Here is a 288,358-nt window from a genome sequence, read left to right as displayed (position 1 = left end):
TTGAGAAAGTGTCCTTCCTCCCTTAGAGAAAGTAGTACTCTTGGGCAACATGGCTGGGGGCCAGTATGTGTCTGATCTACTTCAGGGTTCCATCCAGCCAGGGTACAAAGGGACCAGTAGTAGATGTGAGAATGTTTCCTTCTCCATCTCAACAAAAGGTCCCCAATCCTTTCTCTGAGATGAGTTTAGCAAGTGAATACCTTTAGCCTCTTCCCCAAGCCAAGTACCAGAAGTGAGTCTCCTATGTGGTTAGCAACTCCAGCTGAGTCTTTCTGGGGTTGGGGACAAACATGCCCACACCCCTTTCTATGTGCCCTTTCAATTCCTATCTTGCTTCCAAGTAGGTAGCACCTGGTCAAATTGCTTTGTTTTACAATTTGTTTTAATCATTCAATACATTTTCATTAATACATTCAATACATTAGGAATACTGGAGAGAAGAACAAAGCAAGCAGCCATTGTCTGAATTCTACTTTCACAGCAAAGACCACTTCCTCCTTATGATACTTAAAAGGATAATTCTATAGGAACAATATAATATTGTTTAAGTGAGCAGGGATTGTTTCTTTTTTTTTGTCTTTATATCAGCTATATCTACTGTAGTTCCTAGTATATAACAAACTTAATTAATACTTGCTGATTGATTAATGTGGCTTAAATTCTGGATTGTGTTGAGAGCAGTTCTTATAGGTTCTCAAGAGTCAATTGTAAAGGTTTCAGTGTGATTATTTATATATACCGGAGGAACCTGCAAGTGCTATAAACCAGGATTTGATTTGTTATTATTATTATTTTTTTTAGGTTTTTACAAGGCAAACGGGGTTAAGTGGCTTGCCCAAGGCCACACAGCTAGGTCATTATTAAGTGTCTGAGACCGGATTTGAACCCAGGTACTCCTGACTCCAGGGTCAGTGCTTTATCCACAGATTTGATTTATTATTGTAGTGACTGTTGAGACTTAAGAATGTGATGAAGAAAATATTAATCAGATTAAACTTAAAAGTGTGTCATTTTATATTTGTCCAAAGAATGTCTTGAAAAGCATATTGGTCAAATTGAAAAAGATAAACAAAAATTCACTGAAGAGAAAAATTCCATTAAGAAATAAAATGGTGGGGCAGCTAGGTGGCACAGTGGATAGAGCACTGGCCCTGGAGTCAGGAGGACCTGAGTTCAGATCCAGCCTCAGATACTTAATAATGACCTAGCTGTATGGCCTTGGGTAAGCCACTTGATCCCATTGCCTTTCAAAAATCTAAAAAATAAGTAAAATGTATATGGAAAAAGAGGTACAAAAACTCAATGAAGAAAATAATTCCTTAAAAGTTAGATTTGAACAAATGGAAGGCAATGACTTCATGAGAAATCAAGAAACAAAACAAAATCAAAAGAATGAAAAAATAGGAAATAATGTGAAATGTCTCATTGGGAAGACCAAGTGCCCTGGAAAATAGATCCAGGAGAAACAATTAAAGAATTATTGGAAGACCCAAAAGTCATGCTAAAATAAAGAGCCTAGAAATCATCTTTCAAGAAATTATCAAGGAAAACTGCCCTGATATTCTGGAATATATAGTAAAATACAAATCAAAAGAATCAACCAAACCACCTCCTGAAAGAGATTCCAAGATAAACACTCCCAGAAATATGTTAGCCAAATTCCAGACCTTCCAGATCAAGGAGAAACAATTCAAATATCAAGGAACCAAAATCAGAATTATACAGGACTTAACAGTTTCTACATTAAGCAATCAGAGGGCTTGAAACATGATATTCTGAGCAAAAGAGCTAGGATTACAACCAGCAAACCTGAGTATAATGGTTCGGGGGAGGGGGGGAGGATGCTCAATGGAATAGAGGACTTTTAAGCATTCCTGATGAAAAGTACAGAGCTAAAAAGAAAATCTGATTTTCTAATATAATTTTTAAAAGAAGAAAAAAGTGAGTTTCTCTGATAAAGATTTTATTTTTCAAACATATAGAAAACTGAGTCTAATTTATAGAAATAAGAAACATTCCTCAATTGATAAATGATCAAAGGATATGGACAGTCAGTTTTCAGACAAAGTAATCAAAACTACAGTCATATAAAAAATGCTCTAAATCAGTTGATGAGAGAAATGAAAATTGAAACAGCTCTGAGCTACTACCTAATATCTGTCAGATTGACTAATATGACAGAAAAGGAAAATGATCAGTGGAGGTGATCTGGAAAAATGAAAATGAACTATTGCACTATTGGTGAAATTATATACTGATTCAAGCATTCTGGAGAATAATTTGGAACTATGCCCAAAGGGCAATAAAAATCATACATAACCTCGACTAAGCAATATCATTTCTAAGTCTGTAACACAAAGTTAAAAAAAAGCAAAAAGCAAAAGGATCTATGTCATTTTGTTCACCTATGTGTACAAAAATATTTATAGTAGCTCTTTGGTGGGAGCAAAGAATTGAAAATTGAGTGAATGCCCATTAATTGAGGAATGGCTAAAGAAGTTGTTGAATATGATTATGATTTAATTCTATTGTGCTTTAAGAAATGATGGGCAGGAAGCTCTCAGAAAAACGTGGAAAGATTTACAAGAATTGTTGCAAATTGAAATGAATAGAACCAGGAGAACATTGTTCACAATAACAACAATATTGTATGATGATCTACTATGAATAACTTTACTAATCTTAGCAATTCAATGATACCAGACAATTCTGTAGGACTTATGATGAAAGGTACTGTCCATCTCTAGATCCGAATGAAGATAAAAGATACTTTTTCTTTACTTTGTTTTTCTTGGATTTTTTTTGGTTTTGTGTGTTCTTTCATAAAAAAGACTTAAATGGTAATGTGTTTTGTATGACTAGACATGTATAATCTATATCAAATTGCTTGCTTTTGATGTGGGGGAGGAGGAAAGGAGAGAATCTGGAATTCAAAATTTGAAAAAAAAGGATGTTAAAATTGTTTTTACATTTAATTTGGAAAAATAAAATATTAAATAATGAAGAAAGTCATGTTTGCTGGGGGGAATAATGTGTTTTCTGTTCATTGGGGACTTTTTTTTTTAGTTTTTTGCAAGGCAATGGGGTTAAGTGGCTTGCCCAAGGCCAAATAGCTAGGTAATTAGTAAGTGTCTGAGGGCAGATTTGAACTCAGGTACTCCTGACTCCAGGGCTGGTGCTCTATCCACTGTGCCACCTAGCTGCCTCCATTGGAGAATTTTGACTTGAAATTATCAAGGACAGATGGATATCTTATCACCTCCTGACCTATGTTGGGCATCAACTTATTATTTTTTTGCCTTTTCTCAATCAAAGATCTCAAAATTGGAAGAAATCTCTGTGGCCATCTAGTCCAACCCATAGTGTTGAAAATTCCCTCTACAGCGTTCCCAATGAATGGCCCTCCAGGTTGTATTGGAAACTGCCTAAGAAAAGAAACTTGCTCTTTCCTGCCACACTTCATTGCATTTAGGAGAGTTCTTATTGTTAGGAAGTTCTTAATTGTTTTCCCCTTCAAATCTTTCATTTGCCCTTGCCATATATTCCCATTGTATTAGTTCTACTGTCTGAAATCAAACAGGAAAAGGCTAAATTCATCTCCCATGAGACAACCCTTCAAATTCTGAGAAATGGATATTTTCAGGCTGCACAGTTTCAGGGTTTTTTCCCCAATTAAGTTGACATTAAACCATTAATTAACTTTTTAGGTCTATCAGATAGACCCTATCCATTCAAAAATTGTTCTACTTTGTCTAATTGTACCATTACATAGCTGCATCTCTCCATTTTGTTCATGAGAACAGATTGAAGTACTTTCAACGTAAATCTAAGCATGAAGTCACTCGAGGAAACTGAGGTTCCGAAAATTTAAATGATTTGCCAAAAGCCATGGAGCTACAAGAGTCAGGATTTAGATCCATGATTCTTGGCTCTAAATCCAGTGTCCTTGCCACTGTACCAAATTATCTCTATTCAGTCTCGGTTCTGTCCCTTATTAAACTGTATGACCCTGGGTGAGTATGCTTAATCTTGGATTCCTTGTCTATAAAAATAAAGTTGTTAGCCTACAGAGGTCTCTGAGGTCCCTCGCACTTTAAATCTATGATTCTATGATCTTTGGCTATAGCTGGCTTGACATTCAGCTTAAAAAAAAATCAGGATCACTCACATTTGCCTTTCTCCATCCTGTGGCAATTTTCCTATTCTCCATGATCTTCTCCAGATCACTGATAGATGCTTGGCAGTCATGTTTGCAGACCCTTTCAGTTCTCTCATATTTTCTTTATTGGGATTTTTGACTTTAAATTATCATGGGTAGATAAATTTTCTCTGACTGTCTACTTACTTATCTTGGGCATCAACTTCTTATTAGTTATTTTGTTGCCCTTTACCCATCAAAGATCCTCTTCCCAAGATTTTGCCTTAATGCAGATTTCACAGATCTTCAGTTTCCAGGGGCACTGTGCAAATAATGTTCCCTTGCAAGCCACAACATCTGAATATAAGCCCCAGTTCTGGTACTTACTAAAATGGCAGACTTTGGTCAAGCTAATTCAGCTTTTTGAATCCAAGTTGATTGATTTATAAAATGGGAGAGTTGAATAAGGTAGTCTCTCTGATGTGTTATGATTCTATATAAAACTTAATCATACCTTCCTCTCCAGCCCCATGAACAGGTAAGTATAATTCTGAATACGTTTTCATTTTTAGTGTTGCTTTCTTGATAATCCATAACATATCTAACTCTAATCCTCCAAATTGGTAGAGGGGGTAAAATCTTAGAAATAGAGGTAATCAGTCTCAGAAATCAGTTGTTTTTTTTTTAGTTTTTATGCCCAGTGCTTTAAAAATAGACATTCAGCTAACTTTCATACTAATAACCCTTCAATGATAGTTTCATATAGGAAATGCTGGTGCTCAAAGCTATTCATTTGGGATTTCACCCTTCCAACAGTTAAGAAATGGGCTTTTGGGCCATGGACACACATACATACATACAAACATACATACATGTCATATGTACATATTGTGACAAGTGTGTATATATTTATATATAAATTATAGGAAGGAAACAGTGACTAATCTACACCCACTTCTAAGAGCAATAAACAAGTCTTTGAGCATACAGTGAGTAAATACTATGTACTGCTTTATTTGGTGAAGAGCAGAGAGAGCTGGCATCAGATCCAGGAGACCTAGGTTCAGGTTCTGCTTTGTCCTGACATTTTAACTTTGTGACCATCCCCTCCCTCCCCAGGCAAGTCACTTTAACAATTCTTTAAGAGTATAAGAAGCAAAAGAGGTACAGACCTGAATTAGTAGGCTTTCTTCACTTGAAAATTCTTTGTACAAATAAAATCACATTTCTAGTCTCTGTCCTTATCAAATTTGGTACATGGACCAGTTTATAAGAGGTGAGGAGAAGAGAAGTGATCTAACCCAGTAGTAGTGATTTACCTATCAGTGGTAGTGGCAGAGCAGTAACATAAAATGGCAGTCCACTTTTCTACAGAAAAGTGTCAAGTATCCCCTTTGAAAGATCAAAGATTGGATTCCTAAAGTGAATGCTCTCGTCCTCCACATCCCTCAAGAATAATTGCAATTTTATTACTTTTGACCAAAGAGGTTCAGAGGAAAGAACAGACCTAGATTTAGAGTTTGAAGACCCCAAATAGAAAAAGACAGGTGGAATTCCAGAGGTCAAAGAGACATTAACATTTTTGGAATTGTTTTCAGGATTATAAGCTCTTCTAGGGAGGGAACTGTCTTTAGCTTTTCTTTTTTTTTATTTTAAATTTATTATTCCAACTACATGCAAAGATAGTTTTCAACATACAATTTTTGATAAGATTTTGATTTCCACAAGTATTTTGCTTTTCTTTATATTCAGAGTGACTGGCACTTGGCAGGTGATTAACTAATTCTTAATGACTGACTGAATGAATGAAAATCAGAGTAAAGAAAGATGGATGGATTAGTTATGATATGGAAACTAGTCTCACCTGTTCAGAATTCAACTCCATTCAATAAGTAAGTGCCTACTGTGTGTGTGTGTGTATACATATATATATATATATACATATACATATATATGTATATATATATATATATATATATATATATATATATATATATATATATACTTGACCCAAGGAAAAAGATGTAGTCCCTGCCCTCAAGACAGTTTGTTGGAGTGATGCAACATGTTGTAATATTAATAGGTAGAGAACATTACAATCAGAATGATCAAGCAAGGATGGCATCATGGACAAGGTGACACTTAAACTATGCTTTGAAGGAATGTAAGAACTCCATTTTTTGTGTCATTTTTTTTTAATACATGCAAAGATGGTTTTCAACATTCTTCTTTTTTTATGCTTTTGAGTTCCACCTTTTTTTACCTTTCTCCCTTCCCTTTCTTTTCCCAATGACAGCAAGTAACCTGAATTAGGTTATACATTTTCAATCATGTACAATGCATTTCCATATTAGTTATGTGGTGAAAGAAGAATCAGAACCAAAAGGATGAACAAAACTACAAAAAAAAAAAAAGAAAAATAACAAAATAACATAAAACAACTTTTAAAAAGTAGCTTTGGTCTGCATTTAGATGCCACAGTTTTTTCTCTGGATATGGATAGCATTTTCCAGCAAGTCTTTTAAAATTGTTCTTGACTGCTGAACTGCTGAGAGGAGCTAAGTCAGAAGGTAAAGATTCTAAGTTAAAAATATTAATATACAAGTGATTTTATTTTCTTCTGCCTGGAGACCTTCTTACCTAAAGACAAAGAACTGGTGCTGGGGTATTACATTTAGCTGAGTTCACTGAATGGCTTTTTGTCATATGTTTAGTTTCATTTTTCTTCCTTATTTTAACATCAGCCCTAAGGAGAAAAGATATATCACCCAGTACAGTCTGGAGTTACCTGCCCTACCTCATGAAGTTATTCCTCTAAGGACTCTGATGTCAGTATCACTATATTGACCAGAAAATGGACCCAAGGACCCAAACCTCCCCCCAACAAACCCCGTTCTTTTTCCCAGTTGGAGGCAACACGGTAGCCGATGGGTCTTTTGTTTTTAAGTCTTAAGAGCAGAAAGCAATTATCTAGGTAAAAGGTCAAGGAGATTTCATTTTAAGAGTTTTTTGTTTTGTTTTATTTTTAAAGTGGAGAGATTGTGAGTAAGATTAAGAACTATGATTAAAAAGGACAAGCTAAGAGAAAACCACAGCAACACAGTTAGGTCAATCTTTGAGCTCATCGTGGCTCAGAACAAGCTCAATTCACCTTCTTTATCCCTCAAAGGTTTTTTCTAATAAGATATTATTGAAACTCAAAAACATACTTCTTCCTAGAATTGTGTACCTGTTTCTCTTAAAAAAAACAAAACATGTCCCCTTACATTTGAAAAAAAAAAACGAGTGCCTCATCATGGTTTTGTTAATTCATTTTTTGTTGATGTAAGAAGCTAGATTGAAGTACTATACTAATAATATTGCAAAGACTATGTCAAATAATACTAGTAACCAGAGACCTGCTTCTCTCCCTAAAAATTGTAAATTCTCTTTTTCAGTTCCACTAAATGCTACTTGGAACTCACTCACATTATCTAAGATAAAGTTTGTTTATAAAACCATAATAAGGATCATCAGGAAGAATGGGGTGGTGACTAGAGAACCAATTGCAAGGTCAGAGAGATCCAGGTTTGAGACCCATCTTGGACACATACTGGCTGTGTAACTCTAAGCAAGTTATTTAACCAATCACTTAACTTATCAGTGCCCCAAGGTATTCTACAACTTACAGTCTTAGAGTACCAATATTCATTAGTAGTGGAAATTTATTTCACTGAAAATTCCCTTCACTGATGAAATCGTGTGTCTTTACATCCCACCACTATAGAAGCAATATTTATATAGCTCCTTAAAAGTATTCAAAATGCTTTACACACATTTTTACATTTATGCCTCACAATAACCTGGTAAGGTAAGCATAGTAGGATATTCTTATCCAAAGTCAAATAACTGGTGTTGGTGTATCGCATTTAGCTGAGTTCACTCGGATCTGTGATCTTATTGGCACATGAAACTCCCTGTGAACAATTTGACCTCCTAATGGCAATTGTCATTTTCTTTGCAATTTATCATCTCAGAGAGAGGTCAAAGTGGCCTACAGTCTTATAATCACTGGCAGAATCTGAAGCTGGGTGTTTCTAAATGAAAGCCCAGCCCTCTAACTGAGGCTGTATACTGCCATATGGTTCATAAGTAGGAATAGAGACTTGAGATCATCTACCTCAATTTTATGACATTAGAAAAGAGGAAATTGAGGCCCAGTAGGGTTAATCAAATAGAGTTGCCCAAGGTCACCTAGTTAGTTAGACAACTTGTGATGATGATGATGATGAGTTTTACTGTTTGTTTTTAATTAGAGTTATCCAAGAGTATAAATTTTCAAACTATTGCTGTTGCTTTTTCTTTGTTTGCAAACAGGACCAAAAGCATCATAAGGGTAATGTTTTGACTGGCTCATAAATTGGGTTTGAGTGGGGCAGAATGACATAAAATCATCAGTCCTACTCCAGAGTCATGAAAATCCAGCGTCAAAACAAATGTTGAGACAATTGGCAGTGGTTCAAGATGCCAAATCTTCAAGCAATGGCTGAAGGATTGCTAGCTAGGTATGTTATATTGGGGATTCCTTTGTGAGTGGTTTGAACTACATGACCACTGAGTCTCTCTCAGTTCTTCAATTCTGTGATTATGTCTTCTAGTTAACTCCCTTTATGCCTAATTAACACATTTCTTTTCTGGTATCTTTTACTTCAGCAATCCACCAGAATTTTCCTTTTCTCGAAATAATTATTTTTGAAATACATGAAGTGATTCCTTCCTTCTCTGAAGTATATGTCGAAGGGGAATATGGTTGTAGAACATTATATGTATTGTCACACTTGGTTGGAGTATTGGTTACTTTTGATAAACTTTTCCTCTCTTTCTCTCTTTGTTATTCTATCTTGTAAAGAGTGATTTTCATAGTGGAGAGGGAGGTTAGACACACAGAAGGTGATGCCAAAAATAGATATTAAAATGAAAAACAAAATAGGAGGAGAGCAATTAGATGTTCTATGATTGGCAGTATTACTTGGAGTCTAACAGTGGCCTACAACCACATTGGTCAGATGTGGTTATTTCTGTGATAGGGTAAAAAGAAAAAAGAAAAGAAAAGAAAAGAAAGAAGAAAAGAAACTACTGGTTTTGCTCATCTCAGCAGGCTGAAGGTTTAAGAGGTGAAAAGTTCAAGATTTGAAGCTCTTTGCCCTTCTCAGAATGAGAGTTGTACTGAGAAATGAGTTTGAAAATATACTTGCAAGTGAGAATCACCGATGTGCAGTGACAACTTGCAGAAGAAAGTTCCTCTTTGAAAAAATGTCAATTGTACCTTAGCAAGATGACAAATGTCTTGAATTGGGGGGGGGGTCTGCCTGCTTATCAGTCCACTGTCATTGGCCAAGAGCTTTCTAGAAGAATAATAACTTTACAGGATCTTCCCATTTCCGTGATCTTCTGAATGTTGATTCATTGAAGGACATGGGATCCCCAGAGGTTGCAAGTCCATGATACCTAATCATTGAACAAGTTCTACCATTCAATGCTTGTCCTTACCTCACCCCCAAACAGCCATATTGGTCATAATTTAATCCAATAAAAATAACTTGAGTCATTTATATGAGATTGTAAGCCCTTCCATTAGAGCCTCTTTGAGGGTAGGTTATATCTTTTTTGTTTTTTATATCCCCAGACTTTAGCACATAGTGGGTGGCAGATGCTTATTGATGGATTGAGTTTTTAATCTCTCTCATGATGCTAATTACTATTCCTGAAAAAAAATTAAAGCAGAGGGTACTTTGTGTTGTGGAAAGAGTGCTAGATTCAGAGTCAGGTGATAGGGATTTGAATTCTCTGACACTCATTATGTGACCATGGACAAGCTATTCAACCTATATGAGGCTCAATGACATCATCTTTTAAATGGGAACAATTATACTATTTGTTCTGCCTCTTCTATAGGGTTGTTGGGAAGAAAGTGCTTCATAAACCTTATTTTGTCCTATTATTATTATTATTCCTCAGTTTAAAAAAATGTTGCTCAACAAAAATGACTGAGTGTTGGAAAAAAGCTAACTAACCTTAATTAGGATTAGACTAGTATCTCATTCCGTGTGCCATGATAAGCTCCAAATGGAGACTTCTTTATTAAAAATGGAATAGAGAGGATCATAAAAGATAAATGAACTATTTTAGATAAACAAACCGAAAAGCTCTGTTGCCAGCAAAATTGATGTTGTTGGAATCAAAAGAGATATAGTTAATGGAAAAAAAACCTTGTAGAAAATTAAAGTTCTGGTATTCAAGTCATGTAGGGAATTGAAACAAATATGTGTGAACAAGAACCATTCACTAATAAGTAAGTGGTAAAAGGATATTATTGGAGTTTCCAAAATAAGAAATGAAAGCTAGAAATAATTATATGCAAAAATGCTTCAAATCACTAATAGAGTTAAAAAAACCTCTGAAGTTCCAGCCATCAGATTGGCAAAGATAATAAAAGAAAAAAAATGGCAACTGTTGGAGGGACTTTGAGAGGACAGAAAAATTAATGCATTGCTGGTAGATCTGTTGATCCAATTATTTGGGAAAGCAACTTGAAATTGTATCTCCAAAGACCTGGGAATAACCGGTTGAAGTTTTTGATCTAGAGATGCCATTATTAAGTACATACTCCTCAAAAGATCAAAACCAGAAAGAATCCATATGTATGAAAATATTTACATCAGCATTTTTTTATTTTAGTAAAGAAGGTTCCCATCACTTAGGGAATTGAATGAATTATGATAGATAAAGTAAATTCAATAGGATATTATTCTGCCCTAAGAAAAGATGAGTATGATTAATTCAGAGAAATTTGAGAAGGTATGAATTTATGCAGGGTAGAATGAATAGAACCAGGAAATCAATTTGTATAAATGCAACAATTTAAATGTAAAAATTTTTAAAAGTCTTGAGATTGATGCAAAGACTAATTGTGATATCAGAACATTGATGATAAGGTGCGCTCTCCTTTTGACAGAGAAGTGTTGGACAAAATATATGTTCAGACATAGCCAATATATGGATTTATTTTTGCCAGATTATATATTTTATTATTTGTCCCAATAGAATGCTTCCATTAGGGGAAGCAATGAGATTGTAGGCTGTGGGGTTTGATGAGTTGTTATAATGATGCCCCCCAAAAAGTGGAAGTTAAATACTAAAAATACACAAAAGAGAGAATGAAGAAGGAAGTTCAGAAAGGACCAGGGTACTAGACTTAAGGTTAACACATATTAATTTCAATCTGTACATTACAGATGTTATGATCATAGACTCATATTTTCTTTTCTTTTCATATATTAATGTTACTCTTTGTTAAGTTCAAAATAAAAAGAAGAAAATTTGAAAAAATTGCTCTAACCAATGATTCAGTGTAGAGAAAAAACTTATTCATGGAAGATTTTTTTTTTTTTTTGCATTTCACTAGGTTGGGCTGGAATCATCAATGGCATGGCCTTAATAGAATGATTTCTCCTCAGATCATGTGTTTTTAGAGGGATGTTTGCTAATATGGAGATAACTTTCAGTTTCCTTTGGAAACATATACTTCTGCAATGATTTTAGAGTTATCATAAAATTTGTAGTTTTGAATATTAACTGTCTTGTTTTCTCTTCCTCTCTCTCTCTCCCCTTCCTCCTTCCCATCTCCCTCTTCCTCTTTCTCATTATATATATATATGAATATATGAGTGTGTATATATGAAATATACACAATATACATATATACATATATATATAAAATTATGATTGACAAGTCTCCAGCCTGAAACTAATAATCTCATGTTTTCTTCAAGCCCAAAGCTCTAGTAGCATCTCAGGTCATGCCTGCCAAAAAGCTACTTTGCCTTCAGAGCTCCTCATCCATTCAAGAATGTTATCATTAATGGGAACCATGCTTGCTTTCTCAATTTGGGGGGGGTTGGAAGGAGAGAGAAAGAATTTGGAACTCAAAATTTTAAAAATAAATTGATAAAGAATTATCTGAACTATTTTGAAGATGCTCAGGAGGGAAGATAGATAAAGAGGTCTACTGAGAGAGAATCTTTGTTAGGAGAAGGCAGGAAATTACTTCTGTAACTTGCTTCTGGCCAGGGAGGAGATTATTTTTTCTAACATGGTAGGACTTTTGATTTCAAATTTCACACCAAAATTCAATGTTGTTATCTTGGCATCTTGGCATCTGATTTTTATGTAATACCTTTCTGGAACAGGGGGAAGAAGGAATTAGGATGAATTTCTCTAGCTGTTTTGTCCAATTTCTAGGTTCAAATTCTTAATCTTTTACTGTATTCCCCCACCCCACCAGGGAGGCTTAGTTGATTTTTAAAAATGAATGTTATTTCATTTTATTTTTTCTAATTATATCCAAAGATAGTTTTCAATATTTATCTTTTTTGTAAGATTTTGAGTTTCACAATTTTCTTCCTCCCTTCCTTCCCTCCTCCCCACAACAGCGAGTAATCTGATATTTTACATATTATTTATTATTGTTAATTATACTTATTTTATATTTATATTTAACATATTTACATATTATTCATATTTTGGAAGAAGAACTAAAAGGGAAAAACCATGAGAAAGAAAAAAATCCCATAAAACACATTTTAAAAAGTGAAAATAGTATATGTTGGTCTGCATTCAGACTCAGTTTTTTCTCTGATGTGGATGTTTTTTCCCATCACAAGTCTTTTAGAATTGTACTTGATCACTGAATTGCTGAGAGGAGCTGCATCCATCATAGCTGATTATCACACAATATTGCTATTTATCTGTACAATGTCTTCCTGGGTCTACTCAATTCACTCAGCCTCAGTTAAGGCAAATTTTTCCTGACTTTTCTTAAGTCCATGATTTCTTATAGAACAATAGTTCTATATCACATATATCACAGTCTGTCAACTATTCCCCATTTGATGGGAATCCCCTTAATTTCCAGTTATTTGCCACTCCCCCTTTTTTATGATTTCTTTAGACTATAGACTAGTAGTTGAAATGCTGAATCAAAGAGTTTGCAATTTAATTGTCTTTTGGGGAAAGTTTCAAATTGCTTTCCAGAATGGTTGGATCAGTTCAAAATTCCACCAACAGTGTATTAGTGTCCCAACTTTCCCTTATCCCCTCCAACTTTGATCATTTTCCTTTTTTGTCATCCTAGCCAATCTGATAGGTATCATGGGTATCTCAGAGTAATTTTAATTTGCATTTCTCTATTCAATAATGATTTAGGGAATTTTTTCTCTTTAACTGAGAATAACTTATATTCTTATAAATTTACTGAGTTTTTTAATATATTTTAGAAATGAGTCCTTTATCAGGAGCATTAGCTGTAAAAATTATTTCCCAACTTATCATTCTTTCAATCTTGCTTGCATTGGTTTTACTTATGGAAAACCTTTTTAATTTAAGGTAATCAAAATTATCCATATTGTATTTTATAATATTCTCTATCTCTTGTTTGGTCATAAACTCCTCCCTTCTTCATCGATCAGACAGATATATCATTCCTTATTCTCCTAATTGGCTTATAACATTACCCTCTTTGACTAAATCCTGTACCCATTTTAACCTTAACTTGGTATAATCTGTGAGATATTGGTCTATGTCTACTTTCTGCCATATTATTTCTCCATTCAGTTCTTTCCCATCAGTTTTTGCCAAATAGTGAGTTATCCCAGAAGCTGGGTTTAACAAACAGTAGATTGGGGCAGCTAGGTGGCACAGTGGATAGAGCACTGGCCCTGGAGTCAGGAGTACCTGAGTTCGAATCCAGCCTCAGACACTTAATAATTACCTAGCTGTGTGGCTGTGGGCAAGCCACTTAACCCCATTGCCTTGCAAAAACCTAACCACCCCCCCCCAAAAAAAAACCAAACAGTAGATTACTATACTCATTTACTACTGTTTTTTTTTTCTGTTCCATTCCACTATTCCACTGATCCATCACCCTATTCTTTAGCCAGTACCAAACAGTTTTGATGACGGTGCTTTATAAAATAGTTTTAGATCTGATAGGGCTAGGTCATCTTCCTTTGCCTTGATTAATTGCCTTGATATTCTTGAACTTTTGTTCCTCCAGATGAATTTTGTTATTATTCTTTCTAGTTCTCCAAAATGATTTTTTGATAATTGATTGGTATGGCATTGAATAAGTAATTTAATTTAGGCAGAATTGTCATTTTTATTATATTAGCTCAGTCTACCTATGAATAATTGATATTTGTCCCAGTTGATTAGTTCTGATTTTATTTGTGTGAAAGGTGTTTTATAATTGTGTTCATATAGTTTTTGGGTTTGTCTAGCTTAGTTAATTTTTAAAGAAATATTGTATTTATTGAGATTGACAAGATTTTTAGAAAAAAACAAATACTTATGCAGAGTCTGACATAATCTTAGTAATTATAAGCCCAAAGTCTTATTTTTTAATTCAGATCTAATTCAATTACAATGACTTCACATGACTGCCCAAATTCTTGGATATATGGGGATTTTGGTTTCTATCTACTGTTTAGAGACTATCCCATATATCCTGCACAACACTTATAGATTAATCAACTCAAAACATCACAATTACCAATGGCTCCTAATTACTTACAGGACATTATTTCTAAGACTCTATATGGTCTAACTCCTAACCTCCTTTTTAAGTCTTATGACTCATTTGTCCCTAACATAAACCCTTTTTTAAACACAGTAATTTATTCACTACATTCCAGAATTGCCTTGTATTTTCCTGTCATGGGGCTTTGGCTGATGCCATTCTGTCTTCAATATTTTGCCACAATATTCTGTTCCCCTCCCCCTCCCCATCTAAATCCTATTCATCCTTCAAGACTGCTAAAGGGAGTGATTGCATAAGTGTACCTATGATAATCATGTATATAACATTTGCTTTGTAAACTTTTGAAAACTATATAATTGTTATTAGCATTATGTGCAATATAGCAAGTGTTAGGCTAAATGGGAGACCCACCAAATGAGGAAAGATGGCCACTGTTCTAAGGAGTTTGACAAGAGAAGTTTCAAGACAATGAAAAGTTAAATAATAAACCATTGCAAGACCACAAAATGTGAATCAATTACAAGTTGGCATTAATTTGCAAAAGAACAATATAGACAAAAATTACTTTAGAAGTTTCAAGGACGAAGAAGAGGCTTTGGTTGGAAAAGTTTTACAGAAAAAGGGACATTTGAACTGATTATATGGAGGCTAAGGGAATTGTAGTGGGTATGGCATCTCAAAAGGTTCAAGGGGTAATTTCTGGGAATTTAATAATTTTATTAATAATGTTGGCATTTTAATAAAAGGATGGTTATTTGAAGTCTCTTTATCAGACCAAAGACAATTATGGCTATGGGTTCATAGTTTGTATATCCTTTGAAGAGTGGATGTTCCTCAGGGTGGAAATCAACCCTGAATGGATAATCATAGAGAAAGAATATTATAATGTGGGGCTGGAACTGAACTTTGATTAAATCATTTACTTCTTTAAGTTAGCCCCAATCTTGGGCAATCTATTTGATTGCCTACCCAAGCCTGAGTAGGATATAATAGCTACCCTACCTGGATAGGTTCTGAACAAGAAAGTTAGTCCAACTTCATTATCTGTAATGTCCTTTAAGAGACTAATATTTAAAATCAGGACTTTACAAAAAAGGAGGGGAACTATAGATTTTCCCAAATCATTTGTTGTTATTAATCGTTTCTCTCAGTGCACGTATAGAGGGAATATAAGTCACTGGGCCAATTCCTAGGCATTATGATGGTTCATTTTCTTACTGGAAGATTTAGGAATCTGGATAAAGTGGGAGCTAAGACTAGGAAGAACCTGATCTTTCTAGGCTTGAGACTAAAAGCAAGATTGATGACTAAACTAAGGAGGTAAAACTATCTGACTGAAAGAATTCTGATCTGGTAGCAACCTCTGCATTGAAAAACCAAGTGATCAGAACAATGCAAATGGACCCAGAGCAAAGTAGCTTGGTGCCATTTTAAATACAATAATAGTCTAGGATTCTACCTGGTGGACCAGGCAGTATGTCAGGAATCTTGTGGTTTCTGCAAATCCAAGATGAAAACCTGAAAAGCAAATAATAACTAACCAAAAAAGACCTGCTTCAATGCGGTTAAAGAGGTATATACATCCTGAGCAATAGTCAGGTGTGAGGTGGAAATTACTTTGTGGTAGATATGTGATTAGATAAGAGTCATCCGCCATTGGTTGGTGTCAGAGTTCATTAAAAGGGAACTTTGAAGAATTTTTTGGGGGCTGAATTCAATACAAAGTCAGTTAGAAAGATAGATAGATACATACATACATACATATATAGATGCATATATACCTACATATATAGAGCATTTCTAGGTCACTAGGCATTGCGTTAAGCCTTGAAGAAACAAATATAAGAAAACAAGATGGTTCCTACCTTTAGAGAGCATGCATTCCAAAAGGGGAAAATAAAGTAAGGGGAGGGAGCCTTATGAAGGGAGAAAAGAAAATGGTATCTGAATGGGGCAAGGTTGCTGAGGAGATAGAGGAATCTAGAGAGTGAGTTGAGCTGAGCTAAAAGTGAAATGGCTAGGGCTACTCTTGTAATGGTTATTGGTTGGGGACTCACCAACCAGGAAAGAAGGCTTCAGTGTGGGGACATCTTCAGGTGAGCAAGGTTGATGGTGAGGACATAAAATACTATAGAGAGTAAAAGCACTGATTTTGGAGGTTGAGAACCTGGGTTCAAATCTCACCTCTAATACTTAACTACTTTTACAATCTTAGGTAAATTATTGAATCTTCTGGCACTTTAGGTTCCTTTTCTAAAAAATTATGAGTTTGAACCAGACATCTTCCCCTCCAGTTCCAGATCTATGAATCATCATTTTTTTTTCTTTTCTATCTAACTTCCCAGTAAGACATCTTGGGAATTAGTAGTTCATTTCCAAGACAACTATCAGCCTTCCCTAACTACCTTCAAAAGAAAGAGTTTTTTTTCAGAAAAGGTTCCAAAAAGTACATTGAATATTCACTTTACTGCTTCTCTTGACTAATTTCCAAGCTTTAATTCATCACTAAAGTCTTTGATTCATCAACATGGGAGACAGTCTTCATTAATGCAGATTGGCAATCTATCCTCACCTCATTCTTTATTTGTGCTCATATCTCCCAAGAAGTTCTCTGTAGAAAATCAACCCAATATACTTTTGGACCCCAGTATTTTATGTGCACTAGGATAGCAGTTTTGTTCTCTATGTTTCAATATTGCCACATGACCAGCAATCTTCCTTAACAGTGATACCTGTTATGCTTTTTTTCTTACACACAGTCATTGAAGTTCACTCACCAAGCAACTTGCTGTTGTCTTTGAGTGATCTTCTATTGTTATTTTTTTGAAATTGTAGTGAGAGAATGTTGGTCTTGTAAATGGAAAGAACTGAATTTAAATCCTACTTCTGAAAACTTCTAGTTGTGTGATCCCAGGCACAGTATTTATCCCTGAGCCTTGGTTTCCTTATCTGCAAGATGGGAATGTAGCCCCTTTGTTATATAAATGAAGCTCTAATGATATAGTCTATATAAAGTGCTCTGAGAGCTTTAAAGTGATGCACAAATGTCATTATTATGACTATCCCATGATTTTCAACTACATAGCCTCATGAGACAAGTAGAAGAGTTACACAGATTATTATTTTTTCTGACTGGGAGCAGCTTTGCCTACATGGAAGAGTGCTATAATTTTTGCAATGTGGGTATGAGTTAATACTTTCTCCTATTCAATCTTGAACTCAAGTCATTGCTCAATGAAAGTGCCAGTCCAATATAGAAGCATAATGGACTGCATGTTGTAGGTCCTTTACTAACATCTCTAAACATTTGTTTCTTAAAAGTTGTTGAAAAGGCAGCTTCCATAGGAAATGATGACCAAAAAAATGAAAAAAAAAACTTGTTATAATGCATACTTTTTCCATAGCAAGACTTTTTTTTGCCCCCACACATCCTGCACTGTGAGGAAACGTGGTTGGGACCCCAAAGAATGAATAGTTTGCAATGGTGAGATGAAGGAAGAAGCAAAGGATGGAGCTGGTACATGTGTTCAGTCAGGTAGGGAAAATAGGCAATATTGTCTGTTACTTGATTTTCACCTTCTGGTGTCAACATTAAAAAAACATAAAAAGGTCAATTTCATATCACTTAGTAATTTTTTTTGTATATTGGAAGTTTTTAAGATTTAAATATGCTTATCATTTACACATCCGAGGAAATGATGTCACCAAATACATAGTAGTTATCTCAGGTGGCTCATCTGCCAACTGGCACTGTTGGGGTTAGAAAGGCATCTATGAGAATGTAAGAAAAAAAGCAAATATGGGTGTTCTCACTGAATCATGCATAACCACAGTATTGTATACTTGATGAAAGCAATTTCATAGAATAAGGCTGACAGCAAGATCCTAAAGACAGCAACAGATCCCTTGTTTGGGTGCAGAAAGCTGCTGCAAGGCAAGCAGTTGGAGGGTGTTATCCCTATCCTTTTGGGATCTGTTTGGAATAGTTAAATTTGGGGGAATAGAGTCAAATTTGATCATGATTGAAAATGAGATAAACTATTACTGGAAGGTCATTCAGTCAGTATTAAGTACTGATAGGTGCTATACAGAGAGTGTTTTTTAGCTACCACCTAATCCCACCTCATTTGTCAGATAGGAAAACTGAAATTTATAGAAATGTAATTGAAGATAACTCATCTAAAGCCCTGCATCTCCTGAACTTCCAGGCTAGTGCTCTGTTCAGTTTCAGGTAATGAATGTGTAAATCCAAATGGAAGACATTTGGTCATTGGTATTTGACATCTGAGATAAAACCCTTATATCTATATTCAAAAACCATATTTAAAATTATTTTATTCTGGATTCAAGTTCTGTGTGCCTCTGGTCAGAACACTTATTGCCTCAGCTATTTTAACTTTCAGTTGAAAATTGGGTGCTAATCTATAACAATAGGGGGGATTTTCTTGATTGGGAATATCCTACACCAAGAAAATCACAAGACTAGTCCAAAAATATTTCACTAATGTATTTATTCATCAAATATTTTCCTACCCAGGTGTACTGGGTAAGAAAATCTATAGGCTTCACAATATAGTCAGCATTTATCATGGATATTTAATTACTAGAATACTTGTAACACTCAAATATTCCATTGGGTCACATGGATCAGATAGAAAATTTGAAAGGACCAGTTGGATTTGCCTTGACTTTCCAGAAAACTATATAAACAACCTCCATAGCAGACTGAGGAAACTATTCAAATGAAGTAAAATTGACTGTGATTCAAGAGAGAGATAGGCTGGAATTTAAGGACAGCTGGATAAGAATTCTTCAGCTGTGGAGAAAGAGAAACAGAGAAAGAGGGAGGGAAAGAGACAGAGAGAGACAGAAAAAGAGACAGAGAGAGAGACAGAAACAGAGAGGAGAAAGAGGAGGAGAGAGAGAGGCAGACAAAGGCAGACAGAGAGACAGAGAAAGAGACAGAGAGAAAGAGGCAGACAAAGGCAGACAGAGACAGAGAGAAAGAGAAGATACAGAGAGATAGAGACAGAGGGAGAGAGAGAAAAGACCAATGTGAAGGCATAATGTGTATATGGAGGTGAGGGAGATACTACGTGAGAGGAATGATGTGAAAGTCAGAGCAGTTGGACTGGAAAGCATATGAAGGAGAGTGTTAATAAGGCTAGATACTGGGGTATAGCCAAGATGGTGGCAGGAGAAGAACCTTTCCTAGGTGCTCTCTCCAAAATATTTCAAAATCTTAAAATTATGACTCTTAACTAAATTTTCTAGAGACAGAACCCACAGAAAGATCTAGTGAGGCAATTGTCCAGCCCAAGGTAAACTGGAAGATCATGGGAAGGCTCTGTTCCACGTGGTTGGAGAAGGCAATAGTGTGCCAGAGTGAAGGAACTCCAGCCTTCCAGGAACAGCCCTAGGGCGCCTGGGTCCCTGGAAGCACCAGCTCCTGGCAGCAGAAGCAGTTTCCTGACTGCCATCCCAGGGAGCACCAAGCACAACTTGGAAGATTAGTGGGGAAACCTCTGCCAGAGTATTCACAGAGAGTGGAGCCCCTAGTGTGGATCTCAACACAGCCCAGATTCCAGGAAATGGAAGGAGGCCCACAGAGCTGCTAGCAGCTGCTCCCAGAGTGCTCAGCCCATGGAAGGTTAGGGAGTGGAGGGAGACTGTTGAGATCTCTACTCTGTCCCTGGGATGGGACTCTGGGGCTTTGTCCATATTCAGACCCTGGTCATAATCTGGGCCCCTCCTCACAGCCCTGAAACAGAGGGGTGTGCTTGTGGTCATCTGCCGACCAGAGCACAAACAGGAGGAGTCAAAGCCTCTCATAAGACCTTGAAGGAACTGAGGTCCTTGTAGGGGTGTCCCAATAATACTCAAAAGCTTGGGAAGCACCCCCAAACCAGGGCACAATCTTGGGGAAATGAGTAAAAAAGAAAAAAAAGGGAACCTGACCATAGACAATTGGTCCCATGAAGGATCAAAATATACACTAATAAGATGAAAAAGTCCAAGCTTCTGTATCTAAAGACTCCAAGAAATGTAGAAATTGGGCTCAGGCTATGACAGAACTCAAAAAAGATTTTGAAAATCAAGGGAGGTAGAGGGAAAATTGGGAAGAGAAATGAGAGAGATGCAGGAAAAAACATGAAAACCAAGTCAGCAGCTTAGTCAAGGAGATTTTTAAAAAATGCTGAAGAAAACAACATGTTAAAAATCAGTTTAGATCAAAAGGATAAAACAATCCAAAAGTTAATGAGGAGAAGAATGCTTAAAAAGCAGAATTGGCCAGATAGAAAAGGAGAAAAGAAAGCTCTCTGAGGAAAACAAATCCTTCAGATGTAGAATGGATCTAAAGGAAGCTGATGACTTTGTGAGAAATCAACACAATAGATCAACACCAAAAGAATGAAAAACTAGAAGAAAATGTGAAATATTTCACTGAGAAAACACCTGATCTGGAAAACAGATCCAGGACAGACAATTTTAAAATTATTGGAATACCTGAAAGTCATGATCAGGAAAAGGGCCTTCTTTTCTGACTTTATTTTATTTTATTTTTTTAGGTTTTTGCAAGGCAAATGGGGTCAACTGGCTTGCTCAAGGCCACACAGCTAGGTAATTATTAAGTGTCTGAGACTGGATTTGAACCCAGGTACTCCTGACTCCAGGGCTGGTGCTTTATCCACTGCACCACCTAGCCACCCCCTGACTTAATTTTTTCTGCAGGAAAATTTCCCTGATATTCTAGAAGCAGAAGGTAAAATAGAACTTGAGAGAATCCACTGATCTCCCCCAGAAAGAGATCCAAACAAAACAGCCCCCAAGAATATTATAGCCAAGTTCTAGAACTCCCAAGTCAAAGAGAAAATATTACAAGCAGCCAGAAGGACACAATTCAAATACCATGGAGCTGCAATCAGGATCACACAGGACCTAGCAGCATCCACATTAAGGGCAGCAGATAGTACTTGGAATGCGATATTCTAGAAGGCAAAAGAGCTTGGAACTACCCAGCAAAACTGGACATCCTTTTCCAGGGGAAAAGATGAACTTTCAGTGAAACAGGGGAATTTCAAATGTACCTGTTGAAAGGGCCAGAGCTGAACAGAAAGTTTGATCTTCAAGTACAGGACTCAGGTGAAACATAGAGAGGGTGAATGGAAAGGGTAAATAATGAAGGATTTAATGATGTTGAGTTGCGTGTATTCCTGCATGGGAAGATGATACTGATAATACTCATATGAAGCTTCTCATTTATTAGAACCATTAGAAGGAGCATATGTAGACAAAGCACAGGAGAGAACTGAATTTGAAGGTATAATATATTGTAAAAATGGAGTTAATGGATGAAAAGGGAGATGTACTGGGAGAAAGGGAAAGGAGAGGTAGAATAGGCTAAGATATTACATGTAAAAGAACCAAGAAAAAGCTTTTGCAATGGTATGGAAGGGGGAAGGTGAGGGGGAATGAGGGAACCTTCATTTTCATCAGAAATGGCTCAGAGAGGAAATACCATGCATACTCAATAGGGTATAGAAATCTGGAAGAAAAAGGAGACAAAAGGGACAGGGGGAGGGGGGGGGGGATGTAGGTGTTAGAGGATAAGGTAGATCCTGGGAGAGAATAGTCACATACAACACATTTTCTTTTTTCACTTTTTTAAGGTGGAGGGATTGGGTGGCCTGTCTGGGACCAAGATGCTGGGTGGTTGCTAGGTCTCTGGGGTGGGATGTGGGCTTGGGGTCTCTTGGCCCCAGGGCCAGTGCTCTATCCACTGCATCTCTTGGCTGCTCCACAGCCAAGGGGGACAAGGGGGACAAAGTGAAAGGAGGGAGAAAATATGATAAATTGTAGTAGGGAGGAATGGATGGAGGGAATTACAATCAGCAACAGCAACTGTGGAAAAACATGGAAGTAATTTCTCTGATGGATTTATGATAAAGAATGTGATCCACCCCAGAGAGCTGATGAAATTGTAACACAGACTGAAGCATATTTTTTTCTCTTTCTTTCACTTTATTTCTCATGAGTTTTTTTTACTTTTGTGGGGGGAGAGAGGTTATGCTTCCTTTAACATCAATAATATTTTAGTAAGGTGTAAATAAATAAATAAGGCTAGGTGCCATGTAATTAGTGACCCATCCCCACTTCATGGATGTTGTACTGGGGTCATAGGATTCTAGATTTATATCTAGAATGGTTGGTCCAAGTCCCTTGTGTTATAGATGAGAAAACTGAGGTTCCCCCAAAGTGCAATAATTTGCCCATGGTAGTAAGAGAGGTAGGAGCTAAGCCTCAAGTCTTTCTACTCCTTGCTATTCCACCTTTGCCTCTTCTCAGACTCCTGACAATTTCTCTACACCATTGAGGCAGAGGTTTGATGCCCCATAGTCCCTGCCTTATGGTGCCTATCTCTGTCCAACAAGAGAAGGTACCATCTCTATATATGAATCTTTTCAATTCCCATGCTTTTGGGACTGAAGGTAAATCTTTGACTTTCTCAGTCATGAACTGAATAGGAAGAAATAATAATTAACCAACAATAGCAACTCCAACAAATTCCTCCCATCCAGAGGAATGACTAAACTCCTAGAGCTGAGTCTGATTCAAGGAGAGTAGTTACTGAATGAGGCATGGAAACCTTCTGTAGAAAGACCTGCAGGTGTCTTCAGAAACAAGTTTTTAAGAGTATACGTGTCAGATCCTGTTTGTGGGTGATCTGGCTGCGTACTCTGACTTTGGTTATAGAAAGTGAACCATGGTGAAGATTCTACTTGCTTGTTGGTCAGAGCTAACACCTTTCTATGTCTCACAGAATCTGTCAGTGTTCACATTTCCCCCTCGTCTTTAGTCTAATTCCCTGTTTGGCCTAGCAGGATGACATCCATATGAGCATATGACTTTGAAGAAATTGGTAAATGCTGACTTCTCTTGGAATATTATGTTTTTGGGTCAGGGGTTCTTGCAGAGTCCCTTGAAAGACCTTAATTCTTTCTTTGTTTACTAGTTACTATTTTTCACATTATTTTGTCCAGATTCCCTTCCCTTCCATTAGAGACTTCTTTCAAAGGAATTTATCTCTATCTAAATTTACTTTCCTAGCCATCATTCATGATTAGTTACGTATTTCCCCCACATATTCATATAATGTTATTAAGTCTTGTTGACTGGATCTCCATAAGATGACTGCATGCATCTTGTCTCCACTTTAGTCCACCAACCTAATTCAGACAAGGGAGAAAGGGTGAACTGATTCTGATGTTGGTTGTACATGCTCAATGCTTCACAGTCAGAAGTAAGGCTCGATTCTGCCTCACCTGCTCACCCCCTCACCACTCTTCTCTGCACTTGATCATTCACCTTCTAATTAGTCTTCCTACCTCCAGCCTCTTTCCATACAACTGCCAAATGATATCCCTTTCTTCTTCATTAAACTCCTGTGGCTCCCTACTATTTCTTGGATCAGACATCAACTCTCCTGACATTTGAAACCCTTCATGACTTGGTACCAATCTATATTTCCAACATTACTGCCCTCCATACACTGTATGACCCAAACCAAAGTGGCCTTCCTGCCATTCCCACCATAGAACACTCCCATCTCTCATTTTCCATCTTCCATCTCTGTGAATCATACTCTCTCTCTCTCCTGACTCTGCCTCTTAGAATTCCTTGTTTCTTTCATCGTTCCGCAGAGGTGCCATATGCTATAGGCCTTTCTTGGTCTGTCCAGGAGCTAATGCCCCTCTCTCTGCCATCCAAATTACCTTGCGTATACTTACATATGTATATATTGTCTCCTATGATAAAAATAGAAACTCCTTGAGGACAATTTTTTATTTTTTTCTCTGTAAAAGAGACATAGAAATTAAGAGACTTGACCAAATCATTCAGTCAAGAAACAATATGTACAAGGCACTGTGCAAGGTGAAGGAGATACAAAGAAAGGCAAAAGAAGTCCTCAGGGAGTTCAATCTAATAATGGGGAGACAGCACTTCACCTAAAAGACAGATACAGGATCAATTAGAGATACTCAATAGAGGGAAGGCACCAGCCTTAAGGGAGATTGGAAAAGACTTGTAGAGAGTGAAACTTTAGTTGGGACTTGAAGGAATTCAAGAAAGCTAAAAAAAAAAGAGAGGAGGAAGGAAAGAATTCCAAGCAAGGGGAAGACCTAGTCCAAATATAGAGTCTTTAGTTTAAAGAACAATTATCAGAATAGACAAGAATCACAGAATACAGGAAGGTGAAGAAGGCATAAAAAGGCCAGAAGAAAAGAAGAGGACCACTTGGTTAACCAGAGGATTGTATATTTGCTCCTGGAGATAATAGGGAGACACTGAAGTTTATTGACCTAGGGGAGGTAATTTAATCAAATCTGTACTTTTGGAAGATATATGCTATATCTGAGACTAAATTTGAACTCAGGAGTTTTTGCCTCTTGGTCTCACACTCCATCTGCTGTTCCATCCAGTCTCCTCAAGTACTTAGCAACAAATACAGCTGGAGGTGGCTGCCAAGGTTTCCATTTCTCATCAGACATAGGATGTTTTCATCAAGGACAGCTGTTTATTTGCTGTTTTCTCTTTTTTTAGACCCGTGCCTAACTTTGTATCTCTATCACGGTGTACCTAGGTCAGAGCAGGTGCTTAACTAAAGCTTATTGGCTGCCTGAATGACTTGGCAAGCCCCTTCATCTCTCTCAGGGAAGGCTTAATAATGCGAGAGGGACCTGAGATGAGATAAACAGTGAAAGTAAACATAAACTTGCACCTCTCCTTCTGACTGAGTAGGGAGGAGGCTGATTGCAAAGCATCCTAGAGTCCTGAATGCCACCACCCTTGGGAGCCCTAGTTCATCAGAGTCCTAGTGAAAGGAGAGGGAGGCAGGGAACCTGGAGCACAGATGCTTTTGCTTGGCTTTGTCTACCTTCCCCTCTCCCATGTGGTGTCCAAGATAAGCTTTTCAGCATGTCTTTCTCCCAGATCTCAATTGTTGATCAGGGCTTTTCCAGGACTGTTTGACTCTTTAAGATCCCATCTGGGGATTTCTTGGCAAGGGCAATGGGATGGTTTGCTATTTCCTTCTCTAGCTCATTTGTTAGATGGGGAAATTGAGACAAATAGGGTAAAATGACCGTCCAAGACCACACAGCTAAGGAAGTGTCTGAAGTCAGATTTGAATTCAGTAAGATTCATCTTCCTGACCATCTAAAGGTCTCAAAAATACCACCAACTTTTGAGGTATAGGTCAATCTTTTCAGCCATTTCTACACTCATGTCTCTATGGTGATCATGTTGAGGCAGCAACCTGAGAGTCAGAAGGTTTCACACAAGATCTGATACTTTTTCACACTGAATTTTTTGCTCACTCATTTGGACCAGGGAGGGAAACAACATATGTTTCTTTTCACCACAGTGAGCAGTACAAGACTGGCTAAACTTGAAAGCATCAGGCTACAGATTTCCTTCTTTCCCTCAATTGGAAGGAAAGGAAAAAAAGGAATGCATAAGAATCAAAAAATATTGAAAGTTTAAATAAAAGGATTGAGTTCACAAAACTGATACGTGCTTACAGAATGTTTAAAAACTCATTTTGTATGTGTGGGGTGGAGGGGGGGGGGGGGTCTGTGAGATGTTGTACCTTAGCCAAAAGGGAAAATCTCAGCCAAACCAAAATAAAGGTAAGAGAATCTATGAGGAGAAGCAAAGGAGTCCACCATTTGGAGCTGAATAAAACAAATCTAACATATTTTCTCTTGCAGTGTTTTAGAAAATTCTTAAATAGAAACATTTTAGAATTGGAAATGACATCAGATGGCATCAAGTTCTACCTCCTCTGAAAGATGAGTTAAGTGACTTTCCCAAGGTCACACAGCTGACATGAAATCTGGTACAATTTAGTAGGATTTGTTAAGCAGGATCACTGCCATAGTTGAGACCCTTATTGCCTCTCATCTAGACTATGGCAGTACCTTCTTAATTACTTTCACTGCCTCTGGTCTCTCCCCCTTCTAATGTACCCTCCAAAGAGCTGCTAAAATAATAATATTAAGGTTGTTTTTTTTTTTTTTGCAAGGCAAATGGGCTTAAGTGGTTTGCCCAAGGCCACACAGCTAGGTAATTATTAAGTGTCTGAGTCCGGATTTGAACTCAGGTACTCCTGACTCCAAGGCCAGTGCTCTATCCACTGTGCCACCTAGCCGCCCCCTGAAGTAATAATATTAAAGCAGAGGTCTGGTCATCTTACCTTGTTCAAGAGTCTCTAGTGCCTTCCAATTACTTCCAGGAGAAAACACAAATTTTGTATTAGTATTTAAAGCCTATGATATAGAATTTTATAAGGTATGATGAGGAGGATTATTTCAGAAAAACCTGAGAAGACTTCTGGAAACTGAGGCACCAGGAGAACATTACACCCAGTTACAGCAACAATACTATAGGGTGATCATCTGTAATTCTCAGCTATTCTCAGCAATATAATGATTCAAGACAATTCCCAAGGACTCAAGATGAAAAATGCTCACCTTCAAAGAAAAACTGATAGCGTGTGAATGCAGATTGAAACATGTACATTTTTACTTTCTTTATTATTCATGGTTTTTTGATCTATATTTTCTGTTGCAACATGGCTAAAAGGAAAATGTTTTGCATGGCTGCATATGTATAATCTACATCAAATTGCTTGCCTTCTCAAGGATGGGGTAGAGGAGAGAAGGAGGGAGAGAATGTAGAATTCAAAATTTTTTTAAATCAATGTTAAATTTTTTTGTTTAAATGTAATTGAGAAAAAATAAAATAAAAACTTAAATGTAAAAAATAGTCTAATCTTTTTCACTCACCACAATCTAATTAAACCAGCCTAGTTGTTGCTCTTCATCCATGCCCTTCTTTCTCTCCTTTCCATGGGTGTGCATGGGCACACCCATTCCTGAAATGCAGTTCCTCCTTAATTGCCCATTTTTAAAATTTTAGTTCCCTTGCAAAACCCTGTTTAGATGTTACCAAGTACCCAAGGCCCTTCCCAAATCATATACCTCTAGCTAGTAATGCCCTTCAAAATGACTTTGCAAAAAGGTGAAGTACTAAGTAGAACATTGAACACAGTAGCAAAAATATTGTACAATGAAAGATTATTCTCAACAAGGAAATGATTGAAGACAATCCCAAAGGACTCATTGAGAAACATGTTCTCTGCCACCAGAGAAAATATTGATGCTATCCAAACGGAGACTGAAGCATACTCTCTCTCTTTCTCCTTCTCTGTCTTTGTCTCTGTCTGTCTGTCTCTTTCTCTCTCTTTCCTCTCAAATCTTCTTGCACAAAATGAGTAATATGGAAATGTTTTATATGCTTGTTCACATATAACCTATATCAGAGAAGGGGAGAGAGTGATACAATTTGGAACTCAAAACTTAAAAAACCAAATGTTAAAAATTGTTTTTATATATAATTGAGGAAAAATACAATATAATTTTTAAAAACTACTTTGTATTTATTTTGTAAATACTTTGCCATTATTTTAACTTCTTTTTCTGTTCTCTCTACTGTAACATAGACTTCTATATTTCAGGGTTTTTCTAGTTTGTCTTTGTATTCCCAGGATTGGCATATAATCGTCTCTTAATTTTTTTTATTTGATTGATTCAAGGTGGTCAGTTCCCTTTAAAAAGATGCATTAGTTTGATGATATTGGTGATAAGCAATCACAAGATCACATTTTGACCAGAGACAGCAACACATTTGTGGGGAGGGGGGGTAAATTTGTGGAAAAAGTCCTGGCCTTGGATCCTAAGGACCTGAGAACAAATTCTAGCTCAACTGCTTATTAGTGGGTGATTCTATTGCCCTGGGCCTTAGTTTCCTATCTTTAAAAATGAGGAAGTCGGTTTTGATCTTAGAGAAATTGATGAAGTCTCCCCCTTCAAAGAAAAACTGATATTGCCTGGATTGACCACTTTATCATAGAACAGATGGGTCCCCACCCCTCTTGGGCCATCCCACCAATGACAGGAAAATGAGAGGAGGTGGTTTTGTTGTTGTTTTGTGTGTGTGTGTGTGTGTGTGTGTTTCATGCTTTCTGCAGGCAGCTGCTGCAATAAATCTCACAGAGAAGTGGATCAGCAAAAGGAGAAGAGCTAAGGGAGAGAGAGGAAGGAGTGGGCAGAGTTGAGAACTGGTGGAGCCCCTCACCTCACCTGCCTCACCTACAGCAGGTGGACTCCCTCAGCTGAAGCTTCCTCAAAGGATTGGTAAGTATCTTTCTCTTCTCCTTTCTCCATCTTCATCTACCTTCCAGAATTTTCCACTTTGGGCTCAATTGCAAACCATTGTGCATTATTCAATGAGTCTAAATCACCTCAATGACTCTTAATTCAATAATTCTTACTCTGAGAGAGGGACAAGGCTAAAAGGCCCTGTGACAGATGTTACGAGAGTTAAGACATTGAGGAGTCCACCGTTTAATGGAAAACATGATATATACAGAAAGATTTATGTAAGGTATAATGTGATAAATGCCATTAGGGAGCTAGCTAGAGGCAAAAAGTCTTGTAGTTCAAAGTGGAGAGAGGTTCTTTGCTTCAACTACCTTGACTTTTCTTTAAAATGTTGTATTTTTTAAAAGATTTGCTATTTAGCAAGCTTCCTCAGCATATGATGCACTCTACTATAACTGAACAGATCCAAGAATAAAAGTGGCAACATCATATAACATAAAGAGCATTGAATTTGAAGTCAAAGGATGCAAGTTTGAATTCCGCCTCTCATTTTCTAGCTATTAAAGAAGTTATTTATTAACTCTTTGCCTCTTCAAATGAAGGTTAAACTAAATGGCCTTTAAGGTCTCTAGTAATCCTGTGATCCTGCCATTGAATCTAGTTTCAGGATCATTCCATAGCAGGCAATTATAGGTCAATGAGATCCAGGGTTAAGAAAACACTAATAATAATTGTGAGACTGCAGATGCTGCTGACCACCTTCCAATCAAAGTCAAAAGCCCCTTGTACAAGAATTATAGATAGCAGTATGGGGAATGTTTTATGTGTGGCAAGTGTTTGGTGTTTAAGCTTAGCAATAAAGAAAACTTTGTCTTGCAAAAAAGCAACCCTTGTACAGTGGTGGGTTTTACCTCAAAGACTAGATTGGACCTTTTCTGGCTACAACCACTTTTTCCTTCTTCCTCTTGTTCTTACCCCATGGGGAGATCGTGAAGGAATAGGGGTGTGGCATCCAATCTGGGGAAGTGAACACATAGTGCAAACCTTTCTATGTCTTGTTTCTCCTCTCCCTCTGCTAAATGAATTCAGATGAATTATTCTCTCCAGCAGCTCTTGGATAGATGTGGACCACCTCATTTTAGTTCTTGAGATTTTTATTTGCCTAAAAACCTCAAAGTTTTGGTTTACCTACTAGCAGCTAACTTTCTGGAGAACTGTCCAGTCAAACATACTTCCCTCAAAAAAACGTGAGGTATTCAGAGGGCAAGAAATTGATTTTAGAGTCCAGATATGATCCTAGATTTAGAACAATAAAGTTTCTCATGGACCATGTAGTTCAATCCCCTCACCTTCAGATGAAGAAACTGGGATCCATGGAATATGTTGACTTGTTCAACTTCATTCAAGTAAGAAGAATGATGCCACAAATGAATAAGCATCCAAGGCCAGGTGTAAACCTCTATCCACTATACCATTCTGCCTTATTACTTTTTGTGAGCTTTTGCATGTTAGGTTACAACAATGGACTTTAGTTTCCTAATCTGTAAAATAAAGTGGGGTTTGAACTTAATAAATCCGAGGGCTGCTTCAAAGACTAAATCTATGATCTTAGGTTGAACAGCTTGGCTGGGTGAGCAAAGGCAAGTGGGGAAGATACATAATTTCAAGTAATTAGACAATTGAAAATTCTTCTAATACGCTGCCATTTATGTCCGGACCAGAAATCTCCATGACTCCTTTAGTTGTCTCCCTGAACTCACTCTTGGTGGTTGGGGGGAAACAAATAGAAAAAAAATGAGCCTGTTCCTTGTACACAGAGATGCCTAGTATCATAGCCCAGGTGCAGCAAATAAGAATATGATGCAGTTCCAATTTAGGACTTCTATAACAACCACAATGAGGCCCTCTCATGCTGATGGAGGAAGAAATTGGTAGAGTCACTACCAAACATGGGTTTGGTTGAAAACCAACATTAGTAAACTTTTAATGAACAAAAAAATAACGTAGCTCTTTTACCCTTCAACTCCTATAAATAGTAGAAAGTTTGTTCCTCTTCACAACATATTTCAAAGGAAAAATGAAAAGAAATTTGAAAGCCATCTCTGAAACTTGCATACTGATAGATTCAAAATGATTATCAAGTCTTCTCCTTCCACAAAGATTCTTTTAAAAAAAAAGTTCAGCAAAACAAGTGAACATGTCAACCATATTCAATAACATAAGCATCATTCTATATCTATGATTTTCCATCTCTCCAACAAGAGGTACATTTTCTTAATTCCACCCTGTGGTTTGACCATTATCACTTCATAGGAATTCAGTTTTGTCTCACTGCTCTTTCTCTGCATCTATACAATATATTGTTTATTATGTTATTGCTTTCCTGGTTTGGTTTACTTCAATCTACATCAATTGATGTCAATCTATTTTTCTCTGAATTCCTTATATTCATCAGTTCTTATGGTGCAATAGTATTCCATTATGTTTCATAATGTATTTACTCATTACTCAAATAATGGGAACCCATTTTGTATCCAGTTCTTTGTGACCACAAAAAAGGTGGCCTTCAAAATTCTATTACATATTTTGAAACAGATTCTGTCTTAACCTTCTTGGATTATTTGGCTAGCAGTAAGTAAAAGAATATGGATATTTTAGTCTTCTCCCTTACTGCTTTTCAAGCAAAATTCAACATTCAAAAAGACAGGACTAATTCACACTTTCATCAGCAGTAGATCAATGTTCCCATAGTCCTACCACCACTGACTATTTCTATCTTATGTCATCTTTTTCAATTCACTATGTGTGAGGTGAAACCTCTTGGTTGCTTTAATTCCCCACCCCATAGCAATTTTGAAAGAATTTTTTGCTTGTTCATAGTTTATAATTATTCTTTGGGAAAGCATTTGTTCATATCCACCACTAATCCAGATCTACCACTTGAGGTAGTTACAATTTTTCAATGACTTAAAAAAACATGATTATAACTATCTATGCTTAATAATTTGGTTATTTAAAGTCTGCCCTATTGATGCTTTAAAAGCAGTCTTTTCCTTATAGCTGGTACTGAACTACTCATCCACCTACACTTAGACAATATCTGATTAATCCTTATCCCATCCCTGTGATCTAAAAAGGAGGGGAAATCATTATAGCCAAGGACTATGGATATAAGGAGCATTTTCTCTACAATCTCTCAAAGATCCATCAATTTACTTACAAAGATGATATAAATCCAAACAAACCAAGGTAAATCCTTTCAGCTAAGTGATGCAAGAGATAAGAGCACTGGGCTTGGAATTAGGAAGACTCTTCTTCCTGAATTCTAATCTGGTCTCAATCACTTACTAGTTCTATGATACTGGGTAAATCATTTCACCCTGTATGCCTCAGTTTCTTCATCAAGTGAGCTAGAGAAGGAAATGACAAACTAATATCTTTGCCAAGAAAATCCCAAATGGAGTCATGGAGAGTTTGAAATGACTAAGCAACAAAATCCTCTCAAGCTAAACCTGGGTACTTTACAATTTAAAGTAGAACTAATGCTTTTGAACCCCAAAGCCCTTTCTTATCCTTCTTACTTCTACTGTTCCTTTTCCCCCACTTCTTCTTTCCTTTGCTTTCTTTCTACTCATCATTTATTCATTTTTTTTATTTAACAAATATAACTCCTGTAGCACCCAGCAGAGAGTTCTACATGGGTCAGGTTCTTAATGTTTTGAATTAAAAATAAATGAATGAATGAGAATTAAAAAGAAGGAAAAGGAAAAGAGGAAAAGAAAAATGAATGCATGAATGAAGGAAAGTAATATTAGGAGAAGAAAAAGAAGAGACTTCCTTTTTTTTGTGCAGATAGGTCCTACAGGAGTATGAAAGAAAACTAAAATCCTTCTATCCTAGGCTTAACAGAGATGAATTCAAAAGTAAGTATAATTGCGGGACTATCTAATTCTAAGTAGAAATAACACATGACAGTTTGGATCTAACTTATTCTCTTTCATAGACTTCTCTATTAATTATTTCATAATAGCTTAATTAGATTCTAGAGCTTTCCCCCAGGAAAACAGTGATTTTTTTCAGAATAATTTGTTTCAGTTTTAGGATTAATGTCATCAAATCTTACTTTAAAGCAAAGTAAACCAAACAGTCAATATTGGGGAAAGATATTCAGCAAAACTGACTCCAACAGGAAGTCAGACTTAAGTAAATAAGAAAGGGTTTAAACACTCATGCACAGGCAAAACCCCACAAAACTCAAAGCAGAGGGTCCCCCCCCCTTTTCTATAAATCACCTGGTGCAGCTGTGTCTTTCATTGCTAGTTCTCCATCTCTGTCCTTAAGAATTGAGCTAATCCACAGTAACAGATTTGGTGGTGGCCATCCTCTTCTCATTCATTGCCTAAACTGTGCTAGAGCCTTTTTTTTTAAATCTGGGACCTGAAAGAACTTCAGAATGTTCCCATAGAAGGTCTAGACATGAGATTGGGCAGTGTCTTCCTCTCAAAATTTAACCCTGGTCAGTTGCTGGAGTTTTTCTTGAACTCTTGTGAGTTCTCTCATTGTTTTTCTTTTTTTTTTCTTTCTTTTTTTTTTTGGTGGTGCTTTCCTTCTAAAGACAAGTCTTCATCTAAGTGAACAGGATGCCTACTGATCTCATGGTGAGTACTGCTATGCCAATTGCCCAGCTCCTAGTAGGCTGACCTTGGTGACTGGTGTAACTGGGTTTCTAGGGTTTCTTATCTCAAACTAGCAGAGAATGTCTAGTCTTAATGAAGGCCCTTTCTTTTTTTCTTTTCTTTTCTTTTTTTTTTTTACGTTTTTGCAAGGCAATGGGGTTAAGTGGTTTGCCCAAGGCCACACAGCTAGGTAATTATTAAGTGTCTGAGACCGGATTTGAACCCAGGTACTCCTGACTCTAGGTCCAGTGCTTTATCTACTACACCACCTAGCCGCCCCATGAAGGCCCTTTCTTAACCAAAGCTTAGTGGATTGTATTATTTGACTTTAAGCAACATCTCCCCAAAGCTCAATTGGATCCTTCTAGTAAACATGTTCCCCACCTAGGTATTTTTCTAGAACACTTTGGAAATTTCTTTAGCTCTATTACACTCAATCCTGTGTACATATTCTTTATCCTCTCCCTTGAAGGCAGGGATTGGCTTTTCCATTATGTTTTGATCTCCCCTGCCCACTGGGATTTTCACTTTAGGATTGGGATTGGGGCTGGAGTAGTGATTTCATTGGTGAAGAGAATTTCCAGGTGATGAAATCCTGTTCTGATTTTCTGCACCTTAACCAAAAAAGAACTGCCTAGAATACTGGAATTAAGAGACTTGCCCAGGATTATTGTTTAGTCATACAGTTATGTCTGATGGTAGCATGCCAGGCCCTTGATCTAAGGGACTCTTCCAATATCATGCATTTTAATACTGTCTGGAGAGTTTTCTTGGCAAAGATACTAGAGTAGTTTGCCATTTCCTTTACCAGGGTATCACCTTTTGACAGAACTCTCCAATATGATCTGTCTTTTTTGGGTAACATTACATTTCATCACTTATAGTTTGAGTTATGCAAATCCCTCCACCATGATAAGGCAATGATCCCAGAGGGGTTGTTCAAGCCAATGTTTGACAGAGGTGGAGATTTGAATCCAAGTCTTTCTGGCTTCGAGGTTAGCTTTCTATATGGCTAGGTCCCAATTAGTTTGAATGAGGACAGTCAGCTGGCACAGTGGCTAGTGTTGGACCTGGAGTTAGGAAGATTCATCAGCTCTGAAGACAGACACTTACTAGCTGTATGACCCTGAGCAAGTCATTCAACCTTAGTTTCCATAATTGTGAAATAGGGATAAAAATAGCACCTCCCTCAGATGAGATAATATTTATAAGACTTTTATTACAGTAACCAGGACATAGTAGGCATAAATAAATTCTTATTTTCTTCCTTTTTTCCTTTCCTATTGAGTCTGAACCCTTCCCCAGTTCCTTGTCAGTGCCAGGCTCTTGCCTTGTTTTCCCTTCCTTACCTATAGGTCACTGTAACTCATACGACTGTGGTCTGGAGTTTGACATTTATGATCAGAGGTTGAGAATGTGCTGGAACTGGTCCTCTAGTCTCTTGTGGGGTCACTAGTTTCTCCTTTCCCCCACTCTCCTTCCCAAAGTTACCCCTAGAGCCACACACACACACACACACACACACACACACACACACACACAGAACCATTTGTAAACTCTTTGAAAGGAGCATATGTACATGCTTTGAAAGGATAAGTGCATGTACATATCATTCATCTCATTTTTTTCAGTAATCAAATGTTTTTCTTCTTCTCAACGTGTCTCTCACTAGAAAAACAAAAACAAAACTTCTGCAAAAAATAAACATGGTCAAGTAAAACAAATTTCTATTTTAGGATAGAGTTTACTTTTTAAAAATGTTTTTGGAAGTATTCTAAGAGGAAAGTTTTCTCACAAAAAGATAAAATCAACAGACAAAATCTTTAATTTAGGTCAGGTTTTTTCAAAAAGGTCATATATTCATAGATTCAGCACTAGAAGGAAACTTAGCAGTCGTCTAGCCATTTTAGAGATGAAGAAACTGAGTCACAGAGAAGCAATGTGATTTGACCAGGTCTTTGAGAAAGGTTGACTAGAATTTGAACCCAGGTCCTTTGTAGTTTTCTACTGTAAATTGTTTCCATGCAGCTGACTTCTAGATCTACATATCTTGTTCTCACCTCTCTCTTGAACTCTGGCTGCCCCATCACCAACTAATATAGAACTCATGGTCTTTCTCCCCCCAAATCTTCCCTAACCTCCCTATTTTTGTCAAGGATACCACAATCCTTCCAGTCACCCCAATTCACAATCCTTGGAGCTATCCTTGACTCTTTATATTCTCTCAATCACATCCACACCCAGACCCTCTAGAGACCATTGCTCTTCAGCTTGCTCTTGAAGTGAATGAGAAAGGACAGACCTGGAGTCAGGAAGACCTGAGCCCAACTCTGATGTCAGACTCCTATCTGTGTGATGCAGGGCAAATCACTTAAATGCTTCTTCAGTTTCCTCATCTGTAAAATGGAGCTAATGACAATAAACAATATAATAATAATAATCAAGTGGAGATAGGACTAGCCCCTACCTCTTAGGGTGGTCATGAAGAACAAATGAGTTAGTACAGTACTTTGTAAACCCAAAGGTGTTGCTGCCACTATCCTTATAATGAAATGAAGGCAACACAAGGCTGCTTTAATCTGATTCAAAGAGATTTAAATCTCCACTAGAAAAGGAATGGAGATGGATCATTCTCTGCTTTACTGATTACATGAGTCTTATCAAATAAATATTTCTATTCATTACCATATAATTCAAGCTAATATGAGAGGTAGCAGAGACATTACTTTTGTTGTTTAGTCATTTTCACTCATATCCAGTCCTTTGTGATCCCATTTGGGGTTTTCTTGGCAGAGGTCCTGGAGTTGTTTGCCATTTCCTTCTCCAACTCATTTTGCAGATGATGAAACAGAGGCAAACAGGGTTAAGTGATTTGCCCAGGGTCACACAGTTAGTAAGTGTTTGAAGCTGGATTTAAACTCAGGAAGATGAATCTTTCTGACTTCAGGTTCTTTTGGCAGCAGCTGACACTGCTTTAGCAACCTCAATTGAAAGTTCATTGAAAGGGAAGATCTTCAGTTATGGTCAAGTCATTTTGTACTTCAAACTACTACTCTTGGGGGTTAATTCCATCTAACTGATTTACATACCCCTTTCAAGATGATAAAACCCCTGTAGATGCTTGGACCACAAAATGAAACCTGTCCTTTAAAGTAGGGGCGGCTAGGTGGTGCAATGGATAGAGCACCGGCCCTGGAGTCAGGAAGACCTGAGTTCAAATGTGACCTTAGACACTTAATAATTTCCTGGCTGTGTGACCTTGGGCAAGCCACTTAACCCCACTGCCTTGAAAAAAAAATACCTAAAAAAATAAAGTAGGTGTTTAGAACTGGAGAGGACCTGTTGGAACATTTAATCCAAGATGCTCACTATATGGAAGAGAAATGGAGTTCCAGAGTGGGCATGTGATTTATTTATTTATTTATTTTTATTTTCTTTCTTTCTTTCTTTCTTTCTTTCTTTCTTTCTTTCTTTCTTTCTTTCTTTCTTTCTTTCTTTCTTTCTAGGCCATGGGGTTAAGTGACTTGCCCAAGGTCACACAGTTAGGTAATTATTAAGTGTCCGAGGCTGGATTTGAACTCAGGTCCTCCTGACTCCAGGGCCCATGCTTTATGCCACTTAGCTTCCCTGGGGAAGTGATTTAGGATCATACATTTAGGGACCCAAGGGTTGGGTTGTCTTTTTATCCAACCCCCATATTTTACTGAGTTTAAAAATGACGAAATACCTTCCCCTGGCTCATACCAGCAGTAAGTGAGAGAGTTTGGGCTCTGATTCTAAACTGAAACATGATATTTGAAGTGAATGCATAATTCCCAAAGTTCTCACAACTCTAATATGTGACCAATTTGTAGACTTAATACCTTAACATTATCTCTTGAAAACAGGAAGTCAGAAAGATGTCAGGTAGTGGAGAAAACATTAAAAATTAAGTGTTTGATGCCGAGTAAAAAGAAATTTTTATATTTGCCTCCTGGCTCTGTCCTTACTCTGTGACCTTTAACAAGTCATTTACCTCTATGGGCCTTAGTTTCCATCTGAAAAATGAAAAGCCTGGACATGATGCCCTTTGAGGTCCCTTCAAGCTCAAAAGCTAAGAAAAATTCTCTTTTCTGTTTCTCTCCTACCTTCCCTTAATTCAGCCAAAAAACAAAAAACAAAAAAACAAACAAAAATTTCACTTGTACCTTATACATGATCTATGTGATTTATTTCTCACCTAATAGATATTTGTCTTCCACTTAATATCAGAAGCATTATTTAACCAGAAGTGTGAAAGGGGGTTAGTTTAGATCACTAGTTAGTCAAATCATTAGAGTCCTAACACAGGTTATATTTCTTCTTCTAATCATACATTTTTGTGGAATTAAAAAATTCTTTGTCTTCATCATTGTTCTTGCCAAGGGATATAATGTCTATGAATTCCACAATCCTGAACTTCTCAAATGGGAGCAAGTCCCTTCCAAAGCTGAGGATATATAATTCTTGAATTCAAGGCAGCATTGGAAAACTAAAAAAAAAAATCACTATACCTTGCAATAGGATGGAAACAGAAGGATAATTTTAGAATTTCCATTTTTTTCTTTTAAAAATATTTATTTAGTATTTTATTTTCCCCAATTTTGTATTAAAATATTTAAAAATTTGTTTTAAAAAATTTTGAGTTCCATATTCTCTTTCTTGATCCCACCCCCTTCATTGAGAAGGCAAGCAATTTGATATAAGTTATACATGTAAATTCATGCAAAACATATTGCCAAATTAGTCATATTGTAAAAGAAAACAGAGGGTAAAAACATAGAGAAAAATAAAGAAAATTTAAAAAGCAGGCTTCAATCTGCTTTTATGTTCCATCAGTTTTTTCTGCATATGGATAACATTTTTCATCTTAAGTCCTTCAGAGTTGTCTTGGATCATTGTATTGCTGAGAATAGCTAAATCATTCACAGTTGATTATCTTTCTACTCATTTCACTTTGCATCAGTTCATGTAAATCTTTCCAGGTTTTTTGAGAGCATCTAGCTCATCATTTTTTATAATACAATATCATTTCATCACAAATCATATACACAACTTTCTCAGCCATCCCCCAATGGATGGGTACTCCCTCAGTTTCCTATTCTTTACCATCAGGAAAGAGGTACTATAAATATTTTTGTATATTGGTTCTTTTCCTTTTTGTTTTTTGTATAGAGACCTAGTAATGATATTGCTAGATCAAAAGGTATGCACAGTTTGATTACCCTTTGGGCCCAAGTTCCAAATATAATTAACAACTCTACCAACAATGCATTATTGTTGCATTTTTTCCACATCCCCTCCGATATTTGTCATTCTCCCTTTTCTGTCTTATTAACCAATCTAATACGTATGAGGTAGTACCCCAGTTGTTTGAATTTGTATTCCTCCAATTAGATTTGATTACTTCATCTGAAAACTGACTGTTCATTTATCATTTGGGAAGTGCTTCTTATTTTTATAAATGCGATGCAGTTCTCTATATATTTGTGAAATGAGGTCTTTATCAGAGAAACCTGCTGCAAATCTTTTTTCACAATTATGATTGCTAACTATATTTCTCTGCATTCTATTTCCCCAGCTTATCTATTTTCTCTTTCCTTTCATCTTGTTCCTCCTCAAAACTGTTTTGCTATTGACTACATTCTTCCTCAATCTGTCCTTTCTTTTACTTCCCTTTCCTCTTATGCTTTTCACCTTCTACTTTTCTGTAGGTTAAAATAAATGTCTAAATTCAAATGAGTACATGTTATTCCCTCTTTGAACCAATTCCAATGAGAATAAGGTTCCAGCACTCCCATGACCTTCCCAATGTTCCCCTCCATTTTCAAAGCTTGACCTTTTTCTTTGACACTGTCTCCTAACAAGTTGTTAAGAGATACTTGGAAAAGCAAAACAAAACAAGTATAAAGCCTTCCTTATTTATTGAAGACTTGTTTATTGTGGTCATCAAACCACCAGCAAGCTTGAGAATTTGCTGCAAAACAAAACAAAAACTCCACCAAGGTATTTGAAAACCTCTTCAAGAAAAGAGAACAAACATCTATGAAATGCCTACTCTGTACTCATTACTGTGCTTCCAAATATCTCTTATAGATTCTCATAACAATCTTGGGAAGTGGATGCTTCTATTATCCCCATTCTATATATGAGGAAGTTAAGGCAGATAGAGGTTAAATGACTTGACATAGTTAGTGAGTATCTGGGGCTGGATTTGCCCTATCCACTACCTCATTACTTCTGGAAGGAGAAGTAAAGATTTGGGGAAAAGATCATGAATTCTGTTTTGGACATGTTGCGTATGAGATGTCTGTCTGGTATTGCTTTCAAGATATCCAAAGATAGTAATGTGAGACTGCAGTTCAAAAAGAGAATGGGGCTAGACCTTCAGATCTGAAAATTATTGCATAGAGATGATGAGAACTGATGAAACCATTGGTCAATAAATCCATTAACTAAATTAGCAGAGGATACAAAAAGAGGCAAAAATGATAGAAGCTCACAATCTAAAGATGGAGACAGAAAGCAAACAGATATATACAAACTGTACTAGGCAAATAGGAAATAAAGGAGGGAAGGATTAGAATTAAGAAAATTTGGGAAAGTCTGTAGAAAATGGAAGGAGGCAAGGGAAAACTCACTGACAAGAAAACTGAAGATAGATCTTTTTGGACTGCCATGGTTTATAGGTGTGATTGTATGCTGACCCAGCAAAAGAGGCAGAGTAATGTTTAGACAGGAAACCAGGTGAGGGTAGTGTCACAAATTCGTGAGAAAAAAAGTGCATCTATGCAGAGAAAAAATGACCAACAGCATCAAAAGTTGCTGAGAGGTCAAGAAGGATGACTATTAAAAGGATACCATTAGCCTTGGCAATGAAGAGATTCTTAACTTTGGAGAGGGCAATTTTGATGGAATGACACAGATAGAAACCAGATTTCAGAGGGTTTAAAAGAAGCATAGAGGAAGTAGAGGCAACTCGTGTAGATGGTTCTCTCAGGATATTTAGCTGAGAAGGAGGAGATATAGGATAATAGCTAGCAGGAATAGTGGAACAGTTGAGGACTTAAAAATTTTTTTTATGGCAATGGGGTTAAGTGACTTGCCCAAGGTCACACAGCTAAGCAATTATTAAATGTCTGAGACCAGATCTGAACTCAGGTCCTCCTGACTCCAGAACCAGCACTCTATTTACTGCACCACCTAGCTGACCCTAGTTGAGGACTTTTTAAGAGAGATACAAGTGTTTGTAAGTTCAGGAAAGGAGCTGGTAGATAAGAGAGGCTGATGATTAGAGGAGAAGTAACAAGGAGAGTAGGGCAAGGCAAGTGAATATCTCTTTGAATTCACACAACAACCCTGGATAATATAATTATCCCCCTTTTATAGTCGAGGAATCTGAGGCAAAGAGAATTAATTAAAAAGCAAATTACCTTGTATTCAAGGCAATCCTATTCTTCTCTAATTGATTCAGTGTCTCCATCTCCTATCTTGGCTCATCAAGCTTCCTGTGCAAATCTCTTCCCTCACCTTCTTGGTTGAATGTGAAAAATGGAGACTTTTCCCTCTCCTTTCCCTTCTCCTGTCTCCTCCTTCACACCTGTCTTGTATGAAAAGGCATTCCTGTTGCCAAGACCAATTCCTTTAATGCATGCTTAATCCCATCCCAACAGGTCCCACAATGGGTAGAGTACTAGGCCTGGTGTAAGGAAGACCCGAGTTCAAATCCAGCCTCAGACTTACTAGCTGTGTCAATCTGAACAAGTCACTTATTCTGTCTGCCTCAGTTTTCCCATTTGTAAAGTGGGGACAACAGTATCCCCATCCACATCATTATGAGGATTGAATGAGATAATATTTGTAAAATGCTTTGCAAATCTTAAAGCACTATATAAATGCTAGGTTAATGACTTCGTTAATATGGCTATATGCATATATAGAAAAATGATAATAATTTGTCTTTATACTATCCGATGAACTTTCATAGACCCTCCTTCCTGTGATTCCAGCTCTTTTCAAGATCCATAGTCAATCAACAGGCATTTATGAAACTCTGGCTATAAACCAGGCCCTATCCTATGTAGGAGCTGGGGATAGGAAGCAAAGCAAATACAGGGGCCTGAAATGGTTCAGGAGAGGCAAACATCCTGCTCCTGCTTAGAGTTCTCTTTAAATTTTAAATGTCTCTTGGTTGCCCTGTGGTTTCCAGGGCTTTGGGAGATTACTTAGGCTTACATCTTGAGTTTTCTCTTTATGTGTCACGACAGTCACAGGCCTAGAGAGGATGGGCAGTGGGCACACTACTTCTGTTGATGCTGAGGGAGGCAGCCAGGGTCTCCTTTGATGGTAAACAGTCATCCTGCCCACAAGTGGGAACTTGCAAACCCACTTCTGGGCCCTGAAATCCAAGTCAAGTTTCTTCCTTTCAAGCTCTGGGGAGGAAGGAGTCTGGGTAGAGGGGAGGGGGTGTAGGAGAGGGGGTAGCATTGCAGAATGGATGACGAGAAGTAGATCTTTATCAGATTTTGTTCAGAACAGATTCGTCTCTAGATTCTCACTTGTCTTTGAGCATTGAATGTAGTTCTTCCAGGGCTAGATGCCTAGATAGTAAGACGGGTTACGCTTGGCATGGGCCAAGGCTGTCCAGGATGAAAAAGCCTGGAGGGGCCAGCTGTGCTCAAGTGGACTATCCACCCTGGGGTGATTGTTGAGCCATCTAATGAACCTAAGCGATGTGAATTACCAGATTCCAACCAGAACTAATTGTAGAATATGTCAAGAGCCAAAGGCATACGTCTTCATTTTCCTGAGCCAAAACAATGTGGTGCCTGCCAAACTTAAAGCACTGAAGCTGGAATCAGCAGAACGATATCTGGAGAATTTATCTTATAGGGTTGTTGGCAGGACTAAATGAGATAATACAAGCTGAGCCCTTTACAAGTACTAAAGCCTATATAAAATTTGGTAATCATTAACCTCTTTATATCAGTTAACTCCTCTCTAAAATGAGGCAGTGGAACTAGTTGACCTTGAAGACTCCTTCCAGATTTGAGTCTATGATCCTATTACTTAAGGTCAAGTTTCTAATTTCTGTTTTTATCATCAGAAATAATTTTCTTTGTTTAAATAGTTTTCTTCTTTAAAAATGAGTCATTATTGGTGGTGCTGTGGATAGAGTACAGCCTGGAATCAAGAAGACTTCTCTTATAAAGTTCAAATCTGGTCTAAGACTTGCTTACTAGCCTTATGTCTGTGGGCAAGTCACTTAACTCTGTTGGTCTCAGTTTCCTCATATGTAAAATGAGCTGGAGAAGGAAATGGCAAACCACTCCAGGATCTTTGCCAAGAAAATCCCGAAATGGAATAATAATAATAATAATAATAATAATAATAATAATTTTCTAACCTTCAAGCATGTTTATGCAAGAAGGGTAGCAAACTGGAGGGAAGGAGGAGGAAATGGAGAAAATTAATTATTCAAGATACTTATCTCTAGATTAGGTTCTTATCTTGGAGCCTCTGAACTTTAAAAAAATATCTTGAATTATATTTCAATGTCATTGGTTTATTTTTAACTTTACAGCTTTCTCACCTCCCTCCTAACTTCCCTTTTGCTATTGAGGATAATACCATCCTCCTGTCCCTAGATGGTGTTTATCTTTATTGCTTACTCTATTCTTCTGCCTTTGTTGTGACCATCTTGATCTGATAGGTGGTGCAGTGGATAGAGGTTTATTCCCTAATTATCTCTCTGTTGACTCTTTACAGGATACTATATACTTTAATTTTACTGCTTCCAATGATGATTATTACCTATTCAATGACCTCTGCGTGAAGAGCAGTGTCAGAGAATTGGCCAGCTACTTGCTTCCACCCCTCTATTGGTTTGTGTTTGTAGTGGGGGCTTTAGGGAATAGTCTAGTCATCACTATGTACTGGTATCATACAAGAGTGAAGACCATGACTGATGTGTTCCTCCTGAACCTGGCAATTGCTGACCTCCTCTTCCTCCTCACTCTGCCCTTCTGGGCCATTGAGGCTTCCAGCCGATGGGAATTCGGGACCAACATGTGCAAGGTGGTCAATGCCACATACAAGATAAACTTTTACAGCTGCATGCTGCTTATCATGTGTATCAGTATTGACAGATACATCGTGATTGCCCAGGCCATGAAAGCCCATCGCTGGAGGCAGAAGAGTCTTCTCTACAGCAAAATGGTGTGTGTTGCCATCTGGGTGACAGCAATCACCCTGTGTATCCCAGAGTACTTATATAGTCAAAGCAAGGTGCAAGACGAAATCACCATCTGTACAATGGTTTACCCTAGCAATGACAGTACCAAGCTCAAGTCCTCCCTTTTGATGCTAAAGGTTATTCTGGGATTCTTCCTCCCACTCATTGTCATGGCTAGCTGTTATGCCATTGTTATTCACACTCTGATGCAAGCTAAGAAGTCATCCAAACACAAAGCCTTAAAAGTGACCATCTCGGTCCTCACAGTCTTTGTCTTATCTCAGTTTCCCTACAACATCATTCTATTAGTGCAGACCATCGATGCTTATAAAGTGTTCATTTCAGACTGTGACATCTCCACCCACATTGACATCTGTTTCCAGGTTACTCAAACCATTGCCTTCTTCCACAGCTGCCTGAACCCAGTTCTTTATGTTTTTGTGGGTGAAAAATTCCGTCAGGATCTTGTAAAAACCCTGAGGAAACTGGGATGCATCAGTCAGGCACAGTGGATCTCCTTCACCAGGAGAGAAGGGAGCCTAAAGTCATCCATGATGCCAGACACAACATCTGGACCTCTCTCCTTCTAAGAGATAAACCAGTCTACTTGAACCACCTACTTCCCCGCCAAGAGACAACAGAAAGGAGGAAAAAGAACAAAGAGGATGGAGAAAAACACAACCACCCCTTTACAAGATAAAAAACTTCTATGGTTCTGCTCACCTCAACCCAGTATTTTGCAGAGGAGCTCTGAGAGATTGTTGGTTGACTCATGGTGCTCTCCACTGTAGTTTCCTTGTAGAAGTTGTACTGGTCAGTCTTCTCAAATTGAAAATTGTCTCCCTCAAACCTCTGATTATAAAATCCATTCAAGCTAAAGGATTTGATCACTGACCACTACCACAGCACAGAATGAAATAGTTAAGGTATTAAGATTTAATGCCACTGTATTTGCCTTGGGATTTCCCATCTCTTTTCTCTACAACTGTTCCATTCTAGAAGCAGTAAAATATGCTAGTTTCCTGAACTAGATTCCTTCCCTGTATAGTGTAGTCTGGATACATAGATGTCATTGTAATTCCCTTTCGGGTCTCATACCCTTTCCTGCACTAGCTGAGGGTATATCTCTCTTCTTTGTATTTTCCAATGTTTATTATCCAAGCAATTTTAAATTATAAATTTACTTTAAATTTAATTATAAATTAAAAAATAAAATGAATAATTTTGATGATATTAAATTGAAAATATTTTGCATGGATGAGTAAAATACTATGCAACTATTTGATGCAGCTCTTTCGAAGTAGAGATATAAAGTCATCTAGTAATTGTGTTTATTTGAAAATAAATAGATTTAGAAGAAAAAAAAGAATCTTTTGCATGATACAATTATATGTAGCTAAGTTAAGAATGAAAACATTCAGGGCAGCTAGATGGTGCAGTGGATAGAGCACTGGCCCTGAAGTCAGTAGTGTCTGAGTTCAAATCCAGCATTATAATATATAATAATATTTTATAAAATAATCTGGACACTTAATAATTACCTAGCTGTGTGACCTTGGGCAAGTCACTTAAGCCCATTGCTTTAGTTAAATAAAAAAATTAAAAAGAATGGAAATTTTCAACTGGGAAATTTTTGTAAAAAGTAGCGATGATAAAGGTATGATATTCAAGATCTATAGACAACTAATTTATATCACATGAGGGATGACCTGGAAGGCAATCCAGGTACAGATGTGATGCTTCTAAAAGTCCTTTCAGTCCTTAGACCAAAAATCATTCTCCAATAGGTAACTGATTAAATGATACAAACAAATTGCCAAAGAAAAATTGCAACTATCTGAAGAAGGGCTTTAAACTATTATTATTTTTTAGGTTTTTGCAAGGCAAATGGGGTTAAGTGGCTTGCCCAAGGCCATACAGCTAGGTAATTATTAAGTGTCTGAGACTGGATTTGAACTCCAGGGCTGGTGCTTTATCCACTGTGCCACCTAGCCACCCCAGGGCTTTGAATTATTAAGAGATATATACATCAAAATAACTCTGAAATTTTATTCTTCATCAGAGTATTGCCAAAGTTGACAAAATATGGGCAATAATTAATGTTGACTTATAGGAAGATATATAAATACATTATTGGTAGATCTGTGAATTAAAACATTTTGGAAAGCAATTTAGAACTGTGTGAAGAGAATGACTAAAATGCCCAAACCCTTTTACCCTGAGCCTTCTCTGCTATACTTATAGCCCAGTGAGGAATAAAAAGACAAAAATAGAAGACTCATATACACAAAACTATTTATAATGGCACTTTTTTTTAGTAGATAAGAACTAGAGTCAAAGCAGATACCCATTAATTAGGGAATGGCTAAGTCACATTATGTATATAATGAAATATTACTATGTCAAAAGAAACAATAATTATAAATCATACAGAGAATTATGAGAGGACCTATATGATCTGATGCAAATTAAAACAGACAGGATCAGTAAAACATTATATACACACAAGTACAATAATAAAAATGAAAAAATAACAATAACAAACAAAACAGTCAAAACTGAAACTATGACTAAGGTTGTCCTTCCAAAAATATATATGTTGATATGTCTCCCATTTTCTTTAAAGATGTAGGGGGTGGCTACAGGTGTAGATGCAGCATGTAATAGCAAACATTTTTAATAAATTCTGAACTAATTTTTCCTCTTATTTTTTCTTTTTTATTATGAAAGACGGCTTTCTGAAAGGGGTTGGAGGGGGGATATAGTGGGAAATGTGATGTAAAAAATAAAAGATATCAATTGAAAAGTTATTTGAAAATAAACTCTCCATTAAAACTCAAATACCTACCAGTAGTTAATGATTCTATTCTATGGTGTGCATGTGGGGAGGAGGGGTAGGGGCGGGAAGTGGAAAAATGGGAGAGGGGGCACAATCGTCACTTGAGGAGAGGTTGTGCTAGGAGAAAGATGGAAAATGCAGAGAATGGGGTTCCATGAACTTTCTTCATCTTTATCCTCAGAGTTTCAGACTGATACATCCTAGTTTCCTCAGGGTTTTTACAAGATCTTGATGGAATTTTTTGCCCACAAAAACATAAGGAACTGAGTTCATGCAATTAGATCTAGTTTGTAAACTTTTTGTGTGGCATGAACCCTTCTGGAAGTCTAGTGTAGCCTTTAAAACCTATAAAGCCCTTTTAAGAATAATGTTTTTAAAATAAAATATATAGGATTAACAAGGAATTAAATTATACGGAATTAGCTTTACCAAAATAGTTTTATAAAAAAAACCAAATTCACAGACCACCTAGATTAAAAGTACTTTGTCTAGCAGAAGAATGCTTTCAATAAATTATGAAATAGAAAAGCAGTCCTCTCATCACAGCAACAGAGTGAAAGACCTTGTACATTATCTCATTGTTACAAAAATTTGAATGAGTTTTTCCACCTTCTACAGTCTTAAAGCAATATGTTATGTGTATAATTGACACCTGCAAAACATTAATAAGCTGGAAACTTTGGATATCCTCACTGACTTCCCATTCTAAACACAATGCTGGTTCACCCTTCTGGTTGGAGTCTGCTAGGCTTGCAACTTTTAGCTGAGATCGTTTACCAAGCTGATTCCTGGTATAATTTCTTCCAGGATTATCTTGAAGAGCCCTAACAAATCCTGAGCCACCAGGTGCCTTCCTCAAGTTATAAGGTTAGAAGTTCTTGCTTAGTTTTCTGGGGATGCTCCCCAACACTTGAATACAAAATCTCAAGACTTTTAGAAGCATCCAAACTATACCTGGATTGCCTTGCAGGTCATCCTTCATGATTGGTCATCTAGAGCACCCCCAGCATCCCATTCCACATAGACATAGCTAATTGTTAAGGAATGTTCCTCAAATCCAGCAAAAATCTTCCTCTGGGCAACCTCTTTCTTTGCTCCTGCTGCTGCCCTTTTTTTTTCATATTATAATCTTTCAGTAAGTGAGAGACAGCTAAGAAACCCATCCATAAGGAAAGTCTGAATGCTCTCCATTAATATTCATATCAGAACATCTTCCACACTGAAATTTTGCCACAACACGTTATAGTGGGTGGGGGGAAGTAATCTTGCCTCTGATGGTTAACTGTAGGACCTTGGGTAAGTCCTTTCACTTCACTTGGCTTCAATTTCCTCATCAGAAATGTGAAGGAGTCGAACTAGATGACCACTAAAGTCCCTTCCTTTTTTAGAGCTCAGAAATAATAGTTGGCAACGATAACAAAGTTTCGATGTCTCATATGTTCAATTTAAAAAAAGTCTGATTCATGGATTAAAACGCAATGAGTCCAAGATATCTCATGGCACCCAGATTGTTACTTCTGGGTTCCTAGTTTATCCTTCTCCCTAGAATTTGCTGTTCAGTACCTTCCTGATGACAGGATGTTCTTTTGCAGTCTTCTCCAAAGCACTAAACCAGTTTAATCCAATTTACTAGCAATTCTATTTTATGCTGATTTCCAAATCCTGACCTCAGTTCTAAGTCAAGTGATGTGAATAAAAGTCTTAACCATATTAGCACTGAACCACAGGATAGTCTCTAAATTGAATTAAAAGAAGATTGGGCAAGAGAGAGAATTAATTGTATGATATGGGAAACTGCAAAAGACATTTAAAATTGCTCTTTACTTCTAAAATCCATCTTTTAATATGGCTGTTCTCCCAGTAATGTTGTTTGGTTGTCAATATTAAGACATCACCCTTTCAGAAGAATCCAAATTGCAGTTGAGTCAAAAACAATGAAAAGATATGCGGTTGGTCTACATAGGTTGTAGCATACATAAACAATGAGGAATACTATAGAGGAAATGTTATAAAAATGTAATCAAAGACACATGGTCATGCAGAGAGTAGATTCCTGCTATAATCAGCTCCTCAAAAACTGATCTGTCTATAGCACTCCAAGATACTAGCGTGGGTTAAAATCGCTTACAGATAACTGAATTGTAGCTGAGACTATCCTCCTATTCTAAAGATCTTTCTAAGAGCAATTTCATTTAGAACATGGAACATACAATATACCTGAAGGAATAACATTAATTATGAGAATAATCTTGAGAAGACTTCCATCCTAAACCCTCTTCCATTTCCACCCACATTTCTATTCTGGTCCAATACTTGATTGGAGCTGCCCAGGACTCACCTCATCCCTTCACGCCTCGCCTCGGGGCTCTTTACTGCTAAAAGCCTCCTTATTCTTGTTTAGTTCAATCCTCTCATCTCCCAGATAAAGAAACAAAAGACAAGAGAATTATCTTGACTTGTTCAAAGTTACAGAGCTAGTTAGTGCAGTCAGGACTATCCACCTTAGGTCCTGCACCTGTTCCCCCCAATCCAAAACTTAATTGGACAGGATTTCCATTCTTAAGAAGGGACTTCCGATGAAGCCAATGATTTCATTTCTACCACAGGCATTTTCAGATGAGATCAATGACTAAATGGGTTTCCCCTTTGGAACCTACCTAAAGTCACTAATTTGGTTGCATGGCTATTTTGTGAGCAGGCTAACCCATTTAGATGTTGAAATGTAAGATTAAATAGGTTAGCCCATGTATTTATTCTTGTTCTGAACTTTTAGGCAGAAAGGCAGCATTAAGTGAATCAAGTCTTCTCAAGATTTGGAAAGAACTTTCCTTTTTCACTATCATTTTAAATGGTTCCTAATTCCCCCTCCCATTTTAATTAGTGATATATATGCATATACATATATGTATGTCTATAAATATATATGTATATGTGCTTTCCTATCATGAAATTCAGTTTAATTTCTTGAATCTTAGCCTTATTCATTCATAGAATTACAGAATTACCTGGTTTGGCTAGCTAGTCCACCTTTTTTTACCTGAAAAATACTCTTCTTGCCCCACGATAGTCTTGGATCTCCAAGAAAAGAAATACAGTCACCTCTAAACTAACTACAGAATTTATTAAGAACATTCAAACCACAAGTGGAACACTCACTCATTCAGAAAGGACAAAAGGACAAACATGCTTCTTCTTCAATGCTACTCATGAGGTCCTAATCTTGTTTTGGCTCTAGGAAATTAAGTTGCATTCCAAACCTCATCCCAGGAAGTCGGTTCTATCCAGAATCATAGATCAATTCCAAAGTTTTCTATACTGAGGCCGACCAAAAGAGACTGGAAACTTTAGTAATCTAGGCTGAGAGGACCTCAGGCACTTCTGAAGACACATCATTAATAAGTACAGATAAAAATGGGATAAACAGAATTCCTTTAGTGTACCTATTGACTCATTTGTCATTCTAGCTGTTTCTATCTATCTATCTATCTATCTATCTATCTATCTATCTATCTATCTATCATTTTCCTTCCTCCCTCTAAAGGAGGAAACTTGTTTATCATTCTTATACAACAGTCCTTGCAAGGGGTGAGCCAGTCTAGACTTGAACATCTCTAGTGAGGAATGGGCCACCTTTTCACTTACTCACAATCATTTAATGAGATTCAAAAGAACTGAATTATGGGCCTAGCCTCATGGAGCAACTATTTAGCAAGAGGCATCCCCACTGTCATTTCAAGGATTATTTGGCACTTTAGGTCCAGGATATCACTAAAGGTATTTCCATTGATCTTCTCTAAACCTCAGTTTCCCCATCTATAATGATAATTTTTAGGAGAGAAAATCTTGATAAAAATCTAAATAATGATTCTGGAGATAGCCCTGGTCATGGCAAATTCAACTAGGAGGTCATGAGTTGTAGAAGGGGGCAAATTCTTTGAAGTTTTACACTGAAAATCAATTTCTTCAAAGGAGCTTCATATTCAATAACCCAGAAATAAGTATAGGAGAAAGCTCTTAGGAATCTCTTCCTGTTTTCTAGAGGAGAAAACCCAAGTCCAGAAATTGAAGGACAATATCTCATAGTTACTAAGTAGCAAAACCAACATTTCATCCAAGGTCCTTTGACTTCAAACCCTGTATTCTTTCTACCTCAATGAATCCAAAAGGTGCTCTGCCTTGATACCATAAAGTAGAAATAGGGGTCAAGCAAAAAAAGGAGATGTTGATAATAATGACAATATCTAGCATTTATATAGCATTTTAAGACTTGAAAAGTAGTCCAATTCTGTATGAAATCTTCATTTGACCATCATAACAACCCTGTGAGGTAAGTGTTAACATTCTCCCCATTTTATAGATGAGGAAACTGAAGCACAGAGAGTTTAAATGACTTTTGGCATGTATCTGAGGTAGGATTTGAACTCAGGTCTTCCTGACTCCAAATCCAGTACTCTGCCATTTCTTCACCTAGTTAACCCTAGGGAAATGAACATTTCTTAGGAAAGCAAACTTTATATGATGAGAATTTCTGAGAAAACTAGAAGGCAGACTGGCAGAAATTAGGTGTAGATGAATATCTTACACCATATTCCACAATAAATTCAAAATAGATTCATGACCTGAATGTTAAATATCAGATTATTACTTGAAACTTATTGTCTAAAATCAATAAAATTTAAAAAATTAATTTCAGATTATTTTTTAATTAGAAGAGAAACATATCATACACCTTTCACAGGGATAAGTAAGAGATATTTGTAGTTAAATAAGGGATTGAGGTAATCAATCAGAAATGTATAATGGGGGGATTAAAATGTGCCTAAATCAACTAAGATGGTGCAAATATAGACAATCAAAGGCTGTCCTAAGTGGACAATTGATTATAGGATATGAACAAAAAGTTCACAAAAGAAATGCAAACAATTAACAACCATATGAAAGAATATGAAAGAACACTCCAGATGATCCATAAGAGAAAGACAAGTCAAAACAATTTGAGGTTTCACTCCACCCCACCCAGAAAATTGTCTTCAGCATTTATTAGCCCCCCCCCCCACTGTCCCACACACACAAAGATATTTATAGAAGCTCTTTTAGCAGTTGTAAAATATTGGAAACAAAGCAGATCAACTGATTCAAAAAAGCTGTATTACATGGTCTTAATGGAATAGTATTACTTTGCGAAACCAAATATAATGAATACAGAGAAACTTGGAAAAACATATGAATTTATGCAGCAAAGTAAGCGGAACCAAGAAAATAATTTACACAATGACAACAACGTCAAGGAAAGAACCACCACCACCCCCACAAAAAATTGCATATGACAAAATTACAAAAAAAGATCCAAGCTTATTCTCAGGGAAGAAACAGGACAAAACACCTCTCTATTCCTTTGCAGAGGTAGGAAAGTAGACACGGGTGTAGAACTTAGCATTATTGTCAGAATTTTAATGCATTAATCCGTTTTGCAGATTCCCCCCCCCCCCCTTCCTCTTCTTAAAAAAAAATCCTTTCTTATATAGGATGGTTCTTTAGAAAGGGGGAAGGAGCCAGATAGAAGGGGGAAATTATGGCTATGTAAAAATAAAAGAAGGCAGCTAGGAGGTGACACACTGGATAGAATGCCTGGCCTAGAGTCAGGAGGACTCATCTTCCTGAGTTAAAATCTGATCTCCGACTTTCTAGTTGTGTCCCTGGGCAATTTACTTAACCCTGTTTGCCTCAGTTTCTTCACCCATAAAATGAGCTGGAGAAGGAAACAGCAAGCCACTTCTATGACTTTACCAAGTAAACGCAATATTGAGTCACAACTCAACAACAAAAGCTGCAAGCATAGTTCAGAGGCTGGTTTTCCCCCTCAGGGGATCTCATTATGTTTAGGTGACACAGGAAATGTATAGATTTTAAATTCTCTTCAAGGCAAATTCAATAACATCATTCTTGCATGGAAAAAGACAATTGATCCGGGCTAGAGTTGAATTATTAAAGAACAAAAAACTTAATCTTAATGCCATCTCACTTATATTGCAAGATGAGTAGTCACATTTGACTGTTCCTCATTCCATACACATGCTTGTCCTATGGGTCACATTGCTTTGCAAAGGAAATTCTCTCTGTATATAGACCTTCTCAACACATGCACTCCAACATCAATCAGCAAGTCGTCAACAAGAATGTAGGCACCTACCAGGCACTATCGCAGGTGTTGGTTTAGCACAGAACCTTTCAAATGGCTGAGAAAGCAGAAATTATTTAGAATTTCAATTTCTGACCTGAGATAGTGGAAAGAGCCCTGGATGGGAAGTCAGAGGATATGTGATCAAACTCTAACTCTGTACCTAGATGGTCTAAGAGGAGTCACTATACCTGTTTGTAGCTCACCTGTTATATGAAAGGGCTGGATTCAGGCATCTCTAAAGTCCTTTCCATTTCTAAGAACTATGGTGCTCAGTTCTATTACAATAAAAGATTTGATTTTGTGGATTTGGTTAGAATAAGGTTGACCTACATAACAACTCAATAGAGTAGGGAATTTGCTCAAGAAAAGTCCAGAAAGTCTTTCTCAACAACAAAGATGATACCCTTACTTTGTCAGGGCATTGGGGTCCTTGGACAAAAGAATTCCAGAGCACTGGGAGCTAGCTAAAGAGCCATGGTGGGTACTGGCCTAAATTAGAAAACATGTTTCATATGGCCCTAGTTCCAAGACACAGCTTTCTCACAGTGTGGTCTTAGCACTGTTCTGATCAGAGCAGCTGTAACCGTCTCAGTTATCTACAAGTCATTTATGGCATTCTATTTTTAATAAAGCATAGATGAATTGCTAATCTACATAAATGGGGGGAATTTCCACACAGGGAACTTCCCATATGGATAAAATCAGAGGTGAGGAGAAAACATTTTAGTAACTCATTTATTTTTATCATAAGAACATTTCTATGACTGAGCATTTATCAGAGTTAAGCCTTTCTCCCTTTGGTCACTCATGCACACCAAACACAGTATAGTAAGTATGGAAGAATGAGTTTCTTCCAAAATGACTTTCCTTAACTGTTAAATTAATCATGTCATTCTCCTACCCAATAAACTCCAATGATTCCCTATTGCTTCTAAGATCAAATCTTAGCTCCTCATTTCAGCCCTTTTTTTCTTTTTTACATTGTTTTTTATATTCACGAGTAGTCTCTTGTAATAAAGGAGAATTAGGTAAGCAAAATGAATACTACAGTGGTTTCATCTAAAGTATATCTCCCAGCTCTCTATTTTAAAAATAATCAGTAAAAATATTTCTCTCTCTCTTCTCTTCCCTTTAAAAGAACAAAAGCAAATTTCTTGTATGCTTAGAGAAGCAAAACAGATTCTTCCAATGACTGTCTATGGAAATATATGTGTCTGTATAACCTATATCAAATTGCTTATTAGGGAGGGGAGAGGAAGAAGGGAGGGAGAAAATTTGGAAATGAAATTAAAAAAATGTTAAAAATTGTCTTTACATATAATTGAGAAAACATATCATTAAAAATAAATAGAAACATAAGTATCTTATTCTATATCTTGTATCTATCACTTCCCTGTTATAGATAACATATTTCATTATTGATCTATTGGAGTCATATATGGTCATTGGATCAATTATACTTCTCTTAGTTATTAAAGTTCTTTTTCCTCCTTTAATTTAAGTTTTTATCCTCATTTAATTTTTTTATCAGTTTATAAAATTCTTCAAAATTGTCTATTTGTATATAATATTAATGTTATGTTATAAATTGTTCTGGTTCTGTTCCCTTTCCTTTACATCAGTTCACATAGGTCTTTCCATATCTTTTTGAAATCATCTGTTTGATTTCTTATAGCACAATGATACTCCATCACATTCATATATCACAACTTATTCAGTCATTCCCAAATTATTGGACATTCTCAATAAAGTCAACAAAATTAATAAGTAGTTATCAGGCACTGTGCTAAGTACTGGGGATACAAAAGAGGCAAAAAACAGTTTCTTAGTTACAGATTTTTTTTTTGCCTCCACAAAGAGCTGCTATAAATATTTTTGGACATAAAGAACCTTTTCTAATTTCTTTGACTTCTTTGGGGGTATAAGCCTAGTAAGGTTTAAAACTGGGCCAAAGACGATGCATTGTTTAGTAACTTTTTGTGTATAATTTCATATTGCTTTCCAGAATGCTTGTACCCATTCAGAAATCCACCAATAGTGCTGCAGTGTAGCTCTTCCCACAGTATTTATCCAGTCATTGTTATTTTCCTTGTCTGGCATCTTTGCCGCTCCAATGGATATCAGGTGGAATATCAGAATTGCTTTCATTTTCATTTCTCTAATTAGTAATGGGAACATTGTTATATGATAATAGATAGCCTGGATTTCTTTTCTTCAGAACTGTTTACTTTAACCCACTTATCATTTGAAGATAGTTCTTTTTCAAGTAAATTTGAATTAGTTCCTTATACATCTTGGAAATGAGACCTTTATCACAGAAACTTGCTGCAAAGAGAGTTTACCATTTAATTGCTTCCCTATTAATTTTAATTTCATTAACTTCATTTATGCAAAACCTTTTAAATTTTATGTGATCAAAACCATCTATTTTATCTGCTATGATTCCTTCTATTTCTTGTTTGGTCATGAACTTTTTCCTATCTGAAAATCTGATAGATAATTGTTTCCCCTGTTTCTCTAATTTGTTTATGATATAAACTTTTATATTTAGGTCCTGCTCCCATTTAGACTTTATTTTTATATAAGGTGTGGGGTGTTAGTTTAAATTTAGTTTCTTTCATACTACTATCTAATTTTCCTAAGAACTTTTGTTAAAATGAGTCTTTAACTCATTTGGCATGAACCAAGGTCTTTGTATTTGGCAAACACATTTTTTAAAAACATTGGACACTTGTTTTACTGATCGATCTTTGTATCCAGCACCAAACGGTTTTGATAATTACTATTTTTGTATTATAGTTTGGGATCTGCCATTATTAGACTTCTTTTTAAACTATTTCTTTTAATCATTTCCCTTGAGATTCTTGACCTTTTTTCCCCCTCCACATCAATTCTGTTATTATTTTTTCTAGTTCTATAAAGTAGTCCCTTAGTAGTTTGATGGGTACAACACTGAACAACTGGATTAATATAGGCATTATAGTGGCTCATTTCTACCTATGGACAATGAAAATTTTTCTAATTATTAGGACTCTTTCTGTAAATTAGTTATTGCACTTAAAGTTCTTGTGTATATCTTGGAAAGTAGAAGCCCAAGTATTTTTAATATTCTGTAGTATTTTAAATATAATTTATTTTTCTATCTATTCTTGCTGGATTTCACTTGTATTATATAAGAATGCTGAAGTTTTATGTGGATTTATTCTATATTTTACAAGTTTGCTTAGGTTGTTGTTACCATTTATTTTTCAGTAACTCTTTAGAGAATTTTCAGTGTATCATTATATCATCTACACAAAGTATTTTGCTTCGTCACCTATCTTTATTCTCTCTATTTTTTAAATCTTCTTGTTAAGGGTTAGCATTTCTAGTACCATGATAAATAAAAGTGATGACTTGGTTGATTTTTTTTTAATTCTCTGCTTCAGGAGGAAGAAGTCTTTTTTTTAAATTAATTTTTATTAAAGATATTATTTGAGTTTTACAATCCCCCCCCCCATCTTACTTCCTCCCCCCCGCCCCGCACGGAAAGCAATCTGTTAGCCTTTACTTTGTTTCCATGTTGTACCTTGATCCAAATTGGGTGTGATGAGAGAGAAATCATATCCTTAAGGAAGAAACAAAAAGTATAAGAGATAGCAAGATCAGACAATAAGATATCTGTTTTCTTCTAAATCAAAGGGAATAGTCCTTGAACTTTGTTCAAGCTCTATGGCTCTTTATCTGGATACAGATGGCACTCTCCTTTGTAGACAGCCCAAAATTGCTCCTGATTGTTGCACTGATGGAATGAGCGTGTCGGAAGAAGTCTTTTGAAAGATTAAAGTGAAACTATCAGTTTGAGGTATAAAGGGAAAGGTCTCAGATAGTTATCTCTCACATGGAGGATTGAAGAAAATGTCTTTCCTTTGGATGAGGAGAGAAAAATATTTCTCCTCATTCAAAGGAAGTGGTTTCAATTAGGCTGATCATAGGAAATGACAACTTTGGGGTTCATTGTGAAGGAAAAGGCCTAAAGAAAAACCACCAGGGTAAAAGAAAACTTCTTACTTGAAATGAATCCCCAGAATCCAAGACACCTAAAACTCAACTCCTGAAGCAAAAATCCAAACAACAAAAACAAAAGGACTTTTTATAGCATCAAAGAGGACCGAAGTGAAGAAGAGAATAACTCAAACACTATAATCTCTCAAAGATCCCACAAAAAATCCCACAAAAATAATTAGAATTCTTCAAAGAAATGATGATGTAAGAGTTTTAAAAGATATTTTAAAAAGAAATGAGAGATATGGAGAAGAGACTTGAGAGAACAATCAAGAGATTCAAAATCTTACCCCAGGAACAAACTCCCTAAATATCAGAATAATCTCATTAGAAATCTGTGATAGAAGAAAACAAGAATTCTAAGAATGAAACCAAAATAATGAAAAATGGAGAGAAATATAAGATACCTCTTATGAAAAGCAACTGACCTGAAAAACAGATCAAGGGGAGATAAATTAAGAATCTTAGGATTAATTAATTAATTAAGAATCTTAAATTGATGGTCACCACCCTAAAAATCTGAAAAAAAATTTTCAAACACATTGGAATGAGGTAAGCTGAAAATAAAAAGAATCCACCAATCACTTCCTGAAAGGAATTCCAAAAATGAAAATCCTAGTAATGTCATTGTCAAAATCCTTCTAGACAAAAGGGAAAGAAAAGATACCACAAGTAGCCAGAAAGACAGATTAAAATATCAAAAAAACACAATCATCACACAAAATTTATCAACTCTCACTTATAAAGGAACAGAGAACATGGAATGGTATGTTCCATATATTCTATGTATTTTCCCTATATATATATGCATATATATTCTCTCTCTCTATATATATATGCATATATATGTTCTACATATTTCATATGTAGCAAAAGACAAAAGTTTAAATCAAGAATAATTAGCCCACCAGAACTGAGTTACCATTCTACAAGAAAAAAAATGAGTCTTCAATAAAATAATTTTCAAATATTATTTTTTTAGCTTTTAAAAATATTCACAACTTAGTCCTATCTTACCTTTTCATCCTTGCGAAATGATATTCCTTTTCTATAGTCTACAATCCAGTTGAGATCTGGAGGATCTTCTAATGCACAGCTTTAGAACTCTCATCTTTGCATGGTCCCCAGCACCAGGAATGCTCTGCTATCTCTGTTCCATATAATCTCTTAGCTCCTTCCCAACTTGGCTCAAGAGACATTTTCTGCATAGAGCCTTCTTTGATCCCCACCAAAACACCCTCACCTACCAACCCAAACTTTCTATTTATTTTATATGTATCTATAGCTCACAAGCATACACATCTCTGCACAGACATTTAAACCAATGCACACGTGGCATGCATGTGTGTGCACACCTATGGCCACACAGGTCTACATACATGCACACAATGACAGGACTATAACCTGCATGTGTAAAATAAACACACATCTATATGATGTCTATATCATGGGCATGTGTTTGTACATACTGGGGCACAGTGGATGATGATGGACCCAGAGTCAGGAGTTCAAATCTGACCTCAAGACTCTTACTAGCTGTATGAATATCTTACCCCTCCTCTTTGCCTCATCTGTAAAAGGAGCTGGAGAAGGCAATGGCAATCTACTTCTGTCTCTTTGTCAAGAAAATCCTAAATAGGATCACGAAGCATTAGACACAACTGAAAAAATGAGGGAATAACAGGTGCATCTAATACATATCTGGATTTATATTTATTTTCACTCCTTTATATCTATATAGGTGCAGATATACACATACTATAATAATATACATGCATAAATACATAAGGAAACATATTTCTTGTTTCCCCATGACCAAATAAAAGCTCCTTGAGGGCAGGGTTGATTTTATCTTTGTATCCTCAGTGTCTCACACAAGGTATACAGAAGATGCTTAATAAATGCTTGTTGAGGGACTGATTTTTTTTTTTTTTGCTTTAATCACCTGCCATTCTTTGGTGTTTCAGAGCTTGTTCAGGTTCAACCAGGGGAGAGAAGCTGCTGATTTTGGGGGTCTTCATTCAGAAAAGGACACACATCAGAATGATTAACATGCTTACAGTCACCTTGAGGCAGAATTTAAATGCAGACCTGAAATTCAGGTCTTGTTGACTCTGGGACCAGTGGTCAAGATACTTTGCCATATTGCATTTTACCCAGGCCATCCCAACTCACACTCTACCTTTCTGTTCTTAGGAATGATCGTCCCTTCTAATAATCATGAATTGCTTTCCATGGTGATCAGACCTTCCTTGAGAATGAGTTTGGTTCTAGATGATAAGACAATTGTTCGGCTATCCTCAACAGCAAGATCCCTGGAAGGGCTGACATTGAGCCAAAGTATCAATATTTTGAAGACTGACCACCATCATCCCTGACTCTACTCAAAGAAGCACACCAACACAGAAAACGGTCTGAGAGTCAAATGCCTTGGATTCGACTCCCCCGCCTCCCCACACCCACAGCACCTGTAGAGTCACTGCTGTACAAACAAGAGACATTTTTGGGGGCTTGCCTGTGTTCCAATGATATCTTCAGCTGGTTGATAGCCAGATGACCAGCTGGTTATGAGGCTGGGACATTACTCGCACCCCTTCTTGGAAGTTCTTCCCAGTTGGGTGCAGGGGACCTGTAACAGCAGCCTTCTGAGCGTGGCCACATCATTTACCTGATGAGTCATACCTTATGAGGCTTTGACACTCACTAGTCATGTGTCCTTGGGAAAGTCACCTCACTCCTCTCGTCTGGAGTTCCCTCATCTCTAAAAAGGGTGGGGTAGGAGCAAAGGGTCTCCAGGAGACTAACTCTATAAACCTAAAGACACTCCCTTTCATTTACTCCTACACTCTGTTTATCCTACCTCCTTCCTGCTTGGGGTTCCCACACCAGGGAAGAGTTAGCACCCATCTCACTGACCTGGAAGACTGAGCAAGGTCTCTCTCTAGGACATCCTCCATCTCTTATTCCATCCCTCCATGGACCTGGCCTGGTGGGTCTTCCTAGAGAAAACTCCTGGATCACCCCATTGGCTGCCAGGCTCAATCCCCAGGTCTAGTCCACTAGTCAGGTTTTCTGTCTACTCTTTGATAAGCATGCCTCATTACTACAGTTATTATGGTCCATAAGAATGAAATCCAAATTCAGGGCTGAGATGGGGAAGTGGTTGTGAGAAAATCTCCCTCAGAGTGTACGTGCGGAAAAAAGGTTAGGGGAACCACAGACATCTGTTACTTCAAAGGAGAAGGAGACAGAAATGGGGGAGGGGAGGTAAAGGCAGAGAGAGAGAGAAAGGAGAGAGATGGAGAGACAGAGACAGCGAGAGATATAGAGGGACACAGAGAAACAGTCAGAAAGGAGAGACACAAGAGAGGAGAGAGAGGGAGGACAGAGGAAAGAGGAGAGGAAGGGAAAGAATAGAGGGAGGGGGAGAGAGGAAAGAGATGAGAAAGTGTAGAGAAAAAAGAGATAGATTCAAGGAGATAGAGACGGAGAAGGGGAGGGAGAAGATAGAGGCAGAGGGGATAGATGAGAGGACAGACAGATTGGGAGGGGGGACAGAGGCAGAGAGGAGAGACAGACAGACAATGAGAGATACAGAGAGACAGAGAGACACAGGAGAGAGAAAGACAGGAGAGAAAGAGGAGAGGAATGAAAGAACAGAGGGAGGGGGAGAGAAGAGAGAGATGAAAGAGTGTAGAGAAAGAGAGACAAGAGAGGGATAGGGGCCAGAGACAGAGAGGAATGAAAGAGTGGGGTAGGAAGGAAGAAAGAGGAGAGAAGAGAGAGAGGAGAGAGACAGACGGGGAGAAAGGCAGAGAAAGAAAAATCAAGAAAGGGTGAGATATAAGCAGACACAAGAAATCTACAAGTGCCCTTCTATGCCTTTATGGTCTTTACAAGGCAGTGAGTGTGGGAAAAGTAAAAGGTTGACCTTCCTTTCAACCCCAAGAAGCTCCGAATGACTTTCATTATTGCTTTTTTAGGTTTTCACTTCCAAAACAAAAAAAGAGCCGTTTTTTTCCTTCTGTGGAGGATGTCTATATTTTGTGTCTATTTATGAGTAATACCCCCTTGCCCCCAGATGCTCATAACGCTCTAACCTCCCTTGAATTTTCCCACGAATCTTCATAGCAGGAGGTGATGACCTCTCACTTAAGGGAAGTTCTCCTGAGTCATCTGCAGAAATCACACCATCCTCCTTACCAGTTTGTTTTGAAGCTAATTGGAAAAGGGACCTCTTCTGAATCCTCAAGGTTCTGCAGAGCTCAAAGGAGCCGGAACCCAGTTTATCTCATCTTGGTTTCTTAGAAGTCCAAGAGACAGGGAAGGGAGTCAGAGACTGGATCCAGTCACACCTGATGATAGGCCAAGAAGGATTTCCTTTTTGCTAGCATGCATCAAAAGGTCTGGGGACCAGGGCTTCAAGCAGTAGATTTTTTTACCTTTTCTTAGTAAAAGTACTGATGGTTTTTGAAAGCCTGTCAAATCAACCTTTTCAAGCCATAGTTCAACTTACTGGTTCATTATGGTTATGGTTACCCTTTGATTATGGTTACCCTGTGATTATTGGATGTTAGCAGAAAAGGACTATTTAAAATTTTTTTTTCAAATAACAAAAATATATTTTCTTTCCTCCTCTCCCCACCCTTTATTGGAAAAATTGAAACACAACCCTTGTGACAAATATGTGGAGTCAAACAGAAGGCATTTCCTCAGACTGGCCACGTCAAAAACCAAAAACTCTATCTCAGTCTGTACCCTGAGTCCACCACCTCATTGACAGGGTGGGAGAGCCTAATTCATCATCAGCCCTTTGACCCTGTGGCTGATCAGAGTTGTGAAATCTTTCAAAATTACTTTTCTTTACAAGAGGTATTGCACCAGTTTTGCTGCATCAGTTCATACAAGTCTTCCTGGTTTTCTCTGAAAACTTATCCTGAAAGGGACTATTTTTCAACATAGGGGGATGAGAAGAGGTCAACAGTAACTAAGTGGACAATAGTCCCCTACTTCCAGGTTCCACCATGGCCTTAGGGAAGTTAGATAAGTTGCTTTAGGTTAACTAGGTAGTGTCTGAAAGTAGGATTCAAATCCAGATCTTCTGTGAACTCCAGTAAGCTCCACTTGAATGGGCCGGAGCAGGTTTGTGGCAAACCTAAGAGCTTCCATTTGGGAAATAGAGGGAGGCTGATAGGCAGGATAAGGCAGATTAAAGCGGGCAGGTCTGAGACCTTGTTTGTCTTCATACATGACTGACTCTGGACAAATCACTTAATATCTATGAAATTATATAAAATGGGGATGAAAATATGTATCTACCTCACAGTACTGTGTGAAAAGTGCCTATATTTATATACATTATTGTGAAAATTGCTATCTCTAATATGATGGAATAACCTTCATAAAAAACATCTAGATTCTGGGGTAGAAAACCCCATTATACCTGTCCTTCATAAAATGACCCTAACAGGGGAGTAGAAGAGGCAAGTGACATGGTCCTCTGGGGTCCTTCAACCCTTTCCTTGGGTCAGCTTGATTTCCCCCCCCCCATATAAGTGACAATAAGAGACATCACTCTAAATGACATTTTTTTCCTTTTAATTCCTGAGATAAAAACCAAAAAGGCAAAAAGCATGAAGCACCCCATGTGGTGTGTAAGTATTGCTAAAAAGTGAATATATTTCAGTGACAAAAATCTCTCACCCCACTGCTATGGGTTGGGGTGGCGTTCAGCTTCTTTGGCAGCTGCCACTGAATCAGGGGCCCAAACAAGTTACAGGATGAGAATGGATCCACTGAAGGTTGATCTCATTAAGGATAATTCCAACTTTGAAGTCACAGATTCCAAGATCTGCGTGCCTTGCTCTTCAGTGTCACCAAAGGTCCATGTGCTCTTTTGAATAACATTTGGTGTGGCCTGAAGAGAGCCTTGCCCTGGTTAACCTTTCAGATATGTAACCATCTACTACCTTTTTTTTTCTCTCTTAAGGAATTATTAAAAGACCAAAGAACACGCAATGAATTCACTTTTCCCTGCCTTCTGGAAGAACCCCATTGGAAACTGAAATAGAGCAAAGCCCACTGTAGGTTTCACAAAGAGAAAGTGGTCTTTCTGACAGCTGGCCTTCAGTTCACCCATGACACAATCTCATTTGATCACTAAGCATCCAGCTCCATCTCTTGCTCTGGTTTTCAGATTAGCCTTTTCTTTTCTATTGCCCCCTCCCCCACTGCCCTTGTAATAAAATGGACTTTGGAAGGCCAAGATGTCAATGCTCCCTCTCTCATCTGTGGACAGCTTAGTTCACCTTCAGCCTCCCGAGGGCAGGAACTGGTTCATTTTCTCCTTCAGGGGCTAGCATGGTGACTTGGACAGTTGAACTAGATTAGGGATCTATGGGCACCAAAGATTAGATTCTTAGCAATGAGGACATGACCCACATTTCTATAGGAAACCACATAGGGCTGTACAAGGAAAATTGAGTCACATCTTAATGCACAACTTTTCTAAAAAAATAAAAGTGCTTTCATTTCATTAAGAATCTGCCTTTGACATTGTTTATACCTCATGCTTTAGCCATCTTTGTCATATTTTCCTAGCATTTTGAATATGACCTGTATCAAGGAGCTTTGCTAAGTAATGGGGCTGATGAAGCTAAAAGAGAGGGAAAAGTCAATCTTATTTTATATTCACACATTATTGTCCTTTTCTCTTTTTAAAGCCCTTTGGATTAATTTCCAGGCTTTTAGATAATAAATAAAGGTAAGGGAAACATTTTGTTTAATCTAATCTTTGTAAATCCCAAATACTAGAAGCATAAAGAGGTTTCTCAAGTAGGTACTTAAGAGACAAATTTTCCAACGATGAAAAATACCAACAGGTTTATACTATTATAGGACTCGATAAATTTGACCTGGTTTTTAGAGTTGGGAAGTTTAACTAATGGTTTCAGGAAAGTGGACATCTAAGGAACTGGGGATCTACAAAAATAACTTATTTTCCTCCCGGATGCTTTGCAATCAAATGCTCTGATTAAAATTGTCATCTGAAATTCTAAAGAGGCTTCCTGTTGGATTAATTTTAGTCAATGAATCACAGCCAACAGCTCTCAGTTATACAACAAAAACTAAAACCCTCCACGCCTAGTGAAATTGGCAATCTAATTGTAAATTAAAGTAATATAGTTTAAAGCCATATACCTAGATGAAAATGCTGTCATAACATAGTGTTATGGTATTTTCAATCTTAGGAATCCTGAATAAGTGTCTCATTATAAACACAAGCTGCATCTAACACAGAAAAATAAATATGCAGTTATAATTATAGTCAGTAAAGTGACTGTGGCATGATTTGGGGAGCCCTTTGAACAAAGTGCCATCCATTTGCAATCTGATTGCCCATTCATGCATCCTAAATAAGGTGTCTCCTTATGACCTCTGTGAATGGCTTCCTAAGAAGCAATGAATTGTTTTGTATTTTTTAAATCTATAACAGGTCCTCCTGCTATAGACTCTGACAGCAAAACATAATGAATCTCAGTTGGAAAGATACATTCCAAGGACCCAACGTGAAGCCTTGGGTGTAGAACAAGTCTGTAAATATTTGCTGGTGGTGATGTTTTAGATCAAGGCAAAATTATCAGCCAGCATGTCAGGCCATCCAGCTGAGACTCCTGAAGTGACAATAGTGTTCTGGACAAAACTGATCAACCCAAAGAGAAAAATCTAGCTGTCTGAAGGTTTACTTTGTGATTTTAAGCTTCTCTTAGTGATGCAGTCAATCCTTGACTCTTCATGGCAAGGGAGGACAGTCCACATCACCACTGGAGCCTTGAGAAGCCTTTTCCAGCGGTTGGGTCAAGGGTCCATCCAGTGTCCATTTTTTCCTTCCTATCCTTTGACAGATGGCAAACAGTAATGAAATGTCTAAAAAATGGGCAACTAGAAGCTGCCATTAGCCCTGAATAATCTCTTTCTGATAAGATTTTGGAGCTGAATGTTCACTGAACTCTGGACTCCACTATGCTGACACTTTTCCAAACTTCATTTTGAATTCACACCTCTTCTCCCGGGTCCCCATCTTTCTTCTCTCTCACTTCTCCCAGACCAGAGCTCAGCTGTTACTCTTTTCCCAGGTGAGAGAATGAATCCATGGCTTTCATGTAGGCTGGTTCAAGGGACTCAAGGCATTGGCACCATTTGTTATTCTCAATGCTCTCCTTCCCTGATTAAAAATGGCCAACTTTCTGTGGAAAGCCGCTGCCCTTTCCATTCAAGGCCCTTCTTCTCAACATATATTTTATTTCATCTCTTTGCTTCAAACAAGGTTCCTGGTTATTGGTATTACGGTAGTCCTTATAGCATATGTGCTGGACTAGTGATCCCTGTTCTTCTTTCCTGTATTTAGAGTTTGAGAATATTAGAACTGAGACCCTTGTGATCATTTAGCACAGAAGTTCTTAACCTGGGATCTAGGAATTTGATTAGTTTCTTTTGTTATCTTGTGCATTTAATTTTTGGCTTTAAAAATCACTCTGAGAAAAGATCCATAGGCTGGGCAGTTAGTGGGTAGCAGAGTCTAAACCAGAAGTTGGGTTCTCTGTGCCCCCAAGTCCATTCCCCTTTCCAATACACTATCTTCTTCAGGACTAGAGCATGTTCTTCCTTCAGGAGCACTGTGTCTTGGGAAGCACCTGAAGTCAGAGGGACAACACCTGACCTTGGAAAAGGCAGTTCAGGAAGAATAGGTAGAAAAGGAAAGAAGCAAAGATGGTACCTAACATTTGGAAAGAAGAAAGGGCCACAGCATCATCTGGAAAAGGTACAGTCACTCTTGAGAAGAGAGAAGGAGAGAAGAGGAGTTCTTTAAAGTGCAGGAGATGGAGACAAAAGGAACAAAAGGTGGATTTGCAAAACATATGTCTTATATAAGCATCAAGATTAAAGAGTAAGTTGAAGAATAAAAATGCAGTAAACACAGGAATTATTTGGATGCTTGCACTTCTGTTCTCAAAAAAATGCTCTTTAAAAAAACAATTGCTTTTGGAATCAGAACTAAGCTTTGGTTGGAGTCATCGGTAAATGAAACTGTGTGTATTTCCACAAACTCGCTTATATTCAGTTCCAAGGAGCCAGTTTCAATTAAAAAAAAGTTTTGGAGCTAAAGCCTCTACTCCTGCCCTCCAAAAACAGTAGCCAGAGGGAGAGATGCATAATGTCAAATAAGGCAAGACCTTGTCCTTTTTTCTTTCCCTTTACAGATGTGTCCAGTGTGAGAATAGCCACTGATCGGAACTCTGCCTCGGACAATCTGACCATTTGTTTGTCTTCATGTCTGTGATCATGTTTGTAATGGACTGGCCCTTCTCTTTAGAAGGCTGGGATACAAAGGCCAATTACGTGGGTATTTGAGGAGGCTAGTCATAGAGAGAGGCTTGGAAGGAGGACCATAGGGGAGGGTCCCTTGGGGCTAAACTGAGCTTCTGATAAGCCCACAGTCTAGGGGAACAATGCGACTGGGCTGAAAGCTGAGCCTTCAGAAGTCTCACCTTTCATAGGCTCTATGTGAACATTAAATTGGAAGCTCCTTGAAGGTGAGGACCGTGTCCTTTTTGTCTTTGTATTCTCAGTATCCAACAAGTCTTGCCCATAGCTGGTGTTTAATAAATGGCTGCTGAATTGAAATGACTTTCCTATCTCACGGCAATCATTTTGATGGCTGCCTTGCATGATTTATTTCCTTGAGGATTAGCTGGTGTTTAAGAGGAGCTAGAAAAGAGATCCCGACCCACAGTATCATGCTGAAGATGGTGACAGCTACAAGCGCTGCTGGTCACTGCCATGGGCAGTGGGTCTCTCTTCACCACTCCAATAGTTTGGATGATTCCCTCATTTTCCACCCCCATCCAAAAATCCCACCCCACCCCAGTTTTTTAAAACAGGCGCCCTCCTGATTTCTTGGGTACAAACAGCAGGTATAAAAAGAGAGCTGCCCAAAGAAGAGACCATCTCCTTTAAGTATCCAAGGACTGCAGACTCAAGTGAATCCCCCTGGGAAATTCACGTCCATTGGTTGTTGTCTTAAGCCCCCAAACAGCTGTGACTGAGGTCCTTAAATATTAGAAGAGATAGGTCCCTGAGTAGCAGAAAGCTGCATAAGCTGACAGCCAGCTGTACCCAGTACAGAGCAGAGTGTTCCTAGACAGCGCAGGCTTTGGGGGAGTGGGCCCGAGGAGTTCCATCTTTAACAATGAGCAGTGCAGGGGGGGTTGCCAGGTTATCTCTCTGTACTTTAGTGTTTATGTGATATATAAATAAGAGTAGTGCTTCCCGTGGATAAAGTAAAATGGTGAAAATCGCAGGGGTCTGAATCTATGGGGAGTCGCTCCCGTCGTAGGTCACAGGCCTGTCAACTGTCAGGTGATAAAAGACTTTTTTGGAGATGAACCTGTGGGATGTACAAAGGAAAAAAACAGCCTGTTAGTGATGGTCTGGAAAGCCCAGACGGGACCCAGGTTTTCAATGGGCATGACTTTCACTAGGAGCTACAGTCAGTGACAGGAGGCCAAGTATCTCCCTGTCAAGTCTTCCTGAGGAAGAAATAGTTCCAACACCCATAACAAATAAACCTTATTGACCTCTTAATGACCTCAAATGAGATTCCATTTTGTAAAACCCTTGGTAAGCTTCAAGCAATATTATTATTATTAGAACAATGACCCCGGCAGGCTTCTCTCTAGTCTATGGATGAATCCTCTATCTCCATATGGGTTGTAAAGCTATATGTTCTTGGAGGAATATGGGAACTCACTAATCCTCATTAGATTTAGTTGGGTCTTTTTTTGAGCACCAAGACTAAACAGTCCCCATCAGCCCTCATCCCCAGGGTCCCTCATCTATATTAGATATGATAACAGTAATTTCAATAGAAGAAACTAGCCTGGGAAGTTGAATCAGGAAATGTGTTTAAAATACTCTTTCCTGAACTTCTCTCCATTCAACTATGGAAGCAGATGTATAGGTCGAGTGTTGTGACCTGTGGTCCATACAAGAGATGATTTTAAGTCTTATTTGGGTACCGGGGCCTTCCCAAACTGAAATGAAGAAGTTTCTTGGGCCATGTGGTTCCCCCCCCCCCTCCCTGTTTAATCCTGCTCAGGAAATAACTGATAATTGAAGTCTTAGTTCAAAGGTGTGGGTTGTCCCTGGGGTATTTGCATTTTTGTAGGGAAGTTTTTGAAGATCAAAGCTCATAAGGGAGGAGAAGAGGGAGGAAAGTTTGCTGTCTTACTGTCCACTCACTATTGACTGTTACCCCATGGGAGTCTAAGGTTGGTTCCCCTGGGATGTCTAACCCAAGATATTGTGCTGAAATACATCTTAAGGCCAGATACCCTGCCCTTTTCTTCCTGTGAAGGAGTAAACAACTCAGACTCGGCACACCACCTGGAGAAGGTTGCCAGCCCCTGATTCAGGCATTCAGGAACTATACAAGTCACTGATCTACCAGTAACATTAACTACCCACAGCTCATGCAGCAGCCAAGAGGGGAGATGGTCATCCTAACTCCTGGGCTTGAATGTGACCCAATTTGGTTGGGCAGGGGTGAGGAGGCACTTCTCAGCTCCCACTTTTGAACTTGTTCATCATCCGCAGTGTGGTTTCATGTCAGGTGCTACTCCTGTAGCCACACGAGTAAGAATGACTTCAATATTATCTCCAAGAAAAAAAAAAACTCCAAAAATAACTTCACCTACCTAGAGAAGGTATTGTCAAATATCAGGATGTAGATCCCTGGGGTCCTGACTTTCAGTTGACCTTTGATGTTTTCCCGGTGGGAATTGCAACGAGTCATTGGAATCAGAACCTGGAAACCAAACCAGAAGAGACAAGATATGCCAGTTTCAGAACTGGAAGAAAATATGGTCTAAGACTTTCATTTTAGAGATGACAAGGTGGCAAATTGGAACAGTGTGGCCTTAAAGACCAGTCTATCCCCCATATTTTTGGTATGAGTAAACTTGTGTCCAGAGAAGTGAGTTATATGCTCAAGGTTAGAAATCAGCACAGCTTGGACTAGAAATTGGATCTCCTGACAGTTATCAATGAAAAGGTGGAACCAACCTTCTCTTAGAAGACAGCTAGCTCCAGTGGATTCTTGCATGAAGGAGTGGGGAGAGAGAGGGCAGGCCAAAACACCAACATTATTTACTTCAAAGTTGAGACTCCAGGATCTGGTAGGTTTGTTGAATTGAATTCAATCAAAACACAAGGCTAGATCTTTGTTAAGGGGTTGCTGGGATTGTGAGAGTAAGTTAGGCACTCTGGGAGTAGCCTAAGGTATTATATAATATAATGCAAAGATAAACTTACAAAATATTTATACAGAAGGGGATAAGCAGGACCAGAAACAAAGAGATTGATCACTGGAACAGATCAGAGATCCAACATTTGAAAGCAAATGAACACAGAAACTAAGGATTGACAATTCAACAAAAATTACTGGAAAAACTGGAAGGAGATCTGACAGAAATTAATCATAGACTAACACTTCATACCATCTACATTCACTACTTAAGACACATAAACATATGACAAGAGCACAGAGAAAAAAAATTACCTGTCAAATGTATAGATAGAAGAAGAGTTCATGATCAAATACAGGATAGGAATTCATGACCAAATATAGAAGGTAAAATGGGCAATTCTGATTACGTAAGATTAAAAAAAGTTTTTGCACAAACAAAAACAAGGCAGCTAAAGTCAGAAGAGAAGCAGGAAAAAGGGGAAAAAGCCTTGTACAAGTTTCTTCCAAGGGTCAAATTATTTCAAGAACTGATTTAAATTTTAAGAATAAGATCCCTCTTCTCAATTGATATGATAGTTCATATTTTTTTCATTGGTCAAAGAAATGAATAGGCAGTTTTCAGAGGAAGAAATACAAATTATCAATTTGTTTATTGTTAGTTTTAGTCCTATTCAACTTTTTGTGACCTTGTTTCGATTTTCTTGGCAAAGTCTGGAGTGCTTTGCCATTTCCTTCTTGAGCTGATTTTCGGTTGAGGAAGTGAAGCAAACAGACTTAAGAAACTTGCCCAGGGTCAAACATTCAATAAATTTCTGAGGTCAGATTTAACTCATGAATATGAGTCTTTCTGTCTCTGTCTACTGCACCAACTAACGTCCCAAAGCAATTAATAGTCATAAGCAAAAATGCTTCAAGTCACTAATAGAGAAATACAACTCTGAATTTCCAAGTCATGCCTATAAGACTGGGGGAAGTGACAAAAAGGAAAAAAATGAGAAATGTCAGTAGGGTTTCAGAAAAATAGGGACACTAGGGCATTGTTGGAGGGGTTGTGAATTCTAAGCAGTACAATCATTCTGAACAGTCTTCTACAGCTATGCTCAAAAGTGATTAAATTGTGCTAAAGGAACACTAAAATATGCTAAATACACTAAAAAGTGTACTTAGGAGCAGCTAGGTAGTGCAGTGGATAGAGCACTGGTCCTGGAGTTGGAAGGACCTGATTTCAAATCCAGCCACAGACACTTAATAATTACCTAGCTGTGTGACTGTGGGCAAGCCCCTTAACCCCATTGCCCAGCCAAAAAAAAAACCCACACCAAAAAAAAAAGTGTACTAAATTTGACCTAGCAACATCACTATGAGGCCTGAGGCTTACACCCCAAGTGATCAAAGAAAGAGGAAAGAGACTCACAAGTACAAAATATCTATAGCAGGATTGTGTGTGTGTGTGTGTGTGTGTGTGTGTGTGTGTGTGTGTGTGTGAGAGAGAGAGAGAGAGAGAGAGAGAGAGAGAGAGAGAGAGAGAGAACAAATAACTAGAAACTAAAGGAGATTCCATCAACCAGGGCTAAATACATTATGATATATAAAAAGAATGGGATTCTATTGGGCTGTAAGAAATGACAAAAGGGATAATGGCCTCCAAGAAACCTGGGGAGACTCTTATTAATTAATGAGGAGTTATGTGAACGGAACCAAGAGATCAAATTCTACAATCTAAACAATGTGTCAGGAACAATTTTGAACAACTTTAGAACTTTGATCAATACAAAGAAAAACCACCCATGATTCCAAATGACTGATGATGAAGCATGCTACCTACCAGACTCGGGGTACTAATTAATATATGCCTATTTTGGGACATGATCACGATGCATTTGTTACAAGGATTTTTTGTGATTTTTTTCTTCTTTTTTTCTTTCTATTTAGTTATTTGCTTGTTTATTTTTTGGTTATTATTATTGTTGGTCTTGTCTATTTTTAAGTCATAGGAATGGGGAGATAGAAGGGAGAGAAAATATAGTTTTTGCTAATTCAAAAAAAATTAAAATTTCCTTAAGTGGCCTAAAATGATAACAAGAGACTTTCCCAATAAAGTTCTGGTTAATCATGACATGTAAGAGATCTGGATTTATGAAGGTCACATTAAGGAAACTTGACTTCTGGCAGGACCACCTACCAAGTCAGACAGAGGCCAAGCCACAGACTGTCCATTTCTTTGTGTCCCCAATATTGAGAGCACAGCATGGGGATATGAGAAGGCCTCCTGACTGTCTGGCAAGGACAGGCCCAGGCAGGCTGCTCACTGGATAGTGAATTTTTCTGTTTAGCCACAACTTATGCTAACTCTCTGCTAGGATGGGGCTGCTATGGAGAGGAATCAGTAATCTTAGAAAGGCTCAGAAAACCAGAACGCTGATATTTTCCTGGGGAGAATACACCTCATTCATAGAGTTGGGTGTGATTCTCTTCATTAAAGACTTTACAATAGAAGTGAATCTTTCCAATAGAAACTGTTTTGGAAAATGTTTTGAATTCTGAGGTTCAAGCTATTGCTTAGCTATATTCCCTGAGAAGGGCACACTCGCAGCACCACCAACTATATAAGAACAGAGATGCACAAAGAGTGGAACAATCTCACTGGCACTTATCCCCACATGAAGAATCCTTGAGTTTCCACATCTGGTTCTAATCTGGCTAGAGTTTCTATATCTGGTTGTAATTTTATTAAAAATAAAATCTAGGGTGGCTATGTGCTATAGTGGATAGAGCATTGGCCTTGGAGTCTGGAGGATCTGAGTTAAATCCAGGCTGAGACATTTACTAGCTGTATGACCCTGAGCAAATCACTTCACTTCTGCCTCAGTTTCCTTACCTGTCAAATGAACTAGAGAAGGAGAGGGGAAATCACACCAGTATCTTTGCTAAGAAAATCCAAATGGGGTCATGAAAAGTCCCAAAGTTTCAGATTCCATATCCATCACAGGAGGGGGTTGGGACCTAGATGGCTGCTGAGGTCCTTCCAGCTAGAGAACCAGGACCCCTAGTGACCCAGACCCCCAAGTCCTGCAGCTGGGGCAGGTATCAGCTGTGACCCCCAATTAAGTTTTGAGACTGGCTTTGTAGAATCAGCAGCTGGGAGAAGACAGACAAGTTTTGAGACCTTTCCCCAGATGCTCTTTTCAATGTTATATTCCGGGGGGTGGGGTTGGGGGGCCGAGGGTAACCAACTGCTCATATTGCAGCTGGACTAAGACAGCTCAGCTCAGATGCAAAGTTGCGTCTGAGCACACTATGAAGCAACCCAGGACACAATAAGTGGTGTCCTTTTGCCCCCCACTGGTGTGTCTGGAAATAACACCAGAAGCTGCCAGGGCTCTCACAGAAGGGCAGTGACAAGAAAATGTGTGGGTAGGGTCTTGGCTGTGCAAGCCAAATCCATCATTCAGTCTTCAGTGTGACCACTGACAACTCAGAAATCAGGAAACATTTCTCATCAGGGCTTGGTTAATTGTTTTGTTGGTTGTCTAGACTTGAAGAAAGGGACAAAGAAAAGATGAATAATGCAGATTAAACTCCAAAGTGTGTGGTACAAACACATTTTTCTCTGAGAGCCAGTTGTTAAATATCTACCAGCACACACCTGGCTGGAAACTACAGATTGGAAAAGCTGTTCCATCAGTTTTGGAGCCAGAAAGATCTGGAGAAGCGTGTCTGAAAAGACAAGTCTCTGTGGAGTCACGGGGAGGCCCGCCAGAACAATCCTTACCTTACACTGCTCCACTGCAGCATGCTCAGACTCTTGGAAAACGACACTAAAGGAGATGCTTTTGGGATCCGAGGAGAAAACCCAGCTGATGGTGAGGCCAGTCTCTGTCACGGTGATGGGGATGATGCTGTAGGTGCTAGATCTGACGAACAACTCTCTGCTGATGTCCCCAAAATTTAGGATCTCATCTACTGTGAGGGGCAATTTAATCCTGAAAGAAAGATGGAGGGCATGGGTTCAACTGGATGGTCAGTGTCTAGCCATAGTGAGTATCAACTCCTCTCTTGTCCATTCAGCAGAGGATTCTTGGGTCTTCCCTTTTTTCAGTAAGTAGAGATTTGATTTTATTTGGAGGATGGGATGGAGATTGGGAAGAACTCTATTTCAATACACTTGTTATGAGCTTTGGAAATATTTTACATACCAAAAATAATAGCTAAGCAAAGATTTTAGAAGGAAATCTCTTACCCTTTCTGGGAGTTGGAACTATATTAATTGATCAGTCAAGAATCAATAAGCATTTGAGTGCTTACTCAACAGATAAATAAAACCGGACCAGCTTCTGGAGATCCAACACAAAGAAAGAGAAAGAATCCTTTCCTGCCAGTTTACATTCTAAGGCATGGGTTCTTAACCTGAGGAGCATGAAATACTTGGATAATGATTTCAGTAGATTGGTTTCTTTTTTAACCTTTTGGATTTTATTTGTTTAAAAAACATTATCCTGGGGGCAGCTAGGTGGCGCAGTGGATAGAGCACCAGCCCTGGAGTCAGGAGGACCTGAGTTCAAATCCGACCTCAGACATTTAATAATTACCTGTGTGGCCTTGGGCAAGTCACTTAACCCCACTTGCCTTTCAAAAAAAATCTAAAAAAACCCCAAAAACATTATCCTAAGAAAGGCTCTACCAGCCTGCCCAAGAAGTTTGTGCCGCACACACAAAGAGTTAGCCCCTATTCTAATAGGGAAAAAGAAGGCAGTAGGGATTATGGGTAAGGAGGAAAGTACTATCGCCCCTACCGACTCCAGGTTATTTTCCCCTGGATCTTTGTACTTCTCTGTGTAGGTAAGAAGGTGGAAAATTAACCCCATGATTTTTTATTACTGTTATACAACAAGTGGGTATCTCCCATAAGTTTAGAGCATTTAGATGAACGAAGTATTCTCTGCTGATACACTACTGAATTAGTAGAAATTGTCTCAGTCACAGAGTTCCAGAGTCTATAACAGCAGATACAGTGTTGATTATTTTAACTATTACCTCTGACACTATATGATCATAGGCATGTCACAATTTTCTAATCTATAAAACGGGAATAATAGTAGCAATAATACCTAGTGAGAGGCAACATGGCTTAATGGGTGAAGGGGCTGTCTTAGAGTCAACAAGGTCTATTTTCATGAATAAGGCTTCTCTAATGGTGTTAAAAGGAGAGAGTTTGGGGATGTTGCTGTTCATATTTCTAAAGGGGTTGAAGAAGGGCAAAGATTTGTGGACTAAAGCAGGGGGATGAGGTTTATTTCCATACTTCTGCCTATAGCAGGGCCTGAGAAACATTTATAAAAGGTGACATTTATCTATGGACAGGGCTTTTTGGTGGTCCCAAGTACTGGAGTAGTTAGGGCAAACAGGCGATGTTTCATGGACCCAATCTGTCTTTCCCAGGCTAGTTCAGCATGTCTGCCAGGCAGTAGCAGGGTAGGAAGGATGTGGAAGAAAGAGCAAGAAGGGTCCAGAGAGATGGCAGCATTTCCTAGGAGGCATCAGTTGAGGCAAGGGTCATGAAAATCAAAGTGTTGCCCAAGGTTGCCAAAATGACAGATTTGTCAATAACCTTTGACCTCCAATAAATCAATGCTAGTCAGACCCAACCTTAAGACTCCCTTGTGAGGTCCGTCCTCCCACCTGGGTGCATTCCAGCTTGATGAACCCCACCTACAGTGGTACTCACATTAGCTCTCCAGACTTCAGCAGGCAGATTTCTGCATCCTGACCCATGGGCATGTCTTCAGAACCATCGGGCGTTAAAGAGTTGGATGTACTGTCCCTGTGAAGTCAAAAACACAAAGATGGTCTCCAGTCACATAAACACACCCAAGAGAATCCTGCTGTCCTGGTAAGGCATGTTGGCCACCATGTCTAATGCTGCATTCTCTCTAAGAAGGCAAGAACTTCCCAAGTCTGAGCTGCAGTAACAATGCTTTGGGCATCTTGGAAGAGAGACCCCTCAAATGGCTCTATAGGATGTTATGGACACAATGACTGACCAAGCAACTCAAACCTACTAATAACAATAGTGTGGTGTTGTTGCAATGACCCAGAGTACTAATACCAGATGGTTCTGAGCCCAGGTGGAGAGAGTCCATTTCTGAGGTGCCAGAGAGGTTCAGTAAGATCAATTTAATTCAATTCAACAAACACTTGAGAGTTCGTCGGCTTTCAAGGAGAGAGATTACATTCCACTGGAGGGAGCACCACATTCACACAGATAAGTCAATGTAATGTGTTCTGGGAAAAGTGAGAGCACCGACAACTGGGGCTTCAAGGAAGGCTTCCTGAAGGATGCAGCCTCTAAGACAAGCTTGGAGGAAAGCTAATAATGATAACCATTAGCATTTATGTAACATTTTAAGGTTTATAAAATATTATACACATAGTATCTCATTTGTTCTTTTCTTTTCTTTTCTTTTTTTTGTTTTTAGGTTTTCTGCAAGGCAATGGGGTTAAGTGGCTTGCCCAAGGCCACACAGCTAGGTAATTATTAAGTGTCTGAAGCCAGATTTGAATCCAGGTACTCCTGACTCTAGGGCCGGTGCTTTATCCACTGCACCACCTAGCCACCCCTTATTTGTTCTTTTCAACAATCCTGGGAGATAGGTAAAATTATCATCATTTTACAGATGAGTAAACTGAGGTTGAGCGATGATAAGTGACTTGCTCGGGACCATAGAACTACTAAATGTTTGAGGCAGGATTAGGAATGCAAGTCAACTCCAGTACTCTAACCACTGAGCCAGGGAAGCTACATGGCACAGTGAGTAGAGCACTTATTAACTGTGTTACCTTGGGCAAGTCACTTAACCCTGATTGCCCCACATCCAGGGCCATCTCTAGTCATCCTAATCCATATCTGGGCCCTGGACCCAGATGCTCTGGAGGAGAAAAATGAAACTGGTGATTTAGCACAGCCCCCTCTCACTCAAATACAATTCACGGGCATGTCATGGCATCACCTCCAAGATGTCGTGGTCTTCAAAAATGAAGGAGAAACATCATCATCATCATCATCATCATCATCATCATCATCAACCACTAAGCCACCTGGCTGCCAAGAATGTGGCATTAAGACAGTAAGGAAAGAGGCTGGGCATGCTCCCAAAGCAACACCACCTCAGCTCACCATCTTCTGTGGCTTTTTGAAGACCACAAGCAGGAGAGCAGGAGATTAGTCATGAACCTGGACCCTTCCAGATTCACTCAACTGGTAAGCCAATGCCTCCCTGTTAGTATTAAGTGTCTTTTGGAAAAGTTGATGCTGTAGCTGAGAAGTGAAGGAAGCAGCATCATTCTTGAGGTTCCATGTCCAACTCCAGTCCCAGGTCACTTTCTAAACCAGGCAAACTGAATTAGGACACCCCATCTCCATTTCACATACTACCCTTTCTCTTCTACCTGAAAAATCCTAAAGTATTCTCTTCCTAGTAACTACTGGCTTTTGCAGAACTGAAATGTTTCCCAAGATTCTGAACTGTGAATGGATTTGTGTCAAGATATAGAAATATTCTGTTTAAACTATGAAATACTGCTGAGGATATGCAGAAATATTCCTCAGAGATAAAAAGATAGAATGTCTAACAGGAACATATCTCCATCCCCTCACCTCCTCCCAAGAATGTATGTAGCAAGGGTGGGGTATTTCTGGGGTATTCTGCTTGGGCTGCTGCTCCAAAGACTTGAGAATGAACACTAGAAGTATGGTCCTAGAGCTATCCAGTCCTATTGGCCCAGTTGAGCTCACTTCTCTCTACTCCACGAAAAGAGAACTAACATAGACACTGGGGAGTGAGACCACTTGTGTTAAAAAATGCAGAGTGGATCCAGAAAAAAGGAAGGTTCAATCACTAAGATTAATAACCATGGAAGGTTTGTGGGAGGAGGTGAACTTAAGAGTCAAGGTTGGAAGGAGGGAAGAAATACAGATTATCAATCAACCAGGCACACAACACTCTAATATGTGATCTATTTTTTAATTAGTTTCACAAATAAAACTGGATGTAGGATTTCCTTCTTATAGTAGAAGATTTTATTCTTTAGAAAATCTCCAGGCAGGGAAGTTAAAAGCGAGGGATTAGACGATGAAGAGTTCTATTCCTTCATGGGACTTATGAGCTCCATGTTGGATCTGTTGACACACTCCCCAGTTAGCTGTGTTTTTCATTATATCCCTTTTCCTAGTGATTCCAGAGACAAATAAATCTCATCCTCAGGCCAGTGTCTAGTTAATATTTGCTAAAACTTCATTGTCTTTTTTTTTTGGCTCCATTTTATTCCATTGTTACTGGCCAACATTCCAGGGATTTAGGTAGACTGACTCCTGCAGTTTAGCTGCTAATGATTCAGAAATACCTCTCCTTTAGAAAATCATCAGAACTGTCTAAATAATTAGAAATTCATCACTTTATATAATCCTGAAGATAGCTCTTCACAGTGTAGAAGGCCATGGAAATTCAGAAACCCTTTTAGGCTCGTGAGAATTAATTATCAGAGAGCAGAGGGCCATGACTCCATCAAAGAGAGAGTTAAGACTCCCTGAAAATAACACAGAAGGGTTTCCAAATTTATGGAGCAATAACTCTTTGGAGTTTAGCCATCAAGCTTTCTATTCTTCCCATACATGACCCTCATCTCTCCTTTGACATCACTCTAATGCAGATTCTCCCTTCCTGAAGTCTCTCCCTCTTCCAGTCCACCCTCCATTCACCTATTAATTTGATCTTCTTAAAATAAATGTCTGGCCATGTCCTCCCTTATCCCCCTCAATAAATCACAATAGTTGTGAAGTGATCCAACCATTCTGGAGAGCAATATAGAACTATGCCCAAAGAACAATAAAACTGATCATACCCTTTGATCTAGCAATACCAATACTAGGCCTATATTCACAAGAAATCACCAAAAATGGGAAAAGTTCCACATGTTCCCAAATACTCATAGCAGCTTTTTTTGTAGTGGCAAAGAATCGGAAACTGAGGGGATGTCCATCAACTGGGGAATGGACGAGCAAGTTACGGCATATGAATGTTATGGAGGACTATTGTTCTATAAGAATCCATGAATGATAGGGCTCTAGAGAAGTATGGAACTAATTACAGGAACTGATGCAGAGCAAAGGGAGTAGAACCAAGAGAACAATGTACAAATCAACAATATTGAGTTGATCAGTTTTGATGGAAGCAGCTCCTCTCAGCAGTTCAGAGTAGTATAACCCTGAGAGACATGTCTATCCACATCCAGAGAAAGAAAAACAAAAAACAAAACCCTTACAAAATCTGAATGAACACTATGTTCTTTTTAAAAAAATTCTCTTGTTTTTCCTTCCTATCCCATGATTTTCTTTCTTTTCCCCCTTAATCCTAATTCCTCATAAAGAAATGGACAAATCTGTAAACATGTTAAACACAAATGTATGTGTACAATGTTCACAAGACTGTTCACTGCTGAGGGGAGGGGTGGGGTGGAAGAAAATTATGTAACTTAAAAAATATGCATATGCATGTGGATGAATGTTGAAAACTTTCATAACATGTAACTGGAAAAATAAAATATCAATTGATAAAAAAAAGAAATGACAGTGACTCTCCAATGCCTCCAGGATCAAATATTAAATCTTCTGTTTGCCCTCAAAAGCCTTCTTTAACTCAATCCCTTTCTGCCTTCCCAATTTTCTTATACTCCCCTCAACATACTCAACAGTCTAGTACCTGGCTTCCTTTCTGTTTCTGGTATGAGACCCTCTATTTCTGAATTCAGAACATTTCCCCATATGCTTAGAATTCTCTTCCTTTTCAGTTCTGTCTCCTGGTTCCCCTCAAGTCTTGGTCAAAAATCCCACCTTCTTCAAGAAACCTTTCTTAAAGGGATGTGGGAAATCTGGGATACTAATACATTGTTGGTGGAGCTGTGGACTCATCCAGCCTTTCTGGAGAGCAATTTGGGATTATGCCCAAAGGGCAACAAAAATGTGTATACCCTTTGACCCAGCAATACCACTACTGGGTCTATACCTTGAAGAGATGATAAAAAAAAGGGTAAAAACATCACTTGTACAAAAATATTCATAGCAGCCCTGTTGTGGTGGCAAAAAAATTGGAAATTAAGTGAATGTCCTTCAGTTGGGGAATGGCTTAGCAAACTGTGGTATATGTACGTCATGGAACACTTAATAGGTAGGTACTTAATAAATGCTCATTTGTCCATCTTGACTTGTCTTCCCCTTCAATTCTACCAAAATAGCAGTAGCATTGGAGGGGAAAGGAACAGTGGGAAAAAATGTAGGACAAGAAGAAATTCAACTGTAATAGCAACCACAATCTAGCAGTCAAAAAAGGAGTTTACATCTGCTTCCTTCTCTAACCATCCTTACCGTCACCCCAGCTAATGCTTGGTCTGTCTCTCTTCCTTGTCCTTCAAAACACTAGAGACCAGCTTTGCCTCTTTCTGAGCCTTCATTTGGTTATCTTCTTTTGCTCCAAAGCACAGGGTAAATAGAAAAAAAATTTGAGAAATACTAAATCTAAGGGTAAAAACATCACCTGTACAAAAATGTTCATAGCAGCTCTGTTCGTGGTGGCAAAGAAATGGAAACTGAGGGAATGTCCATCAATTGGGGAATGGCTTAACAAACTGTGGTATATGTATGTGATGGAACACTACTGTTCAATTAGAAACCAGGACGGATGGGGATTCAGGGAAGCCTGGAAGGATTTGCATGAACTGATACTGAGTGAGATGAGCAGAACCAGAAAAACACTGTGCACCCTAACAGCAACATGCGGTGATGATCAACCTTGATGGACTTGCTCATTCCATCAGTGCAACAATCAGGCACAATATTGGGGTATCTGCGATGGAGAATACCATCTGTATCCAGAGAAAGAATTGTGGAGTTTGAACAAAGACCAAGGACTATTAACTTTAATTTTTTAAAAAATGTTCTTATTATGTAATTCTGCTGTATCTCATACTATGTTTCTTCCTTAAGGATATGATTTCTCTCTCATCACATTCAACTTAGATCACTGCATACTATGGGAATGATGTAAAGACTAACAAACTGCCTTCTGTGGGGGTGGGGGGAGGGAAGCAAGATTGGGGAAAAATTGTAAGATTCAAGATAAATAAAACGCTTTTAAAATTAAAAAAAGAGAAAGAATAATAAATCTAGCAACACTAGGTCATGAACTATAAAAGAGTGAAAACCTTAATTTGTCCATTATCTGCTCTTCTTCCATTCAATACTATTGTTTTTGCAAACCCTGTTACAGTCAATTCCTAGTTATTTGAATTTAGATAAATATATATAAAATAGATAACTAAGTTGACACAGTGTTTTTCCCAATTAGCTCCTTCTTCACAAAAGGTCACTATAAGAGGATTAAATTGAGAAGGAAGGTTGATATATGCTTGGATGGGAAAGGTGATGAAGACAAAATGTGAAAGAGTGATTTGATCTCAGACTACATTTCAAAGTCAAATACATTTTATACATTATCTACCTTTCCTCTCCATTCTGTCAGCATGATATTCTTTACAATTCTTAATTTCCCTCTTATTCCATTCAAACTGGACTGGTACATGTCAGAAGAGATTGGACAAGAGTTGTATGACTGGACAATAAGGAAACTGGTCAAATAGCAATAGAAAGGGTAAGAGCCAGACAGCGAGCAGGTCAAGAGATCTTGAGAAAGGTCACTGCTTAGGACACAAGTCCATGGAGGATTGACGGGACTGGATGGGATGAGAAGGCCTGGGGAATTTTAGTCTATGCCTCACATTGATGACATTATAGATTCATTGAAGTAGTGAAGTATAGCAAATAGGTGGGAGCCAAATGTGTGCCTGTGTGCATTTATACATGTGTATCTGTGTATGTGCACGCGCGCACGCATATGTGTGTGTGTGTGTGTGTGTGTGTGTGTGTGTGTGTGTGTGTACAAAAAAGGCAGTAAACAAGGAATCAGAACTTCGGGGTTTGTCTGAATCGTAATTCTAATACCTATTAGCTTTGTAATCTAGGCCAAGTCACCTAATCGCCTTGATTAGTTTTCCAGTTAAAAAACAGGAATAACACTTGGGTCCCCTATGTCACAGGATAGTTGGGAAACTCAAAGAAGATAAAATATGTAAAGCAGCAGATTAACCCTAAAGTGTCACATAATGTAGGCTGTTATTATTCCAGGCATAGAAGCTCCACTCACATCCTACTATTCTGAGATGAATGACAGTTTAGCATGAGAAAGGACCTCAGGGTCTGGCATCTTCTCCTGCCAGGTGATCTTCTGAATCTTCCTAAGACAATTTAAATGGAAGCAATTCAATTTTCTGACATGTCCAGCTTCCATAGGCATATAGCAATGAGGTCAGCACAAGGATTCTGTTGACTTTCAGTTTGGTCATCAGCCTCATATCTTTTCTACTGAGCTAGCTCTGGCAACATGAGTGTCAACCTCACTGTCAATGTGTATCTCCTTGGAAAGGACACTGCCAAAGTAAGTGAACAGTTCTCAGAACTTTTCCATTTGCTGTAATCGATGGTTTCCACACATGGATGGTGTGGAGTTGGCTGATAGAGTCCCTGGGTTTTCTTGATGTTAATTGTTAGACTAAAATGAGCACATGAAGCAGAGAACTGATCCATCCTTCGTTGCATCTCAGCTTCAGAGGCTGCACTGAGTATACAATCACCTGAAAACAGAAGATCCGGCACCAACACTCCCTACAACTTTGGTCTTGGCTCATAGCCGTTTTAGGCTGAAGAATTTGCCATCAAAGTGGTAGCTGACCTTGAGGCCATGTTCATCCTCAGTGAAGGTCTTTGATAACATGGCTGAAGACATCATGCAAAAAAAGGGAGCAAGGTCTATTTTTACGTGACCTATGGTGGAGCATTCTGAGCTCATCTTGGGCTGATCAACCATCATCGGCTATACTGTCAAATTTTTGTAATATAGTGATGTTATTTTGATCTTTGATAATGAAGGTCAAGAGCCATTCTGAGGTGACTCTGGGTTTGTACATACAGGAGAGCAGATGGTAAGAGCCCAATTATCATCACATGGGGGAAGGAGGGTCTGTGAAATTTGGGGACATTAAAAATAGAGTCTTATATTTGAAAAAGTTGGGAAGCAGTGGTTTGGAGGCAAACCTCTACCATGTTGGACAGATAGGCCAGCTCGGTCAAACCATGGATACAGCCCATGAAAGGTATGACCACTAGATGTCGCCCCATCACTGCTAATGTCCACTCACCTGGCTGCCTTGCTTCATTTTCCTTTCAGTAGTCTAAGACAAGGAATAATTAACAAAGAATATTTAGTGTCCTCCACAGCACCTGGGCATATCCACTCCCAAATTTTCTTGTATTATCTCAGGAGTTGCCCCACAGATGGCCAGATCCAATAGCAAAGTAGCGTTCCATTATTTGGCATGGAATAGGCTATTTTTTCCCTCTTCCCTAATTTCACAGTAAAGTAATAATCAAGACTAATTATAGTCATATGGAAGATGAACTCACATCCACAGATTAGAGATGAGGAAATGCAGTAGTAAATCATTGGTTATGGGTAGGGGATGGATGGGACTCCTGCTTGATGCATCTATACTCAAATCCACAATGCTCACTATTCCTATACTCTAAAATGTCATTAAAACTCCCAAATCATTGAAATGTTGAAGAATAGGAGTTTGTAAAATTTTCTGGCTGGGTTCAAGTCTTGTTGACAAGCTTCCTTTATGCTTCTGAAAGCCTCAGATTATTTTCCTATTTTGGCAAGAAGCAGCCAGCTTACATATGGGGACTTCAAGGTTTGCAAAACACTTCAATATGTGGGGGTCATCTCGATTTCTTGATATTTCTGACTACTAGAGGAGCCCTCACCCCATGAATCCTCAATTATCCCATTTCAAGGCATTCAAATACACATTAAGTGCCTGTTAGGTTTTGGGCACTGTGCTAAGTACTGGAAATAATTAAGAAAAGATAGTTCCTGCTCTCAAAGAACTGACCCTTTAATGAGGAAAGGCATCACCCAAAAGGAAGTCAAAAAAGTGGCAGTTGGGGGCCACCAGCAGGGTATGAGGTCCTATAGAGTGGAAACCAAGCAGAGCTACTGATGGAAAATGGAACATTCAGAGCCCTCTCTAAAGGAAGGCTTGGGAGGATGTTGTGACTCTCCCCTCTAGCTCATCAATCAGAAGGCAGAGACGACTGAGACACCTGAAAAGGTGAGAAGAAAAAATGAGTCAATCTGCATGGGGATGAGATTCCAGGTGATCAGCTTATCCTGGGGGGAGCCATGATGAGGAGGAAACCCAAGAGAGGCACTGATAGAAAATGGACTTGTGGATGACCTGTTTACCTCCTTTTCTAAGAATTCAATTCCAAAATGGCAGTCTTTGCGAGAATTATCCTGAACAATATTTTTGTAAGTAATATGTTGCTGCCTTCTCTGCTCCAATATAAGCCTATCTTTCTCCCCACTGCCTTTTCTTCACCTGTGACACTGGAATTCTATGGCATCATCATCTTGTCTCACATAGTGATGCCATTTGGGTCTTCAGTTCTGAAGGACAAGAACCAACCAACCAACCAATTGGTATTAGTTTTTTAGAAGGGAAGAGTCTTGTTTCATGAATAAGCACTTGTCCAGTTTCCCGGAGGTGAAGGTGACTGAATCTTTCTTGGATAACTCAAAAACTTGCAAGGTCTCAGAATCTTTCTTTTCAAATTATCAACAAACATTGATTAAGGGATGAACTATGATATTTGGTATTGCAGTAGCGGTTGGGGATAAGAAGACAAAAATACAAACATCCCTGCTTCCAAGGAACTTATACTCTATGGAACATCATTGTGAAATCACTAGTTGCTGTACAAGAATAGAGATGTAAAAGTTGTAGAAGACTTGGTTAAATTAACACTAAACTCAGAACATATCATACAAGGGGTGTGTGTGTGTGTGTGTGTGTGTGTGTGTGTGTGTGTGTTTCAATTCATGTCTACTTCTTCTTATCAATGGTCTTTTTCTACTAAATTGAACAGAGAAAAATAATTCAGTCACCAGCTTCTGGTTGGCTGGGGACTGGGTGATAAAGTTTTAGTCTCTCATAGAGTATAGCAAAGTAGAGTGGAGAGAGTGATGGGTATGTTTGCGGAAGACAGGGGCTCAAATCCCACTTCAGACATTTACTTATCTATGTGATGCTGGATAAGTCACTTAACCTTGATGTGCCTTAACTTCCACATCTTTAAAAGGAGGTATATGCACGCACCTCAACAGAAGGACCATGAAGATCAAATGAAATTATATATGTAAAGAATTCTGCAAACCTCCAGTACTATGTATGAAAATATGATGATGGGAGAGCAGCATGCTGAACTGGAAAGATCACTCTACTTGTCTGTAGTCAAAAGTTCGAAGTCTCAATGAGACTTGGACCAACTCAGGTGACCCCTCAGATTCTCAGTTTTCTTATTCAAACAAATGAGAGGGATGGACAAGACAAGAAGACTTCTTAGATCTTTTCCAGCTCTAATTTTTCTATGATTCAATGGGAAGGGACAAGGAAAAATGATCACATCAACTAGTTCTTGTGGGGTGGAAGAGAGGGCATGGAGCTAAGAGTCAAAGAACCTGGGTTCTCCTTTAAGTTCTGCAACATGACCAGTAAAAGGGAGGGTTTAACAATTTCTTTAGACTCCAATAACTTAAGAAGACCCCCCCCCATCCCACCCAAAGAGGAATGATGAATTTGAGGTAGAGGGATCATAGCTGTTTTCCAGAGGATCTCAACTCTTTCTAGTCATGTGCAGAGGAAGAGAGTACACTTTGCCTGGACAAGTACCTAGGTTAAAGAATCAAAGGTGGCAGAAACTCTGCCCTGAACATCCATTCTCCTCTCTCTAAACCTTAAAAGGGAGACAGACTCTGACTTATTCCATTAAGAGAACTAAAGAAATTGGAGGAAGAGAAGTAGATCAAGGGGATACACTGAGCCTGAAGCAAAGGGGACTAGCATCCAACTGGGCCAAATCTTGCCTTTTCTGAAGTTACTTGGCTTATGAAGTAAACTCCCCAGTGTAGGAGGTGTGTGTGACAGCTTTGTGACAACATGGAGTCAAAAAGTTAGTGAGAGGGAAATAAATGAGAAAAAGACTAAAATTACCAAATGTTTTAAGAGGAAGAAAAGATGGTCCAAAGCCTAGAAGTTAGCAGATAAATTATTGAGAGATATCAAAATTAGAAGATAAATATCAAGATATCTAAGAGATTGCAAATGTCTCTAAATAAAGATTATAACACAAAGGAAACTGAGCCAACACTGATAAAACATAGAACCCTGTGGACTCCCAAGAGAGCCTAGAACTATCATAGGATGTTCCAGAATGGTTCAAGTGAGAAATAAGAATTTTAAGAGAAGTTAGATGGGAACAAATGGCAGAATTTATGACTTTAAACAGAAGAAATAATTAGTAGAAGGAAAAAAACTTGAATCCAGAGGGTAAAAGTCTCTTCAAAGAAGCAAAAGAGAAAACAGATTGGGAATACAACTGGATTAGAGTGAAGGACAATTTAGAAGAAGAGAAGCAAAAACAATAAAAGAATATATAATTGGGGGCAGCAGCTAAGTGGTAGAGTGGATAGAGCACTGGCCTGGAGTTAGGAGCCTCAGACATTTAATAATCATTTAGCTGTGTGACCTTGGGCAAGTTACTTAATCCCACTGCCTTGCAAAAATGGAGGGGGAGGGGGAAGGAGGATGTCCCTGTGGCTCTTCTCCTCCACATCTTGGAATCCCTTTGAGTTGCTGTAACTTCCTTCCCCTCCCCATCTCTGCCCCTTGGCTTCCCTAAACTCAATCCTACCTTCTGCAGGAAGTCTTTCCTGCCCCTCCATCCTCTCCAAGACCACCTGTCATTTTCACTGCATATCTCCTATACCTATGTACAGTTATTTACAGGTTTTCTTATCCATTAGTTCTGAGTTTCCTAAAGGCAGGGACCATGAGGTTGTGGCCTTTCTTTCCATTCCTAACCAGGCGCTGGCACACAAGTGGTTTACAAATGATTATAGACACTTTCACTGACAATATTTGGTTTCAACAGCCACCTGGTGAAGTAGGAAGGGCAATTACTACCTCCCCTAGTCTTTACTATTGCCCCCCCTACTATTTTACCCCCGAGGAAACTGTAGTTCAGAAAGGGTTAACTGACCTGGGCAGAGAGCCCCTGGATCAGTCTTGATGAATTCTGGTTCCTTTGGCAGATGAGTGGGAGGGGACTTCTAGCTTAAAAGGAAACCAGTCAGAAGCCGAGAGAAACCACATCCACTGGGGCGACTAGGTTGCGCCATCATGAGCTTATCTCTGATAACAAACTAACAGCATCCACACTGAAGAGATTCAGGTGAGCTACTTTTTTGTTTCCACAAGAATAAAGTAGAATAGAAAGGGTGGTGGTCCCCATCCCCCATCTTTTCTCTCATTCTGGAGACTATTCCTTATTCCTTTCTGCCTTTCTCTTTTTTTTTAAAATGCTCTAGAATAGTCACACACATTTTAACAGCAATAAAAAACAAAGAGCTTACATTTTAACAGAGGTAAAAAAGTGAGGATATGATAAATATGTAAACAGATTAAGGTGTAATGAGATAATCTGAAGAAGGAGAAAGCATTAACAAGGGGGTCAACCTGGGAATCCATGAACTTGTTTGGTTTTTCAATGTTGATAATCATAATTCAGGATAACTGGCTTTCTTTGTAATTGTATGAATTTTTTTTTTGATATAGCTAAAATATTAACCAGAGAAAGAGTCTCTAGGTTGCACTTGACACCCAAAGAGAGCCACATTACACAGAAAAGGTGAAGCATCCCTGAGCTAGGGATATCAAGAAAAGATTTACATAAAAGACAGTCATTGAGCTGACAAAATGAAAGATTTTTGAGAGGTGGATATGAAGGGGGAGTTTATTCTAGGCATTGCAGCCTATAGAAAGGCATGGAGGAAAGAGACAGAAAGGGTTGACAAATTAAGCTTGCACTGATGAAGAAAAGAGACCATAAGACAAGACTGGAAAGCACTTTTCTTAAACTTGGTCATTTTACTGATTTTCTAGGACTTCAATCATAATTGGAAGGTCTTTCTGATCACTAGGCTGAATCACTGCATTTTTAAAATTATTTTTTCACACAAAGGGGAATCTTAATGATGAATCTGCACAGGACAATGGAACAGAGCTCAGAAAATGCTGCCCAATTATTATAGATCAATTATAATGATCGTGAAGTAAGGGTAAATTTAAATGATGACAGTGTATGAAAGGACTTAATCAGCTAATGAGAGAAAACTCTGCAAGAGTGAATTAAATGACAACAAAGCCTTGAATTTTACTTTTAGGACTCATGCTAGCACTACTGAATGAAGGAAAAACCTCATAGGATCACTAATGATAATAATAGCTTGCCTTCATATGACAATTCATTATTTACAATGAAAATCATGTGCATCATCTCAACTAATCTTCCTCCAAACTTTGGGACATGGATAGGGAAAGTTCTAATCATATCTTCCTTTTTTCTTTCTTTGTTTCTTCTTTTCTTTCCTAGTTTGTCTTTCTTTCCTCCTTTCCTTTTCTACAAGAGTGAGTTAAATGACAACAGTGGTTTGAATTTTACTTTTAGAAGGGGACTCATGATATCACTACTGAAAGAAGGAAATTCAATGTTTTTTTCTTGATGAAAAAATGTATTCTATCAAATATTGTGTCATTTGGAGCTACAAAATGCTACTTGTGGATAAGAAAGAAAGTCATCAGTATTTCTGTTATTAAATGTTTCATAATCTTTTGCAAATGAGTTATGTTGTTATGATATGCTTAGTTGAATATGAGACATTCAAGACAAGGTTCTTCCCCTTGTAGAGAAAGCTCATAGGATCACTAATGCCTTCGCATGACACTTCATGGTTTACAAAGAAAATTATGCACATCATCTCAACTAGTCTTCCCTAAAACTTTGGTAAATGAATAGAGGTTTTATCTTATCTTCTTTTTTTCTTTCTTCCTTTCTTTCCTCCTTTCTCTCTTTTTCTGCAGGAGTGAATTAAATGACAATAATGCCTTGAATTTTACTTTCAGAAGGGAATTCACATCATCACTACTGAAAGAAGGAAAATTGATGTTCTTTTCCTTTATGAAAAATACTATTTCATGTCATTTGGAACTACAAAATGACTATTTGTGATTAAGGAAAAAAAAGCCATCCAGTCTGACTCACTGTTATGAAATATTTCATATTCTTTTGCCAATGAGCTATGCTGTTATGATATGCCTAGTTGACAAAATTCTTCCCCTTGTAGAGAAAGCTTATAGGATCACTAATGATAATAATATTACCTTCATGTGACAACTTCATAGTTTACAAAGAAAATTATATGTATCATCTCAACTAATCTTCCCTAAAACTCTGGGACATGGATAGGGAAAATTCTATCAGATCTTCCTTTTTTCTTCCTTTCTTTCCTTGTTTTTCTTTTTTTTTCCTTCTTTCTTTTTTCCCTTCATTCTTTTTCTTTTTACATATTTCTTTTTTTCTTCCTTCCATTTCTTTCCTCCTCTCTCCTCCTTTCTCTCTTTTATCCTTCATTTCATTTCCTTATGTTTCCCTTTTTTTCCTCTTTCTTTCTTCCTTCTTTTAGAGATGGGCAAACTGAGTCTTAAGAGGACTCAAGAGGACTATAGTCATATAGCTATTAGAGGCTAAGCTAGGACTCAAACTCAGATCTTTGGACTTCAGATCCTGTGGTAAGAGCTGGATGTGGAATAAGAGGCTTGGGTTCAGACACTTAGTAGCTGTGTGATCAAGGGGGCCTAATTTAACATCTCTAAGCCTCGCTTTCCTAGTTCGGAAAATGGGAATAATTGCATTTATAAAATGATTGTGAAGAAAGCACTTGGATGCTATAATAAATAGCATCTAATATAAGCATAATATAAGCAACTGGATATTGTTATTCCAGCCAGTTTGCTAAACTGGTACATACTGGGAGCTTAATAAATGTTGTTTGCTTGACTTATTGAAAGGTAGTAGTAGTACCAGGTTTACAATACCAGATACTGGTGGCTGATCAGTATTGACTCTCATGAGCTAATAAGAAGCAAAAGTAAAGTAGAGTAGAGAAGGATTTAATCAGGCAACCAATCAATATTCTGAGAGAAGTTAAGTCAAAGATACTGGATACTAGAAAGATCTTATTGGATATAATGGAAAGAGCATTGAACTAGGAGTTGAGAAACGTGAGTTTGAACCCTCAACTCTAACACCCTATCACTCTATCACTTGGTTCTGGGCAGCTCTTTTGGCTCAGTTTTTATATCTGATCACCTGGGCACCTTTGGCTCTAACATCCCTTAACAGTAGGATCCAAACACCAGGACTGGATTTATCCTCCTGAGGAATCCAACCCCAAAGAGCTATCACACAAAACTGGTCCTCACTTGCTGTCCTTGTTACAGTCCAAGAGCTATCCTTGGTGCAGGAAATAGGATGTTGTTGCCACTTGACTCTTTTCCTTCTCATATTATTCAGAATCAACAGACTTCACCCTAAGCTACTAGGGAGCGAGGGGTGAAAGAAGAAGGGAAGCAAAGGAAAGAATAAGCATTTAGTAAGTGTCTACTGTGTACCAGACCTTATACCTGAATTTTACAAATATTCTCTCCATTGATCCTCACAGTGAACCTGGTGCTGTTTTCATCCCCATTTTACAGATGAGGAGACTCAAGTAGATAAAGGTGAAGTGACTTGTCCAGGGTCATGCAGCAAATAAGTGCCTGAGGTTGAATTTGAACTCGGGTCTTGCTGACTTCAGGTCCAGTCAGAATGGAGGTACAGCTCTTAGACAATGTGGCAGACTGGGCAACACTTGGGCTTTGATGCCATGTCCCACCATTCTGTCACCACCCTTTCTTCCCTACTTTCATACTTCTTTTGAGGCCCCTTTCCATAGTCCCTCCCATTGCTGAGCTGAGCACCTGGCTCATGGTAGGTGCTTAATGAATGTTTATTGATGAACTGAGAAACCCTCTCCACTTTGGGCTGATAGAGACCTAAGGTGTTACTCCTGGGAATATTTAAGTTAAACAGGGAAAACTTAAAGACAATAAGATCTAAGAATTAAAACTCTAATGGGAGTATTATGGTGGGGGGAATCTCAACATCTCTCAAATTATACCAGATGGGTGTTCTAACCTTTACTCAGCTGTCAGGCATTTTGTGACCCTCAGTACCTCTGTGCCTCGGTGTCCACATCCATAATGGGAACCCTTCATTCCACTTAATTACTCTTAAATCAAACCCTTAATTACCCCTAATTCCACTAAAAAAAATGTTTAACAAAGTACATGAATTCTCTTCCAACTCTAAAGTTGTTCCTACCTGCATTTTGAGATATCACACATACATGCACACATATGAATAATACACATAATACATATTATATAATATATAATGCCTCAACTATGAATTTGGGGAAGAAAGATCTAGTGAACAGAGATAGTACATCACTAGCATGTTTGCCATAAATATTCGCAGATTATGGGCTGAGTCCATACTAACTAGTGAATTTAGAGTACCGATGAAGCAGGATAAATCAAATTAGGTAACAGCTCACAAATGTGAGCTTCATTTGGAAAAGGTTATTATTGAATGACTTCATACATGTTATGAATACTGAGTTGGTAATTTTTCTTAAAAAGTTAAGTAGCAGGAAGAAGTCATAAGTTTCTGGGGAGCAGAATCTCTTTTTTTAAGTCTTGGTTAGAAAGTAGAATAATGAGCGTAGCAGAATTTCTGGGAGATAGATGGGGGGAAGGGAATTGTGTTGGCCTACACACACACATATATATGGAAAATTATTGTCTAATTACAGGTCTTGCTAAAAAGGAAGACATGGATGACGATTACTATGATCCCAATACTTGGAAACAGTTAGAGAATGTCAGCAAGGACGAGTATGAGAATTTCCTAAAATTCAGAAGGATTTTCCTACCTTGCATCTATATCCTGGTGTTTTCCTTTGGCTTGGTGGGGAACTGTCTAGTACTGGCAGTCTACATTTTTTGCCAGAAGACCAAGAGTCTGACCGACCAATTTCTTCTGAACTTGCCCACAGCTGACTTGATGTTTATTTGTACTCTGCCATTCTGGATTTATGCTATCATACATGAGTGGATCTTTGGGCAAGAGATGTGCAAGTTTGTCCTGGGGATGTACATGGTGAATTTCTACACATCCATGTTGTTCCTCACCTGCATTACCATTGACCGGTTTATTGCAGTAGTTCAGGCCACCAAAACCCACATCTATCAAGCCAAAAGGAGCATCTTGGGAAAGATTATCTATGTCATCATATGGATGGTTTCTCTACTGCTTGCCCTCCCACAGTTCATGTATGCCAAGGTTTCTTCCAAAAGCCAAAAGGTTTGTCTTACTGAAGGAGAAGACATTTCTACCATGGTCCTTGCCATCCAAATGACCATTGGATTCTTCTTGCCTCTGATGGCCATGATCATCTGCTACTCGGTCATTATCAAGACCTTGATACATGCCAAAAGGTTCCAGAAGCACAAATCTTTAAAGATTATCTTCTTAGTGGTGGCGGTGTTCATTCTGACCCAGTTACCTTTCAATCTTATCAAACTGATTCAAACCACAAACTGGGAGTATAACACAGATCCCCACTTCCTCTATGCCTTAGTGATTACAGAGGCCATAGCTTATCTCCGAGCCTGCCTCAACCCTGTGCTGTATGCCTTTGTCGGGGTGAAATTCAGAAGGAACTTTTGGAAGCTCATGAAGATCTTTAAGTGCCCCCACACAGCAAGGATGACCAGCCAGTGTCCATCCAGTGATGATACCACTAAGAGTTTCACCGCTTCCAACAACGTGCAGGCCACCAGTATGTACCAGCTGTAGCATGTGCCAACCAACTGGACAAGTCCATGAGCATCTGTTTAGTGCCCATGCTGTGGATGATGGACATCATGCTGACTGCAGTTAAGAGAATTGGAAGTTTATAAGACAACTTCCCTCTGGAGTGGGATCTTTGCTTGTCAGCTTTGGATTATCACTGAGATGTAAGCAAGTACCATTCCACTGGGGATCAATGACATTGCTATCATAAGAGATCTTGGGCTAACCTGGTTCCTTCCTTGAACAGGGAATGTTGCCCAGACCTAAGCTCAGTGATCCTAATAACCAGAACACAACAAAGACATTTTCCCCAAACTCTATATGCTAGGTGAACTGAGAAGTACTGGGTGAAGTGAAGGAACAAGCTAATTATTCAAATCCCTGCAATGTCATTACTTTTCTTCAAGACCTTCTTTTGGGAACTGGATGAAGCAGACAAAATGTCCCAAGTAAAACCACAGACTCCATGGTCTAGGAGATGACGTGTAAAGCAGAGACTATGAAAATAAAAAATGATCCAGGTCTCTGGGAATACAAGGAAATGGAAGATAACCATCTTTATATGGTGTCCTTGCCAGGCCCTGGCTAGTTCATTTCCAGGCTCACAAACATCAGTCTGCAGAAGGAAGGAGAGACCTGGGTTCTCTTGGCCACGGAATGATCAGCTCTGATAAAAAATGTCAATTTTATAGTAGAAAGAGAAGTCATGCATATTGTTCAAAGTGTTGTGTTTTTTAAAAGTAGAATTATGAGTAGTTTGTAAACCTACTCTATTTCCTGTATATAAAATTAGATTAATAATGCTTATTCTATGTATGTGAAAAGCATCTTTCCATTATTAAGGTCAGATCATAATAAAGGTTATTTTGGAGTTTTTAAACTACAAACTATTGTTTTCTTTATAAATCTTTTTTGTTTTCCCCAGAGGGACACAATCCATCCTGGGGTAAAAATGTGGTCTTTGGAGTCTTTCCAGGGCTTTGTAGCTCAGTTTATCAAACTATATTCTGAAAATTTAGGGGACTTAAATACTGATTGACTTAGTAAAAATCACTCAGCTGACAAGATATCAGATCCCCTGCATATTATTTAATGAAATGAGGGCCTTTGCTTAATCTTTAGAAGGAGAAAACTAGCTGAAATATATATTTAAATGGTATACTTTTAAACTCATTCATTAGATTATAAGAATACACATTTACTAGCTTATATGTGCCTCAGTACATCATTATCTTGGCAGCATTTATATATATAGCCCTTTTAGGTTTGCAAAGCACTTTACAAATATCTCAATTTATCCCCCATAAGTGGAACTGTTATTTCCAATTTACTGATGAGAAAATTGAGGTTACGTGTCTTGTTTAGGGTCACAGAGTCCATGTATGTGTGTTAAAGGTGAGAGGCATGGAAGATTTCAACTGGTCAGTTAAAGAAATTTAAACTCAACTTTCTCAATTTTCCCACAATCTCAAATATTTCTTCCCGTCTTTTCAAGCATCTCCCAGGGACAGGAAAGGCCCATATATGGAGCCAGGAAGACATTTCCTGCCTCCATCCTCATTCCTCTTCATCAATAAGCAGTTCTGCCATGTTTTCTTCACCCTTACCATTCCCAATAATTACTAAGCAGTTCAATCTAATCAATACTTGACTCCTTGATGCTACCTAAGAGGGCCAAGGAAGGGAGCAGAACGAATCACTTGTGCCCATAGGGGTTCTGGTAGTAAAATCATCAGCCTGGCCCAACAGGTATTTGGGTGAGAGGGGGATGGTTGAGTGGTTAGGAGGCTGGGCTGCACTAGGGAACCTGACAATTGGGACTGGCATCATGCTTAGACAGAGCAGACATCCTTCCAGAGACATCCGCCTAGTCTCTGGTCTCCCTTATCCTGCAAAAATGGAACACAAACCTTCTCTACCTTTTTCCAGTCCCCACTATGTCTTTAATGAGAGCCAAAGCTTTTTATTCCAAAGTGAAAAGGAAGAATGAAACTGCAGATACCCTTGGGAGAGATAATAAGACCAAAGTGGGCAGAATTAGATGCCTGTGGGTCAGGGCATCTTAGATAGATCACAAATTCTCCATGAAGGTTTTTATCACCAGCTGAGTCAAGTTCAAATTTTCCTTCTTTTCTTTCCCTCCCCTCCTTTCCCCCCTTTTCTTTTTTCTTCCCTTCCTCCTCCTCTTCCTCTACTTTCTCCTTTCTTTCACCTCTTCTTTTCTTTCCCTTCTTCTTCCTCTCCTTCCTTTCCTCCTTCCCATCCTCATCCTCTCCCTCTTTTCTGCCTTTCCTTCTTTTCCTCAGCCACATGACCTCAGACATGGAGAGGACCAGATCTCCAACACTAGCAGTTCCTTTTGCCCATTTGAAGATCTAGCCAGACATACCGAAGGACAAATGTGGCAGCAAGGTGAGACTGGAGGGGGCTGCAGGAGAGAATATATGAAGGGGGTGCATGAGAAATGGGCAGAAAACCTTCAGGGCTCTCTTGGGAACATGTCCTTTTTGAACTAAAGGGGCCATTAGCACCACAGTTAGACTTCCTCCCCGCTCTTCTCTTTCTTCTCCAGTCACCTAGAGTGAGCTCAAATACCAAAGATGACTGTTTTCTCTGCCCACACTGTGGTAAACTCAGCACACTCACCTAGCTCTCAGAAGCCTTGCCATGCTTACTATCTTGTTTTCTTTGTTTAAGTCTTCAGGCAAATGGTCACAGGAAAGGCAGAAACAGAGATGAGGGGGAAAGAGGGGGAGAGAGGGAGGGAGAGAGAGAGACAGACAAACAGAGAGACAGAGACAGAGAAAGAGAGAGACAAAGACAGAGAGAGGGGAAAGGAATCCCAGTTCTCAGGAAGGACCAACCTTATGGCAAAGAGGAAGTTAGCTCTGAGAGGCAGTCGGACAAGGAATCCTGGCTCAGCCTATGCCCACTGTGCCCAGGGTTCAATCTGAGTCTAAGCTGAAAGGCCATGATTATACATCATAAAAATCAGTTGGTTTGGGTCCTTCCCTTTGAGAGTGAGGTATGTATCCCCTATTATCCTCCTGGACCAAAAGAAAATCTTTTGACCTATGGCAGCATTTAAACCCCTTCCCAATCTAATTGTACCTTAGTCCTTATACCCCTACAGCACCCCCTTCACACCACATACACACTTTACCATCCAGGGCCCCTGCCTTGTCTATTGTCCTTTACACACCACACACTACTTCCTAGGTCTTCCCTGATCCTCCCCCCTGCCTGGAAGGCTTCCCCTCCTTGTAACTCTGCCTCTCATCTTCTCTACCTTTCTTCAAGAAAGGGAAGGAAACCAGCATCTATTAGGCCCCTACTGCATGCCAGCATGATGCTGAGTCTTTCAGTGATTCCCCCAGCCTCCCTGAGAAGTAGATGCTTATGTTTTCTTCATTTGACAGATGACAAAACAGAGGCAGAGGTGCAGTGTCTTGGAAGTGTTGGAGGATTCATTTGAACTCAGTTCCAGCCCTACCTTCAGCAGGACGCTGTGGATGGTCACACTTATTTGTAGGAGGTCTCACCTACTAGAATGTGTCACACTCTCCAAAGGGCAGAATGGAGATCGGGCCTTTCTGTGCAGCCTCCTCACCCACCACCCCAGGAAGGCATGACTAAGATGGAAGTTAAACAATGTGATTCCTCCTCCACACCAAAAACTATTTCAAAGACTTAGAAGAACCCAATAAAAAGCTCTAAAACTCCAGTAAACCACTATCTATAGCAAGCCACAGAAAACCTAGATTCTTATTCTATAAATCCTTAGATGAACATACATATATGTCACACATGTGGATCTCCATAGCTTTACTGCATAGACTATGAGCATGGGTTGGATTTAAGCCAATCCAATGACATGAATCAGGTGTCTTCTTCCAGACTTAATACTCAGATTCACTTATGGTCCAAAAGGGTCTGAAGGGTACCACGGGCCTCGGTAAAGATCCAGCTCCTTCATGGAATAAGCATCCTCCCACCTCCACCATCATCTGGGTGGACCCACTCCAATTGTCTGATGATAACCAAAGGAGAAAACTGCTGGATGTTCCATTTATCTGAATCTGAGGGAGGCACTGGGGGATGGGGTCCCTGGACAGCTACTTTAGTTGCTGAAATGAGAAGCTGCTGTCCAGTTCCTTATAGCCAACCCAGAGGAGACAAGAAGATGGTGGGAATCAAAAAAATCACTCCTTCATGTAAGAGTTTTCTCTCTATAGGCTTAAAGTATTTTATTAATACCCTGGGCAATGTTGGGAAAAAGGGGGCAGAGGACTTTACTGAGAAGGGAATGAGGCAGAAGGAAATGAAAGGTCCTACTCCAGATGAAGAGACTCGACTTGAGTTCATTACACTCAGCCCAATTACCCTGGGAAAAGCTGGCGTTGGGGCTGGGGCAGTGGTCTTGAAAACACCTGGCAGCTTCTTCAACAAAAGAGGAAGTCATTCTCAAGTTCTCAAGGCTGTGGTCCTTTGCTGTGACCAGAAACTGAGGGCGGGTGGTTTATGAGTACATGGCCAGGCTCTCTCTGAGGTCAGTCCTGAGCACATCCTCCAGTCTTTCCTTGGAGCGGCTGCAAGGGCCAAGATAAGGGGGCAGGGTGGATCCCAGTGAAGCCCAGCAGTGCAACTCCAGGGGCACAGTTAATGGAGAGATCCAGGGAAATGGGGCTGAATTGGTAATTTTCTTTAATAAGTAAATTGAGGAGTAGAAAGAGGTCATAAGAATATTCTTAGTTTAGCTTAGCTTTGCATCCCTCCAACACAGTGTCCTGCAAATGCTTCTACTTAATGGACTCAGAATTGTGTTGGTGTTGTTAAAGACAACAGCCCATCCATGCCTTAGTACACTACATCCACCACCCTAACCCCCCTCAAAGGATTAATTCCTTATACCCACCTTGAGGTAAGCCTCTTAAAACTTAGCAGAGCTGATTCTTAGACAATCCACATAAACTCTGTTACCAAGCATCCTCCCAACTCAAAGTCTTTCCAGACTGGTTGGATTTGCCATATGGACAGTGAGGTGGGACAGTAGATAGTAGATCTATTGCCAGTCCTGCAGTCAAGAGGACTTGATTTCAAATTCGACCTCTGACACTTATTGGATAAGTTGCTTCACCTTATTTGCCTCAGTTTCCTCATCTGTAAAATGAGCTAGAGAAGGAAATGGCCAAACCACTCCAGGATTCTTTGCCAAGAAAACTCCAAATATAGTCACAAAGGATTGGGCATGACTGAAATAATGGTACAACAGTTTAGGATCTGCCATGGCTTACATTCCCTACCATCCCATCCCAACCCCCATCTCCCTCCATGGCCTTTGAGAATCCAAAATCTTCTTCACCCCATTTTAAAAATATCAAAGGAAAATGCAATCAGAGTAGGAATTTAATGTTTGCTCACCTGCAAAGGATCTTGGCACAATCAATTTTTTCAATCAATAAATCTTAAAATCTTTCAATCAATAAAATAATCAATCAAATAAAAATAAAGGATAACTTAATTTTGCCTGAGAGGAGAAACTTAAAAATGCCTGCTGACTTGACTTGAATTTTCAAAACTATTTTCCAGCCTAGTCTCAGAACTACTATTTCTATTTCTAACTCAACTTGAGGGGCGGCTAGGTGGAACAATGAATAGAGCGCCGGCCCCTGAGTTCAAGTCCAGCCTCAGACACTTAATAATTACCTAGCTGTGTGGCCTTGGGCAAACCACTTAACCCCATTGCCTTGCAAAAAAAAAAAAAAGATGATGAGTTTCCTGGACTTAGTGGCCTACAAAAAAAAGTCGACTAACTCAACTTGACCCCTCCTTATTTTCTGGGAGAATCTATCCATTCCCACATCTAAAGTAGTTTTTAATCAATCACAACAACTTTATTTTGTCCCTTTATTTAGTCCCTAATTATGCAAAAAATTATAAAGACCTAGTTAATTATATGTGTCACATTTCCCTAGGGAATTTCAGTCTAAAAAAACAACTAAAAACATGTCACTCTAGGAGGGTGGTTCAGATTTCATGTTAGCCACTGACAGATAACAGATGATGTATTTATCTAATTTGGAGATTGTTTTATAACCATACATTTGCTGGCAAAACAGGTGAGACTCAACAGCCTTTAGTTCTGAAAGTGCCCATCATACTGGCACTTTCCTTTCCCTGGAATGGTTCCCATTTTTAATAAGTGACCACATGTTATTGTCAGTGGTCAGAGACTTTCTGTTTCTTTAGAACACACTGGGAGACTTTTTCAATTAAACACATTTCTTATAGCCCTTAGGATCCATTCCATGGAAGTGCCTTCTCTGTTAATGCCATTTCTGGAACCAATCAAGAAGCTCTCATAAACCTAAAATATCCTCCTGGTCATCTGTAAATTCTATCAGAAAATAACAGTTCATATTTCATTGGAGCTCCAAGGTTTATATACTAGCCTCCTTACATAATCACATGAAGTTGGGAATTGCTCTGAATTTATCTATCAGGAAACAGGCTTGGAGGAGAAAAGGGACTTTCACATGGACACATAACTGTAGGTGTCAGCCAGAATTAGAATTCAGATCTCTTCGGACTTATCTAGTATGAGCCCATATCTCTGTAAAACACTGATCACCATCTCACTATACTGTCAACCAAGTATTTAGTATCAACTAGTGATTACTGAGATAAAGAACTGTAAATTGAGGGGATGCTCATCAATTGGGGAATGGCTTAATAAGCTGTGGTATATGGATGTTATGGAGTACTACTTTTCTGTAAGAAACCATCAATGTTCAGACTCTAGAGAAGCATGGAAAGAATTACAGAATCTGATGCTGAGTGAAGGGAGCAGACCCAAGAGAACAATGTACACATTAACAAACAATACTGTGAGATGATCAACCTTGATGGAAGCAGATCCTCCCAGGAGCAAGAGAGCTAGGACAACTGTATTAGACTAGCTATGGACAGTGCTATCCCTATCTGGATGAAAAAAACAAAACACAAAAAAACTATAGAATCTGAATCTATGTTTACTTTTTTTAAAATTTCTCTTGTATTTTTCCTTCCCATCCCATGGTTTTCTTTCTTTCCCCTTAGTTCTAATTTCTCATGCACAAAAATGACTATGCACAATATGCAAACACGTTAAATACAAATGTACATGCACAATGTTTAGTAGGGGTGTGGGTGGGAAGAGAAGTGGAAAAAACTGTGTAACTTTCAAATATGCAAGTGGATGAATGTTGGAAAACTTTCATAACATCTAATTAGAAAAATAATACGATGTCAAGAAAACAAAACAAAACAAAAACACGTGTTTACGGATCATCTCAGATGCTGGGAACTCCAGATGATGTGAAAGCATTAAAAGATAGAACAGTGCCTACCCCTGCAAAGGTTGCCATTCAAGTTTAGGAGAAATGAAAGAAATAGGTAAATTAAATGATAGTAAAAGACAGCAGAGGATTAACAGCATGATGGGTCATGTAGCAATATGGGCTATAGGATTTCTGAGAGGATCTCTTCTTTGTGGCTGGCTGAACAGGACCTTCAAAGGCAGAGAGGCTGAGGGAGGGCATTCTGGGGGAATGGGGAAATGAGAAAGAGTCAAGTCCCATGGCAATGGGAAAGAGGGGTTCACATAGGTCTACCTGTTGTACTAAGACTCATATCCTTGGCACAAACATCTGAAAAGTGCATCTAACTCTATCTCAACATATAATATGAAAATGCTGGAATTCTAACCTTTACTATAGGGAAAATAGGTCAAAACAATATGGTTTACAAAGGAAGGAGACTGAAACAGCACATTTTGTGCATTTGAACCACAGACACTTCTTGGCAGAAGTTATATTTAGAGCGGTCCGCCAACCAGGTAGCAGTAAACAGAAGCAATAGAAAATGAGTGGCAGGGAAGTGGTTTCGGCTCCAAAATATGCCAAATAAGTAAAACTGACTGGATTGCCTTTGTTACTCTATAACATAAGAACTAGTGGAGATTTTATGGCATTTTCTTGCAGGAAACATCTAATATTAATATGAATAAGAAATCTAGCCCATGGGGAGGCTAGGTGGCAAAGTGGATAGAGCACTGGCCCTGGAGTCAGGAGTACCTGAGTTCAAATCTAGCCTCAGACATTTAAAAATTACCTGTGTGGCCTTGGGCAAGCCGCTTAATCCTACTGCCTTGCAAAAACCTAAAAAAAAAAAGGAAAAAAGAAATCTAGCCCATGCAAGACTATTTTTTTGGAGGTCTTATTAGGAAAAATTGAAAGGTAAACTTATTATTGCACTACAAATGGGTAGCCACTGGTGAGTCTGCTTGTCTCAAGTCTCTTCCCATTCCAATCCATCCTCCATTCAGTCACAAAGAGATTTCCCTAAAGTTCAGGTATAACCTGTCACCCAATAAACCAGTGGCTCCCTATCACCTCCAGGTTCAAAGACCAAACTTTCACTTTTCTTTCAAAACTCCTCATAATGGGGTCTTTCTTCATCTTTTTAGTCTAATTTTCTTATACATTTTCCCCAGGTACTCTGCAATACAGTGACACTGGCTTCCTTGCTGTTCCTTGCATATGACTCACCATCTCCTGCCTCTGGGTATTTACCCTGGTAGTGTCCTAGGCTTGGCATGCTCTCCCTCCTCCTCTCTGCCTCCTGGCTTCCTTCAAGGCCCAGCTAAAATCTTATCTTCTGCAAGAAACCCTTAAATGTCATGTCTTCTTCCCGAGATCAGCTCCAATTTATTCTGTCTCTATCTCATTTGGATGAGTTATTTGCATGTTATCTCCCCCCACCCTTACCCTGTTCAATGTTCAGTTCCTGGAGGGCAGGGGACACTTTCATTTTTCCTTGATTTCCTTACCAGCATGTGGTACAATGCCCGGCACATTGAAGGCACTTTGTAAAGGTTTGCTTACTTGTCATTGGTTTTTTCCTTCCTGATGGACCCTGTAGCCTCACAGATATTCTGTAGTTCTTTGTAATGGATTTGAGAAAGTATACTTCTAACCTTTGCTTTCACTGTAAGTAGGACCAGGGAGAGTTCCTTCTAAAAAACACATAGATGGAACCTAGCCTTCGTTTAGTTCAGTCTCCTTTTACTTACTAAAGCGGTAGAAGCCCTGGACTATCACAGGTATCCATCACATTAGCAATCCCTATGGTGCCCCCAGGAGCATCTCCCAGGCCCATCCTGAGGCCCCTTCTCTCTCTCCCCACTCTGATGGGTGATCTCATCAGCTCCCACTTGTGTCTCTCCCATCTTGATGCAAATGACTCCTGATCTCCACAGCTAGCCTTCACTCTTGCTGTCAGTCCCACATCAACACCAGCTCCACCTAACAAGTGTCTCAAATGGGTTCAAAATGAAGCCATATCTTCCCCATGAACCCTATTCCTATTCAAAACGTTTCTAATTCTGTTGATGGGACAACCATCCTTCCAATTACAATACCAGGGTCAACTTCAACCCTTCTTTATCCCACACCCTGTCTTGCTGAGTCTTGCTGTGGGAATGAAAGCAACACCTTTTCTCTGGTTCCTTCTTTCAATTCACCCAACTGTTTCCTTGGTCATGACCTTATCAACATCTGTCTAGACTATTTTTAAAAAGGTTTTTGCAAGGCAGTGGGGTTAAGTGGCTTGCCCAAGGTCACACAACTAGGTCATTATTAAGTGTCTGAGGCCGGATTTGAACTCAGTTACTCCTGACTCCTGGACCAGTGCTCTATCTACTGCGCCACCTAGCCACCTAGCCACCTCTGTCTAGACTATTCTAAGAAGCTCTGAATCAATCTCTTCCCTCCCTGGTCCATTTTCCATTTGGCTACAAAAATAACCTTCCTAAGGCATTATATTGCCCATGTCACTCCCAACTCTCAAAAATTCTCAGTGGCTTCTTACTACTTCTAGGATAATAAAATACAACTTGTTAGTCAGGCATCTGAAACGCAGGTGGTAAATTAGAAGTCTATATTCACTTTCATGGCTTGAGTCAAAACTAATATCTTCATCTATGATAATCTTTAGCTTAGATAAAAGCTCAGCTTACAATCCTCCTAAAAAGTGAAGATTACCTTGATTTCCACACCTCCAGCAGTGAACATTGTCTCCCTTTCTCAAAATGCCCAATATTTTCTTATCTATGCATACAACAAATTCCCCCAAAAGAATATAACCACTTAGAGGGTAAGAATTGCTTTGGGAGGGGTGGAGACAAGATGGCAACAAGAGTGGATCCTGTCCTAGGCGCACTCTCATAAATCTTTGAAACTAAAGACTCTAACTAAATTTTCGAGAGACAGAACCCACAGAGGGACCCAATGAGGCAGTTCTCCTCAAGGTAAACTGAAAAAGAGCAGAAAGGCTCTGCTCCCTGAGGTTTGGAAGGGGGCCCACCAGAGCGAAAGAACTTCAGCCTCCTGGAGGCACTCCCAGGGCGCTGGGAGCCCCAGCTCACAGTAGCGGGGGAGTCTCCTGAGCTGCATCCCGGGGAGCACCAGGCACAAAGTGGGGGAATAGCAGGGGACCTCTGCCAGAGCGAGCACATGGAGCCCAGCCCTCAGGGCACATAGCAAGCTGCTTGGTCACTGCATTCCAAATCCAGGAAACAGAAGCAGGTGGAGCCAGTAAGCAGGAGCCCCCAGGGCATGAGCCCATTGAACCTAGGGAGGGGAGTGAAGAGAGAGAAAGAGACTGCCCAGCTCTGTCCCCTGCCCCTGGAACAGGACTCTGGGGCTCTGACCACATTCAGATCCTGACTGCAGTCCAGGCCCCCCAGAACTGCAGGGCCACCCCCCACCTAAGTCCCGTGGCAGAGGGGGGTGCTTATGGTCATTCACAGACCAGGAGAGAGGATAGGATAGAGCCTCACACACTGAGAGTCTTGTGGGAGTGTCCCAAAAGCTCAGGAAGCACCCCCAAAACAGGCTTAGACTGGGAAAATGAGCAAGCAGAGAAACAAGAGAAACACCATTGAGAAATACATTATCTATGAACCCAAGAAGGATCAATATACTCAGTCTGAAGATGAGGAAACACAAACTCCTGCATCTAAAGACTCCAAGAAAAATAGAAATTGGGCTCAGGCTATATGACAGAGCTCAAAAAAGACTTTGAAAATCAAATGAGAGAGTTAGAAGAAAAACTGGGAAAAGAAAGGAGAGAGATGCAGGAAAAACATGAAAATGAAGTCAGCAGCCTAGTCAAGGAAATCCAAAAAAATACTGAAGAAAATAGCATGCTAAAAACCAGCTTAGGTCAAATGGATAAAACACTTCAAAAAGTTATTGAGGAGAAGAATGCTTTGAAAAGCAAAATTGGCCAGATGGAAAAAGAGATAAGAAAACTCTTTGAGGAGAACAAATCCTTCAGACAAAGAATAGAATTCAGGGAGATGAATTTACCAGAAATCAGGAATCAAAACTTCAAAACCAAAAAATGAAAAATTAGAAGAAAATGTGAAATATCTCATTGAAAAAACAACTGATATGGAAAACAGACTTAGGAAAGATAATTTAAAAATTATTGGAATACCTGAAAGTCATGATCAGGAAAAGAGCCTTGACATCATTTTCAAGGAATTACTACAGGAAAATTGCCCTGATATTCTAGAAGCAGAGGGCAAAATAGAAATGGAGAGAATCCACCGATCCCCCCGAGAAAGAGAACCCAAAAATCCAACCCCTAGGAATATGATAGCCAAGTTCCAGAACTCCCAAGTCAAAGAGAAAATATTACAAGCAGCCAGAAGGACACAATTCAAATATCGTGGAGCTGCAGTCAGGATCACACAGGACTTAGCAGCAGCTACATTGGAAGCTCGTAGAGCTTGGAATATAATATACCGGAAGGCAAAAGAGCTTAGAATGCAACCAAGAATCAACTACCCAGCAAAAATGAATGTCCTCTTCTAGGGAAAAAGATGGACTTTCAATGAACCAGGGGAATTTCAAATGTTCCTGTTGGAATGGCCAGAGCTGAACAGAAGGTTTGATCTTCAGATACAGGACTCGAGTGAAGCATGGAGATTGGAGGAAAGGGGGAAAATATGAGGGACTTAATGATGATGAACTGCATGTATTCCTGCATAGAAAAATGACACTGATGATATTCATATGAACCTTCTCAGTTAACAGAGCAGGTAAAGGGAGCTTTTATAGTTGAAGCACAGGAGAAAGCTGAATTTAAAGATAAAATATGGAGTAAAAATGGAGTCTATAGAAAAAAGGGAAATGTAATGGGAGAAAGAAAAAGGAGAAGGGGAATAGGCCAAGATGTTTCATATAATAAGATTTTTCTTTATTACAATGAGCTACTGCAATGATATGGAAGGAGGGAAGGCAAGGGGGAATGAGGGAATCTTTGCTCTCACCAGAGGTGGCTAGGAGAGGAAACAGCATATATACTCAATGGGGTATAGGCATCTGGAGTAAGAAGGGGGGGGGCAGGGGGAAGGGGGGGGTGATGTGAGTGATGGAGGAGAGGATGGACCATGGGGGGAGATTGGTCAGATATAACACATTTTCTTTTTTACTTCTTGCAAGGGGCTGGGATTGGATGGCCTGTCTGGGACCATAGGGCCAGGTGGATGCTGGGCCTAAGAGGTGGTATGGGGGCTGAGGACCTTTTGGCCCCAGGGGCAGGGATCTGTCTGCTGTGCCATTCAACTATGCTACAGCAGAGTCAGAGTGAAAGGAGAGAGAAAAAATACAGTACATGAAAGTGGAGAAATACGAAAGGCGGGAGTTGCGATCAGCAATGGCAACAGTGGAAAAATATGGAAGTAACTTTTGCAATGGACTTATCATAAAGAATGTGACACACTCTTGACAGAGTTGTTGGTGTTGGAACAAAGACTCAAGCACATTTTTTATTATTATTATTTTTTTGGGGGGGAGTGCAGGGCAAATGGGACTGGGTGGCCCACCTGGGGCTGCATAGTAGGGTGATTGTTGGGTGACTGAGGCCGGATTTGGACCCTGGTGCGCCTGGCTCAAGGGCCAATGCTCTGTCCGACACCTAGCCACCCCTACTATTATTACTATTTTATTTTATTTTGGGTTTTTTTTTCTTGTTTTTGGTTTTTGCAGGGCAGTGGGGTTCAGGTGGCTTGCATGTCACACGGCTGGGTGATTGTTGGGTGTACAGGGTTGGATGTGGGCTTGGGTGCTCATGACTCCAGGGCTGGTGCTCCGTCCACTGCGCCACCTGGCCATACCTACAATTATTACTATTATTTTTTTAATTTTAATTTTTTTCTCTCCTCTTTATTGCTCAAGTGAGCCTATATTTTTTGGGGGGGGAGGGATTAGTTTGTTTACTCTTAAACAAGAATATTTTATTAATGTATAAAAAATTTGTACAAAATGAGAATAAATAAATATTAAATATTAAAAATAAAAAAATTTAAAAAAAGAATTGCTTTGTTTATGTCTTTCTAATGCCAGGCCTTGCACTGTGATTTACACAAGATAGCTGACTAATAAATAAATACTTGAAATGAATTAAACTAAGGGTTTTCAATATTGGTCATCTCTCTAAGCTAACTAACAACTGGTGTTCTTTCTGCCCTTCTGTTCCCTTGTCAAATGGACACTTCCTGGTAGGGAGGGAAAAGTGGGTCAGGGCACTCCATAGGGGTCAAATCAATGATGGTGGACATGTGTTGGGGCAGAACCAACCTATCAACCATTAAACCAACTTGTATTAAGTAGCTCCTCTGGTTCAGGTCCTGGACTGGAAGCAGAAGGACTCAATAGTTATAACTCCCTGAAGATCCCTTCTTTGAGTTATTCCTCCAGAGTGACATTGGACCCCCCTGGGTCAGTCTCAATTGGCTGACACTTAATAGGAAGGCACAAGAGGTCAGAGACTCAGGGAAATCAAGGCGGTGTTTACTCACTGTTCAGCCACACTTTGGTCGAGTGAATCTGTTTCAGTGGGTGTTTCAGGGAGGAAGTCAGATTCCTGAATCTGGCACAATTCCTCGTCGGTGATGATGTCAAACACCACATCATCTGGGGGTCGGGTGCCTGGAGGCATCACTGAATCACCACCGCCGCCGCCACCACATGGAAGAGCGAGAAGAGGCACAACCACCATTAAAGACAGCATGAAGATGCTTCTCACTGTCAAGCTATCGTACCTTAGGTAAAGCTAGTATTGGAAATTGGTGCATAGGGAATAACTTTATCACATACACATATATACACATATGCAGACATACACATGTATATACCCACACATATACACATATATGTAGAAAGAGATATAAAGATTACAGATAGAGACGAAGATGGTTAGATCTAAATATTGGCAGCTAAGTGGCACAGTGAAGAGAGTGCTAGGCCTGGAGTCAGGAAGACTCCTCTTTCCGAGATCAAGTCTGGGCTCAAGACACTGCCTGGCTATGTGACCCTGGCCAAGTCATTTCACCCTGTTTGCCTCTGTTTCCTCATTTGTAAAATTAACTGGAGAAGAAAATGGCCCAAGGAAACCCCACAAAGGGATCACAAAGATTTAGATGTAAAAAAATCACACTATGGATATATAAAGATGTTTAGAAACATTAATAGGTGGATATAGATATATAAAGAAATATAGATATTGAAAAGTAGAAAGATGTTTAGATATGGATTAGACATAAAGATGTTTCAATAGAGATGTTTAATTATAGATTTAGCTATGTAAAGAGGTTTAGATTTAGATATAGATAAATATAAATGGATATAGCCTATATAGACATAAAGATGTTTAGAAATATAGACAAATAGAGACACACACATATATGTGTGTTGTTTTTTTAAAAAAATGTGGGTTATATGGCTTCCTGATCAGTAGGCTGATTGTATCACTAGTATTTGACCATATGGATGTTTTTGTATGCATGTGTTTATGTTTATATAATTTTATGAGCATTTCTATATTACTCTGTTACATATAATAAGTATAAGAATACAGCTAAGAACTAAAAGTGTCTCTGTCTTTCTTTGTACTCTGGCACTGGTGCCTAGAGCCCAGGAAGCTCAGAAGCCGTGTCTGTTGACTGACCACTGGAAGCTCTCTCCATTTCCACTGTGGCACTTTAAACAGTAAGTCCTCACTAGGGAAGAAACCTAACAAGACAGAAAACTCCCTCTGCAGTGACTTGCATGACTTGTAGCTCTGCCTGCATAAGCTGGTGAGTGAGACAATAATGCGACTAATACGTTTGATGTCAGGTCCTATGAATCAACCCACCCCCAAGATCCCAGACCTGGGGAATACCAGGACAGGTCTAAAAGAACCCAGTGATGATAAATCAGGAGGCAGGTGAAGTCAGAAAGAAAAACAAACCTCATGTAGACAGCACTTTGTAGTTTTCACAGCACCACAATCCTAGGGGAGTGGGAGGGGGGCAGGAGACAGAACCCAACTCCTCATTCAATAGATGAGGAAGATAAACAGGGAGAGATGAAGTGACCTACGTGTGGCCCCACAGTGAAAGCAGAAGAGCTTGGTCCTCCAATCCTGGGCCTAAGGCCCTTCCCACAATACTACCCAGGCTAGAATCATCATCAGTCTCAGTCTGCCCAGGGCCAACAGAGAGGGAATCGCTCTGGTTCCATCAAAGTAGAAAGAGGGGGAGAAACACTGGGTGGGATAACTGGTGGCCTTTTTTTAGGTGTAGATGATAGGATATGGTCTTGAGAGTAGGAGGCTGATTCCATTGCTAATCTTTGCTCACTGTCTTGCTGAACTGGCAGTTTTTCTTCTGATGGTGAACAATCCCTAACTGAATAATGAATGGGAGCAGACCTTGAAAACAGGGGGAAAAACTGTACCCTTTGATTAGTTCTATAAGGAACCTCCTACGCAATCATTTGTCTATTTGATACACCAAACATCCTCTCTCAACTTGTCAGCCCCGAGTTATAATGAGATCAAAGTAAATGATCGTGATTACCAGCCCTATGTTAAGAACCCCGATCTTCAAGGATGAGTGATATCACAAGTCCTCCAAATCTTGGCCGTGATGAGAAGCGCCGCCGCATCTCCTGAGGGTGGTACACTGTTTCACTGGGTCCCTGTTTCCACTTGACCTGACACACCAGTGTTGATGGTACTGGCTGAATTCTGCCTAACCCAGAGTAATCCTTGCACCACAGAGAAACAGAGGAAGACTTCCCTGGAGGATCACCCAAAGGTGTTTGCCATGACCTTGAACTTTTGCTTACATCTTCCAGATTCTTAGACTCCTGAACATGTGTCTTCAGCAGACACTGGGAAGTTATTTTAGGTAAGAAATAACATTTGCTGTATTTCCAGCCTGAGAACTAAAAGAACAAGTCAACCCCCCCCAACCCAACAGAATGCCAGGTTGCCCACTGAGGTCTCCAGACCAGAGCGGGGAGGGGGAGGAGGGGAAGGAGGAGATGGAGGAAAGGTCTGACCTCTGCCTGCAGTGGCCTGGTCGTCCACGGCCTCAGATGGAGAGGAGAGTGGCTCACTCTGGGAAGTCGTGGAGCCGGAGCTATCTGGGGAGCCAGACCCTTCCGTGTATTTCCTGAAGCAGGCCCGGCAGCAGCGCTCCTTCTTGCCACTATGCTTGGTCATGACATAATTGTTGCAGCAATAATAACAGAAGATGCGCCCACATATCCTAATAATGAGAAGAGAGAATAAGGAGAAGAGGGCAAGAAAGGAACCTTGTGGCTTACAGCCCGGACCGCTGGCAGGGAGCATGTCCCACCCACTTGGCAGGCCGGCCAGATACTCTTTAACCTTTCAGAAGGACCCTGGGCTTAGAGTGAATCGGGGGCTCTGGGTCATAGAACAGCAGCATGTGAGAGCCAGAGGGAGCTGGGAGGCCTCAGGCCAAGTCCCTTGTCCCATCCAGGCCCAGAACCCGAGTTTCTGACCCCATGTTTCTATTCTACCACACTGCCGGTAAATAGCCCCACATGTGTGACCTTGGAAAAGTCCCCTGAACTCCTGAGGGGCAGCAAGGTGGAGCTGCAGTACACAGAGCACTGGGCCTGGAGTCAGGAAGTCCCAAGTTCAAATCGGATGGTGCACTTACTAGTGGAGTAATCCTCAGCAAGTCACTTCACCTCTGCTTGTCTCAGTTTCCTCCCCCATAAAATGGGGAAAATGAGAGCTTCTATTTCCCAGGAATAGGATGAGGATCAAATGAGATAATAATTGCAAAACACTTTCCATTCTGCCTGGCTTTATAAGTAAAGTACAGTAAATATTTATAATTATTAGCTATTATTATTTTGGTCTTCAATTTCAATTTTTATTGCTTTCCTAAAAAAAATTTGAACATCAACACAGCAAACCAAATTTGCTTAGTAACTATTGATAGCTAATTTCTCTTTTAACATATCGATGATAACAATAATTTTTTGGTTACTCCCTCCATAAGTCTCCTTCAGGATTTTTGGTTCATTCATTCTTATTTGATTTTCCCTTTTGGGGGTTGAAAGTAGGATAGATTCCAATCTTCTTTTTTGATTTTTTCACTTTATACTACTGTCTGATTAAATTTTTTTATGTTCCTTATAATGGTCTATCTTAATTGCATTGTTTAATTGCCTAAAATAAATTGCACTAATTTAATGGCACTAATTCTATTACCTCTGTTAATATACTACACTTTATTTACTTAGATGTCCTCTCAGAGCTGAAACAGCCATAACTTATATTTTTACAGCACATTCAGGTTTACAAATTGAGAGCAAATAGGGCAACGATGATGAACCTCATTTTACCCATGAGGAAACATAAGGTTGAGTGAACTGCCGAGGGTCACAATTAGGGGGAACAGCAGAAGCAGAACTGGAACCCAGGCCTCGTGCTAAGGGTCCAGTGCTCTTCCCACACCAATTCTAGATCCATCAGGTGTCATACAGTTTCACTGACCTGCAGTGGTGGCGCCGGGTCATCCAACTAAACTCCCTCTTACAGTCCAAGCAGTGATTCACCTCTGTGTCCCCCAACCATCTTTCTTCTGCGTTCAGCTTTTGTTGGAATTCCAAGGCATCAGACTTTTGCCAAAGAGCATCCTTGTCCCTAATGAGGAATGAAATTTTATTTTAAGAGAGAAGGCAAAGAAAGAAACAGATACACACACACACACACACACACACACACACACACACACACAAAGCACAATGAGCAAAGACAATTCTAAAAGACTTGTGATGCTATTTCATTGTTGGTGGAGCTGTGAACTCATCCAACCTTTCTGGAGAGAAATTTGGAACTATGCCCAAAGGGCAACAAAATGAGCATACCCTTTGATCCAGCAATGCCACTACTAGGTCTGTACCCTGAAGAGATGATGAAAAAGGGTAAAAACATCACTTGTACAAAAATATCCACAGCAGCCCTGTTTGTGGTGGCAAAGAATTGGAAATCAAGTAAATGTCCTTCAATTGGGAAATGGCTTAGCAAACTGTGGTATATGTATGTCATGGAACACTATTGTTCTATTAGAAACCAGGAGGGACGGGAATTCAGGGAAGCCTGGAGGGATTTGCATGAACTGATGCTGAGTGAGATGAGCAGAACCAGAAAAACATTGTACACCCTAACAGCAACATGGGGGCGATGATCAACCTTGATAGACTTGCTTGTTCCATCAGTACAACAATCAGAGACAGTTTTGGGCTGTCTGCAATGGAGAATACCATCTGTATCCAGATAAAGAGCTGTGGAGTTCGAACAAAGTTCAAGGACTATTACCTTTAATTTAGAAGAAAAAAAGCTTATATCTTATTGTCTGATCTTCTTATGTGTTATACTTTTTGTTTCTTCCTTAAGGATGTGATTTCTCTCTCATCACACTCTATTTGGATCAATGTAAAACATGGAAACAAATTAAAGAGTGACAGATTGCTTTCCATGGGAGGGGGGAAGGGAAGTAAGATTGGGGGAAAATTGTAAAACTCAAATAAAATCTTTAATAAAAGAAAAAAAATAAAATAAATAAAAGACTTGTGATAGGAAAAAACCATCCATAACCAGAGAAGGAACTGTGGAATTTGAAGACAAACCCAAGTTTACTAATCTCAATTTTTAAAAGTTGTTTTATGGATTATTTTTTCCCTCTAATGTTTTTCCCCTTTTCATTGGATTCTTCTTTTACAACATAATTAATATGAATATGTTTAACATAGTTATACATGTATAATCTTTATTAGATTGTTTTCTGTCAGGAAAGAAGGGAGGGGAGGGAAGGGGGGAAGGGAGGGAGGGAGGGGGGGAGAGAGAGAGAGAGAGAGAGAGAGAGAGAGAGAGAGAGAGAGAGAGAGAGAGAGAGAGGAAACCTTGCTGAGAACTATATTTGCATGTTTTTGGAGAAATAAATAAAATATTTCATTTGAAAAAAAGAATACCCCACTATTCCTGGCATTCCTCTTTATTCTCCATAGTAATCAGCAAGGTGATATAAACCAATTATGTTCTAGCAAATTCTTGCTAAATATGTTTGGACAGTCAAAGCTTTCTTAGATCATTCTCTCCGAGCTTTCATCTCAATTTTCTATGTTCTTTTTGCCCCAAGACTTGAACCATGGACTAAATTCTAAACTTACAGATTTTGGTTTGGGCTCTTGGTTCCTCAACCCAGAATCTCAGAATCTTGGAGCTGAAAGGGATCTCAAAGGCCAGCCAGTTAAAACCGTACCTAGACTGACTGAGTGGCCTGGTCAGATTGAATCTCCTTCCAATCCAATTCAATCTAACCTAATAAACATTTATTAAGTGACTTCTATTGTCAGACCCCTAAACACAATTAATAAAAATAGGCAATACAATAAATGAAAAGAGAGTCCCTGCCCTCAAGGAGCTCACAATCCAAAGGAAAAGATTGCCCAAAAAAGGAGGCAAATAAAGGAAAAGAGATAGAAATTCAGCATTTCTATAGTGCCTACTATGTGCTAAGCCCTTTACAAAATATAATGACTAACATTTCCATAGCCCCTACCATGGGTCAGGCATTATTCAAGCTCAGTTAATAAATGTCTAAGGCCAGATCTGAACTGGGATCTTCCCAACTCCTGGCCTAGTGCCCTTGGTGCCTAGACCTGAAGAGTGATTTATTCTGGATATAACTATGCATGTGCATATCGTGTCACCCAGCAGATTGCAAGCTACTTGAAAACAAGGATCACTTCATTTGTCTTTCTATGCACCCTCCCTAGCAGAGGAGAGGTTTAAACTAATGCCAGCCTACATGATTGGAAGCTCTTTCAAAACAATGATTGCCAGACAAATTATATTACATGCATTTTATGTGTGTATGTTTGCATGTATGTTTCTATAGCTATGTAAAATTTTTTTTCCCAAGAAAGGCAAGCTGGACTGTTTCCTGGGGATGTGACTGGCAACAGAATTCTCTTTCTTAAGACTCATGATGAAGAAGTCATATAAGAAAACACTTTTTTTGCAAGTCCATTAGGTCAGACAATCTCTTAGTTACCAAGCACTTACAAAATATTTCCTATGCATCAGACCCTATAACAAGCAGAGAAAGGCCTCAAGGAGCTCCCATAGTCTGATGGGGGGAGCTAATGGACAAACCATAGAAGATGAAAATGAGAGTCAATCATAGAGGGAGGACTTGTGGCTGGGCCAGGGGACCACAAAAGCCCTCCTGAAAATATGGGACTGTTGAGGTAAGCCAGAGAGGGCAAGAAGCAGAGTGTTCTCAGTCGGGGGGATAGTCCATGAAAAACTGGGAGGGAACAAATTTCTCTGCTTAACAGAACTCAGGACAAAAATATCAAGAGCTACAGGGTGACCAACTAAGAAGTCCTAGTGCTACCAGAGGGAATGTATTTCTTCAGTGAAGAGGCAGCTAGTCCTGCTATCTCCATCTCTGATTAAGATTCTGATAGACACAAGGAGGTGATAACCAAAACCCAAGGCGACCTTAGACTTGGTAGGCAAAATTCACATCCCAGGAGAAAGAACAATTTCACCTCTTGAATGCATTTTTCCTTCTAAAAGGCTTTGCACATCAAGTCAAAAGCAATTCACATAGATAGCTGCTAATAGATTCCTTTCTTTCATACAGCAACTTTATTAAAACAGTCTTCCGTCTGGAGTAAAAAAGATCAACAAACAATTACAGGGTAAATCACTACACGTACAAACCATTCATACTCTTGGAATTATTAATATCAATTATTATCATTGAAAATCTTGGAAGATGATATAAAGTCATTTTCCCACCTGCACAAGGTGTTCTCTCTTCTGGAGAGTATATGGACAGTTTGCCCATGTTTGCTGATATTAATTTCTATTTCCTTGCTTTAGAAATGCTTAGGCTATTGGAAGAGTAACTTTAGTACTCAGAATTCCCATTTCCTTGATGAGTTTTCTTTTAAATGAAGTTTTCTTTTAAATTCCATTATGATATTTTTTTAAAAAACACCTAGGAAGATCAAACTTACCCATAAGAGCTATTCATGGGGGGGGGGGTGAGATCCCAACATACACTGCATAGAAATGCATGAAAGATATGATTAATTTTATTTGACTTGGAATGCTAAATTATTTGACTGAGCATAACTCTTAGAAATGGTTCTATAGGGGGTGGCTAGGTGGCACAGTGGATAAAGCACCAGCCCTGGAGTCAGGAGTACCTGGGTTCAAATCTGGTCTCAGACACTTAATAATTATCTAGCCGTGTGGCCTTGGGCAAGCCACTTAACCCCATTGCCTTGCAAAAAAACCTAAAAAAAAAAGAAAGAAAAGAAATGGTTCTATAAAAAGTCATTGAAATTTGGAGCACATGTTCCAAAGAAAGAAAAAGATCGAGATCTATATTTATTTTATTTAATTAAAAATTCTATTTACAAGTTCCATTATCTCCATGTAAGCCATGAAACCCACCTGAGAAGTTCTATTAGACGTTCTTCAAGGTATTTCTTCGTTTTGTTCAGATCATCCAAATTGGCTTGCATCTGCTGTTCATTTTTCTCTCGATCTGCTATCTCCTGGTTGAGCTTGTCCCAATATTCTTGGACCTTTGCATCTGATTTTTCGAGTTCCTTTTGTGTCCTAACAGAGGAAGATTCAGAGATTCTTTGAAATCAGTTCTCACTCCTACAGCCTCACATTAACCACTTCTACCATGTTATACAAGGTCTGGTAAAGCCAGGGTTCCCTGTAACCCATTGTGGTGGCCCTTCCCTTCCAACAAGTGTTTGACCTTTTTTTTTTTTTTTTATGAATGTGGTGATGCTCTAAGTGCCGTCTTGACTCGCCGTTTGATGTCTTCATTCATTGGCCTTTGGAATCTCAAATCTTGGCCAATTCCTTTCTGAAATTATCACATGTAAAATTAGCAGGAAAATTCTAGGAGACTAAGTTTTGCTCAGTACTCTGGTATCAAGCTCTGCTAAATCTCCTTCAGAATAGTGTAGTAGAGATGATATGCCCATAATATGGCATTTTCCTTACTCTATAATCCAACTCTATGACCGCCTTAACTCCATCTTTTTCCAAAGGTCAAGGATTCTTCAAATGAATCCATTAAAGCATAGTACTCTACAAGGCATTCCCAACAAACTTAAGTCTTATTTCAAGCTGCCTCTCTCCTTGTATTTATAGATCCAGTCAAATTGCACTGGTTAATCCCAATCCATGTCTCTGTTTATGCTGTTCCCTATTGTTAGAGTATCTCCCTCACTCCCAACATTTTTTATTGAATACTTATTCATCTTAGAAAGTCCAACTCAAATATCCTTTGGTCCATGACATGTTCTTGAGCAAACCTCTGGTTAGTGATGACTTTCCCTTCCAATGATTTAAACAATGTTTTGTCCCTCTCTTATATACTTACTAATGCATTGTTTATTTGTGTACATGTCACATCTCTCTCCCCCACCGTCCACCCCACCCAGTTCATCAGAGCAGGAATAATATATATCTAAAATCTGTATCTTCCCCAATACCTAACATAGTGCTATAAGTGCAGTTATAATTAAGAATAACTTAATTTTTATTAGCCAAAGAGGAGGCAAGTCCTGAATGGAGTCTTTACATTGTTGCAGGTTTATAATATTTAAAAACCAAGCAGAGAAACATCTTTAAGCTTTCGTTTCTTTAGACCCCCAAAAGTAGACTTCCAGGATCTCCTGCAGTGATGGACTGGGTAAAGGTTTAGACAGGGTTAGGGGAGAATGAAGACATTCACATTTTCCCTAAGAAAATGTGACTTTTTTGTGTGTGTCAGACTGAGTCTCATTATGAAAATGCACATTGTAAAGTCTTTTTTAATTAGACCACTTATAAGGCCCTGAAGAGTAAAATTTGGCACAATCCTTGAACTTACTGAATACAAGTCAGAAAATATGAGTTTCATCAGAGCACCAAAGATACTGGGACCAAAGGAAGACCTTACACTCTCCCAAGTAAAATTTAAAGGGCACTCGGTTTAGGGCTAAGGCATTCTTGATGAAAGAAATGGAGAGCAAGATCTGCATGACTGTTAGGGACCCAGAAGGCTGGCATCCAAAGCTGAAGTTGGCATTCCTCCAGGTTTATGGTTAACCTTTTGAAAACATAAAACTTAACACTGTGGTATGATATTTCACACAGGAAATAACAATTGGGGCAGAAGGATACACAACTTCAGTGTGAAAAAATTAAAATCCCCCCAACCTCTTTCGAGTTGAGCACCCCATCACTCTACTGAGCAGCGAGAAGCATCCTGTTTCCCAAAGAAGACTCCCTTTCAAACAAGCCAGGTTGGGCTGGGACACTCCTGGGTCAGTTTTCAGGACCCGCTAGAGCCTTATGGAAAGATACTAGTAAAAGAATGGGAAACCCAGTGTCTTTCTGACTTCCTGGTTCTTAACAAAAACATTTCCTCTTGTAAAAGCCAGAAGTCATTTGCTTTCTATTCTCTTCTTCCTCTACCCCCTCTCCTCTCTGGAAGCCTCACTTCAGGCCAAGGAAGTAGGGGAGCCATAGAAACAACCTTTCCAAACTGGCATTCAGGGCCACGGCTTCCTCTTCTTTCGATAGGACTGTAGCTTGGTACTTGGCCAGCTGTTCCACTGAGTTCTCCAATTCTTTTCCCAAACCTGATTTGGTGGCCTAACAAATGAGATTAAGAAAAAAACCAACAGAATTATCCAGTTGAGGAAGGCACAATTATCAGAGAACACAAATGTGATGCCTTCTATGTCACTGTTAAAAAGCAGATTGAAGAAAACAGAATGGAAGGTATGACAATAACAGAGAGATGAGAAAGAGGTGGACAAGAGGGACTGACATAGAGCAAATGAAAGTAGGTTGAAAAACTGAGGTCACGGACAGCCAGAATGGAGTCATATTTACATTTTGACGTTCAAATGACTTTAAAGATAAAACAATGAGTTTCAAACTGATAACTGGAAATTTCACAGTGAGTCTCAGTAACTAGACTTGTAAAAGTCAAACTACGTGACTTCTTCATCACAGATGATTTGTGAGAAGGGGTGATGTCACAGGAAAATCATACAAACAGCTTGAAGTCATTTTTTGTTTTTCAAGGCAGCGGGGTTAAGTGACTTGCCCAAAGTCACAAAGCTAGGTAATTATTAAGTATCTGAGGTTGGATTTGAACTCAGGACCTCCTGACTCCAGGGCTAGGTCTCTATCTATTGTTCCAAGGCCATTTTTTTTCTTGATCTGATGCATGGCCCCCTTGGCTGGTCACTTCACTACTCCCAAACTTCACTGAACCCAGAGTCCCCATCATGAAATTCCTTCTGTACTCCCTGAGGGAAAAGCCCCGGGCCTACCTTCAGCTTTGCCATCTCTTCTTGAGCTGCCCTTAGTTGCCCGTCTTTTTCTTCCAGTTGACCCTTTAGATTCTTACATTCTTCACTCGCTGCCTAGTGTGGGTGAGATAAGGATTATTGAAAGGGTAGACATAGCAGAAAAATACAACAGCCTCTGGTACAACAGATCCTTTACCCAATTTTGCTGATTCTGGGCAGTGGCTACCCCAGAAAACTAACTCTTAGGGTCTCTCAAGTCCACTGGGCAATGGAACCCATTAGACAAGGTAAATACATTAACCCTGACCTCTAACTTATTTTGGTCCAGGATTCAAAGGACAAGGTTCCATTTTCTTTAAAAGATGAAAAATATCAAAGAAATATAAGGTGTACTTATCATCCTGAGTTAGGACCTATATACTGGAGAGGCAGGTAAACAGTTGCCAAATTGGAGTAAAGCTAGGATCTGACCCAGTGATAGCTCAGAAAAACCAACATTCAGGTAATGAAACCTCAGACCTGTCTTGCAATGTACCTAATTTTTAACTCAAGGGTTTTAAGTCTATTGACAAAAAGTTAGACCTCTTCAATTCCAGGTTTTTATTATTATTGTTGTTGTTATTACTATTATGATGATGATGATGATTATGATTTTACTAAAACTGGTCATGATGTTTTCTAGAAACTATATCCATAACCTGGTAGGACAGACCGTTCAGTCCTTTGGACCTTCAGGGGAATCAATCAAGATAGAGGTCAAGTATTATCTTTAGATACCTGGACATTCCATCCTGATGGCACAGTCAGGAAGATCTGAGTTGAACTCCCACCTCAGAAACTTACTAGCTGTGTGACCCCGGGCAAGTCACTTAACCCAATCTTGTTAGATTTCCCGGAGAACAAGATTTGGGTGAAGAAGGATTATAGTAATATGATCTGTTTGGTTGTGATTAGACATTTGAGGAGAATAGATAGGCTTCAGCTGGGGTGTTAAATACCTCTTAAACCCAGAGCCCCTGGGTTGATCTGGGAAGAGTTGCAGCTGCTACTGGCCAAAGTGACAGGAATCTTAACTTGGGGTGATCACCTGCTCATTACCTTGAGCTTGGCCTGGCAGCTCATGATCTCTGTGCTCATCTGGAATTTCACAGTAGAGAGCTCCTCCTGAGCAGCCTCCCGAGTACTCTGGGCTTGCTTCTCAGCCAGGCTCAGTTGACTCTGCAGGTCAGGCAGCTTGTGGGCACTCTCCTGGGCCACCTTCAGCTCCTCCTGCAGGGTCTTCCATTCCTGCCTGAGGCCTTCCAAATCCTGCTGGAGGTCCTCCTGCTCCCTGGAAGCCTTCTCCTGGGCCTCCCGGAGCCTCTCCTCAAGCTGCACCTTCTCAGCCGTCAGGGCACAGACCTGAATCCCGAGCTCGGCTATGTCGGTGTTGGCCCGGTGGAGCTGCTCCTGGACCTCGGCATGCTCTAGCTGGGCCAGTTCAGCATCCTGCTTGGCTTGGGACAAATCTGCCCGAAGCTGCCGCTCCCGCTCAGCACTCTGGCGGCTCTCCCCATCCTTCTCCTCCCTTATCATGTGCTCCCTCTCAGTACACTGCAGCAGCTCTTGCACGTGGGTCCTGTTGAGGCCCTCATTCTGCTCCTTCAGCTGCTCCACCAGGCTCCGGTGCTCCTCCAGAAGGGTCTCTGCCACCTCCAGCCGGCTGTGGGCCTTCTCCTGGCTTTCCAGGGCCCTCTGCAGCTTGGTCCGGAGCTCACCCACTTCCGCTTGTGATCGCCTGGCCTCCTCCTGGTGGACTTGCAACTGTTTCTGTGTCAGTACCAGCTGGGATGCCAGCTCCTGGGTCCCTCTCTCCCGGTCCATACTCTGCTCCAGCTGGGCTTTCTCCACCACCCCCTTGGCCAAGCTGAGACCCTCGATCAGCGAGGTCTGATGCTGGCAGGTGCTCCTCAGACCCTCCAGCTCCCCTTCACGGGCCTCTACTTGTTTCTGGTATCTCTCCACCTCTGCCCGCAGTTGCTGGCATTCATTCTCTTTGCTTTGGATTACTGCCTCTTTCTCTGCCACCTGGGCCTTCATCGTCTCCTTGGCCTTCTTCACGGCAAGGAGGCTCTTCTCCATCTGGTCACCAATGTGGCGGATGCTGGCCTGCTCTGCCTCCAGGGATGCCAGGGAGCCCTTGATGGCCGCCTCGCGCTGCCTCAGGTCTTCATAATCCACTTGCAGGGTCTTAAGCTTGTCCTCCAGGATCTGGTTTCTGTGGAGGGCACTCTGAAGCTCCTCATCCTGCTCTCGGCTTCCTGCCTGGAGCCTCTCCTCCTCCTTCCCAGACCCCTGGGCCGGGGCCTTGACCCCTTCCAGCAAGGCATTGGCCTCTTGTGGCCACCTTAGTGGCTCTTCTGGCTTCTTTCTGGCCCCAAGCATGAGGGTGTCCCCTGAGCTCAGTTCCTGGCTCTGCCCCTGAGGACCACCCTCCTGGCTCTGCCGCCCAATGAGATATTCCAGCTCCCCCACCTTCTGGTGGAGGTGGTCTCGATCACTGCGCAGCTGCTTCTCCTGCTCCTCCAGGTCGCTGACATGCTGGTTGGCCTGGGACAACTGGACTTCGAGGAGCTGGAGCTGCTTGGTCAGGGATGTGACCTCCTGCTCCAGCAGCTCCTTCTCCTGGTTGTGCCTCTCTTGGTGACATCTAGCTTCCTTTCTTAACTCTTCCAAATCCTTTTCAAGAGACCTTGAGCTCGCTAATGAGTCCTTGAGCTGGAGCTGGAGCTCTGTCACCTCCTTCCCTTTGGAGGACAGTTCTTCCCGGAGAGGTTCCATTTCCTTGACCAGCCCCTCCAGGTCTTGGAGCAGTTTCTTGTTTTCCTCTTGGGAGCCTATGACCAGAAGGCTGCACTTGGACTCCAGCTCTCCCTGGGCCTGCTCCTTCTGCTGGAGCTCCTTGGTCAGCCTCTCCAGCTCTACCATCTGCTTCTCCACAAGATCCTGGAGGTCCTGGGAGAAGCAGCCCTGATTGGATGCCCGCTGGTCCAGTCCACCCATCCCCACCACGTCTCCCTTGGCTTCCCCCGCCAGGGTCCTTTGCTCAGCAGTGGCTAGCTCAGCCTGGAGGTTGGTGATGCACTGGTTTTTTGTAGCGATGGTGGCCCAGGATGTCTCGAGCTGCTGCACCAGGGGCTGTAATCTTGACTCAAGTCGTTGCAGGGTAGAGTGATATTCCTTTTTATTCTCAGCCGTGCCCAGCTCCAACATCTTCAGACATTTCTGTAGCTCTTCCATGGTACTCTGAGCCGACTGGGAGATAAGACACTCCTTTTGGAGCTCGGCCACCCTTCGCACCAGCTGGGTGTTCTCCTCGGCCAGGCCTCTCCCCTTCTCCTGCTCTGCCTGCATCTGCTCTGCCTGGAGGCCCATGGCCTTCCGCAGCTCCTGGTTCTCCCTCTCCAACTGCTGCAGGCGATCCTGGAGCTCCTTCTCCCTTAGCTCTAAGTGGTCCAGCTCGACCCGCATTTCATCAAACCCTTCCAGGGCCTCAGCATTCATGGAGCTGTTCATGTCGAAGCTGGAAGCCAGGTCTTGAGTCTAGAGAAACAACAACAGAAGAATGACACCTTTTAAGAATATACATATGTAGGTATGTGTGCATTTAAGTGTGTGCACAAACATAGCTAGATACACACACACACACACACACACGCGCGCGTAAATCTTCAGGGAGGACCAAGCAACTAACTGTGAAAGAGAAAAGTAGGGGGATTATAAGGTGAAAGATGACTATTGGAAACAGCAAGATAGAATGCTGGCCCTGAAGTCAGGAAGACCTGAGATCAAATGTGACCTTACTGACTAGCTATGTGACCTTGGCAAGTCACTTATTTTTCCTTAAATTTCCTTTTAAAAAAAACTAAAAAAAATAGTTTTCATAGCTGTAAACTCAGCATAATAGCACCTACCTCACAGGGTCATTAAGGATCAAATGGATTTAAATATGCAATGTGTTATACATACAGGGAACTAAAATAATAAATTCTACCTATTATTACACTATTACTCAATGTGAAATATTCATACTCTACTAAAATTATTCCCCCATGGGGTAGTCAATAGCCCTGGATACACTGGAAGCTGGAAAACTGAAGCAGAGATCGCAGACATGAAGCAATATACTCAAAGATATATAATGACTCAGAATTAGAAATTATGACACCTGTTCTCTTTGTCCAGTTCACCTGTCCCCTACTTAGCCAAATCCCCTCAGGGTTTAGTTTCTTCTTCCTCCTTTAGCAGTGATGAGTGAGACTAGTATACACCATCGAATGGTGACTAAACTCATTTAAGAGACTGCCTTTAGAGGTCCCTAAATTAAATATGATCCTTTTACATAAACAAAGAAATTTTACAAAACTTTATTCCCCTCTAATTCTCCTCACTAACTAACATTCCTGAAAAGATTTTTAAAATACAATGGTAGAAGTCTCCCTCCTTTCTTGGTAAATATACTGGAGCAGTTGGCATTTTCTTCTCCAGCTCATTTAACATATAAGGAAACAAAGGCAGAAAGTGTTGAGTGACATGCCTACAATCTCACAGCTAGGAGGTATCTGAGGTCACATTTGAACTCAGGTCTTCCTGACTTCATTGTGTTTTATGCTTAATAGGGATCTTTCACTGTTAATTTGGGTCATTTCCCATTTGCTCACATGATACAGTTCTCAAGTTGTTTATCCTGTCACAGGACTGCATTCAGATTTCTATTCACCTAAGGAAGTAGCAAGGACAAACATGCTCCATTGTGTTTGTTTTGATCGTAAGATAGGTCTTTTCATTGTGTTTTAAAAATCTTTGAATAAAAATTCAAAAGACCCACAAGGGAACAGGGAGGTAGAGGAGGAGAGTTCCTCCCTTCTTTCATGTCTTTCAGGCCTCCAATTACATGATTCATTTCTAAGAACATCAAGTCAAGTCATAAGCATTCATTAAGTGCCTAGTGTATGCTAGACACTGTGTGAAGTAGAAGATTTTGCTGGAGAGGCCTCCAATTCAATGAAGAGGGAGAGAACTGGCTCCTGGGCAATTACCTGCAGATAGCTGCTCACCAGGCTGCTCATGCTTGAACTTCGACTTGGGGGTTTCCACATGTATGCTGAGGAGCCTGGGGAGGCCAATGTCCTCCTGGGAACCACAAGAAAGAAACTGTTATCTAAACAGGAAGCCACATATATTTTCCCCTCGAATATCTTCATGAGTCTCATCCACAAGTGACCAGGATATATTATCAAGATATATGTCAAGCCTTGGGGGCGGCTAGGTGGTACAGTGGATAAAGCACCAGCCCTGCAGTCAGGAGTACCTGAGTTCAAATATGGCTTCAAACACTTAATAATTACCTAGCAGAGTGGCCTTGGGCAAGCCACTTAACCCCACTGTCTTGCAAAAAAAAAAAAGATATATGTCACCCTCACAAAGTGGAATGGAGTCTTCTAGAGGGCAGGGGGTTTGAGTGTCTCTGGATATAAATCAGTCTTGGCTCCTCATTTAGTGAAAGTCTGGCTAACTTACTTAAATGTTCCCAGATAGATATGTATGTTTATACATGCTGAAGATCATCAGGCAAAAAGGCCCTCTCTGCCTCCAAGAGCTTTGACAGTAGCCCATCCTTGGTAAAAGGGGGGTAAAGGCATTTCACAAGGTGTGACATTGGTTTGCAATGGTTCTGCTGGTATTAAAACAACAAATTTACATTTCAAGAAAATAAATACTATACACTGTTTTCAAAACTACCCAGCTTTTCCAAGCTTCCTTTTAGGTTTTCTTTTGCTCTCTGCTGTGTACTTTTTAATTTATTTTTTTCCCTCTCACCATGCCTCCCCTGCCCTAGAAAAGAATACAATTAAACATGAATATATAAACATACATATCTTTAAACATTCACATTATCTATTAGCAATCACATGTATTCATACACAAACACACATATGTAAGAACATACTATGCATATTTCTATTTGTCAGTTCTTTCCCTGGAGATGGATAGCATCTTTCTTCAAAGATCTATCTTTCTGTTATTTCTAAATTGACCAATTCATCATTTCTTATATCATGATAGTATTCCATCACAATCATACACAGTGTTTTTTTAGCCATTCCTCAAGTGAAGGACATCAATCATTTTAGTCAATCTGATAGGTGTGAAGTATTACTTCTCGAGCTGTTTTAATTTGCATTTTTCTAATTAAAAATTAATTCAAGCACTTTTTTATATGACCATATAGTTTTTTCTTCTTCAAAAAACTGTCAATTCATATTCCTTGACCATTCATCAATTAGGGTATGATTTCTATTCTTATAAATTTGACAAAGTTCTTTATATAGTTGAGAAATGAGACCTAAATAATTTGAATAATATTATTGACATATGGTATAGTTTCTCTATTTTTCTCTTTTAATTAGTTTTAACTGTGCCCAACATCATGGTTATTACCCCTGCTTTTTTTTTTAACATAACAAATCCTACTCTAGCCCTTTAATTCTGTATATCTCTCTCATTTTTATTGTTTCTGAAAAATCATATACTGTTGAAATAAAATTTTTTTATCCATTCTGCTGCTGTTTCTGTTTTATGGGTAAATTCATACCATTCACATTCAAAGTTATAATTACTTCTTGTATATTTCCTTCTATCCTATCTTTCCTATCTGTCTTACCCTATCCCTCCTCATTCTTCTAATTTACTTCTGTTTCCTTATCCTTCTATGCCTTAATCTACCCACTTCTCTCAAAATCTCTTATCCTCTCCTCCTACCCTCCCCCTTAAATATACCTATCTTTGTAAGTTTTTCCCCTTATTCCCTCCCCTCCTAATTCTTATTCTAGAAGTCCCTTCTTTAGCCTTTCCCCTCACTCTCATTTCTTTTTTAAATTTAGAAAACTTATACCCTCCTGGATGTATATGTTGTTACCTCTTTAACCTATTCCTGAGCACTACCTAACGCTCTCCTAACTTGCTTCTTCACTATCAATTCTCCCTTTCAGATTTCAGAGGATTGTATAAGATAATTATTCCTTTTACCTCTCCCTATATAGCTTTAATTTTGAGAATCACGCCATCATAACACAGCTCAGTCCAAATCTTTCTTTCATACTACCCAAATAATGATAGTCAGAGTACTGATAACATTTCACACATAAGAAATAAACAGTTTGACCTTACTGAATCCTTTATAATTGGTCCTTAATGTTGACCTTATATTTCTCCTGGATCTTATATTCTCCTCTATTTCTTTTGATTTTATTATTTTTTTTTGCATCTTATATCATTAACTTCCTTTTGACTAACTCATTTTCAAGGAATTATTTTCTTCTTTCCAGTTTTTATTCTTTTTCTAGTTTCTTTTCATAATTTTCTTGACTTTCTTGAATTGCTCTTTTTTCCCTAATTTTTCCTCGATCTCTCTTAATTGGTTTTTAAGTCCTTTTTAAGTACTTCCAGGAACTCTTTTTTGGCTTGGGACCCATTTGACATTTCTCATTGAAAAAGGAGTGACTTTTTTAGCACCACTGTCTTCCTCTGAATATGAACTCAGATCTTCTCTATTCCCAAAATACCTATCTATGGTTGGGTTCTTTCTCATTTGCTTACTCACTTTTTATGTGTTTTTTTTTTATTTTTAGTAGCTTATTATTATAATCAAATTCTAGTCCCAAGGTGTAAGGAATGATGATGCCCCAGACCTCAGGTCCTTCTGTTATTTTTAAGCTCTATCCCAGGGTCCAACCTCGGCCACTCCTCTCTAACCTTAAGCCATGGCTAAGACCCCAAGTCATGCTGTCCCATAAACTCTTGCTCTTTGTTGTTCTTCTGGTGGCTCCAAACTTCCACTGTCCTTTTGACCCTGGAATCAAAATCAGGGACTCTATTCTCCTGAAAGTACCAATAGTTGACAGGGTCCCTTGTCCCTCTGCTGATGCATTCACCAGGCCTGTGCTGACTCCTTCTATACAACTGCATCCTCTAACCATGTCTGGTCAGTACAGCTATGCCTGGCAACCCTAGAAAGTGTAAGGTCCTTAAATATTCTCTTACTCAGCTATTGGACCCCACACTCTCTAAGAGGTAAAAGTTTCTGAGGTCAAGGCTGTCTCCCAATCCAGGTCCTAAGGTTTGTTGTTTGTTGTTTCCCAAGTTCCTTTCAAGTTGTCTTAGGAGGACAACTGCTTTACCTCATCTTTTGTTTAATATCTGCTCTGAGATGACGTTCCACATTCACTCTGAGATGATGTTCCACATTCACTCTGAGATGATGTTCCACATTCACTCTGAGATGATGTTCTGTCTTTTTTGTGGAGGAAATTTGTAGAACTGAAGTCTTTTGTCCTTCAACATCTCTCCAGAATTCTTTCTTCTAGGGATGTTACTAATTTTTACTGAGAAGAGGAAAACTAGCTCATTTCTGAAGTTCATTTTTGAACCATTGGATTACTTGATGACAAAGCATCTCTACCTTGTGGAATATGATCGTTGGAATACTGCTGTGGGTATAAGAAATGATGAGCTGGTTGATTTTAGAAAAACATGGAAAGTCTTAGACCTATGCAGGAAGATACCATTTACTTCCAGAGAAAGAATTGTCAAATAGAAATATGTTTAGTATGATCTTACATATATGTATGAATGTGAGTGTGTGTGTGTATACATTTAGCTATATGTTTATATATATGTATGTATTTTTTCTGTTTAATTGTAGCCTTCTCTAGAGTACAGTGGGAACATATGGAGGAAGAAATGTACACAGCACAGAGTACAACAAAACTTAGAAGGAAGCACACAAAAGGTGGGCAACTTTGAAAATCACATATAATATTTATTACATTTTTCTAAAATGTAAACATTGGGAATGGAAATGTATTATTTTACATCAAATCCTCTATGGTTCTGTTGTATACATGGTAATGTTCATTTTTTTCTTCCTCATTTAGTATTTAAATTTAAAATGAATGAAAAATTTTAAAAGGAAAAAAATCATCTCTGTCAATATGCCCACTAGACTTCAAGGGGGTCATATGTGATTCAGAAATGAGTTTACAGCCTGTTTAGGGAGGAGACTAGTACCACTACATTAATGTCCAAGGAGCAAGAGGAGATGACACTCTAGTGAGATCTGGTTGCAGAGGGGTCAGATGGACAAGGTTACAAATGCTATTTCAGCATTATTACCCAAGGAAATGAGAATGGTTAGCCCTGCACAATCTATTACCTACAATCAGCTTATGCAATAATTTCTCCTCAGCAAGAACCTTGCTAATTAGCACATTTCTGCTCTACAAGAATCTTACTCTTTATTAACTCATCAACCACATTATTTTAAAGTTATTTACAGTCCCCTACAGGGAAAAAAAAAAACACATTTTGCAATTTTTTTTTCTAGGCTTTACAGCAGGTCTTCATGATGACTCTGTAAACATGGTGGGAAAGTTCATTTATGCAAATAAGTCAAAGTTCTATGAGCTCCAGTGAAACAAGACAATATAAATTAATGACAAGCTAAAAAAAGCTGTGGTATAGATACTTCTTCATCTGTATATAATGAGTAGTTAATGTAGCTTATATAAGACCAGATCCTTCAACAATGTTCTTCATAATATTAGTAAAATCAGCAGAGGGGACAATTGGAAAGTGTTAAATCATTTACACAGCATGCACAGTAACCCAGAGAGATTAAATCTTCTGAAACCATAAAGATAAACAAAAGTAAATAATTCTTCAAAGTACCTGGCAAATGTTGGCCATCCGGCATCCAAATCATAACCTCTGGAGGCCAGATCAAATTGGACTTCAGTGAGCTCATACAGTTGGCCAACAATGTTGGAACTCATTTTGGGCTTCAGGAATGGGCTTCTTGCATAGTACCAGTCACTAAGGGGAAGATAAAAGAGCAGAGATCAATATATAGAATCAATGAACTCATTGAGTCCATTTCTCTAATGTGTCCCTCTGGTCTGCTACCAGGGCTAGCCTCATCAATTAAAAAGTCAAATTCCTAAATAATGTGGAAAACAAAAGAAAATAAAGGTATGTAGCACAGTTAAAAGGGAAGTGATGATACCAGGAAGATGTAGTTCAAGTCCCTCCTTTGACCCATCTTAGGTAAGTCACTGAATCTCTCACTGCTCCAGATAATGTTTTAAGACTAAGTTTCAGAGAAGTGCTACTTGCTTTGGTAGATGAGTTTCTTCACTTGGGAGTTCCTAAGCCAATGAAATAATAGATCTAGACCCTATCCCTATCTGTATTCACCAAAGAAAGGTGCATTCAAATACAGACTCCTTTTTAAACAAGAAATATGCAATTATCACAATTGTAAATCACAAAAATTTTCATGAAAAGATTCCTTTCTTTAACAACAATTAAAAAAATATATAACAAACTACCTTCTTCTCTATAAATCAAAATGATTCTGCTTGTTGCTGATTAGACAAGTTCAAGATTAGACCAGTTCAAATGAAATATTTGCTCTTTAAACTGCCAAGGGAATAAGAGTTTCACTTGATTTACAATGAATCAGTACTAAAACTCATGAAGTTTTATTTTACTATTGACCTTAATTTCAACTAAAGTCCCAATCTGGAGACTGACCTTGACTAAGCAGTCCTCAATCTCTGTCCATTCCTCTCAAACTTGAAATGCTAAGCCAGGCAACAGTTACTAATAGTCAACAGACATTTATTAAGTGCCTACCACGTGCCAGGGAAGTTAGGTGGCCAGGTAGACAAAGTGCCGGGCCTGGAGTTCGGAAGACCCGAGTTCAAATCCAGTCTCAGACACTATTTACTAGCTGTGTGATCTTGAAGAAGTCACTTGACTTCTGTCTACCTAGGAAGACATGAAGAGTCAGACATGACTGAATGATTATGATCCTACGGTCAAGATTCTCATCACAGTCATTAAACTCCATAGGTATAGTCACATTGATCCAGCTGCAGAACTCTTAGCACAGTTTTTCCCCCATCAATTCCATCCTTTAAATCAGAAGTTATTTGTGTGGTTTCTGTAAGGAATTTTCCACTGGATTGCTGAGGCAACTGAAGACCAGTATCTGGGGATGGTCCACTGCTATCCTTCTTCTCCTCCTATATTCTTTTCCTCTTATTCTTGCAAATTCTTTGCCCCCTTTTTTCTTCCTTCTCCCCATCTATGCACCTAAGAGACCTGCCAATGGTATCCAGGGAGCACTCATGGGCACTACTTATCCATGTCTTGTAACACTCAAGGCTCAAAACATTATTCTATTCTGGTCTATATTATCTTTGTTTTTGTTCTTCAGTCTTTTTAATCATATCTAACTCTATGAACTGATTTGGGGTTTTCTTGACAAATTTATTTACCATTTCCTTCTCCAGCTCATTTTACAGATGAGAAAACTGAGGCAGACAGGGTTAAGTGACTTGTCCAGGGTCATGCAACTAGGAAGTGTCTGAGATTAAATTTCAAAGTAAGAAAATGAGTTCCTGACTCCAGGCCTGGCATTCTATCTATTCACTGTACCATCTAGTTACTGGCCTACACTATGCTTCTCTTAAAATATATATTTATTTTTATATACATTTATAATCTTTCCCTCCCAATCCTCCTGTCCCATCACTGAGCAACAAAAGGCTCTCATCATACATATGCAGTTCGGGAAAACAAATTCCCAAATTAGTCATGAACCAAAATGCAGGATTCCCTCTGCAGTTTTATGTTGATCGCCAATCTGGCAAGAGGTGAGGGGCCTGTTTCGCCTTCAGTCTTCATCACTGCATTGATCAAGGCTCTAAAGACTTTCAATGTTGGTTTTCTCTATAACATTGCTGTCATTTTAGTAGTTATTCTGCTATTTCTGTTCACTTTTCTCTGCATCTTTTCATAGCATTCTTAGTTTGCTTTGAAATTGAGCACTTCATCATTTCAGATGGCACAATAGGATTTCATTATATCCACATATTATCATTAATTTAAACACTATACTTATAAAAGAAGCTGTTTGTTTGTACCAATACCAAAGCTAACAAAAGAACAAATGCTAACAATGCTTGCTGAGCCATGAGCTCACTTTTCCACTTACCTGGTCACTTTGGTATTCATGAGACATTGCTGCAAGGTGTCGGCCAGTCTCTGGTGGACTAGAGAATAGCGTATAAAAGCCCTTCCCTTCCCCAGAGATGTACGGAGCTGGAGGAGAAAGAAACAGCCTTTAGATTCCAAATAACCCAGCCTTCCAAATGCTCTTCAAAAAAAGGGATTCAGGGAAGACATTTTCACCAGTGGGCAAAGACATTATTGGCTTTAGTCACATGAGGTGTCACCTCTCCAATTTCAAGACAATCTAACTAAAACTAATAGACAAATTTTTTCTTGGACTTCCTGGTTTCCTATTCATTTGCAGGAGTATTATTTTAAGGGAGATCAATTCTTTTCCAACACTTCCATAAAAAGTCTCCCTTTAGAGTCTATTTCTCCTTCCTCAGTTTAGTTAAGTCAAAGTTTCAGGGCTTGGGAGCTTCAGTTCCAAGAATGGAGTTCTCTCTCTCTACAGGATTCAAATAATTCAAATTATTTTGGGTTAAAGGATGGCTTGTGTCAGATAACAGAATAGTCTAAAGGAAAACATGTGTCTCCTTGCTAAATGCACAGAGGGGTCGAGGATGGAGAGTTATCTTTCTTGAAAGGTTTTCTTGACCTGAGTTACTAGAGAACCTATAAAAACACTGGGATAAGAAAGACAACAACCAATTCTTGCCATTTGTGCTTGATAACCCCTAGATAGAAAGTTGATAGGACTTAAACTACTCTGATATGTAAACTCACTTATCAAAACAGAATTTCAACGTTGTGTTGATTGGGTGATTTTAAAGACTGCTTGATGGGGCAGAGGTGAAGAGGGAGCGACAGCACCAGCAGTTCATCTTGAGCTATTCCAAAGATGAATTACCCTTTTCCACACTGCGCAATTCTGACAGCCAGGAGTGTGGGTCTGTCTAGGCTAAAGACATAAAGGGGAGGACCACAGACAACATGAGACAAATCTGTTCATTGGGTTTCCCTAACCTGATTCATTCTCTCAAAAGCCCAAGTCAAAATGGTGTAAATTCATCAATCAATTGACAAACATTATACATTTAACAGAGACAAAAAAGAGATTGTCCCTGCCCTGGAGGAAACAAAGCTTCCTGGTAACACTGTATTCAACTTGATTTCTGGCACAGACATGAGGGAAAAACTACTTCCCTAGCTTTTTCCAAAAGACAGAAATATTTAAAATTCCCATGTTGTTCAGTTGTGACCAACTTTTCATGACCCCATATGGGATTTTCTTGGCAAAGATACTTCTCCAGTTCATTTTACAGATGAAAAACTGAGGCAAATAGGGTTAAGTGACATGCCTTGCTGAGGGTCATGCAAGCTAGTCAAATTCCAACTCAGTTGTGTATTTATACCTACATTCAATTCACCACCTAGCTGCCCCCAAATTCCCATTGGATACACCTTAAAATGCTCAGCAAAAAAAGTTCTTCTGAAATAACAGGCATCGTAAGCAAATATTAAGTCATTAACCTGCACCACAACAGTACAGGAAGTCAGTCAGGGGAAGACATAGCACACCGGTTAAGCTTCAAGAATTGAAATGTTCAGGACAACTCATATGATAGCTCTGTTTCTTCTTTAAGTCGTCTTCCCGTGTTTTGTTGGCACATAGTCAAGCTCCTTAGCAACTTTTTAAAAAGTGTAAAATCATAGTATAACTCAGTGGTGGCAACAGGTCCCCTCCCACCGTCTAGACCCTCGACCCCAAAGACTCAGAAAACCAACCTAGCTCACACAGAGAGTTGGTCAATACTATTGGACTGATCAGCCACAGCTGAACATATTGAACCCTGACCTCAATACCCTGAAGTCAATGTCCCTCTTCAAAAATAAGGGAGTTATAACATCAAGTTCCAACTAAGAGCCAGGGACTGTCCTAAGTGAAAGGGTTATAAAGATGGGCAAAAGACAGTGCCTGCCATTGAGGAGCTTACAGTCTAATGCAAACAAAGGGGAAATCAAAGTCAAACAGGTGGCTTATGTCGGTAGCTTTATGAAATCCCTGCTGGTTTAGCAGAAAGATGACTGGAATCAGGATGCCAGATACCATCTTGGAGGCATACCCATCTCCAAATGCTTTTCTCACTGACAAACCAGGGGAGGGCAAAATGTTTGGAGAATAGTGATCAGGACCTCCTGCAGAGTCAGCAAGCTGACAATGCCTTGGCCCATATCAACACAAAGGACTCCAGCTCACCACAAATGTATCCATCTCCACGTAGGATGACACATATCTTTTTTGTAGTCCCATGACTGCCACCCCAGACACAAACAAACACACCCCTTGAAAAAAATAAATTTGCACTACTTTAAGGGAGAAGAGGATAGAATGATGATATATAATGACAAAGACAAGCCAGAATGTCTCAGTACTTATTTTTATCTTCTATTGTCTCTGCCAAAGACAATGGATATATTTCCCATTTCACCTTTCTATGTTGTTCCATAATTCTTCCATTATAGGACTTCCCTTAAATACTTTAAATAAAAGACATTGCTGTTTTAAAAAAATTATATTTCATATTAGATTAACCTCATCTCCTTTTTTCATATGGCTGAAAAACTGATATGCTGTAAATACAGTTAAGCTAAATTTTTGCCTAGAATTTGATAAAGTCTGTCATGCTATTTTTGCAGCAAAGATAGAGAGATATAGGCTAGAAAGCTTTCCACAGACAAACCAGTTGGGTTTCACAAGAAATAGATGCGAATAGTTGGATGACTTCAGAACTAGTTGAAGACTGGATGGAAAAAATTGTCAAGACGACCTCCAGGACACGGTCACAGGGATCCCATACCATGACATCCACAAACACCAGGCTATGATATAGAGTGAAATCTTAGTTGCTGTGTTACTAAACATCTTCATCAATGACCTGTGGTTGTGACTCAGTGATAGGAGGGATCCTTCACTCACCAAATGACCAAAATGATCATGAGATACAAACACATCATGGTGGGCCAGACCACTGCGGGAAAGTAACTAAGAGGAAATGTAAATGGAGTCAATGAAAGGTCTTCCCAGGGATACCACAGATGAATTCTCTAAGTACAACATGGGGAGGACAGCTAGATTTTGCTTGAAAAGCAAATGGGTACTCTAGAGGCCAATATGTTCAATATGAGTCAATAGTGTAACACCAACCAATCACTCAATCAATGTTCATTAAGCCCCTCCTATGAGCTTTACAGATATTAGCTCCCTTCCTCCTCACCACAATCTTGCAAAGGAGGTGCCATTTTAATTTCCATTTTGTTGTGGCTGTCAGCTGTGTCTGACTCTTCATGATCCCAACTGGAGTTTTCTTGACAGAGATACTGGAGGGCTTGGTCATTTCCTTCTCCAGCTCATTTTACAGATGAGTAAACTGAGGCAAACAGGGTGAAATGACTTGCCCGAGGTCACACAGTTAGTGAGTATCTGACACCAGACTTGAATTCAGTCCTGGATTCAGGCCTGGTGCTCAATCCACTGTGTCTCTAAGAATAAAAATTCTAGGAATAAGAAACCAATAGTTCTGCTCCACATTGCTTTACTCAGACTATATGCTGTGTGATATTCAGTACTGGGAGAGGAAAGTGATAAGACAGAGAGTACTCAGAGGATAGCCAGGATGATAAAAAGACTTGAGAATCTTGTCATGTGAAAATCAGCTGAAGAAACTAGAGAAGTTTAGCTTGGGAAAAAAAAGACCAATTTGGGGCTGCAGGGGAGCAAGGGGCCCTGATCTTGTCTTCAAATCTGGAGGAACAGCAGAAGAAAAATAGAGATTTGTTTTCATTCTGCTCAGAGAGCCAAACTACAAACAGTGAAGAAAGTTCCTTCAATTCTCTGTCTCAGTTTCTTCATCTGTAAAATGAAAGCTTGGCCTGGATAGTCACCAAGGCCCCTTCGAGCTCTAAACATATGATGTTATAAATTGCCAAGAGGCCAATTTAGGCTTTAGGCAAAGCAACATTTCCTAACAATTCAAGCTACCCAAAGGTCAGTCAGGGTTCTGTGGTGGTAGTGGGCTGTCTCTCACTAGAGAACTCAAGCAAAGTGGGATAACCAACAACTTTGGGACACAATGTAGGTGAATGCCCTTTTAAGGTATAGGTTGGCCTAAGTGGTTATAGAGGTAATTTCCAACTCTGAAAGTCTGGGAGCTTCAAGTGAGTAATAACCTACGTGAATTGTGAACATCCCTGACCTAACTCTATACTGTGCGTTGACACAAACAAAAAGTCTATCATGAAAAGTTTTGAACAATTCATTAAAAAAATTTTTACCAGCCTTAACTTTACATCCTAAAAAATTTTCAATTATGACTGATTCTTTGTGACCTCATTGGGGATTTTCTTAGCAAAGATACTAGAGTTTTTACCATTTTTTTTTACCATTTCCTTCTCCAGCTCATTTTATTACAGATGAGAAAACTGAGGCAAAAAGGGGAAAGAATCCTTCTGACTACAGGTCCAGCAATAAGATGTATAAGAAAAAAGGTCAATTCTGGGGGGAAAATTGTTTTCTATATATCTTCTTTGATATTTAAAGGTTCACAGGCTAAGAGGATCATGGGATCAGAGCAGAAAGAGGAATCCTCTTGTCAGACCTCAGGTAAGCTGCTGCCTCAGCTTCTCTGAACCCTGTTTTCTCTATTGGCAAAATAAGTTCTAGAACCTCTCAAAGTATCTTCATGCTCTCTTAGGTTGTGTCTAGCTCTGCTTCCAATGAAGCCCCTTCATTTGTTGCCCAGGAAAGTCGAGGTCCAGGAAGATGAAGCAAACTGTCCACACTGACACTTCCAGTCAGTTTTTTTTAACAACCTATAATGCAGTAGGTGCTACAGAAGCATTGGAAATAGGAAAAAGAGGCAAAAACAGGCCCTGTCCTCGAGGAGCTTACAATCTATCGGGAGAGAGATAACAAGCAAATAAATGCTGCAAACAAGTTACATGCAGGATAAATTAGGAAATAATTTCTAGGGGAAAGACATGAGAATTAAGAGAGGTTGGGGAGGAGCTTGAAGGAAGCTGAGAAGGCAGTAGGCATTAACACACAGGTAGCTTGTAACAGAACTGGAGCATCAAATGACTGAGAGGATGTTTGGTACAGTGAGAAAAGTGCTGTCTCTGCATTCAGAAGAACTGGGGCACTTGGAGAGCCTTGGTTTCTTTAGCTGTAAAATGGGGATGATAATACTTGTACTCAGAGGATGCATGGCAATCAGCAAACTTTGAAAGCCCTACATAAATGGCAGGTATTACTGTTACTGTTATTACAATTACTTATTCCCAGAGTCGTATTCCATTAAACCATATTACCTTACTTTCTTAGTTTATCAAGTAATTTTTTGGTTTACCATATTCAAGGAATATTTTAATTGCTATAATAGGCACTTATTAAAGGAAACATAAGAGAATAAACACGGAAATCAATTCTCTCACAATAAAAAATTCCTCTCTAAGCCAAGCAAACATATATCTCTAAAGAAGATCAAGAGAGCTTTGGAAGTCATCTAATACACAAAGGATGGTCCAAGTCTAGTGAAGCCCACTCTGCCCAGCTTATTATAGGCTTCATATAACTGGAGAAATCCTGTATAAATCACAAGCTGGGCAGAGAATGTCCCATCATACATCTTATGCCTTCAGTGCACTGGGTAGAAATCACTAAAGTTAAAAAAAAAAAAGGATTTGAGAAGCACAATCAGACAAGTAGTTTCAATTATTCCAAACTCTTCTTTCTAGCCTAAGTCATAAGAATTTACTTGAATCCAATGATAATTTGTTGATAATGAAGGTCATTTGTTGAATCCAATCATAAGACTTTACAATTATTCCTATCAGATTTCATCCCAGGCAGTTTTCCCTAGTAGTTGAGCCTGCTGTGATCTTTTTGGATCTCATGGTCATTTGTGCATACAGTTCTGCCTGTTTCAAACACTAAAAAGGGGCACATTTTTTAAAATGAAAAATACATTTCTCTCTCATCAATCCATTAAATAACCAATTGATCAGTTCTTTTCAAAGCCAACTCTATAAAATCCAGAATATTATTTGAAAAAAAGAATGGGAATTAAGGGCTAAAGAAACTGGCATCTTTTTGTGAGTTGTGCATCATTACAAGCCAGGGGATTAGGAGAGCAGCTTTATTCAAACTTATCTGTCTCAGATCAGAAGCCAAGAATGTTTGAATTGCTCATGGTACAGCAAATGAGGAGGGAAGGATGACATGGGGGAAAGGACAGTCAAATATTCCATCCAGGCTCATGAAGCAATTATGTAACTCTCCACCTTGCAAGGCTTAACAAACTCATCAAGTGGGATCTTTAAACCAGTTCCCTACAGTAACCCCATCCACTGACCTCAAAGAGCCTCCAAGCAATTACTAAGAGGGAGGAGGGGTCGAGATCCCAGTGGTTATATTTTGGGGATTGAAACTGAGGGCAAAAGTCTAGCTCCAGGTTGCAGGTTATTTAAATATGCTATTAAAGTCTATTTGTCCCTCTTCAAACAAACAAAGCCTGAGATGTTCTCATTATAGGAGTTCTTTCCAGTGACCCCATCAGTCTTTGTGTGTGGCCAACAGAGGAATCCTAACCAGAGGTTAGGAGAAATGAAACTCTAGGTCCAGTGCATCTAAGTAGAAAAGCAATAGTGTATATTCATTTGTTAAAAGGAAGAATCTTGACTTCTGAACAAGGCTGGGGCCCCCCAGCATGCCCTTGACTATACTGGTCCTTGCACAGTGAAGCATACCAAGGCCAGGGTCTGCATTGCAACTTGCTGGTCAGCATCCTATAAAGTCATCAATTGGTTGCAACTCCTTACAGAATTCTAATGGTGCATACAATACATCATGTGAGGAGTACATATTGGAAGGCAGTAGACAAGTATCCTGTCCCTAAGTCTCTCTCAATCTAACCCAGGGAGGCTTGATCATCTGTGAAGTGATATGCAAAGTCAAATGGTGGTCTGTTTATTTTACATCTTTACCTAGAAAAATATTTTAGAGAAGGTGTCTAAACAATATCTTCTTAAAGTGTTTAATAAATGAAACATTTACTGGACCTTTTTTTCTCCAACTTGTATCTTAGTCTTTTTAAAACTTAAGACATTTCTTTACGTGGTAAAGACTTAAATATTTTTTTTTCTGAGTTCAAAATAAGCACTAACAAACATGAATAAATCTGAAATAGATTGTTTTGCCCTTTGCCTGTTTTCAGAAGAGGAAAGAAAAAAATGTTTTTAATCTTTGAGTATAATTGATTGAACTTCCAGAAGGTTCTCCAGCTTCCCAATGGACAGGAGAAGGGCAAATCACACATCCTCTGCTAACCAGCTCTACTTACCTCTGAAATAGATTTGACAAAACGAATCCCATCATTGGCTCCTTTCACCTTAGCCAGACAGTCGCAGAAGTAATCCCAATAGTCTTTTCTGTTTCCTAGGAGAGTGGCCTTCTCCTTCTGGTCAAACTTTGTTGGAAAAAGGAGATAATATCCAAACTCAGATTTTTAATCACAATGCTCAAAGACTAACAATATGTAACAATAAATTCTGCCCTCCCACCCCTCAAGGAAATCTTCATGTATATAAACTACATCAGCTCACATTAAGATTTTTATTAATTTGTGAATATTTTAAAATGTAAGAAAGAAACTTGGAGACTGAATCATTGCATATACTCAATGTCCATCCTCAGGTGGGTGAATGATTGAGACTGGTACTAAGTAATCAAAATTTTAGGTATTAGCTTGTTCTTAGATTCTGCTATTCTGATATACATGAGTGCCCACACATACTCTCTCCCCCCCATCACAGACCATGAAAATATATCCTTAACTTCAAACAGGTTTAGTTAAAATGAAATCATCAAGCATTATTTTCATAGGGAAGAAACTTGATATCAATCGAAAAGGCACAAAAAAGTATTTTACTTTAACATACTGGTTGATAATTTCTCTAATTTGCTCTCCCAGATTTCTAGGAACTCCAGTGGCAATACAATGGAATTCCAAAAGATCCATAATAATAATTATAGTTGACAAAAAAGATTTTTATAACACTTTTATGGACAATGATCTCATTTGATCCTTATTTTTCAATAGTTTTGTATCTTTTATTATAAAAACTCAACACATTTTTAAACACCAATGACTAAAATCTCTTTAAAAAAAAAGTCTTTGTGTTTAAATACATTTTCCAAAGGTACATACTAAAGGATGGTCTACTCAAAACTGAACATGTATAAATGTAAAGGGCATCAAGGTTCAATAATATTCACTAAAAATGACCCCAAGGAACTTAAACACTCATGAATTTAACTTAGGAAGGAACAGCAGCAGGAAGGCAACTGAGCCCATGTATTACTGACCTGTAAAAGATACTCAAGCTTATAGGAAAACTTGTGCAAGTTGGTACTGTCATCTGTAATTGGCTCCCCAATATCCTTAAATTCCTTGCTTAGTTCTACCACGGCATCTTTAAGACAATAAACCACAACAGGTGATCTGAAGGAGGCTGATGGGAAGTCACAGACAGGTGTTTAGAGTACACAATTATTGTAAAAAAAATTGAAAACATGCAGCATAAAAAGGAAATAGTATCTTTTGATCAGATTTTGTAGAGTCACAGCAGTTCCTTGGTCCATTAGAACAGTATGGTGGAGTGGACTGAGGCCAGGTCTTCAAAATCAAGAGTCACTGTTTGGTCATTACAGTCATGACCCTATTTGGGTTTTTTTTTTTTTTGCACTTAAAAATATTTTTTCCAATTATACACAAAGATAGTTTTCAACTTTCATTTTTGTAAGATTTTATATTCCAAATTTTTCTCCCTCCCCCTTCAAGACAGTAAGCAATCTGATACAGGTTATGCATGCACAATCATGCTAAACATATTTCCCCATTAGTCATGTTGTGAAGAAAGAATCAGAAGAAAAGAGGAAACCACAAAAGAAAAAGCAAAAAACAAATTTAAAAAAGTGAAAATAGTATGCCTCCATCTACATTCAGACTCTGTAGTTCTTCCTCTGAATGTGGATAGCATTTTCCTTCATGACAATTTTGTAACTGTCTTAAGTTTTGTATCTTTTATTATTATTTATTTATTATTACATTTTTAAGGGTCAATGACTAAAATCTCTTTTAAAAAGTCTTTGTGTTTAAACACATTTTCCAAAGATACATGTTTCAACCATAGTTGATCATCACACAATGCAGCTGTTAACTGTGTACATGTTCTCCTGGTTCTGTTCACTTTACTCAGCATCAGTTCATGTAAGATTTCTACATTTTTCTACAGTCTCATCATTTCTTCTAGCATCATAAGTATTCCATTACATTCATAGACCACAACTTTTTCAGCCATTCCCCAATTGATGGGCATCTTCACAATTTCTACTATAAATGCTTTTGAACATGTGGGTCCTTATCCCTTTTTTAATGATCTCTTTAGTATACAGATGGAGTAGTGGTATTGTTAGATCAAAGGATACACACAGTTTTATAGCTCTCCAGAATGACTGTATCAACCCCAACAATGCATCAGTGTTCCAGTTTTTCTACATCTTCTCTAGCATTTTTCATTTTCCTTTTCTGCTATATTAGGCCATTTGATGTGAGATCTGGGTTTAAATAATAGCTCAAGCATTTAGAAGTTGTGCTTGAGGATAAGGCACTTATTTTTTTCATTATGCCCTTTCTTCTGGGCAAAATGGAATCCCATCCATCTTATAGGATGATGGTGAGTCAAACACATTGTAACCCACTTTTTTTTTGCTTTTTTTTGCAAAGCAATGGGGTTAAATGACTTGCCGAAGGTCACACAGCTAGGTAATTATTAACTGTCTGGGGCTGGATTTGAACTCAGGTCCTCCTAACTCCAAGGCCAGTGCTCTATCCACTGTGCCCCAACACATTGCAAACTTCAAACTGAAAAAGAAAAATGTGAGCTCAAAGTGCAATATAGAAATGTGAGCTATTACTAATGCTCAAATTATCTTTATCTCTGTAAGAACTGACACCTAAGCCACTGTTATTTTCACTGTGGTAGTTCTGCAAATACTCATAATGAGTACAAAAATGTGAGATGACCCAAATGACCCATAAGATGGAATTTTCTATTTTCTCTGAATGTAGGATAAAAATAAATCTAATTCCTCTGCCTAGCCAAAACCAAGATGATCAAAATCAGAAATGAGAACAAATATACCACAGGAACACCTATTTGAGGGTAATATCACAACAATGTGGCATGCAAAAAACCGCTTTCATCTACATTATATATTGATTGTCTACTACAGATAGGGCACTGAGCCAGAAGCTAATTGATCTTTGCTTTTAGGAAATATTATTTCATTTCTTTCTACTTCATAGTAAAGCATAGAAGAGAGAATTGAAAATTCTCAAATTCTGTTTAATTTTTACAGCTATTGTTTTAATCAAATGGAAATAATAACTTATGGGCCTTGGATACAATATGAAATGGAGGGATAAAGCCTAAAAAAGTTCTCTGAAGATTCTATTTTCTCCTGCACATTAGGTTTTACCCTTTGGAACCAAACTGTGACTTTAGCTGCTCAGATGTGGTCTCCCATGTTAGCTACCCAACTAAGAGTTATCACCTAAGAGCAGCTACAGCAAATGGTCACCTCTGACTCCAATGGAATGAAAGAAATTGGCCACACAAGATCATGTTGCAATAAAAATGGAAAAGAAAAAAGCAGTGACTGAGCACCTAGTCATCCTCTCGGTAGCTCAGGTTAAAAAAAATGAACAGGTTAGAAAACGTCTAAATTCTTCTCAGAAATTTACCATGTGGGATAAAACTAGGGTCCAACTCTCTGGGGACAAAGGCAGAAATGTAATCTGTCCTTTATTTCTAGATCTATGCAGAGCCACATTGCAATGACCTAGACCCATCTTCATAGCCCGTAAAGACCACCCATTAGAAAAAGACCACAGGGCAGACCCCCTGATTGGTGAGAGTATTACTGAAAAAGAAAGCAAGGAGAGAAGGGGCACTTTCAGAAGAGTGGCCATCTATTCTAGAGGACCTGTATTCCTATAGTCAATCAGCATTAGTTTAACACATAGGGTCTGTGCTAAGTCCTGGGGACTCCCAAAGGACAGAGAGACAATCAACCCTCAAGAAGAAGACATTCAAATAGGGGAGGCAATATGTAAATAATGAAGAACATACAAGCTATATAAGAATGTGGAAAGAAGGTCATTGGAAAGGGAAAGACAAGGATTGGGAGGACTGGAAAAAGTCTCCGAGAGAAGACTGAGTGTGAGTAAGGACTGAAGGATGCCAGGGAAACTAAGGCAGAAATAAGGAGGAAGAACCAGGTGAGAGTCAGTACAAAAGCCCAGAGAGAAAAGATGGAAGAATTGAAGGAAGTCCAAGTAGCCCCATGTGACTGGATAATAAAGTGTAAGGAGCCTCAAAAGGTAGGGCAGGCCAGGTAGGAAAGACTTCATGCTTGAGCTTGGTGGTAAGGGGGCTCCCTGGAGTTTACTGAGTCATACTTAGACTTTAGGAAAATCACTTCGGCAGTTGAACGTAGGAAAGAGATGAGGCACAGAACCAACTCTAAGTTATTTCAGTAGTTGAAATGAGGTGATAAGGATCTTCGTTAGGGCAGGGGCTCCATGAGTAGAGAAGAGATCTTTTATATGAGGGGAAGGTGTGAAGTACAGTTGGCCCAGATCTGATATGTGAGGTGAATGAGAGTGAGGGGCCAGGGAAGATAGCAAGGTGACAAGCCTCAGAGCTTGGGAAGATGGCACCCTGAGCAGTATTAGCAAAGTTCGGAGGAGGAGAAGGAAAGGGAGGGGCTGGAGGAAGATAAAGAGGTCTCTTACAGAGATATTGAGTTTGAGACACCTAATTCTAGACATCTAACAGGCAGCTGGTGATTGGGACTCAGGAAAAGACCTAGATATATAGCTATGGAACCATATGCATAGAGAGGATAACTGAACCCAAGGAGGCTGAGGAAATCACCAAATGAGATGGCATCAAAAATGGGTTTTTAATCTTTTTTTTGTACCATAGGCATCTTTGGCAGTCAGGTGAAGTTTATAGATCCCTGTCAGAATAATGTTTTAAAAATGCATAAACCAAAATACATAGGATTACAACTAATTATACTGAAGTAGAATTATGGAAATATTTTTTTAAAAAAATGAGTTCAAGAGGGGCAGCTAGGTGGCACAGTGGATAGAGCCCCAGCCCTGGAGTCAGGAGGACCTGAGTTCAAATCTGGCCAGACAGACACTTAATAATTCCATAACTGTGTGACCTTGGGCAAGTTACTTAACCCTTTTGCCTTGCAAAAACCAAAAAGACAAGTTCGTGGTGCCCAGGTATAAAGAAAAAAATGAACAGTGTTCAAGATTGAATTTTAGGGGGGAAGGAAGGAGGCCTACCCATAGTTAATGACTATGACTTAGATGAAGAACCAGGAAGGGGTACTGGGAAGATCTGAACAACAAGTAAGAAGAGAATCAGGAGAATATAAGTATCAGGAAAAAAAACCTAAAAAAAGAAAAGAAATCCAATTAAAAAATCCAAAAAAAGATAAATAGTGTCAAAAGGCTGCAGAATGGGCAAGAAGAATGAGGATTGGGAAAAGATCATTAGATTTGGCAACTAGGAGATCACTGTTAACTTTTGGGAAGATAGTCTCATTTGAATGATGGGGCTGGAAGCCAGACTGCAGAGGGTTAAGGACAAAATGAGAATGGGGAAGTAGACACATATCTGGTATGATAGCTTTTTTAACAAATAGATAGACAAGGAATATAGAAAGAGATGGACAGAATTGAGGTCTGGGTGGAGATAGCTAATGGTCATAAGGGACACTGAAAGATAAGATAAAAGACGTATCAGATAGAGGGATTTTAGAATTTATGAAAAATATACTTTATATTTATTTTTAGGTTTTTTCCAAGGCAAATGGGGTTAAGTGGCTTGCCCAAGGCCACACAGCTAGGTCATTATTAAGTGTCTGAGACTGGATTTGAACCCAGGTACTCCTGACTCAAGGGCTGGTGCTTTATCCACTGCACCACCTAGCCGCCCCTGAATTTATGAAAAATATAGAAGTAGAACATTGGGATCCACAGCAAGATCAAGGATATAATCTTCTCTGTATGCAGCTGAGGTGGCATGGAACTGGTGAGATGGGATAGTAAAGGAAGCATCAATATTAATGTTGAAGTTCCCTACTATGAGGGCTGGAGTTATGGTAGAGAGAGATAGAGAGACAGGCCCTAAGACTCTCCCACAGCAAAGTGTCCTGGGTTTTGATAGATCTTGTGCTGGGATCTGAATTAAGTGATAAATGCATCAACCTCAAAGGAGGAGAGGTTGCTAAAAAAGGGCAGTAAGGGAAGGGCCTATAAGTGGCAGTGGGGACCAAGGAATATTTAATTCCCCCCCCAAAATAAGTGAATCAGGGATGGGGCAGTATGAAAAAAAAGTACAGCCAATAAGTAAAAGGTCAGGAGGGAGAGCAGTCAATGATTAGAATATGGAGGGAGTGACAAAGGAAGATCTCTTAAGTTAAAAAGGAAGTTTATGAGTTATGGAACACACATTTCAGAGGGCCTTCATTTTGACAAAAAAATTTCTTCACCTCAACCTAGGAACATAGGTAATGCAAGTAGTATTCCCATTTTACAGATGAGAGAACTAAGACTTAAGAACTAGGACTTGGCCATTTGCCAGTAGTCACAAAATCAATAAATGTCAGGGAAGAAATATGAGCTGTGACTCCAAATCTGGCGTATAGTCTGCCGGACTTCACTGTCTCTCTGGCATTTAAATATCCTGCCTCTTTTGCTTAGAGTAGCAGAAAGTTTTCTTCAAAAATCAGCTTCTCCAAACATAACAGTCTTAATCAAAATTTTATCTCAGATTATTTGGATAATTCTAAAAGAAAGACTGAAATAAAACCTAGCAATCAAAGGAAAAATCTTCAGTTTTGTTTACAAATTGACTGTAAGGAGAGAAGCAACTGGTAAGCTGAGAGCTTCTGAAAGAAAGTCTGAAATCTGAGCTGAAAATGTTTTGACAAGAGGTAGCCTGAAGTTGCCAACTTCCCACATAGCAAAGATCCAAACTGAAGTTTTACTAACAGTCACAAAAGCACCCCCCATATGATGCAGCCCCAGTGAACCCTCTAACCATCCCCCCAGTGATGCTGCCCCAGCTGGCCCTATATTCCCCCAACCATGCTGCCCCAGAGAGCCCTCTACCCTACCAGTGATGCTGCCCCAGCAGGCCCTCTACCTACCCCCCCCAACAATGCTGCCTCAGCAGCCCTCTAACCACCTCCCAATGATGCTGCCCCAGCAAGCCCTCTACCCATCCCCCAATGAGGCTAACCTAGCTGGCCCTATACCCAACCCCCCCCCAATCATACAGCCCCAGCTGGCCCTCTACCCACCCTCCCAACCATGCAGCCCCACCTGTCAGAGCTTTTACCTTGCAAATCTCTGATGATCCTCTGCAGCTGGCTTTCAGCACTTGATGCCATCTTGAAGAGGAGGTGGCCCACACCGCCACACTCAATGCCAAGTCAGCAGAAGGATCACAAGTTCATTTTTGGCTGCCAATGTTCACTTAGAGAAGAGCATCTGAACATTAGGGAGAAGAAAGCAGGTTAGAAACCAAAACACAACATGATGAACACCCCATCACCATCATTACTCAAGAAATCAGGGATAAAGTATCCCTTGGCACATATAAATTGGTAGCTTCCTGTGTTTCACCACGGGACTGATCATCCCAAATTCTCAGTACAGACAGATCCGGATTTGCTTTTTGCATTAGAACATTCCAATGTAATGAGCTGGTTTAAAGCCAATGAACAAGATTAACCTACGAGCCATGTGGTTTTCTTTGCTGGCTTCCATTTATTCCTCTTCCCAATTGAAAAAAAAGTTTTCAATTCTAGTTCTGATCATCATCCTTACTCTGGAAGGAACCAAAAAAACCAGGACTGTCCAGCTGATGTTCTGGTAACAGGAGATCCCACCAGATTTCTATTCCCAACCATCTTTCCTCCATTTTCCTTCTGAATTATACTAACCAGCAAACTTCTCTGGCCAAGAGAGCCCAGAAAATCAATCCCTTCAGTTTCTGGACTGCTCCAACTCCCCACTGTGGGATGAGGCTTTCCTCCAGTCCAGTTCTCTATGGCCCAGCTGTCCAGAGTCCACGCCGGCCTGAAGTCAATAAAGGATACCTCTCTATTTTAAGTGCATTACAAAATCTCTTTGGTGACTGCAGAGTTAAGGGTTGCACTTCCCTAATCACCAAAGGCAAGCAGCCCCATATGCAGACTTACAAGTCTGACAGGTAATGCCATTATTATTATTATTATTATTATTATTGCTCTGGGGGTATTTTGTCCACACATCTTTGGGCAATAATATGTTTCAAAACTTCCTTTAATTCAGTTCTTTACCTTTCGGGGGTCATGGGCCCTTTGAGTGGAGGCTAATGAAGTCCACGGACCCCTTCTTAAATGTACAAAATTAAAGAGAATCACAAAAGAAACCAATTATATTGAAATACAGTTATCAAAATATTTCTTGAAAACAAAAAGTTACAGACACCAAGTTAAGAATCTGTGCTTTAAAGTATCCAACACAAAACAATGCTTTTTGCTGAGATGAAAAATGTGGAGTCACATGATCACCAGGACCTCATAAAAACAACTTCTAACACTCCCTCAACCCAGATCAACAACTAGTATGGTCTGGTCTATCCATATTTCTGAAAACAAAACAAACCAAAAAACTCGCAAAAGATCCTCCTGCCTAATCAAAGCCCTAAATAGCACAGTGACTTCTTCCCTTGGCCGGGAGGGAAGAAGATCTAAGTACAGATTAAGCTTCAGATGTATGCTGGCTTTCGAGTCTGAGCAAGTCATTTAACCTCTGCCTCAGTTTCCTCAACTATAAAATGGAGGTAATATTAACAGCACCTGCCTAACAGGGCTTTGATGCTCAAATGACATTGATATATGTAAAGGGCTTAGCACAAAAATAGCTTAATAAATGATGATTCCCTTCCCCTTCTATCCCTAGCTGGTCCCAAGGTATGTGACTTGGGAATCTATCAAGTGGGAACATTGCCTAATCTAGATTTATAACCATTCCCCTTTCCTACTCCTTCCTCCCTTCCACAGCCTGGACAAGGAGATACGGAGGCCACAGAGCTGACTAAGGCAGACATCATGGGCTGGGCCACAACATGTGAGCCAAGGGCCATGAGCAACGACTATAAACTTCTAGAAAATATGGACCAACTGACTAGCTTGAAGTCTCTAGAAATGAAAGGCACTTCACTAAACATAGAAATCTAAAGGACTTAAACCAGAACTAGACAGTACTTTAGTCTTTAAATGAGAAGCTAATAGTGACTCTGGGGAAGGCAGCCTACAAGTTGGATGTAAAGTCAAAAAAACTGGAAGCAAAATACAAGAAGTTAGAGAAGACAGGAAGGAATTCTTTAGCACAAAGACTTTAACTACAACAAAGTTTCATAAAAGCTAAAATGAATCTTCTGTGCTTCAGCTCCATAGAAGGAAGCAGTGCTAGTGATCCAAGGGGAATTCCAGCTCCCCCCACTTTGGCGAGATGGGTAACTTTGGCAACCCCTTGATGTTTTCCTAAAAGTGTAGTCCCTAGAATTCCATCTCATTGTGTACTTCCTTTATGGACCTGAACCTGGACCTGGACCAAGGCTCAGAAATCAGGATCAACCCCATCTAGAGCAGACAGAGATAAGAGAATCTGGTCTTCCTCTCTCCTCCTTCTCTCCTTCCCCTCCCCTGGGGTTCCTCTTTCATGCTCTGCTCTGATTGTGTCCCTTACCTCCTTGATAACCTGTTCTTGAACTTTAATAAAGGCCAGTTTATGATCCTCAGAAAAAAAAAGTCCAGGAATCCACCCACATCAAGGCTCATCCTCCTTAAAAATATTTTCATAAGTATTCTTAATGGGAGTCTATGAATCACTGAGGTGGCACACCCTGGGACCTATTATTGACTCCTATTCTAAGTCTGATTCTAAGCCCATATATTCTACTTCCTCAGTCCAAGGTAAAAGAATGTTAAAAATATATATTTGTAGATAGATTGATACATAGGCTAAAAAAAGGGGTAAGAGTGTAAACAAGGGAACAGACATATGCAGGCAAGACACTGGAAGGAAATGGAGGCCTCTCCAGAAAGTAGATAACTCAGTCCTGCACTAACTTGAAATAAACCACAAATGAGATAATTCATTGTTGAATGATCAAGACTTGACCATGATAAGATTATCCTTCAACATTTCAAGGACCCATGACTTCATCTGCATGGGTACTGGACTGAAACCTCTTTTCATGTTGAATGAGCTATTGTGGTCAAGAGAAATTGTTTACCTAGTGGTCAAGCCCCAGGGAAAGTTTCTTCCACCTTAGCCAGGATAGTCCTCAGATGACAAAGTTTATTATCAGACCTTTCTTTGATTTGAAGCCTTTCCAGCTAGGTAAGATAAATTCAAGCTTAAAATATAAGATAGATAGACTTCAAGACCCTAAAGTTAACCACTAGGTCTGTATCCCCAAAAGATTTAAAAAACAAAAACAGGGGAAAGGATCTATTTGTACAAAAATATTCATAGCAGTCTTTTTGTGGTGGCAAAGAATTAGTATCTTAAGGAATGCCCATCAATAAAGGAATAGTTGAACAAGCTGTATATGAATGTAATAGAATGCTACATGCTATAAGAAAAATAGAATAATAAAATAGAAATAATAATAATAAATAGAAATGATAGAAAAACCTGGAAAGACTTGCAAGAATTGATGCAAAATGAAGTGAGCAGATTCAGGAGTCTACCACACATAATTACAGTAACACGGTTAATGATTAGCAGTGAGTGTCAGTCATACAATGATCCAAGGTAATTCTGAAGGACTCATGATGAAAAATGTTATCAACCTCCAGAAAAATAACTGATGGAATCTGAATGAAGACCAAAGCAATCTATTTTTCACTTTCTTTATTTTTTAATCTCTTTCCCTCCCCTTCACTCACAGTATGACTATTATGGTAATATGTTTTGCATAATTGAGCTTGCATAACTATATCAAATCATGTTGGATTTACTGCCCCAACAGCACACAGACTTGAAGGCAGTCTGTCTAGTTTTTAGTCACTGTGACCAAAACAAAACCATTTACCTAAGTATTCCTCTGAGTACTTGATGATCCATTTCAGCTCAGTCTTGGCTTTTTTTTAAACTTCCAGTCCTTTTCAAATATGAACTCCAATGGACTCCAAATCTACTTTTAGTTCTTGATCAGCCTAAAACAAAACTTTCAATCTATCATGACAATGGGAAGTGAGGAGCAGGGATACAAGAAATCCACAAACAATCCCTAATGTTCACCACAACAAACAGAGAACTTTTAACTTGTAGCAGATGAAAATCCAAGAGACAGAGTTTCCAGGTAATTAATAATCAATGATTAACTTGGCTAGCTAATAATCAATAATTGGATGGTCAGTGGTTTCTCTCAGTAACCAAGCCATCAAGAGAACCTCAAAACACCTTTACCCAGTATGAACCTTCTGACAGGGAGCTCTCCTGATAAGAGAAAGTTAACCCTGATTGGTAGACATTGAATGAGGTGGTGGGCTAAAAGTCTTCTGCTTCTCCTGCTGAGAACATGACTTGATCATGAAACTTAGTAGCCTCAAGCAATTCATCTCTATCCTGATCTCTCTGGCTAATTCTCTCCTTCATGAGTTAGGTCACACTAAACTCTAAAGGAGGGGATCTGGGGGCTAAGGCAAGTTTTGTTTACAAAATAAACAAAAAGCAAGAGTCCCTACCTAGGTAGATGCCTTGGGGTTGGGAGATTACCATACTCAGTTATATCCAACAGAGACTGACTTTTTCAGGAGTGGGATTTTCACAAAAATAGAAGGAAAAAGGTAGATCACAAATTAATTATAAGCTATTAATATAATAGTATAATATTAATTTCTCTCAGTTCCATGGCATTAAGAGTTCTGGCTACAATATCTAACACATACCATCAATTGGAAAGCATGAAGACATCAAGAAATTGTACAAAAAGTTCATTAAGACCTTCTAAGTTAAATCAACATATACTTTTAATACTTGGTGATCTCAAAGGAGGGAATAAATAAAGATGACAAGAAAACATAATGGAAAACATGGGTCAGGCATAAGGAATGAGAAGTCCTACAGATTCACAGATGTCTCATGTTTCTACATGACAAATACTTTCCTTGAAAAAATAACTGATAGTCATTCAACAAGTCAAGGCCATAAAAACAAAAGTGAAACCAATTATAAGTCAATAAGACAGGAAAAGGTTCTATACTGAAGGAGATGCCATTTCCAACCTGCCCAAAAGTCAGACTACTATTTAATTAAGGGAAAGATCAAAATTAAAGCTACTGTAATTAAAAGAAAAAGGATATGTTATATAATTAAAATAACTCAATCCTAATCAAGTCAAACTAGTTACTGATGATGATAGATGGTAGAAAGTCCACTAATATATTATAATAAATGCAAATAATAGTCATATAACTATGGAAATTGACCAAAAAAATAACATATGAACCAACATAGTGCCATAATCTGCTAATAATCCTTTATTCATTTGTTAAGTAGAGATAATAGTCAAAAACAATACTGGTTTAGAATATAAAATCATTTATGCAATCCAATCTTTCAATGAAGAATTGTGGAAGTATTTACTACTTCATAGAGCAGAGAGAAGCAGTAGAAGGTAAAACCAACTTAAAGATACCATGGGAAAGCACCCAACCAAAGTCATCCTGAAGAAAGAAGGGCAACATAGAAAAGACCAGAAAATATTTTTCTTGAGTAAAATGTTACTGATAAATTTTATTTATATATTATCTACCCAATAGAGAGCAATCCCTTATACCACACACACCTGCCCATGAGCTTTCTTGGTAAAGATAGTGGAGTGGTTTGCCATTTCCTTCTAAATCCAGTGTATTGGGGAAAACAGGTTAATAGACTTGCCCAGGGTCACCAAGCCAGTAAATGTCTTCTAGATCCATATCTGACACTCCAGCAATTGAATCATCTGGTTGTCTCCAAATTGCAGCCAACAGAAATCCGAGATATAATAGATATTATATTATACAAAAGAATATATATCTAAATGAACCCTGGAAGGTCGGTCTCTCTCTCTCTTTCTCTCTCTCTCTCTCTCTCTCTTTCTCTGACTCACCTTCATTCTCTCTGTAAATTTGTTATATTTTCAACTTAAATACAAAATGAGAAAAGGAGAAAAAAAAGTTGTCAAGTATACAGCAGACCATAGGAGGATTCAATATAAAAAAGTAAGTTTCCATTGGAAGAAAACCTATATAATAAATACTACACATTATTTTCAAAGCTCCTGGTTTTCCTTGCTGCCTTGTTGGTTTCCTTTTGTTCTCTACTGTGCACTTTTTACTCCTTATCACCCCCATAAGGCCAGAATTAAGCATGAATATAGATATATAAATACGTATAAATAAATATACACTTATACACATATATGTAGGGCAATTCCATGCTTAATTCTACCTATCACCTTTTTCTCTGAAGAGGAATAGCATTTTCCTTCATAAATTCAAGAAGTTTTTACAAGTTTTTAAAATTCAACCAGCTCATCTTTTCCAATACTATAGCAATATTCCAACCCAATCACATCCTATTTGAGAGACTGTCTTTGAAAATCCCCCCCCCCCATTTTCTGCATTTTCTGTGCTTGGCCTAGATAGGTTTTATTCATACAAGAAAATTATAGTTTAGAATAACTGAAATTATCCTTTTCACACTTCAACAATGCTCTTATCTTTTAATACAGTTTAAGATGTGATACTGTTGAATCTACTTCCTTTACATCTTTTTTCCCCTGGTTTCTTTGAAGTTCCTGACTTTTAGGTCTTCCAAATGAACTTTATTATTCTTTTTAACTCAATAAAATAGTTTTTTATTAATTTAATTGGGATGACTATTATTCAATATTGTATTAGAAATGTTAGCTTCAGCAATAAGAGAAGAAAAAGAAATTGAAGGAATTAGAATTGGGAAGAGAGAGACAAAACTCTCACTCTTTGCAAATGACATGGTGGTATATATATAGAGAATCCCAAAAAATCATCTTAAAAAACTGCTGGAAACAATTAGTAACTTTAGCAAAGTCATAGGATATAAAATAAAACCTCAGAAATCCTCGACTTTTCTATATATGACTAGCAAGATACAGAAGGAAGAGCTAGAAAGAGAAATCCCATTCAAAGTAACCTCAGACAATATAAAGTACCTGGGAGTCTATTTGCCAAGACAGACTCAGAAACTTTTTGAAAACAACTACAAAACACTTCTCACACAAATAAAATCAGATTTAAATAATTGGTCAAATATCAACTGCTCATGGATAGGTCGAGGTAATATAATAAAAATGACAATCCTACCAAAACTAAACTAGTTGTTTAGTGGCCTACCACTCAAAATTCCAAAAAGTTACTTTAATGAGCTAGGAAAAAGTTGTAAGTAAATTCATATGAAGAAATAAAAAGTCAAGAATTTCCAGGGTTTCAATGAAAAAAAAGTGCAAAAGAAGGTGGCTTAGCCCTACCAGATCTAAAATTATATTATAAAACATCAGTCATCAAAACTGTCTGGTATTGGCTAAGAAATAAAGTGGTGAACCAGTGGAATAGACTAGGTGCAATAGCAGGAAATGATTATAGTAATCTGTTGTTTGATAAACCCCAAAAGTCCAGCTATTGGGATAAAAACTCTCTTCAATTAAAAACTACTGGGAAAATTGGAAGTCAGCATGGAAGACACTGAGATTAGATCAACACCTCACACCCAAGATAAGATCCAAATGGATACAGGATTTAGACATAAAAAACAATATTATAAACAAACTAGAAGATCAAGGACTAGTTTACTTGACAGATTTATGGAAAGGGAAGCAGTTTATGACCAAGGAAGAGATGCAGAACATCACCAAAAACAAACTAGATGATTTTGATTATATTAAATTAAAAAGCTTTTGCACAGACAAAACCACTGTAACCAAGATCAAAAGAAATATAGTAAACTGTGAAACAATCTTTACAACTAATGTTTCTGACAAAGGACTCATTTCTAAAATATACAGAGAACTGAGTCAAATTAAAAAAAAAACCAAGCCATTCCCCAATTGACATATGGTGAAAGGATATGCAAAGACAATTTACAGCTGAGGAAATCAAAGTGATCCACAGTTATATGAAAAATTGCTCTAAATCATTACTTATCAGATAAATGCAAATTGCTCTAAATCATTACTTATTAGAGAAATGCAAATTAGAGTAATGCAAATTACTACCTCACACCTCTCAGACTGGCCAATATGACCAGAAAGAATAATGATCATTGTTGGAAGGGATGTAGGAAATCTGGGACACTATTACATTGTTGGTGGAGCTGTGAACTCATCCAACCTTTCTGGAAAGTAGTTTGGAACTATACCCAAAGGGCAACAAAAATGTGCATACCCTTTGATCCAGCAATACCACTACTGGGTATAGACCCTGAAGAGATGAGGGAAAAGGGCAAAAACATCACTTGTACAAAACTATTCATAGCAGCCCTGTCTGTGGTGGCAAAGAATTGGAAATTAAGTAATTCAATTGGGGAATGGCTTAGCAAACTGTGGTATATGTATGTCATGGAACACTATTGTTCTTATTGTTCTATTAGAAACCAGGAGGGACGGGAATTCAGGGAAGTCTGGAGGGATTTGCATGAACTGATGCTGAGTGAGATGAGCAGAACCAGAAGAACATTGTACACCCTAACAGCAACATGGGGGCGATGATCAACCTTTATGGACTCGCTCATTCCATCAGTGCAACAATCAGGCACAATTTGGGGGTATCTGTGATGGAGAATACCATCTGTATCCAGAGAAAGAATTGTGGAGTTTGAACAAAAACCAAGGACTATTATCTTTAATTTAGAGGGAAAAAACTGATATCTTATGTAATCTTACTATCTCTTATACTTTATTTTTCTTCCTTAAGGATATGATCTCTCTCTCTCATCACATTCAATTTGGATCAATGTATACCATGGAAATGATGTAAAGACTAGCACATTGCCTTCTCTGGGGGGTGGGGGGAGGGAAGTAAGATTAGGGGAAAATTGTAAAACTCAAAATAAAAATCTTTAAAATGAAAAAAAATTAATTGGGATGATATTGAATAAATAGGTAAGTTAAAATTGTCATTTAAAACATTATATTGGTTTTATATATTACCCATGAACAATTACTTAGATCTGAGTTTATTTGTATAAAATGTGTTTTATGTTTATGTTCATACAGCTCCTGTGTCTGTTTTGGCAGATATACACACACTCAGGTATTTTATACTATCTTAAGTTTATTTGAACTTTAACTTTGTGATCATGATTACTATTCCTGCTTTTTTTTACATACTAAATTCTATTCCTGCCCTTCATCTTTGTGTAAAGCTTTCAGTTTTATGTTTTTTTTTAAATCAACATATTATTGAATTCAAATTTTTATTCTGCTGTTTCCATTTTGGGGTAAATTTCATTCTAAGCCATTTCACATTCTAAGCTACAATTATTTGTGTATTTTCCTCCTTCCTGTTTTTCTCACTATCCTTTCCATTCTATGTCCCTTGACTACCTACTTCCCAATCCTCCATTTTACTTCTACCTTGCCCCCTGACCTTAACCTATCCACTCCTCTAAGAGTCCTTCTAATCCTCTCCCCCCACCTTATTCCCTTACCTTCTCATTTATTTCTGAATTTAGAAGATTTTTACACACACACACACACACACACACACACACCCTCTTTAACCCATTCCACATGAGAATAAGGTTCTAGTACTACCCATTCTTCTGTATCATATTTTTATGCCTCATTTGTATGAGATAATTACTTTTTATCTCTCCCTATAGTTTTACTCATACTGTAGTCACACTCAGCTCCACCCATGCCTTTCTGTCAAATTCCCCAAATAGTGACGATTGCCTTAAGAATACTGATAACATTTTCCCATTTTGGAACTAAAACAATTTGTTCTTATTGAGTCTCTTATAACTGGTCTTTAATGTTTACCTTATATTTCTCCTGGATGTTATATATCTAATTTTCCTTTAAATTTTGTGGGGTTTGTTACAAAAACCTGAAAGTCATTCAATTTGTTAAATGTCTTTTTTTTTTCACATTCAGGATTTTACTTAATTTTGCTGGGTAAATATAGCATTCTAAGACCTATGCTCTTTCAACATAGTAACTGCTAGGTCTTGTGTAATCCTTAGTGTTGCTCCATAATATTTAAATTATTTCTTTCATGTTGTCCAATACTTCTGTAACCTGGGAGCTTTAAAACTTGGCTATGACATTACTATAAATTTTCTTCCTAGAATCTCTCTTAGGAAGTGATCAGTGAATTTTTCTGTTTTTACTTTGCCTTCTCATTTTAGAACTTCAAAGTAGTTTTCCTTAATACTGTATCAAGATTCCTATATTCCTGTAATATTGATACAATATTGTATCTTTTGTAAAATTGTATCATGATTCTTTTGTATCAAAATTTTCAGTAGTTTTATTCTTTTTATTCTATTTTTTGTTTTTTAAATTTTACAATTTCGCCCCTAATCTCGCTTCCCTCACCCCCCCACAGAAGGCAGTCTGATAGTCTTTAACATTGATCAAAATTGAATGTGTTGAGAGAGAAATCACATCCTTAAGGAAAAAATAAAATGTAAGATACCTTTTTTTAAAAAAAAATTAAAGGTAAGAGTCTTTGGTCTTTGTTTAAACTCTACAATTCTTTCTCTGGATACAGATGGTATTCTCCATTGCAGACAGCCCAAAATTGTCCCTGATTGCTGCACTGATGGAATGAGCAAGTCCATCAAGGTTGGTCATCGCCTCCATGTTGCTGTTAGGGTGTACAGTGTTTTTCTGGTTCTGCTCATCTCACTCAGCATCAGTTCATGCAAATCCCTCCAGGCTTCTCTGAATTCCCATCCCTCCTGGTTTCTAACAGAACAATATTGTTCCATAACATATATATATATATGTATATATATATATATCACAATTTGTTCAGCCATTCCCCAATTGATGGACATTCACTCAATTTCCAGTTCTTTGCCACCACAAACTGGGCTACAGTGAATATTTTGGTACAGGTGATGTTTTTACCCTTTTTCATGATGTCTTCAGGGTATAGACCCAGTAGTGGTATTGCTGGATCAAAGGGGATGCACATTTTTATCACCCTTTGGGCGTAATTTCAAATTGCTCTCCAAAATTTTGGATGAGTTCACAGCTCCACCAACAATGCGTTAGTGTCCCAGATTTCCCACATCCCTTCCAACGCTGATCACTGAGTTTGACTATTCTTAAATTATTTTTCCTCAGTCTGTTCTCTAGATTTTTTTTGATGAGATGTTTCACTTTCTCTTCTATTTTTTCATTCTTTTTATTTTGTTTTACAATTTCTTGGTGTCTTAGAATGTCTTTAGCTTCCTCTTGCCCAATTCTTCCTTAAGTTTTTGATTCTCTTTCTTCTAGTTGGCTGACTTCTTAAAAATTTTTTTCTTGGTTTTCTTTGATTGATCTTATTTTTTTACCTACTTTCTCCTTGCTCTCTCTTATTTAATTTTAAAAATTCTTTTTTAGGATATTCCAAGAACTCTTTTTGCACTTGATGTTTCTCGTCAAAAAAGGGGTTAGCTTTATTATCCTCCTTATATATGAACCCAGATCTTCTCTATTCCCATAGTAACTACCTAAGGTTGGATTCTTTTCTCCTTTGCTTATTTTATTTATTATTTTTTGCTTTATTTTTGTTTTTAATAATGAGGATCTACTCTCAGCAAATTCCACTTACATAGTATGACTCAATGTTTACTCAGTCAATCAAGAGCCATGGCCCCTTACACATACCACAAATTATAGCACTATCCTTCAGAAAACTACCCAAAGTTCAGACTAAAGCAAAGCTTGCATTCTCCCTCTCTCTTTCTACACATAGGCACACACACACACAAACTATATTACTGTTATACATAATTATATAAGAAATAACAAGTAAAACAAATCAACATATTGAAAAAATATATAACTATGTGTGGTGTTCTACACCCAGAGTTTCATAGCCTCCTACCTTTGCAAAAAAAAAAAATAGGAAGGTTGCAAAATTGTTGCTGTTTGTGTTTTTAATAAAAGATTGTTTTTACCATCAAAGTCAATAAAGTCAGTGTCTTCAGACTCTAATAGCACAGTCCTGTATATACTTATGTTCTAGTGTAGTCATTTCAGTTGTGTCTGCCTCTCCGTGTTCCCATTTGGGGTTTTCTTGGCAGAGACATTGGAGTGGTTTACCATTTCTTTCTCCAGTTCATTTTACAGATGAGGAAACTGAGGCAAATGGAATGAAAAGACTTATCCAGGGTCACACAGCTAGGCAGTATCTGAATCCAGATTTGAATTCAAGACAATGAGTCTTCCTGAAATATGTATGCATATGTAGATATATATGCATATGCATGTGTATATGTGTAAACACGTGTTACTTAGAGGTAAAAATGACACTACATAGACAGCCACTCAACTAAGAGAAAGCAACTAGAGCAGTCCACAAAGAAGTGATCTTTGTTGGAAGTGAAGTAAGTGTTAGGATTTAAAAGACTAATTTACAACATTCCTTAAAGGAGGAAATATACCAACAACTGGGAAAAAATCTCAGACCTTATTAATCCTGAAAAAGATGATCAAGTGAATAATACAACTAGTGATGTATAACCTTGCTTTCCCACCTAAACTTATGGAATCATCTCTACATAAACAGAGAAGATAGGCTGGTCAGGATAGAAAGGTAACAGGAAGATCTCCCAGGTGTTCCCCAGGTATCTTTGAAATCCCAAGGAGAAGATGGAAAGGCCTCTAGCACCTTAGACCGATGTCCCCATGGTTTGTAAGAGGAAACCACTGGATGGGCAGACATGAAGGGGCTGCTGGAGGACCACCCAAATCATAGGATCACAGATCACAACAATAATGATATCAGCTGCTATTGATATAGCTCTTATATGTATCAAACATTGTGTTAAGAGTTCTTAAGTTCCTAAGCTAAAAAGCTTAAACTCTCTAAGAGCTTTTTATAATCTAATCTGACCTTCACAACAACCCAAGGAGGTAGGTGCTATTATTAGCCTTGTTTTCTAGATGAGGAGACTGCAGCAGACAGCAGTTAGGTGACTTGCCCAGGGTCACACAACTAGCTAGTGTCTGAGGCCACATTTGAACTCAGGTCTTCCTGACTCCCAAAGTATAACCAGCACCGAGCACAAGACTTTGCAAATTGAGTTGACAAAATAAAAACAAGTCATAAGCCCAGGGTAAGTTCCACACCACGATGAGCCACCCAAGGGGCAAGGTTTATGATTTCAGTGCAGGACTTTGTTTATGTGGATGCTCACTCTCCATGTGCAGAGGAAAACCTATCTTTGGAAGATATCAAAAAAGAGAGAGATTCACATCTGCCAGTCTAAGTACCAGCCTCTGTCCTGATGCTGCCAATGACCCACACAAATGTGTGTGAAAGAGCTCTTTTTTTGTTTAAGACAAGCTTGGGATTGATATTTGCTTCTTTCCCCCCAACACACTGAGATCACAAGTGTGAACATCCTATCACTGCTCCCATAATCATTGATATAATGTAAACTCTCTGAGGGGAAGGCCTGTTTCTTTCTTTTTTCAGTCTGCAACCCTAGCAAAGTTTCCAGTCATATTCATTGTTGTTCAGTTGTGTCGGACCCCATTTGGGGTTTTCAGGGCAGAGATACTGGCCTGGTTTTCCATTTCCATCATTTTACAGAAGTGAAAACTGAGTCAAACAGAGGAAGTGACTTGCCCAAGGTAACCCAGCTAGTGTGTGCCTCAGATCACATCTACTCCCAGGTCTTCCTGCCTCCAGGACAGGTGCTCTAGCCACTGAACCACCTAGTGGCCCATTCCAGTCCTAGTGTAGATGCTTAATAAATACATGAAGCTTGACCAACTACTTCTAGTCTACTAAACACCATTTCAGTAAGTAAACCAGTGCTTCCTCACATCTATATAATTCTGTTTTCATGAAGTCAATAAGCATTTATTTAGTAAGTACCTACTATGTGCTGAGGGCTACAAAGAAGGGAGCTCCCAGCCTAATGGAGGAGCTCACAACAGCCAAGTCAACATTAAGAACAAAGCTGCCATTTTTATTACAAAGCTCTTTCTCCATACTATCTCACATGACTCTCCCAACCACCCCGGCAAAGTAGGTAGTGGGTACTAATTCTACTCCACCCAAGAAGTAAAGGCAAAGATGGCAAATGCCAGCCTCTGTGTCTTGAAGGAACAAATCTCAACTCAATTTAGCACCTATGCAATGACTGTGTTAAAGTAATGAAGTCATTCAGCCTTTACCTACCTTCTTGGACTCTGGAGACCCTGGAGGTCTTCCCAGCTATGGGTTTAATAGTAGAAAGGGTCCATTGTCAGCCTTGTTCCACCCAAGCCAGGGACTGGCTCAAGAGGACTGATTCCTTCAGCCTAGGAGCAAGCAGATGAAGACTTGGAGTAAGATGTTTGCACAAGTGTGATTATGATGCTCATTAAATGACACAGTCCTTTGGACCTTTAATTAAATATGCTAAATGACTGAGAAGCTGAATCTTCCCAAACAGAATGACTACCCCTTTTGAAGGGAATCCAATTTTATATCAGTGCTAGAATCTCCTAATATTTCCATATGTTCTCCCTTTGTTTTCCCCAACAGAATAATACTTTCTCTTATAGAAAATACCACACCAATCATATTTGATCTATATTGGCTAGATATTCCTTTATTGTTTCGAAACAGTGACCTGGGTCAGCAGGGTTAAGAGTGACACACTCATTCAATGGTTTTGTTTCCTACAAGAGGAAGGAGGAGGGAGTAGTTCAACTATCTTTGTTAAGAGGTCAAATCTGTCATAAATCCAAGGTATGATGCCTGGTTTCTAAAGTATAGCCACAGATCTAGGGGTAATTGTGTGGGACAAGAAAGGAAGCACTGTGGCATGGTTAGACCTGGTGCTACTATCACTTCAGAGACTTACGTAAGGTCCTAATAAAGGTGTTCTTGGGATGAACACATCCAATCTAAACACGAGAGCAGTGTTGATCATAATGGAGTGCTTTTTTATTGATATTTTATTTTATTTTTCCAATTACATGTTATGAAAGTTTTTCAACATTCATCCACATGCATATTTTTAAGTTGCATAATTTTCTTCTACCCTCCCTTCTCACCCTGCTCCCCTTAGCAACAAACAATCAGGCGAATATTGTACATACACATTTGTGTTTAACATGATCATGGATTAGTCAGTTTTGTATGAGGAATTAGGTCTAAGAGGAAAGAAAGAAAACTATTATATAGGAAAGAAATATATAAGAGAATTTTTTTTTGCAAGGCAAATGGGGTTAAGTGGCTTGCCCAAGGCCACACAGCTAGGTAATTATTAAGTGTCTGAGACCGGATTTGAACCCAGGTACTCCTGACTCCAGGGCCGGTGCTTTATCCACTATGCCACCTAGCTGCCCCCTAAGAGAAATTTTTAAAAAGTGAATGAAGAGGTAGCTAGGTGGTGCAGTGGATAGAGCACAGGCCCTGAAGTCAGGAAGACCTGAGCTCAAATTTGATCTCAGACACTTAATAATTGCCTAGCTGTGTGACCTTGGGCATATCACTTAACCCTATAGCCTTGCAAAAACAAAACCAAAAATAAGTGAATGTAGTGTTCATTCAGATTCTGAAGGGGTTGGGTTTTTTGTTTTGTTTTGTTTTGTTTTTCTTCCTCTGGATGAGGACAGCATTGTCCATAACTGGTCTCCTAGGGTTGTCCTAGCTGAGAGGAGCTGCATACATCAAGGCTGATCAACTCACGATGTTCTCTTGGTTCTGCTCCCTTTGCTCACCATCAGTTCCTGTAATTGTAATTCATTCCATGCTTCTCTATAGTCTGACCATTTATGGTTTCTTTATGGAACAATAGTATTGCGTAACATTCATATAACATGTTCAGCCATTCTCCAATGGATGGGGGCACCCTCTCAATTGCCAATTCTTTGCCAATACAAAAAAGAGCTAGCAGGGCACTTTTAAGGGTACATACAACTAAGCATCCAAAACTTATTCCTTCAGATATTCTAGAATGGCTGTTGTTCCTCCCATGCAGTCTAATTTCAGCTCAGGTAGGGGAAGATATGTTACATTGCAAATCCTAAATGTTAATAACTGGACTGGTAAAAATGAACACAGAGTTGTAATGACAGTGAATATCAACGACATGCTGCCATGGTAGCCAAGAGTAGCACCTGGGTACCTGGGGATAGAAAGCACAGGGACTAAGAGTTGTCATGGTTACTGAGTACCTAACATTTGTCCTGAAGGTAGAAACAAAGACTATTCAGGCCCAGATTCCTTGAGTGCCCTTATTGAGAAAAGTCAAGCTCTTCCTATCAACTTATTAGTAATCTATCACATGAAATGATGATCACCTAAAACACTCATATGAAAACATGTTCTAAGTCATTTTTTTTTTTAGGTTTTTGCAAGGCAAATGGGGTTAAGTGGCTTGCCCAAGGCCACACAGCTAGGTCATTATTAAGTGTCTGAGACCGGATTTGAACCCAGGTACTCCTGACTCCAGGGCTGGTGCTTTATGTACTGTGACACCTAGCTGCCCCTCTAAATCATTATTGATAAGAAAAATTCAAACTAAAACAACTCTGAGATACCATAGTATGCCTATCAGATTGGCTAAAATGACAAAAAAGGAAAATGATCCATGCAGGAGAAGCTGTAGGGAAACTGAGACACTAATACATGTTAGTAGAGTTGTGAACTAATCCAACCTTTCTGGAGAACAATTTGGAAATAAGCCCAAAGGGCTATAACACCCTTTGATCCAGCAATCCCACCACTAGGTCTGTATCCCAAAGAGATCATTAAAAAGGGGACATGTACAAAAAATACTTATAGCAGCTCTTTATATAATGGTAAAAAATTAGAAAATAAGGGGCTCCCCATCAACTGAGGAATAGTTGAATAAATTATAGAATATGAATGTGAAGAAGTGCCAAATCATGAGCAAGCAGACTTCATGAAAGCCTGGAAAGATTTGCATGAATTGATGCTGAGTGAAGAGAGCAGAACCAGGAGAACTGTACATATTAATAGCAATATTGGATGATGATCCACTATGAAGGATGCAGTCCTCTCAACAGTTCAGTGATCAAAGAACCCTGAGAGACTCATTATGGAAAATGGCATGCACATCCAGAAAAAAAAACAAAACAATACTGCATGCCAAATGCAGAGCAAAGCACACTATGTTCATTTTTTAAAAGTTTTTTTGGGGTGGCTAGGTGGCACAGTGGATAGAGCACTGGCCCTGGAGTCAGGAGTATCTGAGTTCAAATCTGACCTCAAACACTTAATAATTACCTAACTGTGTGGCCTTGAGCAAGCCACTTAACCCCATTGCCTTGCAAAAAAGTAAAAATAAAAATAAATTTAAAAAATAAAAATAAAAGTTTCTTTTATGGTTTTTCTTTCTCATGCTTTTCCCCCCTTAGTTCTAATTCTTCTTTCACAATATGTATAATATGGAAATATGTTAAACACAATTGTACATGTATATGTACAACTTTTTCACAACAATGGGGAGAGTGGTAGAAAAATGTGGAACTCATAAACTTGCAAATAGATGAATATTGAAAACTACATTTGCAAGTAATTAGAGAAAAGAAAAAGGGAAAAACATGGTGGTACATGTGTAACTTATATCAGATTATTTACTGTCATGGAGAGTGGGGAGTGGGTATGGAAGGGAATGATATAAAAATGTGAAACTCAAAAGTTTACAAAAAGATGAATGTTAAAAACTATCTTAGCATGTAATTGAAAAAATAAAATAAATAACATTCAAAAAGAAGAAGAAAAAGAAATGGTGAACATCAAGGGCACTTTAGTTAAAGTCTCTGGATTGCTCTAAATATTATAATTTATAACTTTGAGCAAATGATCTTTCTCAAGGGTTTCGAACTTTTCACGATCACCCAGCCCCAAGCCTCTCAACAATAATGTGCAATCTTATATTTGTTCTGTTTTTCTATCTTTTTTCCTTTTGCCAGGGGGCAAGTCCTACCCAATTTAAGAAAACAGTTTGATTCTGTTATGAAAATCTAGTCAAATGAACTCAGAAACTATGATTTTCTAATCCTAGCATTAACACTAATTCCCCATGTGATTAATCCCAAGAACTTTAATTAACCTCTCCATGGTCAAATGGTTGGGAATATCTCGATTTCTTCTCCCTGCTGTTATTGTGAAGCTAAAAATGGCAAAGAGGCTCCCACTAACCCCCACGCCTTAGGAATTGATCTAAAATTCACTGTATATGCTGCTATGTGAGTATTATGGCTATCTGGGTACCTATAGGACTTGTCTGCAGGTCTATTTTCTCACCTCTTTAGATCATTGTTTCTGACATTCACAATCCATTAATCTGATGAGCTCTACCTAGAGTTTAACCCTTTTATATATATTTAGGGTTGAATGACTGACTGGCCAAGATTACATTTTCCTAGCCAGATGGTGAGGAGAAAAGAATGTTGGGCCTGGAGTCAGGAAAATTTATCTCTCTGGGTTCAAATCCAGCCTCAGATTCTTCCTGGCTGTGTGAACCTGGGGAAGTCCCTTCACCCTGTTTGCCTCAGTTTCCTCATCTATAAAATGAGCTGGAGAAATAAAAGGCAAGTTACTTCAAACTTTGCCAAGAAAACTTCAAATGGGGTCACAAAGAATTGGGCAAAACCCAAAAAACTACTGAAGAAAACTTTCCTTCAAGCAAACCTTTATAAGTTTAGTACATGAAAGCAATGCTAGATAGTGGCAAAGACACAGGATTGAGAGCCAAGAGACTTGGCTTCTAGGACTGATTGCCAGTAATTAGCTGTGGTCCTGGGGACATTGATTAGCCTGTCTGCCTCTCTGTTTCCTCTTCTGGATAATGAGGGGATGGCCTAGAGAAGATGTTCTTAACCCTTTTTAGTATCACGGATTCATTCCCTCCTCTTTGGCAGTATCTGGAGAAACCTATGGACTCCTTAAAATATTTATAAATGAATAGGATTATTGAAGAAACCAATGTGCTCAGGTATAGTTTTCCAAATATTTTAAAACATAAGTTCCTGCAGCCCAGATTAATAGCCTCCAGACTAGATGACAACGCTCACATTTGAGGATGACCTAGTACAAGCTAATTAGAACAGCTAGGTGGTACAATGGATAGAGGGATAGGCTTGAAGTCAAGAAGACCTGAATTTAAAATCTGGTCTCAGACTCTTCCTAGCTGTGTGACCTTGGACAGGTCACTTCACCCCCTTTGCCTCATCAGTAAGATGAGTCAGAGAAAGAAATGGTAAACTACTCCATTATCTTTGCCATTATCTTTCCCCAATGAGGTAAAAAAAAAAAAAAAACAGCTGAACACAACTGAAAATCGATTGAACAACAATCTAGTAAACCAGAGTCATTCAAAAAATGATTTGGTTGCTTATCATCCACATCATAATTTGATTCTGTTCTACCAATGTACTTTTGGGCAAAAGGTGGTAGGGACCTTGATGTCTACAAAGTAAGACCTATTCATACCAGGGAACTAGACCTTCAGCTAATCATCCACAAAAATTCTTTAAGAGACTTCCTTTGGTTCAACACAAAGCCCTGGAAAAACTGTAAGAAAAAGACAGCTGTCTCCATTACAGAACTTGAAGTACTCAGAAAGAAGTTTCCTCATCCCTGGACCTTCAAGATCTAAGTGAAAAACAATGATTGGGCTCTCATAGGAAATTCTGTTTGATAGATCCTGGAATTTCCTTGAATAACATATTAAGAAGAGAAAAAATGTCATAAACACCATGAGAGGTAAAAACCCTAAATAAGACAGAATATGAAGTTCTGGTGCTAATGATGGTGCCCAGCAATAGTGATTGCAAACTGCTGAGTCAAAAGGCTGACTTCAGAAACCAGAATCTGAAGCATGCAAGCGAGGAGAGCTTGGGGCTGGGAGTCAGCCTCTCTTCTAAACCACAGACTTTGCCATTGGTTTAAATCACACATAAATGATGTTGGTCATGGCTTCGTTCCTTTGATTCACAATTATTTATTTCCCATTGTGTGAGGCCTGATCCTGTAACCTTAAATGAGGCCTATTTTAAATGGGCAAACCTGCATAAAGGGCATCAGGGTGAGATGGAATGTATTTGGCCGGAATCCTAGTGAATGCCAGCTTCTAGAAATACGATTCTATTACTGGGGCCACAATGTATGGAGAAAGTCAACCTTCAAACATCTAATAGAGGGAGACAATCAAGTAGGGCTCCGATTCTCAGATTGTCTTGACTGCAGTAATAAGATCTCATTATGAGACTTTTAGAAACCTATTCAACCAATTTAATGTTCTACTTCATTTACAAAAACCACATAGCTTTCAGAACATGTCTATGCACAAAGGGTTAAAGGCTAACATTTCTACCTTCTATGATTATTGTTACAAGAAGAAGTTTATAACTAAGAAATAAATAAGACACAAAAATTGCTTCTGTAAAATAGTTAAATGAATAAAGATTTCTAATTCTCGGAAAGCCTAGTATAGCATATGTATGATAAACATAAAAATAACATATTAATGCCAAATGTCCAATATGAATCACCTGAACCAAAAACAGGAACCCTTAATTTCTAGACTCATTCATTCAACAAATATTTATCCAGACTCTACCCTAAGTATGGGTCCAGTCTATCTGTGTATTCCAAGGACCAACCCAGTAAAATTCAAAATCAAATTTGTTAAAAGGTGGTAAATTGCTATTGTTGTTCAGTCGTGTTCATTGGAGTTTTCTTGGCAGAGATACTAGAGTAGTTTGCCATTTCCTTCTCCAGCTCATTTTACAGATGAGGAAACTGGGGCAAATAGGATGAAATGACTTGCCCAGGGTCACAGAGCTACTAAGTGTCTAAGGTTGGTTTGAAACTCAGGTTTTCCTGCCTCCAAGGCTGAACACTAACCACTGCATCACCTACCTGACTACATTAGGAAGTGTAGGTGACTTAAAAGCAAAAGTCATCCATAAAAATTTATTAAAAAATAAAATAAAATAAGGTGGTGTGGTAGATTAATGACTTTCCTAAGGTCCTTCAAAACAAACAATCACAAAATAAAAACCCTAGGAGTATAACAACAAATTCTAATTAATGCTCAGGAGTTTAAACCTTTGTAGAAACTGATAAAACTAGATTTTGTCCTTGATGTAGTAACTTTTTATGAGGGACCTCAGAACCAACTCTCATCTTCTCTACTTGGAGCCCATAAGTCATAGGCTCAGAGAATGGTAGAGCTGAAACTGGAACAAATCTCAAAGCTCATTCATTCCAATCGTCTTGTTTCACAGATGAGAATAGTGAAGCCTGGAGAAGTTAATTAACTTGCCCAAACCCACACAAGTGATAAGCAATAAAGCCAGGATTTGAATCCAGATCTCAGACACCAAAATCATTGTACTCAAAGGTACCAGTACAATAGCTTACCTTTCTTGATATTAAATGGAAACCACTAAAAAGAGATGCTAGTAATCTTTCAAAATTTAGGAGTCAAAGTTTTGACATCTGTTAGGTTTTGTGAGTCAGAAGAGGCAGTAAGTATGCAAAAGAATCTCAAGAGAGTGGTAGGGGTGAGGAGACGGATTTCTCCAGCCCTGAGTCACAGATGCCTCACAAGCCGATATGGTTAAAGTGCCAACTTCTGCAATAAACAATGGAAATTTCCTCAGTGTTATCAGTAAGGTGTCATTTCTAGACCCAGACACACATATCATAACCCACATACACAGAAGATACATAGGCAGTATGAATTTCAAAGGGCAGGAGTCAGGAAGGCTTACCTCCCTGTGATTAAATCCAGTCTCAAACATTTACTAGATATGTGACCCCCAGCAGGTCACTTCACACTCTTTGCCTCAGTTTCCTCATCTATAAAATGAGGTAAAGAAGGACATGGCAAACTTATCTTTGTCAAGAAAATCCCAATTGGGGTCACAGAGAGTCAGACATAACTGAAAATGACTGAATAACAACTTGTTTCAAAATGTTTTGCTTAATGAGGTGTCGCTGAGGGAAGTGAGCAGAACCAGAGAACATTCTCCACATTAATAGCATCACTGCAAGATGATCAACTATGATGGATGCAACTCCTCTCAGCAGTTCAGTGATCAAGGACAATCCTAAAAGATTTGTTATGAAAAAGCTATCCACATCCAGAAAACCAAACCAAACCAAACCAAAAAAAAAAACCCCTATAAAACAATGGAGTCTGAATGCAAATCAAAGCATACTAGGTGCACTTTTTTTTAAAAACTTCTTTTATGTTTTTTCTTTCTTTCTCAAGGTTTCCCTCCTTACTTCTAATTCTTTTTTTCATAACATGACTCATATGGAAATATGTTAAACACAATTGTATGCTAAACACAATGTATAACCTATATCATATTGTTGGCGGCCATGAAGAGAAAGGTGGGAAGGAAAGGTGGTGGAAAAATGTAGAACTCAAAAGTTTACAAAAGGATGAATGTTGAAAACCATCTTTGTGTGTAAAACGAGAAATAAATAAATAAATAAACAAACAAACAAATAAATAAATAAAACAGGTTTTGCTTAAATATGGAAGTCATTTACAGCTATGCAAGTCCATCTAACTGGAGCTAAGAACAAAACAACCCTCACCTAGGTGAAAACTAGCTCAAGTAACTTTCTCTGTCTTTTTTCATCTCACCAAAACAAATTCTCAAAGGCTGAATGCCTTTCAAGCATCATAGACTGGACCCTCTTACAAGTTATATTAAGTTGACTTTTTTATTCTATTACTAGTTCAAACTACCACTGAGACTTGCAGACTTGAGTCTTCCACTCACCAAGACCTGAAAGTTTGGCATTTCAATCCACTGACAAATCTTGCCATTTCACTACATCTCTTGTCCCTTTTCAGTACTAACACAACCACCACCAAAAACTTTGACCTGTGTTATTACTATAGTGCTCTAACGAGTCTCCCAGCTTCAGGGCCCACCGCTTTCTCCTTTCATCGAGCTACCAAAGGGATTTTTCTAAAGCCTCATTCAGACCATGTCGCCCTATTCCTGTAGCTCCCTATTACCTCTAGGAACAAATATGAACCTCCTCCTTTTGAACCTCTTGAGAACCTGGTCATCTCCTCTTCCCAGTCTTGTCAGAACCTCACTGGCCAAACTGTAGCTTCTACCTTGAACATTCTGGCTCCTCATCTTCACCTCTTAGCTTCCTTCAGTTTCTGCAGGAGGACCCTATTCAAATCTGTTGGTGTTGTCCCTTTTCCCATTAACCTTGTATCCTCTGCTTATATCTTTTATCTATCTAGTTATTACTTTCATATGGTGTCCCCATTAGAGTATAAACTCCTTGAGGACAGTGACTGTTCTTGCCTCTTTGTATCCCTTGTTTAGCACAGTGCCTTAACCAATGTTTGTTGACCAGGTTTTGAATGACCTTTTCAGGGGCCATTCCACAGTATACTTTGCATATCTTGGACCTAAGCTAATAAATTGTTTATGTAATTGTCTCTACAGAGGAATTTAGAATTTCTCAAAGAGGATTTTTAAATACAGTTAACCCTGAAAAGAAAAAGAATAAACACAAACATAATTCAATCCCTCAATTCAGTCATAGATAACATTTTAAGTGCTCAGCCCTTCATGAGAACAGATGCCATTTGTTAAAGAGACTCCTCATTTGGGTGGGAACATATCAAACACTATCTAATCTCTTAATTTGCTGCTCACAGTTTGATATTCTCTGCTTAGGAAACAGAATTGATAAAAATAAATAACTCTTTCCAGGCTGGAACCTTAACAGTAAACTTGACTGTTGGTCATGTGTTTCTCTGTGTGCTTTTCCAGACCAAGGTCATGGCTAGAAATAGCATGCTTCTCTCAACCTTTCCTTTAGATTCCTAACTTCTTAATCATAAGTAGTCTCTTCTGACTTTTCAAAATACAGATCAGCAGGCAGCTGAGGTTCTCATCTAAAAATCAATTTTGTAGTGACATGTTTGATAAGAACCACTATTCTCGGGGTGGCTAGGTGGCGTAGTGGATAGAGCACTGGCCCTGGAGTCAGGAGAACTTGAGTTCAAATCTGATCTCAGACACTTAATGATTACCTAGCTGTGTGGCCTTAGGCAAGTCACTTAACCCCATTGCCTTGCAAAAACCTAAACCCCCCCCCCCACTATTCTCACCCAGAAAAGGTACATGAAATTAGGAAGCTCCATTAAGCCCAAGTTCCTCCTAAATTTGATTGTTATTTGATTGTTAAAAAAAATAAACAATATTTTTGGCTTTGGCTCAACTGGGAGGAACCTTAGAAGGCATTTGATCTACCTTTATTACTTTCTTTAGAAGAGATTAGAGAGATGAGATAACCCCCTGCTCAAAATTCAAGAATGAGTGAGGGGAACTGCCAGAAACCAAGTCCTGAGTTAGCCATTGGAGCAAGAGTCAAGGAGGGTTTGAACCCAAGGCCCTAATTCTTCCCCAGGAAATTTGAGGAACCTCTGGTCTCTCTACCTACTAGCATCTTTCTGCTGAGATTACCTCTGATGTATACCGTATATTTTCTACATATACATAGTTGCTTTTCTAATGTCTAGCCCCACTAGAATGTTAGTTCTGCCTTTGTCTTTCTTGTATATCACTAGCATTTAGATTGTATGGAGTATACAGTAAGAATTTAATTAATTGATGATGTTAGTGATGATGATAATGCTGGTGGAAAAATGCATTCTGGGAAGGGTAAATTTTAAATTGGTAATAGCTGTTGGTATATATTATGTTTTCTGTGGTCACTAACATTCCTTCCTGTGACCAATACTAAAGTGCTTTGTTAACCTTAAAGATCCATACATTATCTTAATAACATGAAGCAAGAATCATGAAACTAAAACATCTTCCAAATTCATACCATTCCATATAAAATAATGGAAAAATAATGGTCCAAAGAAGTTGCCAACCTTTAAGGCATCATGGGTTATAGAATTGTTAAGACAGAAGAAAACAACACTCAGCTTGAGGAAGAAAATTCAACTTGATGGAACTATTAGTACCATGAAGGAGAGGATGCTCACAAGCAAAGGACACCAAAGATCCACTTTGAAGCATCAGCTCTGAAACCTGAAGGACAGAAGAGATATGGAACCCAAAGCTAGCTGCCCTCACATGTTGCAATCAGTCAGGGAGTAAGATAAATAAAATGGTGAGCAGGATTAAGCAGATGGTACAGGAGTTTAGCATGATGTGCAAGGGGCTTGTAGTGGGCAGATGAGTAGTTCACAAAACCAGATTAACCAATGCTAATCCCATTCCCCAAACTACTGACCCCATTTCTCAGTCTAAGGAGGAAGTCTCTCTCTAGAAGTCAAGGCAAAGAGAAGACATGTGTGGCTTTTGCTTAGGATGGTTTCAACAATTTCAACAAGTGCTGAAAGTCTCTTTTTGGCCATTTTAAAATTTCATTTTCATTTTTTTTTTGCTGGTTGGGGGAACCACAGAAGATAGAGGGAATGGATGTCAATAAATATTTAGGCCACAAATTGGAGAAATGCAGGTAACTTGGTTACAAATCTAGAGCAGATTACTGGAATCCAAATATACAGACATACTCATTTAGGTTAGAACTGTTTTATTAACTAAACTATTCAATCTAACATATTTAGTTATAAAGAAGTTGGAAAGGCTCAGGGCAAGGTAGTATAGTGGAAAGAACCCTAACTCCAGGAAATGCATTTAAATCTCACCTCAGATGCCCACTGTGTGATTTGAGAACATCACTTCAACTTCTTAAGCCTCAGTTTCCTCATTTCTAAAGTGAGGCAGTTGGATTGAGTGGCCTTAAATTCCTTTAAGCACTAGATCTAGGAACCTAATTCACTGCAAATCAATTTTGCAGTGAATTCCTGAAGCAATAATGTTATTAGCAATATTCCTAAATTATCAATATTCCCAAATTACTGTCAATGGTCCCTATTCTTATAACTAACAAAGATAATGTCATGCATGTAGCTACTAGACATTGCAGGGGATAGAGCCTCAGGCCTGGAGTCAGAAAGATCCAAACACAAATCTGGCCTCAGACTATTATTGGCTGTGGGACCCTGGGAAAGTCACTTTTAACTCTTTTTGCCTTTGATCCCATCTATAAAATGAGCTGGAGAATGAAATGACAAACCTCTTTAGTATGTTTGCCAAGAAATCCTCAAATGGTGAAGCAGGACGAGTCATACACAACTGAGCTGAAATATTATGTATAATCAACATTTAAATAGCACTTCATAATCATTATTTTACACTGAGGAAGCTGAGATCAAGGAAGTTAAGTAATTTATCCAAAGAATTATTACCAAAACTGGTCCCAGCTCTCCTGATGTCCAGACTGATTGATGTTCTTTCCACTAACCCACATTAATTTTCCTATTTTGGTTATCCTTTATTTTTAAAAAAAGGACATTTTGCTGAGGCAACTAAACAGCTACAGTACTAGTGGAAGAGCTGTTTACAAATTTAAAACTCGACTGTGTAACTAGGGCCTTCCAGCACGTAACAGGGGTGTGGTAGAGGAAATGGAAATGAACCATCCCAGAGATCTCTGCAAAGCAAAGGGAAGATTCCCTACAAGTTGATTATAAAGACTTGGTAAAAGTTAGCTTTATCTCAGACCTACCAATTAATGATTATGTGCTAGGGATTAAGCTTGTTTCCAGTAAATTCCCATAATCAGCAGTACTATAAAACTCCACTTGGAGCACACTGGCCTCTCATTGTGCATAGGGTTTACATATTTGAACAAAGAATAAATCGGTCACCAAATAAATTTGTCCTTAACCACAGGCAAAAAAATAATTTTTTTTAAAAAAAAGTTCACCAGAATGTTTCTTGCAATTAATTACACAGCAAATCCCAACTCACTTCTCTGAGCAAGTGAGGCCTCAGGTTCTTCCTCTGTAAAATAAGAGGGCTGGGCTAAGGGACTTCTAAAGTTCCTTTGGTTTTAAGGCTACGAGCCTATACATTTTATCCTACAGCCCCAAAGTAGAGGGAAATAGAAGCCTCAAGCATTTGACCCTCAGGGATAAGAATGGTGCTTGGTAGTGGACTTGTCTCCGGGAAGAACTCAGTTCAAATCCTGCCTGTGGCTCTTCCTAGCAATTTGACCCTACCCAGGCCATTTCATTTCTAGGCACCCAGTTCTCCCTTCTTTACAAAGAAGCAAAAAATCGAAACAAAACCGAAGGCGTTGGATATTCCAGGTCCCTCCTCTCTCTCTCTAGACCAAGCTACCCAAATCAAAGGGAGACTGGGTGGAGTGAACCTTAAAATTCGTCTCGGCGTTTGCTAACTCAATCCGGGGGTCCCAAAAGAACCCCCGCGTTGCAGTAGAAGACCGCCTGTTTCCAGATCGGAAAAGTTACTGGGGAGCAATGCCAAGCTCTCCAGCAGCTGCAAAGGGTTAGGGTGAGTCAAGGGGAGGGAGGCGGGGAGAGGGGAAGGGCGGGCGACCTTGCCCTTGACCCTGACCATTCTGGGTGGCTGTCATCCACAGCCTGGGGGGGGGGGGGGGGCACGAAAAAGTCGTTTTCTCCCCAACTCGGGCTGCTGCACAGCGCTCCCTCTGCCAAGGAGGGCAAGAAAGGAGGGAAGAAACTCCGAGCTCGAGGAGCCTAAGTTGGGTTGAAGGGAGAGGCGGGGCTCCGGGGGAGAGGAGCCCAGCTTGAGGTTGCAAGGAGGCGCTCGGAGGGGGGGGGGGGTGAGCCCAGCCTGGGGTTGTAAGGAGGCGCTCGGAGGGGGCTGAGCCCAGCCTGGGGTTGCAAGGAGGCGCTCGGAGGGGGCTGAGCCCAGCCTGGGGTTGTAAGGAGGCGCTCGGGGGGGGGGGGGGGTGTGAGCCCAGCCTGGGGTTGCAAGGAGGCGCTCGGAGGGGGCTGAGCCCGGCCTGGGGGTGAAGGCTGGAGGCAGCCCCCCGCGGCGGGAGCGGGGCGGGGGCAGAGGACGCGGCCGCCCGCAACAAGTGACGGCAAAACCAACTCGGAACTCGAGTCCCCGCCTCGGCAAGCCTGCCCCGGGGACCTCTGCCAAAGGGGTCAGGGCCCGAGCCTGGCCGCCCGGCGTCACTTACGGGAGTTGGGGTCCCCGATCACCCCCTCTCAGAAACTTTGTGTCCACGGGCTGGACAAGTACGGGACCTCGACGCAGGCGGCCATGACACGGATCCCCCGGCGGAGGGCTGGGGACTACAACTCCCGGCGTGCCTCGCGCGAGGCCGGCCCTCCCAGCATCCCCTGGGCAGCCGGCCGCTCCCCTCCCCCTCCCCCTCCCCCGCCTCCGCTCCTCTTCCTGCTCCTCCTACGCGATCCCACCTGGGCTTCCTCTCTCCCTCTGGGTCTGGCAGTCATGAGTTCAAATCCTGCTTCTGACCTCCAGGCAGAGAATACAGATGGTCTCCATAGTCTTTCCCCCCCCCATGTAATAGTATTTTTTCAAATTATATGTGAAAATCATTTTTTATAAGATTTTTGAAAGAGAGAAAAACCACAAAAAAAAGTGAAAATTGTACATTTTGATTTGCATCAGGCTGGGGGGGGGGGAATGGCATTTTCCTTCTTGAGTCTTTTGGGATTGTCTCACCTCTCTGAACTGTGGAGTCTCAAGTCTTAGTGAAGCTTTCTGCTATCAGGAGGAGGAGGTGATGACCTGAGTTCAAATCCGACCTCAGACACTGAATAATGACCTAGCTGTGTGGCCTTGGACAAGCCACTTGACCCCATTGCCTTGCAAATACTAAAAAAGAAAAAGGGAAAAAAAGGAGGTGATGGCCTGCACTCGTGGAGGGACTTCCCTGCCTCGGGAGTGTTCTGTCTCCTGGCATTTGTCTGCCCATTTCCTGCCAGAATCTCGCCAGACTCTTGTCACAACAGTCCCTCCCCCCCCTCTGTAACCAGACAGCCCCTGCCCTCAGAGGGTTTACCTTCTGTTGCAAGGAGTCTAGAAAACCAAACACAAAAAGATGCAAAGTGTGATTCCTCATGCATAATTGCTTGTCCTATTGCTGGGGGATGGGCTGCAAGAAGGGAGAGAATTTGGAAATCAAGATTTTTTTGGCAAAAAAATGAATGATTATACCGTCAAATTAGAAAAAAATTATCTTGTTATATAATTTTACTATCTCATACTTTATTTTTCTTCCTTAAGGATATGATTTCTCTGTCATCACATTCACCTGAGATCAATGTATATCATGGAACCAATGTACAGACTAACAGAATGCCTTGGGGGGGGGGGGGTAGGGAAGCCAAGAATGGGGGGAAAATTGTAAAACTCAAAAGAAATAAAATCTTTCTTTAAAAATGAATGATAAAAATAATAAAAAAAATTAAAGTATGCCAATGATTTTAATGGTGGATTGCAAAGATCTAAAATAAAGAGCAGTTAATGTATCAAAAGAAGTTTCCAGTGGGTACACTTATCTCTTAAGATAAGGATTAGATAAGGTTCCTGGAGGGGAAGTTGCAGGAAGCCTTCCACTTATATCTTAGAATCTGAAGATAACTAAAAGGTTACAAAAGTGGTGATAGGAATATTGTTCATATAAAAAAATAATATTAACGTTGCTATCAAAAGGCTATACTGACCACAAGAAAGCCCCTCCCTCTGAACAATGCTAGTAACGTTGAAATTCAAGTAAAGTCTTTGAATTCCTACTCTTGGAGGTCTTTACTCTCAATTAGGTTGAGCTGAACCCCACCCTGGGACCTTGCCCCCTAAACAAAGCCAGCCAGAGCAAAATCAGCTGCTAAAATGGTTCCTCAAGTCCTTGGGTTCCTCAATGGGATTTATGGAGAGTTTGATCACGAAGAGTTAAAAACAAAAACCAGAATGAAGTGAGTGTCCTTGCCAGCATTAATGAAGGTAGCTGGGGTCTCATGACCAGACCTGTCAGGCCTCCAAGTATTCAGTTGTGGATGACCCCACGTTGGTCTAGGAAGACACGTCTTCTGTGTGCCTCTGAGCACTGAATTCTGTTTGCCTCAGGTTCCTCATCTGTAAAATCAACTGGAGAAGAAAATGGTGAAGCACTCCAGTATCTTTGTCCAAGAAATGCCTAAATGGGGTTAAGATGAATTGGACACAACTGAAAAATAACTTAAACACAAGATGGCATGCGAAAAGCCAAGACTCACCTTGTGATCCAGCGCCAGAGAGAGAAATGATGAACTCTAAATGCAGATTGTTGCACATTCCTGTTTGCTTCCTTTATTTTTCTTGAATTTGTGTGGTTTTGCATCATGGCTAATATGGAAATATGTTTGACATGACTTTACATGTATAATCAATAATATTGAGAGAGGGAGGGATGAGGGGAGAAAATTTGGAACTCAAAATGTTAAAAGATGAATGTTAAAACTTCTTAGAGATAGAAATAGAGGAGGGGAGTTTTGAGAGGTCAAAGAGGGGAAATGTGATATGGCCTAAATGTCATTAGGAAATATTTAACAAAATAAACAAAAATATAATGCAAAAAACCCCACCAGTTTTCCATAAAACAGTATGTTGTAAAGGATTAATCACAGGATCTCAGAATGGATAGGACTTTCCAGTTCAACCTATAGCTAAAGAAGAATCCACTTTCCAACATACACTGAAGAGGAGTCAGACAACCTTTGGCTGCAGTCCTCCATTTAGAAAAACCTTCCATTAAAAAAAAAAGGTAATTTGCTTCTATAAGTGACCTCTTAAAATATTTGAAGACAATAAGCACATCTTCCAGTTTTCTCCATCTTCTCTGGGCTTATGTCTCCAGTACCTTCAACTTGAGGTCACCATATCCCGGTCATTTTTCTCTGTCTACTCCCCAGCTTGTCGATGACCTTCCTAAAAAGACCACCTAAAAGGGTAGTGGTCTAAACTGAATACAGTAGTCCAGACATGAAGTCTGTCCAGTAGAACAGACCCATTATCTCTTTATTCCTGGAAACCAAACCTCATTTTTACAGCCTAAGATGGCATTCAGCTTCTTTTTATGTCTAACTGTTGGCTCGTGTTGAGTTTTCACTGTAATCCATGAAGACCATCAGATCTCATTCAAGTGCTACCAGACCTAAGAAGTTGATTTTTTTTTAACCTAAAGATAATACTTTAAATTTATTTCTGACATTGGATTTTACTGGTTTCATCTCAGTATTCTAACTACTTGAGCTGGAACCTTTAAAATGATAGAGATCATCATATATTTAAAGTGAATGAGAGGACACATATATATTAATATATGATACATAATAATAATAATAATAATAAATTATGTATATATATAATATATGTATTTTTGGACCTCTAGAGAGGAATTTTCAAGTACTTAAAGGTCTATCCTACAGAAAAAAAGGGATTAGATTTGCTCTTGTGCTAGAGGGAAGAATTACTTAGTATAATGGGTAGTAGTTTTAATGAAATCAATTTAAATATGTTCTAAGAAACCCTTCCTAAAAAATTAAAACTTGTTTTCACTCAGAAATGCTATGATTCCCTTCTTTGGTAGAGTCATTTATAAGTAAGTATTATGATAATTAGTAGAGATAGAGGAGGGGAGTTTTGAGAAGTCAAAGAAAGGAAATGTGATATGGCCTAAATCTTATCAAGTAGAAGGTAAAGTCATTCACCAAGACCAAGGGTGGAAGGAATAGTAATAATGTTTGTCCTTCATTTTCTTTCTTTTTTTTTTTTTAAAGTTTTTGCAAGGCAATGGGGGTTAAGTGGCTTGCCCAAGGCCACACGGCTAGGTAACTATTAAGTGTAGGAGGTCACATTTGAACTCAGGTACTCCTGACTCCAAGGCTGGTGCTCTATCCACTGCGCCACCTAGCCACCTAGCCACCCCCATCCTTCATTTTCAAAGATTCTATGACAAGCACTTGAATTGAATTTGAGTGGGGGGGCTGCTGTGCTAAGGGGTCCAGTGGTCAAAAATGAATTAGGCCATCAGGATGAAGTGACTTGCCCAAGGTCACACAGCTAATAAGAGTCAAGTGTGTGAGACTGGATTTGAACTCCTGTCCTCCTGACTCCAAGGCCATAACTTTATCCACTGCATGCACCTCCTTGTGGGGAGTGTGGCTAAGATTCAACCAGAGAAGAATAAAAGGATTATTGTGTGAGGGGTGGAGTCTGAGGTTAGATTTAAAAAATAAGGAACTTTAGTGGAGGAGGTTGATGTAGTTCTGTGATATTCTCCAACATCTCAAGGTTGAGTATTGTCTGGGAGCAAACAAGAAGGCAAAGAATTCAATTGTGAAGGAGGGTATTTCAGTGAATTGAGTAATTATAGGGGTGGTCATGACTTTTGTGGGAAGGGAAGCCACAGAGGTGTGATCAACTGAATAAAAAAGAACTCTGCCCTCACAAGATACACAATCTAATGGAATTAGTCTAGAGTAGGGGTTCTTTTTGGTTTTTTTGGTAAGGCAATGTGATTAAGAGACTTGCCCAAGGCACAGATTTAGGAGGAGTGAGGCAGAGGAAGAGATGGAAGGACAGGAGGTTATTATCAGAAAAGGGAATTTCAGATGTTGGAGGAACATCTTGGCATGATGGTGTGGTTTGGGTTGCCAATTCCCCTGTGGGTGATTGGGTAGAAGTGGGGTATAGCTCATGGGAGTTGTAGACTTGATGAAAAGCTGATGGAATGGTGTTTGAAGGGTTAGAAGGGAATATATTTAAGTGCTCAAAGACAGTTTGGAGATAAGAAGAGGAGTCAGGAACTCCACTCATTTAAGAAGATGAGAGATATACCAAAAAAGTATCAAAATAGGTCTCCTCAAAAGAGGAGAAAGGACGGTTTAGAAGTAGAAATGAGGTTAAAGAAGGATTCAGACTCTAACTTTTGGTATTGCTTATTGAGAAGAAGGTATGGGAGGAAGGGTAGCTAGGAGCAGAAAGGATGGCAGAATGTGACATGACTTTTAGAGAAAGCTGGGTATCTGAAATGTGAGAAGAGATGGAATAAGGGGCAGTGGAAAGGATGACAAGGGAGGATGGAGTGGTTGGGCATAACTGGATGGAATGAAAATACATGAGATGTACAGGGAAAATCATCAATCCATTTTTTTTAAAGCACCTTCTATAGGCCAGATATTGTGATAAATATAAAAAGAAGCAAAAAGACAATCTCTTTTCTCAGAGTTCACAATCCAATTTGAGGAGATAATGTAAAAAAAGGATATATATATATATATATATATATATATAAAGCAAACTATATACAAGTTAAATAGGAAAATAATTAACAGAGGGAAGGCACTGGAATTAAGAGGGCATAGGGAAGGCTTGCTTTAAGAGGTAGTAGTTTAGTTGGGACTAAAAGGAAGCCAGGAAGGTCAGTGGTTAGAACTGAGGAGAAAAATCATTCCAGGCATGGGGGACAGCCAGATAAAATGTCCAGAACCCAGAGACGGAGGGTCTTGCTTATGGAACAGTCAGAAGACCAATGTCACTGAATCAAAGAGTACAGGTCAGATAGTAAGGTATAAGAAGACTAGGAAGGTAGAAAGGCCATAAGGTATGAGGGGCTTTGATTGCCTAATAGAGCATTTTGTATTTGAAAAGGAATCTGTTGTTTATTGTTGGTCAGTTATCTCTGACTCATTGTGACCCCATTTGGATTTTCTTGGTAAATATACTAGAGCAGTTTACTATTTCCTTCTCTGGCTTCTTTTACAAAAGAGGATACTGAGGCAAACAGGGTGAAGTGACTTGCTGAGGGTCACATAGCTAGTGTCTGAGACCAGATTTTACTCAAAAAAGACTCATCTTCATGACCCCAGGCCCGATGCTCTACACACTTTGGTGTCACCTAAGCCTATGACAAGAACTTTTGCAGTGACTATGGTTTAGTTTCCTTTATGTAGTCCCATTTCTTTCCATCTATTCTAAATCTATTCTAAAAGTCTACTAATGACCAAAGCAATGAAAGGAATAGCTTTAGAATTGTAGAGTTCTGAGGAGGTAAAATACCCTTGCAATATATTTCTGCTTTTGTCTCTAGCATGTATCTGATGTTTATTCTTAGCCTGAGGTCATCATTTCAAGTTTCCTCTCTTTACTGAATATCTTCTCACTTCTAATTATGAGGTTTTTCAGGGGGTACATTTATCATATTTACCTAGTATCCAAGTGATTTTTTCCCCCAAAGAACCAATAACCCCTTGAAAACCTACCCAACTGAGCATTGACTATGGCAGTGGGGGTGGAGGAGATGGTGAATAAAGACTATCCATAAGCTGGTTGGTGGGACCCTATAAGGGGTCAGAATACCCCTCAGCTATTGAACATGCAAAAACTGAAAGAAAAGGGTGAACCCCAATCCATGTACTTGGAAATAAGAAAGAGAACTTTCCCTTTGAAAAGCTCTTTTTGTCTTGTACCTAGTTAGAAAGGTCCCTTGAGGGGAGCAGTTTTGACCCCAACTCTGTTGCTCATATCTGGCATAGGTTATCATCATATAGTTTTATCCTGAGGTCTCTAGAATGAGCAGAGGTCACAGAGAAATAGGGAACTTTTGAGGTAAGGATATAACAAGGTGACCTTTGGCTAAACCAGAAGAAGAGAAAAGATAAAAATGAGAAGCTGGGTTGTGAATATATGTTTACTTCTTGGAGAGCAGCCTGGCCTTTACAGGATGTGCGTGGTGGTTTATCACCTAGACCCAGCTTAGCATAATAATTATAATAGCTGGCATTCATATATTTGCAAAGTTCTTTACACTCATTTGTTCTCACAACAAACCTGAAAGATAGGTAGTATTATTTTTTATGGACGAGGAAACCGAAGCAATCACAGATCAAGTGATTTGTCCAGACTCCATTAGCTAGTAAGGACCTGAGGCCGAATTTGACCTTTTAGGCCTTCTTGACTCCGGACCTCTCTCTAGTTGCCTTGCCTTTGAGAATTCCTCAATGTTTCCAAGGGTGTTGGCTCCAGCCTGAGTTAATTTTGCATATACATGTGGAATGGAGTACTGGTATATGAGTCCAATTAACAAAGAATTTGGTCAGTTGATATCTCCATGTGGATTTGGAACAGGTGTAGATATTCTGTAACCATGATTTCTGTTCTCTTTCTGGATTAATCCTTACCTTCTGACCTGGTAGCATTCTGATGAAAGAGACAATGCTGTAAGGGAAAAAACTTTGGCCTTCTCCAGGCTAACACATGGTGAAAGAATTTGGATTCCATTAATTTTTAAGTTTCAAAATTCAAGCCACTGGGAGATCTGGGAGAAATGTCCAGACAAGACTTTGCAGCCAGACATTTTAGAATCACCTTCCAAGGAATCATGACCAGCTTTCAGTACCCCCATGATCCTGAGACATGAGACTTTTGAATAGTGATGTGCTATTTGGATGTGAACTTAGTGATACCAGTCCTATATGGAAACTGCAGTAAGTCTGAGACTAATCATTCCAGACACATGAGGAGTTATAGGGGAAGTATACCACCCCTCCAAGTATTTGGAGTAATTGCACTTCTAGTCTTACTATGGTTTCAAAGTAAATATTCCTTTGTCAAAGTTAATTGATTTTAATCGGTGCTAATTTCTTGGGGGGGGGGGGGTAATAGTGAAGGAATCATACCAGATGAAGGCTGGGCTAATGACACTAGAGAAAGAGACCCCCAGCCCCTCAGGAGTACAGCTAGAACCCTGAGAAGAGATGTCCTCAAACTCCTTTGCACAGTGAAGGACTTGCTATACTTAGCTTTGTTTTGAGAGGAAGCATGGTGTATCTGGCCTCTCCCTCTTTTTCCTGCAGATTTTTTCATCTTTGGGGAATTTTTTTCCATTTCTTTTAGAGCAGGATAATGAATCGAATTTGAAATCAAACTATAGTTGTTGGATGGTAGATCTGCTAAAAAAAATAGGAAGAGCAGGAAAGGGAGGAGCTTTGGCAGAAGGTGCAGATTAATGGAAACCCCAAAGTTTGGTATTATCTGTGGATTTAATTCTACATAAAAGTAAAAATCTTTAAAATTTTTAAATAATTAAAAAGTGAATATTGCCCCTGAAGTCAGTTTAAATGACTAAGGCCTTTATATCCAAATCAGTTTTCTCTTCAACTGCTAAAACAAAACAAAACAAAATTGAAATCCCTATATCAGATTTTGAGACAAGAATCCTGGGTTCGAGTCCTGATTCCAACATTTACCATGTGACTATCAGTGAATTCATCACTCTAATTCAGTTTTCTCATTTGTGGAATGGGAATAATAACTATCATTCAACAAATGAAGGAAGCACTTTGTAAACATTCAGAGGGCAATGAGTTGTTATTTAAAAAAAAAAAAGGAAGGAAGCTTAAGTATATCCTTGTCCAAGGAATTTTCCCCAATTGATGACTTCTCAGAAGGAAAAAAAACCCCATTGTTTTGCTTTCTACATCAGAAATGACAATTAAAGGAAATATAAAATCTTTACAGAAAGTGAAGACAGCTTCTTAGAAAAATTTTTATCTTTACTATAAGTTACCATTGCAGCAGATTGACTGGTAGATAACAGGAAATTTTGCTGAAGAGTGATAGAAGACTGTTCCTCCAGTCTCATGTTAAAAAGTAGACTTGGCAAAGTTTTGTGGGATGTGAAGCTATTCAAGGATTATCCATATAAATTTTCCTATTGGACACAATGGTGTGATATCTACTAAAGACATTTTTTGAACTTCAACATGGAAGACTGAGGGCTAAGGTACCACTTTCCACCAACTGCACTTAGTCACTGTGCCGAGTGCTAGAGACACAGAAAAACAAAAACAAGGTTCCTGCTCTCAAGAAGCTTACACACATAAGAGAGTTAATAGGTGAATAACTAGTTATGTATAAGATATCTGGAGTAGATGAATTCCTTAAGGTATTGCAGCTAAAGCATCTGGAAAAGGACTGCAGAAAATGACCCTGGATCTGAATTCTGTACTGAGGATTGCAATTTTCTTTCTTTTCCCAGTTATTAGAGAGAGAGAGAACAGTATAGTAGACAGAGAATTGAGAGCAAGGCATTTGGGCTTCAGTCACAACTCTAAGAAGCTCTGGGAGCTTGAAAATGGTCACTCTTTCCTCACAAGCAGATTGAAATAGTTGTGCTGGATAATAGTGAGTCATTCTATACTTTCATTCCTTCTTGGCTTTGGATAATTAGAGCAGCTAGGTTCAAATCCCATCGCTGTCACTTATAACCATTTGACATAGGCAAATTCCATATATATAAGATTTATCATTACTCTTAAACATAAACTACCTATGCAACTCTTGATCAATCTTGGTTTTTAAAAAAAAAAGCAGGCTGACTAAATAATTTACACCTTGTTTTTATTGAAATCTTTTTTGTCAGGATTGTCAATGGAGCAAAAGTGTATTAGGAACTGGATGATTGGTGGCTAGAGCACCATCCCTGGAGGTAGGAGGACCTGACTTCAAATGTGACCTCAGACATTTAATACTTACTTAGCTGGATGACCTTGGGGAAGTCACTTAACCTCATTGTCTTGCAAAAAACAAAAAAGAAAGAAAAAAGGAACTGGACAATTAGGAAATGGGTAGTTGAGGAATGGCTCCTACCTCCTAGAGTTATTGTGTGGATCAAAAGAAATAGTACTGTTGTTACTGTTGTCATTTTTCAGACAGCTGACTCTTTTTTTTACTTATTAAAGATTTTATTTATTTTGAGTTTTACAAGTTTTCCCCCCAATCTTACTTCCCTCCCTCCACCTCTCCACAGAAAGCAATTTGTCAGTCTTTACATTGCTTCCATGTTGTACATTGATCCAAATTCAGTGTGATGAGAGAGAGAAATCATATCTTTAAGGAAGAAACAAAAAGTCTTAGCGATAACAAGATCAGACAATAAGATATCTGTTTTTTTTTTCTAAATTAAAGGGAATAGTCCTTGAACTTTGTTCAAACTCCACGTTTCTTTATCTGGATACAGATGGCATTCTCAATTGTAGACAGCTCAAAATTGTCCCTGATTGTTGCATTGATGGAATGAGAAAGTCCATCAAGGTTGATCATCACCCCATGTTGCTGTTAGGGTGGTACAGTGTTTTTCTGATTCTGCTCATCTCACTTGGCATCAGTTCATGCAAAGCCCTCCAGGCTTCCCTGAAATCCCATCCCTCCTGGTTTCTAATAGAACAATAGTGTTCCATCACACACACACACACACACACACACACACACACACACACACACACATATGTATGTACCACAGTTTGCTAAGCCATTTCCCAATTGAAGAACATTTACTTTATTTCCAATTCTTTGCCCCCACAAACAGGGCTGCTATGAATATTTTTGTACAAGTGATGTTTTTACCCTTTTTCATCATTTCTTCAGGATATAGACCCAGTAGTGGTATTTCTGGATCAAAGGGTATGCACATTTTTGTTGCCCTTTGGACATAGCTCCAAATTTCTCTCCAGAAAGGTTGGATGAGTTCACAGCTCCACCAACAGTGTAATAGTGTCCCAGCATCTGACTCTTTATGATTTCTTTTGGGGTTTTCTTAGCAAAGATACTGGAGTAGGTTTATCATTTTCTTCTCTAGTTCATTTTACAAATGAGGAAACTCAGGCAAACATGATTAAGTGACTTGCCCAAGATCATCTACCTAGTAAGTGTCATAGGCCATATTTGAACTTAGAAGGATGAGTCTGACTCCAGGTCCCATACTCTGTTCCTTGCATCACCTATGCCTAAAGCATGATATAAATGCTAGCTATCATTAATCCTGGAATTTGAACTTAGGTCTCCTCATTCCAAATCTTGCCCTCTATTTAATGCACATCATGTGGGAGGTTGAACCAAATGACTTGTAAATAACTCATCATTATCTGCAGGACTACTGAAAAGAAGTGCTGCTGTTCCCTAGGATTTAGAATTTGAAGGATTTTTGTCATTCTCTAGGTCAGCTACCTCATTTTATAGATGAAGAAACTAAAGTAAAGATTTCTCAGGCACTAAGGAATTGAACAAAGATTCAAATACATTCTTATGTCCCCTAATTTAGTATTTTTCCATTGAAACATAATCAAATTATTCTTTATCAAATATGAACATTGTCCATATCCTGGCTACTGATCCAGAATTGTATTCATCCATATCCCATTATCCCAGTCAGATTCCCACAGACTTTTTCAGGGCCTTCTAAGAATTTGAACTCACACAAACTAAATCTGCTTCTGGGGACTGATTCTTCCTTCCCCTCAAAAAAGAGATCATTTTCACTTTTCTGGATCATTGCCCCCACCCAGAGTTATTCCAGGAAAGACTCCAAACATAAATTAGGTATACATCATGTCTAGGTTTCTCCAAAGATAAAAAATAAAATCCTCAGATTCATTACAATCACTAAAGTTAATCAAAAAGTATAGACAGAGAACATCCTTTATTTCACAGAAAAAGAAAATAAAAGGAATTCATAAGAGTCTATAATCTTAAAAAAATCAACAAGTTACTCATGGTAGCCCATTAGTTCCCAATGAAAAGGAACTGCACTTGTGGCTAGAAACAATGACTCTAATGATTTAGTTTTTCTTCCTATTTAATTACTACCCAGATCACTCATCCTGCAGTGCAATCATGTTTTACAATGATTGAGGTTTCCTTTAAAACCAAACTGGGAAGGAAGAGGCAGAAAGATGTATGATGAAATGCAAATATGAACTTTATTCTTCTGTTTAGTGATGATGTAAATCACTGAGATACATGTTGGGGTTTTTTTTAACTTTCCTAAGTAGGAAAGAGAAAGAAGCAAATTCTTGAAGTGGATGTTAAAAAAAGAAAAGGCTGGAGAGAAGTAGAATGCTTTTTCCATCCTCAGATCTTAGAGCTGGTTTGCAAAATGTGGCATGACCTTTGCCATGAAAATTCTGAAGTGCATTTCCCCAGTTTTGTAGGTTTTCCTGACCAAATGGTTTTCAGTAAGGATAGGTAATGCTAGTAATCATTCATGACTTTTGACTCTCCCTTAACCTTTTACCTCTAATCAGATGCCAGATTTTGCTAATGGGAGCTTCCACCCCAATATTGCTTATATTTGTTCTCAGATCACAAGTCTTTGTCCTTTCTCATCTCCTCTATCATAGTAGCCCTCATTTGGTCTTCCTGTCTACAGTCTTTCCTCTTCTACCTTTCAGTTTCCACACAACTGCCAAAAGATCACAACTATGCTCTGATGATTGTATCCTGTGTCCCCTTAACCTTGTTGTAACTTATTCTCCATTTCTACCTTGACTTAACTTTAGCCTGGTGACTGGTGGACAGGAAATGATATGTTAGAATTGGACCTCAAGTACCTTGGTACAGGTAGGCCCAGCACATAGATTGCCATTGGAAGTTACCTAACTCCAAGGTGAAAGACTACACCCCAAGTACCACCTCTGTCCAGTCTACAGTGGAGGGGTATTTAACAGGAAAAGACACCCCTTCAAGCTTCCCCCTTTGAGCTTTCTTGCTTCTTCCACCCTCCCATCCAGAAGGGATGCCTTCTCTCTCTCTCTCTCTCTCTCTCTCTCTCTCTCTCTCTCTCTCTCTCTCTCCCCTCCTCTCTTTCTTTTTAAACTTCCAAACTGACCTGCCAAATCCAATGTGGCTTTTCCTTAACCTCTTCTTAATGTTATTTGTTTTTATTTTTAGGTTTTTGGGTTGTTTTTTTTTTTTTTGCAAGGCAATGGGGTTAAGTGGCTTGCCCAAAGTCACACAGCTAGGTAATTATTAAGTGTCTGAGGCCGGATTTGAACTCAGGTCCTCCTGACTCCAGGGCCGATGCTCTATCCACTGTGCCACCTAGCTGCCCCAACCTCTTCTTAACTTTACCTACCATTTTCTTATGTGTTGTAACTTCTTTTAATAAGTTTTTGTTTCATTTTCACCCTTGCTTCCCAAGTCTGAATAATGATTCCTCGTAGGCAGAACCAAACTCAAGTAGTCAGCCTCTACAATACCTTCAATTAAAAAAAAATGTTGTCTTTTGTACTACATAATTTTGCTATGTCTTATATTTTATTTTTTCCTTAAGGTTATGATTTTTCTTTCTACATATTCAATTTTGAACAATGTACAGAATGGAAACAATGTAAAGATTATCAGACTGCATCCTGTGGGGGAAGGTAGGGGAGGAAAGGGAGGCTGGGGAAAAATTGTAAAATTCAAAACATTACAGAAAAAGATAGGTGGAAACTGCTATTGTACATAATTGGAAAACAAATAAAATATTTATATAAAAACATTATTCTAAAAAGGGTTCACAGCTAAAACATACTGTGCCAAATAATATGTTAAGGTGTGCTTTACGAGTTTTATCTCGTTTGATCCTCACAACAACTCTGGGCAGGAGGTACTTTTATTACACCCATTTTATAGTTGAGGAAATTGAGAAAATTAAGGTTAAATCACCTTACCAGTGCTTCTCATCTAAGTAATTGTCTAAGGCTTGATTTTATAATTTTCCTCCTTAAAGCTGAGTGATCTCTCCATTGTACCACCTACTCTCCTCATAAGGAGGGCCCAAGACATTCAAAAATTTAAGAACTCCTGATTTAAAATCACCCCCATATCACAAAGGACACTAAAGTATTTTGTCAATCAGGAACATTTGATCACTTTCTCCCCTATGCTGAGATTGGTTATGTACCAACTCAAATTTGACCTCTTTCTCACCTATATTTTCATCCCTGCATTTACTGTCAGAGAAAAATTGCCATTTGTCTTGTTTTTAATTGACTGGTATAAAATTTACTTTCACTGAAATCAAGTCATTATGGGAGCCAGGTTTGGAAATATTCAATAATTTTAGTCATTAGTCATTTTCTTTTTGCATGCTCCTGAGAGTAGATACTCTGCATTCTAGGTGGAGGTGAGAGTACCTGCCCGACTCTCAGTTGGGGAAACTAATCAAAGTTTGGAAAATGATCATTCCTCAAAATGACAAGAGAAAGGAAGTATTTTCTATGTCAATGATGCCCCATATCTTTTGGTTTGAGGCAGGGGGAATTTAAAAAAGGAATTGATGTGAAATCCAACCTCCCCCCCCAAAACTGATATGAAATCAGGTGTTATAAAAGACATATGGAATTCAGAATTAAGATAGAAGGTCCTCCTGCTCTCCTTTGTTCTGACCAGGCCAAGTATCAATCAGCCAGTCAGCCAATAAAACTTATTAGGAGCCTTCTATTTACAGTCACTGTGCTAACCACTGGGGGGTGGGGAAGAAAGGCAAAGGACAATCTTTACCCTAGAGCAGCTCACGATTGAAGGAGGGAGACAAGATGCAAGCAATTATGTATAACAAACATCTGGAGAATTGAATTCAGCTCTGGGGACCCTATTTTTAGAAGGGCACTGATAAACTAAGAGTATAGAAGAAGGTAACCAGAAAAACCAAGAAGAGTCTTGGTATTATGCTTTTTGGAAACTGAAGGAACTCTGTATGTTCAACATGGAGAAAAGAAAAAATTATGGTGAGGATGGAACATCTCTTTTTGGTTGGACAGGAAAGACTCTGAAGTCCCTGAAGCTTTGAGATAGTTTAATTCTCTAACCCAAACCTGGGCTAGTCCATGGATAGAATTGTCTACACTATAAACCCCTTTAGGGAAAGTGTAATATTTTACCTATATCTTGTCTAGCCCCTAGCTTCTAGCACAGTTCCAATAGTAGGTGACTAATAAATGATTTTTGATTGTTGTTGGAGCAGAAACCAGCTTAAGAATGTTAAGGAGTAAAGAAAGACCTACTTCCTTCCCCCCGCTAAAAAAACAAAACAAAACAAAACATCTTCTTTCCTGGTCTGCTGTGGTGCCTGAAACTTCTATCAGGAGAAATCAAGTCACAGGATTTCAGCAATGGAAGGGCTCTCAGATAATCTAATATGCCAGTTGTGGATGGCATTCTTGCTCAGCTATCAGGCACATTAGATTATCTGAAAGTCCTTCCAGTGAAGAGATCCTATGACTTGAAAATGTGGACTCTTCTATCTCTCAAAGTATCCCAGCTCTAAATATAAGGAAATTTGAGTTTTTTTGTTTGTTTGTTTTTTTTTTTTTGCACTGTCCCATATTTCTGGCTCCTGGTAATATATACCTATTGGTCCAAATTCTGCCCTTGGGAGTCAAATAATCTTATCTCTTTAGTTTAGGATGGTATGTCTCTTGGTAAAAATGCAAATGTGTCATTTATCCCTTTATTCATTCATTATTTTTTCCCTATTTCTTGAGTGTTAGAGAATGAGGTAGGAAGAGTATAGGAGCAATGAGCACAAAAGAATGAAGTTTGAGGAAGGAAAATGTAATTATTTCAGTTTTGTCCAGGATAGAACTCTGCTAGCTCAGAGAAGTTTTATGACAAGAGTCCAGATCCTTGTCAATTCTTTGCCAGCTTCTGCTCACTGCCCCAGAGATCCAACCCAGATTCCTGACTTGGTGGTTGTTGTTGCTGTTCAGTGGTTTCAATTGTTTCAGAATCTTCCTGACCTCATTTGGAGTTTTCTTGGCAAAGATCCTGGGGTTTTACCATTTCCTTCTGCTATCACTTTACAGAAGCGGAAACTTAGGCAAATAGGATGAAACAACTTTGCAGAGTCACCCAGCTAATAAATGTCTGAAGCTCGATTTTAACTCAGGCAGATGAGACTTCTACTACCTACTGTGCCACCTAGTTGCCTCAGACTTCTGAAAGGGACATGATATATTTTGGAAACTCATTCTGTTAGGAAATAGAGCAGAAAAACAACCAGAAGCAAATAATTAAGCCTTTTATTCACTCATGTCCCCATTTCTCTCCATTTCCTCCCCCCACCCCAAATTCACCCCAAATATTCAGGAAGCCAGGACATTTTCTGTGATGATTGTGTACCAATTCTCAGCTTAGTTTTCAATGTGCTCCCCTTAAACTCTGCTAAAATAGTCTTTACATGTCTATCTCTAAATATATCTATTCCTATATATAAAATACATGTACATATATGTCACATAAAGCATGAAGTAAAAGTGAGATAATGTTTTTATTTTCCAAAGCAAACTTCCCATTCAAACTGCAGTTGATAAACTTGTGTGACCACACTTCAAATTGATTTCCTCTTTCTCTGGTTTCACTTCCTACTCTTATCTTCACTATTCTGTTCTTCCAAATATCCTTTTGAAACTTTCCCCCTAATCTTCTTCATTCCTACTTTTAACTTCCAATTTCTCTTTTTTTTTTTTCCATGGGCTTCCATTGGGGGGAAGACATTCTGTTTTCAGTTACCCAATGCGGCCGTGAGCACGGACAAGGATCATTTTCTACATACCACCCCCTTGACCAGATTGGTAGGAGTTAAGTTTGCTTTACCTTACCCCAGGAGACCAAGTGATGGCAATGAGATGACCAAGAAGTAGGCCTGGGTGACCATGAAATTGCCTAGCCCATCTTGCCAGGCTTGTAGACACACAGACTTAGCCAGTCCTAAACACCAGCTGGTACATAGATCTTTCAAGTTAGATCTGAAAAGTGCACAAAGACAGTCACATGCCTTTTCCTTTGATCCCCATTACCCCTAAATGAAATCACCTAAATACAGCCTTCAGGAGATATTTTCCCTTCATGGTTATATAATAATTTTCAGTCTAAAGATCAATTTACTCCACTTAGAATCTGCTCAGTCTCAATATAAAGTACATTACTGAAAAATAAAGTCCATCTAACTTTGTTCTTTCTCCCACCCACTCCCCAGAGATCACAGTACATGAAAGACCATCCAATAAGTTTCCTCCTCCCCTTTTCTGGTGCAGAGGCTTTTCAGTAGAAGGAGGCATCGTCATAAGGGAAGGCCCCTGGGGAGCGGGGTGGAGGGCTAAGGATCCCCTGCCAGGGCCAGACCTTGCGGAAGAGTGCCTTTAGGTGCTGCCGGAACTTGATCCCCACAAACACATAAAGCACAGGGTTGAAGCAGCAGTGGGAGAAGGCAATCTCTTTGCAAATCTCTAATGAGTATAATAGCTGCTTGATGAGTTCACACTTCTGGATGATCCTGAGATTCACCAGTGTTCTCAGAAACATGAGCACATTATAGGGGGCCCAGCTCAGAAAGTAAGCCATCACAATGATGAAAATGAGCCTAACTGTCCGGTGTCGCCTCCTGGAATGAGACCGAAACAGGGTCCTGAGGATCTGAATGTAGCAGAACAGAATAACCACCAGGGAGAAGAGGAAGATGATGTTGTGCTCATAGGTACACAGTTGTAACCATTTTTCCTCAGAATAGTTGCAGGAGTCACCCAGTACCGTATGGAAAATGAGATCAGGAACAGACACCATGATGCTAACTACCCAGATGCCCAAGATGATGCCAGTTCTGTTGCGATAGGAGAGATGACGCAGGCTTGACACGGGATACACCACAGACAGGTACCGGTGAACTGTCATCACCACCAGAAAAAAAATGCTGCTGTAGAGGCTGATGTGGAAAAACATGTTAAATAGCTTACAGAAGAACTCTCCAAAAATCCAACCATAGTAGTGGATCATGATCAAGAAGGGTAGCAGACAAGAGAAGACCAGATCGGAGAGACAGAGGTTAAAGATGAAGATGTTGGTGAGGGATTCCAGGCTCTCATACTTCACCAGCACCCAAAGGACTAGGCTGTTTCCAATAAGGCTTAGGAAAAACACCAAGGAGTAGAAGACTGTGTGAATCAGGGTTGCTAATTTAAAGTTGTCTTGGTTCTCACATGGAACACTTGAGAGGTCATAGAAGAAATTGGTAGAAGTTGTGGTCAGGACTTGGAAAGGGTTCCTCGTGGCTTCCATCTGCCCTTTGAATGCCCTCTGAGTAAACAAGCTTGACCTAGAAGAGATTCAAGAATGCATTTTCCTCCCTTCTAATAAAAGTTGTGGGGATACAACTGATAAATGGTCAAAGGATTTGAAAAGGTGGTTTTTAAGATAAAAAAATGAAAGCTATCTATAGTCATATAGGAAATCATACTCTAAATTATTATTGATTAGGAAAATATGAATTAAAACAACTCTGAAGTATCATCTCACACTTATGATGAATCTTGGAGAAGATGTGGAAAAATTGGAACATTAAGGCATTGCTGGTGGAGTTGTGAACTGATCCAACCATTCTGGAAAGCAATTGGGAATAGGTCCAAAGGGCAATATAATTGTGCATACCCTTTGATCTAACAATCCCACTACTGTATCTGTATCTCAAAGAGATCATAAAAAAGGGAAAAGGACCTACATGAACATAAATATTTGTAGTAGCGCTTTGTGTGGAAGCAAAGAATTTGAAATTGGGGGATCCATGAACAAATTGTGGTTTATGAATGTAATGGAATACTATGATTCTATAAGAAATGATGAGCAGGCAGATTTCAGAAAAACCTGTAAAGACTTAGATGAACTAATGTAAATGAAGTAGGCAGAATTAGGAGAACATTAACAGCAACATTGTTCTATGATCAACCATGATCGAAAATGCTAACCACATCCAGAGAAAGATGTATGGCATTTGAATGCCATTCACGCATACTCTTTTGACTTTTTAATATCTGATCTTTGTTTTTCCTTTCTCATGTTTTTTCCCTTTTGTACTGATTCTTCTTTCCCAACATGACTAATATGGAAATATGTTTAATATGATTTTTAACCTTTATCACATTACTTGCTATTTAAAAAAATTTGGGGGAATATGAATATAACTAAGAGGAACAGGACCTGTGGAGGTGGGACACAGAGTATATTCTCTGATCCAATGGGCAAGTTGGCAATTTTACCGAATTCTTTCTTTTCTCTTCTCATTTTTGTTCTTTGTTACAAGAAAAAACTCTCCATAGAAGAGAGGAGAAGCATATGCTAGGAAATGAAGATGATATGAAAACAAAAGCTATCAATAAAAATTTAAAAGAAAAAAATTTAAGAGTTCAGAGGCATCTTACAACTCATCTGGTCTGATAGACTTACTACAATAATTCATTTAGGAATTTCATCTTCTCATAGATCACAGCTCTCTATGCCTTACCAGAGAGCTTTGTAGAATTACTACAGCCAAAAAATCCCTTGCCCTGAAAGGTGGTTATTCAGTCTCTGCCAGAACACTAGCTCACAACCTTTTGGATGACCACGCAACCACATTGATAGCAAAGGAAACATCTCTAGAGTTTATGCAACCATACCAGTCGAGCTTCATGAGAATTAGATTAGACACTAATCCATGCCAATCCACAATGACAGAGAAATTGGGTTTTTAGTCTTGGACATAGAAACATAATGTTATAGAATGGAATTCAAAGTACAGAATTAATTCTCAAAGCAATAAGGATAATCCTTCCAATTTCTTAGGTCCTTTCTAAAAACAAAGAAATGAATAGAGAACACCTAATTTTTAAACCTTGAATGTCATAATCTAATCAAATGAATTCCACCAGATCCCACAAGAGAAGGGAAAACTATTAGCTGTAACAAAGTAAAATAAGAAATAGACTATAATGGGAAAATAGAGTAAATAGTGTAGTATAGAAATAAAGTTTGAAGGGGAGCAGCTTACCTTCTCCTTCCCTGAAATAGTGATGAGTTTTTTTCACTACCTCTTTTAAAGTATAAATTCACTCTTCCCTACTCTTGTTCAGGTAGGGGTGTGTCTTGCCAGAAAATCAAGGTTCACCCCCCCCATCCCCACCCCCGAAACAACATGAAACCAAAGAAAGAGGCTGAAAAGCTCCAGATTGATTATGTAATTAAATAATCAAATTGGGATACTCACATTGGGACAGTCTAGGGCAGTGGCTGGATAATGTATATGATTTCCCCACAAAGGCCCCCTGCCCCCTGCCATTGCAATTATATAAATCAGGCAAAGGGAGGGCAAGTTATAAAATATATTAATGTGGATTGGCTGATATTTTTGGGTTTCCCTCTGCTCATCCCTGGACTTGGGCCCCAAACATCTGGGTGTCATACCAGGACTGTTTTGACTGTTCTGCCAAGCATGGTAGACTTAGTACAGGTCACTGTGATCATGTCCCAGTGAGTGTGTTTTCTTTTGTCTTACATTAATCTTGGTTTACATTATTCATAGCTTTCATTGATAGAAACTCATTATGGCTTTCAGTGCTAGAGACTTTTGCTGAGAAGCCCATATCCTGTCTTTTACTGATAATGGGGTACAGATTATCATGTCTTTTACCAACAGACATCCCACAGGATGTGTATGTCTATATGTGTTTGTGTGTTTAGTCTCTTGTACCATTGGTCATGGGAGCAGGGTTTGGACTGTGTGATAAGGATGTCAAGTAATGGCTCTGCTGCTCTGGTGTAGGGGTGTGCTGGACCCAGCTCTAACCAGCTGATTTAGAGTGATTATCAAATATTCAACATGAGCATTTACACCTCAGAAATGAGTAGCCACAAATTTATTTTTTTCTTGATTGTCTTGACCTAGGAAAATGTTATAATGAAGAGTGAACTTAAAAATGTATGCTAATACTTTTTTTAGGTGATGGTTAAATGTTTGCCATCACACTTCTGACAGTGTGTATCTGGGATCAGAGGAGAAGGTCTCAAGAACTGACTGGTCATATCACAATGAGTTTAAGGCAATAATACATTCTGTCTTCAGATCTTCACAACTGAACCTGTATCTGAGAATAACAGTGGCCACAGGTATTTCCTGGGACAATCCTCATATCACTTAATCTGTGACATTATGCTAAGAAGCCATCCAAATGCCTCAGGACTTCATGAAGTGTCATTTAAGCAGTGTGGGCACCTTCTCAACTGACTCAGATCACAACCCTAGTATGACTTAGATGTTCTGTAAGAGATATTGTGACTGGAAAATTTGTCACTCTGCAGCCAACTTGGTGAAGAGACTATATTTTAGTAAGACTATTTATCAGATTTAGAAGCATCCACTGAGTTTAAGGTGAAGGCTTTCCCAGTCTTGCAGCACCTTCATTAAATGCCTACTGTGTATCAGTAACTTTTCTAGGTGCTAGGGATATAAAACAAAAAGAAGACAAAGTCCCTTCTCTTGAGAAGCTTACATTTCACTGGGGGGAATATATTTAGATGCATAAATACAAGTTACACATAAAGTAACGTAATGGTAGACGGGGAGTGGGGGATGGCGAAATCCGAACAACTTGGAGAATAATAATTAACATTATCTCATATCAAGTTCTCCTAATAAGGAAAGGTCCTAATGGAGACTTGGGGGAGGAAAGGGGTTCTTTGTGTCAGAGGTGTGGAGTATAAGAAGAAGGGTCACCCCTACCCACCTCATTTAAAATCAAATTAAAGATCATTTTTTTCAGATAATAAACACTTATTTTCTCTCCCTCTCCTTTTTCCTATCTCCCAGTGGAAAAAGAAAAGTAAAACTGTTGGAATAAATGCACTTTGTTAAAGAAAATAAAATCCCATAGTGACCATGTTCTAAAAATGTCTCTTTCTGCACATTGATTCCATCATCTCTCTGTTAGGAGGCGGGACATAATCTAATCTCATCAGAACTCAGCAGTTCTCTGGAATTTTGACTAATCATAACATTGATCAGCATTCTTGACTTTCAACATTTTTAATTTCTATAAAGTGGTTGTCATTATATAAATTGTTCTCCAAGCTCTGCTCACTTGCAGGGCCTCTCAGGTTTCTCTGAAACTCTTCTTTTCACTACTTTTTACAGCACAATTATTTTTCATGACATTCATATACCAGGTACCCAGATGGTGGGTACTCCCTTTCCAGTTCTTTGGTAACATAATAGAGGGCTGCTCTAAATATTTTTATATGTAACCCTTCCCCTCCTACCCCCCACACACTTTAATTAATGCAATAACAAGAATTAGTGTAAGGTCATTCAGGATAAAGTTTCAATGTGTAAATAAGATGATTTTCATCTCTATGATCTCTTTATGAGCTTCATTTCTCTGATTGAAGTAAGAAGGGATTGGTTGACTTCTGGCCAAGATGTTGGAGAGAAGACAGGCACAGTTCTAAAGTCTCCTGATCTCTTCCCCATCTATCACATGAAACAAACTTCTTAAAAGAAATCCGAACCACAAAACCCAGAAAGAAAAGCCAGGAGAAAGAACATCTACCTCAGGATTTGTCTCCCGCAGCAGCAGCCTTGGCTGAGTACTGGCGGCAAAGGGAGAAGGCCTCTCAACCAAGGTCACAGACACTCCAGAGAAAGCAACCAGTACCTCCTACTGGCCAGCTAGAGAAACTGCACTCAGTAAAGCATTTAGTGATCTGATCCCAAGCCCAGCTAAACCAGCCGCCCCCCCCCAACTCAAGGTCTTAGCATAATGAAGAAGGGTCAGCAGAAAGGTGGATCCATAGAAAAATTCCTGGAAGGGAAAGACCCCAACTCAGAGAGACCTGGAACCTCTGAGGAGAATACAATCTGGTCTCCTGCACAGAAGGACTTCCTTGAAGAAATAAGGAATGAGCTTAAAAATTTGGGAGAGATAATTAATACCTTGCAACAAGAAAACAAAACCTTAGAAAGTATAATTGGACAAACACAAAAGGAGAATAAATCTCTCAGATCCTCAAATGAGCAAATGCAAAAAGAAATTAATTCTCTCAAAACCTCAATTGGTCAAATGGAAAGCTCTTTCAAAAGTAGAATTGACCAATTGGAAAAGGAGTTGCAAAAGGTTAATGAAGAAAGCTCCCCCGCCAAAAAAGAATGGAGTCTACAGAAACTAATGACTCCAAGAGTCAGTTAAACAAAAAAAAAAAAATAGAAAAAATAGAAGCAAATGTAAAATACCTCATCAACAAAACCACTGACCTCAAGAATAGATCGAGAGGGGCAACCTGAAAATTATAGGACTTCCTGAAAACATTGAAGAGAAAAAAGCCTGGACTTAATATTACAGGATCTAGTGATGGAAAACTGCCCTGATATCATGGAATCGGAGGGCAAAGTAGTTATTGAAAGAGTACATCGATCCCCACCAGAAAAAGATCCTAAAATGACAACACCAAGGAATGTTGTGGCCAAACTAGAGAACTATCAGATAAAAGAGAAAATCCTGCAAGCAGCCAGAAAGAAACAATTTAAATATCAAGGAGCCACAGTAAGGATCACGCAGGACCTGGCTGCATCAACTTCAAGGGATCAAAGGGCCTGGAACGAGATATTTTTGAAGAGCATGGGAGCTTGGAATGCAGCCAAGAATCTACTTTCCTGCAAAGCTGAGCCTACTCTTCCAGGGAAAAAGATGGATATTTAACGAAATAGAAGAATTCCAAAAATTTCTGATGAAAAGACCAGAGCTAAACAGAAAATTTGGACATCAAACAGGAGGTTCAAGAGACACATGAAAAGGTAAAAAAAAGGGGGCGGTAAAAGGAAAAAAAATGTAATCCAGTAAGTTGAAACTGGCTATATCCCAGCATGGGGTGGGGGGAAAGACTCTCATAAATCCTGAGAAATGTAACTCTAACAGAGAGAATATACCTAGCCAGAAATGATGGACATCCATGACCTATCCATGAGACTGCTATCTAATGGGATGTAACTGGCTTTAACCCCACTTGGGAGAAAGACTCTAATAACTCTCAGGAATTTTGACTCTATTCAATGGAATATACTGAACTAGAAGGGACAGACACTCAGAATTTTCTATGACTTAGATAGAATGATCTAAAAAAATACACTACCTCCCTAAAAAGGGGGACAGGAAAGAGACAGGAGGAGGGAGGGGATTGAATGGGACAAATCTCATTACACAAGGAGAGGTACCAAAAACCTATGATAATAGAGGGGAAGAAGGGAGCAGAGGAGAAACACCTGAATCTTCTTCTCATCAGACTTGGCTTAAAGTCAACCTACACATACTAAGTTAACTTATAAAACATCTAACTTTTCAAGTATTAAAAGGGGAAAAGGGGAGGGGGGGATGGAAAAAGGGAAGGGGAGTGGGGGAAATAAGGGGAAATAACAAAAGGAAGGGAAGGGAAAAGGGAAAAAGGGAAAGGGGAAAGCTCTACTAGTGGGAGACCTCAACCTCCCGCTATCAGATCTAGATAAATCGAATCATAAAACAAACAAGAAAGAAATTAGAGAGGTAAATAGATTGTTAGAAAAATTAGATATGGTAGACTTATGGAGGAAACTGAACGAGGATAGAAAGGAATATACCTTTTTCTCTGCAGTACATGGAACTTATACAAAAATTGACCATGTACTAGGACATAAAAACCTAATGATCAATTGCAGAAAGGCAGAAATAGTGAATACATCTTTCTCAGATCACAATGCAATAAAAGTCATATGCAATACTGGGCCAAGGAGATATAGACCCAGAGCAAATTGGAAACTGAATAACCTCATTTTAAAAAATGAGTGGGCCAAAAAACAAATTATAGAAAGAATTAACCATTTTATCCTAGATAATGATAATAATGAAACAACATACCAAAACCTATGGGATTCATTCAAAGCAATTCTCAGGGGATATATTATAGCTCTAAATGCTTATATGAATAAATTGGAGAAAGAGGAAATCAATGAACTAAACATACAACTAAAAAAATTAGAGAAAAAACAAATCAAAAATCCCCAAATACCAAATTAGAAATTCTAAACATTAAAGGAGAAATTAATAAAATTGAAAGCAAAAAAATTATTGAATTAATAAAAAAACCCCAAAAGTTGGTATTATGAAAAAACCAATAAAATTGATAAACCTCTGGTCAATTTGATTAAAAAAAAGAAAGAAGAAAACCAAATTGCTAGTATTATAAATGAAAAAGGTGAACTCACCACCAATGAGGAGGAAATTAAAGTAATAATTTGAAATTATTTTGCCCAACTCTATGCCAATAAATTTGATAATCTAAGTGAAATGGATGAATATTTACAAAAATATAAGTTGCCCAGGTTAAATGAAGAAGAGATTAAATACCTAAACAACCCTATCTCAGAAAAAGAAATTCAACAAGCCATTATTGAACTCCCTAAAAAAAAATCTCCAGGGCCTGATTGTTGGAAGGGATGTGGGAAATCTGGGACACTATTACACTGTTGGTGGAGCTGTGAACTCATCCAACCCTTCTGGAGAGCTATTTGGAACTATGCCCAAAGGGCAACAAAAATGTGCATACCCTTTGACCCAGCAATACCACTATTGGGTCTATACCCTGAAGAGATGAGGAAAAAGGGTAAAAACATTACTTGTACAAAAATATTTATAGCAGCCCTGTTTGTGGTGGCAAAGAATTGGAAATCCAGTAAATGTCTTTCAGTTGGGGAATGGCTTAGCAAACTGTGGTATATGTATGTCATGGAACACTATTGTTCTATTAGAAACCAGGAGGGACGGGAATTCAGAGAAACCTGGAGGGATTTGCATGAACTAATGATGAGTGAGATGAGCAGAACCAGAAATACACTGTATCCTAACAGCAACATGGGGGTGATGTTCAACCTTGAAGGACTTGCTCATTCCATCAGTGCAACAATTGGGAAAAATTTTGGGCTATCTGCAAAGGAGAGTACCATCTGTATCCAAATAAGGAGCTGTGGAGTTTGAACAAAGTATGAGGACTATTCCCTTTAATTTAGAAAAAAAAACAGATATCTTATTGTCTGATCTTGTTACCTCTGAGAATTCTGTTCTCTTTAAGGATATGATTTCTCTCTCATCACACCCAATTTGGATCAAGGTACAACATGGAAACAAAGTAAAGACTGGCAGAGTGCTATCTGTGGGGTGGGGGTGGGGGGAGGGAAGCAAGATTGGGGGGAAATTGTAAAACTCAAATAATATCTTTAATAAAAATAAATTAAAAAAAGAAGGTATTGGTTTCATTGGCTAATCAAACAAGGGAGCCAGGTTTTGAAGAAAGTTCAGCATTTCTAGCGTAAAGAATTCCAGGTCAAAGGATTCTAATTTGAGATTAAGAGGGCCTTTTGAGAGGACAGTCTGAACAAAGTCATGGAGATATCACATAAAATGTATACAGGGAACTGCAAGTAAGTCAGTTTGTCTGGAATGTAGAGTTAGTGAGGGGGATTTAATGTGGGATAAGCTTGAAGTCAGACTATGAAAGGCTCCAACTGTCATAGTTAGTTCTTTATTGACACCCTTCCAGAATATAAGGTCACCTCTGTGTCTCAATGAAACATCAAAGTAGGACTTTGGTAGAGGATACCATCAAAATATAGTTTGGACAAATGGAAACAGAATAAATAACATTAAAAGACATTATGATAAGGACTTCCTCAAAAATGGAGGTTCACAGTCTGAAAAAGTACTAAAGGGATTGATGAAAACATGTATTATTTACAACTTCAGCAATGTCTAACTTGTGGGCACCATTTGGGTGTCACTAATTGTTCATAAAATCACTAGACTTAAAGCTTGTGGATGCTGGGCTGGGTCTACTCATATAAGAATTCATTCAACTGGGGAAGTTTAATAATAATTTTAATAAATAATAATTTAATAAACATTACTTTAATAAATTATAAAATTATTAATATTATTACTAAAATCAATAAGTTTAAATAAATAATAACTTTAATAAAAAGCTACAAATAATAGTAATCATTTTCAGACATTATTCTATTCAATTTAACTAACATTTATTAGTAACTTATTGAAGGCACTCTGTAGGGTACTGGGGAATACAAAGACTTGTTTTTAAATGACATTTGCTTGATCTCAAATTTATATTCTAGGGGTGGAGGGAAGGGTTCTGGCATTAAGGCAAAGTGTCCAAGACCCCATGTGATTCTTGAATTCCTCACTGCCCCAAGTTTATTGAGGGTCATTTGGGGTAAACATAGTTCCTTCAGTAAAGTTTGAGCACCCATCCAGGACATGCTTTATCAACCGATCTAGCAAAAACCATAAAACAAAAAATAAAAATTTTAACTAGGTTGGAGTAGCAAAATAAATAATAAAGCAATAATTAATATAATCATTCTCTGTACCCCATACAAAAAAGGGTAAAATCTCCCATGTACTCTCACGCCAGTGGGAAAGGGAATATTCCCTGGAGAATTGACACAATGCTGCATTGTCAAAAGGGCACTTTTCAGAGCTCCCCAAAACCATCCGTACCACTTTATATTTCTCTCTGACTGCCTCTGAAGCTACATTTCCTGACAGAACTATCATCTGCTGCCTGGTTGCCTTCTTCCTCAAATCTGACACAATTTCAATTCTATTTCTGAGTCAGGCACAACAACCATATTAGAATGTTCCCTTAGATGATTGCAGAGACCCTTATTCAGTTTCACAGACCCTGACCAGTACTGCAGGCTCCCTTTGGTGGTTCAGTTAAACAGCAAGATTCCTTCCAACCTGTTCTTGCCAAGTGCTCTACGAATATATCTGACTCTCACCACAATCCAGTGAGGAAGGGCTAGTGTTATAACCTAGTTTACTGAAGAGGGGACTGAGGCCTAAAAGAGGTTAAGTCCTCTTTTAAGGACTGGTCCACCTGTCACGCAGCTAAAGAGCTCTTGAGGTTGGATTTGAAATTAGGCCTTCCTGATTCCAATGATAATATTTTCTCCATTAAGTCTCCCTGAAGTTTTGATAGCAAGCTTCAAGGAGTAACTTGGCTATATCAAAGGGGCCAGGGTGGAGCTGAGAGATGACTTGCACTCTACTTTTCTGACTCTTTAACTTAATCCTTATTCCCCCTTGCATCTCCATCCCGGGAAAATGGAAACCCCTTGAGAACAAGGAAATTTTGGTTTGGATCTTTGCAGCTTCACCTCTTGCCACAATGCCTTTGTTAGGACTTGGAATTATGTAATTCTGAGTTCAAATGAGTCTTCAGAGACTTACTGGATGTGTGACCTTGGGCAAGTCAATTTCATCTCTGCTTCAGTTTCATCATCTGCAAAAGGGGGATAACAATAGAACCCACCTTCCAGGGTTATTGTGAGGGTAAAATGAGGGTATTTGTAAATCACTTGTATTATATAGGAACTAGCCATTATTATCATTTTAATAAATGCTTGTTCAATTGAACTGATTGAATCAATTAGCAAAATAGGGACAGTGTGTCAAATAGCATGTTGATATTTCTCTCCCCTCTTCATTATTTAGAATTCATATCAAGTAGTTCCCTCCCAATAATAAGGGCAAATTTCGTTCATGGAGAAGTGAGAGTTGAACTGTCATTCCCTTTCTTACTTTAAGAAGTGGGAAACGGAACTCACAGTAAAAGGTTTATTTCCACTTCTCTCCGCAAAGAACAATCTATGGTTTTAGTCACCCTTAGAAATTGGACAATGGTTCTTTTTTAATGGAGGAAAGAAGTTCAAGAGGGGGAAAAAATTAAATTTCTTTTAAGCTTTGATGTAAAAGTTAAGAAAAAAAGAATTTAAATCCTATCACTGATGCCAACTGGACCCTAGCAATAGTGTTCTTAGGCGACTTGGTTCCCTCAAAGATCATGAAGAGCATCTTGGACCTCAGAATCCAGAACAGATGTGTTGAATTTCTTCTTCTGGTGCTTATTCTCTCTAAGACCATGTGCAAATTGTTTTGTGGCCCTGGACCTCAGTTTCCTCTCAATGTAATGAGGATGATAATAAAAAAACTAATATTTTTTTCTTACAAGGTTGTTGTAAGGATTAAGTAGGAGATACCATGGAGAGGATTTGGTCTGGTATGGGAATTAAAAAAAAATTAATCAGCTTGTATTTTAATGGACTAAAGTGAGGTGCTCCAGTATTTAAGACTACTTTTGTAATATGAATCATTCATCATAATATGAATTCATTCATTCATTCATTCAAATCCAAACATAATACAAACCAAGATTCACCAAATATTAGAACACCATGATCCTAGATTCATAGTGTCCTTTTCTTCTGCAATAACAGGACCACTGACCATGTCAGTCTGCTCCTGTGGAATCCAGATTATAATTGGGACAATCCATCTAGGAAAACTGGTAATAATTATTTCCCCTTAATTTATGGTATAAAGTTGCAGAATTGCAGTTTGGGCTCAGACCTTTTCTCTTTCCTTGTCCCTTTACTCCTCACAATTGAAGATAACATTTTGTATTATCTCCAGTTTATCCTCTTTATATCTTTTTGAAACATAGAGTTGTTTAGATATTGTTCCTCATTAGATTGTGAGCTCCTTGGACTTTCATTATCCCCCTCCACCCCCAACTTAGCGCTCATAGTAGGAACTTAAATGCTCTTTGACTTGACCCAACTCCCACTATAATTTACAATTTTAAGCATGTTTTGGGAATTGACAAATAATTCTTACTGGGATGAAAATGGTAACTATGACTAACAGTCTTGAATAATTTGAATTATCTCACCTAATGACTTGAGAGTAGAAAAAATTAGAGAAAAAAATATGTCGTTTCACACATCCTACATTGTAGGGAATTTTCTTTTTGACAAAGGAACACTCAACTGAAATATCAAAACTAAAGACAAAAAACATTTTGTTCCTGAAGCAATTTGCATGAAACATACCCAAGCAAGCCTTGATGGGGCTTGGGGTGGGGAGGCTCTCTAGGCCACATAAGGCTTCTGCTTTGAGTTCTCCCAGATGCCAATTTTAATACATTATTCTTGCTAACAAGGCAAAGTCAGTTTTTTCCATTCTGCTAAAGATCTGAAAGATCCTGCACGGTTTGTTTAGATTTCAGAGCCTTGGAATCAAAGGACTTCCTATAATTGGAAATGTGGGTGAAGACTTGCTTTTTTTTTCTTTTTCTTTTCTTTTTTAGGTTTTTGCAAGGCAAATGGGGTTAAGTGGCTTGCCCAAGGCCACACAGGTAGGCAATTATTAAGTGTCTGAGGTCGGATTTGAACTCAGGTCCTCCTGACTCCAGGGCCGGTGCTTTATCCAATGCATCTGGTAACAGCCCCGGGGGTGAAGAATTTCAAGGACAGATGAAGAGGTATCACTCTTAACATGCTGGTTTATCTATAGTCCTTGAAATCCCCCAAATCCAGAGAAAGTAGATAGTGTCAGAGGAGACAAACCCATGAGAGGATATGTTAAGTAGAAACCATGTATCAAGTGACTGTTCTAAGAGGATACACCAACCAGGGGAACAAAGAACTATGCCTTCTGACCTTGAACAAGTCAATCTCCATCTGTGGGTCCCAGTTTTCTCATCTGTAAAATGAGGGGATTGGACAATATAGCCTCTGATATTTCTTTCATCTCTAGATTTATGTTCTATGATTGCTAGCAAGAAGAATCCTCTTCTTGGGACTAAGTCATTGAAAAATACTGTAAAAAGTCAATGGACTTCAAGAGCCCACTAATTCACTGGTTGTAGAGAATACAATAAATTGCCTTTCCCCCTTCTAGTATAGCTTTCTTTTATCTAATATGACCAGTTTATAGGAAAAAATTCATGCCAGTTGAGATATTTTTCCAAATACTTTTGATTATAAATTGTACCCAGAGAACTGAAATATTCCCCCCAAATAACCTGGTTCCTCCAAGCCATGGGTAACTATGAAACAAATGCTACAGAATTATAGAAAGTTGACTCTAGAAAGGACCTTGGAAATCCTTCATTATATATTTGAATAAATGAGGGTTATGTACGTACACAAACATTGTGTGGGTGTTTCTGTGTGTCTTTCTGTATGTATGTATGTATATATGCAGATGAATAAACTCTATTTTCTATCCAACTGTTCATCAAATGCTTTCTTTCATCCACTTGATATTTTCTGTGTGAATAGTTAAGGCTTAATGAACTACTTTGCATGATTTGGACCTCCTTAGGAGATTCATGAATATCCTGGTTTGATTGAATCAAACTCCTCCTGCAATCTCAAAACATGAACATTTTATATTTGTCTTTTATCATCTTTCCTTTCACTGGATGACCTCAGAGTAAGACTAAGATGGAGCAAGGACTCTTAAAGAAAATTTCATTGGCACAAGGAGTACTAGCAGAGTAAAAACCCTCTTCCAATGCAGATCGGCAACAGCAAATAGTTTTAGACAACTTGCCTTACCTCACAGTCAGTGAGCAACCCAGGCAAACTTTTTATTCATTATCCCAGGATGCCTCTCAATAAATAATGTATACAGGTAGGTGTTTACATTGTATGCACTCATATTGTCAGCTATCTACACTCTTGGTCGATTTGCTTATTAATAGGCAATCCATGTATATATTTCTATGTCTACACTTTTATATATTGTGATACCTGTCCTTCTCTACCCATTATCCTGTGCTAGTTCAGAAAGAGAAGCATCATGGTTATTTTACTGTCATGCAAGTACACTTTGCACTAATGTGGAGTCATATACAAAATGACATTTTTTCCACTAGATGAGTCATCAGTAGACTCATTGGCAAACCCAAAGCAAGAAGTGGTCATTGCACTTAATGATTACCTAGCTGTATGGCCTTGGGCAAACCACTTAACCTCATTTGCATTGCAAAATCCTAAAAAAAAAAAAAGACGTGGTCATTGGAAAGAAATAAGGACTTTCAAAGTAATATCAGTATTATACTTAAGAGAGAATTGGGCTAAACCAGAAACTTATACCAGAGAGAAAGACAGAAGACAGAAGAGAGGGTGAGACATTCAAAGGTAGGACAATCTCATCTCAGATATTAAGCCCCTTATATGCCACAGGAGTTATATACTACATTTAAATGTCAAAAGAGAGACTTGGAAACCATCTAAGTTTCAAGTCTGAATCAGTCTTTAAGAGGACAGGGGCAACCACAAAACAATCGAAACCGAATGTTGTAAAATCATAAGGAACATAGACTGAGCCCCAAAGAAGAAATGAGAAGGCATCCACCTCCCCTTGGAGAGGCAGGTTATCAATCCTGTGTGGGATCCTATAAGAGTAGATTTTTAAAAATAAGTTGATTAGTTTTGTTGAAATGGTATTTCTCTTCTTTCTCTTTAATAGAGAGGAAAAAGGATAGCCCTCATCCATTGTAACTCCAGGCACCAGTCACAAGGCATGCTTTGGTTTCCCTCTGAGAATCCTCATTACTTTTTGCTGGTTAGATTTTTGCCTCCTTTGATTCAACTTTGATGAGTATTCCTGGGATATCCATTTCTTTCTTGTATATATCAAATGAGAAAATGTATGGGAAGTGCTTTGAGATCCTGAAAAATAATATTGATTATATTTATTGTTGTTTTTATTATCATCATGGCTGCCGTTCTTTCCACTATGTGGACCAAGAAGAGCCATTTGGAACAGCTGGATGAGGAAAGAAAGAGAAAATGGGAGCTGAAAATCTGTGATTGACTTAAAACAAAGGAATCCAAGAAAGGAAGCCCAACTGAGGAACCCTTCAAAGCCTCTGCAAGTCTGTTCTTAAATCAGGCCACAGAGATTACTTGAAGATGATCACAAATTAAAGAGGCAGTGAGGGCAGAAAGAAGGTAAAGGTAGGGCTGGAAGGAGGAATTAAGAGTTAGCATTTGGATAATTACATGAAAAAGACATCACACTTGTTAGAGATGTTTTAAGACAGATCACTGCCCCAAGACAGATCTCATGAGTTAAGAGCTGAGTTGAGGGGCGGCTAGGTGGTACAGTGGATAGAGCACTGGCCCTGGAGTCAGGAGGACCTGAGTTCAAATCCGACCTCAGACACTTAATAATTACCTAGCTGTGTGGCCTTGGGCAAGCCACTTAACCCCTATTTGCCTTGCAAAAACTAAAAAAAAAAGAGTTGAGTTGACTGTGATTTCAACAATGGATAGTTGGCTGATACTATTATATAGTCATTTCCACTTGACAAGATTACTGAGGAAAGAAGACATTATCATCCACCAGAAATTGCTTGATTTTTTTATAAATGAGATATTTTCCACCTTTGATCTTTTGATCTTTGATCCCCTTTTGAAAATGGCCTTGACTTCTGCTGTTTTTAGCCTAATCCTGAAAGTGTTACATTTTCTATTTATATAGGCTTTGCTTGCTCTGACATTGAGTGTGAACTCACTGATCTTTTAAAAAAATTTTGTTTAATTGGTCTGGTGACTTTTTAGAAAACTGAAAAAAAAGATGAATTTATTTTTTTGATTAGATTTTAGTGAGGGGAAGAGGAAATTCAAAAAAGATGGTTAAGATCACTAGCAACCTATAAGTTTAAAAACTCTCAAAAACACTCCAGATCAAACCATGACTCCATTTGGAGTTTTCTTGGCAGAGATATTAGAATGGTTTGCTGGTTCCTTCTCCAACTCATTTTATAGATGAAGAAACTGAGGCAAACAGTGTGAAGTGACTTGCCCAGAGTCATACAGGTAGTAAGTTTCCAAAAGTAGATTTGAACTCAGGCCCTCCCTGGCTCCAGGGATCATGCTATTCAGTGTGCAATAGGTGATTAATAAATGCCTATTGACTGACTGACTGAATGATTGATTGATTGAAAAAGAGTAATCAACATGGGTTTATGCCTTTGAGGTCTAGGTAGTGAACCCTTTTCTTAGAAAGGAAGGTTAGGCAATATTAAAAGGAATGTAATAAGATGGAAAACAATTTTTACAACTAGTGTTTCTGACAAAGGACTCATTTCTAGAATATATAGGAAAAAACCAAATCGTTCTCCAATTGATTAAATGATCAAAGGATATGGAAAGGCAATTTTTAGACAAAGAAATCAAAACTATCTCTAATCATATGAAAAATTTCTCTAAATCATTATTGAATAGAGAAGAGCAAATTAAAACATCTCTGAGGTACCAAATTGAGCAATATGACTAGAAAGGATAATGATCCTTTCTCATTAACCAATGGCTAGAAAGGATAATGATCAATGTTGGAGGGGATGTGGGGAATCTGGGATACTAATGCATTGTTGGTGGAGTTGTGAACTGATCCAACTTTTCTGGAGAGCAATTTGGAATTATGCCCAAAGGGCAATAAAGCTATGCATTCTCTTTGGTCCAACAAGACCACTACTGGATCTATAACCTGAAGAGATCATGGGAAAGGTAAAATCTCACATGTACAAAAATATTCATAGCAGCTCTTTTTGTAGAAGTAAAGAATTGGAAATTTAGGGGATGCCCATCACTTGGAGAATGATTGAACAAATTGTGATATATGTATGTGATGGAACACTATTGTGCTATAAGAAATCACAAGGGAGGGGGATTTCAGAAAAGTCTGGAAAGACTTGCATGAACTCATGCTGAGTGAAATTAGCAGAACCAGAAGAATATTATACACACTACAGCAGCTTGGGGTGGTGATCAACCATGATGGACTTGTTTATTTCAACAATACAACAATCAAAGACAATTCTAAAAGACTTGTGATGGAAAATACCATCCATATCCAGAGAAGGAACTACGAGTTTAAATGAAGATCAGAGTTTATTATCTTTAATTTTTAAGAGTTGTCTTGCATAGTATGTCCTTTTTTCCCCTCTCTCTAATGTTTCTTTTCTTCCATTTGGATCTGATTCTTCTCATGACCAATATGGATCTATGTTTGCATGATTATAAATGTAGAACCTATGTAAGATTGCTTTTTGTCAGGGGGAAGGAGGGAGAAAAATGTAAAATTCAAAAACTTGCAAAAATATGATTTGTAAAAACTACAATTGTATTTAGTTGGAAAGGCAAATAAACAAAATATTAAAAAAAAAAAGAAAAAGAAAGAAAGGTTAGGGACTGTCTTTATCTGTAGCTTGTTTATATCTAGTGGTTAAAAGGTTGAGTCACTCAATATATATCTGACGCATTTCCAGACATCAGTGATGTGCAATGGGTTGACATGGGATGTGGTGGATACTCTATTTTTTTATTATTTGTATAATTTTTTCACACATAACAAATGTTGGATTATTGTGGCATTTTTCTTCCTGTTTCTTTTTTGATTAACTAGAAAATAAAAATGTGTTCAATCCAAGGTGTGTACTATTGCACATGACATGGAAGATTTAAAGAAAAGAAGAAAAAAAAGAACAGAAAATCATTAATTTAGATCTTAAAGGGAAGAAAGGAAATAAACATTTATTAATTGCCATCTATGTACCAGTCATTATACAAAATGCTTTACATCTCAATAGATCTTCACAATAAGATAGGTGCTGTTATTATCATCCCTATTTTATTTATCTCCTCATTTATTTTTAATTTGTGAAATACAGTTCAGTATGCCTACATCGTGGTATAATTTTTTTTACATGATTATACACGAAACTATAAATCTGATTTATAGTTGAAGCAGGCAATAGTTAACTGATTTACTCAGGGTCATGCAGTTACCAAGTATCTAAGGTGAGATTTGATCTCAGGTCTTTCTGACTCCAGGCCCATGACTCTATCCTGATTCTTCTCATGATCAGTGTGGATCTATGTTTAGCATGGTTATAAATGTAGAGTCTATATCAGAGCTAAAACAGAACTTGAGCTTTTCTCCTTTATTGTTCTCAGTTTGCAAATGAGGAAATTCAGAGAGATTAAATGATTAAAATCTTGCAGACTCTAAGTAGGAGATTTAGGATTTGACCTCAGATCCTCTTGTCTCCAACACTTAGCATTCTTTCTGCTCTGCCTGTAGGAGGGCAATTCCAATTAGGGGAAAAGTCAACTTGGGAGAGATTTGCAAGATGTGGACATGAGATCTGAATATGTGGCCAAAAGAAACAAGATAGATTTGATAGAGAATTGGAATTCACTTGGCTTAGGCCAGACCACTGTTATGATAATGTCAGAAATTGAGAATTACTAATAAAGTTTATGTCACATATTAGCAACTTTTATACCCTATCAATCCTTATCCTTGCATCTGCCTTGTCACCTGCCTTCTCTGTTCTAACCCCAAGGCTTGTGAATGTTCTTGGATCTTTTTTGACACAATTGGGTCCTCTCTGCTAGGCAACAATTCTCTATTTTTCTTTATTTGACTCTTTGCTCCCTGAAGTGGTCTGTTGGAAACCTTTCCCACCCTTAAATCCTTTACATCATCCCTAATAATTTCTCTCCCAAAAGATGACTTTACTCTCTACTCTACTGAGAAAGTCAAGTCTGCCATCATGAGTTCACCCACCTCCCCTTCTCTCTATGTAAGGGGATAATAGACAGAGTATGTGGCCATGAGGAGTTCATCCTGAGAGTCATTGAGACCTGGGACAACAGGAAGGTCCATACCAGAGTGCTCTGAACTCAGGAAGGAGCTCTGGCCCTTCTCTCTCTTTGTTCTCCTGCGTTTCATCCTTATCTTGTTGAATATTCTCAGGAAGGACCTTTTGTCCTTATCCCTCTGCCTTTCATCCTCATATTGTTCAACTGTCCCAGGAAGGAGTTCTGGTACTTATCTCTCTACCTTTCATCTTTATCTTGTTAAAGATTCCACATTTTTCCAGGATACAGACCTTTTGTGGCATGCCCCTTATACTTCCACAGGCCTGGAGATGAGGGATGCTGATACAAGGGGACTAGGCTTATATATACCCTTATTTCAACTATGTAAGTCAGAGATGTAGCATAGACCTGCAATAAACTCCTTGCTTATCTCTCACTGGCTGACTGACTTTCATTATTGAACATGCGGGACATGTCCGGCGGAGCTCCCCGAAGAGTTGTGTGAAATAAACTGAGACCCGGCTGCCCAGAGTGGACCGCAACATCTCTACTTCAAAATTGTCTTCATTTTTATTTATCCTTTCTTCCTCATGCCTTTTCCATTGGACTAGAAGCTCCTTGAGGGCAGGGATTGGTTTTTCTTTTTTTTTTTTTTTTTTTTAAACCTTTCTTTACCCTTCAGAGGAGCACAATGACTGGCACATAATAAGAACTTAATATTTATTGAATAACTGACTTTTTCATTCTGTTGCCACTGACTTGTTTGAGTTTGATTCTACCTGTGAGGAATCACCACTCAGACCCAGGAAAGTAAGTGTGGAAAGAAAATAAAAATGTGCTAAAAGAAGTTACAACACACAGAAAGTGATAGGGGGAGAGAGAGAGAGAGAGAGAGAGAGAGAGAGAGAGAGAGAGAGAGAGAGAGAGAGAGAGAGAACTGTCAAACAGAGCTGACTGGGCCAGAGAGTCAGAGACAACTGCCCCTGAGCAGATTTTTAAGGTCTAGCCCTTTATTCAGAAGGCAACAAAGTGAATTCCCTTCCTCTCTTATTGGATCCCAAATTATGTAAAGGATTGAAGCCTGAGGAGATCAGGATATAAATTTTATATATATATATTTAGGTTTGTTTTTTTTTTGCAAGGCAAATGGGGTTAAGTGGCTTGCCCAAGGCCACACAGCTAGGTAATTAATTAAGCGTCTGAGGCCAGATTTGAACTCAGGCACTACTGACTCCAGGGCCGGTGCTCTATCCACTGTGCCACCTAGCTGCCCTACAAATTTTATATTAAACAATGAAACAGTAGTAGTGAATTTACACCTCAAGAGTTGGGGACCTCCACTCAATTAAACAGGATTTAACAGCCTTTAAGATTACAAATTTTGTTTCTGCCAGTTCACAATTCTCTATATCTTTTCCCTGCATCATTTCCCCCTCAAAATTATTCAGGACCCAGATTCTTCTGGGCCTTTCAGAGTCCATTTGGAGATGAATGCATTACAGTGAGGATTTCACTGAGGCAGGATCCAGAGAATGGTTGACTGGCAAGTTGACTGGCATCCTGCAGAGGCTGGTCTTGGAGTTACACAGCTAAGAGAAACAAAATTCAAAGGAAAAAAATTGAGCAAACAAAAAACCAGAGCTATTGTAACAGAGAAGGCTATTTAACAGAGGTTCAATTATTAGGAAAAACTAGAAGGTCTATAAAGAACAAGAATTATACTTTATGATCCTAAGTCAGTATCAAAATAGTTTTTATAAGAAAAAGCATTTTAAAACTGCATGTGTCCAAAAAAGTAATTTCCACAAAATTTTCTATTTCGCTTTAGCCATGTTTAGAATGAAAAAAAATTCCAGTTGAAGAATGAATCTATCTTTTTAAAAAAAGCAGTTAAAAATAGACAAATAGGCATTATCCTGATATAAGCAAACATACTGATATTTCCTTTCTTTAAGGGAACTTGCTGTGATAAAAAGTCACATGCCATATTTTAAGGCCAAGACAAAAATACTTGCCAATTATTTAAAATTTAGAAGATAGAGTCCCAATGGTTCACTCTCATATGTAATTATGATGTACCTGGAATGAGCATGGATGGCAATTTGCTATTTTTAGAGTAGAGAGGGACACAAGGACATGTTCCCTTATGAAGTTATACAGATAATCCTTTTCAATGAGCCAGGTGAGGGATTCCTTTAAGAGAATCCTACCCCAGTTGAGGCTAGGGTCATTCTTTCAAAGGCCACTCACTCCATCTTCAGTATTTAACATCAACCCCCATAGGGCTAATGGCTTCATTGGCATATTGTCTTTCTATTTTAACATACCTGATGTTAGACAGATCAATTATCAATACATTGTAATATAGCAATTACCTATAACGAGAGCTTCAAGTGATTTGAGCACTAAGGAGAATCAAGAGTGTGCCAGACTGTAATTTGGTATAAGAGATCCAGGGGAAATATATAATTTAATTGTTGCTCATGGACAGTGCTGTAAATGAAATGCAATAAACAGATTTTCAGATGTAAAAAATGCAATAACCCAAATTTATATTTTTTATAAAATCAACTTTTTGCAATGAACCCATTTAGTTATTAACTATGTTTAAAATAACTAAACATGTCCTTCTGGCTAGGAGGTTGCCCATCATCTCCAGACTTATCATATAACAATTGGCTAGAGATTGCCACAGAGAAATCTCAAATTATCATTATTATTTTATCTTCCTCATGTTACATAGGTGCCTTTCCCTCAATGCAAATAACCATAGTTTAGTTCCAGTTTACATCTTATAGCTAGGTAAGTATAGAAATAGAAAAATACATAAAATTTTAACTACCAGTCATCTTTAAAAATACAAATTATTACTTTCAGAATTCTTTAAAAACCATTAGAACATCTTAGGTAACCTTGCATTTCTAACATGTGTAATTGACTCATGTGCAATAAAAAATAGTAAAAGCAACCAGGTATTCAAGTCAATTAACACATGAGTTATTAAATTTTACAAAGTAATATCCATCATTATATTATTTTTTTTTTGCTAGTCAATGGGGTTAAGTGGCTTGCCCAAGGCCACACAGCCAGGTAATTATTAAGTGTCTGAGACCGGATTTGAACCCGGGTACTCCTGACTCCAGGGCCAATGCTTTATCCACTATGCCACCTAGCCGCCCCTCCATCATTATATTATGCATGAATCCACAGATTTATCCCAGAAGGGGATCATATTTTTTGATATTTCCCTTACCACCCCTTCGAAGCAACCATGTGTTAATTCCAGGCTTTAACATGACAGTATTCAAATAGCTTACATATTCACAAAAGATAGCAAACACTATAAATATAATTTCTTTGAAGTTATAAAAGAATATCACATAACTGATAAATACATCCTATTCATCAATAAGTTACCTTTTAGTGGGACCATACAATTATTAGTTGTTCATCAGGCAGAGCAGTCTGCAGTTATCATGAGAAAGTCCATATTCTTGGCTTCTTTAAAAAAATAAACATACATTATTAATTTACATTGAACATAAGATTCTAATTTCAACATCTCATTCCCCTTAGAACAAGAGCAAAATACTATAAATGTTAGGCAATGTTAATACAGTTTCTTATTTTCAAATAACAGATGTTAAGTAGATTTTATTTTTAGTCATATATATCTATATTCACATATACATATATATTCCTTTCTATAAACATATGATGAGACAAAGAGTAAAATTTAACTTAGGTAATTGTAACCATTTTTATCAGATAAATGATCAAAAGATATGAATAAGTAATTTTCTATTTTTTGCTGTCATTTTATTTTATTTTTTCCCCATTACATGTAAAGATAGTTTTCAACATTCATCTTTTTGTAAGCTTTTGAGTTCCACAATTTTTCTACCACCCCTCCTTCCCTTCCCCCTCCCCATGGCAGTAAGTAATCTAATAGAGGTTGCACATGTAAAATCATATCTAACATATTTCCATATTAGTCATCCTGTGAAAAAGGAATTAGAACAAAAGGGGGGAAAGTGAGAAAGAAAGAAAAAATACAAGTTTTTTAAAGTGAGCATAGTATGTTTTGTTCTGTTTTCAGATTCCATCATTTTTCTTTGGAATATGGATGGCCTTTCCTATCACAAATCTTTTAGAATTGTCTTTGGTCATTATATTGCTGAGATCTAAATCCATCATAGTTCAACATCCCATAGTTGAATGAGTAATTTTCAATAGAAGAAAGATCCAGCTATCAACCACTATATGAGAAATGTTCCAATAACTAATAAAAAAATTAAATGAATAAACATTTATTAAGACCCTTCTATGTATCACAGAGCACTGTGATAAATGCTGGGGATACAAAGAGAAAAGCTATTTCTGCTCTCATAGAGTTTATATTCTAATAGGTGAGGCAATATATGAAATTTCAATCTCAAGTTAGATAAAAGGTTCAGTGGTCCTTTGGATGAAGCATCAAAGTAGAGAGTAGTGCATCTTCCTTAATGCTATTTTCATATAACACTGAAATTGAACTATTTGCTAATAACTGTTGTCCTTTCAGGGTTTATGGGAGCTGTGACCTCTGAGAAAGCCAGGGCCCCTACATCTGTAGAGAAAGCAGCTAGGTCTCATCTGTAAAATTAGTGGACTAGATTGTCTCTGAAGCCCTTCCCCACTCTAGAATGATGAGCCCCTATTACCAAGAATTAAATAGGAAAAGAAAACAGGACTTGAGGTCATTTGATAAATTGTGCAGGTTTTTTGATGATGCCAAGTGGGTGCTCGCTGCCAAGAAAAATCCATCTTTACAGCAACAACAGCAATCTTCTAACACTGCAGGAGTCACAGTCTTGGAGGATCCTGATCTCAATGAGTAAGTCCCTAAATGAAGCAATGTCACCTCTCAGGCCCCCCCCCCCCCCCCGTATTGGGCAACTTTGTAAGACAAGTATAAAGTGGGACTCAGTGGAGGTGAAATCACAACAAATGGGGTAGGCAGCATTAACTCCTCTCTGACTCTTCATTAGCTGTGAAAAGTGATGCTGCTCATCTCCAGGGCCATGGCAGCAGAGCATGAGCTGTGTGTGTTTGTGGTTTGTGTGTGTGTATGTGTGTGTGTGTGTGTGTGCGTGTGTGTGTCTGTCTGTGTGAATGTATGTCTTATGGACCTCACTACCTTATAAAATCCTTGAGAACAGGGACTTCCTGTAGTCTTTCTATGTATCTCCAGAACTTGGCACAGCGACCGTCACCTATACAGTAGGTGCTTAATACATGGTTATTTATTGTTTGACTGACCTTGGCTGCCTGGTGAAGCCAAAGAATCCTTTCTCAGAATCATGGTTTGATCCCTATGTTCATAATTTGAAGGAAATGCAAAATTTCACTTTGCAGTTAGTGGAAGGAAAGATGAAATTTTTTTTCCATCTGAATTCATAAACCTTCTGAAATTATCCTTGAGCTCCAGTTAGCAACTCTTGCTCTAACTGGCTTGACCAAGCTGAAAATAACTTGGAATATAAGTCCTAGGTTGGATTTAGATCTGTAAGTCATCCAAGGACTAGGGAGTGAGTGGTCAGAGAGGCCAGAGGAGGCTTCACACCAGGTGACTAAAAAGTGTTCCATGTTCTTCTCCAAGAAACTCCATCAAATCTGTTAAGTCACAGAGGAAATGTGATCTGCATTAGTAGAGAGACCACCTACATCCACATTAAAGAAAAATCTTTGAAGGACTCAGATTTGCTACTTGCTTATAACTGCTGTATTTTTACCCTTCTCTGCCTGTCTTTCATTGCCATCTGCTGGTAAGAGATGTTCCCTTGAATTAAATATTCTGGGTAGATATGATGAAATTCAAATTAGAACTTTATTCTTTCTCATTTGCTTTAAGTGTTTGAACATTTCACTAGAAAGAAATGGTTATCTAGATATCAATGAGATACATTTTTAAAATTCAATTGGTCCTTTACTAAATAGGAAAAAATGAAAGAGGCAGATTCTTCAATAGGGTGTTATAAAAAGAAAAGAGGGGGAAAGAGTGTAAGAGGAGGAATGAGCAAAGAAGAGTGAAGTTTGAGGGAGGAGAATATAATTATTTTAGTTCTGGATAAGACAGGGATTGAATCCAGTTAGCTCAAGAGATTAGTATGATAGGAGTCCTGATCTTTGTCAATTTTTTGCCCACTTCTACCCACTTTGCCCCACAGATCCAACCAAGAATCCTGATTTTGTTGATGTTGTTGGTTGTTGTTTTAAACCTGTCTGACTCTTTGTGATATCAGTCGGGTTATTCTGGTCAAAGATACTGGAGTGGTTTGCCATTTCCTTCTGCAGTCGACATTTCAGAAGAGAAAATTGAGGCAAACAGGGTGAAGTGGCTCGTGCAGAGTCACCCTGCTGATAAATATCTAGGCTAGATTTGAACTCAAGAAGATGACTCAGGAAGATGTCCACTATGCTGCCCCAGACTTCTGGAAGGGACATGATCTATTCTGGAACCTTTCCTAATTTTAAAGTACAGTAGAAAAACAACCAGAAGCAAATCATCAAGCCTTTTATTTGCTTGTGTCCCCATTACTCTCCATCCCCCCCACACACACACACAAAAAGAAATGACCTCTATGTAGCATCCAAGAGGCATTATCCTTGATGGTAAATTAGCAGTTCTCAGTTTAGTGATCTGTTTGCTGTACAACTTTTTATATACAACTATGAATATATCGGAATAGTGGGATACATACATAGATATAGATGTAGATATATACACAATAAAGTAAAATCCAACTGTGCCTGATAAACTGGTGACCACACTTCAGATTTATTTCCTCATTCTCTGGCTTCACTTCCTATTTACCTCCACCCTTCTGTCCTCCCAGTTACCTTTTAGCTATACTGTCCCAATCGTCTTTGTTCCTACTCTTAGTTAGATTCCAATTTCTCTGCCTTCCATTCCCTTCCACTAGGGGTAGACATTCTGTTTTATGTTATCCAGTTCAGTCACCAGTCAGACAAAACTAATTTTCTCAATACTATCCCTCTTGACTTGATTGGTAGGACTTAAGTTTGCTTTGCCCTTGAGCTTGACTCTGCCCCAGGTGATCAGGAGATGGCAACGAGATGACCATGAAGTAGGAATGGGTGACCATGAAATTGACTGGTCCATCTTGCCAGATTTGTAGACACACCAGACTTAGCCAGTCTTAAATACCAGCTGGTTTGTAGATCTTTCAAGTTAGGTCTGAGCAGTAGACCCCTTTTCCTCTGCACCCCATTCCCCTTCCACAAAGAAATAACCTACATACAACCCCCCAGGAAGCATTTTTCTTGTGGATAATGTTGCATTTCTCATTCTGCTCCACTTGGAATCTGATCGACTTCAACATAAGTTACATTAGCAAAATCTGTACTCCATCTAGCTTTTATTATTTCTCCTTCCTTTCCATCTCATTTCCCAAAGATGAAAGTATACGAAAGTCCTGTCCTGTAAGTTTTCTTTTATTCTTTTCTGGTGAAGGGGAAGCTAGTGGAATATTTCTCCTTGGAAGAGGTAGTTCTTAAGGAGGAATCATTATAGGGGAAGGCCTCCAGGAGTGGATGGAGGGCTAAGGCTCTGCTGCCACCATCTGCAGGTACTCCTGGAACTTGATCCCCACTAACACATGAAACAGCGGTGGGAGAAAGCAATCCCCTTGCAGACTTTTACCAAGTATAACAACTGCTTGCTGATGTCACAACTCTGGATATCCTGGAGTCTCACCAGCATCCTCAGGAATATGAGCACATTGTAGGGGACCCAGCTGAGAAAGTAAACCACCATGAGAGAGAGAAGGTGAACCTAACTGTCTGGGGTCACCTTCTGGAGTGGGATAGAAACAGAGTCCTGATGAACTTAATGTAACAAAACATAATAGCCACTATGGAGAAAAGGAAGAAGAATCTGTGCCTATTGAAGGACAGCAGAAATCACTTTACTCTAAATATCCTTTTATTTTTTTAGGGTTTTTTTTTTTTGGCAAGGCAATGGGGTTAAGTGGTTTGCCCAAGGCCACACAGCTAGGTAATTATTAAGTGTCTGAGGCCGGATTTGAACTCAGGTACTCCTGACTCCAGGGCCAGTGGTCTATCCAATGTGCCACCTAGCTGGCCCTACTCTAAATATTCTTAAAATTCATCCAATATTATATAGAAATAGATGCCATAATGCTGGCCACTCGGAAGCCCAAGATGATCCTGACTGTGTTGCAAAAGGAAAGTACCCAAGCCTGATATGTGATGCACTACTTTCAGGGACGAGTGGATCGTCATCATCCTGAGGAAGATAATACTGTTGTAGAGACTGATACAGAAAAGCATGTTAAATAGCTTCCAGAGTTAACTCTCCAAAACTCCAGCCATAGTAGCGGACCATGATCAAGAAGGGTGGAAGACAAGCTAAGATGAGGTTGGAGAGCTAGAGATTAAGGAGGAAGGTGTTGGTGAGGGATTCCAGGCTTCCATATTTCACCAGGACCCACAGGACTAGGTTGTTTCCAACAAGGCTTCGTATATACCCCAAGGAGTAGAAGACTGGGTGCTTCAGGGTCATTAGTTGAAAGGTTATCACATAGCATATTCAAAGGAGTAGGTTAAGGCTGTGGCAGAGACTTGGTAGTCTGAGTCCATCTGGGTAGAAAGCAGAAATATCATTAACATAGAGAATCCTTAGAATCACAAAAAATTTTAGTTGGTCAGTGTTGTGCCCTTGGACATTTGGCCTAGAAGAGGTATAAGAATCCATTTCCTTTTCTTTTTTATAAAATTTGTGGGGATGGGTTGGGCCCAAGAGGAACAGGACCTATGGAGATGGGACACAGGATATATCCTGTAACTTGATGGAAGAGTTGGTGCTTTTGCTGAACTTTTTCTTTTCCCTTCTCATTTTTTGTTCTTTGTTACAAAGTATAGCTTTCTGCATAAGGGAGAGAGGAGGTGTATATTGGGAAATGAAAAGGTTATTAAAAACAAAAGTTATCAATGAAAATTCAAAAGAAAAAAATTTAGAGTTAAGAGGTATCTTATAAATCATCTTATCTGACAGACTTACTTCACTAATCCATTTAAGAATTTCCTCCACTCAGAGAACACAGCCATTTGTATCTTACTGGGGAGGCTTCCTAGCATTACTACAACCAAAAACTTCATTATCCTGTAACCAGCATGGTGGTCAAAACTTCATTATGCTTTCTTGTGATAATGGACATGCATCCTGCCATCGAAACTCTGCAGCCAGAACTTTGTTCTACTGGCATAAGTCTCCAAGAGTCTAGAGTTACTACCATATCATGATGAGATATCCAAGAGGAAAGCTCTGCAAAAGGAAGAGATCCTCTTCTACCATCTCTGACATATGGTTATTCAGCCTCTGGAACAGAACAGGAACTCGCAACCTTTTGGATGGTCACCCAGCCACAGAGGTAGTACACAGAACAAGGAAACATCTCTAGATGCAGGAGGGACTAAGCCAGACATAGGCATGGTCATCAATATCCATTGGCTTATTTCCCCTATTATGCTAATATACTATCTTCATAAGAGAAATTTCTATACAGTGAGGTTTAAAAAAAATCATTAATGGTTTTGGCACCAGAGGACTTGGGTTCTGACACTGTGTCAGTCACTGTGTGATTTTGGAGACGTTACTTCAATTTTGGAGAAGTTACTTCAATTTTTCTGGGTCTCCATTTCAGTCATCTGTCAAATGATATGGTTAGACTAGATTAACTCATTTGACTCTCAAAACAACCCAGCAAGGGAGGAGCTAGGATTATACACATTTTACTGGAGGGGGGACTAAGGTCTAAGGGAAGTTAAGTGACTTGCCCACCTGTCACCCAGCTTAAGAGCTTCTAAGATTCGATTTGAACTCAGACCTTTCTGCTTCCAATGACAGCATTTCTCCATGAAGCCACCTTGCAGTTTTGATAGCAAGCCCCAAGGATTAATTTAGTATCCAAGGCCAGGATGGAGTTGTACTCACTCTGCTTTTCTGACTCTATTCCTTAGTCCTTATACTCCATTCATCTATATCCCAGTAGAACCCAAGTCTCTTAAGGACAAGGAAATATTGATTTGGATCTTTGCAGCCTCAGCACTCACCGTATTAACTTTATTAGGACTTGTAGTCAGGAAATCCTGAATTCAAATCTGGCCTCAGAGACTTATTGGTTGTGTGACCTTGGGTAAGTCATTTCACCTATAATTGCCTCAGGTTCATCATCTGTAAAATAAGATGAGCTAGATAGTCTCTGAAATCTTTTCCTACTCTAGAATGATGACCCCTATGAATTAAATAGGAAAAGAAAATAGACTTGAGGCCATTTGATAAATCATACAGATTTTCTGATGATGTCAAGGAGGTGCTCACTAACAAGAAAAACCTGTCTTCTGTTGTGTTGCTACAGAGGTGACAGTCCTGGAGGACTGTGATCTAGGTGAGAGCTGGAAGCAACCCCCTGAATGAAGGGACATCATCTCTCAGGACTCCCTCTTACCCAAGGATAGACTGCCCTAAATCTTCATCATTCATTTCATCCAACTGTGAAAAGTGATGCTGCTGATCTCCAGGGCCATGGTAGCTTTGAAACAAATTCTCTCTCTCTCTCTCTCTCTCTCTCTCTCTGACTTAATAAGGTAAAGTTGTTTGCATTCCTACAGGGGAAGATGATACTTGTAACTCAAAAGAACTTCTCCTTCTTAGAAACAGGATATCTAGACAGAGGGCATGGGCATGAGTTTGAAGATGAAGGGTTGTGTACTGAATGCAAAGCAACAGCAATATTGTAAGATGATCAGCTGTTCTCTGCAGTACAATGATCCAAGACAACTATGAAGGACTTATGATGTCTGAATACAGATTAAAACTTGCCTTTTTTCTTAACTTCCTTTTTTGGTCTATGTTTCCTTTCACAATATGACTAAAATGGAAATGTTTTGTTGACTACACATGCAAAACTAATATATATATATATATATATATATATATATATATATATATATATATATATATATATATTTGCTTTATGTCTTTATGGTTTTAAGTCTCAACCTTCTTGAACAGAATAACAGTAGTTATATATATTACCATACCTTGTTTTCCAATTACATAAAATGGTAGTTTCTACCAATCATTTTTTTGGCAAGGTTTTGAATTTTACAATTTTCCTCCTCCTTCCCTTCCCTCCCCCTCTCCCCAACAGAAGGCAATCTGATATTGTCTTTACATTTGCTTCATGTTATGCATAGATACAAATTGAATGTGTTGAGAGAAGAAACAGATCCAAAGGGAAGTATGAAAACATTAGAGATAACACAATTACATAATATGTATGACAACTTTTAAAAATTGAAGATATTAAGTTTTGGTCTTCATTTAAATTCCACAGTTCCTTCTCTAGATATAATTGTTTTCTCCATCACAGATCCCCTAAAATTGTCCCTGATTTTTGCACTGATGGGGTGAGCAAGTTCATCAAGGTTGATCATCATCCCCATATTGTTGTTAAGGTGTACAATGTTCTTCTGGTTCTGCTCATCTCACTTAGCATCAATACATCCAAGTCTTTCCAGACTTTTCTGAAGTCCCATCCCTCATGATTTCTAAAAGAACAATAGTGTTCCACCACATACATATACCACAATTTATTCAGCCATTCCCCAATTGATGGGCATCCCCTCAATTTCCAGTTCTTTGCCACTATAAACAAAGATGCTATGAATAATTTGTACTTTTAACCCCTTTTTGGGATTTCTTCAGGATACAGACCCAGTAGTGGCATTGCTGGATCAAAGGGTATGCACATTTTTATAGCTCTTTGGGCATAATTCCAAAATGCTCTCAAGAAAGGTTGGATCAGTTCTCAAATCCACCAACACTGCATTAGTGTCCTAGATTCCCTACAATCCCTCCAACATTGATCATTTTCCTTTCCCATACTGACCAACCTGAAAGGTGTGACATGGTACCTCAGTGATGCTTTAATTTGCATTTCTCTAATCAGTGATGATTTAGAGCAATTTTCACATGACTATAGATAACTTTGATTTCCTCCTCTGAGAATTGCCTTTGCATATCTACTGATCATTTGTCAATTGGGGAATGACTTGTTCTTTTTATAAATTTGACTCAGTTCTCTATATATTTTAGAAATGAGTCCTTTGTCAGAAACACTAACTGTAAAAATTGTTTCCCAATTTACTACATTACTACATTCCCTACTTTCTCATTATTTTACATTTTTAGAAGTTTTTACAGATTTGGAGAAGCTTCTAGAAATGTAAAATAATGAGAATTATAGGACCCTGAGTCACACACCAGAGTTGTGGTATGTTCAAACTCAGAATTTTGAGATGATTTCAACAGATATACTCTATTTGAGTGGAAGAACAAAGAATAATTATGATACTTTAGCTTGGGAATTTGTATGAGTTGGACAGAGAGGTTTTATAGTACAATTCTATAATATATATATATATATATATATATATATACATACATATATATATACACACACACACATGCTCAGTATATTCCTGTCCTCTTTTTTTGTTGTTATTGCAGAAAAATGTTATTTCCTATATTTGTACATCAAACTTTATCCACTGGTTTTTACAGTGAGGTCTATGAGAAAGTTAAAACTTGGAGAAAACCATCTATTGGTGATTTCTTCTTTTTTTCCTTCTCATTATTTTTTTATTTTCCACCATTACTTTTTTCTCCAAAAGGGAGTCAAAATGGAAATTATTCCAAGCATCTTATGGTAAATACATTGTGCATTTGCATTTGGATGGCATTCAACTCTGAAACTACCCAGCAAGATGAGGACAAGGTGGTTTCCCCCTGGATTACTGGTTATTTATTGTTGTAACATTTTGAAAGGCACAGTTACAAATGGATCATGACATTTTGAGCTAGAAGTCATCTAAGAGATCATCTAGTCCAATATCTTCATTTTCCAGATGAGGAAACTGAAGCCCAGAGTGATATGAGAAATCCAAAGTTGCACAGTGACAGAGTCAGAATTCAAACCCAGGTTCCTCTGACTATAAACCTAGACATCAAGAAGTGGAAGAAATGGACATTCTCCTTAGGAGTTAAATGAAGGCAGAAAAGATTTTTGCTGAGAAAACATAAAGAGGTCTGAAATTTATCTTCAAAATAAGCAGAATTCACTTTCCTCCCTCTTATCCTTGCTCCATCCTCACATCTTCCAGCCTCTTTCTCCTCCACCTCAGAAAAGGATGGGATAGATTAAAGTTTAAGTTAAGGTAGCTAAGTGGTGCAGTGGATAGAGCACTGGCCTTGGAGTCAGGAGGATAGGAGTTCGAATCTGACCTTAGATACGTGACATGTACTAGTCGTGTGATCTTGAGCAAGTCAATTAACCCTAATTGCCTTGCATCCAGGGTCATCTCCAGTCATCCTGATTCATATCTGGCCACTGAACCCAGATGACTCTGAAGGAGAAAGTTGGTGACTTAGCACAACCCCCCCCCCCACTCAAATCCTGTTCATGTGCTTATAACATGGCATCACCTTCCTGATGTCATGGTCTTTTTTGAGAATGAAGGACATTAGATGAAGTCAAGTGCTAAAATTTTCCACAGTGGAAGGAGATTTCTTCTCCTGCTAATATTCAACAAAAAAATGACTCTCATCTTCTGTCAGGGATTCTTATTTAGGGGTGGGTTGGCCTTGATGACTTCTGAAATCCTATGATTCAACTCCTGAGGAGTTGAATCATAGGATTTCAGAACTCCTGAGGAGTTGAATCATAGGATTTCAGAAGTCATCAAAGCCAGCCCCCCCCCAATAAGATTTGAACTCAGATCTTCTTGGTTCTAAGTCAAATCTCTTCCTACCTCACTATATTATCTCTCTTTATTTTGGGTAATATAAAAATAGCTTGTGACCATATTATGAGGACATCACAATTCTCCCTCTGATTTAGGTAATTATTTCAACTGTTTATGTTAAAGGAATTATATCATATATAAAACGTCAATCCACTTCTCTGGAGCCTCAGTTTCTTTATCTGCAAAATGAATCAGGCTGAACTCTGAGGTTATTTCTATCCTCTAAATTTATGGTGCTCTTTGAGATGTAAAAAAAAGTAATTTGTAGAAAATTCAGGTTAGAGCTTGCACTGCTGGGGGAATGTTGCTTCTTGTTGTTCATTAATTTCGATCATGTCCAACAATTTGTGACCCCATTTGGGGTTTTCTTGTCAAAGTTACTGGTTTTGTCATTGCCTTCTCCAGATAATTTTCCAGATGAAAAATCTGAGACAAATAGGATTAAGTGACTTGCCCAGGGTTGCTCAACTAGTAAGTGTCTGAGACCAGATTTGAAGTCAGGGAGATAAGACTTCTTGACTCTAATCACTGTACTACCTAGCTGCGCTGATGCCCAGTTAAGGACAATTTGTACCTTCAAGCTTTATAGGAACTTGACCTCAGTTAAAGGTTAGCTGCTAACACATACTTTGTCAGGCATATTATGACTGTGTGACCCTGGGCAAGTTATTTAAACTCTCAAGGTTCTAGAAAATGATCATTTCATTGTAGAAGGAATATCCTCATTCAGAAGTTCTCCGGACCAATGAAATCCTAGCTCCAGATGCTATCTCTACAAGCTTATTAAGAGCCAGTGTGGCTTAGTGGAAAAAGAGTTGGCCTCAGAGTCTGGAAGACCCTGATTTTAATGTGTACTAGCTGTATGATCCTGGGCAAGTCACTTAGTTTCCCAGTGTCCTCTTCCAAATTTTAAGTTAAAAATGAGATGTTAGTCTGTATCTGGGGAAGATATTTTCTTTTGGGGATTTCCTTTTCTGATGAAATCTGACACTGGATTCTTCACTTCTCCCACAAAAAGAAGAGCTCCATTGAATGTAACACAGGGACTATCCACTCTATTAATTTAGTCTGGTTCATCTCTACGAACCTCTCCCTATATCCTCAACAGATTCAGCTATCTCCACTGCATGTAATTCTAAAAAAGGGAGAGTGAATATCTCTAACCTACATCAAAAAGTAAGGAACATTCCACGCTACTTGTGATCTCAGTGGTCTATTTGAAGTACCCCAAAGCCAAAGAAGAATGATATAATAAAGGGAAAGGCAAGGAAGATTTCTCCATGTAAATTCTCCTGACATGCTTTCTTGGGCAGCCTGTGCCTTTGTTTATCACTCTTGACCCTTTGGCTATGATACAGCCTTTAAACTTGATTAGCTGATGCAGCCAATATGTGTCCACAGCCATACATGTATAATAGCTACAGACCAAAAGACACACAAATAATACAAATATGAATACAAATAATAGAACTCCCCAAATGCTTACAACTACCAGATCTGCACTATTCAAAATCATATTTCTGTGAAATATGATCGTTGGTTCCAGCCTAATGAAAATATGTGGTACAAATTTGAACAATGAAGGATAAGGCTTCTTAATCTGGGTTCCACGGGTAGCTTTCAGGGAGGGTCTGGGAACTTGGATGGGAAAAAATTACCTCTTTATTTTCGCTAAACATCTAAGTGAAATATACCATTTTCTTTAATTGCTTTAAAGTATTATTGATGTATTAAAACAATTATAAAACAGAAATAATTGTTTTAAACATTATTCTGAGAGGGGTCCAGAGGCTTCTTCAGTTGACCAAAAGAGGAAAGGAAATAAGCCTTCTCTATGCCACACCCTGTGCTAAATGCTTTATGATGAATAATAGCTCATTTGATCTTCATGACAACTCTGGGAAATAGCTACTATTGTTATACCCATTTTACAGTTGAGGAGACTGAGGCAAATTAAGGTTAAGTCACCTGTCTAGTGCCACAGATCTAAATAATTATCTGAGGTTGGATTTTACAGTCTTCCTCCTTCAAGTCAACCTACTCTCCACATAAGGATCCATGTCACTCACAAATTTACTCCCTGATTAAGGAGAGCCATCCCCACATCACAAAGGACAACAAAGTATTTTGTCAATCATGACCATTTCTTCCACTTTTGATCACTCTCTCCTATGCTGAGATCGGTCAAGCACCAACACAAATTTGACCTCTTTCTCATCTACCTTATTCCTATCTACGTTACATTTACCATCTGAGAAAAAATGCTGTTTTTCTTGCTTTTTATTGACTGATATATAATTTCTTTTCATTGAAATCAAGTCATTATGACAGTCAGTCTTGGAAATAATCAGTAATTTTGACCCTTTTCTTTTTGCACACTCCTGAGGATGCATCCCTAGTGGAGGTGAGAGTACCTGCCCCTGCCTCAGGTGGGGAAACAATCAGTGTTTGGAAATCGATCATTTCTCAATATGACAAGATGAAGGGGATGTTTTCTATGTCAACAATGCTCCATATCATTGGGCTGGAGGCGGGGGAAGCTAAAGCTTGGAAGGGAATTGATGTGACCCCCCCCCAATTGATATGAAATCAGGTTGTATTAAGAGAGGGGTGGAATCCAGAATTAAGAGAGAGTTAGTCCTCCTGCTGTATTTTGCTCTGGCCTGGTCATGTCTCAGTCAACCAGACAGTCAATAAAATTCATTAAGTCATCGAGCTGACTACTAAGCAAAAAAAGAAAGGCAAAGGACAGTCTCTGCCCCCGAGGAGCTCACTATTGAAGGGGGGAGACAAGATGCAAGCAATCATGTATAACAAACATCTGGAGGATTGAATTTAGCTCTGGGAACCCTGCTAGAAGGGCACTGATGAGCTGGAGAATGTAGAGGAAGGTAACCAGAAAAGACCCAGAAGAGTCTTGAGATTGTGCCCTTTGAAAATTAGTTGAAGGAACTCAGTATATTCAACAGGGAGAAAAGAAAACTTATGGTGAGAATTAAACATCTCTTTTAGGTAGCAAGGGTTCTGAAGTCCATGAAGCTGTGAGATACTTTACTTCTCTAACTTGGGCTAGTCCAACAGAATTAACTACATTGTTGACACCTATTGGAAAAGAGGTATCTCTTATCTATATATTGTCCTTCCCCCAGTTTCTAGTATCTATAGTGACCAATATATGTGTTGCTGCCCAAGAACCTATTTCTTTTCCTCAATTCATTTCCTAGTGCCTTAAATTTCTATTAGAAGAGTCTGAGTCTCAGGATCTTAGCAATGGAAAGAATTTTATATCATCTAGTCAGCCAGATATGTGAACAAAAATATTATCTACAATATCTCTTAGAGGTCAGTCCCAAAACCTGTCCTTTCCTCTCTCCCAAGGTAGCTTGTTACACTTCAGGGCAGATCTAGAGGTAAGGAAATTTTTCTTTTACATTGACTTGTAAACTTTAATTTTCTTAGCTAAAATAAATAACAAAAAGTTAGTTTATCCATGAAGGTTTATTCTCTAGGTCTAGGATCTTAGTGAACCCATGCGTGGATGATATCCCTAAGGAAATTGTTTTGAGGCACTCTGACTTGACTTTATGTGTTTTGTAGGTGTTTGCTTAAATTGTATATTCTTTGTGGTAAAGACAAAATCAAATGTTGTCTTTGCCTGGTCTGTTTGTTGTCCATCTCTGTGTCCTGATTGGCCAATCCCACACCCTTTTCTCATTTCCTTCCCCTCTGTCTGATTAATGGTTTTTTAGTTAGGATTCGCATCTATAATAAGACACTTTCAGAAAGGGAAACACAATAGATAGATTCTTCTTCTTCTTCTTCTTCTTATTATTATTATTATTATTATTACAAAGATAAAGTCACAGAAAGCTTACAATAACTAATGATTCCTAAGAGGATTATAAGCATAAAAATTACACTTAAGATAATGCAAGAGATAGGAAACATTACCAAAGATAATCAAAAGAGATAGAAAGTGTTACCAAATATAATCAATATAATCAATCAGTCTAGGGAGCCCCAATTCTTGAAACCTCAGACTGGGAAACCTCAGTAATTTCAGTCTTTCACAGATCCAATAAGAAGAGTCCCAGGCATAGTGCCCTCTTCATGAGTGAAATTCCAAAGGAATCCAAGCAAGATTTGTGTAATTATAAGATTCTGAACAAAGAAGGCATGGTGCCAAGTATCTAATGCCTCTTGGCCCAGAAGATCAATCCTCAAGCTGACCAAGTTTCAGGATGAATGTTGTGCTCCAGGTAATTGAGGAAAAAGAGGAGTGCTTACTGGACTGCCCAAGTTCCCAGTAAACACTCCTCCCCTTATCCTGGACGGGCTTGGTTCCCAGTTATGTGAGTGTTTTACAACAGAGTCACCATGCCTCTAACTTGTTCCACTATTTTTGTTCAGGTCATATTAGAGACATGGAAGAGCTTCATTGTTTAATCATTCATTCGACCTTAAGATCTCACATGTTCATAGTATAGGCCATTAACACTTTAGGAGTAAATTCATTATATATCTTTTTCACTTTGCAAAACATATAGCAGTGACATACCCATGACAGACTTAAAATAATGGCAAAGATTAACAAAGGATTAGCTAATGCTGAAAAGTATTTTTGAGCAAGAGATCTAAATAGGAAATTATACCAATGATGATTAGTATCAGATAACACTGAGATGCATCTGTTAATTTACCAGTAGCTATGTGTACTTGGATTCAATGTTCTTTGAGCGCTCTCTGGTTATTTATTGTTTTCTCTTTAGGTTTTTGCAAGGCAAATGGGGTTAAGTGGCTTACCCAAGGCCACACAGCTAGGTAATTATTAAGTGTCTGAGATCGGATTTGAACTCAGGTAACTCCTGACTCCAAGGCGGGTGCTTTATCCACTGCGCCACCTAGCCGCCCCCTCTCTGGTTATTTTCTGATAGTTACCATATCTTATCAGATGATGTGAGCATATAGATTAAGGATTTCACATTAGGTAGAGGTAGAAGTTTGGGTACCCAGGTTAAACTAACATCATCCACTAGGTGAAGGGGGAAAGGTAAAAATCATCACCCTGTCAGTGGGGAAAACTCATCTTACTCAAACAACCAGCAGAAGGATCTACTTGTTCCACAGATTTCAAATCAGTACTTTTGACTACTTTATACTTTTGGTTACTACACAGATATGCTGAACAGATCCATCATATAATATAGAGAAATTAGATACAGGATATAAAGTTAAATCACACAGATGAGAGGAATGGTTCAATAAGCAGGGCTCCATCTGCCTTGTAGCCATCCCACATACAAGTTCATTTTTACATGTCTTAACAATCATCTAAAACATGAGTCTATGTATTGTCCCATAATATGGGACAGAGCAAAATAAGAATTTAAAACATGATTTAGCATGGAAATGACATTACAGATTTTACTTTATAATGAATTAATGTGCCAGTACATGATTTATTAGTGCATATAGGGTTTTCTGCATGTGCCAAACCCAATGATTCTTTGGTATGTATACTGAGAAAGTAGTTTGCCACAATTGTGTATTTCCTTATGACCATAGTCTTTGCAGGTTTTCCTTTTGTACAAGGCTATAGACATTCCATATTGAACACTGGGTCCAATTAAACAATGCAGACATGTTAGTATTAAAATGTAAGCTAGGGGCGGCTAGGTGGCGTAGTGGATAAAGCACCAGCCTTGGAGTCAGGAGTACCTGGGTTCAAATCCGGTCTCAGACACTTAATAATTACCTTGCTGTGTGGCCTTGGGCAAGCCACTTAACCCCATTTGCCTTGCAAAAAAAAACCTAAAAAAAAAAAAGTAAGCTGACCAAAGTTGAAACCTTAAACAATTTAAGGAATTGCTTTGGGTACTCTAAGGTTCGTTGATGAGGTAGGGTCATCATGGGTAAACATTGAGCATTTATAGTCAAGGCCTGAACATCATCTTGGCTGGCAATGAGCAGCAAGATTTCAAGATCTACTGAATTAATTATCTGTTCCCAAACCATTTCTTGCTCCACCAAGAAGGGTATCATACCAAGCTTTTTACCTTCAGTTGGTGTTACATTGTTTAAGAAGTGGAAAACTAATGTTATAACATAATATATATTTCTGATAATTTTGGGTCACATTAACACAACTCTTAGGTATCCCCACAATACGTCACTGTACCAGCGAACTCAGTGGTGGCATAATTTTAAAGTATTCTCCCCTCCGTGTCCTATTGATTTTTGCTACAATATTGGTGCAAAAAATGGACATACTATCTTTGGCACAAATCAACATGAAATTGGTTCCACTAGCATCATGGTTATTCACACATCTATCTCTTAAAGAAAAAATAGTTCTTGTAATTATTGGACTTGGAGTGATTATAGAATAATTGTACAGACAACAGGGGATATTAACTTTAGCTTTACAAAAAGGGTAAGGTTTGGCCTGGTTCCATGGAGAAAATGTCTCTTATAGATACTAGATGCTCTGCCCCAATGTTTCGTATCAGGGTATGGCCGCTAGGTCCAGTATTGTACTCCCACCAGGAACATGATATTCACTGCTAGACATGGTGTATTCACAGGACAGGGAGAATTGTCTTATGCTTGTGTTCTAGTTGAATTCCTCCAGGCCTGACTGATATAACTTCTCTCTGTTAATTGAATACCTGGGGTCCATGCTTGAATCATTGTTATCAGCCATATCCCTAAAGGACATTTTATTCATGTAAGAAAACATGATTTACAGGGCAGCTAGGTGGTGCAGTGGATAAAGCACCGGCCCTGGAGTCAGGAGGACCTGGGTTCAAATCAGATCTCAGACACTTAATAATGACCTAGCTGTGTGGCCTTGGGCAAGCCACTGAACCCCGCTGCCTTGAAAAAACCTGAACAGCAACAGCAACAGCAACCACAACAACATGATTTACAACCTTAATGGACTCGCTCCTTCCAGCAATGCAACAATCAGGCACAATTTGGGGCCGTCTGCAATGGAGAATACCGGCTGTATCTAGAGAAAGAATTGTGGAGTCTGAACAAAGACCAAAGACACCTTTAATTTTAAAAAAAAGTGATCTTATTATGTAATTTTCCTATCTCTTAAACTTTATATTTCTTCCTTAAGGATATGATTTCCTCTGTCATCACATTCAACTTAGATCAATGCATGCCATGGAAACAATGTAAAGACTAACAGACTGCCTTCTGTGGGGGTGGGGAGGGAGTAAGACTAGAGGAAAAATTGTAAAATCCTAAATAAATAAATAAATTTTACAAAATAAATAAAAAAGAAGGCATGATTTAGTGGGACAACGTACAAATCAACATTTCCTGTATAACAAACCAATACTGTGCTATTATTTTCTCTCAGCCACAATTTCTTCGACCTTAGGTTTATCTATAGGTTTACTTTTTGTTTGTTTGTTCGTTTTTTTCCATGACAACAGGGTTGAGTGATTTGCCCAAGGCCACACGGCTAGGTCATTATTAAGTGGCTGAATCTGGATTTAAACTCAGGACCTCCTGACTCCAGGACTGGTGCTCTATCCACTGTGCCCTCTAGCTGCCCCCTATAGGTTTACTTTTAACCAAAACTTTAGATCCTGTTTTCATATTATTAGAAAGAAACCCTCCTTCCCTGGTATTAGAGAATTCTGGTTTATCTACTTTGAACTCTCTGAATTTAGACAGGGGATAATGACTGGCTGGGCAATTCATTTTCCCTCAGTCGTATATAACAAGGTTCAAAGCCCAATTCTGTAGAATCACCTTAATTTCACCAACATAGAGTCAATTAAACCTCCCAATAATTATATTCCCCAGGCTGCTAAATTAGAGTGAGGCAGAATGTGTCCATAATATCCAGGGGGAATCGTCATTCCTAATCCAGTATTATAAATTTCGATATGTTGGGGGTCAATCCACAGATCTTCCAACATATAGAAATCATAGCTTGGTGGTTCCATGATAGAACATCTGAATACAGGGAACGAAAATCTGTCATTTTATTGTCCAAGTTAGCAGTGGCTTGTGGTTGAATTGACAGATTTGGGGTCATCATTCTAGACAAAGGAGTTCTCCCCCTAGTGGCCTGCTGTTTACCTTTTGCAATGCCTCAGATAAATTATCTTTCCAATTACTATAAGAATTGTTCCCTAACTTTTTCAATTAACCCTCTAATCCATTCATTCTTTCAATCAATCCTGCAGTTTGTGGTTAATAAGAGATGCAATATATCCATTCTATATTATGCTGATGTATTGCTTTACCTTTGAAATGTGATCCATTATCACTTTGCATTTGCAAAGGAAGGCCATGATATAAAGTTATGATATCAAAGGTTCTGCAAGTATTACATGGGGTGGCCTGTTTGCATGGGCAAGCTATCAAAACTCCTAAATAGATGACTACACAAGTACCTATGTATTGGCCCCCTTACTAAGAGGGAGAGACCCAAAATAATCAATTTGCCAAATTTGAGCTGGCATTGTCCCTCTTCCCAGCTTTCCTGCAGTGGTCCTAGGGACCTGTTTTTCTTTAAATAACTGACATAATTCACACTTATCTGTTGTCTTGTTAGGGAGATGGGCAATGAGACTCCTCTATTTGGTGCCCACCTATGTGTAGCTTGGGGGCCTAAATGTCCAGCTGGGATGTGACTCCGTCATGACTTCATCATCACTAATTTGAATGGAATCTTCTTGTGCATTAGCAATTTTGGCAAGGCTGTCCACATGTGCATTGTACTCATGTTCCTTGGTGTTCACCGAGACATGGAAGACTGAAACATTAGAGTTTTGTACAATATTGCATCTATCTATCCACATTTGTTTTCCCCTGATTTCCTTTCCATGAATTTCCCAAGTTTTGGAATGCCAAATTGGCATCAAGTACTGAGGCCATTAGCTATGGCCCAGGAATCTGTAAAGATGTGACAGTGTCCCCACCTTCTCCTGTTTTGGTACTTGATATGTAGCCACCAGTTCTGCCCACTGACTGCTGCTTCCCTTGCCTGGACTTCCTAAAGTAACCATTGGATTTTATGCTAAGGTCTTCCAATGCCTAATTTGTCCTAAATATTTAGCAGAGCCATATATGAACCAAATGTGTTTCTTCTGTACAGGACTCAAAGCATCAAATCCTTGATTCCATTTGATTAGTGATATGGCCTTTGGTGAGGGAACGGTCAATGGAGACTGCACTGAGGTTCATTCAGATGCTTTTTCATGCAGGGTAGAGATGCCAGATTTTCCTGGTTTAGCTCTGTTCTAAATGTACCATGTCCATTTAATTATACTGAACTCTTGTGCATGTCCTATCTTATGAGAGGCCAGAGTCCCCATTATCCAGCACATAATAGGTGTTTGGGGCCTTAATATAACTTCATGATTTAAAGTGAGCTATTCAGTTTCTACTAATGCCCAATATGCATCCAGCAATGGTTGTTCAACAGGAGTATAGTTTTCTACTGTTGAAGGGAATTTCTTAGACCAGAATCCTAATGGCACATTTTTTTCCCTGTTGTTTTTGCCATTTGCTCCAGTTAGTATATCCATCCTGAGTAGATACCTGTACTTCCATAGTACTGTTCTGTATTGACCATAAATCCAAAGCAGTTTGGATGGCAGTCTTGGCCTCCTCAAAGGCTTTATTCTCTTCTTCTCTCCAGGAAAATTCATAATTTTTTCCTAGTGACCTTGTATACGGGTCTCAAAATTTGACCTAAATGTGAAATATGAGCCCTCCAGTACCCAAACAATCCAATGAATCATTGGGCTTTCTTTTTGATGGAAGGTATAACAAAATCCAAAATCTTTTGCTTTGCCTTAGGTAAAATTTGTTCCATGGGATACCTAGAAATTTTACAGATTGTGAAGATCCCCTTATCTTATTAGGATTTATTTCCCAACATTTCATTTTCATATGTTTTAGCAATTTCTGTTCTCTACATCCTTTTGTTCTGTTCCCTGTATCACAATATCATCAATATAATGTGTTAAATTGAATATTTATAAACTTCAATTCACCCAAATGTTCTGCCACTACTCTGCCACACATATTGGGACTATGCCAATATCCCTGTGGCAACCTAGTAAAAATATATTGCTGCCCCTGCCAAGTGAATGCCAACTGATCCCATTGTGGGGGGCTAATGGGGATGGTAAAGAATGCCTTAGCTAAATCTCTGACTGCATACCCCTGAGCCACATAGGGCTGTATCTTTTCTATCAGGGTGATAGTGTCTGGGACAAAAACAAATAAAAGTGGAGTGATTTTGATTGCCTATGGTCCACTATCATTCTCCAGGTGCCATCAGATTTCTTAACTGGCCACACTGAGTTATTCCATTCTGTGGTAGTGAAAATAAAAACTCCTGCTTCTACATTCTATTAAATAGTAGGAATGATTTCCTCTTGCCCCCCTGGTATTCTGTATTGTTTCAGGGTAATAACTATAGATGGTTGGGGTAAGGTAACAGGGAGTATATGAACTTTACCTACTAGTACTGCTTTCACATCAAATTTCCTAACTGCAAACTGGTATTTTTCCTTCAGGCAAAGTAATGTCATCCCCTGCAATATATATAGAGAGACCAATTATATACTCAGGACTAGGAGCAATGACTACAGAATATTGTCTTTTAGGCATTTGTTCAATCTTCATTACCAATCTCACCTGTTTGTTAGGCATTTCTTTTCTACCAAACCAGTCATAGTAATAGGGATTCCTTTCTTAATTTTTATGGGGTTCCAAATATGATATATATGATATACATATGATATATATGATATACATATGATATATATATGTGTATATATACACACACACACATATATATATATGTATATATATCTCACAGAGGCCTCTGCCCCAGTGACAATCAAAGTCCTAATTGGGGTGGTTGAGCCATTCTTCCAATATATAACAAGTCTAATATGAGATCTATAATCATATCTCCTTACTTCTTAGATTTGCACTGAGGCTTGGCCAGCATCCTAGTCTCCCTTGAAATGTTCCAAAGATGGGTATAGAGAAGGGGAACCAAAAGTTACCTTTACTTCTCTGTTTTTAGCTATCTCCTCCACCTTGTTCCTTATACATTGCATGTAGCTCCTGCATAGGCACCCCATCAATTTTGTCCTTGCTTACCCCAGCCTTTAAACAAACAGTAAATGGATCTCTCCCAGACATCGTCTTATCATTACTATTGCCATTTCTGGAGTCACTTTTTGTTTGCAGGCTGTTTCTATTCAAATCAGACTGTCTATCCACAGTTTTCCATTCTCTCAGAACTGAAACAGCTCAAAGGAAACATGATGTATATAAGTTTATATAGGTATATAGAGTATCCACTCCAGGTGTTCACATGGACTATTTGTGATAGAGCCTTCAGAGCACATATTGGTCTTATCAGTCACAGTCAGACACGCTTTAATTCGTCTCAAACATACTGCTGTCATTTTGGTCTTCTTTGATAACAGAGGACAAGAACCAACCTCATCCTCAGAGTACTTTTTCTCATGATCTTTACGTGCTTCAGCATCTAAAGTAGTTTCATCCTCAATATCATCCCAAATGTCTCCATTCTCCAAGTCTGGGCCTCAGTTAGCCATGGCCAAAGCAGTAACTGCAAGTACTTTTTTTTTTTTTAAATTATCCTTCCCTTTTGTCTTCCTATATTTAAACTGTCCCATTTTAGTGGTGGCTTTTTTCAGCTACCTGATCTCCTAAAATAAAATTCTGACATTGTAGCATAGACAATTTACTTTGAAATTCAGTTAATTCTTTCCCCAAATTCACCTTTTCTTCCACAGCCTTATCACTCTGGTCCTGCATTTTATGATAGATGGGGTTTTTTTTAGGTTTTTGCAAGGCAAATGGGGTTAAGTAGCTTGCCCAAGGCCACACAGCTAGGTAATTATTAAGTGTCTGAGACCGGATTTGAACCCAGGTACTCCTGACTCCAAGGCCGGTGCTTTATCCACTACGCCACCTAGCCGCCCCCTATGATAGACTTTTAATAGTGCCCACCTGCTTCGACAAACTCTTGCCATTTCCTTCCCTTTTTCTATCCAAAAATGTTTTTCAACCAAATTGTCAATTATAAAGTTTCAGTCATCTTAATCCTACAATCCCAATCTTTGCAAGCATCAGGAAGGAAACAAATATTTATTAATTACTAATTATGTATCAGCCATTATGCCAAATGCTTTAAAAAATCTCATTTGAACTCTGCAACAAGATGGGTACTGTTATTATCACCCCCATTTTATTTATTTCTTTTTTTATTTTTAATTTGTGGATAAAATAAACATTTCTACGTCATAATCAAATTTTTAAGAATGATTGTACATGAAACTGTAAATCTATTATTCACAATTGAGGTAGGCAATGATTATAGGATATCCCCAGGGTCATGTAGTTGCTAAGTATCTAAGGTAGATCTTGAACTCAGGTCTTTCTGAGGCCAGGCCCAGGGCTCTACCCACTGTACCCCTAGCTGTCCCTGAGGTATAAGTGGCAGAAGGAAGGCATATTACAATTACAGACTTAAAGTGGAAGAGAACCATTGATTCAGAGATAGAAGGAAACTTAGAGGTTCTCTCTTCTAATTTTCTCAGTTTGCAGTTAAGGAAGTTCAGAGATTAAATGACTGAAAGTCATGCAGTCTTGTAAGTAGAAGATTTAGTATTTGAATTCAGAATCTCTTGCCTTCAGTAGGAGAAGAACTGGAGTGGATACTCTATATACCTATATAAAACTATATACATCATGTTTCCTTTGAGCTGTTTCAGTTCTGAGAGAATGGGAAACTGTGGATAGACAGTCTGATTTGAATAGAAACAGCCTGCAAACAAAAAGTGACTCCAGAAATGGCAATAGTAATGATAAGATGATGTCTGGGAGAGATCCATTAGGGAAAAGTTAGCTTAGGAGGGGCTGAAAATTTGATTTTGTAGCCAAAAGGAAGGATGGATTTGACAGAGAATTGGAATTCACTTGACTTGGTCCAAACTACTCTTATGAGAATGGCAGATATTGAAAATTACTAATAAAGTTATGTCACATACTAGCAACTTTCAGGTCCTGTAAATCTTTATCATTGGATCACCCTTGTCACCTGCCTTCTCTGTACTGACCCCTCCCCCCCATGCTTGTGAATGTCCCTTGGATCTGTTTTGACACAATTAGGTCCTCTTTGCTTTGCAGCAATTCTTTATTTTTCTCTATTTTGACTTTATTTGCTCCCTGATGTGGCTGGCTTTTGGAAGCCTTTCCCATCACCAAACCTTTTATGTCATCCCTAATTATTTCCTCTCCTGACAGATGGCTTTGCTTTCTACATATCTGAGAAAGTCCAGTCTTCCATTATGAGTTCATCCATCTCCCCATCTCTTTACTTCAAAACTTATCTTCATTTTTATTTATCCTCTCCTCATGTCTTTCCCATTCAACTAGAAGTTCCTTGAGGGCAGGGATAGGTTTTTCTTTTTTAAAAAACCTTTCTTTGCCCCTTCAGAGGAGCACAATGACTGGCACTTAGTAAGAATTTAATAAATGTTTATTGAATAATTGACTCTTTTCATTCTAGTCTCTGAGATGGCACTTCTCTCTACCACAGTCAAACCTTCAATCTCTGCCCATCCTGTCCCATCATCTCCAGAAATCTTCCCTTTGAACAATTCCCACTCTCTTCCATCTTCAATCTCTCTCTTTCATTATTGGATTCATTCCTACTAGCATTCAAAAATGAATAAGTTTTTTTTTCTCCAAAGCAGACAAAAAAAAAAAGCAAAATTCTCTTAACTCTATACCACCATCTCTTTATATGTCTCATAAGGCTGATGTCTCATCTTTCCTGAGCAAACTCCTTGAGAAATTAGCTCTACACCCTGCTGCCACCGCACCTCCCTCCCACTCAATAGCTTCAGAAACAGCAAGTTTATCAATGATTCTATTTTTCCATTCGAATAACCTTTGTTCTAATTCCTCTTGGTGTCTCTGCAATTTTTTAAATACTGTTTTCCATCACTTCCTCCTGAAAATTCTTGCCTGTCTTGTTTTCTATCACTCTGCTTTCATCTGGATTTTCTATGAAGTTGGTTACAATTTAGATTATACATGAACCCAGCTCTCCCATATTTTTCCAACAAAAATCTAAAAGAAGCATCAGACTGCATTATGACCAAGATATTCAAAGAAAAACAGCAGTTAATTCCATCGTCCAGTACACAAACATGCAAAACAATGGCAGCCCTAAGCAATTCCTCTGCCAGGAAAGCATATAGACATTGATAATCATACTGTAAGTCTGCTAGCTTTCTGGCCAGAGACGCTCCACAGGCACTTGAAATCTGCATTCCCTGGGAGAGGAGTGGGAAACACTCTGATGGGAAAGTTCTAGAAAGTTCTAGAAGAGATAGGCACCCTTGCTGTTCGGACTTGGTTGTTTTTGTTTTGTATTTTCAAAGCAATGCCTTGCCCAAGGTCACACAGCTAGGTAATTATTGAGAGTCTGAAGTTGGATTTGAACTCAGGTCCTCCTGACTCCAGAGCTGTTTCTCTATCCACTGTGCCACCTAGCTGCCCTACTGTTTTGATTTCTTTAACATTAGATAGGAGACCACAAGCCAGCCATGAGCAGGACAGAAATTCACAGCTGAAATAAAATAAAATTTTTTTTCTAATCACTGAAAAGCTTCTACACAAACAAAGCCAATATTGGTAAAATTAATAGGGAAACCATTAATAAGGGAAAAGGGAATCTTTGTATCAAGTTTCTCTGATGGAGGTCTCATATTTAAAACAAGGGAAAAGATTCAAATGCATAAAAGCAAGAACTGTTTTTCAACAAATAAATGATCGGGGCGGCTCATTTGCCTTGCAAAAGCCTAAAATAAACAAATAAATGATCAAAGGATATGAACAAGTCATTTTCTAAAGAAGAAAGAGCCAGCCATCAACCACCATGTGGAAAATATTTCATTAACTAATAAAAATAGAATGAACAAACATTTATTAAGCCCCTATTGTGTGTAGAACACTGATAAATACTGTGGATACAAAGAAAAAACAATTCCTTCTCTCACAGAGTTTATATTCTAATGGGGGGAGGCACCATAGATAGGAAGTTTCAGCCTCAAGATAGATGAGGATCCAGTGGTCCTTAAGATGTAACATCAAAGTTCACTGCAATGCATCTTCACTCATGCTGTTTTTGCATAAAATTGTACTAGTTTCTGCTGCTGAACCTTTTGACAATGCCAAGACCTTTAGTGCTAAGGACTGTCTGTCCTTTAAGGATTTATGGGAGCTGTGACCTCTGAGGAGGCCAGGGCAACTGCATCAATAGAGAAAGCAGCCAGGTCTCATTTGTAAAATGACATGGACTAGATAGGCTTTGAAGCCCCTCACTACTCTGGAATGAAGACCTCCATGGACCAAGAATTGAATAGAAGAAAAAAACAGGACTTGAGGTCATTTGATAAATTGTGCAGTTTTTTTAATGATGTCAAATGGGTGCCTGATGCCAAGATAAACCCATCTTTGTAGCAGCAACAACAATCTTCTTCTAAGGCCTCAGAGGTGATAATCCTGGAGGACCACGATCTTGGTGAGAACCAGGAGCAAGTCCCTAAGTGAAGTGCTATCTTCTCTTAGGATCCTGGCAACTTTGTAGGCCAAAGTAGAAGGCATACATTAGTGGAGATGAAATTACAACAAATGGGAGAAACTGCACTAAATCTTCAACTGACACTTCATTGGACTGTCAAAAGTGATGCTGCTAATCTCCAGGACCATGTCAAAAGAGCATGAGCTTTGGCATCAACATGCTTAACCAGTTTTGTGTGTGTGTGTGTGTGTGTGTGTGTGTGTGTCTAACTGCATCTTTGTCAGTGTTGGTGTCTGTGTTTCTCTTTGTTTGGGTCTACGTATATGTCTTTCTGTGAGTTTGTATGTGTCTCTGTGTCTCTGTGTGTGTGACCTTACTCCATTATAAATTCCTTGAGAATAAGGATTGTCATTTGCCTTTCTAGGTCTTCCCAGAACTTATCACAGTGCCTTTCACCCACACAGTAGACACTTAATGCATGGTTGTTGACTGACCTTTACCATCTGGTGAAGCCCAAGGTCCCCTTTCCAGAATCACGGTTCCTTATGTTCATAATCGGAGGAAATGTTATATTTCAATTTGAAGTTAGTGGAAGAAAAGATGGAAATTTTTCCATCTGAATTCATGAACCTTCTGAAATTGATCCTTGAACCTCAAGCTACTAACTTCTGCTCTAGCTGGTTTGACCAAGCTGCAATAGTTATGAATACAAGCCCTGGAATGGACTTGGGTCTATAGGTCATCCAAAGCTAGGGAGTGCTCAGAAAGGTCATAGTAGGCTTCTCAGCCTTACGGGGAGGGGAGAGGGAGAGTCTAGGAGGAGAAATGAGCAAAGAGTGAAGTCTGAGGTAGTGTGTCTAAGATATGGACTTAGGTCTGATAAGTAGAAAAAGAAAGCAGCTTCCCTTTTCCTTAACTCCTTATTTCTCCTAAAAGAAACACCTAAATAGAGTCTCTATGAGGCATTTTCCTTGATGATAATGAAACAATGATTAGCCTAATGATCAAATTACTCCCCATGGAATCTTCTTTCAGCATTCATCCTTTTGCAAGGTTTTGAGATCCACATTTTTCTATCACCCTGCCTTCTCTGCCACCTTCCAATGACAGTGGGCATTTTGATATAGGTATTATATATATACAATTTTGTTTAACATGTTTTTAATTTATTTTTGCCAAATACATGCAAAGATAGCATTCAACATTCATCCTTTTGTAAGCTTTCCACAGAATCACAACATAAGGAACATTAACAAACTAAAAACTCCATCTTATTTTGTCATCTCTATCCCCCAGCCCCCAGAAATGAAAATCCTGTCCTAATCCATAAGCTTCCTTCTCTCTTTTTCTGGCCAAGGGGATGCCAATGGGATACTTTTTTTCCTGGAAGAAGGCATCATCATAGGGAAGACCCCTAGAGAGAGCAGGGTGATGGGCTAAGGCTCCACTGCTAGGGCCAGACCTGTAAGCAGAGCACTTCAGGGGGATCTTGATTTCCACAAATATATGGAGCATAGGGTTGAAACAGGAGTGGGAGAAGGCAGTCCCCTTGCAGATTCTAACATGTGTGACAGCCTCTTGATGACTTCACAGCTCTGGATCACCTGGAGCTACACCAGTATCTTCAGGAACATGAGCATATTATAGGGGGTCCTGATAAGAAAGTAATGAAGGTGAGCTGAACTGACTATGGCCATTTCCTGGAGTGGAACTGACACAGGATCCTGAGGGTCTGAATGGAGCAAAAAAGAACAATCACCATGGAGAGGAGGAAGAGGTCCTGCTCATAGATGGGCAGCTCAGAAGGGTAACAGAACCACCTGTTGGGTGGAAAATGAGATCAGGAATAGATGCCATGATGCTAAGCACCCAGATGCCCAAGATGATCCTGGCTCTGCTGAGGTAGGAGAAATTGCTCAGGTTTGCTAAGTGATGCACCACAGACAGGTACTGATGGACTATCATCACCATCAGGAAAATAATACTGCTATATTCACTGATATGGAAAAGCATAGTAAGTAGTTAACAGAAGAACTCTGGAAAAATCCAGCCATAGAGGTGGACCACAATCAAGACGGGTAGAAGATGAGAGATGACCAGGTCAGATAGACAGAGGCTAAGGATGAAGGTGTTGATGAGGGATTCCAGCCTTTCATCCTTCACCAGGACCCACAGCTCTCCACTGTTTCCAACAAGACTTGGGACAAGCACAAAGGAGTAGAAGACTAGTTGGTTCAGGGTTACTGATTCAACATTATCTTGGTTCTCACACATGAGGACAGTGAAGCTGTAGCTGTAGTCAGATGTGACAGATGTGGTCCATCTGGGTGGAAAACAGAAACATTAATAGCAGAGAGAATCACAGAATCACAGAAATTTAGGGTTGACCAGTAAGTTTGACCCAGAAGAGACATGGGAATGTATTTCTCTCCCTTCTTTAGAAAAGTGGTGGGGAGGGGGGGTGGGAATCAGAGGAATAGGTCCTAAGTAGGTGGAACACAGGTTATATTGTTTAACTTGAAGGAGTTGCTGAATTTGGCTGAACTCTTTTCCCTTCTCATTTTTTTTGTTCTTTGTTACAAGGGATAGCTCTCCAGATAGGAGAGCGGGGAGGCATATACTAGGAAATGAAAGTGGTAAGAACCAAAAGTTATCAATAAAAATTTGAAAAAATAGAAATTTAGAGTTAAAGGAGAATCTTACAGATTATCTTCTCTAATTGACTTACTTCAATAATCCATTTAGGAACTTTCTCCATTCAGAGAATACAGTCATCTATGCCTTACCAGAGAGGGTTTGTAAAATTACTATGTTGCCCTGCAACTAGCCTAGTGATCAAAATTTCATTCTGCTCATTTGCGATAATGGACATATACCCTCTCATTCCAATAGTCCAGGAAGCCTCTCCAGCCAGAACTTGCAGCCCACTGACATAGTCTCCAAAGAGCCTAGAGTCATCACCAGGCCACCAGGATAAGGCATCCAAGAGGAAATCTCTGCCATGGGAAGAGATTTCTTCTCCTACCATTCCTGAGAGCTAGTTATCTGGCCTCCCAAACTTTTGAATGGCCACCTAAACTCATAGATAGTAGATAGAGCAAGGAAACATTTCTAGCGAAAGCACACTACTACTTATAGAGTTTGAAGAGAATTAGATTATAGACTGCTCCATGCCTGTCGACAATGACAGAGATTTTGGATTCTGTGTCTTTGAATAGAATTCAAAATACAGTGTTAATTCTCAAAGCAATAAAATAGACAGAACATACCTACCTCTCAAACCCTGAAAGGCATAGTCCTTCTTATGGCCAAATGAATTCCTCTAGGTCCCAGAAGAGAAGGAAAAACTTTTGTCTAAGACAAAAATAAAATAAGTTATAGTATAATGAGAGTATTGATAGCTTGCCTTCTCCTTCCCTGAAGCAGTAATGGTCAGTTCTTTCACCAATGACTTTCTTTTTTTTTTTTAGGTTTGGCTTTTTTTTTTTTTTGCAAGGCAATGGGGTTAAGTAGCTTGCCCAAGGCCACCCAGCTAGGTAATTATTAAGTGTCTGAGGCGGGACTTGAACCCAGGTACTCCTGACTCCAGGGCTGGTGCTCTATCCACTGCATCACCTAGCTTCCCCACCAATGACTTTCAAAGTCTTCACCGGTACTTTGTGGTTAACTCAATCGACTTTATTTCCACTGCTGCTCGAATGCTGATAGTCTTTCCTAGATAGTGGAATTTAAAAGTAAAAGAACCAATGTATTTGGCACCAAGGATTGGGTTCTGACTCAAACTCACTGTGTGATTTTGGAGAAGTTACTTCAATTTATCTGGACCTCCATTTCATTCTTCTGTCAACTGATATGGTTAGTCTAGATTAACTCATTTGACTCTCACAACAATCCATCGCTTGAGGGCTGGTAGTATGCACATTTTACTGGAGAGGGGACTGAGGCTAAGAGAGGTCAATGACTTTCCCACCTGTCACCCAGGTGGAGTTTCTGAGATTGAATTTGTACTCAGACCTTCCTGCTTCCAATGAGAGCATTTCTCCATGAAGCCTCCTTGCAGTTTTGATAGTAAGCCTCAAAGAGTAACTTAGCAATACTAAAGGCCAGGATGGAGCTATGAGGGAGGTGACCTGCATTTCGCTTTCCTAACACTATCACTTAGCCACACTCCAGTCCAATTCATATGTTTGTCATGACATCACTTGCCCTGATGTCATGGTCTTCTTCAAGAATGAAGGACAATTCAATTGGGGAATGGCTTAATCAACTGTGGTATATGTATGTCATGGAACACTATTGTTCTATTAGAAACCAGGAGGGATGGGAATTCAGGGAAGCCTGGAGGGATTTGCATGAACTGATGCTGAACAAGATGAGCAGAACCAGAAGAACATTGTACAACCTAACAGCAACATGGGGGTGATGATCAACCTTGATGGACTTGCTCATTCCATCAGTGCAATAATCTAGGACAATTTTAGGCTATCTGTGATGAAGAATACCATTTGTATCCCGAGAAACAATTGTGGAATTTGCAAAAAGACCAAGGATTATTACCTTTAATTTAGAACAAAAAAACATTACCTTATTATGTAATGTTCTTATCTCTTATACTTTATTTTTCTTCCTTAAGGATAGGATTTCTCTTTCATCACATTCAACTTAGATCAATGTATACCATGGAAATAATGTAAAGACTAATAGACTGCCTTCTGTGGGGATGGGGGGAGGAAGCAAGATTAGGGGAAAAATTGTAAAACTCAAAATAAATAAAATCTTTCTAAAAAAAAAAGGACAAATATCATCATCATCATCATCATCATCACTTAGTCCTTATACTCCTTTCATCTGCATCCCAGTAGAACTCAAGCCCCTTGAAGATAAGGAAATTTTGGTTTGCTTCTTTACGGCCTCAGCACCTGCCACATTGACCATGCTAGGACTTAAGAGTGAGGAAATCCTGAATTAAAATCTGGTCTCAGAGACTTATTTCATCATCTGTAAAATAAGATGAATGAGATAGTCTCTGAAGTCTCTTCCCATTCTAGAATGATGATCCCCATGGAACCAAGAACTAAATAGGAGAAGAAAACAGAGTTGAAGTCATTTGATAAATCATACAGTTTTTTGGATGATGCCAAAAAGCTACTTACTGCCATGAAAAATTCATCTTTCTATCACTACAGAGGTGACAAACCTAGAGGACTGTGATCTAGGTGAGAACCAGGAACAAGCCCCTCTCAGGACACCCCCCAAAGGTTAGACTGTACTAAATCTTCCTCTGACACTTCATCTGTTATAAAAAGTGATGCTGTGGATCTCCAGGGTCATGGCAACGGAACATGAACTTTGACACAAAGATGTTTGCCCCATGTATGCATGTGTGTCTATGTCTATGTGACTTACTAAGAATAAAACTGTTTATATTCTTACATGGGAAGATGATATTTATAACTTATAAGAACTTCCTCAGTATTAGGATAATCAGAAACAGTCTCTTTAGAAAGAGGGCATAAGAATGAGTTGAACATGAAGGGTTGATATCTAAAGAAATAAAATTAAGGGAGAGAATTCTGGGAAGATAGTGGAGTATGTCAGAAAATTCCAAGTTCTCTAAATTTCCTCCACCAAGAAGTCAAAAGAGGACCTCAGAGAGAAAATAGAGCAGCATAAACATGCCAAAGTTGCAACAGAACAGTGGTTTTCCAAAAACAATTGGAGTTCCAAAGAAGGATCCTGGAACTGAAGTTCCAATGCTGAATCAAGTACAGTCACCTCCAGACTAGCCTCCTTGTATGGCAAAAAGTGAGTTCTGGTGGAAACAAGGGTTGGCAGCCTAACTTTTTGACACAGTAAGTTTGCTTACAATTTGAATCAAGCAGAAGGACCCAGCCCAATGAGTACAGATGATGTAGGATATATTTGTGGTGCCCTCATAATGAAAATTCTTGAAAATGAAAAAAAACTCACACTAGCCTGGAGGTAGAAAAGTTCAGGATTTTTATTTTAAAAGCCAGCAAAGTTCACATATTAAACTTTTATCTTGGATAGGCAATAATGCTGCTTGAGAACAGGTTTAATAACAAAATTCTAGGCAAGAATGCCTAGGGGAAAGAGAAGAAAGGAAAACAGCCATAAGAGCCTGGATTTGGATTCCTGTGAGTCCAGACTCATGGAGCAGAGGCCATAGTTTTTCAGTGGCCTAGGCTGGGAGCATGTAGTTCTGGTTTGGAGAGAGTGGCCATCCTGGAAAGAAGAAAAGAGAGGGAGAGAGGGAGAGAGGGAGAGAGGGAGAGAGGGAGAGAGGGAGAGAGGGAGAGAGGGAGAGAGGGAGAGGGAGAGAGGGAGAGAGGGAGAGAGGGAGAGAGGGAGAGAGGGAGAGAAGGAGAGAGGGAGAGAGGGAGAGGGAGAGAGGGAGAGAGGGAGAGGGAGAGAGGGAGAGAGGGAGATAGAGAGAGAGAGAGAGAGAGAGAGAGAGAGAGAGAGAGAGAGAGAGAGAGAGCTCTCTTCTTCTGGAAGACCTTGCTTAAATGCATTTCCAAAATGGATAGGACAAGGGCCAAGGACAAGGGGTGGTGCTTGGGGAGTGATTTAGCACTTGACTCCAGGTATACTCCAATTGGTATGCCAAAGGGGTAACCAAAGAGGAAAGGAAATAAGCCTTCTGTATGCCACAGCCTGTGTTAAATGCTTTATGATGAATGATATCACATTTGATCCTCATGACAACTCTGGGAAATAAGTGCTATTGTTATACCCATTTTACAGTTGAGGAGACTGAGGCAAATTAAGGTTAAGTCCCTGTCTAGTGCCACAGATCTAATTGTCTGAGGCTGGATTTTACTGTCTTCCTCCTTCAAGTCAACCTACTCTCCACATAAGGATCCATGTCACTCACAAATTTACTCCCTGATTAAGGAGAGCCATCCCCACATCACAAAGGACAACAAAGTATTTTGCCAATCATGAGCACTTCTTCCACTTTTGATCACTCTCCCCTATGCTGAGATTGTTCAAGCACCAACTCAAATTTGACCTCTTTCTCATCTACCCTATTCCTACCTATGCTGCATTTACCGTCTGAGAAAAATTGCCGTTCGTCTTGCTTTTTTATTGACTGATATAAAATTTGTTTTTGTTGAAATCAAGTTATTATGGGAGTCAGACTTGGAAATAGTTGGTAATTTTCTTTTCTCACACTCCTAAGAATGCATCCCCAGTGGAGGTGAGAATACCTGCCCCTCCCTCAGGTGGGGAAACAATCAATGTTTGGAAATCGATAATTTCTCAATATGACAAGATGAAGGGGGTGTTTTCTTTGTCAACGATGCTCCATATCATTGGGTTGGAGGCAGGGGGAAGCTAAAGCTTGGGAGGGAATTGATGTGACCCTCCCCCATTGATATGAAATCAGGTTGTATTAAGAGAGGGAGAGGGGTGGAATCCAGAATTAAGAGAGAGCTAGTCCTCCTGCTGTACTTTGCTCTGGCCTGGTCATGTCTCAGTCAACCAGCCAGTCAATAAAACTCATTAAGTCATCGAGCTGACTACTAAGAAATAAAAAGAAAAGGACACTCTCTGCCCCCAGGAACTCACAATTGAAGGGGGGAGACAAGATGCAAGCAATCATGTATAACAAACATCTGGAGGATTGAATTTAGCTCTGGGAACCCTGATAGAAGGGCACTGATGAGCTGGAGAATGTGGAGGAAGGTACCCAGAAAAGACCCAGAAGTCTTGAGATTGTGCCCTTTCAAAATTAGTTGAAGGAACTCAGAATGTTCCCAGAGAGGAAAGAAAACTTATGGTGAGGATGGAACATCTTTTTTTAATGTTCTAGTTTATAGGTTATACTGCAAAGGCTCTGAAGTCCATGAGGCTGTGAGACACTTTTGTTCTCCAACCTGGGCTAATCCATGGAGAGAATTAAGTACACTCTAAGACCTTTTAGAGAAAGAGGCATATCTTATTTACACATTGTCTCTCTCCCCCAGCTTGCAGCACAGCTTCTGCTCTTAGAGCAGTTTTGATGATTTTTGCCAAAAAAAAAAAATTCCTTTCCTCCATTTCTTAGGCGTGGCTCCAAGTTCTCTGAGGAGAGTCGGAATCACAGGATCTCAGCACCGAAAGATCGAGTATCTAGTGGATGATCTAGGATACCTGAGCAAGATGTCATCTACAATATCCTTCAGAGGTCGGACCTAAAATCTGCCCTCGCAGGCTCCCATGGAGAGGGCCTCTTCCGTTTCCCAAGGTACCGTATTACACTTCTGGGAAACTCTAAATGTAAGGGAATTTTTCTTTTTACATTGACCCTGTAAACCTTAATTTTTTTTTTAATGTTGAAATGAAATAACAAAAAAGTTAGTTTATCTGTGACGTTTTATTCTCTAGGATCTTACTGAACCCATAGGTGAACGTTATTCCCAAGGAATTTGTTTTGAGGTGCTCAGACTCAGTTTTCTGTGTTTTGTAGGTGTTTCAATTGTGTGTTCTTTGTGATAAAGGCAGAATTGAGTGCTGTCTCTGCTGGGTCTGCTTGTTGTCTTATCTCTGTGTCCTGATTGGTCAATCCCATTCCCATTTCTCATTTCCAAAGCATCTTACTGCTTTCCGTCTCCCCTTCTCTCTGTTTCATGATCAAGAAATGGGAGGAATTGGGTTATTTTTCTTTTCCAAAAATATTAAATCAAAGGTTTTTATTTTAGGGGTTTTTTTTTGGCAAGGCAAACGGGGTTAAGTGACTTGCCCAAGGCCACACAGCTAGGTAATTACCTAAGTGTCTGAGACTGGATTTGAACCCAGGTCCTTCTGACTCCAGGGCCGGTGCTTTATCCACTATGCCACCTAGCCACCCCCAAAGGTTTTTTTTTTTAACAATAACCCTAAAAGATATTCTGGGAAATGAAATTAATTTGTCAAAGAATGAGATTTGTATACGATTAATGAGAAAAATCATACCAGGCATATTGGATAGAGTTGTAAACTCTGGACTACTTAGCCAACGGGGAAACAGGTGACTTACGTTTGGGATAGGATAAAAGAGATGAGCCTGCAGGCTCCAAATTGTATCTGTCTATGGATCGAAACCCTCTCTTGCAAGACTGTATGAATAAAAACCTTCTTCCTGACTTCACCGGTGAGCACGTGGTCATTTTGGTAAGAAATAACTTTTTTGTCTTGATTATTTCTAATACTGACACACCCCCATGTCACCATCAAAAGTCTTAATGTACCTGACTCTACTGAGTTTCTGGAGATTGCTCCTTGTCTGGAAACAGCCTGTGAGTAGTGACCATGAATCTGATCCTCTTGGCCTTGACTGCATCACCATTCTGGATCACTTAGAATGGACCCATCCCTGGTGCTATCTGTACTGTTCTCAGATGGCTCCTGTCTTAGGAACTCTGAGGGACAAGTGATTTCCGGTTATGGCACCACTACTGGAATCTGGTCAGTAGCTCTCTGGTCACTCAGCCCAGTAGGTCAAGTGGGCAGCAATAGATAGGATTTGTGAACTAGAGAAAGGACTGAAAATTAGCATTTATACAAATAGTAGGTATGCCTTTGGGGTTGTGCATGATTTGGGGATATTGTAGAAGCAAAAAGGAGTCTTAATCTTTGCTAGGCAATCCATTAAAAAGAGTAAGAAAGTCTCAAGGTGGTTGGAATGTTTGCTATTGCCTAAACAAGTCAGTGTTGTTATTTTATTCATTTTCTCATGACTTCACCTCTGAAATCCACTGTCTATAAGCCCCAAAGAAAGCAGTAACTTCCTTCTTTACGAGTGCCCAAGACCCAGAAACAGAATTTTGGACTGTGAGTTGTCCTCTCCCATCAGCTACATTAACCAATACAAATGCATTTGCATCATTTGAGTCATTAGGGTGGTGATAAGCTTTTTAAACTTGTTTCACAACATTGGTGGGGAATAGCAAAGAAAGCAGTTGAGGAAGTGGTACCCAGATGTCAGACCTGTCCTCTGTAACATCCTTCCAAGCTTCTCAACCCTCCCCCAGGCTATTTTCTACTCCCCTCTCCTCCCCATTTGAGATCTGGCACATTGTTTTCATCCAGCTATCCCCCACACAAAGGATTATAAGTATATGTTAGTTATTATGGTCTGTATGTTTTCTGGTTGGGTAGCTTTTCCCTGTAAAACAGCAACCACTGGAGTAGTTAGGGAAAATTGAATGTGAATGGATCATTCCTTATTGAGGAGTTCCATGGGAACTACATTGGTTTTACAGGTCAAGGGCTTGAAGCAATCTTGGAAACTTGGGGAATTCATCAACACTTCCCCAGTCCTTGGGGCTGATGAGACAGTGAATGGACTGCTGAAAGGGTTGTTAGGGACACTCACTTCTGCTTTCAAAGCCTCCTGATGGCAGTGCTCCATTGCCCAGCACCCTCTGGTCCTGTCCTGTGGGCAAAACCAAACTCTCCTCATACGACATAATTATGGGTAGACCAATGCCCCTCACCCTTGTTGATATTTCTCCTCTGGCATCTCATTGTCTCCAAGAATACTATGTTAAGGTTACTCAACAGATTCACCAAGGCCAGGACCCTGTCTCTCAATCTCAATTCTTACATCTGCCTCTCTTATTTCCCCTGGTGATTGGGTTTTCTGGAAGTGACATCTGAGAAAACACTCCTTAGAGCCCCTCCGGAAGGGACCTTTCCAAGTGTTCTCCCCCCACTGCTGTCATGCTTTGGGGAACAGATGCATGGATGCATCTGTCAGACTTGAAAAATTGCCCCCAACCCCAAGTAACATCAGAACTTCTTGGAGACTCTGCCCTACAACTCTGAAGGGATCAGAAAAAGGTGACACCAGAGGTGTAGACAGCATTCCCAAGAATCAGGACAAGCCTGGGAGACTTCAACTGTTCTTCCTACTTAACTTTTTTATATGTTACACTGTTATTTCTCTTGACAGCTGTGTGCATAACTATAATTTCTTTACTTATTTGACTACACCACACACATATATTCAATAACTCTAACAGCTGGTTTTTGCATTCTAATATGTTTTTCATTCCATTTTACCTCTCCTGCTCATCTGGGTCCCTGTGCTGGATTGTGAATGCTTCACATCTTTTGTCCATGAATGAGGGTTCATCATTTTGGGGAGGACCCCCATCCCTCCTCTTCCATACCAAAACACCCCATGTGAAAGCTAAGTCAGAAGGGAGCCAAGCTGTTTAACCTGTTTAGGTGTTGAGTATGTGCTGACCCATTGGGAATTGCAGCAAGATATCCTACCTCTGCCATTGATTAGGGAACTTTTGAGTGGACAGCACATGCCCACCTGAGCAGGGACATACAATTTTCTGAGGATGTGTTTCTTGACTTACAATTGACAACTAAAGGAATGAGTGAATATGGGTATAATGATGAGAATCAAATTTTTCTAAGTTCCCCCCTTTTCCAGAAAAGATAAAAGACCAGTTGCAACTCTCTAAACTCTAACAGCACTATGGGTCCAGTTTTTTCTTTAATTACGTGGACTTTGGTGGTCGCCCCTGTTGCTTTCTGTTAATTTGCAAACCACACTCCTGGAGTCCCTATGGGAAGCTTTGACCCAGTCCTCTGTAATTATACCATCTGGGTTTATCCATGGAGATCACTTGCCACCAGGGGGAAATGAAAATTCACTCTGTAAGTTTAGCCTCCTCTTGGATTTAGGAACTAATACAACTCGAAGCAGGTCATCTGCCTCCAAATATTGTAACGGCAACACTGCTAGGGTTGGCCCTCCCCTCTGTGGTAGTGAATTCTTCCTTACCAATAGTACTTTTACTGATGGGGCTTGCTAAAAACTCTGGTCTGACAAGACAGGGAACTAAAGTTACTTTGGGGACCACTATCAAGGTTACATCTGAAAAAAGAAAAAAAGAGTATGGACCTATTTCCAGTGGCATAACCAGTGATGCCTGCCTGAATCCTTCCATGGGAATGGTTGTTTCACAAAGTTGACTTATACCTCTAGAGATCCATGTAGTAGTGGACATAACAGGATGGGACAGATTCCTATATACAAGAGAACTCCGAGGATTATTTTATTTTTCCTCAGCCTACCATCATCCCTAGGAATGAATGTTCTTTTTTTTTTTTGTGGCATATCTTTCTATCAGCCTTTTCCTCCTCGGTGGTCAGGATCGTGTATGATTGTCTGAGTGGTACCCAGTCCTCACCATGTTCCTGGGAGGTACTCCCATACCTTTGCCGGTCCATGACTTCATAGCTGCCTCATCCCTCAGACTGGTTAGAGGGTTCCCACTCCTGCCCCTCATCACAGGAGGCCCTGTTGTAGCTGGTACTGGAGTGGGAGTGACTGGTCTTGAGAATTCACAAGAAGTCCATAAGTTCCTATCCATGAGATGGCTGGAAGTTAGCAGTAGTGGTAAAACATCTGAAGAGTGAAGTTGACTCCCTGGTGGGGGTAGTATTGCAAAACTAGTGGGCACTGGATTTACTCCAAGTACAGAAGGAGGAGTCTGTGTTTTTCTAAGGAATGTTGGGGGGTTTTTGTTTGTTTGTTAATAAGTCACAAGAGACACAAGATAATATAGGTATGTTTCAGACTCAGGTCACAATTGTTTATGAGAGTTGCCCATGGCTTGACGTTTTTGGTGTGCTTCCTTCAGGCATCAATCTCTCCTTTTATCTGTTGCAGGGGTAATGGAGATCCTTGCCCTTATCCTGCTTGGAGAGGGCTGTCTGTGGTCCAAAAATGTTCTACCCTGGTGAATAAGGTAATGAAGTCTGTGCTGCTTCCCCTAAAATGGCAGGAATTGATACCTCTTGGTCAAATTAAGAGAGTTTGAGGGAACTTCCTTTCCTGCCCTCCGGGAAAGAATAAGGAGTTTTCTATTTCCTCTTTTCTTTTGATCTGCAGGTGGTGTTTATGCACCCCTTTGACCACAGGAAAAATAGTAGTTTTTATATTTTAAAATATGGTAGTAATACTTTTATGATAATCAAACCTGTTTATTATAGATACTATTTTATATAAGTTGGGATATATTATACTTAAATTTCCCAAATTATTATTCTTTTTGTTACTCATTTATTTACTTCCTTTCATTCTAGGATGATCTTTAGACATTATCATTGTGAAAAGATAGTCTGTATTTAATCCTTATGAGCTGAAATCACCCAAAGGATTGATTGCTGAAATTTTTTATTTTAGATCTTAGGAGACTGTTTAATTTATATTATTTTGTGTCTGACTCCAGGTATGATCAGCAAAAAGAAATGCTATTGGGTCAATGTCTTATTGATACCAGTAATCCTATGGGGTTTGGACACTCCGCAAATGACAGCATTGGGAAGACTGGGAAAATGTTTTTTTAGTTAGTTCTAAGGTTGTATTTTCCTAACTCAATTTCCCAACTTGCAGATTTAAAATCTAGTTTAAGGCATTTGACTACGCCTCATGACCTCTTTCTGAAAATAGCATTTTAATTTTAGGGGGTTTTTTGGTTTGCAAGGAAGTGGGTTTAAGTGACTTGCTCAAGGTGCCAATGCCGGATTTGAATTCAGGTTGCCCTGACGCCAGGGCGAGTGCTCTAGCCACTACTCCACTTTACCTGCCCCCAAATTGATATAAATAAATAAATAAATAAATCCTTTCTTATGTGCCTGATCAGGACTGATCCAGTCCTGGAGTCAGGAAGACCTGAGTTCAAATGTGACCTCAGACACTTAATAATTTCCTAGCTCTGTCCTTTGGACAAGTCACTTAACCCTATTACCTTGCCAAAAAAGCAATATCACGAATAGATTTATCTACAGGTTATCTAAATTCTAATAAGCAGCTAGGTTAGTATATAACCTTGGCATCTATTGTCAACTACATGTCTTGTATTTTAAGTTCCTTTAATTATTTTTTTCCCACTAAGAGGATATTTTAGCAAATATGATAAAGTTTGTGACATCAAAATATGATTCTTTTCATAGGCTCAATTTTTATTTTAAGGAAGGAAATGTTCATCAACCAGGTATATCAGAAAATGATGGCCTGTGGTTTATTTTATTTTTATTTTTTAGATTTTTCAAGGCAATGGGGTTAAGTGGCTTGCTCAAGGCCACATGGCTAGGTAATTATTAAGTGTCTGAGGTTGGACTTAAACCCAGGTACTCCTGACTCCAAGGCCAGTGCTCTATCTACTATGCCACCTAGCCACCCCCACCCCCACTCCCGTGGTTTATTTTAAAATATTTTAAAGAGAAAATACATTTTCAGTTAAGGATTTTTGATTCATTTTTTTAAAATTTAGCAAAAAAAGTTAAAGTTGAAACTAATTTATGTGTAAATCACCTACTGGAAACTCTGTTCTAAAGTGATGATTGAATGTATATATTTCAAATTCAACTTAATTTGGAAATCAGTGATTTTGGCCCCAGAGAACTTGGGTTCTAACACTGGCTATGTGACTTTGGAGAAGTTACTTCACTTTCTCTGAGTCTCAGTTTCACTTCTCTGTTAAATGATATGATTAGCCTAGATTGGCTCATTTGACTCTCATCACAACCCAGTTGGGGGGGGGGTAGTATTATATCTATTTTGCTAAGAGATAATTGAAGACTAAGAGAAGTTAAGTGACTTGCCCATCCAGTTAGAGAGCTTCTGGGGTTGGATTTGAACTCAAGTCTTCCTGATTCCAATGAGAGCATTTTCTCCATTAAGCCTTCTTACAGTTTTGATAGCCAGCTGCAAAGAGTAACTTAACAAAATCAAAGGGGCCAGGGACCTGGAATCTGCTTTCCTGATTCTATGACTTAGTCTTTTTATTCCTTCCATTTGCTTGCCAGTAGAATGTAAGTCCCCGGAGGAAAAGGAAATTTTGGTTTGGATCTTTGCAGCCTTAGCACCTGCCACATTGACTTGCTAGGACTTGGAGTCAGGAAATCCTGAGTTCACATCTGGCTTCAGAGACTTACTATAGCTGTGTGACCCTGGGCAAGTCACTCTGCCTCAGTTTCATCACCTATAAAATGAAGTGGATTAGATTTCTCTGAAGCTCCTTCCTACTCTAGAATGATGACCCCTATGACCAAGATGACCAAGCAGGAGAAAATAGAGCTGGGGGGTCATTTGATATTTTTTTTTGGTCCTTCATTGCCAAAAGAAGAGTATGATATCAGGGAACTGATGCCATGACAGACACATGAACTAATTTTGAGTGAGGGGGTCCAGTGATCAGATATGAATCAGGATGACTAGAGATGGCCCTGGAGACCAGGCATTCAGGGTTAAGTGACTTGCCCAGGGTCACACAGCTAGTAAATATTTGAGGTTGGATTTGAACTCAGGTATTCCTGACTTCAGGGTCAGGAGTGACACTAGCTGTCATAGTTTATTGAATTGTTTCTTGTCTTCCATGTTTCTTGAATGACTAACTGACATTGACCATCTGGTGAAGCCCAAGGACCCCTTCTCAGAATCATGGTTTGATGGGTACATTCAAAATTAGAGGAAATTCATGGACCTTTTGACATATATGAACTTCAGGTGGACAACGTCTGCTCTAACTGGCTTGACCAAGCTGCAATAGCTATGAACACAAGTCCTGTGATGGACATAGGTCTATAGCTACTCAGGACTCAGAAAAGTCAGAGGAGGCTTCTCATCAGGTGTCTGCAAAGTTCTATTTATTCAGCCCTGTTCAGTCACAGAGGGGATGTGATCTGCGTTAGTAAAATCACATTTTCAATCCTTAACTGAAAATGTATTTTCTCTTTAAACTATTTTAAAATAAACCACAGGTTATCTTTAACATTTTCTTCCTTAAAATCAAAATGGGGTGGGGGATGACTAGGTGGCTAGGTGGCGCAGTGGATAGAGAACTGGCCCTGGAGTCAGGAGTACCTGAGTTCAAATCCAGCCTCAAACACTTAATAATTTCCTAGCTGTGTGGCCTAGGGCAAGCCACTTAACCCCCATTGCCTTTCAAAAACCTAAAAAAAAAAAATCAAACCTGGGGTTGTTATAATAGAGAATTGTATTTTAATATCACAGACTTTATCATATTTGCTTAACTGTCTCATTAATGTGGGGAAAAAATTAAAGGAACTTAATGCTCAGAAGACATTCTACCCAGTCTCATTAAGGAGAAAAACCTTGAAGGACTCATATTTGGCATTCTCTTCTAAGTGTATTTCACAATTCTCTGTCTTTCATCGCCATCTGCCGGTAGAGGGGGACAAGACTTCACTGTTCTCTCAAAGGAATTCTTCCTGTTAGACAAATATGTTGATGTCCTCGAACATTTAACCGGCTTCAATTCAAATAAGGTCCACGGACTGCTAAGTGCTGGGCATACAAAGATGTGGGGCAAATCCAGTAACCCCTGGTCTCAAGGAGTTTGGCATACAATTCACAAGTTCCCTGTGATTGGCCTTGGTGTACACTGAAGGATGTCAAATTGGAAGACCTGAATTCAAGCAGGAACAGAGAGACAGAGAGAGATATAGAGACACACAGACATCCATCTATCCATCCACCCATCCATCCATCCACCCACCCACCCATCCATCCATCATCTATCTATCTATCTATCTATCTATCTATCTATCTTTCTATCTCTCTGTTTAGCTATCTAGCTATCTCTCTCTCTATATATATATATAGAGAGAGAGAGAGAAAGAGAGACAGAGAGACAGAGACAGAGAGACAGAGACAGACAGAGAGAGACAGAGAGAGAGACAGAGAGATGAGAGAGAGAGAGAGAGAGAGAGAGAGAGAAAGAGAGAGAGAGAGAAAGAGAGAGAGAGAGAGCTCTCCCACACACAGATATCTCGCTAGTAAGGTAGTTATCTCTCTCTGTCTCTGTAGACAGACAAAGATAGAGAGACAGAGAGAGAGACAGACAGACAGACAGAGACAGACAGACAGACAGAGATATCTATCCATCTATTTAGCTAGCTAGTTATCTGTCTACATACATAGAAAGAGACAGAGCTCTCTCACACACACAAGTAGCTAGGTATCTGTCTGTCTGTCTCTGTCTATGACTGAGAGAGACACACACACAGACAGAGACACACAGAGATATCTATGACTCTTGTCTGTTTAGCTAGATAGCTATATCTATCTATCTATCTATCTATCTATCTATCTATCTATCTGTCTGTCTGTCTATCTAGAGAGACAGAGATACAGAGACACAGAGATATCTATCTATTTAGCTAGCTGCCTATATGAAGAAGGAGAGAGATACAGAGACACACACAGATAGCTGTCTTTATCTCTAAACTATCTGCTTGGCTATCTATCTATCTATCTATATGAAGAGAGAGACAGAGAGATACAGAGACACACAGACATCTAGCTAGCTAGATAAAGTATTATTAAACAGTTGATATGTTTCAAATGCTGCACTAAGAACTGGTGATATAGCTACAAGTAATTTATATTAACTAATGCAGGAAGACAAGACAGAAGAGGTAGCTGAAAAGGGATGTTTATGAGGGAGAATGTCCCCAAATGGATTGTTAGAGAAGACACCTGCAGGGTCATGGACTGGGCGAGGTTTCAAGTAAGTCTGGTTGATGTAGGTGTTTCCTCAAATGGAGGTTTCAGAGAGGAACCAACAATGGATGAAGGGGCTGTTAGTGTGGACACTTGGTTAGTTTTAGTAGACAGTAGGCACTTAATAGATAACTCTTGCATGGAATCATTTTTGGAATCGATTTTGATGAATATATCTAGAAATTATTATACTGAAAGAGGTAACTTGGTGGAGTGGTTAGACATTAGGCCAAAAAGCCAGGAAGACCTGGATTAAAGCCCTGCCCAAGAGTCAACAATAGGCAAATGTTATGGCAAGGCAGTGATCGACTCAATATAAGGAAGACCTGCCTCTTTGATAAACAATAAATGAGTGAACATTTAATAAGTGCTAAATGCTAGGGATTTAAAAAAGAGACCAGGAGCTTAAAGTCTATTGGGGGAGACACCATGCAAACAAATTTATACAAAGCAAATTCTGTACAGGATAAATAGGAAATAATTAACAGAGGGAAGGCAAGAGAATTAAAGGGGTTAGAAAAGGCCTCCTATAGGAGGTAGGATTTTAGTTGGGTTTTAAAGGAATGTGGGGCAGCTAGGTAGTGCCAGACCTGGGGTCAGGAAGACTATTCTTTCTGAGTTCATATGTCAGTCTCAGATACTTACTAACTGTATGACCCTTGGCAAATCAGTTAAACCCTATTTGCCTCAGTTTCCTCACCTGTAAAATGAGCTGGAGAAGAAAATGGCAAACCACTCAAGTATCTTTGTTAGGAAAACCAAATGGGGTCCTGAAGAACAAGGCACAACTGAAACAACTGAACAGCAAAAACAACCAAGAAGATAGAGAAGTCAGTAGTTAAGACAACAAATAGAGGTGTTCAAATAAGGAACAGCTAGTTTTTTAAGGTAGTGAAAAACGCATCACTGGATGAGTTTCAGTAGAATTCGGATGACTGTCAATTATATTGTAGAGAAGTTTTCTGTGTTAAATGGGAACCTTTGGAATAGGTGACCCCTGAGAATTTTTATACTTTTGAATCTTTTGATTCTAGGATGGATGTTTGGAGACATGTAGTAGAGGTACCCCACTGAGATCACTAATCTCAGCAAACTAGAAAATTGTGTGATTTCTTTTATAAAAAAATAAAATATCTTGTTGATGCTTAAAAGAAATTCCTGTCCCTCTTAAATGGCCAACTCCCTACCTTTAACAATTCCTCTTTAAAAAAAGAAAGAATAGCTAAGAAAAACAGGAGATGTCTTTCCATTTTTCATTTGGCATCTATAGACAACCAGCTCTTCCTTGAGAGACATACTTTCTAAAGACAAGTTTAATCACTACAGTGATAAGAGTTCTGAGGTTTTTAGTATATTCCTTGACATCTTGTGGTCATTGGTACTATGCATTTTTTTCATTTTTACAAGGCATTGGGGTTAAATGACTAACCTAAGGTCACATAGCTAAGTAAGTATTTAAGTTTTGAGGCTGGATTTGAACTCAGGTCCTCCTGACTCCACAACTGGTACTCTCTCAACTGTGCCTCTCAACTGCCCCTGGTACTATTCATTTTATACAAGCTTTCAAATTTCTCGGAATTTTTCCTATTTATTATTTCTTACAGTAAAACATTAAATCTCCATACCTCAATTTGTTTGGTCATCTGCCATTTGTTTAGGCACTCACTCTGGTGCCACTTTTGTTTGCCATGACAAAAATGCTACTATAAATACTTTTGTTCACATGTGACTATCATGGCTGGCCTTTTTATTATCTATGCCTAATCTGACTCCTGTGACCCACCTCACAGTTCAAGGTGTGATCAATATATGAATGATTTATCTGCAGCAATGAGGCTAAGGGATGGACCAAATGACTGAATAGGACTGGATCCATTTATTACTTATTCTGTAATGTAACAACCCATCAGGCTATTAAATAAAATCAAAGTCACAAGGGAGGGAGCTGTTTTGGGGAGAATCCCAATGATCATAGCATAAGAGGACATTTGGTCACTGGGTTACTGACCTATAACGTGGTGGATAGAAATCTTTTTCCATTGGATACATAACCAGAATTGTTATTCATATTCAGAAGGGCTGGAATTAGCTCTGGAGGTCTTTCTTTGCTGCAATTGTGGCAGGAGGCAGTGAGGTAAATCCTCCATATATGAGGTAAGAGAAGGGAAAGAGCTAGGATGCCTCATCCCTCTCAGGACACTTGTCCCCCAAAAGAGGAGCTGGAATCATTGGCTTTTTGTTTACTTTTTTCTGTTTTAGGTGCAAGGAAGAGTCTAGAACCTTTCGTTTTTTTTTAAGGTTTGTTTTTGCAAGGAAAATGGGGTTAAGTGGCTTGCTCCAGGCCACACAGCTAGGTAATTATTAAGTGTCTGAGACTGGATTTGAACCTAGGTACTCCTGACTCCAGGGCCGGTGCTTTTATCCACTGTGCCACCTAGCCACCCCCAGAACCTTTCTTAGGAGTTTCAAAAACCAAGAAGTGGGCCATAGAAGTCCAAGGTTGTATATTGTAGCCAGACCAAGATAGAGTGATTATTTGTAGTTACCTGCAAGTCTCCATAAGAAACCAATAGTGCTCTCTCCATCGGACATGAACTTGGTACAACCAGTGCTAAAAAGAAGTGAGTTACACTCAAGTTTAATGCTTCCCCAGAGTCTGTGTCCCCCCCCCCCCAGGATATTGGGAGAGATATTTCTACATTTATTCTTGCTATATTTTTAAATAAATACTCCTTTGTAAAAGTTAACTAAGGTAGGCCCCCAAAAGAAAAAATACAGTCAGTGGGAATTCAAGAAAAAGAGAGGGAAAAAATGCCCTACCCCCCCTTAGGGGATGTGAAGTGGGTTATGTGATGTTAATAGTCCTGGAGGGGTAAACCGTGTGTTATACTATTGTGAAACCACAAGCACAACCCCATTCTAGAAAGTTCCTTTACTAAGAAAAAAAACATTTTTTATAAGTAGAGTTTACTAAAATTCCTTTTTTTTTGCTTGCCTATCAAAAGTGAATAATTTCCTTTAAAAGATAGTCATCTGTAGCCTTATGGTTTGCACACAGGTTTTTTTTTTCTTACCCATTTGTAATTTGTTTTGGCAAGAAACCTTACTAAGCAGACTTAGTCCCTGCTCAACTCTACTCTAAGATATTTTTGCTTCTTCAAGACTGATCTCTTAGTGCTTGAATTGGGCAGGTTTGGGAACATGTGTTAGCAACCACATTTCCAAGTCACTAAATATGTCACCCTTAGGTTGATTATGAAAAACTGACGAGTATAAGCTTCTCTATCCAGCTAACAGTCATTGGCATCTGAATCTGCTGAGGGTGTTGAATATATATCAAAACTGAATTGTCCCAATCCATCTATCAATCAATAAGCAATTATTAAAAATCTCCTATGTGTTCATCACTTCTAAGTTCAGAAAAGGCTGACCACAAACAGTCAAATGTGCCCTGGTCAAAGTTTCCAAACTTTCAAGGGTTAGGCCATATTGTAAAGTGACTTTGCTGATAAGTTATATTAGAAGAAGAGATTTGTGTTCGTTTGTGTGTGTGTGTGTGTGTGTGTGTGTGTGTGTGTATAAATAAGAACAATCCAACCTGAAAGTGTATTGATAGCAAAGATTTACTTTGAGATATTTACGTGCTGATGTTTTGGGGTTTTTTGGGGGGAGGGGGTCAAGAACACACACAAGGCCAGGAAATTTTCAGGTGCAGATAAACACACCTCTTATGTAAAACCACAAGGGGGTCTTGGCAAAATGCATGTTTCTTGTTCTTAATATCCTTTCAAGAATTAACTGGCTATAAAATATCCTCCAAAAAAAAAAAAAAACCAAAGCAAAACAAAATAACAACAAAAGCAAAAAACAAACAAACAACCCAATGAAACATATAAGAAGTTAATTATGAGCTTTGCTTTTGACTTTTAGAGGCACTGTGAAAATATTTCTCATATAACTTCATTTTGAGAACATTTACTGCTAAAATGAAGACCAATCAACTCCCAAGCTCCAGTGTATAGTATAACATATGGTTTACCCCTCCAGGACTGTTAACATCACATAACCCACATCATGTCCCCTAAGGGGGATAGGGCGTTTTTTTCCTCTCTTTTTCTTGAATTCCCACTGACTGTATTTCTTCTTTTGGGGGCCTACCTTAGACCAATCAACTCTCTAACTTTTGAAATTAGCTCTTTGAACCTAGGACATTGAATTTTTTAGAGTATGTGTCCAATAGTGTGACATTGCTGGGTCAGAGGATATGGATAGTTTGCTAATTCCGAATTATTTTTCCAGAAGGGTGGACAAATTTATAGTTTTACCAATAGAGTATTATTGGCATGAGGCAATATAATATTCTGAGTATTGGCAAATCCAGATGGATTTAGAAGCTTGAATAGAAAGAAGACATGAAGTAGCCATTGTAGCATATCTGTTAGGAAATCAAGAAGAGATCATCTGGAAATAGTCAGTATCCAGTAGAAATCAGATAGCATGAATCCCTAGTCAAAGTGGCCTAGGTCTATAACTTTCTGGGAATAACACAGGGACCTTCAGTCATAAAATAATGAATCACAGTGTGAGCCAAATTCAGGGACTGATAAGTCAAGAAATCAAGGGGATTAGTGGTCACTGTGGTCCCTTAATTATCTTTGGTATCAATTTGCTTAACACAAATTATATTATTGTACAACACTTGAATCCAGAAACAAACCACACCTGGAGGGAACTAAATAATGTTGAATTGGGTTTGAGTTCTAAGTTGAAGCTACAAATCTGAATGTGACTGTTGAGTTCCCTCTCTAGTCTAAGCTAAGGCTTACTGGGTCAAGACACCAGATCCAAACCAGATTTGTATCCTTTTTCAGGGGCAACATGATGTTATTGAAGGGGAACTGGAGGGGCAGGTAGGTAGACCAGTGGATAGAGCACCGGTCCTGGAGTCAGGAGGACCTGAGTTCAAATCCAGTCTCAGGCACTTAATAATTGCCTATCTGTGTCACCTTGGACAAATCACTTAACCCCATTGCCTTGAAAAAAAATAAAAAAAAGAAAGAAAGGGGGGGAGAATTAGGGACTTTGGGACAGAGACCCAGTTCTGTCTCTTCTTTGTTGCTTCACCTTGAGTAAGTGAATCTCATGGGTTTGAATCTTCATACTAAGATAATCATTACCTTTCTGTCCCAAGTCAGTGAGGAACCCTTTGATATAGTAGTTATCTTTGTTGGTCACTAGACACAGCACCAGGATCCTCTTAACAAGACCCCAAAATGCTGCCCCACTTGACGTGAAATTAAAGATAAACCTTTTGAAAGCTGTGCTTTTTCCTTTTTTGAGGCAGACTTTTGAATTTTGAATTTCCCCTTTCTTCCTGCAGCAGATGTATCAGACATTCTTTCACTTCCACATTGCCAAACCTGAAGATGAGCATCACTACCGACTACCTAGGTTTTGAGGTTCTTGGTGAAATGTTGTCCTGATCATTAAATGTCACCCAGATTAAAGAGAGGGTGAACAGAAAAAATATCAAGGTGGGAATGGGGAAAGATAGATTTTAGGCAGGTAAAAAGACTAGAGAGCCAGGTGTGATGCTTTGCATCTATAATGCTGATGCTTAGCCTAGAGGATCACTGGAACTTGGGAGTTCTAAGCTGCAATAGGGTTCAACTGTCAGATGTCTTCACTAAGTCTGGGATGAGTATGGTCAGCTTCTGGGAACAAGGAGCCACCAGGCTCTCTAAGGAAGGATGAATCCCCATTAAGGCTCCTATATTTTCTACTTCATCAAACAGTTCCTTTTCAGAGGTTAGAATCAGGTCCAAAGCAGTAGGTCCTTTTGTTGGTTTTTTTTTAAATTAAACCACAGAGGGGCAGTATGGCAAAAGAATTTGATACACAAGACACTAATTGCAATTTGACCACTAATGAATTGGTTCTGGGCCTTGGTTTCATCATCCACAAATTGGGTATGCTAGATTTTGTGATCTTTGAGTTTCCTATACATTTAAAATTCTATGATTCTAGAAAGTCACAAGCAAATAAGAAAGCATAAATTCTTTGCCAAAACTCATTAGATTAGGCTGGCCCATATTCCTTATGCCTTGGCTCATTGTGATTTCCCTGCTTGCAATATGCTCCCTGTCTTCTACCTTTGTTCCAGCCTAGAAAGTCTCACACAAATCACATTCTTTAAATAACTGGCATTAGGCTGGCACTTTGAGGAGAGGAGAAAGGAAATTCTATGATCTGACATTAGAAATTTATCGAGTAAAAGGTAGGCAGTCCAAGATACCTAACTACATTTTAAAGGTAGGCAGCAGAGGTAATGGGGCATGGTGCTAGAGAGATACTTCTCTATCCCACTTTTTCCTATTGCCTTCTCTACGAAGCTTATTTTCTTCTGTCATTTGAAGTGTCCCATGATAAGACGGCCTCACACAGATGCCCGATTAATCTTCCACAAACACAAGTTTCATCAAGCTGTAAGCATCTTTATGACCTCTTGGCTCCAACTCCACCTGTCAGTCAGGGTCCCCTCATGTCCTAGCACTATCCATAGAGGCCTTCTCCTCCAATGAGGAAGTTCTTTCTCTTATCCTTCACAAAGCCCAAGCTCATCTATGTCTAGTTTGCTTGCAAAAGAGCAAAGTACTCCTTGATTTCCTTGTTCCCTGTTCAGCCTTTGTTTAGCTTCAGAGTCCTGTTCAAAAAGTTGAAAAGAAAGGGTATAGACTCATTCCAAACAAACTTCCTCATGTCTTGATCTAACTCACTCCCTTTCTCTCTTGAAATCACACCCTTCTTATAGTACTATGAATAAGAAAAATCAGTCAGATTTGATAGACAGGGAGAGGAAAAAGAATCAACTTATGAAACTAGCATGGAACTTTTAACTCAATAAATGTTTAATTAATGTTTGTCAGATTAAATTGCATTGTCTCCACAATAACACCATTTTCAGTATCTGATTTCCATCCAACACAGTTGTTTTCTTCAATTTCAAGGATCCTAGCTTGTATTTATTTTGTATTCTTTCTGCATCTACTTATATATGTACAAATTCTTTATCTATTGAAAGTGGTTAATTAGCTCCAACTCATGGACTGTAGGTCAGTATTTTGTTCCTGAGGTTTTATATATTTTATAAAGGAACAGGCCCTCTTAGTCCCCCCATCCAGCACTAATCCCTTATCATCAGAAACCCTTTGGCTAGTGCTGCTGGCCAATGATCAGGCTCTTTAGCAAGAAGGGCACAAGAAGAACAGATGAATAACTCTGAGTACCTCCCCTGGCTTAGCTTTATCTACTTATTCCAAGATGGGTGCATTTCCAGCTCCCTTTGTTTACCTGGGTAAAAAATCCCCCAATTTTCTGAAATGTGTGGGCCACCTGGAAGAAATCCAGGCCAAATCAAGAAACTGAGGATGGAAGTAAAGTGGAGAGTGATCAAGTCTTTTTGTATGAGTGAGTATGGAAGCTCCCTGAGGGAAGGACTCCTTCACTTTTGTCTTGTATTCTCAACAAGAGAACCATATTCACAAACTGGAGACTTCCTTCACATCATTTGATTGAGGATGAGAGTAAACTACAAACCTCAAACCTATTGATGAGTTGGGGGGAGTCTACCCCAAGCATAAGAAGAGTTTTCCCCAGGAGAATGGGTGGGGGAGAACAGTTTGTTCCAACAGTCATGAAGGCAGATGAAGCAGTGGCCATGGAGCATTTAGAGCTTGGTCAGACATTAATAACAAGGTCATCCACTACATCCCAGACCACCACCAGTTATCTTGTTTTTTTCTCCTGCCACTGGTCTCCATTGATTCTGGAAGACAGAATGAGGCTGATGATTTTGTGCAATTCTGCCACTCTCATGAATCAAGGCATCACATCATCGGTCCTTTTGAAAAATGAAGGAACACCACCACCACTACCAACTACCACCACCACCACCAACAGTAGTAGCACCAACAGTAACAACAACAATATTTCTCATTGGAATTCAATTGGGCAGATCAAACAGAAATCGGTCCTGGTTGACTTTTGAATTCATTCTACTTTTAGTTACATGTAAGAGCAATTTTCTCTTCTTCACATGGCTATCAGATGTCAACCAGTTACAGAATGTTCAGAATGTGCTCTAAATCACGCCAAGGCACATCCTATTACATTTCATCAAGTCTTTCCAGAACACTCCACATACAAAACCCTCCTCCATTACACATAAAGTCAGTTTGTATGTGGTGATCTTTATTTCAGGTTTCATTTGTGTTCCTTACCTAATGAAACCTTAAATACTGGAGGACCTCCTCATTTCAGAACCCTAGAAATAAATGCAAATGTTGCTGGAGTGATGGCCATAATATGACTAGGGTCCTCATTAATATATCTAATGAACAGTGTTGTCCAGCTCATAACATTGACAAAAGGCATTTTATTGAAGGACATTTTATGTGTTAAATTAAATCCCTGCCCTCAAGGAGCTCACAATCTAATAGGAAGACAAACACGTATACAACTAGATACATAAAAGAGGATAGAGAAGGATGAATAGAATTATAGGATTATGTATTGCAATGGAAAGAACACTCTTGTTCACTGTCAGCTCCTTGAGGGCAAAAGACTGATTTTGTTGTTGTTTGCCTTTCTTTATATCCCCAACAAAGTGACTGGCATATAGTAGGAGCTTCATAAATGATTGTTGACTGAAATAAAGCCAGAAGTCTTAAGTTCTGGTATTGGCTCCACTGCTTACCAGCTGTATGAATTTAGATGGTCTCTTAACCTCTATGAGTCTTGTTTTTCTCATCTGTAAAATGGGGGCAGTGATGTCCATCAGGCATACCACACAAGGCTGTTGGGAAGATCAGATGAGAAATGTAAAAATGGTCTTGAAGCTAGAAAATTCAAAACAAATGTAAGATATTCTCTTTCCCTTTCAGAAACTCAGAGATAACTGTGTGCTTTTTTTCCTGAGTCTGTCCACACAAGATAATTCCATAGTCTTCCTTAGTAACCCAGACTACAGTCTTTAAACTGCCAGCTTCAAGAGTTTGGTTTTTTTTTTTACTTTTTTCACTGTCTAACCCAAATAATTTCCTGTCTCTTCACCTACCTTCTGAATGTTCTTATTAGGTCAGCTCTAAATCTTCTTTCTCTTCTTCACCCTAATTCATGTAGCTGTTTTTGCCCTAAGGCATATTTTCCAAGTCTTTCATGATGTAGGGAGAAATAATCACAAACATTGTAATCATAAAGCACAGTATAATGTTAACAATTTGCACTGAAAATCTTATTGTGATTTATAAGGCTCTTTCACTTCTAAATTATCTCCCCTGATCTTCCTGAGAATCCTATGAGTGAGGCAGGATAGATATTATCCCCAAGAAACAGAAAACTGAATCTCAGAAAGTTGAAGTGACTTACCCAAAGTAACACAACTAACCAGTGCCAGTCCAGAACTAAGAAACCCCCAGTAATCTGTATTCAGTACAATGTATTTTGTCCTACAATGATAGATGTTGGATATTGTTGTTAATTTTTATTTTTCCTCTCTGAATTTCTTCTTTGAGTTGCAAGATCAAAATAGGATCAAATCTTGAGCCTTGATCCAGGTCTTTCTAGCTCTTCTCACTTATCAAATTCCACTAGCTTTAAGCCTCATTCAGTTCTGGCAATCTCTGCCAAGCCCTAAATCTTTGGGTTCATCATTTTGGGATTACCTACCTCCTCAGTGGGGACTGAGTCCCACCTCAGATTCTTTAGGAGCAATTCTACTTTTGGCTCTAGTCTAAGGAATTCTCTTAAGATGCCTAAATCTAAGGGAGGCAAGGGGTAGAATAAAATAATGCCTGAGTACAAATATAATCCCACATTTTGTGTTGGGTTTTTTTTGTTTGAGGCAATCAGGATTAAGTGATTTACCAGCTAGTAAGCATCTGAAGCTAGATTTGAACTCAGATCCTCCTGACTCTAGGGCAAGTATTCTATCCACTCTGCTCTTCTGTTTTTGAGAGATGCAGAGCTGTTGGGTTCCATAAGGTCAGAACTGAATGGTGCCAGGAAAGGAATCCCAGAACCTCTTCTTGTGTTACTAGAGAGGATTGGTCTATGTCTTACCACTTTGCCAACAAATATGTAATTTATTTTGATAGTACAGAGCCAAAGTGAAATGCAAAATGTAGAATTAGGAATCCTGTAAACTGAGGTATCAACCTCCTAGCAGATTACAATAGTAGTTGTAAATTAAGTGACTACATCCTATTTTAAGTTATTTTCATAATTCAGAGATTTTTATGTTTGACATTTTTTGTCTGTGAAGAAATAAATTACCTCTCCCATATCTTATTCATCTTTTCCATCTCAGTACCTTTTTACTCCCCCTCCCCCCATTTTGGGTGGAAATCCTAGATTTGAGTCATAACCTAAGGTATAAATAAATTTGTTTCCAGAACACTGGGGTAGGGAGTTAATGAACTGAAGAGTATAAGAATTAATGAACTGAAGAGTATAAAAAAGGGAAGTCTGGTTTTCCTTTCTTAGAGTCCAGACTTCCCAGAACTCTATCTATGAGATGCCAGAGAACAGACAGGGAATGGGTCCCATGGTGCCAACAGTGGTTTCTAAGGTGAGAGAAATAATACATTTTTGAAAGATTCTGTTAACCATGACCCCAAGCTCTCATTTCTAAAGCTTAGTTTCCCTCCTGAGAGGCTTTAAACAGAGAAGCCTGAATCTTCTATTCCTCACTGACCACCTTACATAACCATTGTGGTCTAATGGGGAAGGTCAGAACCTCTTTAGAGTTCATTTGTTCTAACTGTAAACAATAACCATGGAAAGCAAATTCTTCTCCAGGGGGCAGAGCAGAGCCTCAACTAGTTCCCACATTCTGAATCCTGGGTCAAGTAGTGAAAATCTAAAAACAATTTAAATGGGGATGGGGTGATAGGGTAGGCTGTATTCCTCAACACACACACAAGTCTCTTTTGGGGGTGGGACTAGACAGAATCCCTGAGATATCTGGTAATGGAAAAGATGCCGCTGAAGACTAAGGCCTAAAAACTAATATAATCAGTTTATTAACAGATTTTTAGAGATTTAAGGTTTGCAAAGTGCTTTAGATAGCTCATTTGTTCCTCATAACAACCATGCGAGGTAGGAGCTATTACTATTATTTTTTAAATTTTATTTTTTATTCTCATTTTGTACAAATGTTTTTTTTCCATTAATAAAATATTCTTGTTTAAGAGTAAACGAAATACCCCCTCCCCCCCATGAATATAGACTTGCTTGAACAATAAAGTAAAGGGGAGAGAAAAAAATTAAAATAAAAAAATAGTACTAATTGTAGGTATGGCCAGGTGGCACAATGGACGAAGCACCAGCCCTGGAGCCACGAGCACCCGAGCCCACATCCAGCCCCGTAGACCCAACAATCACCCAGCCGTGTGACACGCAAGCCACCTGATCCCCACTGCCCTGCAAAAACCAAAAGGAAGGGGAAAAAAAAGACCCAAAATAAAATAAAATAGTAATAATAGTAGGGGTGGCTGGGTGGCAGACAGAGCATTGGCCCTTGAGCCAGGAGCACCCGGGTCCAAATCCAGCCTCAGACACCCAAAGATCACCCTAGGAGCTATTATTATTGTAGTTGCCATTTTACTGGTGACATTAAAAGAAGCTAGGTGACTTGCCTAGGATCACATAGCTAAGAAGCATCTAGGACAGGATTTGGATTGGGCTTCCAACTCCAGCTAGTTGATGCAATGAATAGAATACTGATGCTGGAGTTGGTAAGACCTGAGTTCAAATCCAGCCTCAGACATATACTATTTATGTGACCCCAGACTAGTCACTTAATCTAATTTGCCTTAGTTTCTTCATCTGTAAAATGAACTGAAGAAGGAAATGGCAACCAAGAGAACCCCAGAAGAGATCATAAAGATTCTTAATGACTAAAGAAACAACTCCCCAACTCCAATGCTAGCATTACAGTCACTACATTAACTAGCTTTGGAACCCACTTGAAGTTTAGCTGACAGGGGTATCAAGCACACTATCTACTAATTAGCTAATTACCCTGCCTCTTGACAGCCAGAATGGCAAGTTGGGCAAATAGCCTTCTTTATAGAGGAAAAAAGACTTGAGCAGAAGTGGTCTTTAAAATATATTCCAACCTCAGCTACACCTCATATCACCCATACTTCCTTCAAAGCAGAGCTCAGGTACCTCCTGAAAAATTACCCTATTATAACTTCCCCTTCCCCTCCCCCTTCCCTTTTCTTTCCCTTTCTGTCCCTTTCCCTCCCCTCTCTTTTGTCGCTCAGATTAATTGAATGTCTGAAGATCAAGTCATCTGCTTCTCTCGTTTACCTTTCCTTGAGGAGAGTGCACCTGGGAAGATGAACCTTCTCTAGTGGTTAGGTGGAAAGATACTTAGCTGTTCCAAAAGTTCAAGGTTTAATGAAATAAGTTGCTTTTACTCAGGCCCTTCCTGAAAGTATGTGTTGAACTGTTTCTTTTAAAAACTATGTTGTGTTTTTAAAAACTATGCTCTTTTAAAAACCATGTTCCATAAACACATCCTCCATCCACATACCTGATGCCATATCATGACTCAAAGACTTCTGGGTTTAGCCCCTTGAGTATAAAACTCAAGACAAAGGTCTTCCCAGACTAGGTAGTTAATCACACAGGCTGCATCCATCCACACAGGCTTGAGGATGGGAAAAAAAAACAAACAAACTATTGTTGGTCCATTCAAACAGTGAGTACTTTTCTAAAATGGACTCCTGGAAATAGCCTGTGATAGTTACCAACTTGCTGAAGGCTGAATTTGAATGGTAATTTTCAAAATGAGAACTTATGAAGAGGCAGTTAAAAAAGGCCATTGTATCCAGGTCATCTCCAGACATCCTGATCCCTATCTTGCTACCAGATCCAGATGGCTGCAGAGGAGAGAGTGAGGTTTTGCCCAGTCCTCCCTCATTTAAATCCAAATGCACTTGCATGTCATGACATCTTATCCTTGATGTCATGGCCCTTTTTGGGAACAAAGGACCCACAACAAATAGACCTGATGTTGAATCCTACCTGTGTGACTTTGGGCAAATTACTTAACATCTCTGTTCCTCAGCTTTCTAATCAATAAAATGAAGGGAGTAGATAGGTGGCCTCTAAGGTCCTTTCTAACTTTAAATCTGTTGTGGTTATTGTTGTTCATCCTTCATTTTTCAAAGAGGACCAATGACATCATATGGTAATATCTTGACTTACGTGTGAATTTGATATAACTGAGGCAGAGTTGTGCAAAGTCATTAGCTTCACTCTCTCTTCCAGAATCATCAAAGTCCAATGGCAGGGCAAAAGTCAGGATGACTGGTGATGGCCTTGGATGCAATGGGAGACCTTGGTGACTTTGATGTATGACAAAACTCTACTTGCTCCACGGTACCTACTTTACCTGCCTTCATGCTGTTGGACCAAATTGTCCTCATCCACCCATTGGGCGGGGTGTCTTTTCATGCCTGGGGTAGTCATTCCCCTTAATTGAGCGATGTGTTTGAGAACTTTTGAAGTTATTCTCAATCTAGTTTAGCGCATCTGCTGAGATGGTTTAGACGGTATGGCCACTGCACAAACTATAACTAATTGAAGCCTCAGGCGAGAGTTAAGTGAATCAGGTGAACCCCAAAGATGAATGTGCAGCTCTGAAAAGGGCTCACCAAAGTCCTCATACCAGAGATTCTGGTCCTCCCTGAATACCCAGTGCCTGGGACTGCCTTTCAGAAAAACTTTTCTTGGACATGGCCCTGGAGGCTATGATTTCATAGGATTGTAGAGGAGAGGTTTCAGTGTTTATGTTCTACAGTCCAACCCCCTCATTTTTAGAGATAAAGACACTGAATCCTGGAGAGGTTAAGACAGGCACCCATGGTCACACAAGTGATAAGCATCAGAGAGGATATTTGGGCTAGCTAGGATATTAGAAGAGCTAGTGTCTGTGGCTTCCTCCTCACAGGCCCCAAACGAGTATTGATTTATCTGTAGTTTTCATGTATTATAATCACTTCAACAACTCAGATGATGACAGGGTTCCATCAAACACTATTATCCATGTCATTTAAACTGAGACTTCCAAACTGAGCTATAGCTTTGAAGTCTTTTGGATGAACCACTATTTTCAGAGATGAGCTCTTCTTTGTCTTCCTTTCCCCACCTCATATCTTCTACATTTTTAGTTTTCTATTTGAAATAAACATAAAGAAATGGGGTCTGAGCACCATTCAGAAATAATTGAATTCTGCTAAAAGCAATGTGGTTGAGGGGTACTGATGGAAATCAGTCTAATTAGAATTTTTTCCCCTCTGAATCATGATTCTATCATAAGTGTTTTTGTTTTATCAAAGAGAGTCTTGGTATCTGTTTCATTTTAAACAGCCAGTGACTCAGAGGATTACTGCCCAGGCAGCATACCAACCTATCAACTAAACTGTCTCATTTTATATGTGCTTTACGTGGCCCCAGAGAACCAAACCAGAAGTAACTGGTGCAAATTACAGGGGTGGATTTAGGGTTCGTGGAAAGGGGAAATTCCTAATAATTAGACCCTTCCATAGAGGAAGTAGCTGCATTCAAATTCAGCAGAATTCATGACCCCCAAGATTCCTTCTAGCCCTAAATCTATGATCTCCTGAGCCTCTAGAAAGGAGGATTTTGCTACTTCTATGGGAGATCATGCATTAGTTTTGATGTGACTATTCGGACCTCTGGTTTTTGTTTCTACTACATTGTCTGTTGAACTTACAAAATCTTTAGCTGTCTTCATTTGTTTGTTTGCATTTGTTTTATTTTGTTTTGATTTTATTTGTTTCTTTGAAGCAGGAATGGTATGGTAAATATTTAACAATCAGGAAATGTGTACATGGCAATTTTAAATTTAAAATGTTATTAACATTTTTCCATCACTCTCTTAAGCCTAAACAATCAATACCACAATAAATAAATCATTTGTAGTATATGCTAACTTCCAAAGGGGAAATGGTCACACTGAAAATTTAATGATCTCCTCTTTGGAGCCACCGTATGTCTCCATATCTAAAGTTTCTTGTTGAGGAAAAAAAAAAGGCCATTGAGAGCATCTCTGGTATGTTAAATGCTGATCCTTGGCTCTTTTTCCACCTCCAGACTTGGTTTCACCTCCATACTTCAGTCTATTTCCTATTTGTCCAAAGGAGACCCAAGTGAATCAAGTAATATCATGCTTGCTTAGCTTCATAGTTTTGTTTTAAACATTCAACCCACAAAGTCATGACATCTGGATACCACTGAATTTAAAGTCAGAGGGTCTGGGTTCAAATCCCAAATGTTGTTGATGATGCCTATGTGACCTTGAATAAACCACTTCTCTCATCTGCATTTCCTCACTTATCAAATGAATGGGGTGGGGTAGGCTATATCATTGTGAAAGTCCATTCTTAATCTATGATCAGATAAGGAAAATTATTTGCCTCTCAAAAAAATGGAAACTCAGTATCAATATGCCAATCCTTAAGTGGTGGTGGTAGAGATTTGGGCCATGATTTTCTTTAATTCAGATGGGATGTCCCTGCTTATTAAAGCTCCTATAGATTTATAACTATGAACTATGAACCTTATTTTTTGTTAAATTGCTTTTAAAATAGTTGTCTTTAATATTAAATGGTCATTATTTTAAATGATGGACAACTTTTAATTAGAACAACTTTTAAGAGAAACAAGTATTAAAAAATTGAATTCTTTAACATTTTTTTTATCAGACCTGCACATCCAATCTAACCTATTTTTTTTTAACTCATTGCCAGGAGATTGCAGTTGTACAGAAACCAATTCTTTCTTTAATCATCTTCCCAAAATCTTAACTTGAAATCAGACTTCTTTTCACAGACAATTTTCTCTTAAGTTCCTGAACCCATCAAAGTTCCTTTGTGTTCATTAGGGACATTCCTTTCTCTTAGTCATCCATCAACAGCTGTTTAGGCGGTTCCTCCCTCATTAAATAGATGGTCTCTATTTCTCTTTTTAACATACAGAACTCCCAATTCCTTTAACCACTGTAAAAAACATCCATTTCCTGTCAGTTTTTGTTTCCATATGGAGAAATGGTTTACTTTCTCCTTTGCTTTTTTTAGTTTTCCTTTCCCATCAATCCTTTAACTGGAACAGCCCACAGAAGAAAATTCTTTCCAACTGTTTACTGATATTAACTGACAACATGGTGCTTTTCATTATTAATAACCTCCTTTAGAGTTTCCAGAGCTATTTTTTTCTTAACATTTTTATCATTAACTAAAAATCAACAAAAATTCTAATATGCAAAGACTAATAAAAAGTGTATTTTATATAAAACAATGAACTTTTATTACATAAATGTCCTCTTCTCTCCTTGACTATGTATAGATTTTTGGGGTTTTTTTTTTGCTGAATTCAAATTTAACATGGTAATTCCAACACTTACCCTATTTGTTTTTCTTTCCCTCCCACTCTGTTCTTTTTAAAACATTCATTGACACTTTTTCCTTTTCTTCCTTTTCTTTTTTCTTTTTTGGTAACAAAGAAGATAATGTGCTCTATGAACAAAGCAGAAATGCAGTAGCTCAAAAGAAATCCAAGATGTGCAAATTTAGAGAATCCACTTCAACTGTTCACATGAACTATCTTCTGCCCGACCTGTGGTACAGCCTTCTGAATCTACAAAAGTTTGATGAGCCGTAGTTGGATTTGTGAAGTATAGTAAGAACAATTTGTAGAAAACACTCTTCCCTCCCACCTCCTCCTAGATCAGAGGTGTGTTCTCTCTTAAGATATGTAGAGTCCAAGATGAGGCAATCATAAGCTTGGAGCACATATAGAGAAGGGATCTAAACTGGCTTAGTGATTTAAAGATAACCCAAGAGAGCCTACCTGAGTCTTTTTAACCAATACCAACACATCTCCCATACTCCTTCTGAACTGATTAACTAAGTTGTTTCAAGTTAGTTTAATGATTTTCATGAATTGGTTAGTCCATTCAAAAGAGACTCCCCTCCCTAGGCCCCTCCTATCAAGAAATGTGGAATATTACTGTGCCACAAGACATAGCAAATATGAGAGACCTAGAGAATAAACTGATCTGAACTGTTTCAGATTAAAGCAAACAGAACCGAACCAGTTGTGTAGTAATAATGACCAAACCAGACCTGAAGAAGAATTGAAAAACTATTCCTCCCTTTCTTCTTTGTAGAGAAGGCATAAGATATTTAACTGTGTTGCTTTTTGCTTTTTTTTCTTTCTTTTTAAATTTTTTTTTCTATAAAGTTATATGAGTTGGACAGGAAAATTAGGAGGGAGATATTCAGCAATGAATGTGAAAAGACTTGAGATGTTTCCATTTTTCTCAATTCACTGATACAAACAACCAAGTTAAAGGTATATGAGTGGGACATTGATTTTCAAGGTTAACACATACGAGGCCCTGAAGAGGTAGTCTTCAATTCTGTATAACAAGAGAAGTTCTCCTCCCCCTCCTCTACCTTGCTTTCTCCTGGATCCCTCCTTCCTTTGAGTTAGGGCTATAGGTGAACTCTAGACTCCTATCAGAGAGAAATGTGCCTCTAGGTATGGATGTCTGAAAAAAGCCCTAGTTACACTTCTGTCTTCAGTTATTATCAATCATCATTTCATTTCATCTTGGGTTTTCTTCCCTAACAGCAGAATTCGAACCCTGAAATTTCTTGGCTTGTTCTGGTTTATTTACAAATCAATTAACATGTCTCAATTAAATATCTTCTACATTCCAATCATTCGGATGGATTCTGGAGATACAAATTACAAAGTGAAATAATTTTTGTCATTGAGGAGCTTTTAAGACCATGTAATGGAGACCTTTAGTCAGCCCCAGTACTATCAAGTACTATTATTATCCTGAATCTTCTCTTCCACTTTAAAAAATATATTTTTTACTGATATTTTTTCTTTTAACTCCTAAATACTCTTCCCTTTGATGATGCTTCCATGAGCCATTCCATATAACAAATAATATTTTTAGAGGGGAAAAAAGAGGATGAAGAAAAAAATCAACAAAATTGATCAATACATTGGAAAAAAATCTGAAAACGTGGCCAATGTACCACATTGCTGACTTCTCATCTCTCTTTTTGGGAGTAGGGTCGGGGTGTCTTCTCATCTCTTTTTTTTTTGGAACCATGTTTGTTTGTTGTAATTTTGCCACATTCACTTTTGATTATGTTATGGTTCCTCTTTCATTTACATTATTACTGCCATTATGAATGTTGTTTTCTTGGCTAAACTTTCTTCATTCTACCAGATTGTGTACAATTTCCATGCTTCTCCATAGTCATCACACCCTTTGTTTCTTACAACAGTTATTACATTCATGCAGCACAGCTTGGCTAGTCATTTCCCTATCAATCAAAAAATAACCGACTTTGTTTCTAATTCTTTGCTACCACAAAATTTGTGGTTATGAATCTATTGGTTGTATGGGGCCTTTCCTCTTAATAATGACTTCTGATGAGACTATCTTGTTGGAATCACTCTCCTCTTTATATGAACTGGTGCTCGGGTCTCTTGGGTAACAAGATTTTTCTAGATCATTCAGTGTCTAGGAAGAAGGAGTGATCTAGCAGCAGACTAGGGAACCAAAGACCTACATCAAAGTCCTGTATGACATAGTGGATTAGTACCTGACCTGGAGTCAGGAAGACTCAGCTTTATGAATTCAAATTTGGCCTCAGACTTTTCATAGTTATGTGATCCTGGACTTAACTCTGTTTACCTCAGTTTCTTCATTTGTAAAAATGAGCTGGAGATGGAATTGGTAAACCACTCCAGTATCTCTACCAAGAAAATCCCAAATGGGGTTATGGAATGTCAGATATGACTGAGACAACACAAATACAAAATTTAATATAATCAGCTTCCCTTGACATTCTCTATATTTTATTTCATTCATTTAAAAAATCCATCTCAGAAGAGAACCATAGGTTTCATCTCTGCTTAGAGAATTAAAGAAACATATTTTAATTAAATGATGTTCAGGTATTTTAAAAATACACATACTTTTAATTATTAAAGTTATATGTTCAGTTTTTTAATAGAATGTTTCCTAATATATTTTTTCTTGCTTCAGAGCCATAAATGCTCTCCCTGGCTCCTTTCCTCATGAATTGAGGAGTATCACAACTGCTTGCTGGTCACTGAATTTGAAGTTGTTATTTCCTCTGCTGCTGCTGTTCCTCCTTGGTCTGGTTGATTTTTTTGCCCTAGAGGTTAGAACTCTAAGATTTGCTCTGAGGTCTGGGGCCTTCACTCTGATTCCTTCTCAAGTGGTGCTTCCCCCCCCCTTTTGGCCATGATTTTGGCCATCTCTTTTTCTCCTTTTTTTCATTTCCCCTTTTTTTAAGGTAATTGAGGTTAAGTGACTTGCCCATAATCACATAGCTAGTGTCTGAGGCTGGATCTGAACTTACATTCTCCTGACTCCAAGGATGGTACTCTATCCACTGTGCCACCTAGCTGCCCTTGGCCATCTCTTTTAACTATCACCCTACTGCTACTAAACCCACCATGCCATGAATCCTCTCAGTTCCCACTTTGTTTTGAAATCTGACTTTGCTTTTTGCCATTTCTGTTATGGGGGGATGGTTTTTAGCTATTGCAATCATTCAAAAAATTTATTAAGTGATTACTACTTAAGCACTGGAGATACAAAGAAAATAAATTAAAAACATTGTCTCTGCCCTTAAGTAACTCACATTATAAAGACACATAAAGATAGATAGATAGGTAAATAGATAGATAGATGGATAAAGATTTTTAGATGGATAGATTTAGTATTTATATCATGTTATAAGGTTTGCAAAATACTTTATAAATACCATTTCATATAAATATCCTCATAACAACCCCAAAGAGTAGGGACAATAATTATCCCCATTTTATAGATGAAGAAATTGAGGGAGGCAGAGGTTAAGTAACTTGCCCAGGATCACCCAGCTATCAAGTGTCCAAGGCCAAATTTGAACTCATTTCTTCCTGACTCCAGATCCATCACTTTCTCCTCTGAACCCTATGGCTCAAATACTCAGATTGCTAATAAGCTCCCTTCTTCCCCAAACAAATCAAAGGGATTTCTGCCATTCTTCATCCATCCTTTCTTTGGTCCTGTCTGTTGCCCAGAGTCCAGGTTTCAATGATTGCTGTCCTGGGATCCCACTTCTCTGAGGACCAGAACTTCCTATAACTCATTATCCACCAGCTCTCTTGGTTAATGTACTCAAAGTGTCACAGAAAGCAACATCCGGACGATATTACAGAGATGGCTGGACTGGCATGAACCACAGGGGCCACTTCTTCACACCTTTTTGGGCAGGAAGCACATGTTGCATGTATGCAGAGTCATGGGGAAAACCTCTAAACCACTGCTAGAGATGAACTCCCCAGGTGTTGAGCATCTCTCAAATCAAGAAGGCAATGACTGCCCGCTTGCAATCCTTGGTTGCATAAGAATGTGACCAGAAATGGGTCTCTTTTCAGGATATCATCCTGTAGGTGGTAGGGAGTGATTGGGGGAAGAGATCTATGAGTAACGGGTCTTAACTATGCTTTCCTCACAAGTAATGCCTCTTAGTGGCTTTGAGGGGGATGCTAGTGGTAAAGATAAGGGTTTAGTTTGTACTCTGAGGGTTTTCATCAATACCATGATCTCCATCTCCATTTACTTCCTCCTCTGCAGAGACCTAGCAGTGAGAAAATTCCTGGGAGAAAATGGGGTCAACTCACTGTTATTTAAATAAATGGAAAAGAATAGGAGTATAGAGAATTCAAAAATAAATTCAAAAATAGAAAATCCCCCAGAACATTCGATGTTGGCTGTACTGGTAGCCTGTGTGATCTCAGAGATGGGTTCCAAGAAGCTACATAACCTTCAGGTCATGTGATTGTCAGCATCCGTCTGAAACCACACCTTACAAGACCCCAATGATGGTACAGACCAGAGGACATGAAAATACAAAATCAACGTTAGGGGCTTGCTTCCTGTGGCCTCTAGAACCAAATAGAAACTCTTGTCTTAACTTCTAAAGCCCTTTTTAACCTGCAACCAAATTATCTTTCTTGTCTCCACGTACACTATTCATCCTTCCATATTCTTTCATTTTAGTCGTCTTTGTATTCTTCACACAGGATCCTCTTAATCAGCTGGGCAGCGCAATGGACAGAGTATTACATCTGGTGTTGGGAAGACCTGAATTCAAATCTGATTTCAGACATGATCCTGGGCAGGTTAATTAATTCCTATCTGCCTCAGTTTCCTCATTTGCAAAATAAGAATAATAATAAGACCTATTCCCCAGGCTTGTTGTGAAGATCAACACATTTATGAGCACTCAGCACAGTGACTGACATACAGGAGGTACTTAATAATGGCTCATTTCTTTCTTTCTTTCTTTCCTCACTCTCTTCCCCTCTTCCTTTGCATTGACTACCTCTCATGCCTCCTTCCCAACTCTGACCCACGGATCTCTCTTGTCCTTCAAGTACCACTTTTATGTAGTCTTTCCTGATAGCCATGACTGCAAACTGATGCCTTCCTTCTCAAACTCTTTTGCTTGAACCTCACTATTCTTTTTACATTTATTCTATAAATGTGTGAGTATCTGTATCATAGTGTATGGTACACATATATTATATGTTTGTGCATATTATATTATTATTATATTATATTGTACATGCAGACAGATATAATAGGCGCTATAGACACATATTTTATGTGTCTATGCTCATGTATTAAATTATATACACATACTTAGATTGTATATTTCTATATCTACACATATATTAGAAATTTATAGACATGTATGTTATATATTTAAAATACATATAGCAATTTATATACATGTATATTGTATACTAATACACACATAACAATTCATATACATGTATATTGTATGTATTTATCCCTGTTTAACATATAAATAAGTATGTATGCATAATAAACTTATATTTGCATAATATAACCATATATTTGTATGATATAACCATAGTTTCTATGTACAAGGCTGTGCAGTATATAGTCACATTATACATAATGCATGTTATCTATGTGGACATATATGATACACATGCATTTTAAATTTGTTTCCCCTGCTAGAATGTAAGCAGCAACTTGAGAGAAGGGAAGAAAAGGGAACAAGTAATTGTTTCCAATATTTAATGCTACACTTACATATAGAAGCTCCTTCATAAATAAACAAATAATACATAATATTTTAAAAACATTTTCACTTAATAGTATTTTTTTTTGTAATTACTTGTAAAAGTAGTTTTCAACTTTTTTTTTTTAGGTTTTTGCAAGGCAAATGGGGTTAAGTGGCTTGCTTCAGGCCACACAGCTAGGTAATTATTAAGTGTCTGAGATCAGATTTGAACCCAGGTACTCCTGACTCCAGGGCTGGTGCTTTATCCACTACGCCACCTAGCTGCCCCTCAACATTTGTTTTTGTAAGATTTTTGAGTTACAAATTTTCCTCCCTTCCCCTTCCCCTCAATGATGGGGAGTCATCTGATATAGATTATATATAATTATATATAATATATGCAATCATATTAACCCTATTTCCATATTAGTCATTCTGTGAAAGAAGAATCAGAATAAAAAGAAAAAAAAAACCACGAGAAAGGAAAAAAGCAAAAAAAAAAATTAAGTGAACACAGAATGCTTCAATCTGTCTTCAGACTCCAAAATTCTTTTTCTGGATGTGGATGGTATTTTTCAATAGATTTTTTTTTATTTAATCAAAATAGGGAGCTCTTGGTGAAGGATTGCCTTTTCTAAGAAAAATTAGCATCTCTTTTGCCTCTTAGACTTAAGGAGTTGCTTAGGACTCTGAGAGGATAATGACCTGCCCCTCATCACAGGGTCAGTGTGCATCATAGTTTGGTCTCAAACTCAGATCTTTCTAAGTCCAGTTTTTGAACCATTATGCCATATAGCTGGCAGTTGTTGGGGTCATCTATTGGGCTGCTTTCTGCATTTTGTTGCCTTATAGTCGTTTTCCTTTACTGAATTGGTCATTAGATCCCTTCTTTCTGGGAGAGATGGGGTGAGGTCTTCTGTGAGAAAGTCTAAAATTATTTCAGCTGAGTCAAATAGCAAGGAAGATCCTTTGAAGACAGGGGTGGAGGCATGCTTCTTTGAAGTTCCATGTCACTGGTAAAAGAGGGGCCATTTATGATCTCAACCACTCATGCTCCTACAGCTTGATCACATCTGCAAACTCTGCCTCCAAAGAGTCTACTTCCCAGAATAGCTGCTGATTCCATCTGCCTGGCTTTCTTCATGAATTATGATTTGCTTTCTCTGCTGAGGATCTTATACTGTGCTGTTTTCTGCAGAGGATTGACATTTATCCTTTGAGTCTACTGAATCTTAAGTGTGGTGTCCTCTTCCTGGCAAAGAAGTGACGAGAGCCCCTCTATGAGATATTTCTGCAGCACTCCCAGTCAATTCAGCTCTTCTGTGAGTCAAATACACAAATGAATGCTTTTATGTTAAACCACCACTCCCCCAGGCCCGCTTGCTATATAAACTAGGGTGGGAAAATTCTTTTCAAATCATGCCCTCTGGCAGCTGGGGTTCCTTATATCTATTACTCTAGACTCCAAAGTTTCATTTTTAGGTCTTTCTCTCTCACACATTGATCTTTTTAACTAGGTAAAAAAGGCCATTTTTGGCCTCATTTCTTACCTAACCTTAATCAGTGAATGGGCAAAGCCTCAGACAAAGATAACTTAAAAAGATTAAGGGCTCCCACTGGATCCTGGGTCATCTCCAGTCATCCTGATTCATATCTGATCACTGGTCTCAGAAGGCTTCAGAGGAGAAAGGGAGGCTGGTGACTCACACAACCCTCCCCCACTTCAATCTGATTCACTTTATAAGTCACAGCATCACATCCCTGATGTCATGGTCCTCTTCAAGAATGAAGAGTAAGGCAGTTAGGTGGCACAGTGGCTAGAGTACTGGCCCTGGAGTCAGGAGGACCTGAGTTCAAATCTGATCTTGAACACTTAATAATTACCAAGTGGGACCTTGGGCAAGTCACTTAACCTCATTACATTGCAAAAAAACAAAATAAATTAATTTAAAAAAAATAATGAAGGATAAACAACAAAAAAACTAGCTTGAGTTTTGGGATAGAACTGAGATATCTTTGTCATGCATTTCTATAAAACAGAAAACCCATGCTTTCCTTATATTCTAAATGTTTTTCCATATTTAAATAGGAATTCATGTGTCCTTGATATGGGGGCCATTCTCAATACTGGAAATCACATGGTAAAGTCAAATAGGGTTCCTTCCTATTCTTTACCTGTTGTACTCAAGAATATAGTTTTTTTTCTGACTAATCTTTCTGTCAAACAGAATTTATATTCTCTAATTCTTTCTTTTTCTTTAATTTCTTATTTATTTATTTTAGGATTTTGCAAGGCAATGGGGTCAAGTGGCTTGCCCAAGGCCACACAGCTAGGTAATTATTAAATGTCTGAGGTCGGATTTGAACTCAGGTCCTCCTGACTCCAGGGCCGGTGCTCTATCCACTGCACCACCTAGCTGCCCCTCTCTAAATCCTTCTTACTAGTCCCTTAGACCTTCTGGAACCCCTGCTCTCTTTTCTGGAAACCAGTATCCTTGAAACATTTGAGACTTGAGATTTATAGTTTACTAATTACTAATTATCTGCTTAGTTCCCCCCTTTCTGAGATTAGAAAGCTGAGTGACCCCATCCCAGAGTTTCTAAGACATCAGAATTAGTGGCCTCCCCTAGTTCTTATGAGAAGTGATTTTAGGCCTATCAGTGAAGTCAACCACCAGATGTTGCCGATAGAGGGCAACAATTCCCCATACTTTACTTCTCTAGGTAGAGAACCACTATGGTTTTGGTGATTAGGTGTTAAGGACTGTAAAAGAATATTGTAGCTTGTTTGATGTCTTGCATTTGGATGTCTGGTTAACCATCTTTGCATAAAACTCAGGACAGCATTTCTATCAATTGCATCTAGTTTTAAGTGTTCTGGACAGATTTGGGGAATCCAGTGATCCTTTTTATGTACAAATTTTTATATGCTCTAAATCATTTCCCTTGTGTCATTTATTTTAAAGTTTATATCTTTTGTATATGAGACTGATACATCAAGGTCTAGTGAGAGTCTGGAACCCTGGGCTGAAGTCCTGGCTCTATTATGAGCTCTGCATCATTTCAAAACTCCGAGACTCAGTTTCCTTAGGTAGAAAATTGGAGTGATAAGTATACCATCTACCTCAGAGGGTGGTTGGGAGAACATTTGGTAAATCTGAATTTTCTGTGTAAAAATGAGTCATTGATCTTCTAATTAAGTCCCTTGTTTCTGATGGAGTCATCCCATTTTTCAGTTCCTCCAGGTTTATAACTTTGGGAAAAAGCAACTTCCTCTCCATCACTCCCCACATCCAATCAGTTTTGAAGACCTGTTAAAATTGCTTAACTCTTGCATCTGGTCCTTTTTCTCTACTCTCACTGCAAACTATGCCCCACCTCCCACCCTCTACATGCTCTCATTCTCTCTCTCTCTCTCTCTCTCTCTCTCTCTCTCTCTCTCTCTCTCTGTCTGTCTGTCGAGATTGCATAACAATTTTCTAATCTGTCTTCCTTTTCTCTAATCTATGATTCTCTCCCAATCCATCCTTTACTCCACTGCTGAGAAATCACTTCTCTGATCATGTAACTTCTCTAATCAAAGAGTTACTGTCTCCTGAGTCAAGCTTTATCCTGGAGCCTGTTAGTCAAGGGCCTCTGGGATTTTCTCTAACTTTCCTTTCTTTTTTAAAAAATTTTTTATTTATTTAAGGCAATGGGGTTAAGCGACTTGCCCAAAGTCACACAACTAGGCAATTATTAAGTGTCTGAGGTCCAATTTGAACTCAGGTCCTCCTGACTCCAGGGTCAGTGCTCTATCTACTGCACCACCTAGTTGTCTCCCCACCCCCCACTGGCGCCCAAAGTCTTTCTTTAACCTTGGCTACTGCTCCCTCTCAGCTATCTTCTTCACACCAACTTCACCATTCTAAGGCTGATTCTCTCATTTCCAGTCTGAGTTCAGTACAACCCGCAAACCTAGAATTGACCACCCTCATCATTTGAAGTCTCTCCCCCAAGGCCCAATTTAGGTACCTCCTCACCCATCAAATCTGCCCTGATCCCTCCACCAAGCTATGAGGAAGTGGATCTCCCCACTAACACAGAGCTAGACACAACTGAAAAGGCACTAAAATTGAGTTCTGCAAGAGATAAGATCGGGTCCTCCAGAGACTTATTATTAGAACTGTGAGAGTGTAGATGGGCTCAACAGTGTCTATAGTACCTAGCTATGAGGCTCACAAGAGATAAAGCATAGACGGTGGGGTAAGCTGTGGTTTCCAACTCAAATAGCAACAGATCCCTGTGGGTCACAAATCAATGTTATCGATTGTAGCTTTTGTTGTATTGCATTTTAAAAACTCTATTTTATGAAATATTTTCCACTTACGTTTTAATCTGCCTAGGACTTGAGTTTTGTTATCTGGTCCCATCCCTCTCCTTCCCTTGAATTTGGCACTTCTGGGGAAATAGGGTGTCCCCCAAAAGCCTTTTGGGGCAACCTGTCTCAATGACTGTTATTTCTATAATTGTGCTTTTACATGTCAGAAGAAGCTGGCTTATCTTGTAAGTGGAGATACTAGCAAGTCTAGCCCTAAAGGTGAGGAGAATTCTGGCAAAATGCAGGGGGATATGCAAACCTCTGTATCTCCAGGAGAGACAATAAAGAAAACATAGCCAGTTTTCTTCCAACTTTGGGTTCAACTCTCTTCTTATTAGATCACTCTGTCTTTCAAGGCCTCATTTTCCCCTAATTCACTTCCATTGTGCTAGGTCATGTCCAATGTCAAAAAGTTGCCAGGACACATCTGTCCAACAAGAATAAAAATATACAGCCTCTATTTCAGGTTTTTTAATCCAATTAGAGCCATAAGCGCCATCAGAACAAGTTTTATTGTTTTTCATTTATTTCAGTCATGTCCATGACCCCATTTGGGGCTTTCATCCTGAAGTGGTTGTAATTTCCTTCTCTGGTTCATTTTACAGTTGAGGAAATTGAGGTAAATAGGGTAAAGTGACTTGCCCAAAGTCACCCAGTTAGTGACTGTCTGAGGCTGGATTTGAGCTCAGGTCCTCTAGCTTCCAGGTCTGGTGCTCTATCCACAGTGTCACCTAGGGAGAGAAGACAGAGACAAAAACAGAAGGAGAGAGGAGACAGGCAGAATGAGAGAAAGAGTGTTTGTCCATCATCAAGGAGGTGATGCCATGACAAGCACATGAACTGGATCTGAGTGAGGGGGGGCCTGTGCTGTCACCTCACTTTCTCTTCCAGAGCCGTCTGGGTCCAGTGGCCAAATAAGAATCAAATTGGAGATGGCCCTGGATGCAAGGCCATCAGGGTTAAGTGACTTGCCCAAGGTCACACGGCTAGCTGGTGTCAATTGTCTGAGGGCTGATTTGAAGTCCTGTTCAAAGGCCGATGCTCTATCCACTGCATCACCTATCTGTCTGAGAAAAATTGAAAGGAAGAGTTGGAGACAGACAGAGGGAGAAAGAAAGAAGAGAGATAGACTGAGACAGAGAAAGAGAGAATCATAACAAAAATACAGTTTGTGACTCCATTGTGTGTCTGTATGTGTGTGTGTGTGCATTTGTATGTGCTTTACGTGTTTGCCTCAAGGAGAGAGACTGGAGAAGGCCTTTCTGTTTAGGCTTACAAAAAAACCATTAGAATGAAAATAACAGAAAGAAACAGGAAGAAACAATTGGTGGGGTCTGATGGGGGTGGGGGTTGTGGTTTCAAATTGAGTCCCCAGTCAAGATCACTGAAAGATGAGTCTAGTTTGAGTGGATTCTGACCGGGAAGAAGGTGTCCCAATAGGCAATGTGGAAATTTGTTTGGCTTAACTACACGTAATCGTTGTGAAGATTTTCTTTCTAATGTTCAGTGGGGAAGTCAGAGGAAGGGAGAGAAAACAAATGTCTGTTAATTGGAAAAAAATAGTTTGTTGTTGTTTTTTAAGGAATCAGAATGAATTTTCTACTTAGACCCAGGCTTAGAATAATCCTGGAAATGAATAATCAAAAACAACTGAAATTTACTCAGAAGATCACAGAACCTGGATAAGACCTTGGAGGAGATCTAAGTCTCTCATTTAAAGATGTGGAAACTGAAGTTCAGAGAGGTGAAATAGGTGTGCCCATAGTCACATCTAGAACAGTCTTATACCTTTGAATCTACCTAGTCAATCAAGATTCTCCTTTAATAGGAGGCACTTCATTCCTGTCTGATTGTCTGTCCTCTCAAAACTAATCAGCATTATCTATTGCCTTGCACTTGTATGGATGTTATCAACTCCTGCTTTGTTCACTTTTATCTGCTCTTTTAATATATAAAAATATAGAATTGGTTTGATTTTATGTAAAATCCATATGATTCAGGTAGCTCTACCTGGGAGAAACCTGACCATTTGACTCATGATGTCATAGGTCAAGGCATTCAAGTTGTGATCATCTGCTAACATTATTTAGTGTTTACCAGGTTGCAACTAGAACCCTGCCTAGGGAGAAATGCCCAGGATATCCCTCAAAGATCACTGTGGTTAGAATATAACATTAGGAGTAGAAAATCTTAGAGATCATCTGGACTACTTTCTCACTTTACACACCTGGAAACTGAGGCTTAGAGAGGGGAAGTATTTTGCCTGAGGTGACGCAGATGGTAAGTGAACTGAGTGCTAACTGAAGCTCGGGATTCTAAGAGACAGAGAGGTCATAGGGGACCCATTCCTGCCATGAAAAATGCCGGAACAATGACTATGTATTGTTGGATTAGGCTGGGTGGGGCAGGCATAGATGTATCAGATATCAACCTTTTCCAGAAGAAACTCAATAAAGCCACACTTGTCATCATTCTTTCTAAATATTACCAAATAAAAACCAATAGGAAGAGATAGAAAAATTCCATTCAAAATACATATCATGTTTGAGAGACTGCCAAATAGGCCAGGCCCACAGAAACCATATGTCTCAAACACAAAATATTTTACAGAAATCAAGATTAACCTAAATAATTGGGGAGGGATATTAATTATTCATGGTTGCCACATGGCACTACTACCTAAATTAATTTACTTTTTCATTGGCATGCTGATCATAATTCTAAAGGATTACTTTATTGTGTTAGAAAAAATAAGAAAGAAATTCATCTAGAGGAATAAAAAATCAAGAATATTAAGGGAAATGATGACAAAAAGTGGGAAAGGGCTTGGCATTTGCAGATTTCAAATTATATTACAGGGCAGTAACAATTCAAACTATTTCATACTAGCTTAAAAATGGAGAAATTGCTCAGTGGCGCAAATGAAGTATATAATATACCTATCATAGTGTTAGATAAACCCCAAACTCCCATCTACTGGGACGATACTTGATAAAACAAATAAAATGCAAAATCTTCTAGGAAAACTGAGAAACTGTCTTTCAAAAATTAGGGTTGGATCCCATCTCACATCTAGACAATCTCTAATTGGAAATATGACTTCAATACAAAAAATCATTTCACAAGCAAATTCAAAAGAGAAGGAAATTCCTTTCACAATTAGGATCAGGAAATAATTTATGGCCAATCAAATCATAGAAAAGAGAAAATAAAATGGGCCCTTTTAAATTATGGAAGATCAAATGAATTATATAAGCACAAATGAACCCAATCCAGTCAAAATTCAAAGGGGAAATTAACTGGGAAATTCTTTTCATAGCAAGTTTCTGTGACGAAGGCCTGATGTCAAAGACAAAAAAACTTATTTAAATATGAAACACTAAGAAGTCATTCCCCAAAAGAAAACTAGTCAAAGCATAGGAATAGGTAATTCTCAAAGGAAGAAATACAAGCTATTAATAGTCAAACCGAATGAAATCAAAGACGGAGGAAAGGGGCAATATACACAGAAGTAACCTCTTTTATTTAGGGGTGTAAAAAGAACTGAAAAAGAGACACCATCAGTTGAGAACTAACTGAACAAGTTGGAGTATCTAAATATAAGGAAATATTTTATTCTATTAAAAATCACAACTTTGGGGGTGTCTAGGTGACGCAGTGGATAGAACATCGGCCCTGGAGTCAGGAGGACCTGAGTTCAAATTCGGACTCAGACACTTAATAATGACCTAGCTGTGTGGTCTTGGGCAAGTCACTTAACCCCATTGCTTTGCCAAAGAAATCTAAAAAATAAAAATAAATCACAACTTTGACAGTTTTAGAGAAACCTCAGAAGGCTTATCTAAATTGATGAAGGGTGAAATGAGCATAACCTGGGGAATAATTTATACAAAAATATTTGTCAAGACAAACAACTCTGAAAATCTTAAAATTCTTTCTAGTGCAATCGGCAGCAAGGATTCCAAAGCAATGATGAAGCATGTGGTTCTGAAAAGGAGCTACTGGACACAAGGTGAAGAATGAGAGCTGGACATGGCCAATGTGGGAATTTGTTTTACATAAATCTGCTTATTTTTTTCCTTTTCATTTGACAGGATTGTAAGGAGAAAGGGGTTACTATCAATAATGCTATCTCCAAAAAAATAAAAAGAAAATAGAGTCATTGAAATATTTTTAATGCAATGAAGAGAATAGAAGCTTTGAAAGTTGTATGCTGAATTTATTATCTCAAAGGAAAAGTAAGACAAACATAATAAAGATTTGTAGTTTCTTTGTATAATTCTCTTTCTGTTCTACTTTGTATCAGAAATGCTCATTTTATTTTGTTTTATGTTCAGAATAAAAACAAAATTTAAACTGTATATCTTCACATTTCAGTGTTTTAAATAGATATCTGCCTCATTAGGCAGAAGGTTCTAGTAGCATCTTATCAGCTGTTTTATAAATATAAATAGCCAAATAAATATCATTCATTCACAATGTCAGTGGCTGGTACATGGAAATAGTACCATTCCATTTTGTAAAACTATTTATCAAAATAAAGATTACATACTTTTCAAAAAAAAGAAAAAGGTAAGAAACGGGATTCTAAGAAGAGTGAGCACATTCTAGGCAGAAGAGTGATAAACTTTTCAAAACCACAAAGAGAGAAGAGGTAATGTATATAAAGAATAGTGAGAAAGTTAGTTTGAATGGATGCATGAAGGGGAGAGGTGAGGAACTGGTGAAGATGGAGTCAGGCTTGAATAGAGGAATCTATATTTGATCTTGGAGATAAAAGAAAACTATCGGAGTTTACTGAGGCAGCTAAGTGATGCCATACTGCTGAATGTCAGACCTGGAATCAGAAAGACCTGAGTGACCCCAAGCAAGTCACTTTACCTGTTGGCCTCAGTTTCCTTATCTGTGAAATGACCAAGAGAAAGAACTAGCAAGTCACTAGTATCTTTGTCAAGAAAACCCCAAATAGAGTCATGAGAAGTCAGCAAGACTGAAAAATTACTAAAGTCCCCCAAAATGAGCAATAGAGTGATGTGGTCAGAATTTATGTTTTAGACTCATAGGAAAACGGGAAGTTAGTATGGAAGAAACTTAGATTAGACCAACACCTCACACCCTATTCCAGGATAAAATCCAAATGGATACAGGATTTAGACATAAAAAACAATACTATAAACAAATTAGAAGATCAAGGAGTAGTTTACCTGTCAGATCTATGGAAAGGGAAGCAGTTTATAACTAAGGAAGAGATAGAGAATATCACTAAAAACAAACTAGATGATTTCGATTACATTAAATTAAAAAGCATTTGCACAGATAAAACCACTGCAACCAAGATCAAAAGAAATGTAGTACAACTAATGTTTCTGACAAAGGACTCATTTCTAAAATATACAGAGAACTGAGTCTTATTTTTTAAAAAAAAAAGCCATTCTCCAGTTGACAAATGGTCAAAGGATATGCAAAGGCAAATTACAGAGGAGGAGATCAAATCAATCTATAGTCATATGAAAAATTGCTCTAAATCATTACTTATTAGAGAAATGCAAATTAAAGCTTCTCTGAGGTACCACCTCACACCTCTCAGACTGGCCAATATGACCAGAAAGGATAATGATCATTGTTGGAAGGGTTGTGGGAAATCTGGGACACCATTACATTGTTGATGGAGTTGTGAACTCATCCAGCCTTTCTGGAGAGAAATTTGGAACTACGCCCAAAGGGCAACAAAAATGTGCATACCCTTTGATCCAGCAATACCACTACTGGGTCTATACCTGAAGAGATGATGAAAAAGGGTAAAAACATCACTTGTACAAAAGTATTCATAGCAGCCCTATTTGTGGTGGCAAAGAATAGGAAATCAAGTAAATGTCCTTCAATTGGGGAATGGCTTAGCAAACTGTGGTATATGTATGTCATGGAACACTATTGTTCTATTAGAAACCAGGAGGGATGGGAATTCAGGGAAGCCTGGAGGGATTTGCATGAACTGATCCTAAGTGAGATAAGAAGAACCAGGAAAACACTGTACACCCTAACAGCAACATGGGAGTAGTGATCAACCTTGATGGACTTTCTCATTCCATCAGGGCAACAATCAGGGACAATTTTGGGCTGTCTGCAATGAAGAATACTATCTGTATTCAGAGAAAGAACTGTGGAGTTTGAACAAAGACCAAGGACTGTTCCCTTTAATTTAGGAAAAAACTGCTATCTTATTGTCTGATCTTGTTATCTTTTATACTTTATGTTTCTTCTTTTTTTTTAAAGATATTTCAAGGCAATGGGGTTAAGTGGCTTGCCCAAGGCCACACAGCTAGGTCATTATTAAGTGTCTGAGGTCGGATTTATGTTTCTTCTTTAAGGATGTGATTTCTCTCTCATCACATTCAGTTTGGATCAATGTATACCAGGGAAGCAATGTAGAGACTTGCAAATTGCTTTATGTGGGGAGAGAGAAGTAAGATTAGGGGAAAATTGTAAAACCCAAAATAAACAAAATCTTTTAAAAAAAGGATTTATGTTTTAGGAATATCTTTTTGGCAGCTTGAAAGAACAGAACATGGGAGGGGGAGAGAGAGAGAGAGAGAGAGAGAGAGAGAGAGAGAGAGAGAGAGAGAGAGAGACTGACTTGAGGCAAGGAGGTCATTTAGGAAACTGTTAAGATGGTGCAGTGGGTAGAGTGACAGCCCTAAAGTCAGGAGGACCTGAGTTTAAATGTAGACTTAGACCTTTATGTGACCTTGGGCAAGCTATGTAATCCTTATTGCTTTGCATCCAGGGTGATCTCCAGTCATCCTGATTCATGATCACAGGACCCAAATGGTTCTGGAGGAGAAAGTGAGACTGGGGACTAAGTCCCTCCTCACTCAAATCCAATTCACATGCATGTCATGGCATCATCCCCTTGATGTCATGACCTTTAAAAATGAAGGACAAACATCAATAGCAATCCAAGTGAGAGTTAAGGAAGGCTTATCCTAGGGTGATGGCCATGAAAGTGGAGAAAAGGACAAATTTAAATGTTGTTTTGGAGACAGAATCAGCAAGATTTGACAAAGGACTGGATTGGATGTGATGAATAGATAGTGATGACTCTGGGGTTGCAAAACTGTTGACCAGGAAGATTATAGTTGCCTTAATAGA

At 38.8% G+C, this 288,358-nt stretch overlaps 4 protein-coding genes and 1 pseudogene across 7 annotated transcripts; 2 read left to right on the top strand and 3 right to left on the bottom strand.

Moving 5' to 3' along the window:
• Nucleotides 1-28,775: 28,775 nt before the first annotated feature.
• CCR9 (C-C motif chemokine receptor 9) lies at nt 28,776-45,023 on the top strand. Its single transcript, XM_074195061.1, has 3 exons — nt 28,776-28,972; nt 33,555-33,597; nt 43,402-45,023. The coding sequence occupies exons 2-3, from the start codon at nt 33,580-33,582 to the stop codon at nt 44,455-44,457; spliced, it is 1,074 nt and encodes a 357-aa protein (XP_074051162.1). The 5' UTR covers nt 28,776-28,972; nt 33,555-33,579; the 3' UTR covers nt 44,458-45,023.
• A 17,489-nt stretch (nt 45,024-62,512) lies between these two features.
• On the bottom strand, nt 62,513-171,721 carry FYCO1 (FYVE and coiled-coil domain autophagy adaptor 1). Of its 3 annotated transcripts, XM_074195854.1 has the most exons (20): nt 171,606-171,721; nt 157,731-157,852; nt 144,246-144,381; nt 143,639-143,790; nt 137,517-137,623; nt 136,492-136,617; nt 129,135-129,241; nt 126,803-126,946; nt 122,113-122,206; nt 118,133-120,616; nt 117,056-117,148; nt 116,248-116,366; nt 114,156-114,323; nt 110,175-110,324; nt 108,701-108,909; nt 106,171-106,312; nt 74,964-75,059; nt 73,011-73,221; nt 68,688-68,797; nt 62,513-67,378 (listed from the first exon to the last, which is right to left on the bottom strand). In XM_074195854.1, the coding sequence occupies exons 4-20, from the start codon at nt 143,688-143,690 to the stop codon at nt 67,303-67,305; spliced, it is 4,488 nt and encodes a 1,495-aa protein (XP_074051955.1). In that variant the 5' UTR covers nt 143,691-143,790; nt 144,246-144,381; nt 157,731-157,852; nt 171,606-171,721; the 3' UTR covers nt 62,513-67,302. The 3 variants fall into 3 exon arrangements, with proteins under 3 accessions (XP_074051955.1, XP_074051953.1, XP_074051956.1); XM_074195852.1 differs by lacking the exon at nt 144,246-144,381; XM_074195855.1 differs by lacking the exons at nt 144,246-144,381; nt 157,731-157,852.
• CXCR6 (C-X-C motif chemokine receptor 6) lies at nt 86,592-93,151 on the top strand. Of its 2 annotated transcripts, none has more exons than XM_074195856.1 (2): nt 86,592-86,696; nt 91,219-93,151. In XM_074195856.1, the coding sequence occupies exon 2, from the start codon at nt 91,239-91,241 to the stop codon at nt 92,262-92,264; it is 1,026 nt and encodes a 341-aa protein (XP_074051957.1). In that variant the 5' UTR covers nt 86,592-86,696; nt 91,219-91,238; the 3' UTR covers nt 92,265-93,151. The 2 variants fall into 2 exon arrangements, with proteins under 2 accessions (XP_074051957.1, XP_074051958.1); XM_074195857.1 differs by lacking the exon at nt 86,592-86,696 and adding an exon at nt 88,134-90,082.
• Nucleotides 171,722-185,122: 13,401 nt separating the features above from the next.
• Nucleotides 185,123-191,131, bottom strand: LOC141494539 (chemokine XC receptor 1-like). The gene is made up of 2 exons (XM_074195851.1): nt 191,052-191,131; nt 185,123-189,344 (listed from the first exon to the last, which is right to left on the bottom strand). Exon 2 carries the CDS (start codon nt 189,305-189,307, stop codon nt 188,297-188,299), a length of 1,011 nt encoding a protein of 336 aa, XP_074051952.1. The 5' UTR covers nt 189,308-189,344; nt 191,052-191,131; the 3' UTR covers nt 185,123-188,296.
• Nucleotides 191,132-238,326: 47,195 nt separating this feature from the next.
• LOC141494029 (chemokine XC receptor 1-like) lies at nt 238,327-247,526 on the bottom strand (annotated as a pseudogene).
• Between the last annotated feature and the right edge of the window lie 40,832 nt (nt 247,527-288,358).

The sequence above is a fragment of the Macrotis lagotis genome, chromosome 7 (genome assembly GCF_037893015.1).
Source record: "Macrotis lagotis isolate mMagLag1 chromosome 7, bilby.v1.9.chrom.fasta, whole genome shotgun sequence".
Taxonomy (NCBI): Eukaryota; Metazoa; Chordata; class Mammalia; order Peramelemorphia; family Peramelidae; genus Macrotis; species Macrotis lagotis.
This window is presented reverse-complemented; position numbering and strand designations above follow the sequence as displayed.

Bases quoted from the DNA above. Each gene is read 5' to 3' on its own strand.
- CXCR6 (XM_074195856.1), top strand. From the start codon at position 91,239: ATGGATGACGATTACTATGATCCCAATACTTGGAAACAGTTAGAGAAT.
- FYCO1 (XM_074195854.1), bottom strand. From the start codon at position 143,690: ATGGCATCAAGTGCTGAAAGCCAGCTGCAGAGGATCATCAGAGATTTG. The intron at 116,367-117,055 runs GTAGGCCCGGGG...CTCATTTGTTAG, and splicing joins AAGAGATGGCAAAGCTGAAG to GCCACCAAATCAGGTTTGGG. The intron at 68,798-73,010 runs GTAAGGATTGTT...TTTGGTTTCCAG, and splicing joins CTGCAGTGGAGCAGTGTAAG to GTTCTGATTCCAATGACTCG.
- LOC141494539 (XM_074195851.1), bottom strand. From the start codon at position 189,307: ATGGAAGCCACGAGGAACCCTTTCCAAGTCCTGACCACAACTTCTACC.